The 288,358-nt window shown below is 37.4% G+C and overlaps 2 protein-coding genes across 7 annotated transcripts; both read left to right on the top strand.

Annotated features, from left to right (window-relative positions):
• The first annotated feature begins 64,751 nt into the window (after window positions 1-64,751).
• On the top strand, window positions 64,752-125,393 carry G2E3 (G2/M-phase specific E3 ubiquitin protein ligase). 3 transcript variants are annotated; one of them, XM_064374705.1, is made up of 16 exons: window positions 64,758-64,866; window positions 77,859-77,947; window positions 84,717-84,757; window positions 90,477-90,574; window positions 93,009-93,110; window positions 96,704-96,828; window positions 97,860-98,022; window positions 102,511-102,617; window positions 103,256-103,372; window positions 106,099-106,223; window positions 106,324-106,456; window positions 109,445-109,752; window positions 111,847-112,028; window positions 115,146-115,318; window positions 121,191-121,381; window positions 122,143-125,393. In XM_064374705.1, the coding sequence occupies exons 3-16, from the start codon at window positions 84,721-84,723 to the stop codon at window positions 122,397-122,399; spliced, it is 2,118 nt and encodes a 705-aa protein (XP_064230775.1). In that variant the 5' UTR covers window positions 64,758-64,866; window positions 77,859-77,947; window positions 84,717-84,720; the 3' UTR covers window positions 122,400-125,393. The 3 variants fall into 3 exon arrangements, with proteins under 3 accessions (XP_012323750.1, XP_064230775.1, XP_064230776.1); XM_012468327.3 differs by lacking the exon at window positions 77,859-77,947 and having other exon boundaries at window positions 64,752-64,866; XM_064374706.1 differs by lacking the exon at window positions 90,477-90,574.
• A 2,682-nt stretch (window positions 125,394-128,075) lies between these two features.
• Window positions 128,076-227,367, top strand: SCFD1 (sec1 family domain containing 1). 4 transcript variants are annotated; one of them, XM_012468346.2, is made up of 25 exons: window positions 128,141-128,218; window positions 133,465-133,535; window positions 135,622-135,710; window positions 138,782-138,872; window positions 144,807-144,929; window positions 146,729-146,816; window positions 150,156-150,245; window positions 155,577-155,632; window positions 156,619-156,704; window positions 159,575-159,674; window positions 175,322-175,461; window positions 178,344-178,434; window positions 179,002-179,075; window positions 180,058-180,139; window positions 184,037-184,133; window positions 190,008-190,078; window positions 192,117-192,196; window positions 195,910-195,972; window positions 198,075-198,150; window positions 211,317-211,370; window positions 214,718-214,770; window positions 217,247-217,280; window positions 218,007-218,072; window positions 226,378-226,446; window positions 227,164-227,367. In XM_012468346.2, exons 1-25 carry the CDS (start codon window positions 128,161-128,163, stop codon window positions 227,185-227,187), a joined length of 1,926 nt encoding a protein of 641 aa, XP_012323769.2. In that variant the 5' UTR covers window positions 128,141-128,160; the 3' UTR covers window positions 227,188-227,367. The 4 variants fall into 4 exon arrangements, with proteins under 4 accessions (XP_012323784.1, XP_012323769.2, XP_012323789.1 ...); XM_012468354.3 differs by lacking the exon at window positions 128,141-128,218 and adding an exon at window positions 129,882-130,029; XM_012468361.2 differs by lacking the exon at window positions 135,622-135,710 and having other exon boundaries at window positions 128,076-128,218.
• The last annotated feature ends 60,991 nt before the right edge of the window (window positions 227,368-288,358 follow it).

The raw sequence follows: 288,358 nt of genomic DNA, 5'->3' as shown, positions 1-288,358 counted from the left end.
TACATAGTACTTCACTTCTCCCCTCTCTGGGCACTCAGTATTTCTTTATAAAATGTTTCAAGTATTTAATTCTATAATAATCTATAGATCCATACACATGATCTCATCAAAAAGTAGCCATAAGCATGCATAACATTTAGGTTTGGTGAGTACCGTGTATTTTTCTCAACACTGAGGTGCTCTTTGCCTGCACTTATATTTATATTTGGGATTCTGGCCTTATAATGATAGCAGTCATCATAAAAGTTTCCATTTGTTGAAGACTATATGTTAGGCACAAAATTAAGTATATTTGTCCAACGAATGCTTACTGAGTGCTTTATATGTGCCAGATAGGTCATAAATCTTACAATATTCCAATGAGTTATATTCCCCTGATTTTATACATGAGGAACCTGAAGTTGAGGAGTTAGGCAACATTCACATAGTCACCTTTTTCATAGCTAGTACAGCTTTGATTTCAATCTAGATATTTTTGATTCAATGAGATGTGTCAAAGGTGGAACTAAAAAAGTATCTGGCCAGGATGCAGGATTTCTGAATGCCTGTATCTTGTCCTACCGTTGCCTTACCTTTCCTTCCTTTCCCTTTCCTCCATCCAACCTCCAACCTACCCTTATCCTCCCTAGCCCCCGTACATAACAAAATGCCCAAGAAATACACACACAGGGCCCAAAGCCAGCTAAATGTCCCTTTTTACCATGATGCTTTTGCCCAAAGTTCCAGTGTCTTAACTAATCAGGAATCAGAGGCCAAGGCCCTCTTCATAGCTTGGTAGTCTGCAGACTGCTTTCCTAATAAACTATCTGAAAGATGTTAACTGGTATTGTGAAAAAAAGTACTGTCTTTTCCTCACCCATTGCAAGCCTCATGGCTGAGGCCCCTGTAACAAAACACAGATTAACAAGAGAAAAGTTTACAAATTTAAATTTATGTGACATAGGGAGCCTTCAAAAATAAAGACCCAAAGAAACAGAAAACTTGCATGCTTTCATGGTTAGGTTTGATGAAGAGTAGACAATTATGTAGAAGTATGATTGGACAAAGAGGGTAAAATCGAATGATAATAAACTTAGCAAGTCCTGCTTGTTCAGATTCTTCTCAGTGTCTCTGTGCTTTCAAGGCTAAGGATGTTCCTTTTCTCCAGATATAGGGAAGGGTACCTCTGGAATGAAAGCGTTATGATCTGCTTCCAGGAGAAGGACAAGAGGAAGGTGAAAATGGCCTTTCTGCTTGTGCTATTTGCTGAAACGCCAAGGTGTCATATGTTAGGGTAGCGTGTCCTAAATTCCATCAGTATGCAAAATTAAAGTATTCTATAACCAAAAAACATCAGCAAAGTACTGCACTGCATAGGTAGCTCTTGGGGTTTAAATATGAACATTCACAGATTAAAAACTGAGAAACCTCACAAGAAGAGAAAGATGAGTAAATCTGCTCAAGACAGCTTTTCTCAGATTTTTTTGACCAAGAACTTTCTTACCATAAAACTCCTAATAGCAGAATAACGTCCCATGTCTGGGAAACAGTGGCTATCACCGTTAACAGGCTACAATGCTAACAACAGGCCTTTTCCAGTGTTCCATTGGAGGAAAGCCTTCAGCAATTACAAAATTGAGTTTCTGCGTGTTTTCATGTGTTCACTTGTCCTAAATGCCAGAGATTCAGCATGAGGCATAAGAATGAGTACAAGCCTCACACAAAATATTAAAAAACACAAATTAAATGTAATCACTACTTCAGCACTTTACAATGTGAGCATCGATTGCTTGTTAAATATGATTTCCCAAATAAACCCAATGTAATCAAATCAGGAAATACCAATTTCCAGACCCACATGATTCTTACCAGCCATAAACTATAACAAAAAGAAAAAAAAGTCAAAGAGAAAAAAAGAAAAAAATCTTGGTTTCAGCTTCAGTGGGGTGCTCACCGATCTATGCCAGCTGTCACCAGTGCTCCACCTGTGAAGGTAAATTTCACTTGGAAGGTAGAGCACGTAAGGAGGTTAACTGTGACCCTAGAATTCCAAATCTGAGGGGATGGGGGAGCAGGTGGGGACTCCAACGCTTATGCACATTGCCTTTCTCAGAAAGTACTTGAAACTTTCCTGTTTTCTTTGGGATTTTAGAAATTGCATTTCTGGTGCCTCCACTCGAAAGTCTTTCCTGAAACCCCATTCTCCACCTCACATCTATCCCATATATATAAAACTTCATGTTTTCTCTACCTTTCATTGGTCTCTGCATTCCTGGCACCAAAGTCTGAATTGAACAAGGGGGGCTCTGAGAAACAGCTACCATGCCTTCTTTTTTTTTTTTTTTTCTCTGTCACCCAAACTGCAGTGCAGTGGCACAATCTCAGCTCACTGCCTCCCAGGTTCAAGTGATTCTCCCTCCTCAGCTTCCCCAGTAGCCGGGAATACAGGCATGTGTCACCACATCCAGCTAATTTTTGTATTTTTAGTACAGACGTGGTTTCACCATGTTGTTTCACCAGGCTGATCTCAAACTCCTGACCTCAGGTGATCTGCCCACCTTGGCCTCCCAAAGCGCTGGGATTACAGGCGTGAGCCACCTCACTTGGCCCATGACTTCATAAGCAAGGAAAATGACATTAATATCAGGCAATTTGCACAGCCCTAATCTCATGCACTCTCTCTCTCTCTCTGTTTCTTCATCCCCAATGAGATTACTGGATGTGGATAGCCTAGGGCTATCAGAGAGGCCTTGGTCCCACATTTGCTTCATCTGAAATGAATGACCCAGGCCAATGAACTGGCCTGCTATTGGTGGTGTGGCTCAAGGGATCCAGTACTATCCATGTGCTCATAATACAACCAGGATCTGCATTGCTGCTTTCAGCTGAAGTCCGTAACAGGGGCATCTGGAGAAAGCAGACCCAAAAACTGGAAGAGAGAAAAACAAGAAAAAGCCTCATGCTTTCAAGCTTGCTAAAGTATTTGTTAAGTTCACCTGGAGAAACAGCAATCTTTGCAGTGAAAAACTGTAGAAGGAATTATAAGAATATTTTTATTACCATTATGTGATAACTTAAAGGGTAGTGCTTTAATTCTTGAATGGTAGAAAATACTAAAAGAGCTGATGAGGTTCTTGGTCTTAAAAGACACAGTCTCCCAATTTGTCTAATTTTATTTTGATACTTATATGTGTCCCACAGTAACTATTTGCTGCTAACACTACATAATGAGTGGCAATCTCAAAGTTACAATAAATTATGCATAATTTAGTCTCTTAGAAAGTCTATAAATACAGTGTGAAGTGTTCAGCTTGTTATTTGATGCAACATCTGAAATCAGATTGCTCTGATGCAAATGTTTATCTCAATGTTATAATTGTGGCATGAATTCTTCTGAATTTATTTTGTTTGCAAAGAGCATTTTATTAATTAGTTACACCAGTCTCAAGGGTATTAGGTTTTTTAGAGCCATCAGTGTCAAAACTTCTGCAAATATAAAATTATAACCCATTTTTAAAAGAAAATAAGTTTTATGAAATGATTTTTAAAATATTATTTGAAGAGCATAATATATTCCTGGGGATATATTTTCCAAACATTTCTAAGCATTGAAATATTTACTAATATTACTATTTATTGCTTCTCATTATCATCCCATGTTGGGTTTTTTTTTTTTTTTTTTTGACAAAAATTAGAGTACAAAGGTCTTTGCATGTAGTTGTGATGAACTAAAATATCAAACCAAGAAATTTTAGCTTCTTTTATGAAAAACTTGTCTATAATTTTTGCTTTTGTTTTTATTTCATTTATATGTGTGATCAAACACAAAATCAATTGTGTTGAATTTTAATACAGGAATATATTGCCTCCATTTGTTCTTAATTAGGAGCATGACTTCCATAACTGAAAAGCATATTTTGTATGTTGTTAGGTTTTAGCCCAAGCTGAGGTTTGAGGGGAGTTGGTGGGTAGGTGGCAGGTAGCTAGAAAAATACTTGAGGAATTGTAGGCAGTTGCAACATGGCTTTATTTTTGGCAGGGCATGAGCTGTATATATAGCATTAGCTATATGTTTTATAAACAATAGTGGCTCCAAGATAAGCACGAGCTTATGTGAGTGGTTACCTAATGCCCTTTACATAATGTGCAGAATTGTGCGTGGTTACATGATGTGTGGAATTGTGCGCCTGCACTGCAAACCCACTGAGTTATTCTTTGCCGGAGGGCCACCTCAGCCTACTCCTGACTAAAGTGCAGCCATCTCCCTTACACTCCACCACTTAGGCCAAGGGTATTTTTTGGGTAGCATCACATGCTCATAGGGCAGAGCCCTGAATTTATAACCTTCAACAACAATACAGAGAGCAACAGCTTACTCCCAGGATCTTAGCTATGCTACTTGTGACTGTTAGGGCCCAGCATAGGCCAGAGCTCAAGGATTTTGCCATTTTTACAGGGAGTTGTTAGTTAGGCTTTAACCACCTTAATTTTTCATGGGACCCCTTGCGGGGATGCTGTTATGTTTTGCTAATTGTTAGGTATAAAAGTACAACATTGTGTTTTTAAAAGGGCACAGATGCCTTCTTGGGCAGCAGTTACTATGTTTAAGGCCATTTGGTACCAAAAGGAAACACCACCTTTTGATTTGATTAATTTTATTTGTTAACAGGAGAAAGGCCACTTGTGTGTAATTTAGAGCCCACACTGTGTGCTTTGCAAGAGCAGTAACTTGTGCTTTTACCATTATGACACCTGCTTTAGGGACAATTAATGCCAAGAAGTAGAACCACCAAGGGCTTGTTGTATTTGCAAAAACCAAGAGCATAGTGCTTTCCAGTTATGTGGGTGTTTGGGCAATGTGGGGAGAACAGTAGCAGATACATAAGGCCACCTCCAGGTACAACGTTTAGTTCAGTTTGCTGGTAGGTAAGGCTGTCCTGTGTTTTTACAAACACATACACTCCCAGGGGGCACAAAGTTTACTGGGGCCCAATTTTGGTGGGGCCACTTGTTTCACCACACCAAAGGTATGGTGATACGTGTTATGTTTGCACAGGCCATGACATTGCCCATTCCACAGTGGTGTTACCCCACGTTGCTTTGTGCACTGTGGCACCTGGGCCAAAAGTACTTTATGTTCCCCTACTAGTCAGCCCCACCTATGATAAACAGCATGGGCCAATTAGGGGTCAGGCACACCATGGGTTTTGCAGCTTTCTTTGTTTAAAGCTTGCTGTGTTGTGTTCCAGGCGTTAGCCATGGGACCCCAAGTTTTTAGCCATGTTTAGTTTTTTGCAGACACTGAATGTAAGTGCCAAGGCAAGCTGTTTGCAGCAGCTGCTGGAAGGGTTGGAAACATTGGTTATGTTAGCATAGGTGGGGCCCAGTTTACAATGCAGTTGGAGCATGTTAACTTATGGTTGAAATGACAGAGTAGGCACAGGTACTAACAGAGGTAAAATACTTATTTTAAGCAAAATACAGGTTGACTTTTTATTCCTAGATAAAAATGCAGCCACCAAAGGCTTCTGCCCTGGGAGATGGTACTACACCATTTTAGCTCCCCATGGTTTCTTTGGGTTTTGTATTTGTGCCAAAGTTACTAGGGAGCTTATAATAGGCCACACAGATAGTACGTATGTTTCCCGGAGAAGTGTTTTTTCCTGTCTGTTTTTCTACGAATGGTTAACCACAGGGACCATGTATTGAACACTTAAGGTGTGACATGCCAGTTATACTGTAGGCCCTCCCCGCAGGGAGATTTGATGGCCAACCACCAGTAGTGGGGGGCTTGGAGGATTTATGGCCATAGCCAGATTTCTTGTTTCCCTGCCTTTAGGGGTGTTGGGGCAGGCAACAATAGGTTACTGTTTGTTTTTATACCTGGTTGGTGGAGGCTATTTTTAGTGTGTATTTGCAACTGAATGGGGGTGGTAGCTCCGTGTAACAATAGCTTTATGGGGGTCCAGCACCTTTCGGTGGCCGTTTATTGAAGGTTTGGTGCACCAGGTTTATCCTGGAACTTTAGCCCCGCAAAGATGAGGGTGTGACATGCAAGCATAACTTATTTTTTAAGAGCCCTTATGTTGTTTAATTATACCCACAGCTTGCAGGTTGTATGGCACATGGAATTCCCACTTTATATTTATTTGTTGTGCCCAATGTTGTACCTGTTGTTTAGTGAAATGTGTTTTCCTATTACTTTTAACAGCCAGAGGGTAACAATACAGAGCACATTAAGTGTTAGGGCCCAGATGATGTGCTGTTGGTCAGCCACCCTGAAGGGCAGGTGAACAACAGGCCCTTGGCCACGTTTACAGCTGTTAGTGCATGTGTATATGCTTGTGACTTTGGCAGTGGCCCAAAGTGTTAAGGGCACTTGCTATATTTTTACTTGTGTAACACTGAGCAGCTGCCTCCATTTAGGGTATGCCTGAGCACATGTTGGGCATCTTTGACAAGCCTCCCAAATATTTTGCATGGGCAGGGACAGACCCCAACACTTATTGACTTGTGGCATTAGTTTACCCTCTGTGTGTTCCAGTTTTTGGTGTAGCCACAAGGCCATGTTTTGTGTAGGTGCCCACTTTCCCTTGGTCAAGACATCTGCCTTATTATTGCCGGGGTGGCCAAAAGCATATGGCTTGACACATGATAAATAGTTACATTTTTTTGATGACCCATTTTTCAAAGGTTTTGCTGCATGGCTTGGTCCCAAATGGGTGGCTGACTAGCCAATTTTGTATTTTTTAAGTAGTTAACCATAATGTTAGACCTTGATAGACCACCTGCTATTGGTACAGATTACCATAGGTGTTTTCTTTTTGGTGATTACCATTTATACTGCTTTAAGTTTAGCCCATTGGCTACTTTGTTTACACCTGGTTTTAAACCGTGTGGTGTTGGTACTAGGTTAGACTGCAACAGCAGTTTAAGCAGCAGTAGCACCTTGGCTAGACCCATTTGTGTATCATGCCCCATTGGGAATTGGGGGATGTCCGTCCTTAAATGCTGAAGACTTGGGGTTTAAAGGTGCTTTAGGCTGACCCCTCGCCTTTTTTTGTATTAGAACTACTGGTTTTAAGAACTTTTGCAATATTGCTGCTAAGGGGCAGCTTCAAGTAGGTGCCCCACTTTGCCAAAGTGGATGTTTGTGCTGTTTTAGTTTGAGGAGTTGTTACCCATAAATGCACCCATTCCACTTTTGGGTAAGTTGTCTGCACGACAACTGTAGCCCATCCTGATACATTTTTACAAGCCTGAAGAGTGGCATATACAGCTGCTAGCTGTTTCTTTATTAAAGAATACCGGAGCTCAGCTCCCTTTTATAGTTGGGACCAAAAGCCTACTGGTGTTCTTAGGCACTGTGGGCACTACCACAGGCCCCAACCAAAACCATTTGTGGTTACATGCACATTTAGTTTAATGGGCACCCCTGGTTAACTACCTATAGGGCTTGTGCCTGCTGAATAGCCTGTTTGACTGCCAGGAAGACTGTTTTATCCACATTATTTTAATTTCAGGTAACTTCCTTTTTTGTTAACCAATACAACAGTTTTATCATTTGAGCTAAATGGGGCACAAATGCCCGCCAATATCCCAGGAGGTCCACAAAAGTTTGTAGCTGCCTTACTGTGGTGGGCAGGAGATGTGCCCGAATTTTATTAATGATGGCCTCTGGTATGGCCTTTGTTTTACCTGACCAGATAACTTTTAAGAATTTGGCAGATAATTCAGGCCCTTGGATCTTGGATTTGTCGACAGCCCAATCGCATGCTGCCAAATGTTGCCACAAGAGGGGCACTGCTGCTTTTAAATTTGCAAGATAATTAGAGGTTAACATAATATTATTAATATAATAGAATAGGCAGACCCCTTTTGGACATTGCCAGGCAGCTAAATCCATGGCAACAAGACCATGACACGTGGTGCAGTTATGCACATAGCCCTGCCACAACACTGTAAAAGTTTATTGTTTCCCTTCCCATGTGAAGGTGAACTGTTCCTGGCTCTTTAGAGCAATGTTAATGGAGAAAAATGCACTGGTCAAGTCTACTCCATAGTGGTACTGTTTCAGTTTTGTTATTAAATGGTTCATTAAATTTATGATTGACAGTACAGCTGCATGCAAATGGGATATTACTTTATTTAATTTCTGATGGTTTACTACTATTTGCCAAGTTTTATTAGTCTTTTTAACTGGCCACACCAGATAATTATAAGGGCTATAGGTGCCATGCTCTATTTGCACCTTTTTCAGCTCTTCATTTGTTTTACTTATTTCCGTATGCCCACCGAGCAAACAGTATTGATGAGTGGAAGTAACCCATTAGGGTTCTGGCAGGACCTGAGGCTGCTGATGCCTATGTTTGTGCAGCACCAGTTTCACCACATGCACTTGGAGTTTGAACTTCCAGGCCATGGTTTGTAATGCCAGGCCATATAAAAATGTTTATCCCAGAATGTATTCTGGTATTGTATAGAGACATACACAGTATACAAATGGGGAGCCAAGCAGCCAATGTCAAGGTGCAAAGATACAGGTTTTATTTTTACTGACCAGACTTTATAGCCATTTATGTATGCAGCTTTGCCCAGAAACTTATTTGGATTTTTACAGATGAGGCTACAATTTGCACTGGTATTTACTAGCACCGACACCTACTGTACATTGGTGGGGGACCAGTGGATTGCTAACTCCTCATGTGGCCTCCAGTCATTTGGTGTCCCCCCCAAGCTGGGCACCTTGGCTAGCTTTTTAATTAAACAACAAAAGGCTTTTTTTTTTTTTTTTTTTTTTTTTTTGCCCGTTTGCAAGTAATTTTTGAGCTGGAGCGTCCATGTGTGACTTAGTTGAGCAGTATTGTTCTCCCCACTTGTGAGCATTTTCTGGCATTGCTGCTCTGGGGACAATTGCTTTTACAAAGTTAGCAGCACTTTTTAGATGGGTAGGGGTTTTTTTGAATGCTGACATTGTTTGCCTAACTCCCGCAACTTAGTGGGGTTTTTTTCTTCTTGATATTGGACCCAATGGTAGTTTCCATCCAGGACCGGCAGGCTTAAGCCCGTGCTAACCGCACTTCCCAACTTTTATTTTAAGCTGTGTTAACAGCACTTCCCAATTGTTGTTTTAAGCTGTGTATCTGGGCCTCCAGGCACTCGGCCAGAACCTGAAGATTTCTTGCCTGCACTGGGTCCCGCAGGGACTGGGCACGTACTTCCTAGCGCAGTTAAAAATGCCCACCTGGCTACCAGCAAAGGCACACTTCTTCTCAGTGCTGTGCACTTTTAGGTGCTTCAGGGCCTCCTCCATGCTTACAGGAGACTAGTCTACCACCACCCATGTTTTCGCTGGGGCCCATTCGAGCAGAACAGCTAAATAGCCAAGCCGGGATTATTGGGGGCCAAGGGCTTACCCACCTCTGAATCCTGCTGACTACACCAATTGTTAGGTTTTAGCCCAAGCTGTGATTTGAGGGGAGTTGGTGGGCAGGCGGTGGGTAGCTAGAAAAACACTTGAGGAATTGTGAGCAGTTGCGACACGGCTTTATTTTTTGTGGGGGTGTGAGTTGCATTAGCAGGGTAATTATACCTTTACAAACAGTAGTGGCTCTGAGCTAAGCACAAGCTTATGTAAGTGGTTACATAATGTGTGGAGTTGCGTGCCTGCACTCCAAACCCACCGAGTTACGCTACTGTGTCAGAAGGCTGCCTTGGCCTATGCCTACTCCTAACTAAACCACAGCCATCTCCCTTTTGTGATTTGTGATAGCAAACTAATGCTTATTGGAGCCTTATATAGGATATATATTTGGGGACTGAATTTAAGGTGAGTTTATTTAGAAAGATTTGAGTTTGCTTCTAAAAGTGCCTATGAAAACTACCAATCTAGATTTTTTTATGGGCAGACTAGACAGATAGTAGGAATTCTGCCCCAAACCTACATAAGGACCAATTTATGTTTAGTAATACTAAAATGAGACTTTTTTAATCCCTTCACCTACAGCCAAGACTGAAACATGTTAGTGTTCTTACTGTCTCATTCTGCTGGTGGGGTTTTTAGTTTGTCCTTTCCTTGATTGTATCATCTTATGAAAAAGTCCATATCCAACATCTTACCTCATACAGAACCTAGGACTTTATCCTCTGTTCCCATACATGTTGTCCAGCAAAACAAACCCTTTAGGCCACTAAGGACTGGCAGATGCCTCCAGAGCAGCCACTGGATTCATAGGTGGGGGTAATTTTTGGATTTATACATTCTTCGCATATTTTGGCCTTCAAAAGATGCCCTAACTTCCATACAAGTCACCTGTGCACCTAAATAAATATAATTTGCATTTTATCTCATATTATTTTGTGTTCTGTAGTGTGGAGCATTCTCATATGCCATATTACCAAAAAGAAAGGCGATGGCTTATATATTTTTATTTATTTTTTTATAATTGTACTTTAGATTCTGGGGTACATGTGCAGATCATGCAAGATTGTTGCATAGGTACATTCATGGCAAGGTGGTTTGCTGCCTCCATCCCCCCATCACCTATATCTGAAATTTCTCCCCATGTTATCCTTCCCCACCCTCCATCCCACTGTCCCTCCCCTAGCCCCCTGCCATGGACCCCAATGTGTGATGATCCCCTCTCTGTGTCCATGTGTTCTCATTGTTCAACACCCGCCTATGAGTGAGAACATGTGGTGTTTGATTTTCTGTTCTTGTGTCAGTTTTCTGAGAATGATGGTTTCTAGATTCATCCATGTCCCTACAAAGGACACAAACTCATCATTTTTTATGGCTGTATAGTATTCCATGGTGTATATGTACATTTTCCTTGTCCAGACTATCATTGATGAGCATTTGGGTTGGTTCCAGGTCTTTGCTATTGTAAACAGTGCCACAATGAACATGTGTATGCATGTGTCTTTATAATACAACGATTTATAGTCCTTTGGTTATATACCCAGTAATGGGATTGCTGGGTCAAATGGAATTTCTATTTCTAGATCCTTGAGGAATTGCCAACTGTCTTCCACAATGGTTGAACTAGTTTACACTCCCACTAACAGTGCAAAAGTGTTCCTATTTCTCCACATCCTCTCCAGCATCTGTTGTCTCCAGATTTTTTAATGATCACCATTCTAACTGGCGTGAGGTGGTATCTCAATGTGGTTTTGATTTGCATTTCTCTAATGACCAGTGATGATGAGCATTTTTTCATATGTTTGTTGGCTTCGTATATGTCTTCTTTTGAAAGGTGTCTTTTCATATCCTTCACCCACTTTTGGATGGGTTTGTTTTTTTCTTGTGAATCTGTTTTAGTTCTTTTTAGATTCTAGATTTTAGCCCTTTGTCACATGGTTAGGTTGCAAAATTTTTTCCCATTCTGTTGGTTGCCAGTTCGTTCTAATGATTGTTTCTTTTGCTGTACAGAAGCTCTGAAGTTTAACTAGATCCCATTTGTCTATTTTGGCTTTTGTAGCCATTGCTTTTGGTATTTTAGTCATGAAGTCCTTGCCTATGCCTGTGTCCTTGATGGTTTTGCCTAGGTTTTCTTCTGGGGTTTTTATGGTGTTAGGTCTTATATTTAAGTCCTTAATTCATCTGGAGTTAATTTTAGTGTAAGTTGTCAGGAAGGGTCCAGTTTCTGCTTTCTGCACGTTGCTAGCCAATTTTCCCAACACCATTTATTAAACAGGGAATCCTTTCCCCATTGCTTGTTTTTGTCAGGTTTGTCAAAGATCAGATGGTTGTAGATGTGTGGTGTTGCTCTGGAGGTCTATGTTCTGTTCAGTTGGTCTGTGTCTCTGTTTTGATACCAGTACCATGCTGTTTTGATTACTGTTGCTTTGTATATAGCTTGAAGTCCAGCAGCATCATGCTGCCAGCTTTGTTCTTTTTGCTTAGAATTGTCTTGGCTATGCAGGCTCTTTTTTGGTTCCATATGAAGTTTAAAGTGTTTTTTTCCAGTTCTGTGAAGAAGGTCATTGGTAGTTTGATGGGGATAGCATTAAATCTATAAATTACTTTGGGCAGCATGGCCATTTTCACAATATTGATTCTTCCTAACCATGAGCATGGAATGTTTTTCCATCTGTTTGTGTCTTATTTCCTTGAGCAGGGGTTCATAGTTCTCCTTGAAGAGGTCCTTTACCTCCTTTGTTAGTTGTATTCCTAGATATTTTATTCTTCTTGTAGCAATTGTGAATGGGAGTTCACTCTTGATTTGGCTGTTTGTCTGTTATTGGTGTATAGGAATGCTTATGATTTCTGCACACCGATTTTGTATCCTGAGACTTTGCCAAAGTTGCTTATCAGCTTAAGAAGAGTTTGGGCTGGGATGATAGGGTCTTCTAAATATACAATCATGTCATCTGCAAATAGAGACAATTTGACTTCCTCCTTTCCTAATTGAATACCCTTTATTTCTTTTTCTTGCCTGATTGCTCTGGCTAAGACTGCCAATACTATATTGAATAGGAGTGGTGAGAGTGGGCATCCTTTTCTAGTGCCAGATTTCAAAGGGAATGCTTCCAGTTTTTGCCCCTTCAGTATGATATTGGCAGTGGGTTTGTCATAAATAGCTTTTATCATTTTGTGATATGTTCCATTGATACCTAGTTTATTGAGAGTTTTTAGCATAGGCTGTTGAATTTTGTCAAAAGCATTCTCTACATCTATTGAGATAATCATGTGGTTTTTGTCTCTCGTTCTATTTATGGGGTGGATTACATTTATGGACTTGTGTATGTTGAACCAGCATTGCATCCCCAGGATGAAGCCCACTTGATTGTGATGGATAAGCTTTTTGATGTGCTGTTGCAACTGGTTTGCCCGTATTTTATTTAAGATATTTTTGCATCTATGTTCATCATGGAGACCGGCCAGAAGTTTTCTTTTTTTGTTGAGTCTTTGCCAGGTTTTGGTATCAGGATGATGTTGGTCTCATAAAATGATTTGGGAAGGATTCCCTCTTTTCAGGTTATTTTGAATAGTTTCAGAAGGAACAGTACCAGCTCCTCTTTGTATGTCTGGTAGAATTTGGCTGTGAAACCATCTGGACCTGGACTTTTTTTGGTTGGTAGGCTATTAATTGCTGCCTCAACTTCAGCCCTTGTTATTGGTCTATTCAGGGTTTCAACTTCTTCCTGGTTTAGTGTTGGGAGGGTGCAAGTGTCTAGAAATTTATCCTTTTCTTCCAGGTTTACTGATTTATGTGCATAGAGTTATTTGTAGTAATTTCTGATGGTAGTTTGTAATTCTGTGGGATCAGTGGTGATATCCCCTTTATTGTTTTTTATTGCATCTATTTGAGTCTTCTCTCTTTTCTTTTTTATTAATCTGGCCAGCAGTCTGTCTATTTTGTTGATCTTTTTGAAAAACCAGCTCCTGGATTTATTGATTTTTTGAAGAGATTTTTGTGTCTCTGTCTCCTTCAGTTCTGCTCTTATCTTAGTTATTTCCTGTCTTCTGCTAGGTTTGGGATTTTCTTGATCTTGCTCCTCTAGCTGATGATAGGGTGTCGATTTTAGATCTTTCCTTGCTTCTCATATGGGCATTTATTGCTATAAATTTCTCTCTAGACACTGCTTTAAATGTGTCCCAGAGATTCTGGTACATTGTGTCTTCATTCTCATTGGTTTCAAAGACCATCTTTATTTCTGCCCTCATTTCATTGTTTATTCAGTCAACATTCAGAGGCCGGTTGTTCAGTTTCCATGAAGTTGTGCGGTTTTGAGTTAGTTTCTTAATCCTGAGTTCTAATTTGATAGCACTGTGGTCTGAGAGACTGTTTGTTATGATTTCCATTCTTTTGCATTTGTTGAGGAGTGATTTACTTCCAATTATGTATTGAGAAGAGTGTATATTCTATGGCTTTGGGGTGGAGAGTTCCGTAGATGTTTATTAGGTCTGCTTGTTCCAGTTTTGCGTTCAAGTCCTGGATATCCTTGTTGATTTTCTGTCTCATTGATCTGTCTGATATTGACAGTGGAATGTTAAAGTCTCCTGCTATTATTGTGTAGGAGTCTAAGTCTTTTGTAGGTCATTAAGAACTTGCTTTATGTATCTGGGTGCTCCTGTGTTCAGTGCATATATATTTAGGATAGTTAGCTCTTCCTGCTGTATTGATCCTTTCACCATTGTGTAATGCCCTTCTTTCTCTCTTTTGATCTTTGTTGGTTTAAAGTCCATTTTATCAGAGACTAGAATTGCATCCCTTGCTTCTTTTTTTTCTCTCTCTCTCCATTTGCTTGGTAGATCTTCTTCCATCCCTTTATTGAGTCTATGTGTGTCTTTGTGTGTGAGATGGGTCTCTTGAATACAGCACACAGATGGGTTTTGACCTTTTACCCAGTTTGCCAGTCTGTGCCTTTTGATTGGGGCATTTAGGACATTTACATTTAACGTTAATATTGTTATGTATGAATTTAATCCTGCCATTTTGTTACTGGTTGTTTGTTTTGCCCATTGGCTGATGCAGTTTCCTCTTTGTGTCATTGGTCTTTACCATTTGTTTCATTTTTGCAGTGGCTGGTACTGGATTTTTTTTTCTGTGTTTAGTGCTTCCTTCAGGAGCTCTTGTAAGGCAGGTCTGGTAGCAACAAAATCTCTCAGTAATTGCTTGTCCATAAAGTATTTTATTTCTCCTTCACTTATGAAGCTTAGTTTGGCTAGATAGGAAATTCTGGGCTGAAAGTTCTTTTCTTTAAAGATGTTGAATATTGGCCACCACTCTCTTCTGTCTTGCAGGGTTTCTGCTGAGAGATCTGCTGAGTCTGATGGGCTTTCCTTTGTTGTTGATCCAACCTTTCTCTCTGGCTGCCCTTAGCATTTTTTCCTTCATTTCAACTCTGGTGAATCTGATGATTATGTGCCTTGGGGTTGCTCTTCTTGAGGAGTTTCTCTGTGGGGTTCTTTGTGTTTCCTATATTTGAATTTTGGCCTGCTTTGCTAGTTTGGGGAAGTTCTAGTGGATAATATCCTGTAGAGTGTTTCCAGATTGGATTCATTTTCCCCGTCCTCTTCAGGTACACCGATCAGCGTAGATTAGGTCTTTTCACATAATCCCAGATTTCTTAGAGGCTTTGTTCATTTATTTTTACTCTTTTTTCTCTTTTCTTGCCTTCCCTTTTTATTTCATTGAGTTGATCTTCAATCTCTGATATCCTTTCTTCTGTTTGATCCATTTGGCTATTGAAACTTGTGTATGCTTCATGAAGTTCTCATGCTGTGTTTTTTAGCTCCATGAAGTTGTTTATGCTCATCTCTAGGCTGGTTATTCTAGTTAGCATTTCATCTAATCTTTTTTCAAGGTTCTTAGTTTCTTTGCATTGGGTTAGAACGTGTTCTTTTAGCTCAGAGTAGTTTGTTATTACCTACCTTCTGAAGCCTGCTTCTGTCAGCTCTCATCAAAATCCTTTTCTGACCTGTTTTGTTTCCTTGCTGGTGAGTTGTTGTGATCTCCCTGGGAAGGAGAGGCATTCTGGAGTTCGATGCGTTCATCCTTTTTGCCCTGGTTTCTTCCCATCTTCTTTAACTATCTTTGATCTTTGAAGTTGGTGATTTCAGGTGGGATCTCTGAGTGGACGTCCTTTCTGTTAAAGTTGGGGTTATTTCTCCTGTGTGAGGCTTTTTTTTTCAACGCAGATGTCAGTGTGCCACTTGAGACAGTCTGTCCGTAGTCTGCCTGCAGAGGCGCTGCTGGGCTGCCTTGGTCTCAGCCAGGCTGCTGTTCATTCTTCATCTAGTTTTGGCTTATGCTGGTGGGATTAGCCCCACCTTCCCAATGGCGGGCTTTTTTTTCCCTCTGCCGTGCCCACTGCTCCTGTTTGGAGCTCCTTCTGATCTGTTAACTGCAAAACTCTCCTGGGAGAGGGATTCCAGTTGCTTGATCTTGTCGAGTGGGGACTGTCTGGGCATATTCGCCTCCCTGCTTTCAACTCTCCCTTCTGTGGGACAGGTGGTTCCTTCTCGCAAGCTTTCTCGGTGTTAGACCAACTCTCTGCCCTGATCTGTGCTGACAAGGCACCATTCTGGCTGGGGCTGCTGGCCTGGGCTGTCACCTGGGTCTGCAACTTGAGAGGGTTCTCAGCCAGGCAGCGTTTTCCTGGTCTGTGTGCTGCCAGTGTCTCAGAGTGTAGTACTGTATCTGATTCGGAGTACCAAGGAGGTGACGCCACCACCCCCGTCCTCCATGCCAGATACACTTTCAGGGTGGGGCAGTGCCCCACCTTGACTCACTACCTGTTTTTGGGTTAATGCCACTGTTCACAGCCCTTTGGGAACAAACCCGGTACCTCGCTCAGAGATGCAGATATTGCTCTGGTTCTGTGTCTCACTCGGTGGGAGCTGCACTCCAGAAAAGCTCCCTTTCCGCCATCTTGGTCTCCCCTTCTGGCTTACATTTTTTTAAATCCTCATTTTACCAAAATGGCTACCCATATTTTCAGCTCTCCAGTGTTTCTTGAATTACCTTGATATTTTTTATTTGTTCCTTTCATCTTAACTCTCCCTCAAACTATATCAAGTTGCTGTGTTGCTTCTCCTCTGTACTACAAAACTTCTTACCTTTTCATTTATTCCTTAATAAGTGAAATTCTATTCTGCCATACTACTGATACTTCTAAAGCTAAAACGGGCTCTTAATTGTATTCTGCAGTAACAAATAATGCCATTAATTTTAGTGGCTTAGAACAATGTTTAATTCTTGCTCAAGGTAGCATTTATCAATACTTATTTCCTTCTCAATCTAGGCAGAGGTCTCTGCTCCATTTTATCCTGACCAAAGGGCTCAGACTGATAGAGCCTCTACTATATGAAATAGCAGGGACATAGATATGGAGAATCACCCACCAACTCTTAAAGGATTCCACCAGAAGTTATATACACCACTTTCCCTCACAATTCATTAGTGATAGCAAGTTACAATTCCATGCTTAACTTCAAAGGGCAGGCGAGAACACTATCTTCATGTGCCCAGGAGGTACAGAACTGACATATTGGGGGAAAAAAAACACTAATGACAACAGCAAGCTCTTTTTAGTAGTTATCTTTCTTACCCTCTTGTGGCATTTGCACTTGAAATCCTCAACTTGAATATGTAACACCACTCTTTCATGGATTGACTTCTACCTCTCTGGCCCCTTCTTTGTTAGCACAGAATCATCCATCTGCCAAACCTTTACATATATGTGACTCACAGGATTTCATCTTTGGCCTTTTGTTCATTCTAAGCATTTTCTTAACATGTTCTCATACCCATTGATAGCTTCAACTTCTCTATCTCTCATCTAGATATCTCTTCTGAGCACCAGACTCCTATGTCCAACTACCTCCTGGGTAGATCCACTTGGATATAGTTATTGACTAAATTTTAACAAAGCTAAACACGTACTTTTCCACATCAAACATGCTTCACCTTCTGAAATGGCACTATAGGCTTCCTACTTAACCTGTGAAAATCAAAAAACAAAACCAAACAAAAAACCTGGAAAGTATTTCAGGTTTTGAGATTTCATTCAGCCCTCACATCTCTTCACTGTCAATGTATTAGAAGATTAGACTAGACTCACATTTTCTATTTCTCCACTCAAGCTATCGCAGTTCAGCTTCTACCTTCATCATTATACTGAGAACATAGTGGTTAGGATTAGTGGTTAGGATTACCCGGGTTGGAATCACAGTGCAGCCAGCTTATACCTGTAATGTCTTGCACAGTGCTCTTAACCTCCATGTATTCAGTCTCCTCATCAGTAAAATGGAGATTATAATTACACATGCTTGCTGGGATTATTGTGGGAGTGAAATGAGTCAGAGCATATTCGGCATTTGGGACTTGCCTGATACATAGTCAGTACATATACAGCATTTGAAACTTTCCAATACATGTCAGATAGCATTGTTTCTAAGGTGTCTAGTGACTAATTTTTTGTTCTTACATTATTTAACTTTTCTGAGACATTTGCAATTTTAAATCAGTCGCTTCTTTGGAATTTATTCACCCCTTTTATGTTTATGAGACCTTTTGTTCCCAATCTTCCCATCTTCTCTAATCTCTCTAAGTCTTCTTAGCTGTCTCCTTGATTTCTACTGGCAGTGTTTCCTTGGATACTTTTTGAAGACCTCTTCTATTCTTACTAAATATCTTTTCTCTGAATGACAGCTTCCATTTTCATGGCTACTACCTATATGCCAATGACTTTAAACTTCTTTCTTCATCCCTGAACTCTCTTGAGCTCTGGATCTTTATGTTAACAACCCTAATGTCTTGGCAGTTTGGGGTCTACATGTGGAATTCCCCAAAAGAGTATCTCTTATTTAACTAGAATGTTTAATTATGAGGTTGAGGAGGAGGTTCAGACCATCTATAAAAGTACTCTACATAATTAACTCTTCTCTTTACTCCCTCCCATGTCTACCCTTGGCAACTGGAATTTGTGAGTAGAAAAGAAGACGTGGAGTCAGGAGACTAACTGAGTGTCTCCTTTGCCACCTGGCTATACTTGCTGGATTTGGACAGTTTGGGATAATGATAATGATCGTGAATGTTAGGTGACAACTCCTAAGGTAGTCCTTGTGTGGCTCACATGTCAGAGGATGGGAAATGTTCTAGGCTGGTGCAAGGTACATAAGGAAAAAACTTCTGAGCCACCTGAGGTGAATCTGGACATATGGTGTGGGTAAGACATGGGGAGGATTACAAAAAAGATGAAGTCATTACTGCAAGGGCTGGTGGTTCTGGAAGGAGAGAAACCACCCTGGTTGTTGGGAAATAAACAATATAGACCCCAGGAGGCCAGCAGTTGGGGGAGATACTCTTATTCTCTCTTAGCTCCTATAACAGAGCACTTGGCTAATCTAGCCCAGACTTCTACCGCCACCCTCAGCTTGATGGTCAGCCAACAAAATTTTAATCTAAGAACTGTTAGAAACTTCTCAGCAGCCACTGACTCCAGGAATGAACATCCTCCACTTGAAACCACAAGACAAGATTAACTTTCTGGACACCGATAGAATTCCCTTTGGTTTCATCCTATTCACAGAGTATAGCAACTGCTCTAGATTTTCATGACTTTTGTACCTGCCATGCCCCACCTGACCCTGTTGAGAAAAACTTCATAGAGTTGAACCCAGACTCTACGTCAGTGAAATGCTACTGCTGAGGTGGTATAAGATTCCATGCCTGTGGATCAGGCCTGACACACATAAACTAGTCTAAACACTCTAGCCCATGTGTATAGGTCGATTTTCCCTTCTCTGAAATGCTGAGGACCAGAAGTGTTTCTGATATTTGGATTTTTAAAATTTTGGAAACTTGCCTATACATAGTGAAATGTCTTACGGATGGAACCTGTCTAAACACAAAATTCATTTATGTTTCATATACTCCACATACATATAGACTGAAGATAATTTTATACAATATTTTAAATAATCTTGTGCATGAAGAAACATTTGCATTTTGACTGCAATCCTGTCACATGAAGAATTTTCCATTTGTTGTGCCATGTCAGTGCTCAAAAAGTTTTGGATTTGGGAGCATTTCAGATTTCAAATATTGGGATTAGGAATGTTCAACATGTAATAAAACATTGCAGTATCCTGGGCTTCCTGCTGGCCAGTCCAAGTAGCGTATGTGGACTGCCAACACCCCTTGCTGCACCTGGATTAATAACATTTAACTGGCTTGCTCTGGTTAGAGAGACTGCCTGCAGTTTATGCTCCAAGTGAGCCTGATAATCCTACCAGGAGTCATAATGATGGTCAATTTCATCTGCTGTTACCTAAGATGAATAAAAGATCAGAAATGAAAACATCAACAAAGAGGATAATTGGCCAAGAAGTAACCATTATCAAATGAAAATGGTATATCCAGTAAAGAAGTAAATTAGAAGTTAAGGAAGTCTAACAGCTACATGAAAAAGTGGCCCATTGTCCCCCAGATATGGCTGTCTCAGATGCAGGGTCTATGCCACCACTAGAAAAATCTTTAGCGATTGAGTCACCACCTTATGCCAAAGAGCATACATGCCCAACATTCCACTTGATATGAGGTCTTCCCTGACATCCAAGTGGTGAGCACACTAGTCCTACAACCCCATTCTTGGTATTATTTTTTTGTCAGTTTATGTCTTTCAAAAACCAAATGCTCAAACGGGATTAGACATATGAGAAATTTATTGACAAAAACACCTGTGAGGGATAAAAGGGGATAGCAGGATTTGGTGAGTAGAGACTTCAGAGCACTATGCAGGAAGGTTTTCAGATTATCACATCTAGGAAAGCCTTGGCCAAGTCAAAGGGTGTCCATGAGCAAAAGTGCCATTAGAGAAATCCCATATTGGGCAAAAATAGCTCAGCTCTAGCGTCGTTGCCATGCTCAGCCATTCACTGAGAGAAATCTTTAGGAAGCATGACCTCAGCATAAATGCCATGGTGGATCCAAAGATGCAGCGGCTGAAGACTGCCAGTCTAGTAGGAGCCCAACAGATTCTCTTGAAGGGAGATCTAAGAGACACACCTCCATGGCCACCACACAAATGCTAGGAAGAGTATTTTTCCTTTTTTCATCATAGAAGTGTCTCCTGGGTTAGAATAGAAGAACAACCATGCCACCTTCAGAAATTTCAAGTTGTCATCTCAGTGCCATCATAAGAATCTGAGGTCCACATGAGGGATGTGAAGAATCAAGGGATGAAACAGAAACAGAATTTATCTTCAAGAGACAGTGCTCAACCTGCTGTCCAGTTCATAATATTGATAGCAGCAGGGGAAAACAGAGAAAATGCTATAGGGCAGAAGTAGGTCACCACTGTCACATGAAATATCCCAGAAATATTTTTGAACCAGGAAGAAACGATATGAGGCTAGTTTTCAGCTAGTTGGATGAGGTCCAATTTTAAGTCTGTTGTTTAAATATTATTATATGACCTAGAATATGGGTCCTAGGAAAACTGGGGGTGCATACATAGCTCCAAATGTCCACCAGACATCTCTCATTCAGTGTTCCACACCATATATGACACATAGGACTGAACAGATTATATGACAAACACACCCAAAAAACCCAAAACATACAAAATATATTCTTTCTCTATATTTTCTATCTCATTTGATGACATAATCATCTAGTCACCCAGCCAGAAAACTAAGCATCCTTCTCTCCTTCACTTTTACTTTCAATAATTGGGTCAAGTTATCAAATCTATCAATTCCACCATCAAAACTTACCTTTTGTCTGCTATTTCTCCTCCCTGTCTCTACAGTCTTACCTTTGGAAACCCTTGCAGTAGCTTCCAAATTAGTCTAGCCTGCCAGAGTTCAATCTTTCTTCATTTCAATACATTCTTGTTGTTACAAAAATTCTTTCTCTTAAACACACCTCGAATTACAATATTTTCCTATGTAAACATACATAGTGCCACATCATGTGTGGGATACATTCCAACATTCCTTGCATGGCATAAAGATACACAACCTAATACGTTTTGGATGTTTGCACCATCTAAATCTCATGTTGAAATATGATCCCCAATGTTGGAGGCAGGGCCTAATGGGAGGTGTTTGGGTCATGAGGGTAGATCCCTCAAGAATAGCTTGGTGCCCTCCCCACAGTAATGAGTGAGTTCTCGTTCTATGAGTTCACAAAAGAGTTGATTGTTAAAAAGAGTATGGGCTTCCCTCCTCTCTTTCTTGTTCCCTCTTGCCATGTGACCTGCCAGCTTGCCCTTTGCCTTCCACCACGATTGGAAACTTCCCGAGTCCTCATCAGAAGCAGATGCTGGTGCCATGCTTCCTGTATAGGCTGCGGAACTATGACCCTAATGAACCTCTTTATAAATTACCCAGCCTCAGGTATTCCTTTACAGCAACACAAAATGGACAGCCCAACATAAAACTTACTTTTCTATGCTGATCATCTAGCTCTCTTCCTTCATTCATTTATTCAGCAATATTTATTGAATGCCTACTCTGTGTTAAGGATACATTTTAGCCACAGAGAAACTTGAACTTGCTGTTCTCTTCATCAACCATGGTCTATGCCTTTGTATATGATATTTCTGATGCCCCTTACCTCAAATCTCAGTCATTCAAGACGTAATTTAAATGTCAAATCTTCTGTGAAGCCTTCCATTACCCCTATGGTGTGTTTCTCGCTCCTCTGTGCTTCCTTAAATCTTCGTATATAACTTAATGTAATACTTATCATAATCGAATATTTAATTTAGCCAACACTTATTAAGTGTTGCAGATACAGTGCTAGGCATCAAGACTACATGAATAAGCCATAGGCCCTTCTATAGAAGATCTCAGGACTATTTTTGCATCTTTTTTATTAGACTTCCTAAAGACTTGGGTTCTTGGTTCCTAAAATATAGCAAGCATGCAGCTGTTTATTGAAGAAACAAATTATCAGGTTCAGTTGTTGCTGCCTTTTGGGGTTTTTTTAAACCTCCTTTGATTTTTACATGCTTTTCTTCAAAGCCTCTGTGTCCTCTTAAAGCCAGGCAAAGAAAATTTGTCCTTTCTGGTTCTGGAGGTGTTCCTAAGGTCACCCAGTCTGCCAATTCACTTTTATCTTATAGTGGAGTTTGATATTCTTCCTATCAGAAGGTGGCAACTAATTCTCCTTCTCTTGAATATGGACCAGCCTTATAAACTTACTCGTAATGAATAGAAGCACCGGAATGGATGATATATGACTTCCAAAGCTAGGTTAGATCAGCTATTATTACTTCCACCTGGCTCAGTCTTGGAACCCAGATAACACTGGGATTCTGGCCCTTTAGAACCAAGTCACCATGCTGTGAGGATGCCATGGAGTTACATGGAAGGGTCACAATGAAGCATTCTGACGATAGCCCCATCTGAGGACACAGCTGATAGTATCAGCTTCCAGATGTGAGCAACCCAGCCTTCAGATGGCTCCAGACCTCTCAGTTGATGCCAGGTGGCACAGAGAGGAGCCAAACTGTTGAACCCTGCCAAAATGATGGATATATGAGAAAAACCAATGTTGTCATTATTTTAAGCCACTAAGTTTGGGGGCTATTAATTGTGTAGCAATGGATCACTAGAACAACACTGAAATAAATTGCAACCCCAATGCTAAGAGCAGCTCCTTAGAGAAGCCACCAAATGAATACAAAGTTCATTTTGAAGAACTGAAAATTCAGAAAGCTCGAAACTACCATTGATTCCTTTGCTCCTTAAACTTACACTTGGATTATATTATCAACAGAGCACAAGGTACATGAAGTTGATCTAAGACTTTTCTGTGCTATGGTATTTATCTTTGATACAGGTCTCCCTGCTTCCTCTCTTGACCATCGTACCCTCTCCTCTCCACACAGCATCCAGAGTGATAACATTAGTCAGATACTATTCCTTTCCTGCCTAAAACCCTTCACTACCTTTCCATCTCACAAAAAATAACATTCCAATTTCTATCACTGCCAAAAGGCCTACATAATCTGGCATCCCAGATACCTCAGTTCTTCTAGCTGTGTCCCTCATTCTACGTCAAGCAGTTGACACTTTTCCTGTTCGTAGAACTTACCAAGCACATTTCTGTCTCAGGCTTTCATTCCCTCACTTCATTCATATCTATGTTCAAAGTTATTTTATTATGGAGGACTTCAATGATCTCTCAATTTAAAATAAAATCTCCCTACTTTCTGTTACTTTGCTCTGTTATATTTTTCTTCATAGCACTTATCATCTGATGTATTATATATATTTGTTTACTTGTTTATTTTGTGTCTCCTTCCATTTTAATGTGAGCTTCATGAGAGTAATGATTCTGTTTACTGCTCTGTCTACAGGGTTTAGAATAGTACTTGGCACTCGATAATTACTGTTGCCTGTATGAATGAATAAATATTTTTAAAGAAGGGAACCAAGACATAAATATTTTAAACCATGTATGATTAGATTTTGTTCAGTCAAAATTTGAAGTATATTCATTCTGATTGTCACCAGGGTATTAGTAAATGATGTTAGCCATATAATTTATGTTTCTGTTTGCAGAAACACACCAGCTTGTAAAGTGAATTTAATAAGAAACATTGACCATGAATTGCATATATGCAATGAAAACACCACATACTTAAAAGACACAGCTTGAAAATGCTGAGGTGTAGAAAAGTTAACTGGCAATATTTTAGAGGATATAATAAAAATTGTGTTCCATTTATTTTATCTATCAAAAACATTGCTCAAAGATGTTTAAAATTCTATACTATAGTTAAAGGCTGAAGACACACAAGCAATGGATAATTCCTGAAAACAACTTAACAATGCTGTGATCATTCTTAACACTGTTTTACCCATTTCCAGAAGTCTTCATTTCTTCACATAGATCCAAATTTGCATCTTTTTTCTGCCTGAAGAAGTTATCTTAATATTTCCTATAGTGCAGGTTTGCTGGTAATAAAAATCTGAAAAAAATCTAAAAATGTTTTTATTTCACTTCACTTCCATTTTATAAAAGATTTTCATGAGCTATAGAACTCTGGTTCGATAGTTGTGTTCTTCTTTCAGTACTTTATATATGTTGCTCCACTGACTTCTGGCTTGTGTACTTCCTGTAGAGAGGTAAAAGGATGGATATAGGTACATTATGCTTGCAATAAGCCAGTGAAAAGGCTGTCGTGTGGCTATATTATTATAATATCATACAGAGTAGACTTCAGAACGAGGACTACCAGAGACATAGAAGGTCATCTCATAACAATAAAGGAGTCAAGCATAAAGATAACATACCATTCTAAATGATTATGCACCTTAAATAATTAAATAAATGAAGGAAAACTTGATAGAACAGCAAGGAGAAATTGAAAAATCCACAATAACAGTCAGAGATTTCAATACTACAGTCTCAACATTTGATAGAAAATGTAGACAGAAAACTGTAATAATATGGAAAATTGGAACATATAATCAACAGACTTGACCAATTGAATTTATTAAAATACCAGAAAGAACAGTAAATGTATTTTTTAAAGTATACATGAAACATTTACTGACCACATTCTGGGCCATAAATCAAGTCTCAATAAGTTTTCAATGATGCAAATAACATAAAGTGTATTCTCTGACCACAATGGAATTTAGTTAGAAATTAGTAACCGAAAGATTTCTGGGAAAATATCCCAAAATTTAGAAGTTAAATAGCATAATTCTAAATAACTTATGATCAAATAATAAATTTTAAAAGTTAGGAAATATTTTGAGGCCAGGTATGGTGGCTCACGCCTGTAATCCCAACACTTTGGGAGGCTGAGGAGGGTGGATCACCTGAGGTCAGGAGTTTGAGACCAGCCTGGCCAACATGGTGAAACCCTGTCTCTACTAAAAATACAAAAATTAGCTGGGTGTGGTGGCACATGCCTGTAGTCCTAGCTACTTGGGACGCTGAGGCAGAAGAATGGCTTGAGCCCAGGAGATGGAGGTTGCAGTGAGCCAAGATCACTCCATCACACTCCAGCCTGGGCAACAGAGCAAAACTCTGTCTCAAAAAAAAAAAAATATTTTGAATGGAAATAAAAACAATATATCAAATTTTATAGGAGCTACTAAGCAGTTTATGAAAATTAACAACTACATTATATAACTATACTATAAAAAAAGTCTCTAATTGCCTCAGTTTTTGTCTTAAGAAATTTTGAAAATAGAGTGAAGAACCACAACGTAAGCAGAAAAGGAAATAAAAAGAAAAAGCTAAAATAAATAAAATGAAAACAAACACAATAGAGAAAAATCAATTAAACAAAAAATGGTTCTTGAGAAGATTGATAAAACTGAAAATAAGCAAGACTGACAAGGAAAAAAGAAAGATTCACATATTATCAATATCAGGAATATCTTTATGTGACATCACTAAAGATACTACAGATATGTAAAGAAATATGAACAACTTTGTAAAATAAGTTTGACAGTTTACACAAAATGGACAATTCCTTGAAAAACATAAACTGTCAAAAGTCATTCAAAATAGCCTGAATAACCTTATATTTATTAAAGAAATTGAATTTGTAATTTAAAATCCTCCCAGAAACAAAACTCAAAGCCCATTTATCATTGGTGAGTTCTATCAAATCTTTATAGAAGAATTAATGCCAATTCTAGAGAAACTCTTACATATAATCAAGGAGAAAGGAATATTCCAAAATCACTCTTGAAGAGGCCAGGATAACCCTCATGCAAAAAACTAACAAAAACATTAAAGTGTTAGAGTGTTTGAGAAAAGTGAAAATTACATTTCTGATAAAGACTATGTGAAGATCTCTCGAAAGTCAGTAATAGGAAAATTAACAACAATAAGAATGAATGAAGAATTTGAACACATATTTCACATACACGGAAGAGGCCCAACATCATTAATTATCAGAGAATTGCAGTTTAAAACCACCATTAGTTGCCACTACATACCTACTAGAATGGCTGAATTTTTTAAAACCTGAATAACCTGAACTATCATACTGCTACACATATATTTATAATAGCTAATATTTAAAAGGCTGATCATACTAAGTATTGGCAAGGATATGGAAGAACAGGGACCCTCATACATTGCTAATGGAATGTAAAATGGTTGTACCATTTTGGAAAACCTTTGAGTAGTATATACTCCTACAAGGTGATCCAACCATTTCACTTTTAAGTATTCACCTGAGAGAAATAGTTACACTTGTTGCTTGCACCTAAATGTTATAGCAGCTTTATTTGTAATAGCCCAAAACTGGAAACATCACAAATGCCTATTAACAAATAAACAAATTGTATATTCCTACAATGGAATACACAAAACAATAAGGATGTATCTCCAAGTAATTATGCTGTGTGAAAGAAACCATACAGAAAAGAGAACATACCCACTCATTCCATTCTTATAAAATTCCGGAAAATGTAAACAAATCTACAGTGATAGGCAGCAAATCTATAGTTGCCTTGAGACAGAGAAATAGGAAGGAAGGATTAAAAAAGGATGTAAGAGGAAACTTTTGGGGGTGAGTTCATGCTATGTTCATGTCTTGATTGTGGTGATGGTTTTACAGGTTTATTCATGAAATGCTTAGTTTACTGTATATCAGTTATACCTAAGTAAATCTACTAAAAATAGATTTAACAAGAGAAAATAGTTTGGATATTATTTAAAGAAAGATTCTTTCAAAGGGGTTTAGGTGACTGAAGATGAATATCTGAAATTGAGGTAATTTTACAGAATAAATATATAAATATAAATGTTTATTCTTTATTATAGAATGTATATAATATATGTATTTTTATTACATTGCCAGCTCATCAACAGAAAACTCAGTTATGAGAATAATAATTAAATTTTCATCATTGATATATTCCTTTCAGTCATACAAAAATTATAGCTTTACACATAAAGTATGTTTGTCAAGTAGAAGGTTGTAATATATTTTATTTAACAGTTAGCACCAAATCATAAAACATTTCAGTTGATAATATGCCAGAAACACTTATGAAACTGTTTGAGATCAAGACTCATGGTGTATTTCAGTTGTGCCTATTAGATAGATTGAGCCATGGTGACAGTCACAGTCTAATCCCATTATACTATAGCTACACCTTCTTGTTGGATGCTCCCAGAAATTTATATGCATGAAGGACAAGGCCAGGCAAATGTATACTCTTTGTTACCATGAGGGCTTTTCTCCAAACTCAAGTCTTCCAGCAAGATGTGCATCACCCACTGTCTTTATTTTGCCTAGGCAAGAAGCAGGCTATATTGGGCATCCTTTACATCTCATATTGTATCCTCTTGGCCCACTTCTTGTCCCAGAGCTGTTGTTACAATAAATTGTAGGAAGATGCAGCCTGGGAGCAGCCCGTTTTAGCCATAGTAAGACTCTTTTGTTTTCTGCTAGACTTCTGTCACCATGTGGGATAGCTTTAGAAGCAATCTCAGCCATTCTGGCGTACTGAAACAAACCATTGATAAATAGGAGGTGCTATGGCTTGAATGTGTCCCCCAAAGTCCGTGTGTTGGAAACAATCTATTGTTGAGAGATGGGACCTTTAAGAGGTGATTAGGCCATTAGGGCTCTGCCCTTACAAATGGATTAATGCCATTATCACTGGAGTGGGTTAGTTATCCAGGAGTGGCTTCCTGATAAAAGAGTGAATTTGGTCCACTTTCCCGTTGCATGTGCTCACTCTCTCTTTCTCTTTCTCTCACCCACTCTTTTCCCTACAGCCATGGGATGTTCCTACAGCAGCAGGTACACTGTTATCAGATGCTGACCCCTCACTCTTGAAATTCTTGGCCTCCAGAGCCAAAAGTGAATAAATTTTGGCTCACTTTAAATGACCCAGTCTCAGGTATTCTGTTATATCAGCACAAAACAGACTAAGATAGGACAGGAATTTGAGAATAAATACTGCCACTGTCTCTTCAGCATATAATGCTAAGGCACATTCTACACAGTTCTTATCCCACCTGTCCCATGGTGAAGAGAGAGAAAATCTCATAAGAAACTAGAACTCAAGAAAGAGACACCTAGGTAGAGTCAGGAAGTTAGATGAGGGTGAAGAGGAATCTGGCATTCTCTCTAGGCTATGCCAGCATTTGTATATCTTTGTATCCCTCTAATATTTAGCTAGTGTAGCTGTTTAATAAACCTGTTGGAAAAAAAGTTAATATAAGGAGTACAGTAGGGTAAAAATAAAGGAAATGTTTTTCTAGAATATATTTAATTATAAATTATTATAGAACTGGTGTGATGGCACATGCTTGTAGTCCCAGTTACTCAGGAGGCTGAGGCAGGAGGATCACTTGAAGTCAGGAATTTGGCTGCAGTGCACTGTGATCGTGCCTGTAAACCACTGCATTCCAGCCTAGGCAACAAAGCAAAACCTCATCTCTAGAAAAGAAACAATTATTAATGAAGATCCAATATATTAGCTGTCTAGAAGAATCTGCTAAAATATTTTCATTTAAAATTCAGAGACTGGAGAAATACCATGTGTATAGTATTTGGCTTCTAATCAAAATTTTATTGAAATAAAAATTTTTATTTACAACTTCTCTCTGTGAACAAAATATTTGCAAGGGTTAGCAAGAGTTGGTTGGAAGCAAGGGAAGGATAACAGGAGGGAACTTGAATAAATGCTGGCAAGAACTCCCCTCCTGCTGACTTTACTATTTTCAAAAAGCAAATGAAGAAGTATGGGAGTTATTTAGTGGAATGTTTAATCATTTTTAAAGAGCTTAGTTTTGGTGTAATAACATTGACAAGGGCTATTGACATTAATTTATGTGAATAGATGAAAACATAGTGAAACTTTGATTCAGGAATATTATAAACAATAAGTTTTATAAATATTTATTGCAAAATCTACCAAATTATAACTCTTTACAGTGCATTGTTCACTTAAATTTTACTGTCATAAAGTCACAGCACAGTCAGAGTCTGGAGTGCCTGGTATAAATGTTCAGTGAATGAATTACAATCAGAGGAGGTCTTCCCATCATGCTGACTCTCTCTGATACCATCAGGACTTTCCCTTTGATATTGCCATAGCTAGGGTAATCTAGGAGGTCCCTAAAGGAGCACCCTCCTAAGGAAGACCCCATGTTCCCATAGGAGAAGGGCCTTACTAGTGTTCTGTTAATAAGAGGACCTTACTAGTGTTCTGTTCTATACACATTATGCATTAACTTGGATCCTTAACAAAGTCTCAGACAGAGTAAGTATCCTGAGGAGGTAGGTTGGGGCCTTGGAAGGGATCAGGTACATCTGCATCTATTTTAGTTTCTTAGCTTTGTTTTAGTACTAATTGCTTTCTTCTATCCTTTCAGGACCTTAATATTTTATTCTTCTTTTTTCTTTTCCTTCCAGAGATAAGGTCTCGCTCTGTCACCCAGGCTGGAGTGCAGTGGTACAATCATAGCTCACTGCACCCTCAAACCCCTAGGATCAAGCAATCCTCTCAACTCAGCCTCCCAAGTAGCTGAGACTACAAGCATGTAATACCATGCCTGGCTAATATTTTTTTGTTTTTGTAGAGATGGAGTCTCACTATGTTGCCCAGGCTGGTCTCAAACTCCTAGGCTCAAGCGATCTTCAGTTTGGCCTCCCAAAGTGCTGGGATTATAGGTGTGATCCACCCCACCCAACCTATTTTATTCTTAAGAGACTTACCTGAAGTCTAAAAATAGTAAAATTTGCATTGATTCTTGCTATAACAATTTTCGTTTTCCCCAGGATAATGAAGATGACACTGTCAACTAAAGAACAAGTTAGGAAGTTCAGGAAAGAAAGAAAACCACAAAGACAAAATGAGTAAGTTAGTGTTGGAAGATGCTCTTAAGTAGTTTTACCCAATTACTGGTCAGTGGGCCTATATAGAAAAGTGAGAAGTTTTCAACCATTACTTGGTGAGAGAGAGAGAGAAAGAAATAAAACGAGAGCAACAAAAAGAGGAGTCGCATTATTTGTAAGGTTTTTTTTGAAGTAATCAAAATGTTCTACAATTACATCCTGGTCATTTTTGTACAAGTCTGTAAATATACTAACTACCAGTGTATTGTCCACCTAACAGGTGAGTTTTACAGTATGTGAATTATAGCTGAAAGATGTTTTTTAAAAGCTAAACCACCAGGCATGGTAGCTCACACCTATAATCCCAGCACTTTGGGAGGCCAAGCTGGGTCCATCACCCAGAGTTCAAGACCAGCCTGGACAACGTGGTGAAACCCCATCTCTACTAAAAATACAAAAAAAAAAATAAATAAATAACTGGGCATGGTGGTGGGTGCCTGTAATCCCAGGTACTTGGGAGGCTGATGCAGGAGAATCACTTGAACCTGGGAGGTGGAGGTTGCAGTGAGCCAAGGTCATGCCACTGCACTCCAGCCTGGGCGACAAGAGCAAAAATTTTGTCTCAAAAAAAAAAAAAGATAAAACAAAAAGAAACAAAGATAGACCATGATAAACTGAAGTTTGCTGAGCACTGGCAAAGTAGAGAAATGTGTTGTTCTTATGTCTAGAGATATAAATGGATATTGAAGAGTTAGATGAGAATCTTTGTTACTGCCTAACAAAGAGCTCCCATTTGTACCAGTTATTTTCTTTGTTGGAATGCTCTTCCCATTCCTCCACCCACTCCCACCCCCATATTAACAAAGCTGGCTTCTCTCTATCAGTCATAACTAAGGTTCACTATCATCTTTTCATAAAAGTTTTTTCTGAATGCTTAATCTAGAATAGCCACCTATTTGCTCTCTGTGACATACCATATTTTAATTCTTGCATTGCAGTTATCATGATCTGATGTGTTTATGATTAAAAATAAACATGGGGGGAGATCCAAGATGGCCAAATAGGAAAGCTCCAGAGTGCAGTTGCCAGTGAGAGCAATGCAGAGGGAAATTGATCACCGCATTTCCAAATGAGATACCCGGTGCATCTCAATGGGACTGTTTGTACAGTGGGTGTAGTCCAAGAAAGGCGAACCTAGGCAGGGTAGTGTGCTGCCTCACCTGGAAAGTGCAATCCTTGGAGGACCCGCCTCACTACCCACCCAAGGCCATTGAGGGCTTTTCCAACCACTTTAACACTCCAGTTCATATACTGTGCTTCTCCCACAGTTTTTACCACCGATAGACCAGGAGATTCCCTGGCTGAAAAGCACCATGAGTTTCCAGCATGACTGTTTTAGCCAGCACCACGGGTTTCCACACAAAAACTCACACAAATCTGGGTGGCTGTCTCAACTGACACCTGGAACCCATGGGAGACAGAGCCGCCCATTCAACTGAAAAAGAGGGGACTGAAAGCAGGAAGCCAGGTGATCTGGCTCGGCAGTTCCCACCCCACAAAGACCAACAATTCAAAACACTGGATTGAGAGTTTCCGATTGCTAGGGAATCTGAAGGTCCAGCTATGTGGAGGGAAGGGAGTCCACCATTACCAAGGCAGTCCACCATTACCGAGGAAGTCCGCCATTACTGAGGCAGACCACCATTACCTAGGCAGTTCTAACTGTACTTCTGTAAACAAACTGCAAGGAAGTTTACAAAGCAGTTGGGCAGAGCCCACAGCAGCTCAGCAACACATCTGCTGGCAGACTGTGACTAGACTACCTCCTTGCTGAACAGGGCATCTCTCACAAAAGGCAAAAGCACATAAGGAACTTATAAATAAAGCCCAACCTTCCCAGGAGAGAGCACCTTGGAAAAGAGGCAGTTGAGTTCCACTGCAGCAGACTTGAAAGGACCTGCGCAGCAGTTCTGAATGGAACAATGGAGCTCCCAGCACAGGACTTGAGCTCTGCTAAGGGACAGACTGTCTCCTCAAGTGGCTCCCTGACCCCTGTATATCCAAAGAGGCACTTCATAAAGAAGAACTCTGGCTGACATTTGGCAGGTACCCTTCTGGGATGAAGATAACAGAAAAAGAAACTGGCAGCAACCCTTACTGTTCTGCACCCCCCAAGGGTGATTCCCAGGCAAGCAGGGTCTGGAGTGGACCTTCAGCAGTCCTACAGCAGAGGGGCCTGACTGTTAGAAGGAAAACTAAAAAACAGAAAGAAATAACTTTATCATCAACAAAATGGACTCCACTCAGAGATCCCATCCAAAGTCGCCAGCTACAAAGACCACAGGGAGATAAACCCACGAAGATGGGAAGAAACCAGTGCAAAAAGGATGAAAACACCAAAAAACAGAAAGTCTCGTCTCCTCCAATGGATCACAATTCCTCACCAGCAAGGGAACAAAGCTGGATGGAGAATGAGTCTGATGAATTCACAGAAGCAGGCTTCAGAACATGACTGATAACAAACTTCTCTAAGCTAAAAGAACATGTTCTAATCCAATGCAAAGAAACTAAAAACCTTGAAAAAAGGTTAAATGAAATGCTAATGAGAATAACCAGCTTAGAGAAGAACATAAACAACTGGATGGAGCTGAAAAACACAGCACTAGATCTTCGTGAAGCATACACATGCTTCAATACCTGAATCGACCAAGAAGAAGAAGGGATATCAGAGATTGAAGATCAACTCAATGAAATAAAATGAGAAGGCAAGATTACAGAAAAAAGAGTGAAAAGAAATGAACAAAGCCTCAAAGAAATAGGGGATTATGTGAAAAGACCTAATCTACGTTTGATAGGTGTGCCTGAATGTGATGGAGAGAATGAATCCACGCTGGAAAGCACTCTTCAGGATAGTATCCAGGAGAACTTTCCCAACCTAGCAAGGCATGCCAATATTCAAGTCCAGGAAATAGAGAGAACACCACAAAGATATTCCTCAAGAAGAGCAACCCCAAGGCACATAATCATCAGATTCACAATGGTTGAAATGATGGAAAAAATGTTAAGGGCAACCAGAGAATAAGGACAGGTTACCCTCAAAGGGAAGCCCATTAGACTCACAGAGGATCTCTCTGCAGAAACCCTACAAGCCAGAAGAGAGTGGGGGGCCAATATTCAATATCCTTAAAGAAAAGAACTCTCAACCCAGATTTCATATCCAGCCAAACTAAGCTTCATAAGCAAGGGAGAAATAAAATCCTTTATGGACAAGCAATTGCTGAGAGATTTTGTCACCACCAGGCCTGCCTTACTAGAGCTCCTGAAAGAAGCACTAAACATGGAAAGGAACATCCAGTACCAGCCACTGCAAAAATGAACCAAACAGTAAAGACCAACAATGCAAAGAGAAAACTGCATCAGCCAACGGGCAAAACAAACAACCAGTAACAGAATGGCAGGATCAAATTCATACATAACTATATTAACCTTAAATGTAAAAGGCCTAAATGCCCCAATCAAAAGGCACAGACTGGCAAACTGGGTAAAAGGTCAAAACCCATCTGTGTGCTGTATCCAGGAGACCCATCTTACATGCAAAGACACACTTACACTCAAAGAGATGAAGGAAGATTTACCAAGCAAATGGAGAGCAAAAAAAAAAAAAAAAAAAGCAGGAGTTGCAATCCTAGTCTCTGATAAAATAGACTTTAAACCAACAAAGATCAAAAGAGACAAAGAAGGGCATTACATAATGGTAAAAGGATCAATGAAACAAGAAGAACTAACGATCCTAAATATATACGTACCCAATACAGGTGCACCAAGATACATAAAGCAAGTTCTTAATGACCTACAAAGAGACTTAGACTCCCACTCAATAATAGTGGGAGACTTTAACACTCCACTGTCAATATTAGACAGATCAATGAAACAGAAAATTAAAAAGGATATCCAGAACTTGAACTTAGCTCTGGACCAAGTGGACCTAATAGACATCTACAGAACTCTCCACCCCAAATCCACAGAATATACATTCTTCTCAGCACCACATCACACCTACTCTAAAATTGACCACATAATTGGAAGTGAATCACTCCTCAGCAGATGCAAAAGAACAGAAATCATAACAAACAGTCTCTCAGACAACAGTGCAATCAAATTAGAACTCAGGATTAAGAAACTAATTCAAAACTGCACAACTTCATGGAAACTGAACAACTGGCTCCTGAATGTCTTCTGAATAAACAACGAAATGAAGGCAGAAATAAAGATGGTCTTTGAAACCAATGAGAATGAAGACACAATGTACCAGAATCTCTGGGACACATTTAAAGCAGTGTCTAGAGGAAAATTTATAGCAGTAAATGCCCACATGAGAAGTGAGGAAAGATCTAAAATCGACACCTTGTCATCAAAATTGAAAGAGCTAGAGGAGCAAGATCAAAAAAACTCAAAACCTAGCAGAAGACAAGAAATAACTAAGATCAGAGCAGAAACGTAGGAGATAGAGACACAAAAAAAGCCTTCAAAAAAAACAGTAAATCCAGGTGCTGGTTTTTTGAAAAGATCAACAAAATAGACCACTATCCAGGTTAATAAAAAAGAAAAAAGAGAAGAATCAAATAGATGCAATGAAAAACAATAAAGGGGATATCACCACTGATCCCACAGAAATACAAACTACCATCAGATATTACTACAAACAACTCTATGCACATAAACTAGTAAACCTGGAAGAAATGGATAAATTCCAGGACACTTGCACCCTCCCAACACTAAACCAGGAAGAAGTTGAAACCCTGAATAAACCAATAACAAGGGCTGAAGTTGAGGCAGCAATTAATAGCCTACCAACCAAAAGAAGTCCAGGTCCGGATGGGTTCACAGCCAAATTCTACCAGACATACAAAGAGGAGCTGGTACCACTCCTTCTGATACTATTCCAAACAATGCAAAAAGAGGGAGTCCTTCCTAACTCATTTTATGAGAACAACATCATCCTGATACCAAAACCTGGCAGAGACTCAACAAAAAAAGAAAACGTCAGGCCAATCTCCATGACGAACATAGATGCAAAAATCTTCAATAATATGCTAGCAAACCAGTTGCAACAGCAGATCAAAAAGCTTATCCATTACAATCAAGTAGGCTTCATCTTGGGGATGCAAGGCTGGTTCAACATACACAAGTCCATAAACGTAATTCACCACATAAACAGAACCAAAGACAAAAACCACATGATTATCTCAATTGATGCAGAGAAGATCTTTGACAAAATTCAGCAGCCCTTTATGCTAAAAACTCTCAATAAACTAGGTATCAATGGAATGTATCTCAAAATAATAAAAGCTTTTTATGACAAACCCACATCCAATATCATAATGAATGGGCAAAAACTGGAAGCATTTCCTTTGAAATCTGGCACTAGACAAGGATGCCCTCTCTCGTCACTCCTATTCGATATAGTATTGGAAGTTCTAGCCAGAGTAATGAGTCTAGAAAAAGAAATAAAGTGTATTCAATTAGGAAAGGAGGAAGTCAAACTGTCTCTATTTGTAGACAACATGATTATATATTTAAAAGACCCCATCATCTCAGCCCAAAATCTCTTGAAACTGATAAGCAACTTCAGCAAAGTCTCAGGATACAAAATCAATGTGCAAAAATCACAAGCATTCCTATACACCAATAACAGACTAACAGAGAGCCAAATCAAGAGTGAACTGTCATTCACAATTGCTACAAAGAGAACAAAATACCTAGGAATACAACTAACAAAGGATGCAAAGGATCCCTTCAAGAAGAACTACAAACCACTGCTCAAGGAAATAAGAGAGGACACAAACAGATGGAAAAACATTCCATGCTCATGGTTAGGAAGAATCAATATGGTGAAAATGGCCATATTGCCCAAAGTAATTTATAGATTCAGTGCTATCCCCATCAAGCTACCAATGACCTTCACAGAACTGGAAAAAAAAAAACCTTAAACTTCATATGGAACCAAAAAAGAGCCCACATAGCAATTCTAAGCAAAAAGAACAAAGCCAACGGCATCACACTACCTGACTTCAAACTGTTCTACAAGGCTACAGTAATCAAAACAGCATGGTAATGGTACAAAAGCAGAGATATAGACCAATGGAACAGAACGGAGGCCTCAGAGGCAATGCCACATATCTACAACCATCTGATCTTTGACAAACCTCACAAAAACAAGCAACGGGGAAAGGATTCCCTGTTTAATAAATGGTGTTGGGAAAAACTGGCTAGCCCTGTGCAGAAAGCAGAAACTGGACCCCTGCCTGACACACACCTTACACTAAAATTAACTCCAGATGGATTAAAGACTTAAACATAAGACCTAACACCATAAAAACCCTAGAAGAAAACCTAGGCAAAACCATTCAGCCCATAGGGATAGGCAATGATATTGAGCATCCTTTCATGTGCTGACTGACAATTTGTGTATCTTCTTTGGAGAAATGTCCGTGTAAACCCCTTATCTATTTTTAAATTGAGTCATTTGTCTTTTTCTTGTTGAATTGTGAAGGATGGCAGAATTTGCCAACCCAAATTATGCCATTTTGGCATAGTGATTATTTTGAGCTGAAGGCAATTGGGAAGAAGCAGATACAAAGAAAGCTCTCTGCTCTTCCACTAGTTACTGAAAAGCAGGACATAAATTTGTAATTTCCTTACCAAGAAAGAAGTTAATTGTTAGAGCCAACTCTAAACCTTTATCTGCTTAGGGATATCACCAATGCAATCTGCATAACAAACCTTGCTAAAACTAGCCCTTATTTACCATTAGTTTTTCTATATATTTGACTTCCCAAAACTTGCCACCCCAGAAGCTGAAAGTAATTTGGCTTTGTCTTGTCACTTCTCTAAAAAGTATGGTTCTTTCATTAACGTACTGTGTAAGCCCAAGTTCTAACCACCCTTTATGTTCCCATGGGTATATGCAATGCACATGTTAATAAACTCCTGTTTGTTTCTCTCTTGTTAATCTCTCTTTTGTCCATTTAATTTACAGGGCACAAGCCAGGGAAGGGCAGAGGGAAAAAGACTTTCTTCCCCTAAAGTTGTAAGTTCTTAATATATTCTGGATACAAATCCCTTATCAAATTATGTGATTTGGAAATGTTTCCTTCCAGCCTCTCTGGGTTTGTCTTTTACCTTTTCTGGTCACCTCCTTTGAAGCACAAATGTTTTTAATGTAGATGAAGTCTAGTTTACCAAATGTTTCTTTTATCACTATGATTTGGTGTTGAATCTAATAAATCATTACCTAACCCTGGGTAACAATTTATTCCTATGTTTACTTCTAAGAGCATTAAAATTTTAGCTCCTGTATTTAAGTCTATGATCCATTTTGAGTTAACATTTGTGTATAGTGTATGATAGGAGTCCAAATTTTTGTGTGTAGTGTATGGTAGGCATCCAAACCATTTTGGCAAGCGGATAGCCAATTGTTCTAGCACCAATTATTTAAAGGACTCTCTTTTCCTCCATTGAATTGTCTTTGCCCCTTTGTCAAAAGTCAGTTGACCATAATGGCTAACACAATCTTGTTAAACAAAAATAAAGTTGGAAGACTTATACTTCCTCACATCTAAACCTACCACAAAGCCATAATAATTGAACAGTATGAGGCATCAGGATAGATGTACAGATCAATGGAATAGAACTGAGAGTCTAGAAAAAAACCCATATATATGTGGCTAATTGATATTTGACAAGAGTAACAAAACCACTCAATAAAGAAAGAATAATCTCTCCAATAAAGATGTTGGGAAAATTAAATAGCCACATGCAAAAGAATGAAGTTGAATCCCTATGTTGTACCATCTACAAAAATTTACTCAAAGTGAATAAACTCAACACTTAAATGTAGGAGCTAAAACTATAAAACTGTTATGACAAAGAAATAGGGATAGATCCTTATCACCTTGAACTTGGCAATGGATTCTGGGAAATTAAATCAAAAGCACAAGTAACAAAAGAAAAAATAAATTGAACTTCAAAATTTTAAAGTTTTTTGCATCAAAGCACATGATAAAGAGAAAAAATGAACAATAAATGGGAGAAAACTGTTGCAAATCATATATTTGATATGAGTCCATGAGTATCCAGAATACATTAAGAATTCTAACCACTTGACAGAAAAAAAATTAAAAATGAGCAAAGCAAAAATTAAAAATGAGCAACTTAAAGAGATATTTTTCTAAAGGTATGCAAATGGCCAATAAACACATGAAAAGATGCTAAACATGGTTAGATAATTAAGGAAGTGCAAATCAAAACCGTATTGAAGAACTGCTTCACACAATCAGGATAGCTATTTAAAAAAAAAAAAAGAAAAACATGTCAAGTGTTAGTGAGGATGCAGACAATGTCAGAACTCTCACAGATTTCTGGTGGGAATGCAAAATGGGTCAGCCACTGTGAAAAACAGTTTGGCAATTCCTCAATATGTTAAACATATCATTACCACATGATCAAGCAATTCCACTTCTAGGTATATATCCAAAAGAACTCAAAACAGGTATTCAAACAAACACTTATACACAAATATTCATTGCAACACTATTCACAATTGCCAAAAGGTAGAAACAACCCAAGTGTCTATCAACTGAAGAATGGATAAACAAAATATGATATATCCATATGATAGAACATTATTCAAACGTGCCTGTAATCCCAAATACTCAAGACACTGAGGAGAAAGGATCACTCTCTTTTGAGGGGGAATTAAAAGATAGTAAACTGGCACATGATAGGAACTCAAAAAAAAAAAAGATAGTAAACTGTTGAGACATGCTGAGTGTATGATTGCTGAGAAATTCTGAGTGTATGATAAAATTATATTTTTTGCTAAGAAGAACGATGGCAAGGAAAACCTAGCCACCACCCCCCCAAGTGGAAAACTACTTAGGGCATTCTGAAGTAGCAAAAGAGTATATATATATCATACACCAGTTAAAACAATTATTTAAGCACAGGATACGTGATCCTGCCCCCATGGCTCCCTCTTAGAGAATACTTTCTAGTTTGTCCTTGATCAGTGGTAAGCAGGCACCAGCTGCCTGCCTAGTTAATCTTAGTTCTGTGAGAAAACACAGAACACCTTTTTTTAAATAATAATCATCTATTCAGAGAGAATAAATATGTGGGTCAGAATCTGCTGAGGCCCTCAGCCCAGAATGCTATCAGCCCCCAGAGGCTCTCAGCTCAAAAGGCTGTTGGCCCCCTGATAGTCCCACTTTGCTGTTCTCTCTGGGTGTCTGCTTCTTAATGCCTTCAGTGCTGCCTGGGTGGAGTCTCTATGGTTGAGCTGGTCTCAGTAAGTTGCACCCAAACGTGGGACTCAAACCCAGGATGAAGGGTCACCTGAGCGATGGAGAAAGAAGCTAAGCTGAAGGTATCCCAGAACTCTTGAAAAAAATCTCCCAGGATAAGTTGGGTGAGCCTGGAAGTAGCCCGAGAACTCTTGAAAAAACCTCCCAGGGTAAGTTGGGGGAGCTCAGAAGTAGCTCGGGAACTCTTGAAAGAATCTCCCAGCTGGGTGCGGTGGCTCACACCTGTAATCCCAGCACTTTGGGAGTCTGAGGCAGGTGGATCACAAGGTCAGGAGATAGAGACCATCCTGGCTAACACAGTGAAAGCCCGTCTTTACTAAAATACAAAAAATTAGTCTGTAGTCACAGCTACTTGGGAGGCTGAGGCAGGAGAATCGCTTGAACCTGGGAGGTGGAGGTTGCAGTAAGCCGAGATCACGCCACTGCACTCCAGCCTGGGCAACAGAGTGAGACTCCATCTCAAAAAAAAAAAAAAAAAAAAAAGAATCTCCCAGGTGAGTTGGGGGTGCCCAGCAGTAGCTCGAGAACTCTTGAAAAAAATCTCCCAGGGTTAGTTGGGGGAGCTCAGTACTTGAAAAAATCTCCTAGGGTGAGCTGGGGGGAGCTCAGTAGTATCAAAGTAACATGGGACAAAGATCAAGGAAATGGGAGACTTATTTGGTGTGGTCTGTTTGGGCTTCAGTGCATTTTACCTTAGAGCTGTTTCAGACAGAAGATGAAGAAGAACATTTAAGAGAGGAAGGAGAGTGTGATGAAGTATGCAGAGAAATTAAAGAGCAAAAGGATGAAAAGTCAAATGAGGAAAAGTTGTGCCCATCAGCCCTCTCTCAGTATCTTGCTGAGGATGGCCAGATCCTCCTGATATCTCTCCATTAAAGAAATTGGAAGCTACCTAGAAAGTGAAACTAGCTGTTCCTGTTGCTGTGTGTACTCCTAGAACTACAGTAACCAGTTCCATTCAGGCAGAAGTTCAACAAGCAAGAAAAAAGGGAGACTGGAAGCATGGCAATTTCGGTTGATTTCTGTAGATTAGGATACTTTAACCCGAACTTGTTTATCTCCCTCTCAATTTTTATAATTTAAGACCTGGTAGGCTGCCAAAGCTAATATTCAAGCTAATATAAATGTTAATGTTCAACTTCCAATTAATATTGCCATAGAACAGCTCACAGGAACTGGTGCGTGGGCTCCTTTACATGCACAGGCCACTATGGCTGATCTAGCCATAGAGCAGATTAGAAAAGTATGTTTGAGAGCTTGGGAGAAAATTACATCAGGAAGTGAAAAAAATCCTTCTTTAGGAGCTGTGAAGCCAGGGCTGAAAGAGCCATATGCCGCATTTATAGCTGGATTGCAGGAAGCCATAAGAAAGGCCATATCAGAAACAGAGGCTCAGGATATTGTATTACACTTACTAGCATTCGACAATGCTAATTCTGAATGCCAGGCTGTTTTACAGCCACTTAAAGGGAAAGCGCACTCGGTGGATTATATTAAGGCATGTGATGGAATAGGAAGAAGTTTACACAAAGCTACCTTATTGGCACAAGCAATGGCAGGTTTAAAGATAAACAAAGGAGGGCTGGGTGTGATGGCTCAGGCCTGTAATCCCAGCACTTTGGGAGGCTGAGGTGGGTGGGTCTCAAGGTCAGGAGTTCGAGATGAGCTTGACCAAGATGATGAAACCCCGTCTCTACTAAAAATACAAAATTTAGCCAGGTGAGGTGGTGGGCACCTGTAATCTCAGCTACTCAGGAGGTTGAGGCAGGAGAATTGCTTAAACCCAGGAGGCAGAGGTTGTAGTGAGCTGAGATAGCACCACTGTGCTCTAGCCTGGGCAACAGAGCAAGATCCTGTCTCAAAAAATATAAAGACTAAAAAAAATAAGCAAAGGAGGTCCTGGAGCTTGTTTTAATTGTGGAAGGAGATGGTGAATATAGAACTCCACAAATGCAACTAAGTGTAGCATGATTAACTTTAAATTTTTTGAGTTTGCCAAGGGGAGGACAATTAACAGCAGCTGAACAATACCTGAATAAACAATCCAAGGAAGAACTGTAAGGCAATTAACCTGGTGGCAAGATCCACTCACAAAGAATTGGGGAAAAGGCAGTGTAATAAGATGGGGTAGAGAATTTGCTTGTATTTCTCCAGGTCCAAATCAGCAATGGGTGTGGGTACCATCCAGACATTTAAAGCTTTCACAGATGGCTGAGGAAAACCTGAAGAAAGCAGGACAGCCTGTTACTATGAGTAACTTGATGGTAGCCCTGATGGCAGTTATCACCACTGGAGTGAGTACTCCTGGAGTTGGAGCAGAAGTAAAAGGAAATTTCACATATTGGGCATATCTTCCTTTCCCTGTTTTACTGCAGCCCATGGCTTGATTAGATCCCCCAGTAAATGTAAATAGAGGATTAGTAGGACCACAACCAAAAATGGTATAGCCAACAATAAGAGCTGAAGAAAAAACTTTGGAAAGTGCTTATGGCTCTAAAACCAATAAAAGTCTGGGAAGAAAAATATAATAGAAGATCAGGCCTTAATTCTTCTTTTTTTTCTTTTCTTTCTTTCTTTATATATATATATTTTTTTTTTTTTTTAATTGCATTTTAGGTTCTGGGGTACATGTAAAGAACATGCGAGATTGTTGCATAGGTACATACATGGCAATGTGGTTTGCTGCCTCCATCCCCGCTTCACCTATATCTGGCATTTCTCCCCATGTTATCCCTCCCCAACTCCCTACCTTCCACTGTCCCTCCCTTAGTCCCCTCCCTTACAGACCTCAGTGTGTGATGCTCCCCTCCCTGTGTCCATGTGTTCTCATTGTTTAACACCCACCTATGATTGAGAACATGCGGCGTTTGATTTTGTGTTCTTGTGTCACTTTGCTGACAATGATGGTTTCCAGGTTCATCCATGTCCCTACAAAGGACACAAACTCATAGTTTTTTATGGCTGCATAGTATTCCATGGTGTATATGTGTCACATTTTCCTTGTCCAGTCTAACATCGATGGGCATTTGGTTTGGTTCTAGGTCTTTGCTGTTGTAAACAGTGCTGCAGTGAACATACGTGTGCATGTATCTTTGTAAAAGAACAATTTATAATCCTTTGGATATATACCCAGTAATGGGATTGCTGGGTCAAATGGAATTTCTATTTTTAGGTCCTTGAGGAATCACCACACTGTCTTCCACAATGGTTGAACTAATTTACACTCCCACCAACAGTGTAAAAGTGTTCCTATTTCTCCATATCCTCTCCAGCATCAGTTGTCTCTAGATTTTTTAATGATCACCATTCTAACTGGCATGAGATGGTATCTCAATGTAGTTTTGATTTGCATTTCTGTAATGAACAGTGATGAAGAGCATTTTTTCATGTTTTTTGGACTCATATATGTCTTCCTTTGAAAAGCATCTGTTCATATCCTTTGCCCACTTTTGAATGGGCTTGTTTTTTTTTCTTGTACATCTGTTCTAGTTCTTTGTAGATTTTGGATACAAGTCCTTAGATGGGTAGATTACAAAAATTTTTTCCCATTCTCTTGGTTGCCAGTTCACTCTAATGATAGTTTCTTTGCTGTGCAGAAGCTCTGGAATTTAATTAGACCTCATTAGTCTATTTTGGCTTTTATTGCCAATGCTTTTGATGTTTTAGTCATGAAGTCCTTGCCTATGCCTAGGGGCTGGATGGTTTTGCCTAGGTTTTCTTCTAAGGTTTTTATGGTTTTAGGTATTATGTTTCATGATTTTAGGTCTTAAGCCTTTGATCCATCTGGAGTTAATTTTAGTGTAAGGTGTCAGAAAGGGGTCCAGTTTCTGCTTTCTGCACAGGGCTAGCCAGTTTTCCCAACACCATTTATTAAACAGGGAATCCTTTCCCCATTGCTTGTTTTTGTCAGGTATGTCAAAGGTCAGATGGTTGTAGATGTGTGGCATTGCCTCTAAGGCCTCTGTTCTGTTCCATTGGTCTATATCTCTGTTTTGGTACGAGTACCATGCTGTTTTGATTACTGTAGCCTCGTAGTATAGTTTGAAGTCAGGTAGCATGATGCTTCCGGCTTTGTTCTTTTTGCTTAGAATTGACTTGGCTATGCAGGCTCTCTTTTAGTTCCATATGAGGTTTAAGGTGGTTTTTTTCCAGTTCTGTGAAGAAGGTCATAGATAGCTTGATGGGGATAGTGTTGAATCTATAAATTACTTTGGGCAGTATGGTCATTTTCATGATATTGATTCTTCCTAACCATGAGCATGGAATGTTTCTCCATCTGTTTGTGTCCTCTCTTATTTTGTTGAGCAGTGGTTTGTAGTTCTCCTTGAAGAGGTCCTTTACATCCTTTGTTAGTTGTATTCCTAGGTATTTTATTCTCTTTGTAGCAATTGTGAATGGGAGTTCACTCTCGATTTGGCTCTCTTTAAGTCTGTTATTACTATATGGAATGCTTGTGATTTTTGCACATTGATTTTGTATCCTGAAACTTTGCTGAAGTTGCTTATCAGTTAAAGGAGATTTGGGGCAGAGATGATACGGCATTGCCACTCCTGCTTTTTTTTTTTTTTTTTTCCTCTCCATTTGCTTGGTATATCTTTCTCCATCCCGTTATTTTGAGCCTATATGTATCCTCGCATGTGAGATAGGCTTCCTGTATACAGCACACCGATGGGTTTTTAGTTTTTATCCAATTTACCAGTCTGTGTCTTTTGATTGGGGCGTTCAGCCCATTTATATTTAAGGTTAATATTGTTAAGTGTGAATTTGATCCTGCCATTTTGATGCTAGCTGGTTGTTTTGCCCATTAATTGATGCAGTTTCTTCATTGTGTTGATGTTCTTTAACATTTGGTAAGTTTTTGGAGTGGCTGGTACTTGCTGTTCCTTTTTATGTTTAGTGCTTCTTTCAGGAGCTCTTGTAAAGCAGGCCTGGTGGTGATGAAATCTCTGAGCAATTGCTTGTTCATAAAGGATTTTATTTCTCCTTCTCTTATGAAGCTTAGTTTGGCTGGATAGGAAATTCTAGGTTGAAGGTTCTTTTCTTTAAGGATATTGAATATTGGCCCCCACTCTCTTCTGGCTTGTAGGGTTTCTGCAGAGAGATCTGCTGTGAATCTGATGGGCTTCCCTTTGTGGGTAACCTGATCTTTTTCTCTGGCTGCCCTTAGCATTTTTTCCTTCATTTCAACCCTGGTGAATCTGACAACTGTGTGCCTTGGGGTTGCTCTTCTTGAGGAATATCTTTATGATGTTCTCTCTATTTCCTGGACTTGAATGTTGGCCTGCCTTGCTAGGTTGGGGAAGTTCTCCTGGATAATATCCTGAAGAGTGTTTTCCAGCTTGAATTCATTCTCTCCGTCACATTCAAGTATACCTATAAAATGTAGTTTAGATATTTTCACATAATCCCATATTTCTTGGAGGCTTTGTTTATTTCTTATCACTTTTTTCTTTAATCTTGCCTTCTCATTTTATTTCACTGAGTTGATCTTCAGTCTCTGATATCCTTTCTTCTGCCTCATCGATTCAGCTGTTGAAACTTGTGTATGCTTCGCGAAGTTCTCATGTTGTTTTTCAGCTCCATCCATTCATTTATATTCCTCTCTAAGCTGTTTATTCTCATTAGCATTTCATCAAACCTTTTTTCAAGGTTCTTAGTTTCTTTGCATTGGGTTAGAACATGATCTTTTAGCTCAGAAAAGTTTGTTATTACCCACCTTCTGAAGCCTGTTTCTGTCAATTTATCAGACTCATTCTCCATCTAGTCATTTTCCCTTGCTGGTGAGAAGTTGTGATCCCTTGGAGGAGGAGAAGCATTCGGTTTTGGGTATTTTCATCCTTTTTTCACTGGTTTCTTCCCATATTTGTGGATTTATCTACCTGTGGTCTTTGTGGTTGGTGACTTTCAGATGGGGTCTCTGAATGGATGTCCTTTTTGTTGATGATGAAGTTATTTCTTTCTGTTTCTTAGTTTTCCTTCTAACAGTCAGGCCCCTCTGCTGTAGGACTGTTGGAGGTCCACTCCAGACCCTGCTTGCCTGGGTATCACCTGCAGCAGCTGCAGAACAGTAAGGGTTGCTGCCAGTTTCTTCTTCTGTTTTCTTTGTCCCAGAAGGATACCCACCAGATGTTAGCCTGAGCTCTCCTTTATGAGGTGTCTCTTTGGTTATACAGGTGTTGGGGAGCTGCTTGAGGAGACAGTTTGTCCTTATAGGAGCTTAAGTGCTGAACCGTGAGCTCCGTTGTTCTGTTCTGAGCTGCTGAGCAGGTATGTTTAAGTCTGCTGCAGCGGAACTCATAACCACCTTTTTTTCCGAGGTGCTCTGTCCCAGGAAGGTGGGGCTTTATTTGTAAGTTCCTGTCATTCTGCTGCCTTTTTTCAGAGATTCCCTGCCCAGCAAGGAGGTAGCCTAGTCACAGTCTGCCAGCAGAGGCATTGCTGAGCTGCCATGGGCTCTGTCCAGCTGCTGTGTGAACTTCCTTGCAGTTTTGTTTATAAGGGTATAGTTAGAACTGCCTCAGTGGTGGCAGTCTGCCTCGGTGGTGGCGGTCTGCCTCGGTGGTGGCGGTCTGCCTCAGTGGGGGCAGATGCCCTTCCCTGCACAGAGCTGGACTGTTCCAGGTCCAGCTGTGCTTGCTGTGAAACTCTCAGTCCAGAGCGTTTCAGATTGATGCTCTTTGTGAGGATGGGACCAGCTGAGCCAGACCACCTGGCTCCCTGTTTCAGTCCCCTTTTTTTCAGTTGTACTGGCAACTCTATCTCCCAGGTGTTCCAGTCACCAGTTGAAATGATGCCCAGATTTGTGTCAGTTTTTGTGTGGAGATCCGCTGGACTGGCTGAAACAGCCATGCTGGAGACTCGTGGCACCTTTCCACCTGGGAATCTCCTGGTCTGTGAGCAGTGAAAATTTGTTTGGAAATGCAGTGATCACTCACCCTCTGCATTTTCACTGGGAACTGCAATCCAGAGCTATTCCTATTCAGCCATGTTCAATTCTTCATTAGAATTTATAAGAAATAAAATATCTTCAGTTTCAGAGCTGTGTTAAACCTCCCTTATCTTTTGGTGGTGGGAGAATTACAGATTGACTTTATTAACTCTAAAGTGTAATGAGGCTGAATGCAATTGAAAAACAATAAAATATCACCTGGAAACTGATCACTGGATATGTGAAAATTAAAAGAACAAGTTTTTCAAGCATCTTAAGCACATCTAACTTTAATTCCAGAATCAGAGGTGCTTGAGGGAGCTGCTGTTGGATTGGCAGCCCTAAATCCAGTGACTTGGGTGATAACACTTGGAGGATCTATGATTGCTGTTGTGATTATGTTACTGATTTGTCTTGTTTTGCTTTGTGTAGTCTGCAGGTGCAGATCCTGAATCCTCTGAGAAATAGTTTACCAAGATAAAGCTGTGCTTGCTTACCTAGCTTTGTCAAAACAAAAAGGGGGAAATGTTGAGAAATGCTAAGTGTATGATAAAATTATATTGTTTGCTAAGAAGAACGATGGCAAGGAAAACCTAGCCACCCCCACCCCAAGTGAAAAACTACTTGGGGCATTCCGAAGAAGCAAAACAATATAAGTATATCATACACCAGTTAAAACAATTCTTTAAGCATGGGATATGTGATCCTGCCCCCATGGCTCCCTCCTGGAGAATACTTCCCAGTTTGTCTTTGTTCAGTGGTAAGCAGGCACCAGCTGCCTACCTAGTTTATCTTGGTTCTGTGAGAAAACACAGAACACCTATTTGTTAATAATCACCTGTTCAGTGAGAATAAATACATGGGTCAGAATCTGCTGGAGACCCTCAGCCCAGAATGCTGTCAACCCCCTGAGGCTCTCAGCTCAGAAGGCTGTTGGCCCCCACATAGTCCCACTTTGCTGTTCTCTCTGGGTGTCTGCTTCTCAATACCTACAGCACTGCCTGGGTGAGGGTCTCTATGGCTGAGCTGGCCTCGGTAGTAAACTTTATTTTTATTTATTTATTTTTTTTTTGAGACAGAGTTTCACTCTTGTTACCCAGGCTGGAGTGCAATGGTGTGATCTCGGCTCACCACAACCTCCCTCCTGGGTTCAAGCAATTCTCCTGCCTCAGCCTCCCGAATAGCTGGGACTACAGGTGTGTGCCACCATGCCCAGCTAATTTTTGTATTTTTAGTAGAGACGGGGTTTCACCATGTAAACCAGGATGGTCTCGATCTCTTGACCTCGTGATCCACCCGCCTTGGACTCCCAAAGTATTTCTTAACATATGTTCCATCAAGTTTGAGTCACTTTTGTAAGCAATGATACTGGGCATTTAGTCCAACCCTAAAGAACAGAGGATCCTAGAAATTTAACCATATTGATGCAGTCTTTCTTACATTGTTAAATTAATTAAAATGGGTACCCTGTAATGATTAAAAAAAATTCTTTAAGCATTTCTTTAGAGGTGGTGTCTCACTCTGTTGCCCAGGCTAGAATGCTGTGGTGCCACGATAGCTCACTGCAGCCTCCAACTCCTGGGCTCAAGCAATCTTCTTGCCTTAGCACCCAGAGTAGTTAGGACCTCAGGTATGTGCCACCATGCCTGGTTACAAATGTCTTTTTTTTTTTTTTTTTTTTTTTTGAGACAGAGTTTCACTCGTTACCCAGGCTGGAGTGCAATGGCATGATCTCGGCTCACCGCAACCTCCGCCTCCTGGGTTCAGGCAATTCTCCTGCCTCAGCCTCCTGAGTAGCTGGGATTACAGGCATGCGCCACCATGCCCAGCTAATTTTTTGTATTAGTAGAGACGGGGTTTCACCATGTTGACCAGGATGGTCTCGATCTCTTGACCTCGTGATCCACCCGCCTCGGCCTCCCAAAATGCTGGGATTACAGGCTGAGCCACCGCGCCCGGCCACAAATGTATTTTTACATAGACATAAGCATCTTTTCATGTCAGTATAAATCTGCCTCATTCTACAATAGTATGAATGTATCATAATGTTATAATTTCCCTATTAATAATACATAGAATATACATACCTTTATTAACATGCATTTCTATTACCATCTTGACTTATCAGTCCATTATTTACTAAATCAGAGCTTCCTTCTAGGATACCTGACTCATTCATCTCATTCATCCCAGTCATGCTTTTATTATATAACAGGGCACACAGTAGACAAGAAAGATACTCTGTAAACTGAAGGGAATACAGGACATTTTTGAGAAGGTACAAAGACCTTAGATGGGCTTAGAAAATTCTGTGTAATCCATACATTATTCTACTTGATTTGCACACCTTTGGGTGCATGTATATATTGTTACTATATCCTTGCCATCACCTAAATGTGACTCGGTCTGTTCTACTGTAATATCTTGTGAATTTCCTTGTACTATACTTATATTGTTGCATTGATGTTCTTGTATCGATGATACAACAACATTTTTAATTATTGTCAAAAGATTAACTTGCAATGTACAGAGTTTACTCAAAATTTTCTTCTTTAAGGAAAAACACTAAAAGTCAAGAGGATACCAAATTGAAGCACTTGACGGTGACTCTGAGTCTATATGAAATCATGATGAAGCAGAAATAAAGCCTTTCTGAGATGGCAAATTTTTGAAAAATGATGCAAACAGATAATCTCCTTCACTTTTATGGCATAGTAGTAACTTCAAATTTTCTGTCCTACATTTCCCATAATTACTACACAAGCCACATGTTCTAATTTTTAAGTTACAGTTGAAATAAGGTTTAAATTCCAATTAGGCTTTTATTCTTTGCCAAGTTGTAGTATATATATGTTTAAATACTACTTTTACCAAACGTTTTCACTTACTTTCTTCCAAGGATATTTGCTTTTTGGCAGGTGACATTTTACTGAAAGTCATTTTACGTCAGCCTCCTATTCCCTGTTTGCCCACATAAATGCGCGTGGGCTGAGGGGTACAGCATGGAACAGGCAAGCACCTGTAATTGTGACTATTTCTGTAGAAGAGGAGGGGCCAGAGTGAATTTCCAGTAGCCATTTTTACCCTCCTTTCACCATCTACCATAGCTTGTAAGAAAAATTGGTATCGGTTTAGCATCCCACCCCTGAAGCTGCCAAGTTCAACTCTAGCTCAAGTAAGACTTATGACAAATTTCAGGACAATAATGAATCACATATTTGTAGCTAAGAATTTTAAGCCCAGCAGGTTTCACACATTAAACACACACTTTAAACACAGAAATAGAAGACAGTCTTTTCTAAAATAAGTGAATAAGAATATGTAAGCATAAAAATACATGGACATTCATAGAACATCTCTCTACAACTTATAAAAGGAAAGGTATAGACAGAGTCCTGGTTTACTGGTACAATCTGGCAATCAAAACAGTTTCTAAAGGAGATTAAGATGGCTGTTCCCCTTTCTATATTTTAATTTCAGCTTTACACGTTTCAGCTTTATATATTTTCCATAGAATCTTTCTACCTTTTGCTGAATTTAGCATTCATTTCATTAATGTAGTCAGTATCTGCATCATTAGTGTAGGGATGTCTTGGACTATATTTACCTCATGCTTCAATTTGCTTTTCCCATTTATGAACACCCTATCAATTTCCTCTGTGGAAGGCAAATGTTCTGTGAAGAAGACTGTCGGATATTGGGTAGAACTCCTGTCCATAGTTTTCTTAGTTTTTGTTTCTATATCAGATTTGATCTGTTTGGTCAACCAGTGATACTGGCATACCTAGGCAGCAGTATAATATGAAATTCCCAGATCAGGGTTTTTCCTATTCTATTTCCTTCCCCATCTCAGAAGGATCACTTGAGCCCAGGAGTTCAAGAACAACACAGTGAGATCCCATCTCAAAATATAGAACATTATTCAGAAATAAAAAGGAATAAAGTACTGATCCATGCAACAATGCAGATGAGCCTCCAAAGTATTATTTGAAGTAAAAAGTCAGACATAAAAGATTACAGACTGTATGACTCCATTTTTATGAAGCTTCCAGAAGAGGTAAATCTATAAAGACAAGAAGCTGACTATTGGTTTTAAGAGGATAGAGGGATGGGTGGATGAGAATAAGTGCTTGATGGTTATGGGGTTTGCTTTTGGGATGATGAAAATATATTGGAAATAAAGGTAATGGTTGCACAACATTGTGAATGTACTAAGTGCCATGAAATTGTATACTTTAAAGTGGTTTTTATGTTATATGAAATTTACCTCAATAAAATTTTAAAAAATCTATTGATCATAAATATAAGGACATTTCTGGACCCTCAGTTTGATTCTACTATCTATATGTCTATTCTTATGCTACACACAATAAAACCCTTTCATTTTTCTCAAGAATTCCCTGAAAAACTGATTTAAATGAATGTCAAACTCTTCACCTATTTAACAAGTAGCATCAAATGACTATTTACTCCCAAAGACTTCAAAGATTTGCTTTAAAATCCTCGCTTTTCTGGGCTCACCATTCCTAAACTACTATATCATAATTTTTATCCAATCTTAAGTTTTTATATTAAAAGTAGTACCTTAAAACAGCCTCCAAAACTTTATAAATATCCTGAATTTGTCCTCTTCACTTTCAGGTATTACTAAAAATATCTATCACAACAGTGCTTTCCCTCACCACAGTAAAAATAAACTTAGTCTTATCTTACTAACAGATTGTTTTAGAGAACTTTTCAGGGAGGCCGAATTCGGTGATCTTACAGGTTTTACCAAGAACCAATGAAGGGCTCCAAGGCTCTTCACAATGGCCCCAAGGCTCTGGACAGCACATTCCTCAGAAATCGGTTGAGTGTCCCATTTGGTGGGCAAAGGGTATTTCTGACCATAACAGGGAGATACATATTGCATTGGGCCAACCTCTGAATACTTTTTGTTGAGCTCCCAAATCTCAGCTTTATTTTTGACTCCTAGTAATTAGGAACTAGTTTTAGGTATCTTTTCATTATCTGATAAGGTAACTTTTATCTTGATGGAAATCTGTCTTTATACTAATAACATTATTTGTCTTTGTCTGTCCTTGTCAAATATATCTTTGTAACATGCCCTTCAGAGGAACATTCCTAGGGAAAGAATCGGTATAGGCCCCAATAAATGTTTGTTTTCACAAGCTGTATCTGGGGACTGAACAGTGTAGGCATTCTTTAGACAAACTCTTCCTCATGTCACTTAAACCTTAATTTAAATTTTCCTGAATCTTTTTTTTTTTTTTTTTTTTTTTTTTTGTCTGTGGATGTCTGGTTTGGTGAAACTTTTTATTAAAACTTGTTATATAGAAGCTGCAAATTAGTGAGATTTACAGATAGAGATGATAGCCATTAGGCTGGGAAACGGTTCATAACATACAAGCAATACTTTCAACTGACCATTCTTAGGCTTTTTCTCAATCTAGACCTGTATTTGCAACAACTCTGGGTTAGATCCTGGTTTTTACATGTATTTATACTATAACAAATTTGTGTGCTAAATTATCTATATGGCATAACTTTAACAAGTATAATTTAGAATTAGGGTAGCCATTTGATGCAATTTGACATGAACAAAGTTACTCAGTCGAGAGGTGATTTAAGAGCAAAAATAAAACAGAACTCCAAAGATTCAATGGTCTGTATTTTTTTTCACTGGTTTGAAGAAGGCTTAATTCCAAAAAGAATTAATATTCAAAAATATCTTTCTTAAGAGGAAGGCAGAGGAAGAATTGAAGCAGAAGGGGAAAATGCCATGTGATAACAGAAACAGAATTTTGAAGATGATAATGCTGGCTTTAAAGATGAAAGAAGGGACCATAAGCCAAGGAATGCAGCTCTAGAAGCTGGAGAAGGCAAGGTAACTGTTTCTCCCTTAAAACTTCCAAGAGAAATGAGCCCAGCCAATACCTTGACTTGAGCCTAATGAAACTGACTGGGGCTGGCTGGGTCCAGTGGTTCACATGTGTAATCTCAGCACTTTGGAAGGCTGAGGCAGACAGATAATTTGAGTTCAGGAGTTTGAGAGCAGCCTGGCCAACATGGTGAAACCCTGCCTCTACCAAAAATACAAAAATTAGGGCATGGTGGCACCAGCCTGTAGTCCCAGCTACTTGGGAGGCTGAGGCAGGTGAATCACTTGAACCTGAAAGATGGAGGCTGCAGTGAGCTGAGATCATGCCCCCTGCACTCCAGCCTGGGCAACAGAGAGAGACAGAGAGACAGAGACAGAGAGACAGAGAGAGAGGAAGGAGGGGGGAGGGAGGAAAGAAAGAGAGGAAGGAGGGAGGGAAGGAAGGAGGGAGGGAGGGAAGGTGGGGAGGGAAGGAGGGAGAGAAGGAGGGAAGAAAAGGAAGGAAGAAGGGAAGGAAAGGAAGGAAGGAGGGAGGGAAGGGAAAGAAGGAGGAAAGGAAAGGAAGGAAGGAGGGAAGGAGAGGAGGGAAGGAGGGAGGGAAGGAAGGAAGGAAGGGGCCTCCTAGCCTCCAGAACTGTAAGAAAATAAATGTGTGTTGTTATAATCTACCAACTTTGTAACTAGTAAGAGACAAATAAAGTTACCTAAAAATCCCCAACTCTATTTTTGCTAGCAATGTTATTTATAATTCACTTAAAATAAGTCATATATATTCAATAGTACAATTTGATAACTTTTGACATATGTAAATACCTATGAAGCCATTACCATGTTTAATCAAGACATTGAATATAATTACTCCCCCAGATTTTCTTGTGTTCCTTTGTAATTTCTCCCCATTCCCCACCCGATCCCTAGGCAACCACATATCTACTTTCTGTCACTATAAGTTAGTTTGTATTTTCTGGAATCTTACATAAGTGATTCTATACAGTATATATTTTTTTCTGGCTTTCACTAAGCATAATTACTTTAAGATTCATTGAAATAATAGTATGTATCAATAGTTAATTTGTTATAATATTTATTTTATTGTTTATACATTTATCAATTGGTAGACATTTTCCATTTTTGGTTATTTATAAAGTTTCTATGAACAGTTGTATGCAAGTCTTGTTGGAGTGACAGGATTGCAAGGTAAATGTGTATTTAACTTTTTAAGAAACTAGAGAACTGTTTTCAATAGTGGTGCTATCATTTTACATTCCTATACAGTGTATCAGAGTTCCAGCTCCTCTATTTGGAATCCTTGTTAACATTTGATATAATCAGTCTTTTTAATTTGAGCCATTCTAATATTAGTTTAGATACTACTGTTCTCCTTTTGTTACTATTTGCATGGAACACCCCTTTTCATCCTTTCACTGTTAATATATTTATGTCTTTGAATCTAAAGTGAGTCTTTTAGTGAGTTTTTTTTTTTTTTTTGGTCCATTCTACCAATCTCTGTCTTTCGATTGGAGAATTTAATTCATTTACATTTAGAGTAATTATTTATAAGGAAGGACTTATTCCTTTATTTTGCTATTTGTTTTCTATATGCCTTATAGGTTGTCTATTTCCTGCATTACTGTCTTTTGTGTTAAGTTGATATTTTCTAGTGAAATGTTTAAATTTCTTTCTCATATAATTTTGTATACATTCTTTGGCTATTTTCTTGTGGTTACCATGAGATTACATAACACCCTAAAGTTATAACACTCTAATTTGAATTTATACCATATTAACTTCAATAACATGCAAACACTGCTTCCTTAACAGCTGTATCTCTAACCCTTTTGATTATCAATGTCATAAAATCATATTTTATACACTGTCCAAAAACATAAGCTAATAATTTTCTAGCATATTAGTCACTTAAATTGCATAGAGAATAAAGCACGGTGTTGCAAACCAAGATTGTCATAACAGCTTTTAGACTAATAATTGTTTATTTTTTAATGTATCAGTCTTTTAAATCATTAGGAAAAATGAAGTTATGCATCATTGTTATAATACTAGGTTTTATAATACAATTTTGCTTCGACAATTGTTTTTCTTTTAATACTTAAAAAACATAAGTGCATTGTCTTCTGGCCTCTAAAGTGTCTGATGACAAATCTGCTGTTAATCTTATGACCCCTTGTGACAAATCACTTTTCTCTTGCTGCTTTCAAAATTCTCTTTGTCTTTCAACATTTTGATTATAATATCTTGGTGTGGGTCTCTGAGTTCAGCATACATTGAGTTTGTTGAGCTTCTTGGATTTTTATATTCATGTCTTCCATCAAATTTGGGGAGTTTTTAGCCATTATTTCTTCAGATATTCTCTTTCTCTTTCTCTTCTCTTTCTAGGAATACCATAATGCCTGTGTTGTTTAGCTCTATGGTGTCACATAGGTCTCTTGGGCTCAGTTCCATTTTATTCAGTCTTTTTCTTTCTGTTTTTCAGACTCAGTAATTTTCACTGTTCCATTTTCAAGTCACTGATTCTTTCTCCTGCCTGCCTAAATCTGCTTTTTAATACTTCTAGTGAATTTTTTCACTCTGTTTACTATAATTTTAGCTCCATGATTTTTTTTGTTTCTTTTTATGCTTTTTATTTCTTTAATGATTTTTCCATTTTGTTCAGACATCATTTTGTTGACTGTCATTTCTTCCTTTAGTTCTTTGAGCATCTTTAAGAAAGTTGTTTTAAAGTCTTTGTTTGTCTAGTAGATCTGCCATCCAATCTTTTTCAAAGACAGTTTATTGGATTCTTTTCCCTTTGAAAAGACCATACTTTCCTGTTTCTTTGTATGCTTTGTGATTTTGTCATTGCTGTTGAAAACTGTACATTTGAATCTAATAATGTGGTACCTTTGGAAATCAGGTTCTCTCCCTTCCCTAGGTTTTGTTGGTGTTTTGTGTTTTATTATTATTATTATTGTTGCCATTATTGCTATAGGTTGTGTCTGTGCTGAGGATCAGCCTGAGGTTTAAACTTAAGGCCTTCTCTGGTCTTTGCTAAGCCTGCAGCTTCACCTGGGCATGTGTGGTGACTTTATAATTTTCCTCACATATGCAGTTGCTTTTGAATGTTCTAGTCTTCAATGACTGGCTTCCATAAGGGAAGAGAGAAAAAAATAATAGGAGAGAAAAGGCACTGCCTCTTTAACTCTTCTAGACATTTCTTTAGCCAGAGGTGTGGGAGGGTTTGCAACAATGAGGGTTAGTGCAACCATAATGACCACCACCTCTTTGCCTATCTCTGTGATCATATGCAGCAATCAATGATCGCAGCACAGATCCCCAATATTTGTAGGGCATGGTCCTTTTTGCCCATCCCGGTTCCTGCAAGCTGTGTGTAAGCTGCTCCAGGAATATATGCACAGCTGCCCAACATTGGGTTGAAAGGTAGGATTATGATTTAAAATAACATTATGAAACTACATGTTAACATAAATATTTGTGTTTTTTTTTTTTTTTTTTGAGATGGCGTCTTGCTCTTGTTGCCCAGGCTGGAGTGCAATGGCACAATCTTGGCTCACTGCAAACTCTGCCTCCTGGGTTCAAGTGATTCTCCTGCCTCAGCCTCCTGAGTAGCCGGGACTACAGGTGCCTGCCACCAGGCCCAGCTAATTTTTGTATTTTTAGTAGAGATGGGGTTTCACCATGTTGGCCAGGCTGGTCTTGAACTCCTGACCTTGTGATCCACGCACCTTGGCCTCCCAAAGTGCTGGGATTACAGGTGTGAGCTGTTTTATCTTTATATACATCTCTCTTATGGATAACTTAATAGAGAATCACTGGATTTTCATATCAGTTTCTGCATTCAGTCTGTTGCAATATCACATGCCATGCAGCCTCTGGAAAACTCTGTTGTATACTTGTAAGAGAATACAAGTGAAAAAAGCAAACCATCTAGTATTATTTTGAAAATAGTTTGACTTCATGAGCCACATTTTGAAAATTGTTTATCTAATTCATCTTTCAGTCTAGTACTGAAGTCATCTCTGTACTAATATTAACAAAGCCTCTACCTAAAACTAGATGATATCTGAGGTTCCTTATCAAACTAACATCCTATAACTCTATAGATGAACCAGAAGATTTCTCACAAAAAAACAAACTTTGCTATTAGCTGATTGTTTTAGATTAGTGTTAGGGTTTTATCACTGCTCATATCTCTTCTGGGGTCTGTGAATTGAAATAATGTAATGGAAAAAGAACAAGCTATGTGTCTAACCAAATAAGCTATTGTTAAAATACCAGTTCTGTCTGCTGTGGCTTTGGACAAATCATTTAATCTCATTAAGGCCTAGTTTCATCACCTTTTTTGTCAAGATTAAATCAACATATAGTTTTAGCACAGTATTTTGAATGTAGAAAGTATTAAACAAATGTTAGTTCCCTTTCTTTTTTCCAATCATATGCCTTTTGCTGGTTAACCTTACCTACAGGCATCCTCATTGCCCCATCATGACTGCTTTTGGAAGACTGAAGTTTAATACCTATTACTGTACAATACCTAAGAAGTGAGTCACCTTGGAGATACAGACTTGCAAACCCAAACCATTAAAAAAATCATACAGGGGCTAAATAGCAAACATTACATCAAACTGCCCTGAAATTCTCACTAACTATTTCAGTTACAAACATGACCTATTAGAGCTAATTTATTAGCTCTTTCTATAAACATGGATTAATTCAAATCACTACCAAGGTGGAAAGTAGACAGCAGGTCACTGAGGAATGTATCAAATGTTCTGAAGGGAAGAAGATCCACCTGGGAGGACAATTCCTTTGTGACTTTCAGTGGCTCACCAGCCTAAGGATACTGGGAATGGAATGTCAAATGCCATTTAAAGGAGAAGGAAGGGGATGTTAACTGTATGTCTTACCCATTTGCCTAACTATAATTACCATTAAATGTTCTCTCATTTAGAGTTCACAAGAAACCTGTCAGGTAGTTATTATTATTTACATCTTAGAAATGTGTAGTGAAGCTCAAAGGGTTGGGTACTTCATACTTAGCTTGTAAGTAATAGAGCTAGTATTTAAATCTCAGCCTGTTTTGCTTTCAAGTCTGCTCTTAACATTGTACTACTTACTATCTTTGAAAAATGTTTCCTAAGGAATGGCCCTAACGGTTGAAGCTAACCTTTGAGCAAGTGCCTGCTTCCTAAGTGATAATGCTGTGCCCTAGACCTTTGTGAGAATTTGAAGTTTTCTTTCACCCGCAACAAAACACTCAGGTAAGAATTGGGCTTATTGTAACTGAGTTGCTTTATCAGTTCAGTTGCGGAGTCATTTTTCTCGAGTATTCTGGGAGGGATTAAAAAATCAAAGTACACAGAATAAACTGAAAACAGTTTTGATTGCCAGCAATTGTATCCAAGAATGTTAAAGATTCAGTTCAAGCATGTTGTTCATTACTTGATTTATTCTGGGTGGCATTACCAATGTGCGTTTCTGCATTTGGAGTTACTCTTAACTGTAAAGAGGCTCTGATTTCTATGTAAACACTTCAGGCCAAAAGACAGCAATTTTAAAAAGCAATCCAGACAACCATTTCTTTGAAACACCAACTTAGAGAGGATTAACGTTAACATAAACATACCACATCTTTGACCTATATTAAAACACCATGTTTCATACTGGCTATAAGCAAACTTTGAATCCTTTGTAAAATCTGTACAGTTACCCAGCAGGCATGATGCCATTCCAAATCACTGTGGTTATTATATAGCTACTTATTATCCAAACAATCCTGAAACAAAAGACCTGAAATTGGCTGTTTTGGGTGCTGCTCCCTGCTGCCAGGAGGAGGTGTGTTTAACTTTCAAGACACTGAACAGCAGTTAGATGAACACTTTAGATCAAAAGATCCAAGTAAATAGACAATAAGAAAAAGATTTCTGTTTGATAGCAGGCAATCGACTTTTCTGAAAATGTATTTTAATTTAAGTTCAAAAATTGATATAAAAAGACTGATCAGGCAAAAGAATATAAGAAACATATTAGTAAACATATAAATGAAATTGTGCTCCAAAGAGTTAAAGAAACCAATAACTAACAGACATTAAAAGCTGAAACTCCCTCTAATCTACATGAGAGATTTTTAAAAACTGGATGAAATCTGTTGGAACCAATGTAGCCAACTGGAGTTTGTATAGAGCAAATTTGTTGATGTCACAGCCTGAATTTCTACCACGTTTCATATTAACTCCCCCTAAATTTGCAGCAGTGACCCATGAGGAGGCACAAAGAGATAACTGGTCATGCCTGAGGACTTTCCAGACCTCCCCTTTTATTCCACCCATCACCTGGTAGTCTTAGAATCACCCCCTAAACTTTTTCTAACAAAAGTAAAACCAGCACAGAGAGACGGTTTTGAGCTGAACTCCTGTCTTCTTGTGAGTCAACTTATAATAAAAAGTTTTTCTTTTCTCAAAAGCCCAGTTTCATCATATATTGGCTTTTAGTGCATCAGGCAGCAAGCCTTTTTGGCTTGGTAAAATGAATACAACTGCATTCAGAAACATATTAGCACTGCTGACAGCATAGCAGAAATGTGGCAAATTTGTATTAACCATGGGGTCGTACACTAATAAAGGTCATGTACTTATTTTGTATGATATTATCATTATAACTTCTACACAATAGGTGATCAATAATATGGGCTATGGCTGGGGCAGTGTTTCACACCTGTAATCTCCACACTTTTGAAGGCTGAGGCAGGAGGATCACTTGAACCCAGGAGTTCAAGAACAGTCTGGGCAACATAGTGAGACCGCCTAATCTCTACAAAAATTAAAAAAAAAAAAAAAATTAGCTGGGCATGGCAGTGCATGCCTGTGGTCCCAGCTACTTGAAAGGCTGAAATGAGAGGATCACTTGAGCCCAGGCAGATGAAACTGCAGTGAGCCATGATCATACCCCTACACTTCCAACCTGAGTGACAGAAAAAATCCTGTCTCAATAATTAATAATGATAACATAGGCTAATTTATTTTGGAATCATGGGATGAAAATTTTGTAGCATTAATGCCATAATTAGAAATATTAAGTATATTCCAAAGTATTCAAATATTGCTGAGGATCCTAGATGAAGCCTAAGCAACAGATAAAGACAGTGAGCACAGAGAGGGGAAGAAGAAAAAAAGACCATTAAAGGAGGAAGTAAAAAAACAAATCTCAGGTAAATACGGGAGCAGTAATGAGATCATAAGTAGAGTAGAAATGATTAAGATATAAAGTCAACTGCGGAGAAGAGAATTACCTCTATTTCATGCTTCTACATTATTGTTAGAGATTAGTGAAGTAGAAGTTTGGGAATAGAGTTCTACAATGACCTGTATTCTGAGGAGGAACTGATTGTGACATCATTTATGTGAGCCATATACAATGCAGGTGTGAGCCGCTGCACCCAGCCTCCAAGCACACTTCTTATAGTATGACTCTATTAGGTGTGTTTAACTTACAAGACACTGAACAGCAGTCAGATGAACACTTAAGGTCAAAAGATCCAAGTACATAGACAATGGGCTTGGAGTATCAGAAAACTTAATTAAAAATTTTCCTTTTAAGATCTCAGGGATGGTATCTAATCAAGGCAACAGATAAGTGAGGTGATATCAATACCAGGCAGAATATTAATAGTTATTGCTGAGGAGAGAGACTAGACATAAAGCTAGAAATTTATCCTCAGGATGAAAGATAAAAGTGAACAGAGACATTCAGGGATGGATTTGCCCTAAGTATTAGTCAAGTATTTGCTTCAAATGTAGGTAGGTGATGAGGGTCAAAAAAATCTGACTCATTTGAAAAGCAAGAGGGGGTTACCAGAAGTTCAATATGGCTAACCCAGGTGAGGAATGAGTTCCTGTAAAGGACAATTTAGCCCAAAAGTGTATATTAATTCTAGGAGGGTGCTGATTTAAGAATGAGTGCCAGGTTTATCATCATTACTATATAACAGAGTATTGATATTTCTCTAAAGAATATCATACCACCTTCTTATTTGCATGTCTTTTGGGGTTCAATAGCCCTAACTTTGGAGGCAATGGTTTATGGGGCAAAGCAACACAAGTTTGGATAGCCTCCTAAAAGGATGGATGTACCCTACCTTACTCATTCAATGATCTTCCTCTTGATAGTCATTTCCAGTTAGGAGCCATTATAAGCAGTGGTTCAAAAAGCACTAATATGCTTATTTCTATAGGAGAATCCCAAAGTTACTTTGGGAAACCCAAAGAAAAGCCTGAGTTACTTTCCAAGAGTTGTAGCAATGTATGCTCCTGTAGCTTAGAGTGTATATTTTACCACCTCACCCTCCCTGTATGGGATATTATGAATTGTTTTAATTTTTGCTAATCCAATAAAGCAAAGTTGGTATTTGGTTGGTTGATTTGCATTCCCAAAAGTGAGTTAGTAAGGTTGAGTATTTTTTGTGTCTTGTCCTCTTTCACTTCCTTTTCAATCAATTACTTGTTCATTTCTTCTGCCCATTTCGATTGCTTTTTGACAACAAATTATAAAAATTTTTCTGTTAGAATTATTAACGTAGTGCCCTATGTTTTATAAATATTTTATCATGGTCTCTCATTTATCTTTCAATGTGTCATGGTCACTTTGCTCTTCAAATATTTTAAACTTTAACATAATCAAACGTACTCATCTTTTATTTTATGGCTTCTAGGATTCTTGTCTTGCTCTGTCACCCAGGCTGGAGTGCAGTGGTGCATAGCTCAGTACAACCTCCAATTCTTGGGCTCAAGGGATCCTCCCACCTCAGCCTCCTGAGTAGCTGGGACTACAGGTGCACACTACCACACACAGATAAATTTTTTTAAAAAATTCATAGAGACAGGGGTCTTGTTATGTTACCCAGGCTGTCTCAAACTCCTGATTTGAAGTGATCTTCCTGCCTTGGCTTCTCAAAGTGCTGGGATTACAGGCAAAAGCTACTGCACCTAGCCCTGCCTTGTTTAAGAAGTCTCTTCCACTTAAAGTCACAGTTACTGTTCTAAACTTTTCCCAATATACTCTTGTTTTATTTTTTTTCATTTCAATCTTTAATCCTTCCAGAATTTATTTTGCTATATGATAAAAGGTACAGGCCTAACTTTTTATCTTCCATATAACCAGCCAGTTACTGCCAGTTCTTGTTTATTTATGAATGAAGCCATCCTTTTCCTGAAACTGAAATATCACCTTTATATTAATATTCTCTATATAGTTTAATTTTTCTGGATTCTCTATTTTTCTTTTTTGTGCTAATACTATATTTTTCGTCTGGTTTTTTTTTTTTGGCTACTCTTTGTAGCAGCTTTGTGGTAAGTTTTTACTATCTAGTAAGAAAATTGTCTACTCCTGACCTCTGTTTTCTTTTTCTAATATGTTTTAAGAATTCTTATGTATTAATTTTCCTATTTGAACATTGAAATCACTTACATTCTCCAATTATATTTTAAAGTAGCAGGTTCTGTATCTTTCTTTAGAAAGAACATTTATTTAAAACCGTATTTAAATTTTAAATTACAATTAAATTGAATTCTAATTTAATTTTGTGTATTTTCTTTAAAATTTATTTCTAAGCATTTTGTAATTTCTTTTACTCATGTTGATTGTGGTAAGAACCTTTTAGAGTAGATTATAGGAACTCTTCTGCCAAAGCAGTTTATGTTGTTTCTTCCATGTAAAATTGATGACCCTTGGTCCCAGAAGTGTTTTTGTCTTGTTTTCTGCTGTATATGGATTGAACAGGAAGAGGAAAGCAGGAAGGAGAGAAGGTTGTATTAGCTATGACTCAAATTTTCTAAGAATTCAGTTTTCAGCTAGTTCACATTACTGAAGGATTATCAGAGACTGAATAAAATTCTTAATTTTATTCTTCAATTTTTGCAGCATTTATTAAGTGGAATACTTATATTAATTTCACTTAATTAAAAATGTTTATAAGCTATCAGAATGCCCAGTCTGATGGCCAGGTTTGTTAGATTTAAGTGTATTTTGCAATGAATATTTTCTTTCAAAAGTCCTTAAGTCTGTATTTTCTCAGGCTCTTTGATTTAATCAGTGGGTACTTATTAAAGATCTTTTTTGTTCATGAAATGCTGTAACATTTCTTGAATATTGATTGTATTCAGAATCATCTATACTTATTCTGGTGAAAAAAAAAGAACAACATTTTAAATAGCACAAATAACCAGATAGACCACTCAGTGAACTCTAGCCCTAGACAATTAATACAATTAAGCCTGGCTAATCTTAGGGGAAAAAATGTGAATGACTTTACAGGGGTCTCCACTACTGATGAGAACTGAATCTCATTATTCCAAGTGATAGCCAGGCTGTGGGGTGATAATGATTTTGTCAACATTTTAGTGGAAGAAACTGAAGAAATCATTTGGGGTTGCAGAGAAGGACTGACCAAGGACAACTCCGGGGACAAACAAAAAAATAAAATATTAAAAACTTGCCCATAGAGTTGTATAAAGAAAATCATACATATATATACATAATCTTCTGGGTGGCTTTTCCAGGGCAATTTTAACTTTTGTGTACAGGGCGATTTGAGAATTTAATTCCTGTGAAGGATAAGACTTAATGGTGGGAAAGTGCCAAGAATTATGAAAGACATAGGAAAACATATGACATAGTTGCTGCCTTCAAGAAACTTCAAGGAGCAATATATTTAATGGGGTCATATCAGATATGTAGAACATAAAATAATACAATATATCATGAATGACAAAATGTGTGGTAAAATCGTTATATATAATTATTGAACGAATCGCTGAATGAATGAATGGATATAGGCTATCCAAACAAATTTATACGCTTAATAAACCTGATTCTATATCTAGAATATATTCAATTTCTAACAATCTTCCTTAAATAACAAAATTGCAAAAGAAAACAAAGCTTATTATCTTAAAAATTCAACTGGTGATAAAATGAAAGGTAAAAGTCCTCCATCTCCTCCTACTCCAATTATCAATCCTGCTCCCAGAGATGTTTACAGCTTATGTATCCATCCCTCAATTTTGTATAACATATACACACGTATACTTTCAAAGGATACTATAGTCCTTCTTAAACTTTTTTCAATTTTTCATTTCAGTACCTGCTGATCTACTTGATTACATTTAGTCCCCGCAGTGTCAGCATAGTAGATGCTAAAGTATCATAACTTACTTGCCTTAAACCACTTCTTTATTGGTAGACACAGGTTATTTTCTATCTTCCACTGTTAAAAACAGTACATCAGTTAATAGCTTTACCACTCCTTGTGTCAGATTACCTGTAGGATAGGTTCCTAGAAATCTAGTAAACCTTTCAAATTGTATTTTTTATAAAGGCTAAAAGTATGCCGTCATGGATTGCTGTGAACTGATCAGTTTAGGTTCAATGCTAATGTTAGATGTGAGGATGATCTGGCGGCAACATCAATTACAGCTATAAAAGTCAGAATTCTGTAGTCCTAGCATTTCCAGTCCTTCCTTTAATTTCTGGAAGCTCCCAGATGTCTCTTCAGAAGCTTAAGACATTTTGGATCAAAGATGTACTGTGGTCCTCAATAAAGGAAAAGATAGTGTTATTCCAATAATCTCACAGGACAATACTTAATAATCTCGTAAAGTGAGCCCTTATGCGGGCCGGGGGGGGTGGGGGCGGGAATAAGATTTATTGCTTTCTAACAGTTACCATCAGTTTGAGACCAGAAATTGGTCTGACCACTTATTTTCAACTTCTGGCTGAATACGGGTGAACTTGGCTTTCTGTTTTCCCCAAACTGGGGACAGAAAGAGTTAAAAGCCCTAACTGTGCCGGGATAGGACTGAGGAGGCTCAGGAAAGGCTGCACTAAGTATTTGTAAGGTTTGTTTTTTTTTCCTTCTTGCTATTGCTGCTGTTTCCTCGAGGATGAGGGGAAAGATAAAACCCTCGCAGCTGTTTGTGCTTTCATTCGCCCCATTCCTCGAAGGTGACGAAACTTCAGCACGTCTCTGTCCATTTCAGAATCAAGAGAATCCCCTCAAGAACAAATAGGCGAAGACAACGACCCTGAGCCCCGAGTTTTTCTGAGCTCCTAAATGGGAAGAGGGACCTGACAAGACAAGCGAAGGCGACACAGCCAAGTTAGCACCGAGCAGCAGCGTTACGGCGCCAGGCGGGCGGGAGCGCTCGGGCTCTTCCGCACCGCCAGCTCCTCCGGGGGTCCCGCCCCTCGGGGGCAGGGCCTATCGCTCCTTCCGGGTTTGGGAGCGGAAGTGGACGAATTTGAATCTTGTGGGCCGTTGAGTGTGGCTGCTCTCGGTCGGCGTGCCGCGGCGCCGAGCGGGCAGGGAAAAGTGACACTGACGCTCTGGAACTTCTGCCCAGCGCATCTTGGTGAGTAAATGGGGAACGGGAAAACGCCGAGTGTTCCAGGGAGAGAAGCGGGACCGTGGGGTGGTACAGTGTGTCGGGAGGCCGGACAGCGCAGCGGGGGCCTCTTTGGGACGTCGGGTGCTGGGGCCGGGCCTGGAGGCTCTGGGAATTCGGGGCACTGGGGGCGTCTGCCTGACCAGCGCTCTCGACGGTTGCACACACCAGCCAGCCCTCAGTGTTGAGGATTCCGAGGCCCTGCCTGCCCACTGCGAGTAAGCCTTGTTTATACGCGTTCTCCGTGGCTTTCTTTTGGTAACCCATAGTTTATTTCCACCAATTCGGTCGAATGCTGAAGCTTTTCAACAGTAGTTAAATCTTACTGTGGAAGAGTTGCCACGTATAAGCGAATCTCTTTTTATGAAAGATGGAAGGTTGGGGCAGATTTAGAATGAAAAGATGCTTTACTTACCTCCAAGTTCCTCCTAAGAGATACCCAGGCAGTGTTAATTAACCCTGTACTACAGGGAAGTGACAGTCTTTGAAATGCCTGGTGGGGATTTAAACCGAAATCCGAGTATCCTTTGTATTTAAAACCCGGATATTTTTCTTTCACGGTTGACATTTTTCATGTACCGCAAAAATCCGAGACTCTTGCTTATTTAAACCGGCTGTAGTAACAGTGGTGGTTATTCACTAGGGTCTTAGTTTGCAAACAATAGGGATAAGGTTTAGTTCCACCGCCCTGCCTTTTCGTCTCCTTTATTCATTGACCAACTGAGTTATTATGGAGTCTTTTTGGAAGTACTCCACTAATGCTTTGAGCATCTGTTTTCTTTGGATTTTATTTTGGGCTTCCTTTTTTTTTTTTAATTTATTTTTTAATGATAAACTATCTGAAATATGAATTTGACCCAATAGTAAAGTCATGCTTTCTGGAATAGTTTAAATGTGTTCCATAAATGTAAACTGTAAATGGGAACTTTAAATGTGTACTAGTTTTATATCTTGCTTTATTAAAAATCGTCAGTTTTGTGTAGCTTAACGAAAAGAAATTTTAAGCTCCTCTTAAGATTTTAACACCGGGGTATTGTACCATATAAATACATAAATATCTTTTTAAAAGTGGGACTTCATAATATTCAAATAAAGACATTCCTTCATCCACTGCTGGCTATTCCAACACCCCCATCCTTCCTGCTGTTGAACTTTTGTTTTCAGTGTTAGTCAGGAAGTGTAGATTTAAATACTCGGTGTTGAGGATAGTTGAAATATGAACATTTTTCATATATTGTCTTTGAAACAAAGACATTGTCTATCCTTCTCTAAGCCTTTCTGCTCATTTCATATGTGTTATCGGCAAATGTTAATTTTTAAAAATTGATCTCTATATCCTAATCTCTTTTCTTTTTTTCCTACCTGAATTATTTTGAGTTTTTGCTTTCTTAAATCAGTGAGTTTCAAAATTTATTGTGTATCTATTACCTTGAAGGATTTGTTCAATGCTGATTCCTGCACTTCAAATCTCAGATTCTGAATCTGTAGGTCTGGAGGATGGCATTTTGAGAGTCTGCATTTTGCAAACAATAGGGATAAGGTTTAGTTCCACCGCCCTGCCTTTTCGTCTCCTTTATTCATTGACCAGCTGGGTTATTATGGAGTCTGCATTTTGAAGAGTCTAACTGAAAGGTTAGAAAATTGTATGAGTTTTACAAACACTGATTTGATCTTTCTTAGAGAGGCATTATAATGTGTTGATTAAAGCCATGAAACTGGGGCCAGGTTGCCTTGTTTTGAATCCCATCTCCACCACTTGATATGATAGCTGGTGACCCTGGGCAAGCTGTTTAACCTCTCTGTACTTCGTTTCCCTCTACCATATAACGGGGTTACCTACTTTGTAGGATTATTGTGAGGGTTAAATGAGTTAATATATACAAAGACCTTAGAATAGTGTGTGGCACAGACCAAATGATACATAAGTCTCCAATTACATAGAGTTACTAAACTGTAAAAATCGCATCACATACATTCTCTCATTAATCTTTACAATATCACTGTAAAGGTAGTTATTATCTTCAAATAAAACAGACTAAGAGAGGCTCAGTAATTTGTTCTCACACAACTAACACGTTGGAACTACAGTCAGAAATTAGATTTAACTCAAAAGTTTATGCTTTTTTTAAAAAAGTAATGTATTTTGCCTCTCTGCTGTCTCCCTCCAGATATTGCTCCATAAAAATCTCTGATGGCTTCCCATTGTCTACCATATATAATCCAAATTTCTTAGCTTTCCTTTTTTCTTTTTACAGAGCCCTTCAGAGTCTGGTACCAACTTCTCTTTCCAAGGAACATCTTCGTAATATTCTGCCACTCTCTTCCAACCTACTGATGTTCCATCAGTACTACTAGAATTCTCCAAATCTATTTCTTATCACATTTTATGCATGTTTAGCCATTGGCCTTTTTATTTCCATATAAGACTTTACCCAAATGGGTTTAAAGACTTCACCAGGCGGTGCTTCTCCCTCAGTGTAATTTGCTTATAAATATATAGCGCAAGACTGCCCTTGTCCTTTTAATTTTTGTGTCTGCAGTGCACAGTGCAGAACAGTGAGTGTCCTGATAATCTGAAACTGTGTATGTTCAGTGAGTACTTGTTATTTTAACAATTTAACACATTGTGTCTTGTGTTAATTACTCAGTTTTTTTTTTAAGGCTTGGCTTTTTTCTGAGATGATAGTATGTAATTGTTCGTAGTTTATTAGAGATTTTAGTCATAGCATATGGTTTATAAACTTAATGTGGAAAAATAAGTATTGAAATTATAGTCTCAGAAGACATTTCAAGTGGGAAAAATATCCGGAGCAATATTTGTTAATATTCATGAATTTTAATGCTTTATACATATTTTCTAACTTAATCTTCACAGCCATTTTATTATCTCTATATTAAGATGAAGAAACTGAAGCACCAAAAGATTTAGTAACTTTAAATGTATTTTTTAAATATTTAATTTCCTCTTGACAGTTTTTTTTTTTTAATTATAAGATTGATATATGTGAAGTGTAATAAAAAGTATCTTAATTCAAAATGTTAGGGAATTAAAAAAACAGAAAAGTTTTCCCTTTCGGTTTGAACAGTTAAGACAGTTACCTAATCTCCTTGCCCACAGCTTTTCTTTTAAAAATCTGCCCAACAATGTAGGGGCATCATTCTGACGACCAGTGGGGTAGGGTTGGTCTAAGGAACATAGAGTTCTAAATATGATCCCATCCCATACCACTTCTCCAACAAAAGTGGTACAGGTATTAATATCAGAGCTGCATATCTGATACAGGCTAGACCGTGTGATTTCTTGAATTTTGGGATTGGGATATCACAAATCTGTTGGAAGCCAAGCCAGAAAGGTCTTAAGTATTACTATGGCAGTGGAATCATGAAGAAACATGAAAATGGACATATGGACCCATTGGGTGACGGAGTGGGGCCGGGGAGAGGATGACACCTGTTTCCTGAGGACTAGTTATATATTTATAACTTACTGTAAACTTGTAACTTTGTTGCCTTTTATCTTAAACGTATCTTTTTGTTTTAATTAAAATTGTTAATAAACATTGTATGCAATGAAAGTCACCCATTTTAGGGGTAAAGTTCAGTGAGTTTTAGTAACTGTATTCTCTATGAATATACCATAGTTTATTTTATATATTTTCGTTGTTATAGTTTTTAGTTATTACAAATAAACTTTCTATCAACCTTTGTGTACAATGGATATGTCTTATTTCTCTTTGCTGCATCATGATAGGTGTACATTTGGCCTTTTTTTGAGGTAAAATTCACATTTATAAAATTTATTTTATATTTATTAATTTTATAAAATAATTAGAGTCTCACTCTGTCACCTAAGGCTGGAGTTGCAGTTACACAATCATAGTTCACTGCAGCCTCCAACTCCTGGGCTCCAGCAGTCCTCCCACCTCAGCTTCCCAGGCAGCTAGGACTACAGGCATGTGCCACCGAGACTGGCTAATTAAATTTTTTTTTTTTTTTTGGAGATACAGGATATCACTGTGTTGCCCGGGCTGGTCTCAAACTCCTGGCCTCAAGCAATCCTTCCACCTCAACCTCCCAAAGTGCTGGAATTACAGGTGTGAGCCACCATGCCCGGTCAAAAATTAGCCATTTTAAAGTGGACATTTCAGTGACTTAGTACATTCCCAATGTTATGCAACCATCATCTTTACCTATTTCCAAAATATATGTAACCTTTTATGTCTGACTTCTCTCACTTAATATTTTCTAGGTTTATCTATGTTATGGCATATAGCAGTACTTTATTCCTTTTTATAGCCACATAATCATTGTATAGCTGTACCACATTTTTGTATAGCCATTTATCAATGGTGTATAATCAGATTGTTTCTTTGTGCTGTAGTGACTATGTTACGGCATGTATCAGTACTTTATTCCTTTTTATAGCCACATAATCATTGTATAGCTATACCACTTTTTCTGTATAGCCATTTACCAATGATGTATAATTAGATTCTTTGTGATGTAGTGATTTAGTGATATCTTTTGTAAATAGTGTGGCTATGAACATATGTATACAGGTTTTTGTTTGAATTGAAATATTTCACTTCTTTTGGGTATATATCTAGTGGAATTGCTGGGTGATATGGTAGTCTTGTTTAATATGTTGTGGAATTGCCAAATGTTTTTCTCCTTTGCTGCATCATTTACTTTCCCATTAGCGATATGTAAAGGTTCTAATTTCTCCATATCATCATTAACACTTGCTCTTTACTTTTAAAGCGTGATTATTATAGCTACCCTAGTGGACATGAAGTGGAATCTCATTGTGGCTTTGATTTACTTATCCCTAATAGTAGTGATGAGCATTTTTTCATGTGCTTGTTGACCATTTGAATATTTTCTTTGGAGAAATGTCTATTCAGACCTTTTGTCCAATTTTTAAATTGGATTACTTGTCTTTTTGTTGTTGCATTGCATTTCTAATGTATTCTAGATACTAGACCCTTATCAGGTTATATGATTTCCAAATATTTTCTCGCATTCTGTGGATTGTCATTTGATGCACAAGTTTTAGATTTTGGTAAAGTTCAATTTATTGTTTTCTTGTTGCTTGTGCTTTTGGTGTCATATCTCAGAAACGATTGCCAAATACAAAGTCATGAAAATTGACTCCTGCATTTTCACTTAGGAGATTTATAGTTCTCTTTTACATTTAGGTCTTTGATCCATTTCAAGTTGATTTTTTTGAATAGCATTTGAGGTAGGGGTTCAACTTCATTCCTTTTTACATGGCTATCCGGTTGTCCTAAGACCATTTATTGAAGAGACTGTTTTCTTCCCATTTAATGGTCTTGGCACCCTTATTGAAAATCAGTTTACTATAAAAAATGTGAGTTTATTTATTGACTCTTTCTTCTTTCCCATGATGTGTATGTCTGTCCTTGTGCCAGTACCACATTGTCTTGATTTCTATGGATTTGTAGTAAGTTTGGAATCGGAAAATTTGAATCTGCTAACTTTTTCTTTTTGGAAATCCTTTTGACTATTCAGGATTGCTTGCAATTTAGGCTCAGCTTTCCAGTCCTGCAAAAAAGGCCATTGGGATTATGATAGAAATTGTATCAAATCTATAAATTGCTTTGAGGAGTATAACCATCTTAATGATAAAGTCTTTCAACCCATAGATGCAAAGTGTCTTTCCATTTATTTAGGATTTTTTAATTTCTTTCAGCACTGTTTTGTAGTTTTCAGTGCACAATTCCTATACCGCCATGGTTACATTTATTACTAAGTAATTTTTATGCTATTGTAAATGGAATTATTTACTTGATTTTTTTTTTTGGATTGTTCATTGTTGTATAGAAATACAACTGATATTTGTCTATTGAGCTTACATCCTGTTACTTACCTGAATTCGTTTAGTAGCTCTAACAGTTTTTTTGTGAATTCTCTAGAAAATTCTACATGTAAGATTATGCTTTCTTGCTTTCAATTTGGGTGCCTTTTATCCCTTTTCTTGCTTTATTGCTCTGAATAGACCTTCTGGTTCAGTGTTGAGTAGAAGTGGTGCAAGGATGTATCTTTGTTTTGTTCCAGATCTTAGGTGGAAATTGTGCAGTCTTTCACCAATCCCTATGTTAATTAAAGGTTTTTCCATGGATGCTGAGGAAGTTCCCTTATATTCCTAAATGTTTGAGTGTTTTTATCAACGAATTTTGTCAATGCTTTTTCTGCATCTATTGAGATGAGCATGCGTCCTTTTTCTTTTTTCTCTCGTAATATGGTGTATTACGTTAATTAATTTCCATATGTTGAAACAACTTTACATTCCTGGGATAAATCCCACTTGGTCATGCTACAAAATTTTCTTAATCAGAATTCAATTTGCTGGTAGTTTGTTAAGGATATGTGCATCTATTTTCATAAGAGAGATTGGCTTGTAATTTTATTTTCTGTGATGTGTTTATCTGGCTTTGGTATCAGGGTATTGCTCGCTTCATAAAATGAGTTAGTAAGTGTCCCCTTGTATCTTTTGGAGGGGTTTGAGAAAGATTGGTGCCAATTTTTCTTTAAATATTTAGTAAGATTCACCAGCGAAGCCATCTGGGCTAGGACTTTTATTTGTTGGGAGGTTCTTCATTAGTGATTCAATCTCTTGTTTGTAGATTTGTTGAAATTTTCTATTTCTTCTTGAGTCACTTGTTATTTATTTAACTTATTTTTTAATTTATTAACTATTTAACTTCTTAGCATACAATTGTTCATGATAGTCCCATTTAATTCTCTTTATTTCTATTAGGTTTGTAGCAGTGTCCCACTTTCATTTCTTCTGATTTAGTAATTTGAATCCTCTCTTTTTCTCTGGGTCATCTAACTTAACGTTTTCAATTTTGTTGATCTTCTCAAAGAAGCAATTTTTATTTCATTGATTCTCAGTTTTAAAAAGTTTTTTATTACATTATCTGCACTCTAAATTATTTCCTTCCTTCTGCTAGCTTTGGGTTTAGTTTGCTCTTTTTCTGGTTTCTTTGGGTATAAAATTGGGTTACTGTTTTGGGGGCTTGATTGTATTTGTCTCTAAGTATTTTCTAATTTCCCTTGTGATTTCTTTTTTGACCTTTTGTCTATTTAAAGTTGTGTTATTTAATCTCTGCATGTTTTTTAATTTTCCAGTTTTACTTTTGTTACTGATTTCTAGTTTCATTCCATAGTCGTTGGAGAAGATATTTTGTGTGATTTCAGTCTTTTAAAGTGTATTGTTTTGTGGTCTAAAATGTGGTCTATCCATGGATATTGTTGTATGTGCATTTAAGAAGAATATTTCATTCTGTTGTTGTAGGGTGGAGTGTTCAGTATATGTCTGTTAAGTCTAAAGTATTTCTCCTTTCATTTCTGTCAAATTTTGCCTCATATATTTTGGGACACTTATTAGGTGGGTTTGTGTCTATAATTGTCTTGTCTTCTTGAGGGATTGAGCTTTTTAGTCTTTAATGTCCTTCTTTGAGTCCTATAGCAATCTTCAACTTAAAGCGTGTTTTGTCTGATACTACTATAAATACTCAAGCTTACTTTTGATTACTGTTTGTTTGAAGTATCTTATTCTGTCCTTTTGCTTTCCATCTATTTGTGTTTTGGGATCTATAGCTTGACTCTAGTAGGTAGTATATGTATGGATTTTTTAAAAATGCATTCTGTCAACCTTTACCTTTTAATTGGAGAGTGTAATTCATTTATATTTAATTACTGTTAAGTAAGGATTTCTGCCATTTTAGTATTTGTTTTCTATATGTCATATCTTTTCTCTTCCTCATTTCCTTCATTACTCCCTTTTGTTTAATTGATTTGTATAGCATACCATTTTGATTCCCTTCTCATTACCTTTTCTGCACGTATTTATTAGTAATATTCTTAGTGGCTATCTTGGGGATTACAGTTAATATCTTGTAACAACCTTGCTTGAATTAATACCCATTTAGCTTTCATAGTTACAAAAATTACACTTCTATATATCTCATCCTTCTTCTAAATGTTATTGTATCAAATTACATTTTTATATTTTGTGCTCATTTTACATTTATGCATAATGTGCCCAATAACTTTGCTTTATAATTATCTTATGAGTTTTTCTTTTAAATCATATAGGAAAAAGGGAATTACCAAAAGTGCAATAACACTACTACTGGCTTTTATATTTACTTCTGTAGTTACCTTTACTGGTGTTTTTATTTCCTTATATGGCTTCTAGTCACTGTCTGGTGTCCCATTAGCATCTCTAGTAGGGCACATCTACTAAAAGTCTTTTTTTCACTCTGGACTTCAGGTCTACCAGTACTTCTGTCTTCTGGATGATTTTCCAAAGAATATAAATTTTTAAGAAACTTTTTATTGAGGTATAATATATATGCTAAATACATTTCAGGTAGAAAATCATGTTCATTGTAAAAAAAAAAAAATTCAAACAATGCCAACATTTATCAGAAATTAAAAGAAAAAGCCCCTACCTACTCCATTCTCTCTCTCCAGGGATAACCACAGTTAACAGTTAGGGGCCTGGAAACTTTATGGTCTTTTTTGATCTCAGAAACCTCTGATCTTTCTGAATTATTTTTACCCTTCCTTCTCTCCCTCGAATTACTTCTTCTGCTTTGCATATAAGAATCCTAATAAGTAAGTATTAACATCTCCATTGGACACAAGGCAGAGTCAGGAGTTCAAACACAGAAATGTATGATTTAAGTGTAATGTTCTTTCTGCCATATTCCTCTGCCTGGGTCCTGTCTAGAATCTTAGAGTTTAATTGCCTTCTTTTTTAGACAGGAGAAGACCTGGTCCTGTGGGAGCTGTGACAGAACAGCCTTTATTGCCTGAACTGTGGTAAAAAGATGCCACCTGCTTTAAGAAGGGTAGTTTGGATTGGGCTAGTTATTTAGAGCCTTACTTGGTCAGTGGAAGGGGCTAGGACTGGAATAAGACCTGCTCACTGAGGCAGAGTTAGGACCAGCTGGTGAAGGGGGGGATTATATTATTATCTGATTATTCAATTCAAGGAGATTTATATAATCTAACCAAAAAGCAGAATCAGCAAGAGCAATTTCCAGAATAAATTCCTGACATTCCCCAAACATACCATGCTTTCACACACTGCTGTGCCTTTGCACACACTGTACTTGGAATACTTTTTCTGCTATTTATCCTTCACAATTACGATATAATGTCACCACCCCTATGAGGCTACACTGCATGTGTATGAAATATTTGTTTACTTGCCTGCCTTCCATGTGAGTATGTGTACTGATCTTCACTTTTGAAACATAGTTTTCTGCATATAGGATTCTTTGCTGACAGGTTTGGATTTTTTCGGTCTTTCAGCACTTTAAATATATCATCTTACTGCCTTCTGGCACTCTATGGTTTCTAATGAGGAATTGGCTCTTAATCTTATTGGGGATGTCTTGTATATGTTAGTCACTTCTCTCTTGCCGCTTTCAGGATCCTCTCTTTGCTTTTGTTGGTTTGACTATACTGTGTCTCAATGTGGATCTCCTAGAATTTGTCCTGATTAAAGATCTTGAGCTTCTTAAAATGTATAGATTTCAGTCTTACATGAAATTTGGGAAGTTTTTGGCTATTACTTCTTCAAACATTCTTTCTGTTCCATTTTCTCCTGTCCCTGTACTTCCCATAAAGCATATATTGTTATACTTGATAGTGTCTCATAGTCTCTTGGGCTCTGATTCTTTTTCATTTTTTTCCTTTCTACTCTTCAGACTGGATAATTTCAACTAACTTGTCTTCAAGTTCGATTCTTTCTTTTGCCAGCTCAAACATGCTGTTAACTCTGTAATAAATTTATTATTTCAGTTGTACTTTTCAGCTGCAGAATTTGTTTCCTTTTTATCATTTCTATTTCTTTATTGACATTCTCTGTTGAGACATTGTTGATTGTGAGTTTTTTGCCAGATTTTTTTGTGTTTCTGGGGAGGTACACAGAGCTCCTTGCTCCACCATTTTTACTGATGTGTTCTGTATTACTGAGTTTTTTTTTTTTTTTTTTTTTTTGATACAGAGTCTCACTCTGTCTCCAGGCGACAGGCTGGAGTGCAGTGGCGCAATCTCGGTTCACTGCAATCTCCACCTCCTGGGTTCAAGCAATTTTCCTGCCTCAGCCTTGACCTCGTGATCCGCCCGCCTCGGCCTCCCAAAGTGCTAGGATTATAGGCATGAGCCACCATGCCTGGCCTGTATTATTGAGTTTTAAGAGTTTTTCAGAAAATAAATTATGCATCTAAGTCCCTTATCAGGTTATGATTTGCAGATGCTTTCTCGGTTTGAGGCTTGTTTCCTTAACAGTTACTTTTGAAGAGCAGAAGAAGGCTGAGCACCATGGCTCATGCCAGTAATCCCAGCACTTTGGGAGGCCGAGGCGGGTGGATTACCTGAGGTCAGGAACTTGAGACCAGCCTGGCCAACATCATGAAACCCTGTCTCTACTAAAAAATACAAAAATCAGCCAGGCATGGTGGCGTGCGCCTGTAATTCTAGCTAGTCGGGAGGGACCTAGACACTTCATGGTCTTTCTTGATCTCAGAAACCTCTGATCCCTTTCTGAATTCTTTTTACCCTTCCTCTCTCTCTCGAATTACTACTTCTACTTTGCATATAAGAACCCTAATAGGTAAGTGTTATCTCCATTGGACACAAGGCAGAGTCAGGAGTTCAAACACAGAAATGTGTGATTCAAGTGTAATGGTCTTTCTGCCATTGCACTTGAATTGCTTGAGACAGGAGAATTGCTTAAACCCAGGAGGCAGAGGTTGCAGTGAGCCAAGATCATGCCACTGCACTCCAGCCTGGATAACAGAGCAAGGCTCAGTCTCAAAAAAAAAAAAAAAAAAAAAATGAAGAGCAGGAGATACTAACTTTAAGTGCAGTTTATCATTTTTTTGTCTTGTGCTTTTGGTATTGTATCTAAGAAATCTTATGTAACATAAGGTCACAGAAATTTTCTCCTCTGTGTTTTTTCTAGAAATTTTGTAGCTTTACATTTTGTATTTAGAGCTGTAATTCAGTTCAAGTTCCTTTTTTTGGGACTTAAGTATTCTTGTGGGTGTTGTAGTGTTTTTGTTATTTTAATTTGCATTTTCTTTATGATGAATGATGTTCATATTTTCTTTTGTTTGCTGTGTTGTATCTTTTTAAGTGTCTGGTCAAATCTCTTGTCCGTTTTGTTCATTTTACTGTGATGTCTTTTATTTGAGTTGTAAGCATTCTTTATATACTTTATGGATATAAATCCTTTGTCAGGTATATGTTTTGCCAGTGTTTATTCCCAATCTGTATTTTGCCTTATTCTTTTCTTAACAATGTCTTTTGATTAGAAAGGTTTTAATTTTGATATTTAGTTCATCAGAGTTTTTTATAATTCAGTGTCCTATCTAAGAAATCTTTGCCAAACCCAAGATCATGAAGATTATTTCCTATGTTTTCTTCTAGAAGGTTTTTTTTTCCCTGTGACCAATTTTGAATTAAGTTTTATATATGAGGTCAATGTTCTTCCCCCCACCTTTCACCCAACACATTCAGTTATTTCAGTACTATTTATTGAATAGACTACCATTTGAATACAATGAATTACCTTGGTACCTTTGTTGAAAAGCAATTGTCTGGGTCTGTTTCTGGCCTTTCCATTATGTTCTAGTGAGCTATATGTCTGTCCTTATTCCTATACCTATCTTGATTGATATAGCTCTAAAAGAAGCATGAAATCTCATAGTTGGAGACCACTGACTTTTCTTTTTAAAAATGTCTTCTGTATTACAGGGCCTTTGCATTTTTATATATGTTTTAGAATCAGCCTGCAAATTTCTTTAAAAAAAAAAAAAACGTACTGGGGATTTTGGTTGGGATTGTGTTAAGTTGATATCTTAATAATAATAAGTCCTTGAGCATTGTCTATCGTCTATCTCTTCATTTATTTTGATCTTTCATTTCTCTCAGCAATGTTTTATAGCTTTTCAAAGTATAGTCTTATTGTATATCTTTCACTAAGTTCTTACGTATTGTAAATAGAATTATTCTCTAATTTTCTGAGTAATTCTTGCTGTTACAGAGGGTTTTTGTATATTTGCCTTGTTTCATGAGAACTTGCTAAAGTCACTTATTTTTATAAATGTTTTGGTGGAATTTTTAATGTAGATGACCATAAGTGAAAACAGTTTTACTTCATCCTTCACAATTTTGTCTTCTTTTCCCTTGGAGTAGACTGTTGAATCAGAGATTAAGGGGAGCATTTGTAGATTCCCTTTGCTAGATTGAAAAAATTTATTCTACCCACAGTTTGCTTTACTGTTTTGTTGTGATTGGATATTGACATTTGTCTCTGTTGAGATTGCCTTGCAGTACAACGTTGAAATTAAGTTGAAATTAATGCACATTTGTAGATGCTCTTTATTAGGTTGAGAAAATTCCCATTTGTTTCTGGTTTTAGTTATATCATGATTGGCTGTTGAATTTTGTCAAATGCTCTTTCTGCATCTATTGAGGTGGTCATACATTTTTTCCCCTTTATTTTATTAACATGGTATATTACTTTAATTAATTTTCAGATGATATCCAATCTTACATTCTTGAAATAAACTCAGTTAAGATACATTATCCTTTTTATTTTAGTTTAGTTTTTTTAATTAAATGAAAACTACTGATGATTGCCTAAATATGCCAGGTACTCTTGTGGCGTTTATGTGTTGTTTCTAATTCTTACAATAACTTGTAATTAGCTATTCTAGTTTGAGGATGATAAAATTGAGGCTGAGGTCTCAGGAAAAAGCATATAGAACATGTAGGAAAGTGTAAACTTTATACCTTCAGTGCCCCATTACTCTTTCTACTATGCCATGCTACTTTTTGTAATAATTTATAGTTAAAGAGTATTGAAGCTCATACTGATGTTTCATTTACTTTTTTTTTTTTTTTGATAGGGCGTCTCACTGTGTTGCTCAAGGTGTACTTAGATTCCTGGGCTCAAGCAAGCCTCCTGCCTCAGCCTGTCAAGTAACTGGGACTACAGGTGCGCACCACTGTGTATGTTTTTGAGATATGTATATTACTTTCTAGAATGTAAATAATTGATTGATGGAAAAAATATTCTAATAGCTTTTAACCTCTACCATTGAACATCTTCTCATTTTATCTTTGCTGTTGCTGTGAACCAAAGTAACTAGCAAATCTTTTTTTTTTTTTTTGTAACTAGTGAATCTTTAAGAGTATTTCTTTTTATCTCCAAATTTGTAGGAGCACATAAAGTGTAATAACTAGTCTGAGGTAGCATAGGTCTATTAGTCACGGTTCTCCAGAGAAACAGAACCAGTAGGATATACATGTGTGTGTAGTGTGAACAGTTCCATTACCTGTCTGCAAACTGGAGACCCAGGAAAGCCCAGCAGTGTAGTTTGAATGCCTGGGAACCAAAGAGCTGATGGTGTAGATTCCAGTCCTGATTTGAAGGCCAGAGAACCAGGAACACCAAGGGCAGAAGATTGATGTCCTACCTCAAGCAGTCAGAGAGCAAGTTTAACCTTTTCCTACCTTCAGTTTTATTTAGGCCCTCAGTGGACTAGATAATATCCACCCACACTGGGGATGGCCATCTCCTTTACTCAGTTCACCAGTTCAAATGCTGATCTTTTCCAGAAACAGTCCACAGGCATACCCAGACATAAGTTTAACCAGTTACCTGGGCATCCTGTGGCCTGGTAAAGGTAGCATATAAAATTAACCATCACACTTAGTCTTGATCTTGAATTTTTGGGGAATGTTTTATATTACTTTTAATTCAATTATTTTTAAACCTTTTTAAATTTTGAAATAATTCCAAATTACTGGAAAGTTGCAAGAAAAGTACAAAGAACTACATATGCCCTTACGTAGATAAACCACTTTTTAGTATTTGCCACATACACTTTATCATTCTGTGGTATTGTACATTTGCATGTAATTTCCCTTTTCTGAACCATTGGAGAGTAGGTTGCATATATCTGGTTCCCCTACCCCTTAATACTTCAGTATTCCTAAGAACAATGATAGTCTATTAAATAATCTAAGTGTAGATAGCAAATTCAGGAAACTTAGCATAAATATAATACTTTGTTATATATTGTTTCTGTCAATTGCCTCAGTGATGGCCTTTGGAGAAGTTTTATTCTCCAGTGCAGGATACAGTCCAGGATCCTTCATGCACTTTTAGTAAATAAAATATAGTTCATCTTTTTTTTTTAATATTTTTTAACTTTTTTTAGGTTTGGGGGTACATGTGAAGGTTTGTTACCATAGGTAAACATGTGTCACAGGGGTTTGTTATACATACTATTTCATCACCCACGTATTAAGCTCAGTAGCCAATAGTTATCTTTTCTGCTCTTCTCCTTCCTCCTACCCTCCCCCGTCGAGTAAACCCCAGTGTCTGTTGTTTCCTTCTTGTGTTCATAAGTTCTTATCATTTAGCTCTCACTCCTGAGTGAGAACATGCGGTATTTGGTTTTCTGTTCCTGCGTTAGTTTGCTAAGGATAATAGCCTCCGGCTCCATTCATGTTCCTGCAAAAGACATGATCTTATTATTTTTTATGGCTGCACAGTATTTTATGGTGTGTATGTACCACATTTTCTTTATCCAGTCTGTCATTGATGGGCATTTAGGCTGATTCCATGTCTTTGCTATTGTGAATAGTGCTGCAGTGAACGTACGTGTGCATGTGTCTTTATGGTAGAATGATTTAGAGTCCTCTGGCTATATACTCAATAGCAGGATTGCTGGGTAAAATGGTTTTTACTGCTTTCCACAATGGTTGAACTAATTTACACTCCCACCAATAGCATATGTTTCCTTTTTTCCACAATCTTACCCGCACCTGTTATTTTTTTTTTTTTAACTTTGTGATAATAGGCATTCTGACTGGCATGAGATGGTATCTCATTGTGTTTTTGATTTGCATTTCTCTAATGTTTAGTGACGTTGAGCTTTTTTTCATATGCTTCTTGGCCACTTTATATCTTATTGAGAAGTGTCTGTTTATGCCCTTTGGCCACTTTTTAATGGGGTTATTTTTCTCTTGTAAATTAAAGTTCATTATAAATGCTTTTGATAAAATTCAACACCCCTTCATGTTATTCTCAACAAACTAGGTATTGAAGGAACAAACCTCAAAATAATAAGAGCCATCTGTGTCAAACCAACAGCCAACATTATACTGAATGGGTAAAAGCTAGAAGCATTCCTCTTGAAAACCAACACAAGACAAGGATACCCTCTGTCACCACTTCTATTCAACATAGTGTTGGAAGGCCTAGCCAGAGCAATCAGGCAGAAGAAAGAAATAAAGGGCATCCAAATAGGAAGAGAGAAAGTCAAACTATCTCTTTGCAGATGACATGATTCTATATCTAGTAAACCCCTTAGTCTTGGTCCAAAAGCTTTTCCTGCTGATAAACAACTTCATCAAAGTTGCAGGATGCAAAATCAACATAGAAAAATCACTAGCATTCCTATACACCCAAAACAGCCAAACCAAGAGCCAAATCAGAAGGCAGTCCCATTCACAATGGCCACAAAAAGAATAAAGTACCTAGGAATACAGCTAACCAGGGAGGTGAAAGATTTCTACACCTCCTTTTTAATTTGAGCAGAATTAAAAAGCACTGCTCAAAGAAATCAGAGAAAACATAAACAAATGGAAAAACATCCCATGGTCATGGATAGGAAGAATCAATATCAAAATGGCTATACTGCCCAAAACAATTTACAGATTTACTGCTATTCCTATCAAACTACCAGCAACATTCTTCACAAAACTAGAAAAAGCTATTTTAAAATTCATATGGAACCAAAAAAGAGCCCAGATAGCCAAGGCAATCCTAAGCAAAAAGAACAAAGCTGGAGGCATCACATTACCTGTCTTCAAACTATACTACAAGGTTACAGTAACCAAAACAGCATGGTACTGGTACAAAAACAGGCACATAGACCAGCGGAAGAGAATAGAGAACCCAGAAATGAGGCCACACATCTGCGACCTTCTGACCTTCAACAAAACTGATAAAAAAGCAATAGGGAAAAACTCCCTATTTATTAAATGATGCTGGGATAACTGGCTAGTCCATATGCAGAAAATTGAAGCTGGATCCCTTCCTTAACACCATACACAAAAACTAACTCAAGGTGGATTAAAGACTTAAATGTAAAACCCGAAACTATAAAAACCCTGGAAGACTACCTAGGCATTATCATCCTGGACATAGGCATGGGCAAAGATTTCATGACAAGGACTCCAAAACCAATCACAACAAGAGCAAAAATTGACAAATGGGATCTAATTAAACTTAAGAGCTCTGCACAGCAAAAGAAACTACCAACAGAGTAAACAGACAACCTGCAGAATGGGAGAAAATATTTTTGCAAACTATGCATCTGACAAACATCATGTTTTATTATGCAGTGCTGAATCAGATAAATTAATTCTTTACTATATATAGGGCATCCAAAGATAACATTTCTGAATTGTAAAGAGAAAGAATTTAGAGTACATCGAATAACACATAGACTAAGTTGAACCTTTCTGATTAGTGATTTAAATCAAGTCATTTCTATATCAAGAATATTCATTTTTTAAAAATGCTAGATTAAAAAAATCCATTTCTCTTTCAAGTGTCTGAGTCCAGCATGTTTTCTCTGTATTCAGTGTCACCTTTTATTTCAGTAAGATTAGGCACTTTAGAAAATGTTGGATGGTTAGGACCCATTTATTTATTCAAATGTTAGCCACCAGCTGGAATGAGAAGGAATTTGACTTACTTTCTTGTATTAGTTGTCTGATGCTGTGTAGCAATAACTCCAGAACTTGCTGGTTTTAAACAATAAACGTCTAATTACTGATAGTTTCTGTTGGTCAGGGATTTGGGAGCAGTTTAAGCTGTGTGGTTCTGGCTTAAGGTCTCCTATAAAATTTCTGTCAGGCTGTTAGCCAAGTTGCAGTTATATGAAGACTTGATTGAGACTGGAGGATTCACTTCTAACATGGCTTATTCACGTGACAGAGGGTAGAATACCTCCATTCCTTACCAACTGGGTGTCTCCATGGTATATATTGAAAGTTCTTATGGCATGGCAACTGACTTCCTCCATAGCATGTGATCCATGATAAGTGAGGAGGAAGTCACAGTGCCTTTTATGACATTGTCATTTCTGCCACAGTCGTTTTGGTTGAAGCAAATTAGCAAGCACTGAGCACATCTACAATAAAGGAGAGGGGGAGGCTCTACCTTCTGTCTACCTTCTGAAGGGAGAAGTATCAAACTGTGAGTATTACTGACTGATCAAGTAGAAGTAAGCTGTGGAGGATGCTCAGAATACCTTTTTTTTTTTTTTTTTTGAGACGGAGTTTCGCTCTTGTTACCCAGGCTGGAGTGCAATGGCACGATCTCGGCTCACCGCAACCTCCGCCTCCTGGGTTCAGGCAATTCTCCTGCCTCAGCCTCCTGAGTAGCTGGGATTACAGGCACGCACCACCATGCCCAGCTAATTTTTTGTATTTTTAGTAGAGACAGGGTTTCACCATGTTGACCAGTATGGTCTCGATCTCTTGACCTCGTGATCCACCCGCCTCGGCCTCCCAAAGTGCTGGGATTACAGGCGTGAGCCACCGCGCCCGGCCTCAGAATACCTTTTGACAGGTATCCATATCCATTCACTTATACATTAAATTTTTTATGTTTACTCTAAGTGAAGTACTATTTATTACGTGTTTATGGAATTTTCTACAATAAATTCATGTGTATGGACGGATTTATGATACGTTAAATTCATCACCACAGGTTGAATTGTAGAAAAGTCCTTTAAGAAGAGGCATAAAATCTTCTATTATATTTTATCAATTTTAAGATGGACTCACCCCTTCTACACACACACTTCTTTCCATATGGATATCCAGTTTTTCTAGTACCATTTGTTTAAAATATTTTATTTTCCCTTGTTGAATTGCTTTGTTGTCTTTGTTGAAAATGACTGGAAAAATATGAATCTGTTTCTGAGTTTTATTGAGAACTGGTGATCTCAGATGTATTGGTATGTTTAAAATTATGTTCTGTAGGTTGTGATCCTCAATCAATTTGTTCACTTAAGGCAGTTCTGTAGTTATTGTTTGAGCATGTATAAATATCAAAAGTGCCATCATATACCTGTAGAGTAATACTAGTGCCCCCAAAAGAAAGAAAAGTAAAAAAAAAAAATCCAAGAGACAATAAAGGAGTGCTCCTTTAACCCTACATTGATGGTTGTGAAGAAGAGCTAGGAAAAATAGTAGTCTGGACCTACTTAATTACAAAGCCCCCTTAAAACGAGGCTCTTAGTTTTATATATTTTTTTAAGAATACCAATCTTGATGGCATACAATATGATTTTGTAAGGAATAAACAAAATGTTGAAGGCTTAAAGTCAGAACAATTTAAGAGATTTGGACTATGACTTTTTAGAAAAGCACACAAATGTGTATAAGCAAATCTATGTTTAAATCCGAAACATTTTTTATAGTCAGTAGGAAAGATAAATTCTAATTGTAAGGAAGCATTGTACAAGTTTAATTTGGTTAATCAGTCTTCATGAAATAATCTATGCCCTACATTTTGTGGTGTCTTAGGTTTGACGAAATCTGATAGCAGTCTTTATTTGTAGTCTTTGCTCTTTGATATATAATATTCTGTATTTTTTGTGTGTGCTCTTTCATTATTTTCATGTGAAGTGCCCATGGTATAACCTGTAGTCACTCAGTTATGGGTTAGCCTATTCCTTCTAACTCTGTGATCTTGGACAGGTGTTTAACCTTTCTGAGTAGTTTTTGCAACTATAAATGAGATTATATTTACCTAGTGGCATTATTATGTTTATTCTTTTCTGCTTAAATTCCAAGAGACGGCATGTACATTATACTTAAATCTCATTAACATTTCTAGTAGGCTGTTCATACACCCTTGGTGAATTGAAACCTTGATGTTATTAAGATGTCGGTCTTCCTTTATTTGATCTTTCAGAAAAAAGTAATGATTGGAAGTAGTTTTATTTGTTTAACTAGTGGGGAGGTAGGAGATAGGGACCAGTGTCTTTCAGCATGTCAGTAGTTGAGTACTACTGTACTAGAAAAGGTAATGAGACAGTCAAGTGCTTGCAGACCTGTATAGAATCTCGGTAAATACAACAGCCACAAACATGGTGTAGACTAACAAAGGATTGTTTTATAGGCTACACAAATGCAAATGGCATAGCTATTGATGATGTGTTTTTTCTCCCCCTAAATGATGAACAATTCTGGGTGAAGCTTTGAATAAAAATTAAATAGAAATTCCTTGATTAAAATAGGAGTTGTAGTTCTGGAAATACAATTTGTTAATGTATAAAATGGGCTTAAGTTCTAGGTTAAGATAATTACAAGTAGATTTTTTTAACCTACTTGACTGTCCAGATGGAAATTTGAAAGTCTAGACTATTGTTTGTTGTGTAGGACTGTTTGGTGCATTGCAAGATGGCCTGTAATCCTGGTCTCTTTCCACTAAATACCAGTCGTCATCTTAATTGTTTTGACAACTAAAAAACATTCTCTTCAATTTAAAAAATGTTCCCAGACTCTAACACCCCATTGAGAACTACTGGTCTTAGATGTATTAAAGGTAAGAAAATTTAAGTACTAGAGTATTATATGACTTATTTGTCATTATGCATTGAATGCATTTAATAAAAGGTGTTAATTTGAGACTTCTACAATTAAGATGACTGTATTATGTTATTTTTTTCTAGTAAAATGAATGAAAATAAACCTGGTGACTCACAGAACCTTGGTAAGTAACTGTATTTAAAATAATTTTATTACAATAAGTCTTTTTAGGACGTTACTCAAACAATAGGAATGAAGAGGAATGAATTCCCTGGCACATCCTTAGTTCGTATGTCCACGTACTAAAGCATAATACTGCTTATATGAATTTCAACAAAAACCTATCAGAAGGCAACTTATTTGCCAAATTTTATTTCTATTATATATATATATATATTTATAAGATATGGTTTGTATCTGAATAAAATAATTATTTAAAGGAAAAAATGCTGATGAGAACAATTTAAATAATGCATAAAAGCTTAACATGAAAAGGAAAACTGGCCAGGCGTGGTGGTTCACGCCTGTAATCCCAGCACTTTAGAGAGGCTGAAGCGGGCAAATCACTTGAGGTCAGGAGTTTGAGACCAGCCTGACCAATGTGACAAAACCTCATCTCTACTAAAAATAGAAAAATTAGCCAGGAGGTGCAGCTACTTGGTAGGCTGAGGCAAGAGAATCGCTTGGACCCAAAAGAGGCAGAGGTTGCGGTGAGCAGAGATCACACCACTGCACTTCAGCCTAAGCAACAGAGCAAGAGGGAAGGGAGGGAGGAAGGGAGAGAGGGATGGAGAGAGAAAGGGAGGAAGAGAAGACACTTCTACATGCCCATAACAATCTCTCCCAATAGATGCAGTCCCTTTTGACCTTTGCTTTTAGTTGTTGTTTTCTTCATTTATTGGTTATAAACAGTATCCATTGACTTGTTACCGTGAAAGATGAGGAATTTAAATGATTACTTTATACTCTTCTGCCACTACTTTGCCCTCATCCACTGTATTTTAGAGCTTTTTTGATTCTCTCTAAAATTAAAATATTAAACTTAAAACTGTATCTTGACCATTATTTTTAGAGTGTCTTAACACCAGATTATGTTGTACAAGGAAATTTGTGCTCCTAAACCTCTTCTACTTTCCTTCCCTGCTTCCACCTCCATACTTCTATCAGTTACGCTAGTAGTTCTGAAACTTCTAGTACTTCATGGACTATCTCTATGCATTTGCTGAATGCAAATACTCACCTACTATTGATACTTTTTCCTAAGATTGGCTGTTTCTTTACTTACATTAGTGTATTTAAGGTGGAAACTTTTACTTCTTTATAGAAACCAGTATCATTTACTGCACTAGATGGCAATTTTAATAATAAATATAATGAAATGAGAACAACTCTACTAAATTTTAAACATTAAAACTCAAAAGCAGCAAGGTGCAAATGAATATAAAAATAATCTACTTATAAAAATACATGCTTGAAACCTACTCTGTTCTGCATTCAGGGCCCTCCATAGTGGATAGAGGGAGACAGGGGAAGAGAGCAACAAATGGAAAACCATAGGTCCACAGCATACAGCAGGTACACCTCCATCCAGGGTTCATGGCAAGAATTTCCCCTCTTGTATAGTTTCAGCCAGTTCACAATGACTCCTCTTTTGTAGAATCAGCTAATTCTACATAATCCTGTTTCTCTTGCACTAATAGGTAAAAGTGTAGGTATTGTGGATGGAATTAAGGTGGAGCTGCTGGTGTAGGATGTCCAGAACAAATGGCAATTTACTGGAGTTAATGTGAACAGCTCCCTTGTATGCAAGGGAAGGAAGAGGAGCTGAAATCTTTTAAAGGGTTAGGAGAGACACTTTGAGTTATGACTTATCCCTTTAAACTGGAGTGAAGGAGGGCAGAATGGTTAGGATATTTCACTCTATTAAATACGAGCTCATGCTATTTCTTTTCAGTTGTAGAATCTATTTGGTGAGCAGCCTATTAACAAATATAGTACCTTTTAACATGTAACATCCATTCTTGATTACATGAATTATTTAAGATAAATAATACTATTTCCATAACTGATAAACGGTGAAGTCTTAATGGTTTAAAACAATAAAAGTTTATTAGTTGGTCAGGTTACAGTCCAGTGTGCATGGCTTAAGGAAGATGGGGCAGTTAGGGAGTTTCTGCTGCATGTAATCATTTAGAGATGCAGGCACCCTTCATCTTGTAGGGATCTGCTGCTTAGGAATCCTGTCTTTTCTCTTCAGCTAGTGATTCTCTACTTGTTTCATTAGCATCTTAATAAAATTTTCTGTACAAATAAACATGTAACAGAAAAGATTAGTTATTATTATACTAACATTCAGTTCTATCTGTATGTCATATCCTGTTAATTATTTTAATATACACTGTCTTATTTAGTCCTTACTAAGGCATAGTTTCAGGTAGGTATATTATCCTCATTTTTATGATGAGGAAATTGAGTCATAAAGCACTAGTGAAATAAGCTAGTCCCAGAAAGACAATACTGCATAATCTCACTTATGTGTGGAATATAAAAAAGTCAAACTCATAGAACAGAGTATAATGATGGTTACCAATGACTGGGAAGATTGGGAGATGTTGGTCAGGGGATACAAAATTTTATAATAGACTGGCAGAATAAGATCAAGAGATCTATTATGCAACATGGTGACGATAGTTAATAACAACGTATTGTATACTTGAAAATTAGTAAGAGTAGTTTTTAAGTATTCTCACCACAAGTAAATGGTAAATATTGAAGTAATGCATATTGTAATTAGCTCTATTTAGCTGTTCCACAATATGTACATATTTCAAAACATCACGTTATACATTTTAAGTATATACAGTTTTCTAAAAAAGCATTAGTTGAGTCTTAACTCTGATCTCTCTGACTCTACAAGTTGTATTTGTATGTGTTGGGAGGGGTGGATAAAATAGATATAAAATTCACACTTTGTTTTGAGATGTACAATTTGATGGCATTTAGTACATTTAAAGTGTTGTAAAACCATCACCACCATCTAGTTCTAAAACATTTTAATCACTCTCAAAGGAAACCCTGTACCTATTAGGTAGTCACTCCTCATTTTCCATGTCCTCAGCCCCTGGTAACCACTAGTCTGTTTTTTGTATGTCCCTGTGGATTTACTTATTTTAGATACTGTAATCTGTAAGTAATTACCCCTCAATAAGTAAATTGAGTAGTATTGTGATTCTTTGTGCTTGACTTCTTTCACTTAGCATAATATTTCTAGGTTTATCCATCCTGTAGCATGTATTACTACTTTCATCCTTTTTATTGCTGAATAATATTTCATCATATGGGCATACCATATTTTGTTTATCCATTTGTCCATCCTTTGATGGACATTTGGTTTGTTTCTACTTGGCTATTGTGAACAGTGCTGCTATGAACATTAGTTTACAGGTATTTGTGTGAACATCTGTTTTCAGTTCTTTGGTATGTATATCCAGGAATAGAATTGCTGTGTTATATGGTAACTCTGTTTAAAATTTGAGGACCCACTGGACTCTTTCCCGAAGCACTTCACTATTTTGTATTTCCACCAGCAGTGTGTTTTTTTTTTTTTTATTTTCAGATCTTTGTCAGCACTTGTTAGTGTCAGACATTTTGATTATAGCTATCCTCATGAGTGTGGAGTGGTATCTCATTGTGGTTTTTATTTACATCTCTCTGTTGACTGATAACCAGTGATATCAAGCATCTTTTAATGTGCTTAATGGCTCTTCGCACTTCTTTAGAGAAATGTCTATTCAAATCCTTTGCCTATTTTTAAATTGGATCATTGGTGATTTTGTTGTTGAGTAGTTTTTTAAAGCATTCTGGTTACTAGACCCTTAGGAGATACATAGTTTTCAAATATTTTCTGCGTGCTAGAGTGTCTGTCCTTTTTCTTTTTTCCTTTTTTTTTTTTTTTTTTTTTGTTGTTGTTGTTGTTGAGATGGAGTCTTTCTTGCTCTGTTGCCCAGGCTGGAGTGCAGTGGCATGATCTCAGCTCACTGCAACCTCCGCCTCCCAAGTTCAAGCAATTCTCCTGCCTCAGCCTCCTGAGTAGCTGTGGATTACAGGCACATGCCACCATGCCCAGCTAATTTTTGTGTATTTTTTTTTTTTTATTAGAGACAGGGTCTCACCACGTGGGCCATGCTGGTTTCAAACTCCTGACCTTGTGATCTGCCCACCTCAGCCTCCCAAAGTGCTGGGATTACAGGTGTGAGCCACCACGATGGTCAGTAGTGTCCTTTAAGTCACAAAAGTTTTAAATTTTAATGAAGTCTAATTATCATTTTTTTTCTTTTGTTACCTTTGCTTTTAGTGTCATGTGAACTCTGAGAAACCATTGCCAAATTCAAGTCACAAAGATTTACCCTTATTCTCTCTTCTAAGAATTTTATTGTTTGGCTCTTACATTTAGGTCCTTGACTGGTTTTGAATTAATTTGTATATATGGTGTGAGGTAAGGGTTCATCTATGTTCTTTTGCATGTAACTGGCTAGTTGTCCCAGCACTATTTATTGAAGTGACTATTCTTTCCCCATCGAATGGTCTTGGCACTCTTGTTGAAAATCATTTGACCATAGGTGTATAAATTTGTTTCTGGACTCTTCTTTTTCATTGATCTATATATTTATCCTTATATCAGTACCACACTGTTTTGCTTAATGTAGTTTTGTTGTAAGTTTTTAATCTTCTCCCCTTTTATTTGGTCAGTCTAGTTAAAGATTTGTCAATTTTATTGATCTTTAAAAGGAACCAACTTTTTTTTTACTCCCTCTATTGTTTTTTCATTCTCTGTTTTGATTATATCTAATCTTTATTTATCGTTTTGTTTCTTCTGCTAGCTTTGGGTTTAGTTTTTTCTTTTTTCTAGTTCTTTAAAGTGTAAAATTAGGTTATTGATTTGAGTTTTTTTTTTTTTTTTTTTTTTTTGGTAACATAGGCTTGCATGAGCCTAACGATCAGCCAGAAGTGAAAGCTTAGGATTTCTTGGGTTGTTTCTGACCATGTGTACACCCTTGGGCATGCAGGTGACCTTCTAGATTCTTCAGTATTATGTAGGTACTTTTCCAAACTTTTATTCCCTTATGTACCCTCTTTTCCCAGTTTCTTCTTTTCTTCACTTTTCAGTCTGTCTGCTGCTTTCCCTATCTGTTATCCCTTGCCCTAGGTTGCTACAGCTAGTATATTTGTTTTAAAAGTTTTTTGACAAACAGCACAGGCTCCAGCCCTGAGAGAGTTCTGAGGCAGGCAAAAGAAAGGCAAGCATCTGAGCTCATCCCTCAGGGAGCCATCATACAGGTCAAAACGATCACATTTTTTTTTTAGAACAAGGTCCATTCCATTTTACCCCTCTTGGACCAGAAATCTGCATCAGGAACATGGGCCACCCTAACACCACTGCCCAGCTGGGCAGTGGGGAATGGTAGGTGGGTAAATTAAAATGTTCTCATCAAAATTAGCCGTTTTGTTTCTTCATCAAGCATTCTCCTAATTTTTGTAAGTTTTTTATTAGATTCCAGAGCTTCTAAAAAGTAAATTCTAACAGTTTTTTGGCAGTTTAATCATTGCTTTAGTGAAAGAATGGAGTTTTGTAGTTCCCCAATCAGTCATTTTCAGTGATGTTACTTCACAAATTGCCATTTTAACTACACACTGGAATTCATCATTAAAGATTGGTGAAAAACATAAAGTCACATTAATGTTTCAGAAGTAGGTATTGGAAATTTTAAGTTACTGATATCAACACAGTATAATTTGCTCTCTCAGAAAGAATTTAACACAGAAATTGAGAGAAGCACTAATTCCATAGTTTTTTTTTGAAAATTTAAATATATTTTTATATCTATTTACTTTTTCACTGTTAGCTTGTGTTTTCTGTCGAAAAAATGATGACTGTCCTAATAAATATGGAGAAAAGAAAACTAATGAGAAATGGAATCTCACTGTACATTACTATTGTTTGGTGAGTATAATTTATAATTAAATTTGAGAAATTTGGTGTTCTAAAGAAGATAGTAAGATTCTAACACTGACTTCTGAGAATTGGATAAGTCATTTAACTTCTCCTGATCTCATTTTGCCTATTATAAAAATAGAAAATTTTTTTTTGTGTATTGAATTCTAAGATTCTGAAATTACTTGGTACATATAAAAACCTATCATCATTACTTTTTTTTGTTTGTTTTTTGTCTGTAAGGCCTAAGTGAAAAAAGAAAATGATTAGGTCTATAAGGAAGGTATTTCTTTTGCCACTTTCTTATTTCATTTGTTGCCAGTGATAAATCTGAGGAAAGACTTGTTAGAAGTTTCAGGGAGTAGAATAAAAGTATTTCATTTCACACAGAACCTGGAAAGAAAGGTTTTGGCTAAAGGTAATAAAGATTTGTGGAAAAGGAAACTTTATGGGTCACTTAGAAGAAAGGAAAAGAGTGATTTCATATGCAGAATTAGTCCCTTCCCTGTTCCCCATTCCCTCCACCAATTTCTCATCTCACTGAATCCGTGCCAGGCTTGCTTTAGTATATACAGTGTTTCTTGATGCTACATAGTTACCTACTTTTACTTAACAAATTATTCTGAAATTTAGCAAATATTTATCATCTCACACAGTATCTGAGGGTCAGGAATTTGACTGAGCTGGGTAGTTCGGGCTCAGAGTCTCATGAGATTATTGTTGAGATGTCAGTCAGATTACAGCTGAAGACTTTACTAGGCTGGAGGATCCATCCACCTCTGATGGCTCACTCATGTGGCTTTTGGCCTCAATTTGTTCTAGCTGTTGTCCAGAAACCTCAACCTCCTGGGCTTCTTAGTAAGTAAGGCTACTCGTGGCATTGCATCTGGCTTCCCCCAAAGCAAGTGATGAGAGAGAGAAAGAGAGAGCGAAATCATGATGGAACCACATGACCTAGTCATCACAGCCACACACTAATGTCACTTTTGCTTTATTCTGTTGGAAACAAATCATTGCTTTGGCAATGGTCCACACTCGAGGGCTTAATTGCCTCACTTCTTGAAGGAAGGAGTATCAACAAATTGTGGACATATTTTTAAATCTACCACCATTTATGTTAAAATTATTTTAATAGTTCTTTGAGAAACCAGCTAAAGTATTCCTTGGTCCTCTAAGACTACAGTCTTGTGCCTCAGTACCTCATAGGTTAAATAGAATAGTAAACTGGCCTGGGAGCTTATTTATAAGAGAACATAAAGTTGTCATTCCAAATTTGTTTATAAGTTAGAATCTAATTATGTTTTGCAGTAAAACGAAAATCTTTTCATTTTTCTAAGTTTATTTTACTTTTTTTCAATCAGAAGAGGAAGATTATATTATTTTACTTTTTATGCAGTAGAATTAGGAGAGTCATTTTATCTGTCTGCTGGTCATGTCTTCATAACAAATTCTTAGTGTATATCACTTGTTTTTCTTTACAGTATACTGGTTAAAATTCTAATCACAAATTTGTTCTTCAAAGTGTTTTTGAATTATGTAATACATTTGATCTATCAAAATTTCCATTATGTTCTGTCTTATTCAATGACTGTAATACTTTTTTTAAAAGTACTGACCCCAGACTCTTTTAATATTCCATTTCATTATGAACAGAAAAGTATAGTGATATTACAAATGGTAATAGAATACTAGAGTAGAAAGAGACTTAGACACAATCTAATCCAGTGTTCTTATTTTCATGTTTAAGGTTTGAGACATTAAATTACTTGCCTTGTGTTTCAGAAGTTTCAGCAGAACCTGATTTGCAAGCCAGGATTTCTTATTCACATTCTACATTTTTTATTGATTCAGGCTCCCTTAACATATATAAACAATGAAGCTTAAGTCAAATTTTTTAAAAGTCAAACATTTGTTACTGTCACAGTGGGGATTAAGGAAAATTTTTTTTTTTAAATCATACGTTTATGTTAACTAGGACTCAGTAGGTTTTCTCGTAAATTAGCCTTAATGATTCAGAATTTAGCTAGATTTAAAGTTAGCCTGAAATATCACTGAATTAATCTGAATCGTCTCCATCTGTATTTATCACTCCTTTTTTGTAAGCTTACTTGTGGGTGTTCTTTTTTTCTTCTTTTCTTCTTTAGCCCACCTAACCACTCACCGCCTTCCTTCCTTCCTATCTTCTTTTCTTTTTCTTTCTTTTTTGTTACTTTCTGGAATACTTTTAGAAACTAGGATATACAAAATGATAATATATAGTGCCTTCTAAATCAAACAATGTGAGTAGCCTCTTTGACCATGAAAAATAACTACTGTAGAGAGCTACTTGAAATTCGAGCCATTTTGTATCTATTTTTTATTAGACCGAATAGTATGGATACATATTTTCAATTCCTAACTAGTTTCTTAGACTTTTATTTTCTAATTGAGAATATATTCATAGTTGATGTCAAGTGGAATTTGGCAGAGAGGTAAAGAAGAAGAAGGAGTTTATGGTTTTCTAATTGAAGATATCAGGAAGGAAGTAAATAGAGCTTCTAAACTGGTAAGTAAATTATTTTATTATTACACTAAATGCCATAAATGTTGTCAGTACTTGGGAAGTCTTTTCTGTCAGTTTCTGTACTAGAAATTTATGACTTTATGTTTCAGTGCATATTTTTGTCATTTAAATATGATAAGTTTTAAGAGAACAGTTTATATTTTTGCCCATGAAAGAAAGCTTAATTTGACCATGGATAATACATGTTACAATACTGACTTCACTTCTTTATCTTATTCCAACCTGTCCATCAGAATTGACCATCAGAATTAAGATCTGATGGTCAGGCTTCTCTGGCTATCAGAATTATGATTGTAACTCCACTCTGCTGTTCTGCAAACCTTTGAACCTTCAATCCTGAGTCAACCCAACCGTTTGCTTTTTTATTCTTTGGTGGTGGTGGTGGTGGTGGTATTTTTGTTGTCGTTTTGAGACAGAGTTTCGCTCTTGTTACCCAAGCTGGAGTGCAGTGGTGCCATCTTGGCTCACTGCACCCTCTGCCTCTCAAGTTCAAGTGATTCTTCTGCCTCAACCTTTCAAGTAGCTGGAATTACAGGCACATGCCACCATGCGCCACTAATTTTTTGTATTTTTAGTTGAAATGGGGTTTTACCATGTTAGCCAGGCTGGTCTCGAACTCCTGCCCTCAGATGATCAGCCTGCCTCAGCCTCCCAATGTGTTGGGATTACAGGCATGAGCCACCACGCCTGGCCTTTTTTATTCTTATACCTCAGTTGCTGAGGTTGTAATATTGGATTGAGTTAGAAATTACACAGCTATGCAGACTGGTAATTTATGATCTCTATATCTCCTGACACTTCTCTGACATTATATGGTTATATTCAGTGCCCTTTTCTATTTTCTAAGATAAGTATTCTAAACTTTGGCCATCTTCTATGTAATAGCCACTATGCTATATGGAGGGAAACATCTCCATAAGGCCTGAGTAAAAATAATGAGAGAGAATGAGACTATTGGAAGTATACGGGGTTCTGTTCAGAGAATATGATACCAGAATTGATTATTTTCATTGGGGAGCATTTTGGGTGATGAGGGGATTAATCATTACACTGGAGGAGAAATGAAGGGCACCAACACATTATAGTTGAAGTCAAAGATTGTCCCATAAATGCTGGAGTTGTTTAGACTTTGTTTCGACAGGTGCCAAAGTCGTGAGGTGGAGGAGTGACTAGGAAGTTAGCAGATAACAGATGGATAAATGTCATTAGGCTCAAAGGTCCAGATTTTTCAAAGTGTGAAAATTGAGTAGTGGCCTATAGTATTCAACAGAGAACTAAAATAATGTTCTCTTTGTTCCCTTTCCTGCCCTGTCCATGTTCCACGCCATACCAAGTCTGGAAATTAAGGAGGATGGAAAAATAAGCAGCTTTATTCAAGAAGGTCTAAAAGGGAAGCACACAGGAACATTTATTTTAGTTGAGGCAAAGAAGTGGAGGCATTTATTTTTGACCGTATCAAGAAGGTAGGAGAGTTAATGGTGAAAAGAGAGGTTCTAGGGCACAAGGAAAGACCTTGGGAGAAAGGTTAGCGTGAATCTAAGGACTACACAAGATATTAAATGTAAGATATTAGTATTATAATTCCTCAACTTCCTGGTGATAGGTGAGTTTGTGGTAAAAGATGGTTTCTAAAGGTCCCCTTATGGTTTGAAACTACAGATTGAATATCTCCTATCCAAAATGCTTGGAACCCAGAAGTATTTTAGATTTGAGGTTTTTTTTGTTTGTTTTTGTTTTTGTTTTTTACAGATTTAGGAATATTTGCTTACCAGTTGAGCACCTCTAATCTGAAAATCCAAAACCCAAAATGCTCCAGTGAGCATTTCCTTTGAGCATCATATTGTCATTCAAAGAGTTTCTGATTTTGAGGCACTTTGGATCTTAGAATTTGGGATTAGGGATATTCAGCCTGTACCTGTTTTGGTAAAACATCTGAATCCTCTCCATGTATATTGTGAACCCTTGAAAAGAAGAGCCCCGTTTGTGAACTCAAACTAGAATTCCTTGTGTCAGTTTGTTGGGAGAGTTTCAGGTTGTCCGTTTATTCTCCAGGTAGGTGATACTCAAAGGGATCAGCAGTGACTCTGTAATCCCTGAATCAGTGACCATTTTAATAGCCATTTTAAGGGTTCCTAGGTGTTTTACTTACTGTTCTGTATTTTGCTAATGATTGATTCATATAATAATCTTTGTGTTTATGTACCACTATTATATTTCAGTTAGTGGCACTGCTAGTATATTCATTTATAACAAATTTGCTGCTTTAAACTAATTTATTCCCTCACCATTCCGGAGGCTGGAATTCTAAATCCAAGTGTCAGAAGGGTTGGTTCCTTCTAGAGGCACTGAGGGAGAATTGATTCCCTGCCTCTCTTGCAGCTTCTCATGGCTGCTGGCAACCTTTGGAGTACCTTGGCTTGTGGCAACATAACTCCAATCTGTTTCTGTCTTCATAAGCCTTTCTCTGTATATGCTTGTGTCTTAAATCTCTCTCTTTTTTCTCTTGTAAAGACATCAGTTATTTGATTAAAGGACTACCCTAAATCCAAGGTGATCTCATCTCAATATCCTTAACTTAATTACATCTGCAAACACCCTATATCCAAATAAGTTCACATTCATAGGTACTGGGAGTTGGGACCTGAGCATAACTTTTTGGAGACCACTCTAAATCAGCTTATAGGTGCCCCTGGCGTGTGCTGTGTACTGCGCTGCACAAGGGTTCAAAGACAAGAGGGAATGGTGGGGGAATGAAGAAAGACACAAAGACAGACATAGAGAAAAATGGGACTAGGTGGTCCGGGAAAGTGAAAGTATCAATTTCTCTAGCCCTGTCCTGCCTCAGAGTACTTTATTTTATATGTTACAAAGCACACAGCAGAGGGAGGGTACAGTTACTCAGAACAGCCTGTAGTTATAATTCGCATTCTTCAGTTAATCTTATAACAAAGTCAGTGAAAGCTGGTTATCTTTCGCTAGGTCCGACTGCTCTTCTTCGAGACATACCATGCCCCTATTATGGTTTCGCTTCTCTGGAGTTCACCCAAAGTTCACAGCAGCCTTGCTGCTGACCCCCCTAGAGGGAATGAGCTACTCTGGCTCTCTACAGGTGTCTAACACCTTTTCATTTGATCAGAAAAGAGTGGTCTTAGCCATTTTTTTAACAAATTGGTTTATAGTATTTTCCTATTCTTTTTTGGTGAGTATTGCCTAATTTATGTACTTTCTCTTGAGATTTCAATGAGCTGTTCAAGTATATAGCTTTTATGTTTATAAATGCTTCAGTTTAAAATATATTAGTAGGAAGGAAAAGGGCCTTCTCTGTCTTATTCACATATTAGGCTAGAGATGTTTAATTAATCAAAAATGTTACAGGAGTGAATCTTCAGTGTCTTGAGATTGTTTTGGGGTTGAACAGTTTTTCAGGATATTTAATATACCATTATCACAGCTGTTACATGATGAAATAATTTGCAGATTTTCCACAAAGAGTATTTATATTTATGTCTTGATGATACTATAGTACTCAGTTTTTTGTTTTATGTTGTGATTCCTATTTTCATATATTCTTCTAGAAATGCTGTATTTGCAAGAAAAATGGTGCTTCAATTGGATGTGTTGCACCCCGATGTAAACGAAGTTATCATTTCCCCTGTGGACTTCAGAAAGAATGTATTTTCCAGTTTACTGGCAATTTTGCGTGAGTTATTTAGCTGCTAAATATGAAAGTCAAATGTTAAAGAATAGTGGAAAATAGATATCCCAATGATACAATACTCCTGTAAATTTTCTTTTTAGAGCAGCAGGGTTGTCATAACATTTTATATATATATTACCCTCTTGCCTACCCTTACCGGGTCATTTCTGTGTGCCAAATCTTGCGAATTACCATGTCTAGGATGGACCTAATGATTAGTATTCACCTTCAGTTTTCAGCTTTTGGATATAACATGAAATTGTTAATTTATTCATAGTTCAGTGAAAATCTCCACCTTACATAATTCTAGACTTTTATGTCACTCTTTAGAATTATTGTCTACTTATCCTTCACATATCCTAGGGCTGTATGCATTTCTCACTGAGTAAATCAAAGCCATGTAAATTTGAGTCCACAAAACAAATATTATGCCCTAGGATGTCCCTGAAAATATTTGCTTCCTGAATACAACTTTAAACATCAAAATGTTTTGAATTTTGGCATTTGGTATCATGAGTATTCTACTTCTTTTAGCATTTGTGTTTTTGGCCTATTTAATGGATTGTTATCATGTAAGAAAATTACAGTTCAGAAAATACAAATGGAAATAAAGTAAATTGGGAATAGGTTATTAATTGCATTTTATGTGTTACATGACTAAAATATTTTTTAGGTGTAAGTTCCTGCCTCCTATAATTTCGTATGATTTTGAGCACAATAGCATCTACCTACTTGTTGAGTACAATAATGTGTACACTGCATTGCTAACAATATTATATAAAATTCTCAACATAATTAATTAGCTTCTGAGATTCTGTATAAGTAAGTCTCATTACCAGAAAAGTTCAGATTTTGAATGTCCAGTTCCCTCCTTGGTCATAGATTGTGAGACTTAATTTTTAGTGCCAAGGTTCCAGTCTGTTGTAGGTGAATTATGACACAGACACAAATGAATTTTCTTTTATATAGTGCTGTACTATCCTAGTTTTCCTTTGCAGTTCATTCGATTTTTTTTTAATAATTTACATTTTTAGGTCATTTTGTTGGAACCATCGACCTGTTCAAATTGCATCTAATAATTATAAAGAGTCCTTACCATGCACCATTTGCTTGGAATTTATTCAGCCTATTCCAAGTTATAACATATTACGAAGTCCTTGTTGTAAGAACGCTTGGTTTCATAGAGACTGTTTACAGGTAAGATACACATTCTGTAAGCTTTCTCTGATTGATATAAAATTATGGCTTGGTGATTTAAATTTTAAATTAGAAAGAATTGACATATATGTTAGCTCTTACTACTTGTTACCTTGTAAAAACAGCTTTAAAGCATTTAATTTGAAGCACATTTTACAAATAAAATTCACCGTAAGTGTACAATTAAAAATCAGTAAATACTTTAGCTGGACGCAATAGCTCGCCCCTATAATCCAAGCACTTTGGGAGGCTGAGGCAGGTGGATCGCCTGAAGTTGGGAGTTCGAGACCAGCCTGACCAACATGGAGAAACCCCATCTCTACTAAAAATATAAAGTTAGCCAGGCAGGTGGCACATGCCTGTAATCCCAGCTACCTGGGAGGCTGAGGCAGGAGAATCGCTTGAACCTGGGAGGCGGAGGTTGCAATGAGCTGAGATCGTGCCATTGCCCAGATCCAGCCTGGGCACCAAGAGTGAAACTCCATCTCAAAATAAATAAATACATATCTGCATACTTTAGATGAAACCTTTTAATGTATATTTATACTTACAGAATTTTGTTGTTTTTACCTAAGAATTTTGTTTGCTTTCACAATGAATAAACCAGATTTTAATTCCTAAGTTCCATTTACATTTTAAGCTGAAAACCAGGTTATTTGAAATGATAAAAAGCTTGATAGCAAGTTAAGATATAAATGTTAGTAGGCTTTTTTCCCCTATGGTAAACACTTTACAACTTCTTAACAGGGAGCTAATTACTGTCAATTAATTAAAAATATTGGTTCTTTGGAGTCATCTTCTGCATCAAACCTGATTACTACTTTTCAAGTAAATAAAACACACAACACTAAACAGTTTAATATTTCTTTGATTCTGAAAATACTTGAAAATTTTAAAAAGATTTCAGTTACTAGTAACATCAAATATGTAATACGAACATGTGAAAGTACTAGCTGATAATAAAATACCAAATAACAAAAGATTTACTTAAATTTAATACTGTTTGTTTGTTTGTTTGTTTGTTTGTTTGTTTGTTTTTGGAGACAGAGTCTTGCTCTGTCGCCAGGCGCCAGGCTGGAGTGCAGTGGCCTGATCTTGGCTCACTGCAACCTCCGCCTCCTGGGTTCAAGCAATTCTCCTGCCTCAGCCTCCTGAGTAGCTGGGACTGCAGGCATGCACCGCCACGCCCAGCTAATTTTTGTATTTTTTACTAGAGACAGAGTTTCACCATGTTGGCCAGGATGGTCCCGATCTCTTGACCTCGTGATCTGCCCACTTTGGCCTCCCAAAGTGCTGGGATTACAGGCATGAGCCACTGTGCCCGGCCTAATACTGTTTTTTAAAGTTCATTATTGTTTAGTGAAATAAAAGGTTATTATTACTAATTGTCCACAGACGTTTTTAAAAGTTAGAAAATATAAATTCTCTTATTTCAATAAAATCTTAAAAATACAGTACTAAAAGTAGTAAAGCTTGACTGATTATTATTATTTTTTTTTGTACAGGCCTTGAACTTTAAATTTAGGATTATTCAGTTAAAAGTGCAGAATGAAGGCCAGGCGCAGTGGCTCATGCCTATAATCCCAGCATTCTGGGAGGCCAAGACAGGCAGATAACCTGAGGTCAGGAATTTGAGTACAGCCTGACCAACATGGTGAAACCCTGTCTCTACTACAAAAAAAATTAGCCGGGTGTGGTGGTGCACACCTGTGATACTATCTACTCAGGAGGCTGAGACAGGAGAATTGCTTGAACCCAGGAGATAGAGGTTGTGGTGTGCCAAGATAGCACCACTGCACTCCAGTCTGGGTGACAGAGCAAAAATCTGTCTCAAAAAAAAAGGAAAGTGGAGGATGAAGTCTGTTTTGTTGGGGAAATATTAGAAATTCTGTTAGTACTTGCAAAGAGGTATTTATAAAAGAATCCTAGAGAGTGCAGTTAATAAACAACATCGTAAAGTGTTATCCTTACCTATTGAGGAAGAAGTTCATATTATGAGAATCTTTAAAAAGTATAATTTATCTTAATTAAGGGTTTGTATTTGGATGAATATAATTGCTGCCAAATGTGTCATCTTGTTAATTTCATAACAGTATATTATTTTCATAAGATTTTCCTCATTTATATGTTAATAATTAAGCAAAGGAAGATTCTCAAACTTGACCTAGTATTAAGGCCTTTTGTGAACGCTCTTGAAAATACTGAGTTTTTAATTTTGTCATTTAAAAAGTAGAAATAATATTACTAACAAAAAAGTAGGTCTACTTTATGCAAATATAATTTAAGATCACACTCACATGGACACCTGTCTAGGATATAATATCAGTAAGCAATTATTATACTTGATTAGCGTATACTAAGATGGGGCTAATTCTTGAGTCACTCTCTCTAAAGGAGTTCCAGTAAGTTTTGTACTCTGTTATCAGTCTTAACTGAAATAATATATGGAGTCTACCCAATCCAGATAGCTGTATATGAACAAATGTCATTAGTTGTAACCACTACAAATGCTATACATTGGGATTCTAGGAGAACAGACTAGATTAATATCAAAGAAATTGATAAAAAACTTTCCATTCTGTGTCTAGAGAATTGTCACTATTCTTGTTCAGCTTAGATTTCTCTATCATTACTCTAGTCTTCTTGATATCTTCCATGTGTCTTATACTGTTTTTTTCCCCTCTATACCAGATACTTCCTTGTATTTTATACCATATTTAGTAAGATCTTGGTATCTGTCTACAATTGCTCAAATATCCTTTAGGTTCAGAGATTTCAGTAACCTGTTGCTTCCCTCCCGTATTTGAGTGAGTGAGTGAGAGAGAGAGAGTGTGTGTGTGTGTTTGTGTCACTTGATTTCAGTAACCTGTTGCTTCCCTCCTATATTTGAGTGAGTGAGAGAGAGAGAGAGAGAGAGAGAGAGAGAGAGACAAAGAGAGAGAGAGAGAGTCACTTGCTAATTGTCTGAACCTGGAATCCTCTTTATTAGCTTCTCTCTTCACCATCCATAAATCATTCCCCAAGTGTAATCAAGTCTACTTAGTATATTCTATGTATCCTTTTTATTGTAATCCTACTCTCACTGCTTTAATTTCAGACGCTTTTTGGTAGGAGATCACTAGTTGGTCTTTCTCTGGTGCCTTATTCCCTATCAATTTATTCTTGGCCAGTGCCTGACGCCTATTATCCCAGCATTTTGGGAGACCGAGGTGGGCGGATCACAAGATCAGGAGATCGACACCATGCTGGCTAACATGTGAAACCCCATCTCTACTAAAAATACAAAAAATTAGCTGGGCGTGGTGACATGCACCTGTAGTCCCAGCCACTCATGAGGCTGAGGAAGGAGAATCGCTTGAACCAGGGAGGCAGAGGTTGCAGTGAGCCAAGATTGCACTGCTGCACTCCAGCTTGGGCAATAGAGCAAGACTTTGTCTCAACAACAACAACAAAATTATTCTTCATACTACTGGCTTTAACTTACCTATCTAGCCTCTCCTTAGTCCAGTTTGGTAAGAATGTAATCCTTAAGTATATTATTAATTGTACTTTACTAATCACACATTCTCTCTCTTGCCAGGGAAACTTCATATATATTATTCCCCATCCTTGGAATGTCTTCTGTCCTATTTTCCTGGCAAACCTCTATTTCTTCTTCTAAACTTAGCTTTTGCTTTACTAACCCTCTGACATATTTATCAGTATAGTCTTAGGTACTTCTTCCTGTTTCTTTCATGTATATACTTAAAATACACACAGTATTGTAGTTTTATACCTGTATACCTAACTCAGAATTCCTTCAAGTTGCATCTGTCATGTTTTGATTTTTGGTATATAATACCAAATGTTGTTTGTATTTTTGGTGCATAGCATGGTGTTTGGCATCTATAAAGCGGAATTAACTATCTGTTAAATAAATGTATGGTACTAGTTTTTACTGGGGACTGACTACTCTTTCCAGTAGACTTACAGTTTCCTGTTTCTTTCTGAGTATTCTCTGTCTGGTGCTTCTGTATCTGTATTTGCTGTAGCAATGAGGATAGGTTTTATACTTCTCCCGTTTGGGGAAGAAAGCTATCTTATAGATTGAGTTAAAAACAGAAACAGTGATTATTTTTATGTAACATTTAAACACCATTTCTAGATGAAGTGACTCAAGAATTTCAATTTTTTCTCACATTTTGGAGGACAACACAATATTTGGTAACATGACATTACATAGTAAGGTTAAGAAAAATATATGGGTGATGTAAAGCTAAGAACAGTGTATTAATTGGCTTTTTTTTTTAACCATTGGGGAAAACAAGAATTCTAGATTTTAGCTGTAGGATAACTTCGTTTATAAGCACAAAGTTTGAGAACCCACTAACATAGAAAATGTTTTCATAATATATTGTTAAAAATAGCACATGTTCTGTTAGTTACATAATACATAACCTGATAACAGACTTAAATCATTAACAGTAGACTTTCTGTTTTCCACTATAGGTTCAAGCAATAAATGCAGGAGTGTTTTTTTTTAGGTGTACAATATGCAATAATAGTGACATCTTTCAGAAAGAGATGTTGAGAATGGGAATTCATATTCCTGAAAAGTGAGTAACGTTTAGCCTTTTGACAAAAAAAAAAAGAGAGAGAGAGATATTTTAAAGGTAGTAATCATTTACGACTGATTCAGTGAGCATGGACTGGTAGTCATTTCAAATGGTGAAATGCAAAACCTCCTCCTCCCCTAGATTGCCAGTTCTTGGAAAGCAGGGACTGTGTCATAAATGTCTCATTCGTTGATTTTTAATCTCTTAATATGTAGCTCAGCTATGTCCAATTTTAGTTGATTGATTTTATACGCAATTATGATAGGCTTCAAAATGGTATGTATAAATTAAGAGAATCAAGATGTGGTTTAAAATGTATAAGAATTTTCTTAACATTTAAACATGAGGAATCTGAAAATAATGATAGTGAACTTAAAAATGGAAAGTGAAATATTAGGAAAAATTTGTTGTAGAAAATTTCTTGTTAATTTTTCATTTAGCATTTCATTATGAGACTAATTAACTGTATGATAAAATGATACTAATGGATTTATATCTTAAAGAGAATCCTGAAGAGGACAAGTTTTACTGTTTTTTCCTAAGTATATAAAAGTTTTTATTTTTAGATTCATTCCTGATCCTCTTATATAACATTATTTATATGTCAAAGCATATTTTATATCTTGCTTATTTTATAGAGATGCATCGTGGGAATTAGAGGAAAATGCTTATCAAGAGCTTTTGCAGCACCATGAGCGTTGTGATGTTCGAAGATGTCGTTGCAAAGAAGGGAGAGACTATAATGCACCTGACAGGTATTTCTGAAAGTTCAGTTGTACTTACTGGTTCTTTGTTTAACCCTTCTGCTGAGAAAGTAGATTTTCTAGTTAGCAAAATGTAGTTTTGCTCTTAGGATGTTAGAAGTTTAAATTGAGGTGAGGGATATGTTGTAATGCACATTTACGTCTGTTTACAGAGAAATGTTTGCAGTTAGTATAGTTGTAACCTCTTTCTCTGGTGTATTATTATCACGAGATTCTATTTTCTAGAGTCACACTATCCTATCTGGTAGTCACTAGTCATATGTGGCTATTGAGCACTTGGAATTTCTTTTTTCCAAATTGCAAGGGTGCTGTAAATACATACCAAAGGCTTAGTTCACTAGGGCTGCCATTAACAAAATAGTACAGACTGGGTGGTTTAAAAGACAGAAATCTATTTTCTCATAATTCTAGAGGCTGGAAGTTCAAGATCAAAGTATTGACAGGTTTGGTTTCTTCTGAGGCCTCTCTCCTTTGCTTGCAGTTTGCTGTATTCTAGCTATGTCCTCGCACGAGTTGTCCCTCTGTCAGTGTGTTGTCTATGTCCTGATCTCTTTTTATTAAGAACACCAGTCATACTGGTTTGGGGCCTACTCATATGACCTTATTTTACTGTAATTACCTCTTCAACATATGAAGTGAGGTGAGATACATTTCAACCCATTGTCATATTATTTTAATATGAGTTAAAGAACTTACATGACCGAAGAACTTTATTGTTAATAATTTTTACGGAGATTACATATTTAACAAAATGATAATATTTTGGAAATAAAATATGTCATTAATTTTACTTTTTTACATTTTTAATGTAGCTACTAGAAAGTTTTAAATTACATATATGGTTGCATTGTATTTCTGTTGGACAGCACTGTTCTGGAGGATCATTTAACTAGATTCATCTGGCACTGTTTCTTTTAGACCACTATAAAAAGGGTTTGGCATTTGAAACGTATTGATTATTCTTTTGTAATGTCAGTGGATACAGCTCTTCAACAGTTATTTTGTGCATTTTAGGTACACTGTACTCTGTCAGATAGTAGGAACCAAGAGTATCTTCATTTTTTAAGATGTAGGATAAAAAGTAACAAATCCAGTTTACAAAACCTATGTAGGAAATGTCAATAAATTGTTATTACTGTTATGTAATCTTACTTAATATAGTAAGCTCAGCATATAGAGCAGAATATTGGAAGCCTTGTTTCTCATGAAAAGTGATTTGGTTGGGTCAGCTACTACTTAACTGTGAAGACTCAGCTGAGGTCTCGCCTGCTCTAGAAAGTTTCTCTTAAGCAGCTCTCCTCACTCCTGATTCCCTACTCTGGGCTAGGGGTTCCCTTCATTGTGCTTGTTACAATATAGTTGGCATTATTTAAATTAATGCTATTAAACCAAAAATTCTTAAAAGGCAGAGATCTCATTGAAAGTGTCAAGTAACATGTATTCTTGTCTGTGTTACTTGATGTAGTGACCCTGATTATTCATTCGTTAACACTGATAATACCTCCCTCAAGAGTTGTGCTAAGGCACAGATATAATAATGTATATAGGATTTTAAGAGGCAATACATTCATGATATTTTTCAAATGTTTTTTAGGCTGTTCTTATTTAACCTATATGTATTTCTTGTATACCATTGGTCTCTCAATCTGTAGCTACAACTCTTCTTTCTAGGACAAAGATGCTATCTATCTGAATGACTGCTTTGTAATCTCATGCCCTCTCATCCTAGTGAGAGGAAGGCAGTTTTAGTGAAAGGCAGCATCGTTAATGCTTAAGAGCATGTGTCTGAAGCTAGATAAACTGAGTTGGAAACCTCACTCTGAGACTTTGCTGGTGTGAAATTGAGGGGGCAAGTTATTGACCCCTCTATGCCTTGGTTTCCTCTTTAAAATGGAAGTGACAGTGGTTCTCTGTACCTTTTACAATTGTGAGGATTATACTTTTCATATGAACACAGTGAGAACTGGACCTGGAGCATAATAAGCACTTAGGTTAGCTGCATCTTCCTCCTCGTTGTCAGTGGGCAGACACACACACACACACAGAGGACACACACAAAAATATGCACACCCACACAGAGGAATGATACCTAGTTGCCTCTCTTGCCACTGACACTTCACACACACGGGTAGCTAACTCTGCTTCTAAACAGAGAACATGTAGTCATACCCAAAAAAGTCTGGACCCCACACTACAGCCTATACCCATAGTCATGGAGAAAATATGAATATGGACTGGCATATATCACATAACATAGTGGGGAAACATGGAGCTGGGAACAGATGACAGAGAATATAAATATAAGCCAGATAGGAGGTCCGGATTCTGTTTAACTGCACAATACCTGAGGTGTTTGAGCAGGCTTATTTTAGGAAATATTTCTCACCTTCAAATGTACTGAATGTTTCATGCTTATCAGACACACTGACACAGCAATCTTCCTTTAAGCATAATTATCTCGAAATAGAAAAGATAATTTATTTTCTCCCTTTTTATTTTTGTGTATGTGCATATGAGTGTGATAAGTTAGTTTTGGTTTTTACATTAGAGATATTTATTGGAGCAGATAATCTTTTTCCTCATTTAGTAAACTCTGTGTGTGTGTCTGTGTTTGTGTGTGTGTGTGTGTGTAAGAAGGTAGGGCCTGTGGACATTGCTAATGGTTGAAACTAGAATAGTAACAAAATGTAAGTATCTGTTTTTCTTTATGTCCTCAGCAAATGGGAAATAAAGCTCTGTCAGTGTTGTGGTTCCAGTGGCACACATTTAGCCTGCTCTTCACTACGGTCATGGGAACAAAATTGGGAGTGTTTGGAATGTAGGGGTATTATCTACAATTCAGGTAATATTTTGTAATTTTGAATACAGTTTTTATTCAAATGTATGTTTAAAACTTTTTACCTTTATCTCTATTATGCTAACATTGAAATTTAAATCTGTAGGAGAGTTCCAAAAAGCCAAAAAACATGTATTACCCAACTCCAATAATGTGGGGATTACAGATTGTTTGTTGGAAGAGTCATCACCTAAATTACCCAGACAGTCACCTGGATCGCAGAGTAAAGATCTACTGAGGTATGTATTTTGAATTGGAGAAAACCTACATAAAAACATATTTGAGAAAAGTATGATGGGAAATGCCATATACACTTAGAATATTAGGTGATCATATAATAGTTTGGAAGAGTGTTTTTCAACCTTCGGGACCCAACATTTGATCATGAAATCAATGCAACCAGCATTTTAAAGAAAATGAAATGAGATAGAATAGAATACAAAATACCAAAATGCATCATACTTAAGAAAAGTATATCTATCCTAATTATTTTTTGTGTACTGAGTAATGATGTAAAATATATTTTTTATTATAGATCACTTTCAAGATAGTTTGAAAAACACTGACCTGGAAAATGTGCTTAAAATGTTATGTGATTATAGAGTGAGACAGGAAATTAAAATGTCAAGCATACCATGTCACTTTATTAAAATAAAAGAATCCTATTTAATATAGAATTTTTTTTTCTGTTACTTTTTTTCTTAGAAATGAAGTCTCACTCTGTTACCCAGGTTGGAGTACAGTGGCATGATCGTGGCTCACTGCAGCCTCAACCTCCTAGGCACAAGTGATCCTCCCACCTGAGCCTGCCAAGTGTCTGGGACTACAAAGGCTTGCCACCATGCTTGGCTAATTTTTAAATTTTTCTAGAGATGGAATCTTGCTATGTTGCCCAGACTGGTCTTGAACTCCTGGCCTCCAGTAGTCCTCCCACCTTGTCCTCCCAAAATGTTGAGATTACAGGTGTCAGCCACTATGCCCCACCATTTTTTGATGTTATAATCATTGTTTGCTTGTTTACTGTCAATGGCTGGAATGTAAATGTCAGCTCTTCCCTTTAGCAAGTTTAAAGCGGTTGGGCACGGTGGCTCACGCCTGTAATCCCAACACTTTAGGAGGCCCAGGTGGGTGGATCACGAGGTCAAGAGATCAAGACCATCCTGGTCAACATGGTGAAACCCTGTCTCTACTAAAAAGTTAAAAAATTAGCTGGGCATGGTCGCGCGTGCCTATAATCCCAGCTACTCAGGAGGCTGAGGCAGGAGAATTGCCAGAACCCAGGAGGTGGAGCTTGTGGTGAGCAGAGATCGTGCCATTGCACTCCAGCCTGGGTAGCAAGAGCGAAACTCCATCTCAAAAACAAAAAAAAAAAGGAAGTTTAAGGCATGCATACTATTATGTTAATTTCTGTTTCCATAAGATAGCAAAATAATTTACTTTCAAAATCTTAAACATTTAAATAAGACTGGAATTACATCTTTATAATGTCAGGTGTTTGTTCAGCTGTAGTTAAGATTTTTAAGTTTATATAGATTTGCAAAAGAGTTTTTAGAACTTTGCTTTACCCAACAGGGAAGAAGTAGAAAATTAGTAGCTAAGCATGATGATATACTTTCTTGTTAAAAATAGTTTCATGGTGAGCATGGTGGCTCACACCTGTAATCCCAACATTTGGGGGAGGCTAAGGTGGAAGGATTATTTGAGCCCTGGAGTTCGAAATCAGCCTGGGCAATTCTACAAGACTCTGTTTCAACAAAAATATTTTTAAGAAAATAGCCAGGTATAGTGGGGTGCACCTGTGGTCCTAGCTACTCAAGAGGCTAAGGTGGGACAATCGCTTGAGCCCAGGAGGTCAAGCTGCAGTGAGCTATGATAATGCCACTGCACTGCCACCTGAGTGACACAGCAAGATTTTGTCTCTAAAAAAAAAGTTTCAAGTTTAAAACCTTAGAAGATACTAAAGAGAATTTTTGTGAAAACATTTGATAACTGGATTTGCAGACAGGTAGAATATTAAGTACTCTTCAAAATATGGAGAGTATCTGTTTTAATGTGCCACTCGACTGAAAAATCTGTTACAAATATTGTTATAATACTTTCAGTATCAAAATAGATGTTCACATTATTTTAAAATAATTTTAATATTTAGATTTCCAAAGATGTTACACCAGGGAAGCTTGACTCCTTGCTCCTGCTTTAATGTGCAGTCATATTCTAGAAGAATAGCATCAGCATTCCCCTGATCCAGGCAGGAGCAAGGAATCAACCTGCTATAAAAAGATATGTTTCTGAAGAATTATCTTATTTCCAAAGGACTTTGGCCTTTATTCATCATGAGTTAATGAAGAGAGGATCACATGAAAAAAGAAAAAGCAAAACCTGGCCCACACTAGGGCACTCTAATGTCTTGGGGTAGAACAGATTCATACTTGGTATGGAAAATGATCAATGGGCATTGCCCAAAACAAGGTTATTTTTGAGAAAATTAATTCCAATTACAGATCGAGAAACTGAGGGAACGAGTGATTGAGCTGGTTTATATAGTCACTTGGATTGTTAAAACAGACTGCTGGGCTTCCTGCCCAGAGGTTCTGATTCTGTAGATATGCTGTAGGGCTCAATAATTTGCATTTCTAACAAGTTCCTGGGTGATGCTGCTGCTGGTCTGGGACTACACTTCGTGACTTACTGGTCTAGACTACAAGGTACTATTTGAGGAATTGTGAATTCCATTTATAATATTAGATCTGTTCATTATGACTTTATGATTTAAAATAACACTGTATAATCTCTCAAAGCCTAAGTTTATTATATAGTAAGCAGAGAGTACATTTGCTTGTTTTAAAAAAGGATATAGTAAATGTGAAGTAAACTACAATTAAGGAAGTTTGTTATAGCCATTAGCAAGGAAGGTGAGAATTTGAGCTTCTGATTCTTAATAAACCTGAATTTACTGGTTGGTCAAATTTGAGATAATTATCTATCAACATTCTTGTAAATGATTCTAATTTGGTAAAAGATTGAGGTGAAGAATTAATTTAAAATGAAGATTATCAAATAACTTTTTGGTTCTAGTAGCAGCCGGTGTTAAGATTTTGGATGGTAGTTGGGGAAGAATATTCTGTCAATCTTTCTTTTCCTTGTCTTGTTTTATTGGCTATATAACTGCTGTTTCACATAAAGTACTTTAAAGTACTTATCTCTATGTTTAAATTCATGTTTTATAGGCAAGGCAGCAAATTTAGAAGAAATGTATCAACACTATTAATAGAGTTAGGATTCCAAATTAAAAAAAAAACTAAAAGATTATATATCAACAAAGCCAATATCTGGAATAGTGCCTTAGATGGATTCAGAAATAAAAGCTTTAATCCTTCATATGCAATTGAAGTAGCATATGTTATTGAAAATGATAATTTTGGAAGTGAGCAACCTGGATCAAAGCAAGAATTTCTGAGTCTCTTAATGCAACATCTTGAGAACTCATCATTGTTCGAAGGGTCCTTGTCAAAGAACTTGTCTCTAAATTCTCAAGGTAATTATTTTATTTATTGTTGTATATACCAAATATCACATGTATAGAAAAAGAGAGAGAGAGAGAGAGCTGGTTAGAATTGATATTTAATACCTGTGCTCTAAATATACAGTTTACTTTATTAATAAACTACTGATAGAATTACAGGAAAGTGGGAAGGGAGAGTGATAGTTTAAAAAGTAAATTTTGTGGTGAAACATTTTTTTATTTAAGAATATACATTCTTTATAGCAGTATTCTCCTTAAAATTAATCCATAATTAAATGTAACTTTATCTTCACTCTAATTTCATTTTAATAGAGTGGCCAAATGGGGATGATTATTTGAATTCTTCTTGTTTGTACATTTGGAATTTGCAGTTAACACAGTTTTTGTAACATAGCTTCCTGTCACCATTTTTTCAGTGTACTTTTGTTTGCAAGAATTTTGGGATTTTTTTTTTGCACAGTTATGTACATGATAGTTTTCTGTCTTTACTATTGGTGAGAACTTAAGGTAATTAAAACAGGCATCTCAAAAAACTGGGTAATTCTAGCATTCTCTTTTAGGGGCTTATATACCACTTTTGCTGCAATAGGAAATTCAAAAGAAAGAGAAGACATTTTGTTTCATTTGAATTTCCTACTATATTTTCTGTAAACATCCTCACCATTGCCTAAAGCATCATTTTTACTCTGCATAGTTCATATAGTCTAATTCTAAACTCCCTTTAAAATTAAATAGAATAAAATAAATAAAAAACTTTACAAATAGTAATGTTAACTCAAGGCAGCTTTGGTATGGTGGAGTGTACATGAATTTAAATCACAAAATCTGAATTCAACGTTGTATACATCTAGTTCTTTACATCCTTAGATTAATTGCTTACTTTCTCTGGATCTCAGTTTCTTTATCTGTGAAGTGTGACTCTGAATATGTAGCTTGTAAGGTTATTGTACAGGCATTGTTAATGTTATTTATTAGTAAGTTGCTTTCAACAATTAATTTAAAGATTAAGGAAAAATTTACTTGATTTTTTTTTTTGCACATCAAAGTTGATAATATATTTTAAACGACAATTTTTAATTCAAGCTCTGACAGTAAGGTATGACAGCATATACTGTTGGGAGTAAATGTTTGCCTTTGGGAAAGATTATTTAGTGATACAGATCAAGAACCTTAAAAATGTTCCTATCCTTTGACCCACAATACCACATGTAGGAATCCTAATCAAATAAATATAGACAAGAATATGTAAGTAGATGTTGACTGTAACATTATGTCTCATATAATTGGAAATGTCACTTAGCCAGGATAGCCAGTAATAGGGAGATGGTTTGCATTATAGTACATCTCTAAGTTAGTCTAAATGCATTTATTAACTGTAGATTTGAGTAGTTTTGAGTAGTATAATAAAAAGTTTACAATATAGTAAGTAGATAAAGCATAAGTCAAAATGTTTGTATATTTATATACTCAAAGTGGTACAAATAGAGTCATTTGTCACTTAACAGGGATGTGTTCTGAGAAATGTGGCATTAGACAATTTTATCATTGTACAGAGATCATAAAGTGTACTTATGCAAACGTAGTTGGCGTAGCCAAGGCTATATGGTATAGCCTATTGGTTCTAAAATACAAACCCGTACAACATGTTACTGTATTGAATATTGTAGGCAGTTGTAACACAATGGTAAGTATATGTGTATCTAAATATACAAAAGGTAATGCATGACAGTATAACATCACTAGGCCATAAGAGTTTTTCAGCTTCATTAATCTTAGGGACCACCTTAGTATATTTGGTGCATTCTTGACCAAAACATCCTTATATGGTACATGACTGTACACCAAAGTGTTTACAGTGGCTATTATGGTGGTAGGTGTATTGTGTTTTATGTTTTCTACAATAGATTTTTACTTTATATTCAGAAAAATACGTCTTTTTTTATATTTTAGGTGAGATCTATGTTTTCTATGTAATAGTAGCTTCTAAGAATTATGTTTGTCTAATGCTTAGATTTTTGGACTAATTTTTAATGTATATGTATTAAAAATAATGGTTATCTTATACTAATAGAAATGTATTTGATGTATTTTCGTCTGTATTTACAGCTCTGAAAGAGAATCTTTACTATGAAGCTGGCAAAATGCTTGCCATTTCTTTAGTTCATGGTGGTCCTTCACCTGGTTTCTTTTCTAAAACCCTGTTTAACTGTCTTGTTTATGGACCAGAAAATACCCAGCCAATTTTAGATGATGTTTCAGACTTTGATGTGGCACAAATTATAATCAGGGTAAGAAATGTACCTGTTTATTAAAATATACACTACATTCTAGGTGTCTTTTAATGGAAATGACTGATCTGCAATAAAACAATAATACTCTCTATGGAGGAGTTAGGGGTTGTAAACATGTATTTATGTTTATCAGTGGAGTTCTGAACCATTTAAGAAATAGTTGTAAAAGTCAGATGGCTAGAGATTAAAGTGCCATGTTTAATGTTGGTAAAACCAGTAGGCTAATGTGATTTTGATCTGTGTTCAACATGGCTTATGAATACTCAAAAATACATGGATTTGCCTGCCTTGCTAGAGACAGTGTAAGGCAGGTTCCATATTGCATGCTAGAAAGCAGATGAAAGTGCACTTTGTTGCAGGCCGGTGGATCTGAAGAGAGGAAGGATTTGACTTACCAGTTAGAATACTTATCCTTCCTTCTATAGGGAGGTATGAATGATAGGTGGAGAGAAAGACCAGGCTGAATTTCTTCCACAGGGAAAGAAGTGGTAGGGGTCAGGGAGGACTTCATGCGTCCACCTAAAAATAGTTACCATTTATTAAGCACTTACAGTGGGTCCTATACTAAACATGTCACATGTACAAACACTCATTTATAATAATGCCAAATAAATGTTATTGCCAACATGTTACTGCTTTAGAAACTGAAACAATGTAAGCCATTTAACTTTTCTTCCTTAATCCTCCTCCTGCTTAAGCATACTGTCTCCATTGTCTCCATTAACAGGCAGTATTGTTTAATGATTAAAAGCATAGGCCTTAGCTGGGTGAGGTGGCCTGTGCCTGTAATTCCAGCTACTCAGGGGGCTGAGGCACGAGAATAGCTTGAACCCGGCAGGCGAAGGTTGCAGTGAGCCAAGATCATGCCACTGCACTTCAGCGTGGGCAACAGAGGGAAACTCTGTCTCAAAAAAAAAAAAAAAAAAAAAAGCATAGGCTCAAAAGTCAGATTTTAGTTTGAATGCCAACTCTTATAACTACTATATGCTATGTCACTTTGGCCATGTTAATCTTACTAAACTCAGTTTCTAAATCACAGAGGAAGCACTACTGAAGTGTGAGTTGCTATGCTGTATTATAACAATTCTATTTATTTGCCCGAAGACTGTTTATCTTAACATCATATTTTAAACTGACTCTTTAATTGTTTGTTTTTCCTTTTGTGTCCTCTTTACTTAAAAAAAAAAAAAAGGTGTACTTAAGCTTCGTTGTTTCTACTTCCTATTTTCTGTTTATTTCTTGTAATCAGGCTTCTATCCCTACCAGTATCAAGTTAGCGAGTTCATAGTTTATATCCAAGTATCTAAATATCCATGTCTAAAGGCCTTTTCTAATTTTTCATCTGCTCTGACTTCGGCAATTACCACTTAGAATTTCTCTGCAATATTTTATTTAATGTACTTCCTCCTACTTTTGATGATTCTGTTGTCTTTAATGCTTCTTACTTCTTACCCCTGAAACTTAGCATTTTTCAGTGTTGTCTTAACAGTCCTCATTCTTTATTCTTTGGAGAGCTTCTTCTCTCTCATAATCTTTCTAAAATGATTCACAGACCTGTAGTTTTGATCCCCCAGACTTTTATGTACTTATAAGGCCTGCATCTTGCTAGCACATTGAGTCCAACATGTTTAAGATAAAACTAATATTTTTCCCAGATTTTTTTGTGTGATTGTTTTTGGGGAGGGAGGGCTTTTGTGTTTGTGTTTTGTTTTTGCCTGTTTGTCTTTTCTTTCCAAGAAATGTCTTATTTCCAAGCTGTCCTAGAGAAAGAGTCATTCTCATTTTTCCTTCTCCTCCGTTTTCCAGTTATATGTCAAGTCATCTAAGACTGATTTATCATCAACCTTTCTTTCCTATTTCTAGTATGCCTATTTTACCAAACTCAAATTTTCCCTAGGCTTAGACAATTAGAATATTGTTCTAATATAATGATTCTTTCAGAAATACAGTTTTGACCATATTGCTTTCTTCCTCAGGTCTCCTCAGTGACTTCTCATTGCCTGTTGAACAAAGTTTAAGCTCTTCATTAGGGCATTTAAGACCTTCAGCTATCTTCATGGCTTTATCTACTCCAGTTTCTGTACTTTTTATCCAGTGTTTTTTCATTTATTTAAAAAAGACTGCGTGCTTGAGGGTTTGCAGGGATGAGGCAACATATGCCCAATTATTACTCTTTGACAGGGTGTAAAGGTAGTATTTTGAGCAGAATAGTTATGTAAAACTTATGAGATTTCAGCAGGGATTTGGAATCAATGAGAGGAGGTCATGCAAATCTCTGAAGAATGTTTTAGGAAAAAGAAATTGCAAGTAAATTTTCTGTTAATGGATTGATTGCTTTCTATCTTTCTCTCTCTCTACCTTTAAGAGCTAACCTATATGAAAGTGGCACATAAATGGCCAAGTATTTCTTTGTTTACGCTGTTCACTAAAATACTCTTGATAAAATTCTGTCCATCTTTTAATTCGCAGCTGATATTCTTTTTCATGAATTATCAGGTCATCTTTCTTGCCTATCTAGTGCTAAGTAACTTTCCTCTCTCTTTTTTTTTTTTTCCTTTTTAGGAGGTAGGGTCTCAGTCTGTCACTCAGGCTGGAGTATATTGGTGTGTTCATAGCTCACTGAACCTCCAACTCCTGGGCTCAAAATCCTTCTGCCTTAGCTTCCCAAGCAGCTAGGACTACAGTGCATACCACTCATACCAGGACTTGTTTTTTGTTGTTGTTGTTGTTGTTGTTTTAAAAGTTCTTTAGAGAAGGGGACTAGCTGTGTTGCCCAGGCTGTTCTTGAACTTGTGACCTCAAGCAAGCCTCCCACGTTAGCCTCCCTAGTAGCTAGTCTTACATAGTGCTATATAATTGTTCAATGTCAGTTATTTCCTTTTTTGTAGTTTCATGTAGAAAAGTGGCACTATACTCTGGATTTCTTGAAGGCAGAAATACACATATTTGTTGAACTGGATCATCAGACATTTATTCTAGAAAAGTAGTTCTTGGTTTACTTTCACTGTACCCATATGTACTCAGAAATTTGAGTATAAATTAAGTATCATTTGAAATGTGCATGACACTTAAGAGTAAATGGATAAAGTGGCTGTATTTTCTCCTTCATTACAGATAAATACTGCAACAACTGTAGCTGACTTAAAGTCAGTAATAAATGAATGCTCTAACTACCTTGAGTTTATTGGATGTCTCAGACTTATAACAACATTAAGTGATAAATATATGTTAGTAAAAGACATACTTGTCTACCATGTAATTCAGAGAGTCCAAGAACCCTTTAAAAGGTAAGTTGTTTCTATTAATATATGGTTCTCTCAAATTACATGTTTAAAGTGGTTAATTATTTTGTAATGTGAGATATATTTGATAATAAATGAGATGTTTATCTCAGAAAAAAATTTAAATCTTACTTTTAAATAATACTTTAAGCCTTTTTAGGATGATTGCTGTTCTGATCATTTACTAAGCATTGTATACCGGGCGCGGTGTCTCATGCCTGTAATCCCAGCACTTTGGGAAGCCAAGGCAGGTAGATCATTTGAGATCAGGGGTTCGAGACCAGCCCGACCAACATGGTGAAACCACATCTCTACTAAAATACAAAAATTAGCCAGGCATTGTGGCAGATGCCTGTAATCTCAGCTACTTGGGAGGCTGAGGCAGGAGAATTGCTTGAACCTGAGAGGTAGAGGTTGTGGTGAGCTGAGATTACGCCACTGCTCTCCAGCTTGGGTGACAGAGCAAGACTCCCTCTCAAAAAAAATATATATATATAGTGTAAATGTATGATGCTTTCATAGGAATAATCACTACTTCAGATTATGATTTTTTCCTAAAAAATATTATTTTTAAAACTCTTACCACATGAGCCAACTATTCTGTCTCTGTGCATTCATTTAATAACTATTTATTGGGTACCTTTTATATGCTGGATAATATATATACTGACTATTCTTTGATTAACAAGGTGTATATGATTCTTGTTCTCCTTTAGTTTAGAACACTGGTCTAAGTTAGAAAACTTATGTATCTCCCTTACACTCTTAGAATTTTTTTAAAATAATGGAAATATCCAAATGAAAGTAGTCTGTAATTACCATCCAGATCTACCACTTATTAACCTGTGCCTGTCTGTTCATCTATATCCTACCCTTGTTATTGACTCCAGTATTACTTTAAACCAGATACCAGATATAATCCCAAACATGATCAATTCATGTAAAAAAAGGAGTATCATTAATCCATAGATGTAAATATATTTGATGTTTAAAATCTTTATAGTTACTTTTATTACCAAAGTATGAATGTATATATCTTGGACCCGTATAAGTCTCTTTTTGATGTTTTTGTTGATTCTTTTGATGTGAGCCTTAATGGTCTTTGTAAGCTTTTTTCCTATATGGTTTCACAACGTCTTTCAGACTGATTTTGTACATTTTAGCCTAAGGAACCTTTGTTACTTTTAATGAGAAATGGTAGTTCACAACCACAGTCTGGATGTTAGAGATGCTTAGTTTTGCTGAGTTGGTCGTGGTATCTAGGCCCTTTCAGTGAACCCAAATTAGAAAATAAAGGATTTTTTAATTTATTTGTTTTGATTTAATTTTTTTAAAGGTACATTATGAGTGTGTATTGATACTTCTAATTCAGATTCCCTATTGCATGATTTTTACTTAACTTTTTCTTTGTCCTATACTGAGAATTGCAGTTCTTAAGGACACTGGAGAATTTGAATATGAAGTAACTATTCATGTGATTTATTCCACATTTCATTACCAGTAGTATCAGAATAAACAATACTAAAATTATCAAATTGTTGTGCTTATAAGTCATGGGAATATTTTCTGTGTTGCTATAAATTGGCCATAAATTTCATTTTTATTTTTAGTGATTAATTTTTGTTAAAGTTTGATTTTATTTTAAAATTATATAAAATGTTTTGTATAGTTCCAAAGTCAAATCTATAATAAGAATATATTAAAAGTATATTCAAAGAAGTATAGCTTTCATCCTTACTATGTCCACCATTCAACCCTTTGTGAAGGAATCATTTTGACAATTTGTTTGTGGTTTATTCTTTTATTATTTGCTTTTCTTTTTAATGATAACAGATAAACATATGTGTATTTTAAGCTCATTTTATGCTGCCATAACAATACCTGAGACTTGGTAATTTATAAAGAAAGGAAATTTATTTCTCACAGTTCTGGAGGCTGGGAAGTCCAAAGGTGTAGTGCCAGCATCTGCTCAGCATCTGGTGAGCGCTATCTTGCTGTGTCATAGCATTGTGGAAGAGCAAGTGAGCACACAAGACAGAGATGTACCCTGGAAATCAGGCAGAACTCATCCTTTTTATCAGGAGCTCACTCCCACAATAATGACATTAATCCACTCATGAAGGCAGAGCCCTTGTGACCTAATCACCTCTTAAGGACCCTATCTCCCAATACTGTTATACGGGCCATTAAATTTCAACATGAGTTTCTAAGGAGATGTTCAAATCATAACATTCTGCTCCTGGCACTCCAAAACTCATGTCCCACTCATATACAAAATCCATTTATTCCACCTCAGTTGCTTTAAAAGTCTTAACTAGTTACAGCATCTACTCAGAAGTCCAAAATCTAGAGTCTCATTTGAATCAGATGTGGGTAAGGCTCAAGGGAAATTTCATCCTGAGGCAAATTTTGTCTAGCTGGGAGCTTTTGAAATCAAAAAAAGTACTTCTGTTAATAAAATACAGTGGTGAGGTGGGCATAAGATAGACATTTCTACTCCAAAAGGGAGGAATATGCAAGAAGTAAAGGGTAACTTTTATAAGTAAAGTCCTAAATCCAACAAAGAAAACAACATTACATCTTAAACCTCCAGAATAATCTCTTTTGACTCCATATCATACATTCTGGGCACATTGAGGCAGGATTTGAGCCCCAATGTCTCAAGCACCCCTACTTCTGTGGCTTTGCTGTGCTCAGTCCATGGTTCATTTCTCTCAGGTTGGAGTCTTGTGCCTGCAGCTTTTCCAGGCTGGAGTTGCATGCTGGCAGCCCTACAGTTTTTCAGAGGCTACCCTACTCCCATAGCTCTACTAAGCATTGCTTTTTTTAGTGTAGACGTTGTGTGACAGCCTCAGCTCTGTGGCAGATTTCTGCCTGGGCCCCAGGTTATCCATGGCATCCTTTCAAATCTAGGTGGAGGTAGCCATGCCCCCACAGTTCTTTTTTATTTTTTTTATAAGAAAATTAGGAGTTTTTTTTCTGTAGAAGCATACATTTTACTTTATGAATTGGTTTTCTTGCTTAACTATAGGCCTTTAAACCACTATGTCATGAAATACGGGTTGTGTCTCATTTTTAATAACTGCGTGATAGTCCACTTTATATGTCATTATTTATTTAAACAATCCCCTTTATTGGATGTTTAGGACAGTTGTAATTTTTTTTTTTTTTCCTGAGATGGAGTCTCCCTCTGTCGCCCAGGCTGGAGTGCAGTGGTGAGATCTTTTTTTTTTTTGAAAGAGAGAGAAAAAGAAAGGGGGAGAGAGAACAAGTCTTGCTCTATTGCCCAGGCTGGAATGCAATCTAAATATAGGTATTAAAAACCTCTTTTATGCCGATAATTGTGCTTAACAGTGGAGACAGGAAGGAATAAAGGAAGAAAATAACAAACAAACAGCCAACCAATATTTCATTTAAGTCTGAAATGCTATGCAAATGCTGAAGAGTGATTTACTTCCAATTACGTGGTCACTTTCAAAATAGGTGTAATGTGATACTGAGAAAAATGTATGTTCTGTGGACCTAGGGTGAAGAATTCTATAAATATTCACTGAGTTTACTTGTTCCAGGTCTGAGTTCAAATCATAGATGTCCCTGTTGATTTTCTATCTCGTTGATCCATCGAATATTAACAATGTGGTGTCAAAGTCTCCTGCTATTATTGTGCAGGAGTCCAAGTCTCTTTATAAGTCATTAAGAACTTGTCTTACGTATCTGGGTGTTCCTATATTGGGTGCATGTATATATTTATGATGATTAACTCCTGTTGTTGTATTGATCCTTTTACCATTATGTAATGTCCTTCTTTGTTTCTTTTAGTCTTTGTTACTATTAAAGTCTATTTTGTCAGAGACGAAAGTTAGAACTCCTGTTTTTTGTTTTTGTATTTTTTTGCTCTCCATTTGATTGGTAAGTCTTCCACCAACCCTTTGTTTTGAGTCTTTGTGTGTCCTTGCTTATGAGATGGATCTGGATACAGCGTACTGATGGGTTTTGACTTTTTATTCAATTTGCCTGTCTGTGTCTTTGATTGGGGCGTTTAAGGTCTGGTGGTGATGAAATCTCTGAGTGCTTGCTTGTTCGCAAAAAATTTTATTTTTCCTTCACTTATGAAGCTTAGTTTGGCTGGATATGAGATTCTGGGTTGAAAATTCTTTTCTTTGAGGATATTAAATATTGACCCCTACTCTCTTCTGGTTTGTAGGGTTTCTGCTGAGAGATCTGCTGTGAGTCTGATAGGCTTCCCTTTATGGGTAATCAGACCTTTCTCTCTAGCTGCCCTTAGAATTTTCTCCTTTATTTCAACCCTGGTGAATCTAATGATTATGTGTCTTGGGGTTGCTCTACTTGAGGAGTATCTTTGTGGTGGTCTCTGTATTACCTGGAGTTGAGTATTGTCCTGCCTTACTAGGTTAGGAAAATTTTCCTGAATAATATCCTGAAGAATATTTTCCAGCTTGGATTCATTCTCTTCATGACATTCAGGTACACCTATCAAACGTAAATTAGGTCTTTTCACATAGTCCCATATTTCTTGGAGACTTTGCTCATTCCTTTTTACTCTTTCTTCTCTAATCTTGTCTTCTCATTTCATTTCATTAAGTTGGTCTTCAACCTCTGATATCCTTTCTTCTGCTTGATCAATTCAACTGTTAAAACCTGTGCATACTTCGTGGAGTTCTCGTATTGTATTCTTCAGTTCCATTAATTCACTTATATTCCTCTCTAAATTGTCTGTTCTCGTTAGGATTTCATCAGACCTTTTTCACGGTTCTTAGTTTCTTTACATTGGGCTAGAACATGTTCTTTTAACTCACAGAAGTTTCTTATCCACCTTCTGAAGCCTAATTCTGTTAATGGAACGCACTCGTTCTCCATCAGGCCTTGTTCCCTTGTTGATGAGGAACTGTAGTCCCCTGTAGAGGGAGAGGCATTCTGATTTTGGGTATTCTTAGCCTTTTTACGCTGGTTTCTTCCCGTCATTGTAAATTTATCTACCTGTCGTCTTTGTAATTACCGACTTTCAAATTAGGTCTCTGAGTGGACGTCCAACTTGTTGATTCCCAGCGCTGGAATCTGAGAAACCCACCGTGCTGGCTGAAACAGCAGCATTAAGATTCATGGTGCTTTTCTGCCCGGGAATCTCTGGTCTGGCTTCCTTCTTGAGTCCCTTTTTCAATCAGCTGAATAGGTGACTCTGCCTTCCTGGAGCTCCAAATGTCAACCAAAAGAGGACCCAGTCCCATTTACTCTGCACCAAGAACCGCTGCGCCGAGGCGCCAGCAGAACTGCCGTGCCAGCCACAAGAGTCGCACTGGTGACCTGTGGGGCTCCTCCGCTGGGAATCTCCTGGTCCATGAGCAACAAAAATTCGTCTGAAAGTGTGGCGTCCTCTCATTCTCTGCACTTTCACTGGGAGCTACAATCCTGAGCTGCTAGTAATTGGCCATCTTGGATCTCTCTCCGCCCCCACAGTTCTTGCATTCTGTATGCCTGCAAAATTAGCACCCACATGGACACCGCTGAGGCTTAAGTATAAAACACTTCAGATGTTTACCTCTTTCTTATTAATAAAAATTTGTTAGTTTTGAAACTATAAAGCCAAACAATGTAGGCACATAAAATATTCAATTTGTATTAATGTAGTTGCTTGTTATGGATTTGAAAGTATCATATCATGTATAGTATACCCATATCTTCTCTTTTTCCTCACATCTGAAAATATGATTTTCTCATTTGGGGTTCTTTTGTTGTTTTTTAAAAATCATTAGCTGTTTTGAAAAATATGCCAGATAAAATTAGCTGGAAATGTTCATTCCCTAATATAATACCAAACACACATGTATGAATGTTGGCTCATTATTTTTCTTCTCTTAAGTTTTAAGCAGGGTCTGAAAACCCTTGGTGTTTTGGAGACAATTCAGGCTTACCCAGAAGCATTTTGTAGTATCCTGTGCCATAAACCTGACAGTCTTTCTGCAAAAATTCTTAGTGATCTTTTTACAGTACACACATTACCTGATGTAAAAGCTTTGGGATTTTGGAACAGTTACTTACAGGCTGTTGAAGGTATGTGGGTATTTTATTTTATTTTTGACAATCTCAGAATATTTGTTTCAGCATATTTGTTGGGGGTTTGTCTATGTGTTTTGCCATTTGTTATTGATATTAAGATGCTAACTCTGTATTTACAAATGAAAGTTATTTCAAAGCAAATTTATATGACTGAGTTAAAAATGATAAAGGTTACAGCGTAAATTTATGTTTTGCAAATTTTTTTCTGTATATAAGTTGAGGTGAAAGGCATTCTTTCTAGAAAACATTAATGTCACACCATAGAACAGTCTTAATCCTAATCATATATTTCATCATTTTCAATTTGAGTTAAACTAAATTATTATTCATCCATTGGTTAGGGCTATAACAATGATTATCATTGAGCATTACCAGTGTAAACTCATTCTGCTTAATAAAATTGAAAAGAATTTAACTTATAGTTGAAATTTTGTTTAGCTAGATTTTTATTTTTTTTACCAATTTAGTTTTTCTGTCTGTATTTATTAAACTAGTGTATCAAATAGTGATGACCTAGAAGTGGTCAAATATACAATAAGTAATTGTATTAGTCCTTCTACTTTGAGATTCATTTATTGAGTGTACTGTTTGCCTGTTACTACACCTGACTTTGTGATTTAGTTTGCCCAAAACAAATGTGGGGTCTATGCCTTTCAGTATTCCAAGTCTATTTGGAGAAGAATCTATGATGATAGCAATATGTAACATGGATTTACTTTACTTTCTTTTTCTCTTTTATTGGTAAACTTTGTCAGATGGCAAATCTACAACAACAATGGAAGACATTCTGATTTTTGCAACTGGTTGCAGTTCCATTCCTCCAGCTGGATTTAAACCCACTCCTTCAATTGAGTGCCTGCATATGGATTTTCCTGTTGGAAACAAGTGTAATAACTGTTTAGCAATTCCAATTACCAATACATATAAAGAGTTTCAAGAAAATATGGACTTCGCCATAAGAAACACTCTAAGACTAGACAAGGAAAAGAATTCTCATTACATTGGACATTAAAATGTTTCCTTGAACAAAGAGAAGCTTCTTTAAAAGCTGCTATTGGTGACTCTCTCTTGTTTCACTAACCTTTTCATTATCACTTTGAACAAACTAGTTAGCTTCTTGACCGAATAAAATTTATGATATGAACATAAAGGAATTTTATGGCCATTTAGGCTAAAAAAAATTTTTTTTGTTAAAATATACTAGTCAAAATGGGTGATAGTTTCTCATTTTCTTGATACACATACTTCATAAACCTCATTGTAAATACTCTCAAAATGGTTGTATGGATTTTATTTAGATAGGGTAGCATGGTATATAAAAGTAAAAACTTTTTTACTCACTATTTTTGTAAATTAGGATTACATATAGAATGCCACCATTTTTCCAGATTTATTCAATTTTCGAATTATCCCCCATTTTATTTTAAAGCATTAAGTAAAAACGCTAATTGGTTAAATTTTGTTATATAAATGAGAGACATATATTCTGGAGTTTTACTATGCATGCCTTTCTAGAATGGCACCTAATTAGTTGTTTAAAATTTATTAGATTACTGATTTATATTAAGATGACCCACACTGCAGTTAGATTATGCCTAGTGGGGAGTATTATATGAAAAACAGAATTAAGCTGGGCATAGTGGTATGTGCCTGTAATCCTAGTTACAAGGGAGGCTGAGGTGGGAGAATCTAGCGGTGTTCAGCCAGCCTGGACCATATAGCAAGACCCCATCTCAAAAAAAAAAAAAAAGCAGAATTGCACAAATTTTCTGGAATCTATGGACATTCCATGAGTTTAAACACTTTTGGGGTTGATAATGTATAGTTGAAAATACCTAAGAAAGTGTGTCTCCTTTAAAAGCCTTGGCTTTAATGGAAATTTTTGTTGTTGTTGTTGTTTTTCTCTATCTTATGTTTGATATTCTGTATGTTGGATCCATAATCATTTTAGGTATTTAAATGATCTCTGTGGATTGGTAAGTTTGGCCATTTGACCATTATTTATTATCAGGATGGTTGTATGCTAAGGTAAGTTGGCACCATAGCATTATACTATTATCTTCATTGCTCTTGAATAATATCTGTTATATAAGCAACATATAAATAAAGTAAAAAGGACAAAATGTAAAACCCATTCTAATGTCACCACTCAAAGATCTAAGTCCTGTGTTTCTGTGTATCCTTCTATAAACTCTTTACTTAGGTTTCCTTTATTTTTTAACTTTAATAATGGTACTAAAAGACAGAGAATACCTAAAAGTAACAAATTACCTACTAACAATGTGAAGATATATATTCCCATAGTCATATCCCCATATTTATACTCCCACAAAAGAAAAACATTGGAAAAAAATGTCTGATGTCTTTAATCCATTATCAAATATAAATGAGGTAATGGCTCAGTTTCCACAAAAGTAAATCATTATGAAAGGTAAATCATTATGGGAAGTAGAATGTTTTAATTAACCACATTTTTCTTAATATGCAAATCAGGTGTCAGGTGTTGTCATAGTCTCACCCGTAAATATTAAATTATCGATATTTTTTAAGAAAAATAAGAGATTTGATAGAGATAATACATCTCAATACCAAAGGAAAATTAAAACATAATCCTAGTATACTTTTCTTGTTCCCTCATGTCTTTTTCAATCTATACACTAACATAACTAGCAAATTAAAGTATTACTTTAACTGGAAATATTTAAGAACGTTAAACAAGGCATTTCTTTGTCTTTGGTTGAATTCTTTTAGATTATCAATAGTAATTGAAGGATCAATTATCAAAGAGTTTGAATAGCTAATATAAACCTCAGACTCACCATACAGTTTTTATTCCAAATATGTTGATAAGAAAGATAATTGGTTTCCTAATCTATCTAGTTTTTATAACACTTAAAAATCAATACAAACCAAAAAACCTAGTTAAAGCTATTTTCTGGTTTGTAGTTTTAATTAATTTCCCCTAGGGTAGAAATTAAAACTCATAAGTCACACATACATACTTTGTTGGAGTGGGGTGGCAGGTGGAGAGGCAGTGTACTTAGCTACAATTAAAAACAGTATTTCAATTCCTAATTTCACTTATTTTATATGTAGACAGGGCCTTCATGGTAAGATGGTGTAAATAATATAGGATTATTGGTGTTTAAAAGTGAAGCATAAATATTTATTTTGTAAAATGTTTTCTAGTTTGAATGTTGTTCCATTATTATGATTTTTAGATTAATCTGTATGGTCAAGGAACATCAAAGAAACCTGTAGGTTATTTATTTTTTGCAGTGTCATTTTGTCACATGGTTGGTATTATAATTGTTCTCTTCTTAATCATTCTATAACCAGTGCATAATTCTTACTGACATTAAATTTTAAAAAGAATTATGCTATAAATCTTTATAAATATGTATATGTATTTCTTAAATATTTCAATTGCCTAAACATTGTATGTTTTAAGGCTGTTTTCTCTTGCTGTCAATAATGAAGAAAACTATAAATTGACCTGTAATGCATCTACTGTTCATGGAGGGTTACTTTGATATTCATTGTTTTTAAACAGTTTCCAATATGGAAAATTTAAGACCTTTTATACAATTCTCAACTATTCAAGATAAAGATTCTTTAAAATATATCACCAGAAACTTACAATTTTATGCTTTGTAATATTTAGTTTCTGTAATTTGAGGAAGTGACTTCTTTTGTTTGGGTTAAGTAAAAAGCCTTTATTTGATTACCAGCATGAGAATTTACCTTGGTTTGTATTTTATGCATTTGTAAATTTTTTTCCCTAATTATATGGAAGCTATTTTGTATTCGTTGCTAAATACTAAGTCAAAGGGAGTATAATAGGTAAGTTTTTTTCAGTGACTGTTCCTTTAGCATCCAGTCATTATAAGAAAATGATCAGAACAAAATCATTACATTATAAGCATGTAATTATTTTATATAGTGATTATCATGTACTGCATTGTTACTTTTACAATAAGCTATTAAACTAGTTTTTATGGTTCAAGTAATGCAATACAGTTTCATGCTTCAAGTAAGGCAATACAAAACGTAACCCAGTTAATGATTAATTACTTGAATGTAGATTGTCGTTTAGGAAAATTTGGATTGCCTTGAAGAGATTCAGTTTTCAAGTTCTGATTTTGACCATTATCTTTTCTAATTCCTAAACATATCCCAATACCTACACTGTACCTACACTATGCCAGGTATTATGCTGGGTGATAGTTTATATATTATTAGCCTGTTTTCCTCCCTTTTTAAAGACTGCCAGATTAACCAAAAAGCATGAGATTTATAACAGTTTTCCAAATAAATAAATGTGTTTATGCCACTAAAGGTAAACTGCCTATATAAATTATTTATTGGGATTTAATGAGATTAAGATTCTGACGAAACTGAAAGATACAAGATTCCTTTACTCCACATTTGAGAGATCTTGTTAGCAAGCAGTTACTGTCTAACACCCAGGAATCTATAGAAATGAGGGAATTTGTGTTAAAACTATCCCCTAATGTAAAATGACTTACCAGAATAAATTATTTAAGCTGAAAATCTGGAGTCAGATAAATGGCTATAATAACTTAGGTTAATGAACAATCTGTAGCTATAGATTATTTTCAGTCTTTCTGATTCTAATAAAAGAAAAATACCTTATTCAGTCTTAGCCTTACAAGGGCTATTTGTCTACGGTTACTGTTCTTCTGTGGGGCATATTTGTCTATAAATTTACTGCCCACACTCTATGCACTAGGTCAGGAGTTTTTATCATTTCATATACATGTAGTATACATCAATTTTAAAATTGTCTTAGTGGTTTTAATATGACTTATAGTCTTGGGAGGGGATCTGTGATGGAACTGAAGTGGTTCAATGATGGATTTGCATTTGAAACTGGAAGTACCCAAATGAGCTAAATTGGGTTCTTAGATACTTTGTATTTCATGGAGACTATAGAATGCAGTAGAACTCTCCCATAGAGCAGAAACTAATTTCTGTTTAGTTGGAACACACCTAAATCATTGATTCCTTCAAAATATTAGTAACAACTGAAGAAACACAAGAATTTATTCCAGTTCATTTCTTAATGAATATGTCAGTTAGCTATAAAAATGAGAGATTACTTACTTTTTTTTTTTTTTTTAAGACAGAATCTTGCTCTGTCACCCAGGCTGGAGTGCAGTGGCGCAATCTCGTCTCTCTGCAACCTCATGCTCCCGCATTCAAGGAGTTCTCCCTGCCTCAGCCTCCCCAGTAGCTGGGATTACAGGAGCCCGCCACCATGCTCGGCTAATTTTGTATATTTAGTAGAGACTTGTTTCACCATGTTGGCCATGCTGGTCTCGAACTCCTGACCTCAGGTGATCTGCCTGCCTCCACCTCCCAAAGTGCTGGTATTACAGGTGTGAGCCACTGTGCCTGGCAGAAATTATGTAATTCTTAGTAGGTTCAATGCTAGGACGTTTCCTAATAGCATTAAAAATAAATAACCTATTTTAAATGACACAAAAATAAAAGTTTTTATTAATGAAAAAAGCCAATGTTTTATACTATAACACAATCTTTTATATAATCGTTAGGCTAACTGTAATTTTGAAAAGCTTTTGAGGCAGTCTGATTTCATTTCAGAATTTGGTGCAACTTCATAATGAAGTGTCATCAGTGAACTATTGAAACTATGGGAAATGAGCTGTCATTGTGTATCCATTTTTATCATACAGTGAAATGTATGGATTAAGTTAGAAATCATCTATCCTATACATTTTGCCATCACATGGCTTCAAGTGTACATTAAGACGCCAGCACAAGACCAGCCAGGCCAACATGGTGAAACCCCGTCTCTACAAAAAATGAAAAATTTGGCTGGGCGTGGTGGCCCCTTCCTGTAGTCCCAACTACTGGAGAGGCTGATGTGGAAGGATACTTTGGGAGGATCTTCTCATTTCGGGAGGTCGAGGCTACAGTGAGCCGAGATTCTGCCACTGCACTTAAGCCTGAGCGACAGAGTGAGACACTGTCTCAAAACAAAACAAAACAAAAAAACAGCACATTAGCCTGGCCTGATGATGTGCCCCTGCAGTCCCTGGCTACTTGGGAGGCTGAATCAGGAGGATCGTTTGAGCCTCAGAATTTGAGGCTGCAGTGAGTCCTGATTGCGCATTCCAGCCTTGGCAACACACACCCCACAATGTTTTGTGATTTAAAAATTACTACAGGGAAAGGAAAAATGCTAATTGCTCATTTTGTACTTCCCTGCATCCCGTGTCCATGCCAGCAGAACGCCACCATAAAGCTACGCCATTTTGTTTAAGAGATGCGATTGAGAAATATGCCAGATTAGAGTAATGCTCTGTTTCTCCGGAAAAAGCAAAGGGAAGACTCCTGCTGCACTGAGAAACGAGAACCAACGTTGACATGTTGCCTGTATTTCAGGAAATTTACTTCAGTCCTGTAGTCCTCATCTCCTAGAGTATTATCACCCCTTAAGTGCGCAGAGCTCAATTTAATGTAGCTACCATTTGAGAAGGTGTGGCTTGATTTGATAGGATAAAAATTCTTAGTATTTTGCTAATATTACGGGCTACCGAGGCATTAACCTGCCCTGGGTCTCCCATTTCTCCCGAGAGCGAGGGTCTTCCTGGAGGAGGTGGGGTCTGGCCCTCAGGCACCTCCTTTGGCCCCGCCCCTCCGCGTTTTGCTTCCGGGGCGATAAGGGCAGCCACGTCATCTCCCGGCTCCGCCAGCTAGCCGGGCAGTGGCTCGTGGGAGCCAAGATGGCGGCGGCAGCGGTGGCGGCGGCGGCCTCAGCCAGTATTCGGGAAAGGCAGACAGGTACTGAATTATTCTCTTCCCCTTGAAGCTTCGTGATTGCCACGACGACATCCTTTTCTGCTTGTCGCCCTCACTCGGTAGTGGTGCGTGCAGCTCAGAGACCGATCTCTCGGAGTTTAATCCAGTCCCTAGAACATCAAGAGCTCCTCCCCTTTGAGTTTTTGGGGAGAAGATGCCATTAGCTTGAGGACTCGGTTCGTCCTGTGGTGCAGGAAAAGGAGCTTCAGCGGTGTGCGGTGGATACGGCCCTGCTTTTGTCTTTTTCCTAGTGGGCATCCGAAGGCCACCACAAGATCTAGCAGCTGATACCTTTTTATCTATGTTGCTACCTATGAGGTCTCCGCGTTGGTTTCTGTGCGTGGTTCAGTTCTGGTTTTGATTTTTGAGAGAACTCCCATTTTCTGGCACTTCCATCACAATTACAGATTTTAGGTGTTTTCACAGCGGCTTGCTTTGCGCCACTTTACTTCGGAACAATCTTTTGAGGGTACTGCAGAAAAATGCCTGGTGATAAAGATTTCCTCCTTTAGCTTGCTGGAAGGAATTGAAGAAAGGCAAAACAAATTAATAAATAGCTTTCTCATTTTAATTATTTGACAGGTTATTGTTTCAAAATAATTTATCTTCAATAGAGCGTGTTTATATAGCTTCCATTTACGCAGAGAAAGGTAAAAAGGAACATATTCTCTTGAGTTTGGGAGGGGTTTCCATCTTAGAAATTAGTTTTGCCTTATTTGAAAACTCATGACAACTTGGTTTATACCTGTTAGCTACAAACTAAAGGTTTATGCTTGTTAACTAATTGTCTTGAAAGTTTTCAAGCCATTTATTGAGGAGCTGATAGAAATAAGGCATCAAGAATGTGCATACTTGGAATTCTGTTTCCTGAAATTATGCTCTTTTGGATATAAATATGAATAGGAAAATAACTTTATAATTCATATGACGTACAGAAAGGATTTGGGCTGTACTTGATTCCTTCCTTTGGCATTTACAGAAAAAATGATAGACTTCAACCTAGTAATGACACAAAGAATATTGAGTTGCGTTCTGCTTTTCCCAGTAAATAATTTAGTATAATCTGTCCGGTGAAGTCAGGCATAACTAAATATAGGGAAGTTCAAATAAGATTTGGGGAATGCCTGCCATTCACTTTATCTGTGTAAGCAAAGAGAAGCTCCATTTGTCTTAATACGGTGGTTCTGATGACTATACTACATATTAAAATAACATGTCAGTGAAATTGTACTAATACAAGGGAGCTTTTTGAAAAGTAAATTTGCATGGCAGTAAACTTGTATGCAGAAACTTTGTAGATCATTAAAATCTAATACTTTTGTATTTCTGCAGAAATAAACATAAGATTTTACAGAATAATTAGATAAATTGTGCTAGATCTGTTTTTTTAAATCAAATTTTTACTGTCATTGAATTCTGTCTTATTTTCAGAGGAAGGTAAATCCTTGTATATGTATTATAATGCAGAATTAGCTATTTTCCTCATGCATATTGAGAATGTTTTGAGAAGTAACTCACAATCCTCCAGTATTCTAGATACCAGAATATTTGGGTGGATGAGATAATAGTTGGTATTTATTGAGCATTTATTATTTTTAGGCATTGTTTTAGGTGATTATGTATTATTATCACCATTTTACAGGTGAAGAAAGTATGATAGAGGCAAACTAACATGCCGGTTTCTTGCTTTGACTGCCTGAAGAATCTTTATTGATCTTTGGAAGGTCATCCCACAAGCCATCTCCTTTCTTCCTGGTTCACTGCCTTCTCTATCCATACCTTCAGTTCAACAGGTAGAAACAGTTGCTTCCTGCTTTGTGTTACTGTTGTTCTTCATTAAATGCCTCCTCATTATAGGTTCTTGCTCATCTTCTCTGCCTCCAGCCCCCCCTAACCCGCCACCCATTGCAAGGTCTCAGTAGTGTTAGCATCTAGCTCCTTAGCTTTCAGTATTATCTGTATGTTGGTGATTCCCAAGTTTATATCCGTAGTCTGGCCCTCCCATATGAACTCAGTCTACTCCATATCAATGAATGGCAATTCCATCCTTATAGTTGTTCAGGTCAAAAACCTTGAAGTTTTCTTGACTTGTCTCTTTCATATAGCTCATGTCAGATCTTCCAGTAAATCTTGTCAGTTCTACTCTGAAAATATATCTAGGATCTGACTGTTGTCATTGCTATCCCCGGGTTCTATCCACTGTGAATTTCTGCAGTAACCTATTTGGTCTTCTTGCTTTCCAATCCTGTTTTCCTTAATTATTTTCCACAAACTGATCATGCCATATGTTTGCTCAAAATCTTCTATCATCTTCCCATTTCAACCATGATAAAAACCAAAGTGGTCTTACAGCCTTCTTCAAGGCCTTATACAATCTGATTCCCACATAGCTTTTGGACCTCACTCCCTGTTACCTTTCCCTTTCCTTGAACCCACCAGGAATGTTCCCACCTTCAAGCCTTTGTATTTGTTTCTTCTTTCTGGAATACTGCTTCAGAGATAATCTCCATGGCTTGCTCCCTCACTTCCTTTAGCTCTTTACTCAAATGTTACCTTCTCAGGAGGCCTTCCTTGATTACCCTGTTTAAAATTACACCCCAACTCTGTCTTCCCCTTTTGCATGCTTATCTTTCTTCATAGCACTTACCATTATCTACATACCATATGTTTTACTTTTTTTTTCTTTATTCCCCAGTTAAAATGAAAGCTACTTGAGAAAAGGTAATTTTATTCACGTTTTTGTTCAGTTGCTAGATCCCCAATAACTCCAGTGCCTATGGTGAGCAATCACTAAACGTGTTGAATGAATGAATAGTAAGCGTAGTTGGCAGTATTTGTTCAGTGCATGAGTGAAGAAAACATTCCAGGTAAAAGTGAAACTAACCAAGTCTAGGAATATGGCTACAGGTTGAGTATCCCTTATCCAAAATGCTTAGGACGAGGAGTGTTTTGGATTTTGGAATATTTGCATTATTCCAATCCAAGCACCAGTTTAAAAAATTTTGATTTTGGAGCATTTCAGATTAGAGATATTAAGGGTTGGGGTGCTCAACCTGTAGTATGTTTAGAGCCAATAAAGCAGATGGTTTGACATTTCAGTTAAAAGTCATGGTTTAAGCCTTGGGTAGTTAAACTCTGATAAAAGTAAAATCACGTTCTTGTAAACTCTGAACACAGGCAGTGCACTTCGTTAACAAATTCACTGCATCAAAATACCTTTTAAGAAGTTAGCCAAGGCTCAAAGTTGGAGAAAATTTCAGATTGGGCTGAGAAGGTGAATGTAGGATTATCTTTTTTGCTGCTACTGGCCTCTTTCAGTTAGCTAAGGCCTAACTGCAGTATACTAAACACCTGAGGCTCACATGGCAGCCCAGGCTTTCATTCCTCTAAGTTATCAGGCATCAAGAGTGTGAACAGCTGTTCCTAGAAACAGGGTTTCCTCCCTCTTGGGCATCAGTACTAGGGTGGTGGTTCTTTATTGCCTGGAGGTGGGAGGAAGAGCTCTGCAAATGCACACTGGGAAAGTTAATCCTGGAACCCCTTCCATGCCTCCTGTGTTATTTCAGTTTTAAGTATTAAACTGGTTTTTGTTTAGATTATATTAATTATATTTGATATTATATAAATAAAATACATTTTATTTAATATAATACCTGTGGACCTCTGAAGTAGGTATTAATTATTGGTAATGTGTATTATTGGCTGGACGTTAGGTAACAACATTTTACCAAAAATTATGCCTGTAGATTTATGGTAAACACACCTGATAGCAATAACTTAAGCATGCCCTGAGACTGACCCTGTATTGCATACACACCTGGATATGTGTTCCAAGCTAGGGAATCAGAATAGCCCACCTGGAGATTCAGTCCTTGTCTATGAGGAACATCTGAGCCCCCAGCCCATCCAGTGAAACATAGGCAATGCAGTGAATCAAGGCCCCGAGTTTTGGGTTGAATGAAGGTTGCCAGGTGGAGGTTGTTAGGGAACTCTTAAGTGAAAATGCTGTATAAACCACATTTTTGCTATATAAACCGCTTTTTGCATGCAGTTATGGTTCTCCAGCCCAGCACATCGCTACTGAGCATACACTTCTCCTGTCCAGCCCACTATCACTGGACTCTCTCCAACACATGGGATGTGTTGCCCCCAGTAAAACCCCATGTCTCGTTTCCTGGCTCCGGGTCTCTTAGGCCTCTCAAACATGGTACCATCCCTATTGGAGACAATAGGGGTTCGGCACAACAGTATGTACACACCCGTAAATATGCAAATGTATCACTAAAGTACAATCTCTTCAGTGATAGTGGTTTTCACAGCATTAGACCTACCTTAGCAAACAAGCATTTAATAGAAGTTTTTCTTGTGAGTGAATTATTAGGCTATAAGTTGATATTCAGGTGATTTTGGTATTATATAGTTCTCTCTTAGGAGTTTGGAGTATAGGTTATTCTATATTACTTAAAGCCTGATGCAAATGTTTTTAATAACCAAGTGGATTTTAAGGCTGCCAATTTTATAAAAATTAAGAGATTATAACTCTTGAATATTTGTCCATCTCGGTTTCACAAAGAAGTATATTAAGGGATTTTCGTTTTCTGTAACACTGTTACAGATGATATTATAACAGCATAACTGTGATTTTTGATGTTGTGTATTTGCTTAGCTGGAGTTATCAGTTATCTACTATATGAGAAAGTCTGTTTTCCCAAGGGACAGAGAATTTTAAGCAACTTTTCAGTGAATCTGACAGGATAAATTGGTTGTAAAATATTCTTTTACGTGTCTATAGACAGATCTGCTGTATGAAGGTTTTGTATATGAACCAGTTGAATATGCCATGGATAATTTTGTTTTTAAAAAGACAGATTCTTCTCACTGGACCCTCCAACTGGAAAAAAAAAAAAAAAAAAAGGATTGATCCTGATCTATGCTTTCAGCCCGACAATAAACAGACAATAGCCTCAGTTTCTTCCTGAATATTTCCCACAATTTCATCTGAGGACAGATGCTTATTGTACTTTGGGAAATCTCCCAAATACATGCCAGTTAGCTGTCGATGGAATAGTCTTACAGGATCTGACCCCTAGTTCTACATACAGTCATTTGGTTAATCAGTTTTACTAGAGTTGATGAATGTATTTTATTTGGGGGTAGTAAATAATGATGGAGGGAAAATAAAATCCTAAAAAACAATGACAATATTTGATAAAACTTTTTATTTTCAGTGGCTTTGAAGCGTATGTTGAATTTCAATGTGCCTCATGTTAAAAACAGCACAGGAGAACCAGTATGGAAGGTAAGAATTTATCTTAATGGGAACTGATTTCTGTTTTTCTCAGCCCTCGTTGGTGGTAATTAGAGGGAAATTATTATAACATGGAAGAAGTAACACCTATTAATTATTATGAATGTTTTCTTTTTATTTAACATGTCTTAATATGAATCTTTTTGACAAACATTCTATGGAGTGAGACTGGTGATAAAATAGTGATTTTCATCTAGGGAGTCCATTTGATCTCTTGGGTAGTATCTCACTGATAAATCTTTACCCTGGCTGATGTTTTGTTCCTTAGCTTTTCAAGTCCAGACTTTGGATTTTATAAGCTTACTCGGGGTTAGTCAGATTCAGAGGGCCTGGATTATTTTTTAAATCTCATGAAAGAATGATCTGTAAACTGTAATGCCAGTTTATTAATTTATGAGATATAAAACTGTTAATTGAACCAGAAAGCAATCTACAATCTTTTCCTCTGAGAAATACTAGAGAGCCTTTAAAAATTCCTATCTTTAGGCTTCTTCATTTTAAACTTTATGCAGATTGCATCTCTTTCTTCAGATACTATAATAAAGTTGATTAGGTTTAAACTTACTGGTTCACTGTTACTTTATATTTCTCTTGCTAAAAATTAAGAACAAATCAACTTGTTTAGAATTGAGGGTGTCTTGAAAACTCTATTCAGTCTTAGTAAGTCCTTTGGGTTAACTCTAAAAGTAGTTAAAGTTGTCTGTATTGAATTCATAGTTTAAACTCCAGAGTGTCCCCTGGTTTTCCCCTTTCTGTTTTTTTGTGAGCATCTTCCTGTTGCCTCTTATATAAACTATACTTGTTTGTTTCTAAGGCCAACATTGGGATTTGATTGAAATAGTTTGAGAATTTCTTGGGCACAAATTTTTGTTAAATACTTTTCATACCCATAGCTTTTTATATCATAAAATTAGTAATACACATGTATTGAGATTAAAAGAGGGAAGATTTTTGAAAGATGCAACATCAACCTTTTATAACTAAAGCAGAAAGGTTTTTAGCCTCTCTAAAGGAAAGCCTGACATTCAAGAAAAACATGTTTTCATAACAGCATGTTTCATTCTCTTATCAGTAATTTCTTACCATAAAGAATTAATAGAGGTAGTTCTGAAAAACACTTATCAGTTGAGTATCTCTTTTACTTGCCTTAACTGTGAAACTAATTTTGAGTTCAAAAGCCTAGTTGGAGTTCTTAACCACTCCTCAAAGCTATCTGTTTTAATACTTTGAGAATGTGAGGAAGTATATTTATAGAAGAAGGCTATCAAATACTCTTTAGGGACTTAATTTTTTTTTTTTTTAAATGAGATGGAATCTCGTTCTGTCTCCAGGCTGGAGTGCAATGGCATGATCTCAGCTCACTGCAACCTCTGCCTCCCAGGTTCAAGTGATTCTCCTGCCTCAGCCTCCCGAGTAGCTGGGACTACAGGCCTCCAACCATGCCCAGCTAATTTTTGTATTTTTTAGTGAGATGGGGTTTCACCATGTTGGCCAGGATGGTCTCAATTTCTTGACCTTGTAGATCCGCCCACCTTGGCTTCCCAAAGTGCTTGGATTATATAGGCGTGAGCCACCATGCCTGGCCAGAGACTTAATTTTTTTTAAATGAGTATCTTTTTAACCTGAGATGCTTAAATTACAAAATTTTTATTATAGTCATGGAACTTGTTACATATTAGTTTTGAAAGTGGCTAACTTTTACATCTCTGTTTTTAGGAAAGATATATGTGAACGGAAAAAAAAGTAAGGGTGTGAATGTGAATTTGCTTTAAGTTCAAAGTTGTTTATTATAGCTTAAGATAAGGATTTTATAGTCTCTATTTTTTTAACCTAGAAAAAGAATTTTATAAGAAGAAATTTATATCGTTATTTATTTATTTTATCCTGAGTAGTAATGCTTTAAGAATGTAGTACTGCCTGGATGGACATTTGGGTGAATAATGATGGAAAATATTAAACTGAGGCAAGGATAATAATTCTGTATATATGCTTTATTAAAATAAAATTTACTTCAACATTGTCTTAATATAGGTCCACTATTGTTCACTGATAATGATGACACATGGTTTTTTAATAGGTACTCATTTATGACAGATTTGGCCAAGATATAATCTCTCCTCTGCTATCTGTGAAGGAGCTAAGAGACATGGGAATCACTCTGCATCTGTGAGTTTTTGCACATTTCTAATAGTGGCATTCATTTTCAAATAACATTATTAAAGATTTCTTTGGCCACCCTGAAATCAAATTATTAAAGAACATTTATAGAGAAAAGTAGTGTGAGGTTACAGTATTTATATAATGTTGAACATTATTCCTCATATTTTCTTTTATTCAATTCCCTATTTCTGAGATTTAAAAAAAATCCTCAAGTTTAAATTTCAGAATTTAAATTTTCTCCCTTGTGTCTTTTCCTACAGACTTGGTTTACCTTCTATGTAAAAGAATAGAACCGGTAGTCTTAAGATCTCTTCCAGCTCTAAAAGTGTTTTGTTCCTTTAATTTAAATACACAGATTCTTCCTGACCTACAATGGGGTTACATACCTATCAACCCATCATAAGTTGAAAATTTTGTAAGTCAAAAAATACATTTAATACACCTAACTTACCAAACATCATAGCTTAGCCTCACCTACCTTCAGCATGCTCTGAACACTTACATTAGCCTACAGTTGGGCAAAGTCATCTAACACAGAGCCTCTTTTATAATAAACAGTTAAACATCTCATGTAATTTATTGACTACAGTGCTGAGAGTTGAAAACAGAATGTTTGCATAGGTGCTTGAGGTATGATTTCTACTGAATATGTATTACTTTTACACCATCATAAAGTCAAAAAATCCTAAGTTGCACCATTGTAAGTCAGGGACTGTCTATACTTTTTTAAAAAAAAGAAATATCTAATTAATCATTAATATGAAAAATTTAGGTGACTATGAAGTAATGACTATTAATCACCAGAGGAGGTTATCTTGTCTTAACTGTTAAGTTTATTTGATTATATTGCGTCTGATATGCTTAATAAAAATCAAATTGCCATACTTTATGGACTTGCCTAGTGGAACATTTGAGGAAGAGTCCAGGCGCGTGGCTCATACCTGTAATCCCAGCACTTTTGGAGGCCGGGGTGTGTGGGTCATTTGAGGTCAGGAGTTTGAGACCAGCCTGGTCAACATGGTGAAACCCCATGTCTACTAAAAATTAGCCAGGCATAGTGGCATACCCGCCTATAATCCCAGCTACTTGGGAGGCTGAGGCAGGTAAATTGCTTGAACCCAGGAGGCAGAGGTTGTAGTGAGCCGAGATCATGACACTACACTCCAGCCTGGGCGACAGAGCCAGATTCTGTCTCAAAAAAAAAAAAAAGAACATTTCGAGAAGGACTGTGTTCATGGATGGATACTAATACTTCTGTATTCTAAAAGAGTCCAATTTTATGGTGTTCTAACCTATTTGCGTTTTGTTCTATTTATGATGTTATAACCAATTTTTATGATATTATCATATATTGAATTGAAATGTACTCTTACTGGGAATGTGGTTTTAGATTTTCAGTAACTTACCAGAATCTGGTTTGACGAACTCAAATTCTTCAGTTGTATAATTAGTGTTTGTTAAAATAAGTAGACTATTGTGTCAATTCCAAATGTCCTTTTTAATATTTCTGAAATTAGGACCTGTCTTATCACTGATGGTATGTCATAACTGGCAGTATTTTTATTTCTCAGTAGTAATTAAATATATTTTAAAATTATTACCATCTTGGGTTTCATGAAATATGATATTTGATGAATTTTTCCTTTCATTTTTATGTCAGACTGAAATAAGCAGATTTGCTTTGATAATGTGTTAATTCTTATGGACTGAAGTAAAGTTTAACTTGATGCTATCCTTGGAAATTGTGGTTTATTAATAAGCATTGGGTGCCATTGTCCCTATAATAAGTGTTTCATTTTTTTATTTGCTAATGGAGAGAGTAAAGTTTAGAAGGCTTAAGTGAATGTCTCACATTTGTACAACCAGTTAATAACAGAGCCATGGACACATTGCTTGACCTTTAATTCTGTGCTGTTTGTCTACTGAACTGTAGTGGCTCAGTAACAGTAACTAACAGAAGTGAGGCCTAACTCAGTACTTCATTAAGGGGTGACAGGATAGTCTACCAGTTTGAGAGTCTAGTAATCTCTGCCTAACTTGCTACTTTGCCACCAGAGCATGGAAATATTACACAGTTACCATGGTGAACTCTTGTGTACTTTGCCTCCAACCATTCTTCTCTATTTGCTGGAGAATACCGTATCATTACTTTATACTCTGCAAGCTGAGGCTAATTTGTAGGAAACAGTAGTTTCAAGTTTCCAGAATACGAAATGGTGGTTGTAGCCCATTAGGCAGTTGGACAAGCAGTGTAAAAAAGAAAAAACCTATTGTAGCCATCACACTGTCCTTCTTGGTGTCAGTGACAGCAGTTATTAAATACAGGCCCACTGGCAGCATGTGCCTCTTTCCTCTCTCTCCTTGATCATAGAAGAATGACTAGAGAGAGGTGAATATTCCTCATATAAGCGTGGTTTGATGTTGGGTTATTTGCGTGGAAATTGTTCCTAAATTGTAAAAGGAGAAAACTATCAAGTGACTTAATCTGTAAGATGCTTACATTCTCTTACGAAACAATAAATAGGCAAAAATAGATTGTCTTTAAGGTTTAAGGAGACATTTATATACCTTTTATTTTAAAAATATATTTGATTTCATGTTTAAATTTTTTTATAGATTCTAAAGAATTGCTTCTAAAATTTTTTTCATTGCATCCCCCAGCTTTCTAATTTTCCCCTCAGAGAGCCACACTTTCCTCACACTCACTCTTCCCTTCTGACCACCACCATATTTCTGTGAAAAGTGGGTATAGGGTTGATTTTGAATACGTTTTAGTTCTCATTCAAGGAGAGTGTTGGTAGAAAAGAATGTCTGACCATAAGCGGTACTAAAAGTGAGCAGAATAGAACAAATAAAGATTAACAAGGAATTAGGGTCTTATTAATACTAATAAATAATATCAACACTGACATGGGAGAAAGCTAGGTTAACTCACTGATTAGTTGCAACAAGAACTTTTAGAACACTGGTTACTGTCCTTAAGCTAGTGAACTCCCATTTTGAGAAATAATGTTTTAAATTATCTTTTTAGATAAGTGACTGAGAAAAAATAAGTTTTAATTTTTTATGTCTTCTAGGCTTTTGCACTCTGATCGAGATCCTATTCCAGATGTTCCTGCAGTATACTTTGTAATGCCAACTGAAGAAAATATTGACAGAATGTGCCAGGTAATATGGGTTCTTACTTTCTGGACTCCTGAATTTTGAAACAGACTAAAAAAAAAAAAAATTCCTACATGCCCACGGTGAAAAATCAGAAATTCCCATGCTACTTTCTCACTCTGATTTTGAGACTATCTTTGAATTTTAAATACCCTGAAAGACTTAAAACTTTTGGCTGAAGAAGTATTATACAGTAGTCCTCCCATATCTACAGTTTCACTTTCCAGTTTTAGTAACTCATGGTCAACCAGGTACTGAATATATTAGAGTAGTGAAAATATTACAGTGTTTTGAGAGAAACCATGTTCACATAACTTTTATTACAGAATATGTTGTTATAATTGCTGTATTTTATTTCTAGCTATTGTTGCTAATCTATCACTGTGCCCAATTTATAAATTATAAATTAAGTTTTATTATACGTATGTATGTATAGGAAAAAACATACAGGGTTCAGTACTGCCTGGTTTCAGGCATCCACTGGGGTCTTGGAAAATAACCCCTGCAAATAAGGGGGACTACCATACAGTTAAGACTGAGTCTGGCTTTAAAAAACAGAAAGCCTAACTATATCGCCTTTCTAACTTATATAGGGTTTTTGTTTTCTGAAATAATAGCAAGGGTGGGAGTAGGAAGTCCACGCTGGTGCAGAAGCACTATTAGGTAATCAAAGACCCAGGCTGCTTCTATCACTGATACTCTCATCTTTAGTTTGTTGGTTTTCCTTGTTTTGCTTGTTGCTGCACCTGTAGGCATCAGGCATCAAATCTATGTTACAGTAAGAAGAGGAGGGAAATGGACTGTGTCAGCCTTGACTATTGATCTTGATCAGGAAAGCTAAGCCTTTCCAGAAACTTCCAGAAGTTTCTTTCTTTATTCTGGGTAGAATTAGCTACAAGGTTGGCTGCAAAAGTCAATATTTAGATGAGTATATTGTCACCCCAAAGAGAATCTAACAAGATTCTTTTACCAAAGAAAAGGAGAAAAGTAGATAATGGGTAGGTAGGTAACAGTGTCTTCCACAAATCACACCATCTTTGTTATTAACTGTTGAATCAAATTGCTATTTATATTGTTAGTGAAGTTTGCCAATTTTGTGTCCTGTGTAGCTTTATGACGCCCAGCTTTCTCTTTTACGCTGCTTAAACTGAGGTATGCTCATTATGAAAGAGGTACCAATTACAATCTCTTCTTCTTTTTTTAATAACACCTTTATTGAAATTATACTTCACATACCATACATTTCACTCATTTAAGGAGTGCAAGTGTATGATTCATTGTTTTTTGTTTTTTGTTTTTTTTAATATTTTATTGCACTTTAGGTTCTGGGGTACATGTGCAGAACATGCAGGATTCTTGCATAGGTACCTACATGGCAATGTGGTTTGCTGTCTCCATCACCCCTGTCACCTATATCTGGCATTTCTCCCCATGTTTTCCCTCCCCAACCTCCCTAGTCCCAGCTGTCCTTCTGCTATACCTCCCCAATATACCCCAGTGTGTGATGCTCCCCTCCCTATGTCCATGTGTTCTCATTGTTCAACACCCGCCTGTGAGTGAGAACATGCGGTGTTTGATTTTCTGTTCTTGTGTCAGTTTGCTGAGAATGATGATTTCCGGATTCATCCATGTCCCTACAAAGGACACTTATCTCATCTTTTTTTATGGCTGCATAGTATTCCGTGGTGTATATGTGGCACGTTTTCCTTGTCCACTCTTATCATTGATGGGCATTTGGGTTGGTTCCAGGTCTTTGCTGTGGGCAACAGTGGCATACTGAACATACATGTAACTGTGTGTTTATAATAGAAGAATATATAATCCTTTGGATATATACCCAGTAATGGGATTGCTGGGTCAAATGGAATTTCACTTTCTAGGTTCTTGAGAAATCGCCATACTGTCTTCCATAGTGGTTGAACTAATTTGCACTCCCACCAATAGTGTAAAAATATTCCTATTTCTCCACATCCTCTCCAGCATCTGTTGTCTCTAGATATTTTAATGATTGCCATTCTAACTGGCGTGAGATGGTATCTCAATGTGGTTTTGATTTGCATTTCTCTAATGACCAGTGATGATACATATTTTTCCTATGTTGGCCTCATAAATGTCTTCTTTTGGAAAGTGTCTGTTTGAATGGGTTTGTTTGTTTTTCTCCTGTAAATCTCTTTCAGTTCTTTGTAGATTCTGGATATTAGCCCTTCATTAGATTGGTAGATTGCAAAAATTTTTTCCCATCGTGTTGGTTGCCAGTTCACTCTAATGATTGTTTCTTTTGCTGTACAGAAGCTCTCGAGTTTAATTAGATCCCATTTGTCTATTTTGGCTTTTGTTGCCAAAGCTTTTGGTGTTTTAGTCATGAAGTCCTTGCCTATGCCTGTGTCCTGAATGGTTTTGCCTAGGTTTTCTTCTAGGGTTTTTATGGTGTTAGGTCTTATGTTTAAGTGTTTAATCCATCTGGAGTTAATTTTAGTGTAAGGTGTCAGGAAGGGGTCCAGTTTCTGCTTTCTGCACAGGGCTAGCCAGTTTTCCCAACGCCATTTATTAAACAGGGAATCCTTTCCCCATTGTTTGTTTTTGTCAGGTTTCTCAAAGATCAGATGGTTATAGATGTGTGGCATTGCCTCCAAGGCCTCTGTTATGTTCAATTGGTCTATATCACTGTTTTGATACCAGTACCATGCTGTTTTGATCACTTTAGCCTTGTAGTATAGTTTGAAGTCAGGTAGTGTGATGCCTCCAGCTTTGTTCTTTTTGCTTAGAATTGTCTTGGCTATGCAGGCTCTCTTTCGGTTCCGTATGAAGTTTAAGGTGGATTTTTCCAGTTCTTTGAGGAGGGTCATAGGTAGCTTGATAGGGATAGCATTGAATCTATAAATTACTTTGGGCAGTATGGCCATTTTCACAATATTGATTCTTCCTAACCATGAGCATGGAATATTTTTCCATCTGTTTGTGTCCTCTCTTATTTCCTTGAGCAGTGGTTAGTAGTTCTCCTTGAAGAGGTCCTTTACGTTCCTTGTTAGTTGTATTCCTAGGTATTTTATTCTCTTTGTAGCAATTGTGAATGGCAGTTCGTTCTTGATTTGGCTCTGTTGGTGTATAGGAATGCTTGTGATTTTTGCATATTGATTTTGTATCCTGAGACTTTGCTGAAGTTGCTTATCAGTTTCAGGAGATTTGGGGCTGAGACGATGGGGTCTTCTAAATATACAATCATGTCATCTGCAAATAGAGACAATTTGACTTCCTCCTTTCCTATTTGAATACCCTTTATTTCTTTCTCTTGCCTGATTGCTCTGGCTAGAACTTCCAGTACTATATTGAATAGGAGTGGTGAGAGAGGGCATCCTTGTCTAGTGCCAGATTTCAAAGGGAATGCTTCCAGGTTTTGTCCATTCAGTATGATATTGGCTGTAGGTTTGTCATAAATAGCTTTTATTATTTTGAGATATGTTCCGTCAATACCTAGTTTATTGAGAGTTTTTAGCATAAAGAGCTGTTGAATTTTGTTGAAGGCCTTCTCTGCATCTATTGAGATAATCATGTGGTTTTTGTCTTTGGTTCTGTTTATGTGGTGGATTACGTTTATAGACTTGAGTATGTTGGACCAGCCTTGCATCCCCAGGGTGAAGCCTACTTGATCATGATGAATAAACTTTTTAATGTACTGTTGGAATTGGTTTGCCAGTATTTTGTTGAAGATTTTTGCATCAATGTTCAACATGGATATTGGCCTGAAGTTTTCTTTTCTTGTTGAGTCTCTGCCGGGTTTTGATATCAGGATGATGTTGGTCTCATAAAATGAGTTGGGAAGGATTCTCTCTTTTTGTATTGTTTGGAATAGTTTCAGAAGGAGTGGTACCAGCTCCTCTTTGTACATCTGGTAGAATTCTCCTGTGAACCCATCTGGACCTAGGCTTTTTTTGGTTGGTAGGCTATTAATTACTGCCTGAACTTCAGCCCTTGTTATTGGTCTATTCAAGGTTTCAACTTCTTCCTGGTTTGGGCTTGGGAGGGTGCAAGTATCCAGGAATTTACCCATTTCTTCCACGTTTACTGATTTATGTGCATAGAGTTGTTTGTAGTAATCTCTGATGGTAGTTTGTATTTCTGTGGAATCAGTGGTGATATCTCCTTTATCATTTTTTTATTGCATCTATTTGATTCTTCTCTCTTTTCTTTTTTATTAATCTGGCTAGCGGTCTGTCTTTTTTGTTGATCTTTTCCAAAAATCAGCTCCTGAATTTACTGATTTTTTTGAAGGGTTTTTTGTGTCTCTATCTCTTTGAGTTCTGCTCTGATCTTAATTTACTATTTGTTGTGTGCTAGCTTTTGAGGTTTTTTAATCTTGCTCCTCTAGTTCTATTGCATTGATATCTATGTCTATCCTTATGCCTGTACCACACAGTCTTAATTTCTCTTGCTTGATAGCAAGTTTTGAAATTGAGAAAATGAGTCCTCCAACTTTGTACTTCTTTTTTCAGATTGTTTTGTCTTTCTGGGCACCTTGAATTTACAAGTAAATTTAAGATTAACTTGTCATAAGTTTTGTGCTTCTTTTGTTAAATTTTTTCTGTATTGTGTTTAATGCTATTATGAATGGAATTCTTAATTCCATTTTTAGGATTATTCATTGCAATTGTGTGAAAATTCAATTGATTTTTATATATTTATCTTGTATCCTGCAACCTTGCTGAACTTATGTGTCCTTTTGAAATGTATGCATCATTCCTTAACAACTTTCTTACTTTCTGGCACAATAATATGTTCCAATATAGCCTAGTATTTTACTTTCTCTGTCCCAGTCTAGGATTCAGACATTTGTCTAAGGAGCCCTGGTTGCTTCCTGTAAAGAATAGTATTTAGGAATCAGGATCTGGGCATTAGGTATACTCATTGTGACTAGAGTGTCACTCTTCTTAGGTCCTCTCAATGGGAAAAGCTAGGAAACATATGTATGTATTTGTACATACACTTTTATGTCTATATTTATTTCTACATTTCTCCCTGTCTTCTCCCCACCTATCCAAATAAATAACCTCCAAAACTATTTCAGCTCAGCAACACAGGATTCACTCTACCATTTCCCTTTTCTCTTTACAAATTTTGTAACTCCTTTCTCAGAGTGAAAAACATGGTTCCCAGTATCCTGAACAATTACTTGTTTCTCAATCCTTATGCGTAATCTCTTGCCCTTGATTGAACCACAACTCTTATCACCTTCCTCACAAAGGCTCCGACCTCTCAGTTTTTCACATTTTAACATCTCTGAAATCAGGTACATGTTAAAATTGATCCGTATGTCACAAAATTTTATTGGCATCATTAATTCTTAGTGTTACATAAAGTGATGGTGCCTGTTAACAGTCAGTGACATCTTAGATTTGAGGAAATATGGTTATTTTGATATATATTTGCTAAAAGTATAAGAAGATAAGTAAATTTGACTCAAGAATTTGCATAACTTAAATTGCACTACTTTTAAGCAGCTGAGAAGAAATACTTTTAGAATTGGTAATTGGAATTGTAATTTGTGTGCAGTGAAGGATTTGTTGTGTCATCACATGTCCAAAACAGTTGAAGGTCATGTCTGCCAAATATAACAAGTGTTTTACCATATTAGTGAACCATATCTGGATATTTTAAGAAGACTGCAGATATGCTGTATGAAAGCAGTTTTGTACTATATTGTAATTAATGAGATTTTGTTGATAATATAATTTTATAACTTTATTAATATATATTTTAGTTACATCTGATAACCAGATAACCAGTAATTCTTCAAAGCTTTTTTCTCTTGGGATACTTTTTTTGATTGTCATTTAAATATCCTGTCTTTTAAATGTAACTTTGCTCTTATAGTATTAGAAACATATGTGTTCATGGTCTTCTTTATACTATCCTATAAGAATGAAGTTTTCATTGTATTGATAGGATCTTCGAAATCAACTATATGAATCATATTATTTAAATTTTATTTCTGCTATTTCAAGAAGTAAACTGGAAGATATTGCAAATGCAGCATTAGCAGCTAGTGCAGTAACACAAGTAGCCAAGGTAAGATATTTTGGTTGGTTGATGACATTTTGTCAATGTAAAATTTAACAGTGTTCTGAAACCTGTCGTTGGCATAGATATCTAATTGACAGATGACCAGAACGCCCCAAGAAATGTTTAGGCTCAATACTTTTGAGTTCTAATAATATAAATTATCTTCAACTTGAACTGGGCAAAATAAACCAAGCTAAAGGAACTTACTATTTAATGAATTTGAAAGACAGAAATAAAAAAGAGAATGAGTTTTTAGTCTGGTATTTGTATAATCTTTTTAGGTCAACTCAGAAATAATTTGACAGTTGTATTGTCATAAACTGAATTGAAAGTATGTTGGCATTGTTTTATCTGTAATTATTATAATCATCATACTATTTCCATGTCTTTTTTTTTTTGAGACAGAGTCTCATTCTGTTGCCCAGACTGGAGTGCAGTGGTGCGGTCTTGGCTCACTACAACCTTCGCCTACCGCATTCAAGCAATTCCCTGTCTCAGCCTCCTGAGTAGCTGGGATTACAGGTGCCCGCTACCATGCCTGGCTAATTTTTGTATTTTTAGTAGAGATGGGGTTTCACCATCTTAGCCAGGCTGGTCTTGAACTCCTGACCTCGTGATCCACCCACCTCGTGATCCACCCACCTCGGCCTCCACAAGTGCTGGGATTACAGGTGTGAGCCACTGAGCCTGGCTTTCCAGATCTTTTTTTACTTAGGAAAGAGGATCCAAAGTGCCCATGTTGCAAATTGAGATCCAAGTTCCTCTGTTGCATATTAAGAGAAAAAGAATTCACTCAGGCCAGCAATTCTACATCATAGTAACGTTTTAGTCAGGTTCAGCTTCGGTTATAAATCAATTTATAAAATATATTTCTGGTTATAATCCTGTTATGTTCTGTGTTTCTTGAATTTGGGCAAGATATGCATATAAATTCCAGAGTACTACCTAGGGCAAATAAAAGACTAAACAACGATGCATATACTTTCTATTTTTTTAATTGATTTTTCATTCTTAGATTTAAACAGACCACTAATATTTCTGATTAGTTTTTGAGACTATGCCTTTAATGTTTGTGCGCAAAATTTATTAACTTCACATAAAATAATGGAAACAATTTTTGTTTTCTTTTCTTGTTTTGAGACAGTGTCTCACTCTGTTACCCAGGCTAGAATGCATTGGTGCTATCACTGCTTGCTGCAGCCTTCAACTCCTGGGCTTGTGCCATTCCACCCAGCTAATTTTTTTTTATGCTGCCCTGGTCTCAAATTACTGGCTTCAGGCAATCCTCCCACAGAAGCCTTCCAAAGCTCTGGGATTACAGGTGCAAGCCACCTCATCCAGCCTTAATTTGGTTAGCTAAATTCAGTGTATTTCAAATAGTTCTCTTATTTTTTCTCCTACTCTGCATTTCCAAAGAACTGGCATAACTTTTCCCCACTTTATTATAAAAGTTCTTTCTGTAAAATAATTACTGTGACTTTCTTAGGAAAATGTGATGAAAATGATTGTTAAAATTGTATGTTTTCTTTGAAATTGATATCTATTCCCATCCCAACCACAATATAAGTTCTTATATCTACTTAAATTTTGTTTTCTGAAAATGTTACTCTCCTCCTTCATATTTATTGCCCAAAGGTTCCTCATTCTTGCTCAATTAGGCTGTTACACAGCACATTTTTTAGTTATTGAATATAACTATGATTTTTTTTTTCATTTTTGCCATTAATAGAGTAGATCAAACTAAATTTACTTTCGATATGGCTATATTGTAAGATTAATTGGTAAACCTTATCTTTTCTTTCTAGGTTTTTGACCAGTATCTCAACTTTATTACTTTGGAAGATGATATGTTTGTATTATGTAATCAAAATAAGGAGCTTGTTTCATATCGTGGTATGTAAAAATAGAAATGTTGCAATTCATTGTTAACAAAATGAATGGTATACTGTAAGAAAAAAAGGGAATATGTTTAATGGACTCTAAAACCATCTCATTTACAGCAGTAGAGCTATAGAAACTTTTTAAAAGCACATGGAGGAAACTTTTTAAAAGCACACAGAGAAACTTGTGTGAATGCTTCACTCATGGCAATATAATATTTTAGTAGCAGAATTCAAATTAATTATCTAGTACTTTGATCTTTGACAAGAACAAGTTAGCTTACTTCTCTGTGCTTGTAAAACACTGGAACCAGCTAATAAGCTCCCTGAGAGAAGAGAATGAATCTTTTGGTTTCATTGAGCTCTAGAGCATGTGTTCTTGTGGAAATTCCTAAAAGGGTGTAAGTATTTGCTGAATTGTTCATGTGAGAGATTTTTGACAGTGGTTATTATTCACAGAAATCTATTTACAGTTGCATTTTAAATGAATTGGCAGCTTATGTAAGTTACATGTTTTAAAGTCTAGTTTTCCTTAAGCCTTTAAATTGAATGTGGATTTTGTTATATTGTTTATAAATCTGCTAAAGTAAAAACAAGCATCTTTATTCTTGATGGATTAACTCATATTGAACAGACTAAATTCTCCTAATCAGTACCATTTAACAAGCTTAATCAGAAAACTTAGTGTGTAAAATTCCCTTAAACATTTTAAATTTTATTAATAAATTCAGAATATCAAGTGGTTTTTTTTGGGTACTGTACTTCATATACCAGACCAGACAAGTTTATAATTCTAACAAGCAAAACCTACCCAAGTAGTTAAATAATTCTTTAAAAATAATTAAATTTTTAATGAGTGTAAAATTTGTTAAATATTCATCTACTTATAAGTTTAATTACATTTTTTATACCTGCCAGCTTCTTGTAAAGATCACATGTTTGAGATTAATTACACATTTTAAAGTGTAATCATATGGCTAATCACCCAGGTTCTCAATGATGATAATAGTCATAGCTTGCTCTATGCCAATCAGTGTTTTAAGCACGTTACAATATAAGTTAATTTACTTCTCAGAATAACTTTATGAAGTAGAAATTAGTTCCATTTTCAAGATGAGAAAATAGAGACATAGGTATTAAGTAACTTGATGAGGAAATGGTAAAGCCAGCTTACTAAACACAGGCAGTTTCACTCCAGAGATAACATTCTTTATCATTATATAATTATATGCCTAATTGTCTCAAATGTTGCAAGTGCTTTAAAAATTTTAAATACTCCTAAACATGATTATATTAATACCATGGTATTGATTTGCAGATCTTTTTCATTCTAAACTTCCCATGGATTGGAAGCATGCAGATTTATTATCACAGTCAAACTAAGGATGCTATCTCAGACAAAGCAAGCTGTTATCTCAAGTTGAAGTTATTGATTAGCAATTTATGACTGTTAGGGTTATCTTTCATTCAGAGATGTGGAACCTAGGGTATAGGACTCAAGGGCTGGATGCTTCCATGTAGATTTTTCTAGTGCCAGTTATTAACAAAAATATACTAGTGATTTAACTAAAAGGTATGAAGTGTCTACAAATCACTTGTGCCACCAATTAATTAAATAAATTGGGTATGTTTCCTTGAATTGATATCCCCAGAATGTACATGATAAAGATTGTGTCCTATAATTTCTTTCATCTGATTGAGATAGATGGTATTTGCAACATCGGAGTAATGGCCCATTTCCTTCTTCTGGATTCTGTGTAGCCTGATCGAATTCATTTATTACTTATGTGTTATCTGGGTGGACCACGCTTTCTTTAGATACTTCGAGATATCCATTTGAATTTGCTTTCTTATGCTCCACAAGTGGTATTAAATTTTATATGTGTTTTCATTTTCAGTATATTGGGACATTAAAAAATACTTTATAGATAATAGTTTAGACAATCTTTCAACGTATAGTTATTGATCGACTTTGTCAGACACTGGGCTTGATATTGTGAGAGAGGAATATAAGTAAGTCAACATCTTTGTCAAAAACAGTCTTCATAGAAATGTTTCTTAAACTGTAGGCCCCAAGGCCTATTTGCATTAGAATTGCCTGAGGTGCTTGTCAAAATTATAGGGTTTTTTTTTTTTTTTTTTTTTTTGAGACATAGTCTTACTCTGTCGCCCAGGTTAGAGTGCAGTGGCATGATCTCAGCTCACTGAAACCTCTGTCTACCGGGTTCAAACAATTCTCCTGCTTCAGCCTCCCGAGTGACTGGGATTATAGGTGTGTGTTACCACACCTGGCTAATTTTTGTATTTTCAATAGAGACTGGGTTTCACCATGATAGCCAGGCTAGACTCAAATTCCTGACCTCAGGTGATCCACCTGCCTCTGCCTCCCAAAGTGCTAGGATTACAGGCATGAGCCACTGTGCCCAGCATCAAAATTATAGGTTTTTTAGAATTTTTATCCATACAGAATTCCTAAAGGAAAGGGATAAGAATCTTTAATTTTTAAAAACTTCCAGAGAGTTTTTCTGCATATCCCTGGGTGATTCTTATAGTCAATAAAGTTTGGGAACTACTTATGTACACTCTTGTAGATTAGAAAGGAAATTTATATAACTTAATATAAGGAAAATGATATGTGATGTTGGTTTTGCCATAATTTATTTGCATTCCTTTTCTGGCAGTAGTTGGGTAACAGAATCAATAGTTTCTTGAGGCCATCTAGTGTTTATAATAAAACTATGGAATATGATATTTATTTTCCTGCTTCCTATGGCAAAAATTTTGTAAGTTTACATTGTGGGGTTGTTTTTCTTACTTGTAGTCTCCTAGTATCTGATATTAGGGTAGTTTGTTGTGGTTTTTTCTTTTTTTAAACTCTTTGAGGTGGTATAATTTTTAACAGATATTCTTTCACTTAAAAGAAGTTTAAAGCAGGCAGGGTGTAGTGGCTTATGCCTATAATCCCAGCCCTTTCGGAGGCCAAGGTAGGAGGATGGCTTGAGCTTAGGAGTTTAAGACCAGCCTGGGCAACATAGGGAGACCCACCTCTATAAAAAAATTTTTTTTAATTAGTAGAGCATGGTGGCATGTGCCTGTGGTCCCAGCTACTCTGAAGGCTGATATGGGAGGATCATTTGAGCCCAAGAGGTTGAGGCTACAGTAAGCTGTGATTATGCCTCTGTACTCCCTCCTGGATGACAGAGCAAGATCCTTTCTCAGAAAAAAAAAAAAAAAATTCACTTGCTGAGTTTTATTGTATATCAATTAAGAGTTTGGTAATAATTTTAGGAGTTTCGTAAAGATAAGGCCTAAGTTTGGGTCAATATTTTCTCCTTTCCCTATGTCATTTTAGCCATTAACAGGCCAGATATCACAGACACAGAAATGGAAACTGTTATGGACACTATAGTTGACTGCCTCTTCTGCTTTTTTGTTACTCTGGGTAAGTTTTCCAGTCTTTCTGGTTAGTCTTCAAAGTAAATTAATAATTTAACAAGTCATTTTAATGTATTATACTGTAATGTGATTCTTTCTCACCTGGATCTCTAGAGGCTCTCTAGTGGAGTAAAATATATATTCAGCAGTATGGAAAAACCATTCTTCTAATAACTTGATGTGGTTCTCTGGAGTTAACATTTAACAGATCTATTGAGTTGTCATTTTAGATGCCTTTGGTAATCATAATTTTTTAATATTATTTGAATGATTTGGTGGTGACTTCACCTATGTGCCTGTTAATTTTCTTTTAATATTATGAAAAATTTTAAACATACTTCTAAATAGATAAATGTTTGATAACTATTAAATTCAGATACCCAAGGCTCCAGAAAACACTAACTCTGTATATAATACTAATCTACCTACACTTTCAAATTTCATTTTTAATCTTGTTTTTCTTATTGTCAACTTTTAGGTTTGGGGGTTACATGTGCAGGTTTGTTACATGTGTAAATTGTGTGTCACTGGGGTTTGGTGTACAAATGAATTTGTCGCCCAGGTCATCGGCATGTTTCCTGATAGGTAGTTTTTTGACTCTCATCCTCTCCACTCATGTAGGCTCCAGTATGTGCTGTTCTAATCTTTGTGTCTTTTCTTTTTGTTTAGCTCCCACTTACAAGTGAGAATATGGGGTATTTTGTTTTCTGTTCCTGTTAATTCCGTTAGAATAATGGCCTCCAGCTGCATCAGTGTTGCTGCAAAGCATATGATTTCCTTATGACTCTTTATATTCCATGATGTATGTGTATCACAAATTCTTTATCCAGTCTACCCTTGATAGGCATCTAGATTGATTCCAGGTCTTTGCTATTGTGAATATTACTGCAATGAATATATGGGTGAATGTGTCTTTTTGGTAGAATGATTTATATTCCTTTGACTATATACCCAGTAATGGGATTGCTGAGTTCAATGGTAGTTCTGTTGTAAGTTCTTTGAGAAATCTTCAAACTGCTTTCCACAGTGGCTGATCTAATTTACATTCCCACCAACAGTGTATAAGTGTTCCCTTTCCTCTGCAACCAAACCAGCATCTGTTATTTTTGACTTTTTAATAATAGACATTCTGACTGGTGTATGATGGTATCTCATTGTAGTTTTGATTTTCATTTCTCTAATGATTAGTGATGTTGAGCATCTTTTCATATGCTTGCTGGCCACATATATCCTTTTTTTTTTTTCCCCCGAGAAGTATCTGTTCATGTCCTTTGCCAAGCGTTTAATGGGGTTGTTTGTTTTTGCTTATTGATTTAAGGTTTCTTATAAATTCCGTATGTTAGACTTTTACTGGTTGCATAGTTTGCAAATACTTTCTCCCATTCTGTAGGTTTTCTATTCACTTTGCTGATAGTTTCTTTTGCTGTGCAGAAGCCCTTAGGTTTAATTAGGTCCCATTTGCCTGTTTTTGTTTTTCTGGTGATTGTTTTTGGAAACTTAGCATGAAATCTTTGCCAAGGCCTGTGTTCAGAATGGTATCTAGGTTTTCTTGTAGGATTTTTATAATTTTAGGTCTTACATTTAAGTTTTTAGTCCATTTTGAGTTGGTTTTTGTATACAGTGAAAGGAAGGGGTCCAGTTTTAATCTTCTGAGTATAGCTGGCCAGTTATCCCAGCATCGCTTGCTGAATAGGGAGTTCTTTTTCTATTGCTTGTTGTTGTGAACATTGTTGAAAATCAGATGGTTGTAGGTGTGTGGCTTTATTTCTGGGTTCTCTAACCAGTTCCATTGGTCTGTATATCTGTTTTTGCACCATGCTGTTTTGGTTACTATAGTAAAAGCTGTGTAGTAGTATACTTTGAAGTCAGGTTGTGTAATGCTCCCAGCTTTGTTCTTTTTGCTTGCTTTGGCTATTCAGGTTCTTTTTGGTTCTCTGTGACTTTTAGAATAGTTTTTTCTAATTCTGTGAAAAATGGCATTGGTATTTTGATAGGAATAGCCTTAATTTGTATATTGCTTTGGCAGTATGGCACTTTTAATATTGATTTTTCTTATCCATGAACATGGAGTGTTCTTTCATTTGTGTCATCTCTGATTTCTTTCAGCAGTGTTTTGTAATTCTTGTTGTAGAAGTCTATCACTTCTCTAATTAGCTGTATTCCTAAGTATTTTATTCTTTTTGAGGCTATTGTGAATGGAGAGTCCCTCCTCCTCAATTTCTTGTAATAATATCAGTAGTATTAGTACCAGCTCTTCTTTGTACATCTGTTAGAATTTGGCTGTGAATCCGTCTGGTCCAGGGTTTTTTCTGGTTTGTAGGTTTTTTATTACTGGTTCAGTTTTGGAATTTGTTATTTCAGGACTTCAGTTTCTCCCTTGTTAAGTCTTGGCAGGTTGTATGTTTCCAGAAATTTATTCGTTTCTTTTAGGTTTTCTAGTTTGTGTGCATAGAGGTGTTTGTAATAGTCTCTGAGGGTTTTTTAATATTTCTGTGGGGTCGGTGGTAATGTTACCCTTGACATTTCTCATTGTGTTTATTTGGACTGTCCCTCTTTTTTTCTTTGTTGACCTGACTGTAGTGGTCTACCTATCTTTTTTATTCTTTCAAAGAAACAACTTCTGGTTTTCTTGATTCAAAATGTTAGATCATCTAAAATTACTTAGAGTTAACTTCTGTTTAGTGTCTAATATATGATTTTGTGTTTTACTATTAGTAATGAATCAGTTTAGAAGACTAGTTGCAGTTTTAATTTTTTAGACACTTAAAACGTTTTTGTTAAAATGTTCTTCACATTAGATTAATAAAATCTCTACATCATAAAAAAATTAAGAAAGAGCTACCATGTATAGTCTAAGATTTGCACAAATGTTTAGACATATAGAGAATTCAAATGCAAATTGTATGGTTCCCTACTTTTAGGAATTTTTTTCACTTAATTTCTAGCCCTGAGTTCCAGTCTTTGATTCTTCAGCTCAGTAATTTTCCTGTTTTCTGCTTGAGTTCTTTCTCTTATGTGCAACGTAATGTGTCAAGTACTCGCAGGAGAAAAGCTGGTTAAAAATATATCTTAACTTATGTGATTCTCTTCTTTCAAGAGTTAACCTCTCCAGTTTCTCCCTGCTTTGAACTGCTTTCATTGCCCTCACATGGGTTGTTGTTGGTTTTTTTTTTAAATAAAGAAAGCATATGTATACAACTTTCAGTGTTAGACATAATTTTCTATTTTGTCACCCCACACTGTCTGTAAAATTTTGCCAAATGCTAGGGTGGTGGACATTAAGGTTATTTTTGATTGGTGATAGACCACTGAAGTGTTAGAGCTACCTTTATAATATATAGACTATCTGAAAGTTATTTTTTTTGAAATGGAGTTTTGTTCTTATTGCCCAGTCTGGAGTGCAGTGGTGCAATCTCAGCTTACTACAACCTCCACCTTCCGGGTTCAAGCAGTTCTCCTGCCTCAGCCTCCCGAGTAGCTGGGATTACAGGCATGCTGGAGCATGCCTGGCTAATTTTGATATTTTTAGTAGAGATGGGGTTTTGCCATGTTGGCCAGGCTGGTCTTGAACTCCTGACCTCAGATGATCCACCCACCTGGGCCTCCCAAAGTGGTGGGATTACAGGCATGTGCCACTGCACCCGGCCGGTGATTTTTTTTTTTTTTTCAAAAGAGAAATTGAAATACTGCCAATCTGACATAGAAGGATGTCAACACTAAATTGTTACATGGGAAAAACAAGTTTTAGAACAGTATGTATACTACATTATTTTTATTTTTTACATATACACACGCAGTTATTAGACTATATGTAGAAAACAATATGAAAGCATCCATTCCTAATTCTAATGGGAGTTATTCATGAGGGCTGGAATCAAGAGGATTAAGTTCATACATTTCTGATTTTATTTAAATTTTTTATTACAAACATTTATAACTTTTGCCATCAGAAGGAAACACAGTTACAAAAAATTTGCTATTTTGTGTTTTTATTTTTGCAATTGACTAAGTATATTCATATTTCCTATAGAATCTAAAATGCGACAGTTTCAGCATATAAATATTACAGTGTTCTCAGTTTGTCTTATGAGACTTTCAGTGCAGTTGGACTTTTTTTCTATTTAGGATTTCAACCTATGTGAAGAATGTGTTTTCTATTATTTAAATTAGTATTTTTTAAAAAAGACTACAATTCTTTATTGTTAATTCATAAAATAAACAAAAACTAGCAGTCCCCAAACTGCTAAATTAGCTAAGCTCTTTTCATTCTTTTCTTTTAAGTCAAATTAAAGTGAGTCCTGTGAGTAGAGTAAGCTTATATATTGAAACTGCTTAGGCCAGATGCAGAGGCTCACACCTGTTGTCCCAGCACTTTGGGAGGTTGAGGTAGTAGCAGAATCACTTGAGCTCAGACCAGCTTGGACAGCATAGTGAAACCTTGTCTACAAAAAAAAAAAAAAAAAACTTTTTTTTTTTTTCTGACGTAGTCTCACTATGATTACCAGGCTGGAGTGCAGTAGTGTGATCACGACTCACTGCAGCCTCAGATTTCCAGGGCTCACGTGATTCTCCCACCTCAGCCTTTCGAATAGCTGGGACCACAGTCACGTACCACCATGCCCAGCTAATTTTTTGTAATTTTTGTAGAGACAGAGTTTTGCCGAATTAGCCAGGCTTGGTGGCGTGTGCCTGTAGTCCTAGCTACTCAGGAGGCTGAGGTGGGAGGATGGCTTGAGCCCAGTAGGTCAAGGCTGCAGCAAGCCATGATTGTACCACCACAGTCCAGCCTGCTAGCCTGGGTGACAGAGCGACACCTCGTCCCAAAATAAAACACAAGAAGAAAGAAAGAAACTGCCTGTAGGGGATCAAAGTACTGATTTAATCAATCCATTGGAAAAAATGCAGTCACAGTGATTGGTCAGCTCCATATAAAGTAGTTTTCTTTTGACTTCTGTTGTTTTCTTTATTAATGGGAAGGTTCATTTCTGAAACTTGCTTTTACTCTTGAAATTATAAATCCTTTTATGTGTGCTTGTCGGGGAAGAGGGAGGTTTGAAAAATTACCTTTTGAGTACAGTGTTCACTCCTTGGGTGATGGGTGCACTAAAAGCCCAGACTTCACCAGTATGCAATACATGCATGTAAGAAACCTGTACTTGTACCTGCTAAATATATTTCTTAATTTTTTTAATTAAAAGTGGAAAAATAAAATCATTTATGTGTGTAATATGAAATTGTATACGTCTATCGTATCTGTTACTTTTGATACTGATGTATTTTATAAGTATCTATTTTAATTAAGAGCCAAGATCATTTCTAACATTTATTGTTAAAATAGGTGCTGTTCCTATAATCAGATGTTCAAGAGGAACAGCAGCAGAAATGGTAGCAGTGGTGAGTTCATGCAGATATCATGTGGAGATAAATAACTGTGTGTGAATTGTTTTCCCACAAGTAATGCAAGTGTTTTGTTAATATTTAAATATATAATTGCTTGGTTGTAAGTACCAATAGCAAATATTTTTGTTTTATTACATTGAGATTCCACCAAATATAAAAAGTAATTATTGTTTATTTTCACGTGTGGAAGTAAAATTATTTACGCCAGTATGCTTTTCCAGTCCTTTTTTTTTTAACTACAATGTATATTCCTCATTTAACCTTGTCTCTCCAAGCAGTATTTTACACTTATATGATCCCCCAAATTAGTTAACATTTAACTTCATTTAGCAAATATTTATTACTAATCATAGCCATTTTTAAAATGAAGTGCTTTTTGCTATCCCACTATATTGAAGTAAAATATTGAGTATAAAGTAAGTATTCATAAATTTGCTTTAAAGATTAAAAAATGAGTAAGGGATTAGAGAAATTATAGAATTACTGAAAAAGGAGGAGGTGTTTTGAAGCTTTATTAGCCCAAATGAATTACTGACTGATGAAAGACTGCTTTCTTTCACATGTTCCATTTTTCTTTTGAGGCTTCTTGTACCCCCACTACTTTGTTCACTCCTACCCACCCAAGTCAACATTTTCTCCATATAGACTTCTTTGTTGGTAAAACAGACATGCTTGGGAAAAGAGTGTGGGTCATTACTGCAAAGCATTTCCCATTGCCAAAGTAAAATTAGTCAACAAAAAGTACTTATTAGTGAAATAAGCCCTGAGTCATAGTAGAAAAGGCACTGATCTTTTTTAAGTCCACGTTATGATGATATCAAAGTGGTAAGAAGGGGCTAAAATATTTAGATTTTAGTTTGGCTATTTGTAAATAAATTCCAGGTTTCTTTGTTGTGAAACTAAAAACCCATTGTGAATTAACCTCCATAGAGTTATATGAAACTGTTCTTTAAGAGTTCATGTAAAATTTTATTTTTTAGAAACTAGACAAGAAACTTCGAGAAAATCTAAGAGATGCAAGAAACAGTCTTTTTACAGGGGATACACTTGGAGCTGGCCAATTCAGGTATTACTGTTAGTAAATATACTTATAAGACTTAAAAATATTTGTAGTTTTTTTTTTGTTTTTTTCCTTGGCTGAAGAATACTCTTATCCTTGTAATTGAAATTTGTTTCTTTTTAATGAGCTACTCAGGATCAGGGTTTTGACTCAAATTGTTCTTAAAATACAAACAGAATATTTTATTCAATTTACCTTCTTTTGATGGAAATTTCTAAGCATTTTATATATAAGAGAAATTTTTCTGTGTATAAGGCTTTGATGGTTCAAGCCAAAGCTTTCTTTCAGTTATCATTAAACAGCTTGGTAATTTTTCACAGAGAGAAAAATTTGTGATATTTATATCTGTTTCTACCTTTATTAACCTAATTTCCATTTTATACTGAAATATTAATAGCCTAAACTTGCAAAACATTTTATTATTGTTAGCATTTCTAGCATGAGTAGGGAACGTGAAAGTTTTTGGCTGCTTATTATTAAATAGAAATACTAAAAAACCCTATACATTATAGTATAACTTTTGATTGTTAATACTAATGGAGTAAAGAAGTAAAGAAACCCACTCAAATGACTGAGAATTGTTTAAAGAGGAAGAGATAATATTCTGGAAAATTAATTCTTAACCCCAGTTTAGATGAATTAATAAATAAAGCCTGTGAGAATAGATCAATGCCCAGAAAAATAACTGCCCACCAGGAATAATAATTTCATAATAACCTTTAGTAGACTTCATTTCAAGTCAATTTGGTATCTCCTACAGCTTTATAAACTACTCGTATAATTTGGAGTTCACACTAACACTATGTTTCAATTGTTTGGTTAACTATCTCAGTTTCCACATTATTTTAAATGGATCTATGATTTCATTGCTGGTCTTAAATATTCTTTAAAATGTTTCTCATTAGGTAGAAGAAAAGCATCAACTTCTCACCCGATCTTTTTTTTTTTTTTTTTTAACAGAACCAACTACTTACTATACCTTACTTAATAGTTCCCTTTTTATAGTGCTCTGGTATAGGCCTTAGAAACCAGTATAAAGGCACTGTTTTATTTGGATTTTTTTTTTAATTTGTTCACATCATAATATCTTATTTCTCAACTTGTTGGATGTATATTTCTTAATTATTTTAATTAGTTATCACAACCTTGCTGGACTATAGTTAAATACTTTTGAATCTAACCATAGGCTGGTGATTTTCAACTAAGGGCAGTTTTTGCCTCCCATAGCCATTTGGTACTGTCTGAAGGCACGTTTGATTGTCTTAACTGGTAGGTGTTACTAGAATCTTGTAGTGTACATTGTAGGATGCTGCTAAACATCCTATAATGCACACTACAACCCCCTATAATAAGGAATTATCCAGCCCCAAATGTCAGTAGTGCTAGGATTAAGAAACCCTGCAGTAGGCCATCCTCCCTTACTTTCCATCTAGCTCTGGTGTAATAAATCATAGTAAATTGTGAGGGTGCCACTCTGACTTTTTATCCCAGAGTCAGTCCAGTTAGAAAATCCACTGTCCTGTACCCAGAATAGTGTAATGGTTACAGAATACTATTGCAAAAGGAAATATATAATCGGATAGTGATGCCTTTTGAAAAGTGATAGGTACTCCTGATATGATAGTGCCTCTAAAGCAGATCTCTAAAACTTCTGTAGAGACATGGTAACCAAATAACTTTGTGCCTCAGTTTGCTTTCAGTGGTAGTTTATTTCACATCTAAATTGTAATCATGGAGTTAAACAGTACATGAGGTGTCATATGCCTTCTCTGTTAAGGGAATAATAATATAATCAGGTACCATTATGGCATTATGTTTTCATTTTGTATATTATAGTGGTGTAGAGTTTTTTTGAGGCTCTTCTCCAGGGTCTGCTTTTTTGAGTTTGTGTTTATAGAAAAAAAATGTAATTTATGAACCTGTCAAATATTTGTGTAAATTTATAAGCTCCTACTCTCTTTGTTTTCCCTGAAGCTGACAATAAGTATTCCTTATGGCCTTTTTCAAAAATGTCAAAAACATCTGAGTAGAAGCAACTTACTATTTTGCTAACTACAAAAATCATTCTATAGAAATATTTATATAGATTTTTTTTTTTCCTTTAAGAAAGTTTCCTGGCTGGGCACGATGCCTCACGCCTATAATCCTAATACTTTGGGAGGCCAAGGTGGGAGGATCACTTGAGCCTAGGAGTCCAAGACCAGACTGGGCAATGTGGTTAGATGCCCCTGTCTCTACAAAAAAATTTAAAAATTGGCCAAGAGTGGTGGTGCACACCTGTAGTCTCAGCTAATTGGGAGGCTGAGGTGGGAGGATTACTTGAGCATGGGAGGTGAAAGCTGCAGTTAGCTGTGATTGTGCCACTACACTCCAACCTGGGTGACAGAGTCTCAAAAACAGAAAGTTTCCTAAGTAACATTTATAATCTGGCATCATACACAAGCTCTAAGTCGTCCAAAGCATTACTGTAATTGCATGACCATGTTTAATTTGTTTTTAAAAAGCCAGCCTCCCCCATCTCTATAAAAATATTTAAAAATTAACCAGGTGTGGTGGTGCATGCTTGTAGTTGCAGCTACTCCAGAAGCTGAGGTGGGAGGATTGCTTGAGCCCAGGAGTTCAAGGATGCAGTTAGCCATGATTGCACTACTACACTCCAGCCTGGGTGACAGAGCAAGACTCTGTCTCAACAAATAGCAAAGTATTGTGGTGCTTGCTTCCACAGCACATATACTAAAAAACAAAGTATTATGAATTGTCAATATTAGAATACTATTATTCATATTAAAATGGCATATACTAGAAAGTATTAAAATATTTTAGATGTATACACTGGTATCAAGAGTTACATAATTTTCTTTTAAATATATTTACAGCTTCCAGAGGCCCTTATTAGTCCTTGTTGACAGAAACATAGATTTGGCAACTCCATTACATCATACTTGGACATATCAAGCATTGGTGCATGATGTACTGGTAAGAGACTAAATATAGCACTTATTACTGAAATATAGTAACATGCAGTGTTCCCCTTAATTTCAAATTAACATCGTGGCTACAGAAACAAAAATGAGAAGGATGGAACTGAAACCTGTGAACAAAACAAATGATGGTACTGGTCCTGGATACTGGAAAATACTGATGCACTGAAGTTTAAAGTTTCATTTATGATCTTTATATAGGATAAAGTAGTGGTATTTCTGGCCATGATGGAAAAGAAAACAGTTGAAGAAAATGAACTATCTTGTTCAATTTTTAATTTTCAAACTAAATAAGTAAATAAAAGTGTTCTCCCTTAGGTGAAAAGCTATAATTTCTCCCTTTTCTCTGGGAATCAATTAAACCTCATTTCATGGCTTAAAAAAATATATATTTTTTTTATGTTACACCATATGTTTTCTGAAGTAATTGAACATATCTGATTTTATGCTTATAACAAAAATTTGTATTTATGCATGTATAAATTTAGCTACTAAATACTGTGTTTAGCATGTGACATACGCAGGTGAATACAATAGCTCCAATCTTCAAAGGCAATGGAAGGAACATATGTACACAGATATCTCGATGAGACACTATGTAATAGGCCCAGAATAGTCTCTATTTGATAGATAGAAGTTAAAATATTTGAACTTAAATCATTGGCTTTGTTAAAACTAACACTCTAGTTTACTAACTCCTAGCTCAAGACTCTAGGGATTATATTGTATAATCAATCATATCATGATTGTAAAGATATGTCATATAAACAGGAAATGAAAGGCTGAGTGTAGTGGCTCAGTCCTGTAATCCCAGCACTTTGGGAGGTCAAGGCAGGTGGCTCACATGAGGCCAGGAGTTTGAGACCAGCCTGGCCAACATGGCAAAACCCAATCTCTACCAAAAATACAAAAATTAGTGGAGTGTGGTTACACACGCCTGTAATCGCAACTACTCAGGTGGCTTAGGCTTGAGAATTGCTTGAACCCAGGAGGCAGAGGTTGCAGTGAGCCAAGATTGTGCCACTGCACTCCAGCCTGGGTGACAGAACAAGACCTAGACTGAAAAATAAATAAATAAATAAATAAATAAATGAAAGACATATATTTCTTTAAAATCTGGATATTAGCTTTAAAGTGTTTATTTAAATAAATCAGATTTAGAATTATGCCGTGACTCTAGGATGAGTGTCAAAGTAATAGCAGTCAACTTTAATTCAGTAGAGAAGGCAGGAAGAATCAAAGGGACTCTTCAATTAAACCCTGAGTAGTAGAACATGGAAGCTGGTTTTAGGAGATCAAGTAAGAGGCTGGAGAGGAAGAATACAGTTCTACCAATATTTGAGTGCCTACTCTTTAACATAATTTCTAGACCCTGGCCTCAATAGTAACAAAAACAATAGCTTTCTGTCTTTCTAGACCTTACATTCTAGTAGGGAAAACAGATAACAAAACTTGCAGCATTTCAAAAGGTAGAGTGCTTCTGAAGGACAGTGAAGTAGATAATAGTGAACAAGAGTGAAATATTAAAACAGGGAAGACCTCACTGATAAAGTGACATTTGAGTAAAGATCTAAAGGAGGTAATGTCGTGAATTACATAGCTATATGGAAAAGAACATAAGCAGAAGGATGCCTGATATGTTTGAAAAATGGCAAGGCAGCCAGATGGCCACAATGAAGTGAGGCAGGAAGAGAGTAGCAGGATAAAAGGTTAAATAGGACCCAGGAAGCAATATAATACAGGACTCTAGGGATTATAGTATATAATCATATCTTGATTGTAAAGTATTGGTCAAGATGGCCAGGGGAGACCTATGTTAATTCTACCTAAATAATTATAAGCTTGATTGGCTCACAGTACACTGAAGTTTATACACTGAACTAAACTATATTATTGGTGCAGTTAATTAGAAATCAAGCAGCAACAGGAGGCCTAAGGTAAAGACCATCCGAAAGCGCAGTAGTAACACTGGGGAGCACCTCAGGGTGGTTGCAGAGCAAGGAATACTGCTCTGGTCCCACAAATGCCTTCTCAACATGGAGTCTGAATGAGGGCCTCGCAAAGAGGGCTTATGGAAAGATCTCTAAGAAGGGAGGCAACCTCTGCTCACTAGATCCGGGAGGGTCTTTGCAGATGGGAGCTGGCAAGGAGGAGAAAAGCCTTGCAGGGCAGAGATCATGGAACACCTCAGGTTCTGCCTAGGTTCTCAGAATATGGAGTGATTCTAATTGCTCTATGTCCTCAATGCTCGGGAGATAAAAGCCCCTTGATGCATTGGGTGTGGTCAGACCAGGTGGCTCCCCATCTGCTATACTTCTGATGCAGCCGCACCCTGATAACAATTGGTGGTAAACTCAAGAGTACTAGTTTAGCATGTCTTAGAAGGATCTCAAGTGCTGTTAAATGCTCAGAACACTAGTTTAGCATGTTTTAGAAAGATCTCAAGTGCTCTCCTCACACTGGCTATCTTACCTACTCCTTTACCCTCCCCTTCCATGCCCATAAGATCAATGTGATTGTGCACATAATAAAAGTGTGGAGCCCAGAGTTCGGGCCAACGTGTTTTCCACACTTGTGTTTGTCCCCTGGACCCGTGCTGTAAATTCTACTCTTGTGTCTCTGTCTTTATTTCCTTTTCTCAATCCCACGTCGCCAACGGGACTAAGGGCACCCACATATGAGGTTGGTCTGGTTCCCAACATAAAGGACATTGAAAGGACATTGATTTTAATTTGAGGGAAATGGGGAACCACGTGGGATTCTGATATTCATTTTAAGACTGTCACTCTAGCTGTTACATTGAAAATGGACTCCACGGGGGCATAGGAATAACAAGGAGATTGGTTAGGAGGCTATTGCAGTTATCCTAGCTGAGATGATAGGAACTTATACCGGACAGAAATGTTGAGGGCTGTGATTTTATACTGACTGTAGAGTAGAGGATTTGCTGATGAGTTAGATGTGGGAGCTAGATGGAGAGAGAGAGAGAGAGAGAAAATTCATCAAAGATGGCTCCAAGGTTTTAGCCTTTGTAAATGGCAAGATGTTGTTGTTTAGTGACAACATCTTCTTTAGAAGAAGCAGTTTCCCTAGGGAAGATCAGATGTTTAGTTTTGGATATGTTAAATGTGACATGCCAGCCAGGCTTGGTGGCCGATACCTGTAATCTCAGCACTTTGGGAGGTGGGAGGATCACTTGGGCCCTGGAGTTCAAGAGCAGCCTGGCAACATAAGGAAACGCCATCTTCACAAAAAATAAAAATTAGTGAGGTGTGGTGGCACACCTACTCAGGAGACTGAAGTGGGAGGATCGCTTGATCCCCAACAGGTTGAGGCTACGATGAAGTGTGATCATACCACTGTGCTCCAGCCTGGGTAACAGAGTAAAGACCCCTGTCTCAAAAAAAAATCAGTAAAGTGAGGTGCCCATTAACATGTGAAAATATAAATGTTAAGTAGGTAGTACATAAGTCTGGAGTTCAGGAAAAAAAGTCTGGTTTAGGGAAATAAATTTAGAGGTAGTCCATATATAGATGGTATTTAAAGCCAAGAAACAAGATGAGATCACCAAGGGAATGAGTCTAGATAGAAAAGAGAAGAGGTCTGAGAACTGAACGCTGAGACACTTCAACATTCAGAGGTCAGGTTGATGAATAAAGAGCAGCCAGTGAGATATGAGAACTAGATCTGTGTTATTTTTTGAAGCTAGTGAATTACGTGTTTCAAAAAGGTAGTGGAGAGCAACTGAGGACTAATAAGTCACCATTACTTGTGACAATGTCAAGGTCATGAGGAACTTTGGCAAAAACAGTTTTCATAGTATAGGGGCAAAACACTGACTGAAGTGGGTTTAAGAGGGATTGGAAAGAGAAACATAAGAGAGTGAAGTTTTCCTGTAAAGGAGAGCCGAGAAAAGGGAGGACTTCTGGAAGGGGGATATGAGGTCAGAATTTTTTTTTTTTGAGACAAAGTCTCGCTGTCACCCACGCTGGAGTGCAGTGGTGTGATATTGGCTCACTGCAACCTCCGTCTCCTGGGTCCAAGTGGTTCTTCTGCCTCAGCCTCCCAAGTAGCTGGGATTACAGATGTGCGCCACCATGCCCTGCTGATTTTTGTATTTTTAGTAGAGATAGGGCTTCGGCATGTTGGCCAAGGTGGTCTCAAACTCCTGACCTCAGGTGATCTGCCCACCTCAGCCTCCCAAAGTGCTGAGATTACAAGCATGAGCTACCATGCCCAGACAGTATTTTTAAATGAGGGAAATTACAACATGCTTGTGTACTAATGGACATGATCAAAAGAACAAAGTTAATGATACAGGAGATGAGTGTCCTGCAGGTAGCATTAGTGAAGCAGTATAGACCAGGATTTCTCAATCTTGGCACTGATGACATTTTGGACTGGATCGTTCTTCGTTGGGGTGTATGGGGAGCTGTCCTGTGCATTGTCAGATGTTGAACATCATTCCTGGCCTTGACTCTCTAGGTGCCAGTAGAACTCCCTTGGTTGTGACAACTAGAATGTCTTCACACATCACCAGTTATACCCCAGGTGGCAGAAAGGAGCAAAACTGCCTGATTGAGAACCATGGTTACAGGCTGATGACATGAGTTTCAAAGCTAGAGTAGTTTTAGGAAAAAGGGCAAGTAAAGAGTCTGAGAGTAGCAAGGAAGACAACTAATCCCAGTCTCAGGTCCAGTGGTATGAGCTGTGAGAGGTTAGAGGAAAAAAGAGGTTCCCTTTTAAGAAGGCTGCAGGGGTTAGCCAGTTGGAGTTCAATTAGATCAATGAAAGAAAGGGGAAAGTTTAGAGAGAATGTTCAGAACAGGAGATTTTGCTGATGCCTGAGTATGAGTTCCAGAAGTGATAACAGAATTTCGGGAGTAGGTTAAGAATAGGAGATGGGGTCTGAGTGAGGTTGGAGGTTAAAGAGCTGTACAGGGATTCATGGGCATAGTGAGATACTATCGGTAGTCTCAAATCATATTTGGTTGGTGGGACCCTTACTGTTGGGTGGGAGGAAGGGGCGAGCATCTTAATAAGCATACAGATCATGGGTACTTCATCACACCTGCCAGTGGTGGTGTCAAGGCTATCTAGAGCACCTAATTGTCTAGGGATCCTTTCTAATTCTTGAACTTTGAGAGTCCCTGGGCTCCCTCTTGACTCCTCTGGATGGAGGAAATTAAAGTACAGGGTGCTTTAATACAGGCAATAAGACACATGTACAAATAATGGCAACATAAAAAGAGTAGACTCGGTCTCCATTGTCAGAAGAGAAAATTGGGAAACATAACTTAGGGCAGAGATTCTCTAAAACCAAACAAGGATAATACTAATCCTTGATACAGTTTTCACTGTTTCAGAATGAGATGAGAATAAAAAGGACTATGAAATGTGTTTTTATACTAGCCTTTATACTAATTTTTATTTCCTACTATTTGAAGTGACAATATCCTTTTAAAAATTAAAGGTGGTGAAAGTAGATGGTAAAGTTGTTTTTGTTTAATCTTTACATAAAAAGTTGACAATCTTTGAAGAGGTTGGTTATGATTAACTGTACAACTTAAAGTGACTTAATTCTATTCATTAATTTTAATGCAGTTTCTGGTTGTGAACAAACTATAACTGAGATGTCATAAATTATAATCACACAAATTTTTGTTGATTGTTAAACCTGCTACTTTTGAAGGTCTTCAGAGCTTTTAAAACCCTTAGTAATTATACCCTTTGCCTCCACAAGATGGAGTAAATGTTCTGCATAGTAAATGTTAACTGAAAATAGCAGTTTGCTTTTTATATTAAATGTCTTTGCCTGAAAATCTGCAACATTGATAATTGTTTATATATTAGACCTTAGAAACAACTATGAAAATTCACACAGCTTCCCTCTGTGTCAGAAAGATGTTTTTTCTCATTTTAAATGGGAAATACACTCCAATGGTAAAAATATAAAAATAATGAAACTCTGTAGTACCCATCTCCTTTTACTGGGATATAAGAAGCAAAATTAGTAATTAGAAGCCCTGATTCTTTTTTATTATATCTTGGTTGCAGGAGAGATGGATTTGATTGTTCAGCTACAGAGCTGTTGCCTTCAGTCAAAGGGATAGACATTATTTCGTCTCTTTCTTTTACTTGGCCTTTACTTTTTCAAATCTAAGATTCTTTTTTTGTACCTTTTACCTTCTGCCACTGACTCCTATTATTTGAAACATTAAATTGGAAGTTATATACATAGGGACTTTAATTAAAATTTACCTTTCTTTTCCACTGAAGAATTAAAAAAAGTGGTTTCCAAATAAATATGTATTTTTCAAAAGTTGTAAGAGAAGCATTTTATTTTATTTTTTTTTATTTTTCAAGACAGAGTCTCGCTGTCTCCCAGGCTGGAGTGCAGTGGCGCAGTCTCAACTCACTGCAACCTCTGCCTCCCAGGTTCAAGCGATTCTCCTGCCTCGGCTTCCTGAGTAGCTGGGACTACAGGCGTGTGCAACCACGCACAGCTCATTTTTGTGTGTTTAATACAGGCAGGGTTTCACCATGTTGGCCAGGCTGGTCCCAAACTCCTGACCTCAGGTGATCCACCCGCTTCAGCTTCCCAGAGTGCTTGGATTATAGGCGTGAGCTAATATGCCTGGCAAAGGTTATAAGAAAAGCATTTCAGGAGCACCTCTTTCCTTAATGATGTATGATTGCAATGTAACAGATGCCTAGATGTAGTTCAAGGTTGATGCTTTGGGTCCAAGGTTGATGTTTTATTGATCTTCTCTCATCTTTATTAACACAAAACCTCTTGGTCAGCGCTATGTAGCCTAATTTTAAGCATTTGCCTAAAAGTCAAAAGTGTAATGTAAACTTTTACTCATTTAATCCAAGCAAATACATACTTGACTGTACTTGATAAGAAGTGTCTACTGAAGGTATGTAGGCTGTGTAAAAGCCCAGACGATAGCCCTGATTTCATTCGCTTTTTAAAAAAGCATTGTTTCAGTATATCTCCATATTTGTTGCTGTGTCTGAACTTGCATTGAATTTTTATTTAAGGGAGAAAAAGAGTATGTACTATTCACTGATCTAACTTTAGCTGCTACCATTTTTTTTCTTTTGCCTTATATTCTATTTGCGTAACATTTGTCTATATTTATGATGGAACATTTTACAAAGATGTAATATATTTTATATAATCAGATATATTTAAAATATTTGCATTTCCACATAATCAATAATATAGGATCATATCAATTGAGAGTCATATAATCAATTTAAGACATCAGATATTTTTTCTTTTTATATTTAAGTTTTATAAATTATATATTATACATATACATCACATCTCAATTCAGACTAACCACACTGAAGATGCTCAGTAGCCTCCTGTGACTATTGGCAACTTTATTGGACAGTGTACTTCTAAATCATAAGGCCCAAATTCTTTACTACATTTAGAGATTGAATGAATTGCTTATGAGTTGAAATTATCACATGAAGACTGGTAGACATGTTTGCATATTGCCAGCAATGTATCTTGGGGGTGGGAGGGTTCCAGCTCATGAGTCCTAGGGTTGTAAACAGCTCTGCTTTAATATAAATGAACCAGCTTCCCAAATATATTGCCGATGGTGTAAAGAATACCTTGGCTTCTGAATTAAGATAGGTCAGGTTGTGCTACTCAGTCTAAACTAATACTCTAACCTCGGTGGCATAAAATAATAAAGATTTTTTTTCTTGGTCATAGTATTTATTATTTTTTTATGAATAAAATTTTTACTAGGAAATATTTCAGGTAACACAAATACAGTGAAAACTGTAATGAACTCATATTTACATTGTTCAGTTTCCCTGGTATTATATGATCCAAGCATGAATACTTCAGCATGTATCTATTTTTTAAAGTTATAATTTTACCCAACAAAATTAATAATAATTTCCTGATAATATACCAGTTCTGTATTCATTTGTTTCAAAGATGCTTCTTTACAGTTGGCTTGTTCAAATAGGAATCCAGAAATATACCTATACATTGTATTAGTTGATGTATCTCTTAAATCTCTCAGTTCTTCTCTCCTCACTCCTTTTTAATTGCCATTTTTTGACTGAAAGTGGTCATTTTTCTATAGATTTTCCTACATTTTGGCATTTGGCTGATTATATCCTTTTGTATCCCCAATACTTCCTGTAAACTAATTGATTGTGAAAATTGAGATTTCATTCAATTCATTGTCAAGGCCAATTTGCTGGCAGGTGTTCTTTAGTTTCTGTTTTATTACATCAGCAGGTATATGATATCTGTTTGTCCTAATGTTAGTGAACAGATTGATCGGTGGGTTCAGGTGTTGTCAGCATGATCCATCGATTACAGAGTTCTCCATAAATCTGATATCTAAATGTTTTAATGTCACTAATAATTATTCCCTCTTTATTTTAATTACTGATAGCAAATGGTGATTTTCTGATACTGTTATTGCTCCTCCATCTTTTTAGCTGATATGCTTATATAAAGAACTTTTTTTTATCATCTACTTAGGACAAATGCTTATCACCCTTTATTTGTCAATTTTCAGAGTTGGTGAGTACCCTAGTAATTTGCAGAGGCAATCAGTTAAGTCATTTGTTTTAGTATCATTTTATGAACTAACAGATTTTTATATTTGAGATGTTTTTACACTATTACATTCATTCATTTTGATGCTTGAATTATCCCATTTTGGGCCTATCATGTTGGCCTTGATAGCCTCTTGACATGACCCCATCAATCTTTGATAGCGTCTTTGGTTTCTGGTATGAAAAATATCCTAAGCTAATCATGTTCATTTTCTGCCTTAGATCTGGATGCAACCATTTCTCAAAAAGCCCCTGGTTCCTTTGAATGACAAATAGTGGATACCACAGTCTGGGATATTAGGGTTGTTTATTTCTACTGGGATGCTTTTGCTTTCAGACATTTTCCATGGTGAAAAAGACAGCATCTTCTGGTTTTCCCATTCTCTAAGATTAAATAACCCATTTTTTTAATAACAAGTTGTGGTACTGTGAAATTGTAAAATTACATTAGTGACTGTTGACTTTGCACACAATTTAGAAACATCAGTGGAGGGCTGAGTCTTCCTGTTTCATCGTAACAAATATGTTTTAATCTTTGCTCTACTTGAGTTTGATTTGAGAGACTGATTTGTGTGAACCAAAGAAACCAGACTTAGGTAAAACAGAAAATATTTGAATTTAAATTGTTAGATGGAATAAAACCATATATTATCACCATGACTGGGAATTTTGTTTCTTTGGCCACTCAGGAGAGCTGTGCCATTATAAATATACATTTATATCATTTTAGCTAGAAGCCCATCTTAATATATATGTATCTGTTGTGGAGTGATGGATGTCAAAAAACATCTAATGTGTAACTTGTGATTCTCTTTTTTTTTTTTTTTGAAAGAAAAAGAAAGAAAAAGAATAAAGAAAAGGAAGAGAAAGAGAGAGAGAGAATGGGAGTATTGCTTTCTTGCCGAGGCTAGAATGCAGTTTAGTAATGGGTATTGAAAACCTCTTTTATACCAATAATTATACTTGATGTAAACGAGAAGGAATAAAGGAAGAAAATAACAAATGAGCAGCCAACCAATATTTCATTTAAACCTATGAAATGCTATGCGATTACTGAGGAGTGATTTACTTCCAATTATATAGTCACTTATGAAATAGGTGTGAGGTGGTAATGTATGTTTTATGTATTTAAAGTGGAGAGTTCTATAAATGTTTATTAAGTTTACTTGTTCCGGGTCTGAGTTCAAGTCCTGGATGTCCTTGTTAATTTTCTGTCTCGTTGATCTATAAAATCGTTAGCTCTTCTTGTTACATTGATCCTTTTGCCATTATGTAATGTCCTTCTTTGCCTCTTTTGCTCTTTGTTGCTTTAAAGTCTACTTTATCAGAGGCAAGAATTGCATCTCCTGCTTTTTATTTATTTGTTTATTTTTACTCTCTAATTGGTTGATAAATCTTCCTCCTTCTCTTTGTTTTGAGTCTTTGTGTATCGTTGCATGTGAGATGGGTCTGGATGCAGCATACCAATGGGTTTTGGCTTTTTATCTGATTAGAATATATATAACTTTAATACTGGCATTTGATGCTAGCTGGCTGTTTTGCCCATTACTTAGTGTAAATTTTTCGTTGTGTTAATGTTCTTTTCTTTTTGATATATTTTTGGAAAGGCTGATATTGGTTGTTCCTTTATACGTATAGTGCTTCTTTCAGAAGCTCTTGTAAAGCAGGCCTGGTGGTGGTGAAGTCTCTAAGTACTTGTTTGTTGGCAAAAGATTTAATTTTTCCTTCGATTATAAAGCTTAGTTTGGCTGGATAGGAAATTCTGGGTTGAAAGTTCTTTTCTTTAAGGATGTTGAATATTGGTCCCCACTCTTTTCTGGCTTGCAGGGTTTCTGCTGAGAGATCTGCTGTAAGTCTGATAGGTTTCCCTTTATGGGTAACCTGACCTTTCTCTCTGGCTGCCCTTAGTATTTTCTCCTTCATTTCAACCCTAATAAATCTGGCAATTATGTGCCTTGGGGTTGGTCTTCTTGAAGAATATCTTTGTGGTGTTCTCTGTATTACCTGGAGTTGAATATTACCCTGCCTTGCCAGGTTGGGAAAGTTTTCCTGAATGATATCCTGAAGAGTATTTTCCAACTTGGATTCATTCTCTTCATCACATTCGGGTACACCCATCAAACGTAAATTAGGTCTTTTCACATAGTCCCATATTTCCTGGAGACTTTGCTCATTCCTTTTCATCCTTTTTTCTCCAATCTTGTCTTCTTGTTTCATTTCACTGAGCTGGTCCTCGACTTCTGATATCCTTTCTTCTACTTGATCAATTTGACTGTTTAAACTTGTGCATGCTTCGCGAAGTTCTCGTGTTGTGTTTTTCAGCTCCATCAATTCACTTATATTCCTCTCTAAATTGTCCATTCTCGTTAACATTTCGTCAAACCTTTTTTCAAGGTTCTTAGTTTCTTTGCATTGGGTTAGAACAAGTTCTTTTAATTCATAGAAGTTTCTTATCACCCACGTTTTGAAACCTGCTTCTATTATTGGAGCACACTCATAATCTATTAAGCCTTGTTCCATTACTGATGAGGAATTGCGATCCCCTGTAGAGCGAGAGGCATTCTGATTTTGAGTATTCTCTGCCTTTTTACACTGATTTCTTCCCTTCATTATATATTTATCCATCTGTTGTCTTTGTAATTATTGACTTTCTAACTAGGTCTCTGAGCAGACGTCCAACTTGTTGATTCCCAGTGCCGAAATCTGAGCAGTCCACTGCGCCGGCCAAAATAGCGGTGTTAAGATTGATGGTGCTTTTCTGCCCGGGAATCTCCGGACTCTGCACCAAAAACTGGCGCTCTAAGGCACCAGCAAAACCGCCGTGCCAGCCACAAGAGTCGCCCTGGCGACACATGGGGCTCCTCTGCTGGGAATCGCCTGGTCCGTGAGCGACAAATATTCGTCTGAAAGTGTGGCGTCCTCCCGTTCTCTGCGCTTTCACTGAGAACTACGAGCCCGAGCTGCTAGTGATCAGCCATCTTGGATCTCGTGATTCTCTTAAAGCTCTGATCTCTTCTCATTGAGTTCCATAGTTATCCATGCTCTTTGAGGGGAGGAAATTGTTTAGTGGTTATACATAATTGATTTCTCCATAAGAAATAGAATTACAGTCTCTAGGAAGTTCTGTAAATTGTGTCATTAGAGGCATTATCACCACTTTATCAAATATTGAACAGAAACTGGTTCTGAAGCATTCTGAAAGAGTAGAAATAAGTTTAAATTCCATTTTGGTTAGGTGCCTCATCTTTGAAATTTCCTCTCATGGAAATTACTTTTAGGGATGAGCTTTGAAAAATTAATTTTTTACATAGTGCTTTAATTTCCCCTGAATCTAATTGAAACTATTGTAGGTATTGAAACCCTGATGTATTAGTCTGTTGGTCTGTCTTACGAAGACAATGATCCTTACTCCTTATAATTCTATCTTCTATTTAATATTTTAAAGATCATATTTTGTCTTTTACCTGCCTTTGGCAAAAAATGATGAAACTCATAGCTATTATTTTACAATTAAAATCTTGAGTATGAAAGACGCAACTGTGATTTACAGAAAGGAATATTTGCCTGCTCTAGAGAATTTGTGTGTACTTTTCTTTATCATGTCTTCTGTCATTGGTGTCACCCCTATTCCCCAAACTGTCTAACTCCTAAGGTGAAGATTTTCTCCAGAGAAAATATTTCTTTTTGGGGATGAGAATTCTCTCTAGTTTTGTGTGCAAGGATGAGACGGTATAGGTGAGCTCATCTTCAAGTGACTGATGGCACATTTCTTTACTGTGGGGTAAGGATAGAAGCCAAAGCCATGGAAGATGTTGGTGGAGCCAGTGGGTAGTTTCCTTTCCTTTTCCTCACATCCCTCAGTTCTGTTCATTCTCATCGTTATCAAGAAGTATTTATATGTGTTCCCTAGTTTTAAATAGATTCTCTCTTGTATTTTATTTCTCTTGTTGGTTAATTTGATAGTAGGAGTTGAAGACTCACCTCAGTGTGTCACCTCAATATGAAAGCTCTAGCATTGTATTATGACTCCAGAATTACTCCAGATGTAATTCAGTAATAACATCTGTTGAATCAATAGCTATTTAATGATTGCTGTAACAGCATTTAGAGTTAAGGAGATAGTAAATTCTTGCCAAAATAAAAGATATTTTTATTTTACTTTTCTTTTCTTTGCCTGTGAATTTCAAGTCTGCATAAATAGGTATTGCTTATATTATCCAGAGATTATTTTGTTAACATTAACCCTCTCTGGCTCTACTGATGTGCTCTACTTGGGAAAGGAAAACAAGATCACTGAAGGCTTCTCAATGTTTTTATCACTTTCTGATGGGATTTATTTACATGTAGCGATTTGGGGCACCATTGTCCTATCTTTTAAGTTAGGAAAATGTGACTATCAATGGAAACAGATTAGACTCTACCATGTTAAAAGTAATTCTGTTGTCTTTCATTTGTGTATAAACGTTCATTTACTTTAACATGATTGAGTACAGCACAGAATGTTGTAATTTCCTAACTACAGAGATTGAAATTACCTTTCTTTATTTGCCTTGCTATTATGCAAACAATGGAAATGTCCTTGCTATTAAATTTTTCTCAGAATTTTTAACATCTTTTATTCCTTTATTATTTTTTGTTTTCTTTTAAGTATTCCATCAATACTTCAGTAATAACCTGCTCTCCTACTTTTGGAGCAGTAATTTTGTTAGCAAGTTAACTTATTTTGAATGAGCTGTGCCATCACCATGGAAATAGTACTTCACTAGAAATTCTAGTTAAATAAAGCTTAACTGTTTAAAGATGTTTCTCTTCAATATCTTTTGTTTTGTTAGATAATTTTTTAAAGCTAGCCTTCTTCCCAGATGTAGCTGTTATTGTTTAAAATGGTTTTCCACAATTGTGCTATTTTTACCTTCTTCCTCTATGGATGGTTTTTGTGCAAAGTGAACAAGGATGGGAAACTGAAAAGATTAAGTCACTCATATTCTTGCCCTATGATAATATGAGGGTTCTATAGGAAAGACAGTTATAGCTTGAAATATAACATATTTTATTTGTCATTTCAACCATTTATTGTAACTCTCTAGTCTTTAAACTGCCTGTTTATCACCTGAGGCTACCCATGTTCTGCACTACAGGGAATTTCAAGTGATAGAATCTAATTCCACTCACTCTGTTCTTGCAACTCTTGATACAATTAAAACAATGCTTAAAAGCAGTGCCTCTAAAGTCAGACTGCCTAGGTTTTAATCTTAGTTCTGTCACGTATTTCTGTATAACTTCTTTATGCCTCAGTTTTTTTCATCTTGAATGGGAATTTTATTACTGCTTCTACAGGTTATTGGAAGGATCATATGACTTAATATAAGGTGCTAAGAATAGTATCTTGCAGATAAAAGACAGCTATGCTTTTTTTATTTTTCTCTTTGATGGACTTTACATACAAGTAAAAGAAGGCTGCCTCATTGCTTCTATAACTTATTAGATAGAAAATAGACCTGTTAGGCCAGGGGTGGTGGCTCATGCCTGTAATCCCAGCATTTTAGGAGGCCGAGGCAGGAGGATCACGAGGTCAAGAGACCATACTGGCCAACATGGTGAAACCTCATCTCTACTAAAAATAAAAAATTAGCCAGGTCTGGTGGCACGCACCTGTAGTCCCAGCTACTCAAGAGCCTAAGGCAGGAGAATCTCTTGAACCTGGGAGGTGGAGGTTGCAGTGAGCCAAGATCTCGCCTCTGCACTCCAGCCTGGTGACAGAGCAAGACTCCGTCTCCATCTCAAAAAAAAAAAAAAAAGAAGAGAAAATAGACATGTTACTCTACTATGACAATTAGACATCTGTAATTTTTCAAATCCTGCTTTTTATGTCAAAGGGAAAAATGGCAAGGAAATAAAACTATTATAAAGGATTTATTTGAGAAAGTTACAAGGTTTATGTTAAGGACCTAGAGTCAGTATTGATAACCTTGTTTTATCTAGAGGAGATTGAATTGCATTCAGTATATTTAATTTGCTAAGACCTAGAATAATTGTTAATTTAAAATACATACAGATACCTTAGAACCAAGATGACTATATTTCAGTCATGCTGGATAACTTCTCCATACTGTAGCTTTCTTCTTTATCAGTCATTTCCTTGTTGACAGCCATGTTTTATCTCTCACTATTCTTGAGTTGGCATTGAACCATAAAATGCTGCTATCTGTGAGGGAACCCGTAGATGTAATGCAAGAAGTTGGGGGAAAGATAAAAAAGATACCTACTTTTATTTTTGCCTAATGGTTTTTTTTGTGGGTTTTGTTTTGTTTTGGGTTTGGGTTTTTGTTGTTGTTGTTTTTACAGAAACGGTACAAAAAGCAAGCCTCACATAAATGAAATTACTCCTAGGCAAGAAAGTTTAGCAACTACTGGCCTTACTCTTAAAGTTTATTTTAAAAAGGTGAATCATTTATTATTTATTATTGCATCTATTGTAATTTTTTAAATTGCAATTCATCACTCAAGTGACATATTAGAATGTTGACTCTCTAAGAGTTTTAAAATATTTCAGATTAATGTTTGTAACTGAAAATGACCAAGCCTGAGGAGGCCAGGTCACATTAGTTGATTTAGCCAAACATTCGACTAATGTGTAATTATGATAAAGATGAAGTTGATGTACTTATACAGATATAGATAGAGCTCTAAAATGTATTATTAGATGAAAAAAGATAAAAGATATGTATACTGTGTTCTTATTTTTTAAAATAAAATTAAGAGAATATATATACTATTACATGGATAAATTTTTTCTGTAAGGATACATAAAAATATTAACATGTTTTTTTTCTTTTTCTTGTTTGAAATTTTAATCATATATACGTCTAATATTTTCATTAAAATACAGAAACAAAATTACATTTGTATAATAAAAGGAGGAAGTCTTTTAAATTTCAGATCTATATTTTGTCCTTGGAAATATTAGAAAGGGCAACAAGATTCTATTTTGATTAGACTTAGAAAACAGTTATTTAATACAAGATTACTTTTTCCTAGGATTTTCATTTAAACAGGGTAAATTTGGAAGAATCTTCAGGGGTGGAAAACTCTCCAGCTGGTGCTAGACCAAAGAGAAAAAACAAGAAGTCTTATGACTTAACTCCAGTTGATAAATTTTGGCAAAAACATAAAGGAAGGTAAGCAAAATTTCAATAAGTAAAAGATTCATTTTTTTAAAGAGAAATTAAGGTGTCATTCGCCTTAATGAATTTGAGAAAAAATTCAAAAGGGTCATGTAGGTTCATTCACACAATGAGTGGGAGCTATAATTAAATAATCCATAGATATTTGTCTTTATTTCTCCATTTCTCGCTGATTCCTAGGTTGTTTTTTGTTCATTGTTGTCTTATAGGGATCACTTCTCTTTTCAATGAGAGCATCCCATGTAATTTTGAAGATATTACAGATAGTCTTTCAATTTTGTTGCTGTCTCCACTGACTCTATAAGACCATCTCTCCCTTTCATTGCAATTGGTTTTTGTGATGTGGGGGGTGATTTTTTTTCTTTTTATTCCACGTTGCCCTCATGTAAACCTTATTTTAGATATCTGTGGAGAGAGTACCTAAGCCTAAAGCCTAGAAATTTATTCTGAGTACATTAGAAATAATGAGTGAAAAAACTGCATTAATTTGCCATGTGATTTACTGTGAGCAGATATACATATCCCATGTGATGCTATGCCCCCTTAAAGTTTAGGGTACTTCATGGGCTCAGTTATTGCTATAAAAGTTATCTAGTGATCATTATGGCTAGAGCAATCATTCTAAACAAACAAAAAAATTACTCAGAGAAAAAGAAGAACACTGTTAAACAATTACGAATATATGATTTTTAAAAAATATTCCAAAATATGTGTGTGTGTCTTTGATGTAGCTGTTCTTTTGGGCTTATATTTATTGCTTAAAGAGAAGTAGAATATAGACTTGGTTCAACATGTTGGGTTTTTAATATGTTTTATCTTTTTTTCACTTACAACTTTTTTTTAAGCTGGAAAATCAAATTGCCATAACAAGGATTTGACTTGCTCTGCAGAAAAAAGTCACTATCTTTCTCACTATGACAGTTTTAGGTACTATTTTAATTAATTTTATTTTAAATAATATTCTTCCCTTTGGAATTCCATAGTCTACGTTTCCCTCCAGAATGGTGACGTACAATAAATTACATTTTACTAGAGAGGCATTATTTATAGAGAATACAGTAGATTTTGAAGTTGACATTCCCTAATAGAAAAAATCTTAAGAAAACATCTCTTTATTCAAATAGAAATTTTGAATTTTTTAAAACGTATATTTTAAAAACAATCTAAGAGATCAGTTGAATAGTAAGAACTTTAACCTTCTATTCATTTAGTAGGAATAGCTCTCTTGTTCTGCATCTTACTAAAGTAGTAACATCGGCACAGAAACACTTGGAGATAACATAAACAAGTGACTTAAACCTCTCTGAGCTTCAGTTTCCTTCTCAGTAAAACAGGACAATAATAATTCTGCCTATTGCCCTGTTTCAGAAGATTCTTAAGAATACTGAGATAATGAATTTAAAGGAGTAATTTGCCCAAATCATCCAGCGTTCATTGATAAAGCCAGGGATGGAAGCCAGGTCTGGCAGACCATAAAGCACCCAGTCTTAACCGTGAATAGTTTAAATTATGATAGTTAACCTCCACAGATTTGTCAGGATTAAATGAGGTTGCAGTGAACTGAGATCGTGCCATTGCACTCCAGACTGGGCAACAAGAGTGAAATTCCATCTTAAAAAATAAAAATAAAAAAAGATAAATTCTTAACATGGTATTTGATGTACAGTAAAATTGCTCAATAAATGTGAGCAATTATTATTCTCTGTTAACTCTGAGACCTAAAGATATTGGAGATTTTGAGGATTATCTAGTTCAACCCCTACATTTTACAGATGAAGCTAGGGCCCTGAGAGGATAAGACCTTGCCTATAAAGGAAGTTTCCATTTTATTTAGTTGTAACAAGGGTTTCTGACTCTCCAGTGCAATACTGAGGCCTCAGTGCTATTTTTTACTAACATAGACTCAGCTGGAGCTGGAGTAAATGCCTGGGGTTGTGAGGTAAAATTGGACTGTGTTCCTCAGAATCCTTTCTGATCTCCTATCTTTTCTGTCTTTTCTACTTTTCCATTGGATAAATGTGGTCATTATTAGTGAGGTATTTTCAAATGTCAGAGCTGAAGAAGGGAAGAAAGGTTTTTGTTCCATTGTTGATGAGACATGACCTCTTCTTTCTTAAAGAAGAAACGGCCTCTGCCCTCCCCCTACAGGAGGCTGTATATGAAAAATTTCATTTTAAGAAATATTTCATGTTCAACATGTATTCATCTAGAATTTGTCAAGATTAGTACAGGGTTTTCTACCTGAGCTGCTCATGATTGCAGATCACTTCTGCCTAAAGTTTATGTAAGTTACTGCTAAACCACAATGTCCTGGAAGAAGACAGCAGTTATTAGACCACTAAAACTGTGGCCCAAGTGCTATTTTTACCAGTAGTGTTCTGGGATATTATGGGTTCTGAGTTACAAGAATTTTTTCACAGTTACCTGCAGGTGATATTTTTAAATGCCACCTTTGTAGTTGCATGGGCCCTTTGACATTATGTGTTAATTTCGGTAGGAATATTGAATTGATATTTGATATACCATGACTTGTCTTCCATTGATTTTTCAGTCATGTAAATATTTTACTTTTTCTTCTAAAAGCATACAGGTGAAGAGAATGCATGATATTGTTAATGAAAAATATAAATGAAATTTAACTTTTAGATGTATAAGTATTATATGCATTTTAAAGAAATATATTTATTATATAGGTATCAGAAAGACATGTAGTTGTATTTATGCCAAATGTTTTCTGCCTTTGTTATATATAAAATATATTCAAATCCAAATAAGTATATTTAAAATAATAAATATTCATTGTATATATTTTAGAATTCACACAAAAATCAGTTTTTTAATGTCATACTCATAGTTCTTGTGCACTACTGTTTTAGTCCATTCCCAGAAGTTGCAGAATCAGTTCAGCAAGAACTAGAATCTTACAGAGCACAGGAAGATGAGGTCAAACGACTTAAAAGCATTATGGTAAGATTCTATTTGCTTTCTAAGAATTATAGGAAAGAGGAGGGTTATCTATAAGATAAAGAGATTTGGGTTTTTTTTCCTTATAAAAATTCAAGGCCATTTAATGTTTTTATAACAAAAATATTTTCAGCTTACATATATGAACAAAAAAATCTAAATATTGAAGAGAAATGTTTTAAATATTAATATAAATATGATTTGAAAAAATATATAATGTAGCTTCATTTTAGAGATAGATGTTCCAATCCTGCTCATTCTAACATATATCAATCTAACTTGAGATTTCAGCTCTACTATTTATTGCTATGACCTGTGGCACATCTCTGGGCCTGTCTCCTTATCCAAAAATGCCAGCTGATTATTTAGTCATCTAACCATTAGACTGGCAATGACTAGAACTTTTATGTAACTGTCATAAATATATATGCTTGCACCTCAGAGGAGGAGAATTGCTTTTCTAGGTGACTTAAAAATCTTACTGTATATCAGTGATCTTAGGAATATGTTGATTTTTATGCTTTGGCCTGGGATTTTTGAGTAGCTATTAGGATCTTTTTTCTTTACAAGGGACTAGAAGGGGAAGATGAAGGAGCCATAAGTATGCTTTCTGACAATACTGCTAAGCTAACATCAGCTGTTAGGTAAGTGAGCAGTGTATCCTGCTTGAAGTCTTTCTGTTGATTGGATTTATTTATTTATATTTATTTTTATATGACTAAAAAATTATTAATGTTTTTAACTAGTAGGAAATAGTAAGCAATAGCATATATAACTGAATTTAAAGAACTAAATTATTTTTAACTAAATGTTTAAGCTGATTTTAGTTCCCTCTTAGATAGAGGAGATTGTTCGTTTCTTTGACCAGTTAGAACTGTGTAATAGGGGTAATTTTACAAGGAAAATACTATTAATGATAAAGTAGGGCAAGTGATTATTAATTTTATTATTGATACTATTTTCTTAACTGAAAGTTAAGCAGTTTTTCTGTACTTCAAATGCCATTAAGAAGCAGGGAGGAGGCCGGGCGAGGTGGCTCACGCCTATAATCCCAGTACTTTGGGAGGCCGAGGCGGGTGGATCACGAGGTCAAGAGATCAAGACCATCCTGGTCAACAAAGTGAAACCCTGTCTCTACTAAAAATACAAAAATTAGCTGGGCATGGTGGCGCGTGCCTGTAATCCCAGCTACTCAAGAGGCTGAGGCAGGAGAATTGCCTGAACCCAGGAGGCAGAGGTTGCGGTGAGCCAAGATCGCGCCATTGCACTCCAGCCTGGGTAACAAGAGTGAAACTCTGTCTCAAAAAAAAAAAAAAAAAAGAAGGAGGGTGTTTCCATTAATTTGATTTTATTTAAGCCTTCAAAATTTGGAATCAGAAAGTAAGATGGTAGAAATGATATTTGGGAGCCAGATTATTTTAAAATAAGAAGCATTTCCCCTGTATTAAAGTAATAAATACTGTAGGTGTTCAAGCCTAGAGATTAAATTCGTTGATAGTTTAACTTGTCATCTTGTCACTGTTTCACTGTTCTGAGTTTCCACAGAGGAGATACCCAGGCATGAGATAAAGTCTATATCACTTTAGAAAATGTATTGGTTAATATTTAATATTTTGATATTTGCAGTTCTTTACCAGAACTCCTTGAGAAAAAAAGACTTATTGATCTCCATACAAATGTTGCCACTGCTGTTTTAGAACATATAAAGGTAAATTAAACTTTCTCCCCACAATATGACTTGCATTTACGTAGGGTTTATATGTTTCCATATGTCTGTTTCTTCATCTTTAAAATGATATTAATAATTCCTAGCTCATAGTGTTATTTGGAGAATTAAATGAGAGAATGTTAGTAGTTTTTAAAAACTATTCTCTGATGTCCTAGAGCTATATGGAGACATTAATGGATCACTTGTATCTATTTTCTGTTTAGGGTTCTGCAGAAGATTTGGTTTGAGAAAGAGGTCCTGAGGCTCTCTCTTTAAAAACATTTGAAAGCCATAGTTATAAGTAAAGTGTCTTTTACATGACAGGTGCTGAAGAGATACTAGTTCTGTTATGCAGGTTAGAAAATCTGTACAGAACTCCACTTCTTTTCCTCTTAGATGGTGCTCCCTCAAAGTCAGTATATTAAAGAGCTGTTTTGTTTAACAGCTTTATTGAGATGTAATTCACATACTATGCAATTCATCAATTTAAAATATATTATTCAGCAGGTTTTAGAATATTTACAGAGTTGTTGCAACCGCAACCACAGTCTAATTTTAGAGCATTTTTGTCACCTCAAAAAGAAACCCCCTACCTAGTACCAGTCACATTAAGTTGTTTTTGGACTCTGTTTCCATTGTTCATTAGAAGTTGATGTTATAAGTAAGTTACTACATCAAAAAGAGCAAAATGAATCAAATGCCGTATTGACATAAATCAGTGAGCCATGTTTTTTTTTTGCTGATTTATATAGTTACAGAAATTAAATTCTGCTATGGCATTTAGCATAGTTAATTTTTTTATTTTTTATTTATTTTTTAATTTAAAGACAGGGTCTTGCTATGTTTCCAGGCTAGTCTCAAACTCCGAGGCTCAAGTGATCCTCTCACCTCAGCCTCCCGAGTACCTGGGACTACAGGCATGTGCCACTGCACCTTAGCATACTGAGTTTTATATATTCAGTTATAAAAGACTAGATTCTTTACATTTTTCACTTCTAGAAGTTCACTCATCTACTTTCATGACTTTTAAAAATGATTACTTGGTCTGTATATGTCCTGCTCTTGGTTTCAAAATTCAGTAAATTCAAGTGCTTGTTATAAGCCAAGTGCTGTGATAGACCCCTAGATTTAAACAATTAGACATACTCTAAGGAGTTTACAGTTTTAGAAAGGCACATAAACCAAGGACAGTAATATACTATGATAGTTATTATGATGAGGTACATAAAGTGCTGTTAATACACAGATAAGGGAGTAATGAGTTATTCTGGCCAAGGAAGAGACTGGGAGAGGGTCAGAAAGAGGAGAGAGCAGGGATTGAAGGAGAGTTGCAGAAAAACTACAGAGAAGGTAGAACTTGAATGAGCAGAATTCACTGGTTAGATGGTAGAGGAGGAATATATTCTGCAAAAGCTAAGAGAAAACTTGAGCCTAAGACTAGAGAATTAAAAGTGAACACACTATTTAATTTAACATTTAATAAAATGTTAAAAGTTTAATGAAATAATTATTTGGTGTGACTAGAGGAAACTGAATCTAGTGAATAATAATAAAACAGAAAAGATTAGCTGGATCAGAAGGCCTGAAAGTCAGTTTAACAACTTATTTTAGCACCTTTCCCCTTCCATTCCTGACTTCGCTCTGCCCATAGTTTTTCCCAAGCTAATATTCACATTTACAGTTCCTAGTGTCATCACTGTCATTCCCCAAAGTTTTCTTTTTCTTCTTTCACTACTTTGTATTCCATATCCTTTCTCATGTAAATTATTAAATACCCATCTTGTCCTTTCCATTCCCACAGCCACTACTGTGGTCTTTTTCCTAGGAGCTCTTATATTTCTTTTGTTCATTTTTAATATTATTGGTAGGACTTTCTCATTTCTAGGATTTTACTTTGTATCTATTGTAGTATTAAAATAGCTTTATAGAGTAGCTAAAGTAGTTCCTGTATCACAGAGTCTGAAGAATATGAAGCACCGGAGATTTCATAAATAAGAGCTCACTGAGAGGGAACCCTCTACGTGCTGATGTAGAATTTATTGTTCAGGGAAAGAAAAGGGCAGAAAAGTACAGTATCATACTTCTTGTGTCAGAAAGGAAATGGATATTAGAATATAGACTCTGCTTATATTTGCACAAAGAAACTCTGAAAAACTAGAAGAAATAATAAAACAAATACCTACAGAAGCAGATAGAAAAGAGGTGGAAGAGGACCAGGGATGAGAAATAAGACTTCTCAGTATATATCTTTTTATGCCATATTCATTTTTGAACTTTCTGGGTATTTAATCTGTAAAACTTTGGCCTTGCATGAGGATTCTGATTTTTTGTTGCTCCATATGAAATTCACTCCTTAGTCTACTATTTAGATGTTTCTACCTTGTTATGCCTTGGCATGATCTGTTTAACTGAAATGAACTATACATATGTCCCGAAATCACTTTCAAACTTCAACTCAGAATGTGTCACTTCCTCCTCCACAATTGGCTATTTATTTCATTCTGCCTTTTAGCATAGTGTATTTATGTTATATACTTATATATTGGTTCTGTGTTGGTATCACTATAATTTCACGAATGGTTTCTACTCCCACTTGATTATTAACACCCTCAATAATATGAAAGAGCAAAGAACATTTTGTTCAAATGTTCTTTGCTCTTTCATATTATCTGAAGCATAATTTAAGAGATACTTGGTAATTTTTATTTACTTTGGAGGATCTTAATATGTTAACTTTATTTGGTTAATTTTAATCAACAAAATTTTCATTTAGGAAAGGTCTCACACAGCAAAGTTTTACTAATTTTTCATGATCTTAAACTTTAAGATATTAAATAGGAAAACTAATGAGGAAAAGGTTTTTTTCAAAAAAAAAACAAGGAAAATAGTTAAGGTAACTTTCCATTTAGTAAAGGTGAATGTATGTGGATTTGCATGCTAAAAAATGTAAACATAACTTGACCACCTGACATTAATTTTGCATGGAGTACAATATGACTTGTATGCCAGTTACTAATTAATACAATAATTAAGAATTGTGTTTTTATCTTTGCTAATGTTTGTATGGTATGCAGAATTACTGCTGAATTTATCCGTCAAATATGGTAAACAAAATAATCTATTGTTTTGTTTTTTTTTTCTGTATTAAATATATGTTCAAAAGTAAGATACTTTAAATTCTGTTAAGAAATGAAGGCTGGGCACAGTAGCTCACACCTGTAATCCCAGCACTTTGGGAGGTTGAAACGGGCAGATTGCATGAGCTCAGCAGTTTAAGACCAGCCTGTACAACATGGCAAAACCCCGTCTCTATAAAAAATACAAAACAATTAGCCAGGCATGGTGACACATGCCTGTGGTCCCAGCTACTCATGAGACTAAGGTGGAGGATCACATGAGCCTGGGAAGTTGAGATTGCACCGCCGAACTTTAGCCTGGTACTTTTTTTTTTTTTTTTTGAGACGGAGTTTCGCTCTTGTTACCCAGGCTGGAGTACAATGGCGCGATCTCGGCTCACCGCAACCTCCGCCTCCTGGGTTCAGGCAATTCTCCTGCCTCAGCCTCCTGAGTAGCTGGGATTACAGGCACGCACCACCATGCCCAGCTAATTTTTGTATTTTTAGTAGAGACGGGGTTTTACTGTGTTGACCAGGATGGTCTTGATCTCTTGACCTCGTGATCCACCCGCCTCGGCCTCCCAAAGTACTGGGATTACAGGCGTGAGCCACCGCGCCCGGCCCTAGCCTGGTACTTTTAAACTGTACTTTTGACCTGTCTCAAAGAAAAAAATGAACATGTCTTAAAATTGATCATAGAAAATAGAAACTTAGGTGGTGAGTAGACCATTTTGTATTTTTATTATTAATGTATTCTCATATAATATTTATTTTGAAACAGGCAAGAAAATTGGATGTATATTTTGAATATGAAGAAAAAATAATGAGCAAAACTACTCTGGATAAATCTCTTCTAGATATAATATCAGACCCTGATGGTATGTACCATAAATTTGAGGCTCATGTAAGTTTCATATCTGATGAACCAGCGTTTTCAATTTCAGTAAACTTTGAATAGAATTGTTGTATTTCTGACAATGCTAATATCAAGATAATTAAATGAGCTATTTTCTGGGAAAATTTCTCATAACCTAGCAGTTCCTGCAGTGGAAAAATGATTTGTATTTCATTTCTTGAACTTTTATTTGATAGTATTTAAGCACTTTTTATAATTCACTTGTTTAAGGTAATGTATGTAAAGCTTAATTTCTGCTGGTTCCAGGAAGACTTGAAGGTATAACATTCAAATCAAGTTTCTCTAAGTGATTCGCTTCCTAATTAGTTTGGTGTACCCTCAGTTTCCTGAAAATACATATCTAAAACTAAATTCTGTTTTACATGTTTAAGGAATTTACTTTTAAAGGAACTCTATGGCCAATCCCTTTAAATATTTGTATGTTAGATTTTCTTAAAATATAACTATTTGTACTTAGAAAATGTGATCTATGGAGACCAATATGTTAAGTGATATAAGTCAGGCACAGAAGGACAAATATCACGTGTTCTCACTCATGTGGAAGCTTAGAAAGTAGATCTCATGATGATACAGAGTTGATTGGTAGTTACCAGAGGCCAGGAAGGTAGAGAGATGGGGGAATGAAGGGAACAAAAAGATATAAATATATTTTTTACCACTGTACTGTGCACTTAAAAATAGTAAAGACTTGCCAGGCACAGTGGCTCATGCCTGTAATCCCAGTACGTTGGGAGCTTGAGGCAGGAGGATCTCTTGAGCCCACGAGTTTGAGACCAGCCTAGACAATAAAGCAATATCGCATATACACCAAAAGAAAAAAGAAAAAGAAAGAAAAAATTAGCCAGGCAGGGTGGCATGCATCTGTAGGCCCAGCTACATGGGAGGCTAAGATGGGAGGATGCCTTGGGCCTAGGAGTACGGGGTCGCAGTAAGCTATGATCACACAACTGCACTCCAGCCTGGGTGACAGAGCAAGACCTTGTCTCAGAAAAAAAAAAAAACCCACAGGGAAAAACAGTAAAAAAAATTTTAATGTAAACCAGTTGTGGCTTTTAATTGTAAAGATTGTGGGCTCTACATAGAGTCTTAGCCTCTGAAATTCCCTAAACTTTAGAGACCTGTAGATCACTTCAGAATAGTTTTGAATTCAAATCTCAGCTTTTTCCACAACAAATGGAAAGCCTAGGACCCATTTTGCATATAAGCTATTCAAGCTGCATGATAATGGTTTTTGGGTTATTGTTTTGTTATGAATTTTAGACTGTATTTTAAATTAGAAAATAATTTAAAAGTCCAAACTGTTTTATAATTAAAGATTCTATTTATAAAAACATCTGAGAAGCCATAAGTATTGCTCACACTTTTAGAAAGCTAGATCTGTGGTGAGAACATAGCATTTTAAAGGTATATGCATTTTACAGTGAAAGAAATTCAAAGTTATATAAGTCCATCATTTCTGAGCTATTCCTTGTTATTTACAGTAACTTTTGAGTAAAGTTGAAACAAAAAAAGCATGTTGACAAAAAGGCAGTCAGTCCTGTTTTTTCCTTTCCCCTTTCTCAAATGATTTATTCCTAAAGATACTAAGTAGGGTAGAGCAAGGTAGGCATTCATGCAAAGTAGCAGTCTACTGGTACTTTGGTCCAGAATAAGATGTTGGAACCTGAGCAAGATGACTAAGGGCATCCACTCTTGGGATAAAGAGAAGATTAGTAGTCTGGCATTATATGTCAAAGTTCAGGAGAGGGAAGCAGAGCATCTACATGTGAAAGCAGTCTAGCAAGGTGTGCGAGAGCCCTAACAGATTGAGGAGGGTTTCCCCACACAGGAGCAACCCAGCTTCGGCCTAGGTGGGATGAGAAATATGTCTAGGTATGTGTATGGGTCCATTGCAGGAAATCAGAGCTCAAATGAAGTGAAAAGGGCATCCATGCTGCAAGGGGATGGAAGCAGAGATGGGATATTTGTTATATTGAGGGGAGATACATATATATATTTGAGACAGGGTCTTGCTCTGTTGCCCAGGCTGGAGTACAATGGCACGACCTCTGCTCATTGCAACCTCCATCTCCTGGATTCAAGCAATTCTCCTGCCTCAGCCTCCTGAGTAGCTGGGATTACAGGCTCATGCCACCATGCTCGGCTAATTTTTTGTATTTTTAGTAGAGACGGGGTTTCACCACGTTAGCCAGCCTGATCTCGAACTCCTGACCTCATGATCTGCCTGCCTCGTCCTCCAAAAGTGCTGGGATTACAGGCGTGAGCCACCGCACCTGGCCATTAAATATATTGGATAATATAAAGAAAGCCCAATTTCCCATTGTCAGAGACGGAATTTATAAATATAGAAGGGGAAAAAATTAGAATGAACCCTGTAGTGTTGGATTGAAATTAGAGGTATTGGTGTGAACTTAGCGTTTTCACTGTATATTTGTTCAGATATAGAAATAAATATAGATTGTATGTGGTGTGTGTGTACACTCATATGTTCCCTACCTCCACCAACTGAAAAGGACTGGGAGCAGCAATACCCAACTAGTAAAGATTTCTGCTATAAATAGAATTTCTACTGTGACTCCTTAGAGAGGTAGCTGATTCTAGAGGCGGGCAGGGAGCAAAAGTACAAAATGAGTCTGGAACATTTTTGTTGTATTAGAAGGCAAGGAAGGCACTCCAAAAATGATAGAACATGTCAAAAGAACCCAGAAGTCAGCTTGAAGAGGCTCCAGATAATGACAATTTAAGCATCAAAATAAATAATAACAGATTATAGCCCACTGATAAAAGAGGATGCTAAGAGTCCATGTGGACATAATAAATGAATAAATTGAAATTTCATAGGATATTAATGCAGTTTCAGAATACCTTCCCACAAAATACTTAACTGTAAGGGAGAAAAAGTAACCTGATAAATATCTTATTAGGTAATCACAGTGAACATCGTCAGTCGAGAGACATAAAATAGTGGGAAATAGTACTAGGCAGATTGGGGAGAGGGAGGAGCTCAGGAAAGACTGAGAGGTAAAGGGCTAGTAGGATTCAATGCAAAGAACACAGCATCACTGTTGTGATAGTCTTGCCTTGGTATAATGTAAATCTAATCATGAGGAAGTATTAGACAAAACTTAATTGTGTGATATTCTAGGAAGAAACCAGCCTATACTCTTAAAAAAAAAACCCAAGGCCATGCAAGTCAAGGAAAAATGGAGGAACTGCTTCATACAGAAGAAGACTAAAGAGGCATGACACTGTGTGTGGCACATGATTCTGAAATTGATCCTTTTTCCATAAAACATACTCTAGACATAATTGGTAAAACTTGAAATAGGATCTGAGGACTAAATGGTAATGAATTTATCATGTAGTATATCACATCAATGTAATGTGTCAACGTTAGTATCAGATTTTGCTAATTGTTCTACAAGGTTGTGTTAGAGAATGTCTTTGACATCGGGGGTGATAGGACAGCAGGTCAGCATCTTGCTCTCAAAATTTCAGGGAGAACAAAAGTTCTCCAAACTCCAGGCTTTCAAAACTTTTCTCTAAAATACATCATATTAATCAGTGAGGGAATTCTGACTAAAATAGCAGTCAAAGGAGAGAGGTAAGTGTGATAAGAGGTTCCAGGCTGTAGCTATAGGCTTTAGAATAATCACAGGTGTAGGGCCGAGGCGGGTGGATCACGAGGTCAAGAGATCGAGACCATCCTGGTCAACATGGTGAAACCCTGTCTCTACTAAAAATACAAAAAATTAGCTGGGCATGGTGGCGCGTGCCTGTAATCCCAGCTACTCAGGAGGCTGAAGCGGGAGAATTGCCTGAACCCAGGAGGCGGAGCTTGCGGTGAGCCGAGATCTCGCCATTTCACTCCAGCCTGGGTAACAAGAGCGAAACTCCGTCTCAAAAAAAAAAAAAAAAAAAAAGAAGACTCACAGGCGTAAAGGACACATGCTAACAATTTCAGTTTGATTTTCCTGTGGTTGTTATTATAAGCATCAGTATGCTCCCCAGCCCTTACCATCAGATTGGTCTTTAAAACCTTAACAGATGTTCTAAGGCAGTTATTAACACTGTGGTAGTTTTAAAGTATGTTTCCCCTTGAAGAAGAGTGGGAACTGTTCCTTCTTTAAGCAAACTAAGTAAGGCTATGCTAGTTGCTGAAGATACTAAAAGCAACCTCAGGGACCCACAAGCCCCTAAAACTCTGAGGGAGGGGAACCTTCCCCTTGTATATTAGGATCTATGGTCCCAAGAGGGTAGGACAAGCCTCATTACTCTTTGTCTCTTTGTCCTCTAGCTGGTTGTTCATAGTTGCAGCAGTTATGGCAGGAAGTGCTCAGTGAAGCAGGGTGACCAAAGCCAAAGCTTTCTATCTGCAGCACCAAAAAGAGAAAGCCAAGGAAACGGGAAAGTACCAGGGAGATTGTGGAGAGGAAGGAGCTCAGGAAAGCAACCTTGTAAAGTTGGTCATGAATTCCTGGGTTTACCCCTGAACTGCACATGTATGAAGCTGATCCTAATCAGCATTTTAAAAACTGAGAGGTGAAGGGCTAGAAGACTACCTCCCAGTCCCCAGATTGACCACTGGTTAGTGGGACAGATCCAGTAGCACTGCAAAAGGTTTTGAAAACAGAATTAATGATGGAAGAATAACCACGGAAGACTGGTAGGAACATTAGCCTGTACTCCTTCAGGCTAATTACATGCTAAAACAAAAATATCAGCATTGTTCTAGGATTTAACAGGATCAGGAGTCTCATAACCTAATACTCAAAATGCCCCAGATACAGTATTTATTTGTAAACATGAGAACTTTAGAGAACTTACCATTGATCTTTATTTTACCATTCTTTATCATATTCAGGGAGTAAGGATAATTTGAAAATGAGTTTTAGTGTTACAAATCATAAAAAATCAATGTCTTATCAGTCATCATGTTTTGAAAAAAAAAAAAACTAGTTTTTATCCTATAATAACATATGACAGTTCTGAGTTCTTGCATCTTAGGATACACTTTGAAGTGAGACTAAATATTGTTATTTGTTGACACCAGTGCTTTATCACATTTCCGCCAAAGCGCACATGATAGAACAGACAGTAAATGAGTTTCTCTGGACTTGGGCTTTGAATAATAAGAGTAGTAACTCAGAGTACTGCAAGCAAGAAATTTCTTTGAAATCTTATGTTTTGTCTTAAAATTTGAGGCAAATATATTCTACATCATATAACAATTTTTTAATAAAAATATATGGTTTTCCCATCCTTATAGTAATATAAAAGCCTTCAGAAAGATGTTTATTTAGGGGACCCCAGTTTGAGAAGTATGGCTTTAGGCTCAGCTAGATGATTTTGTTTAGCTAGAAAAGTTTCATAACTCAATTCCTAGGGTGACCATACATCTGGTTACCCAGGATAGTCCCACTTCCATACCAGTTATCCTTATGTAATTGTTACTGGCACCCCTTTTGCCACCTCAAAAGTTTCCTGTTTTAGAATTACATGGTTACCCTACTTATATCCTTTCTTTTCATTGTGAGTTTACATCTAAAAGGGAAATCCCAACATTATACACAGTTTGGAAGATTCAATAGAGAGGCTCCCATAATCACACACAAAGAATGGTAATCCTCTAATCCCACGTCATTTAATCTTTTCCATATCTGTATTTTACATGGTTGTAATTATAGTGCCTGTTACCTTAACTCAGTTAAGTCAAGAGCCATGTTTTGTTTTGTCACATTTATATATCCCTTGAAATGTAACATACTTGTGTTGACTATAATACATAATAACCACAATTATGAAAATCTTTTTTAACCTCTTTTCCCCTATGCAGCAGGAACTCCAGAAGATAAAATGAGGTTGTTTCTTATCTATTATATAAGCACACAGCAAGTACCCTCTGAGGTATGTCCTTTATTCAGTTATTGGGAGGAAGGGGATACTTGTTTATAGACTACTACAATTCAAATTTTTAAAATAGAAGTAAAAATCACTGTAGCTAAATATTTACTTCATTCTTTTCTTTAAAAGAAAAACAGCCAGGCATGGTGGTGCACGCCTGTAATCCCAGTACTTTGGGAGACTGAAGCAGGCACATCACTTTGAGCTCAGGAGTTTGAGAATAGTCTGGGCAACATGGCGAAACCCATCTCTACTAAAAATACAAAAATTAGCCAAGCATGGTGGCGTGTGCCTGTAATCTCAGCTACTGGGGAGGCTGAGGCAGGAGAATCGCTTGAACCTGGGAGGCAGAGGTTGCAGTAAGCCAAGATTGCACCACTGCACCCCAACCTGGGCACCAGAGCAACACTCCATGTCAAATAAAATAAAATAAAATAAATGAAAGAAAAACAATTTGTTAAGGTTGCTTCTATGTACTGCTGTATTTTATAGCAACTTTTATTGTTACCAGGGGAAACTACCTGTGAAACATCTGACTACTTTTAAGTTGTTGGAATGTGAACTGAATTCAAGTGGCCAAGCTTCTTATTTTTGGAAAATAACTATTCTAAACTAAGTTTATCAGATTTGTTATGCCTTTTGAAAAGTTGATCTTATTTTAAGATTGTTTTAAAACGAATGTCCTATATATAAAATACATTGTCTATTCTATAAAAGAAAGTAGTGATTTTGGTATCAGACTTCTTGCTGGGTTAGAGCCTGTTGACTCTAATGTTAACTGTGTATAGTTTTACTGAATGAACAGGAAGCATAGGAACCTCAAGATGACATTTAGAATGTGGCTGGCTGTTCTAAGCTCCATTCTTTACTGGTAGCAATTATTGTTTTTAATATCTGGTAAATTGACAGGTTTCTGTTGGTCAAAAATCTTCAGCATATTAAAACTAAACCAAATATTTGTTCTCGGCCATTCTGCTTTACCTTGGGCACACAGATCTTCACTTCTAATTTTGTAATAAAGTGTTGGGTGTTTTTTGTTTTTTTGTTTTGTTTTGTTTTGTTTTGTAAGAAATATCTCTTTCAGGCCAAGGTGAGATGATCACCTGAGGTCAGGAGTTTGAGACCAACCTGACCAACATAGTGAAACCCCATCTCTACTAAAAATACAAAAATTAGCCGGGTGTGGTGGTGTGCACCTGTAATCCCAGCAACTCGCGAGGCTGAAGCAATCAGGGAGGCAGAGGTTGTGGTGAGCCCAGATCACACCACTGCACTCCAGGATGGATGACAAGAATGAAAATCCATCTCAAAAAAAAAAAAATTCTCTATCAACAGGTGTTTACGTTTATATCTCAGGGGTTCTAGTAGCCTAATTAAAGTATTTTTCTTAAGAATCTGTGATGTTAAAACTTAATTTACTATTCACTGAATCACATTATTTTTATTTACTTTTGGTAAGGCTTATGTCTTTTCATAAATTTAAGTGATCATTAAAATAGGCTCCTTTAAGTTACACAAATTTAGCTAGACTTACCAGGAAATAAAGAATAAGGAAGAGTGAAAAAAAAAAAGCAACAATTTTAAAAGTTCAGGACACCTGTTATCCAGTTAATGAATCTGGACCCCTAGAATGAAAATGAGATGAGAAACCCAAATTCTGCCCTCAGTTGGTGTCATTCCCCTTGTGTTTCTGGTTTAGAAATTCTTGGTCAAACCAAATCATTCATTTAGTGCATGTCTTGAGGAAAAGCAGTCTATTTCAGCAGTAAAGGAAAAAATAACTTTGTTGGAATTACTGAGAGATTAAAAAATAATGTACTTTAATAGGTGATTTGGGAGCCCCTTAAAGGTAATTTTCATTATATGTGATTTTTTTTGTCTTGGGTGCTCACTTGGGTACTCATTTAAGACATCACTCTATTTGGGTACCAAGAATTTAAACTCATGCCTTTGGTGTTACTTTTTAATTAATCAAATGGCAACAAATAACATCTCTCATGAAAGTAAAAATTTTTGTCATATAGTTCTTTTCTTATTTCAGGCTGATTTGGAGCAATATAAAAAAGCTTTAACTGATGCAGGATGCAACCTTAATCCTTTACAGTATATCAAACAGTGGAAGTAAGTTTTATTTTCTTCTTTAATTCCTGTCATTTAAAGAGTACAATTGAGGCTTCTTTCCCAAGAAAATGAGAATGCTAATAAGAAAATTGGACAGTGCCTTGTGGTTTTATATATCCAGTGGCATAAATATTTCCTTATCTGGACCACCCTGTTTACAACTTAAAATTACATAAAACAGTGATGCCCTTCTTTCCTGGGCAAGCTTTAGAGTTTCTTTACTGACAATGTGAGAAAGTCAAAGACTGAAATGCCTGGAGTCAAATATCTCCAAAGCAGTAAGAGGAAATTTTAATTTGACTAGTAATTAAAGAAATGCAGATTAACATAATACAAACATTTCAAAAATACCATGCCAAAGATACAGGAAAATTAATTTGTGCATTTCATACTCTGCTATTAGGAATACAAATTGTCACAATTTTTCTGGATGGTATAAAGAGTTCTTTAAAAATAGCTCTGACCTACTACTTCTCTTAAGGATTTATCCCAGAGGTGCAACTGGAGTGCTAAGATTTTAGACACAGTTGTAATAATGAAATTTTTAAAAGCAACCCAAATGTCTAGCAGTACTATTAGTAAGTGCATTGTGGTATTTCTGCAACATGAATACAGTTGAGTCATTAAAAATCAGAAGGCTTACTTAATGACATTGGGAAATGTTCGTGTTATACTGTAAAGTAAAAAATATAATAATTTACAACAGTCTTCATTGAATTTGTTTGATAAATATTTCCTAATTGCGAGCATGATAAACAAGGCCCAACCTGCCAATGAATTTACATTTGTGTTGAGAAAACAATTAACAAATAAGCAAATAAATGAACAGAATAATGTTAAACCATGTTAAATAACATAAAGAAATAAAACTAAGTGATAAGATTTTAACCTGCTGGGTGTGATGGCTAAATTGGCTTAGGAGATCAGGGAAGGCATCTAGGTAGTCGCATTTGAGCCAAAACTTAAATGACATTTTTTACAGTATGATCCCTATTTATCCATTTATTCATTCATATGTATTGGTTCATATAAGCATACACATACAAACATTTAATTACAGAGTTGAAATGGCATACAACTAAATGTTAATAGGAGATAACTCCAAGTGGTAGAATTTTTTTCCTTTTGGGTGCTTTTCTTTATTTTCCGAATTTTCTACAACAACTATTATCCTCAAAATCGTTTTTAAAATATTTTTTAAGACTAAAAGATTAAATATGCTTTCTGATCTCAATTATGTCAAAAAATAAGCATAGCGAGAGAATTATACGAAATTGTTAACAGTAGTTATCTTGAGTGGTGAGATTATGAGTGCTTTTTATTATCTATACTTTTGACTTTTCAGACTTACTTTTGTTTGTGTTCTTGTAATAAGAAAAAAAAATACACAACAAACCTTTGTTTAAAAGGAAAACTGAAAACTTTCCGAATTTTTATAATACAGGTTGAGTCCCCCATATCTGAAATGCTAGCAACCAGAAGTGTTTTGGATTTTGGATTTTTTCAGATTTTGGAATATTTGCATATATATAATGAGGTATCTTGGGTATGGGACCCAAATCTAAACCGAAAATTGATTAATATCTCATATGCGTATTATGTACATAGCCCAAAGACAATGTTATCAATATTCTTAATTTGTGCATTTGGATTGCAACCTGACACAAGATCAGGTGTGGAATTTTCTACTTGTGGCATCATGGCAGCATTCAGAAAGTCTTGTATTTTGGGGCATTTCAGATTTTTCAGATTAGGGATGCTCAGCCTGTATGTACAGTTACACGCATTGCCATGTGGCATATTTCATTATTCTTTTTATATTATGATTTACTTGGAACTCCATAATTACTGCTTAGAGATATATGGAGAAAGGCAGTCTTGGTCATTATTTTTCGAAATATTTTATCTTTAATTTGTAATGTGTTTTTTTTTCCAATTATAAATCATAGTGGTTTATTGATGAAAATTTTAGAAAACTCAGAATGGTATAAAGAAAATAAAAATTTACCTGTAGTCTCACTGTCCTGCACTACAAGTAAACATTAGTGTATATCCTTTCATTCTCTATGCATATGACAGATTTTTTTTCTAGAGATAAGGTCTTGCTCTGCCACCCAGGCTGCAGTGTAGTGATACAACCATTGCTCACTGTAACCTCACACTCCTGGGCTCATGATCCTTCCACTTCAGCCTCTTTAGTAGCTAGGAACACAGGTGTGCACCACTGCATCCGGCCAGATATTTCTTGAAACTGGGAAATCATTTTTAGAGTTTTGTATTCTAGTTCTTAATAACTTTCATCATGCCAGTTTGTGCAAGTATTTACTGTTTGCATGGTATTAAACTATATAAATGTACTGTTATTTATTTAACGCTTATTTGTTCTTTAGATATTGTTTCTAGTGAAACACTTTTTTCGTTGTTGTTAATGCAGAAATTCTAATCCACTGCTGATTCACATCCTCCTTTCTGAACAAGACTGAAATTCTTGTTTGGGATTTCTCTACGGGTATTGTTGGCAGATTTTGTCAAGATTGAAATTGAACATTTTTAGCATTTCTACTACCACATCTTAATGATTTACATTTTTTCCCTTATAAATTTTCTTTAGGTATTCTTTTTTTCTTTAGGTACTTCTTATTTTAAATGTTACAACACATTTAAAATAAGAATCATTATGAATATTGATTGGCATAAAATGTTTATGGTGTGCTACTAACATGTTTTCTAAAACAGTATATACAATATGCTAATTTTGGTTTATAAATCATATATATTAAATAGATATATCTCCTAAGATTAGTAAACTATACACCAACATCTTAACAGGGGTTACCTTAAAGTGGTAGGATTCTTCTGGGAGCATTTTATGTTTTCTGGATTTTGTACAATGAAAATATTCTCAGAAAATATTTTTTAAGGCACATCTGAATGCCATCTTTTTGCCCACCCTTCATCAATCGTATTGTTTAGATACAGAGATGCTGGACATTTAGAAAGAGTTGAAAATAAACAACTATGTGCAATTAAGTATAAAAATCTGTGGTATAGAATGTAACTAAAGGGAAAAATCATTGAGTGGTAGAGTTAGAAGTTTTAACAAAGAAAGTGGTTTTGAAGTTAGTCTTAAATGGAAATGTACTGTTTCTATTGAAGAAGGTAGTGAATTTATACTGACTAAAGGACAGCATGAGCAAAGGCATGTATCTGGAAACAAGGGAGCATAGAATGTAAGGAAATATAAAAGGACTAAATTATTACATGTTTGTTCTTTTAAGTCATCAAGTCTCTACATCAGTTCTTTTTTTTTTTTTTTTTTAATCGGATAGAAAAGAAGGAAAATAGAAGTTTGGAAACCTAATGCTTTTGTGCTTTTTTAAGAATTTCAGGCTGGGTGCTGTGTTTCACACCTGTAATCCCAGCACTTTGAGAGGCTAAGGTGGGAGGACCACTTGAGCCTGAGAGGTGAAGGCTGCAGTAAGCCATGATGGCACCACTGCATTCCAGCCTGGGTGACAGAGTGAGATCTTGTCTCAAAAAATAATATTAATCATTTCATTGTTTTAGTACTAATTATACTGCAGTTATATTTGTTGAAAAATTCTCTTTTCAGAAAATGTCTGCATCATAGAAGTCAATAGATATTTTAATAACGTGACACCGAGTGTTAGCTCTAATAATTAGATTTTAAGTACAACTTCCTTATTTCATAGGGCTTTTACCAAGATGGCCTCAGCTCCTGCCAGCTATGGCAGCACTACCACTAAATCAATGGGGTAAGTATTTTTAATAATTCTGTTGCATCTTTGTACTCAAAACCTTACTTAGACTTTCATACCATAAAAAGACAGTGTCGAACACTCTGAATGTGGAAAATGTTACTATGCCTTTGGTGACATTTCGATGGCTTAAGTTCTTCATTTTTTTTCTATTTTTTAAATTATTCTTCATTGACATGTAATAATTATATATATTTATGAGGTACAGTGTGATAATACACACCATGTATAATTAACCAATCAGAGTAATTAGCATATCAATCACCTCAAACATTTATCATTTTTTAGTGTTGGGCACATTCAAATTCTCACTTTAAAATGTAAGTTAATATCTTTTTACATGGTATGAGCTGAAACTTAGATGACCTTTTTTACAGTATGATCCCTATTTACCCATTTATCCATCTGTGTGTATCTGTGTGGATGAGTATACGCATACGTACATTTAAATGCATAGCTGAAATGACATACAACTAAATGTTAATAGTGGATAATTTCAAGGGGTAAAGTTGTTTTTCTTTTGGGTGCTTTTATTTTCCAGATTTTCTACAAATATTTTCTTCTAAATGTTTTTTGTTCATATGCCTGTTTGTTATAACATACATTTTTCATTTTCAGAAAACATTAGAAGGTTAAAACTATTATAATATCAATGTTGATAACTACTATAGACTTGAAGCTAGGCCTAGCTTCAGGATAGTTTCAGGGAGTGCTAAATTATAGGAAGTCTTCAGGCTGGGTATGACATCTTACTCCAGAGACCCCAATGGAGTATGTGTGATTTTCAAAGAATCTGAAAAAGGTAATTCTGACTACTCTTTTGGTACCATACAAGTTTCCAATTCCTAGCTTATTTTTTAGAACTAAAACAAAAGCACAAAGCCAGAGGAAAACCGGTTTATCCTAGCCCCACACTGAGCAACTGGTTTTAATGAAACAATTTCCAAAAACAAAAGCACTCAGCCTTAGAAATACTTGGCAAAAGGAATCCAGCTGGCCTCACCTTCAGACAGTGCTGCACAGGTTAGCACATCCCTGCGGAGTTGCCTGGTGCCAGGAATCACCCCATGGCCATTCATTCCAACAGGGATTACTTTCTCTTGCTTCTGTTAATGAAAAGATTTCCATCCTGTCCATCTCTTCATTTTAGAGGGGAGTAAGGACAAAAAGAGGAAAAGGAAAATATTTTTGGAAAATTACTTCCATGTATTTAATAAAATAGACTTTTCAGTTTCATCCCTTAAAAATCTTATTGAACATTAAAGCCTATTAGATTTCTTATGATTTTGCAGTTGGGATTTTGATAAATGTGTTATAAAAGAAATCTTGGGTGATTTAAAAGCTGTCCCTAGACTTCTGGGATTTTAATGCAGGATTACTATTCTGTCCCACAAAACATCCTCCAATTCCATATGGGAGACTGTTTGAACCGCAGATAGAAACCCAGTATGGCAAGTCACTTATTGGTGTTTTGTTGTTGTTTTTTAAAATTTAAACAACATTCTTCAGAGTCAAGGCAAAATTCACTAAGTCTGTTGTGTTTCACATTTTTATATGATAGATTTTATGTATAGAGAGGGGAGACAATATACAATGTAGGATTGGATACAGCTGCTAATATAAGAGAACACAGTGATGTTTGACCTACTCATAATACTTATGGCATATATGTTTTTAATATGTTGATGTGGCTTGAACTCCTAAAGCAAGTTGTCCAAGTTACTATCTTTAAATTGTTTTTTTTAGCATTAGACAATCAAGAAGTCAAGGAATTCTCTTCAAATTGTAACTTGCAAAAAAAAACTATAGCTAAGATAGGAAATTAAGATGTTTATTTTGAGGGCAGCTTTTTATTTTTATATTTTTTAAGCATTATTGACTAATCAGAGTATTTTATTACTATTTTATTGTTAAATAAAATTGCAGCAGTGGTACCCATGGCAGCAGAAATTCTCAAGACCCTTCTGTTTAGTGAAAACAAAGGTGGTAGGTACAGCGAGCATCAGCATGTGGTGTGTAATCAGGCAAATATTTTATCTGTAACAGATTGGAGAGGCAGTTTGTACTTAGTATGGTCCTTCTCTTTTGCCCCCATCTAGTCTCTTATCACGAGTCATGAATACAGGATCACAGTTTGTGATGGAAGGAGTGAAGAACCTGGTTTTGAAACAGCAAGTAAGTATACTTATTAGAAGACCTACTCGTAACTTTTAAACATAAATGCTAACAGGCTAACTCCTCAGGTAAAGCAACTTCTGAATTTATTCAAGTAATAAATAGGAATCAAATAAAATCAAGGAGTCCTTTTTTTTTTAAGTTCTGGGGTACATGTGCAGGTTGTACAGGTTTGTTACATAGGTAAGCATGTACCGTAGTGGTTTACTGCACAGATCAACCCATCACCTAGATATTAAGCCCAGCATGCATTAGCTCTCTTCCCTAATGCTCTCCCTGCCCCCGCCTTCCCCTCTACCCCACAGGCCCTGGTGTGTGTTGTTCTGTTCCCTGTGTCCATGTGTTCTTATTTTTGAGCTCTCATGCAGTATTTGGTTTTCTGTTCCTGCGTTAGAAATCAAGGAGTTCTTTATTAGTATATTTAAGACTCTGAGGGTGTTATTATTTGTGTAGCTCAGAGCTCTGTAATTTTATACTTTTTTTAAAAAGTTGCTCATTTGGATTTGGACTTTACTTACATTTTGCTTTTTCTTTACCATCAAGTTGTTGAAAGTAACCTAATTAGAATAGTGAACTGTTACATAATGACTAACATTTCTTTTAACATATAGTCAGAGAATATTAATAAGCTAATGAATTTAATAGTCTAAAGTCCTATGTAAATTGGACTAAACAAACAACAACAAAAAAAAAATATATATATATATATATAAATTTTTTTTTTTTTGAGACAGAGTCTTGCTCTGTTGCCAGGCGCCAGGCTGGAGTGCAGTGTCACAATCTTGGCTCACTGCAACCTCTGCCTCTCTGGTTCAAGCAATTCTCCTGCCTCAGCCTCCCAAGTAGCTGGGACTACAGGCATGTGCCACCATGCCCAGCTGAGTTTTGTATTTTTTTAGTAGAGACGGGGTTTCACCATGTTGGCCAGGATGGTCTTGATCTCTTGACCTCATGATCTGCCTGCCTCAGCCTCCCAAAGTGCTGGGATTACAGGCGTGAGCCACCGTGCCCGGCACAAAATATTTTAAATAGAATTTATATTTGGGGATAATAAAAAAATTGTAACTTGATTTCACATTTTATTTCTTTTAGTCCTTTGTTTTAAAAAATAGGAGACTTTTAAATGACTTTTGTTTCTGTGATTTTTCTATTCTAATATATACATATTCTGCTTCAGTCATTATTAATTCATTAGCTATCTTTTCAAAAAAATTGTTTTTATTTTTAATTTTGGAAATTTTCAAATATGCATTATCAAACTCTCCTGAATCCTTCAGTAAAGTCAATATCCATTCTTGTTTCATCTATCCCATTTGTGTTTATTTACTTTTATTGGAATATTTTAAGGCAAATCTGAGATAATATTTTACCATAGAAACTCAGTTTGTAATGAGAAGGATTTTAAAGGCCAAATCAAAAGAATCAGTTATTCAGATCTGAATATTGTTTATTTACCTGTATTCAGAAAAAATAAGATCTTTTCTTTCTTCCACACTTTTTAATCTTTCTTATGTTTACCTTGGTATTTTATATACATTATCTTTATTCATGGTTTAGTAAGTTCATTTCTTCTTTTTTTCTGAGACAGTGTCTCACTCCCTTGCCCAGGCTGGAGTGCAGTGGTCCTAGCTGGGACTACAGGCATGTACTGCCACTCTTGGCTAATCTTTGTATATTTTGTAGAGATGGGGTCTCTATATGTCATCCAGGCTGGTCTTGAACTCCTAGGCTCAAGTGATCCTCCCACCTCAGCCTCTCAAAGTGCTGGGATTATAGGTATGAGCCACTGTGCCTGGCCTCATTATCCCTTTTCGAAATTATTGTCAGTCCCTCTCATTCTACCTCCTGGTAAGGAGCTACTACCAAATACTTAACCTACTTTTTCTTACTGGTTCACGTACTGCCCAGAATCAGCATATCTTCACCCTCTTAGACTATATGTGAAAAGGCACAGTAGGAAGTTTGGGCACATTCGAGACAAATGAACTATACTTTGCAGTTTAGCCTGGGCCCATTCTTATTTATCATCAACTGTGGACAAAATGATTTTGTTGTATGAGACAAAGGGGGACCACCAACTTCTAAGGTAATGTCTACCTGTTGCTAAATAGGCTGGCTATTACCTAACAGTATGTAGTTTATTTTTAAGGAGAATTATATATTTTTCTTAACATGTCACTGTTAGAAGTAAATTCCAATACTAAGATTCCCTAAACAAAGTATTCCTTATAGTATATAACTCATAGTATTTAGAAGTTACAGACTTTAACCTTTAGAATAATCATGGTTTATTTTGTTTTTGAACTTATTACCTTAGAATCACATGGTATATATTCCCTATGATACCTACAAAAGACATCTAAAATGATCAATTCTTAAATATTTTATTGTGCTAACACAAAAGTTTATTTTATTTGGAGTGCATAAAATGTAAAATAATTCTTCATGATCTCATATCTTTTTTTTAATTGCAAATAATGTACCAATTTGACAGAGGCAGTTTCTCACTTACAAAAGTAAAATTTGAAATGATCCGTGGTTACCCCATCTGTTTAATATTTTTGCCACCACTAGAAGAGCCATGCCATTTGAAAAAAAAACAAAAAGTTCAGAATTAGAGGAAATAGGTATTGACAGGGGGTAGGAATGGTTCATTTTATATTATCAAGTAAAAATAATAGTCATATAATATATAGTTCCATATACTCTTTTTTGTTGTTGTTGCTCTTTAAAAAGAGAAAAAATATATGGTACTGAAAGACAAATACTCAGGCTTACTTAAGCTTTAAATGTTAGTTTTTCTGGGTACATCTTCATCTCTGATTACTTCTGCCCACATGACAAATTGATTCTAGATTGAAATCTAGAATCAAGAGTGTGGACATTTCTAATTGTTCTTAATAAATATTACCAAATTATCCTTGAGTAAAGAGTCTCTTACTCTAGAAATATGTAAACTCAGAGAAATCCATTTTAAAGCTCTATTACCCTTATATTCTAAAATTTAGAAGTACTGTGGTGAAAGGTCTTGGGCAGTTTGGGAACTGAGAAGTAAGAAGTATCAAAGAAGATACTTCTGGAGATCAGTTCTGTTTCACTCTTGGAATATTATGAATAATTTATGCCTCTTAAATTTCTAAATATTGTTTTGGATCTTTTTATCTGAATAAACAGTTTAAACTATAAATAAATTAGACAGAATTAGCCACATCGAGTGGCTTAGAAGAGCTTTTTATACCTTGTTTTATGGGCAGCATAAGTTTTGTGCATCACAAGTATCAACTATCACATAAAACCAGTTGAATGTTATTCACAGATTTGGAATCTATTTGTATGAGGATAATTGTACAAGAATGTGAAGATGAAAAATGTAGCACAAAGTTGCATAATTTTAGACTTGTTCCACTTTCTTTGGCCTGTGGCGAATATAATCACTCCTTTAAAAATAAGTTAACAAGGGCCGGGCGCAGTGGCTCACGCCTGTAATCCCAGCACTTTTGGGAGGCACGAGGTCAAGAGATCGAGACCATCCTGGTCAACATGGTGAAACCCTGTCTCTACTAAAAATACAAAAAATTAGCTGGGCATGGTGGTGTGTGCCTGTAATCCCAGCTACTCAGGAGGCTGAGGCAGGAGAATTGCCTGAACCCAGGAGGCGGAGGTTGCGGTGAGCCGAGATCACGCCATTGCACTCCAGCCTGGGTAACAAGAGCGAAACTCGGTCTCAAAAAAAAATAAAGTAAAATAAAATAAGTTAACAACACATAAATTACAAGCAGTGAAAATCCATAGATTAAAATAATACTTCAAAGACACAATTGCAGTGTTTGGCCCTTAAGATTATGATTTGAACAAGAAAACTATAAAACACGACTTTTTATGCCAGGCACAGTGGCTCACGCCTGTAATCCCATTTGGGAGGCCAAGGCAGGTAGATCGCTTGAACCTAAGCATTCAAGACCAGCTTGGGCAACATGGCAAAAGCCCATCTTTACAAAAAATACAGAAAAATTAGCTGGGCATGGTGGCACATGCTTGGGATGCTGAGGTGGGAGGATCAGTTGAGCCTGGGAGATGGATGATAATTTTATACAACAGTGACTGGATATCAAGTTGTGTAGTAGTTATTTCCTAACAAATACATGTATCAAAACATCATATTGTACACCTAAAATATATACAATTTATTTGTTAGTCAGACTTCAATAAATCTACAGAAGAGAATAAATTACTGTTATTTAATATAAATTATGAATTATTTAATAATTATTTTAATTATTAAATTGTTAATTATTTTAAGTGTGGTAATAGTGTCATGGGGTTTTAAGGTTTTTGTATTTTGGATATATGTACTGAAATATTTATGGCTACAATGATTGTATATTGGAGACTTACTTTAAAACAATGTAGGGGAATGGATAGGTGACAGTACAAGTGAAATAAGATTTGCCACAAGTTAATAATTGTGTAAGCTGGGTGATAAAGGGATAGATGTATCTTACTGAGTTCACATCATCTCGTTTTCTTTATTTTATTGCCATAACATAAGATGATTTTGTAAACTCATCTGTAAGATAAGGGTATAAGATGCACTCCGTAGATCCCCTTCTGGTTTATAATTTTAAATTTTGGAAAGAAACAGCCCATCTTATTTCCTCTTCTAGCTTCACTTCACTGGCAACTTTCCACCCTTCTATCATTGATACGTCTCTCATCTCCAAAGCTTCCAGTGTCCACACATGCCATCTAATTCTTTACTTGGCTAATAACTGCCTTCAAGAGAAGCATTCCCTTAGAGGAGGTCCACATTGGGCATTTTCATTCTCCAGGGCTCTGATAATCAAGACCGTAGCAACTCTTGTCCCAACCCCACTGCCAGCCTCGACATTAGAGTATCATCCCAAGCCCAGGGCTGCAAGGGGAAAGTTAGAAATAGTGACGATAGATCAGTTGGCGTATAGGTCAGTAAGTGGCTGATTCTAGACCTCAAAAGGAAAAAACTTCCTTATTTTGGTTATAGAACTGTATTAGATTTCTAAGTTGTTTGTTTCTGTGCATATTTTATTTCATTTTTTAATACACCATCAGAGATAAAGTTGACATTCTTTTTGCCTAAGCTTTTCCAGTGACTAAAATCGTAAAACATGACCAAAGTCATAAAATGAGTTAGGATTTTTGGAAATAATATTTTTTTCAGATAAAATTTCTAGTTCATTTATTTGAAATTCGAAGAACTTTAGGATATTCCTGTGTACAGGACACTCTCTCAAATCTGTATCTATAATGGCTTTCTAATAAAAATTTAGTTGCTAACTATACAATAATGTTTTGCATTTTATTTCTAAACAATTTTTTTTTTAATTTTACTTTAGGTGTATACTATATCCAGCATTTCTCCCATGTTATCTCTCCCCACCCTCCACACTCCCCGTTGTCCCTCCCCTACCCTCCCCCCAACTGCCCCCAGTGTATGATGCTCCTCTCCCTGAGTCCACATGTTCTCATTGTTCAACACCCACCTATGAGTGAGGACATCTGGTGTTTGGTTTTCTGTTCTTGTGTCAGTTTGCTGAGAATGATGGCTTCCAGATTCATCCAAGTCCCTACAAACGACATGAACTCATCATTTTTTATGCTGTGTAGTATTCTGTGGTGTATATGTACCACATTTTCTTTGTCCAGTCTATCATTGATGGGCATTTGGGTTGGTTCTAGGTCTTTGCTATTGTACACAGGGCTGCAGTGGACATATGTGTTCATGTGTCTTTATAGTAGAATGATTTATAGTTCTTTGGGTATATACCCAGTAATAGGATTGCTGGGTCAAATGGAATTTCTGTTTCTAGATCCTTGAGAAATCACCACACTGTCTTCCACAATGGTTGAACTAATTTACACTCCCACCAAGAGTGTAAAAGTGTTCCTATTTCTCCACATCCTCTCCAGCATCTGTTGTCTCCAGATGTTTTTAATGATTGCCATTCTAACTGGCACAAGATGGTATCTCAGTGTGGTTTTGATTTGCATTTCTCTAATGACCAGTGATGGCGAGCATTTTTTCATATGTTTGTTGGCCTCATATATGTCTTCTTTTGAAAAGTGTCTATTCATATCCTTCACCCACTTTTGAATGGGTTTTTTTTTTTTTCTTGTATATCTGTTTTAGTTCTTTGTAGATTCTGGATATTAGCCCTTTGTCAGATGGGTAGGTTGGAAAAATTTTTTCCCATTCTGTTGGTTGCCAGTTCACTCTAATGATGGTTTCTTTTGCTGTACAGAAGCTCTGAATTTTAATTAGATCCCATTTGTCTATCTTGGCTTTTGTTGCCATTGCTTTTTGTGTTTTAGTCAGGAAGTCCTTGCCTATGCCTGTGTCCTGGATGGTTTTGCCTAGGTTTTCTTCTAGTGTTTTTATGGCGTTAGGTTTTATGTTTAAATCTTTAATCCATCTGGAGTGAATTTTAGTGTAAGGTGTCAGGAAGGGGTCCAGTTTCTGCTTTCTGCACATTGCTAGGCAGTTTTCCCAACACCATTTACTAAACATGGAGTCCTTTCCACATTGTTTGTTTTTGTGAGGTTTGTCAAAGATCAGATGGTTGTAGATGTGTTGTGTTGCTTCTGGGGTCTCTGTTCTGTTCCATTGGTCTATATCTCTGTTTTGGTACCAGTACCATGCTGTTATGATTACTGTAGCCTTGCAGTATAGTTTGACATCCGGCAGTGTGATGCCTCCAGCTTTGTTCTTTTTGCTTAGGATTGTCTTGGCTTTGTGGGCTCTCTTGTGATTCCATACGAAGTTTAAAGTTGTTTTTTCCAGTTCTGTGAAGAAGGTCATTGGTAGCTTGATGGAGATAGTGTTGAATCTATAGATTACTTTAGGCAGTATGGCCATTTTCATGATATTAATTCTTCCTAACCATGAGCATGGAATGTTTCTCCATCTGTTTGTGTCCTCTCTTATTTCATTGAGCAGTGGTTTGTAGTTCTTGAAGAGGTCCTTTACATCCTTTGTTAGTTGTATTCCTATGTATTTTATTCTCTTTGTAGCAGTTGTGAATGGGAGTTTGCTCTTGATTTAGCTCTCTGTTTGTCTGTTACTGGTGTATAGGAATGCCTGTGATTTCTGCACTTTGATTTTGTATCCTGAGACTTTGCTGAAGTTGCTTATCAGTTTGAGAAGATTTTGGGCTGAGACGATGGGGTCTTCTAGATATACAATCATATCATCTGCAAATAAAGACAGTTTGACTTCCTCTTTTCCTATTTGAATACCGTTTCTTTTTCTTGCCTGATTGCTCTGGCTAGAACTTCCAATACTATATTGAATAGGAGTGGTGAGAGAGGGCATCCTTGTCTAGTGCCCGATTTCAAAGGGAATTCTTCCAGCTTTTGCCCGTTTAGTATGATATTGGCTGTAGGTTTGTCATAAATGGCTTTTATCATTTTATGATATGTTCCATCAATACCTAGTTTATTGAGTTTTTAGCATGAAGGGCTATTGAATTTTGTCAAAGGGCTTCTCTGCATCTATTGAGGTAATCATGTGGTTTTTGTCTTTGGTTCCATTTATGTGATGGATTACGTTTATGGATTTGTGTATGTTGAACCAGCCTTGCATCCCCGGGATAAAGCCTACTTGATCGTGTTGGATAAGTTTTTTGATGTGCTGTTAAAATTGGTTTGCCAGTATTTTATTGAAGATTTTTGCATTGATGTTCATCATGGATATTGGCCTGAAGTTGTCATTTTTAGTTGAGTCTATGCCTGGTTTTGGTATCAGGATGATGTTGGTCTCATAAAATGAGTAGGGAGGATACTCTCCTTTTGTTTTGTTTGATACAGTTTTAGAAGGAACGGAGCCAGCTCCTCTTTGTACATCTGATAGAATTCAGCTGTGAACCCGTCAGGACCTGGACTTTTTTGGTTGGCAGGCTGTTGATTGTTGCCTCTACTTCAGTCCTTGTTATTGGTCTATTCAGGGTTTCAGCTTCCTCCTGAAAGGTTTAGTCTTGGTAGAGTACAAGTGTTCAGGAATTTATCTATTTCTTCCTGGTTTACTGGTTTATGTGCATAGAGCTGTTTGTAGTAATCTCTGATGGTAGTTTGTATTTCTGTGGGATCAGTGGTGATGTCCCCTTTATCATTTTTTATTGCATCTATTTGATTTTTCTTTCTTTTTTATTAGTCTGGCTAGTGGTCTATTTTGTTGATCTTTTCAAAAAAGCCAGCTCCTGGATTTGATTTTTTGAAGGGTTTTTTGTGTCTCTATCTCCTTCAGGTCGGCTCTGATCTTAGTTATTTCTTGTCTTCTGCTAGCTTTTGAGTTTTTTTGATCTTCCTCCTCTAGCTCTTTCAATTTTGATGATAGGGTATCAATTTTAGATCTTTCCTTGTTTCTCATGTGGGCATTTATTGCTATAAATTTCCCTCTCGACAGTGCTTTAAAGGTGTCCCAGAGATTCTGTTAAGTTGTGTCTTCATTCTGATTGGTTTCGAAGAACATCTTTACTCCTGTCTTCATTTCATTGTTTATCCAGTCGACACTCAGAAGCAAGTTGTTCAGTTTCCAAGTGTTTGTGCAGGTTTGAGTGTGTTTCTTAATCCTGAGTTCTAGTGTGATTGCGCTGTGGTCTGATAGACTCTTTGTTATGATTTCCATTCTTTTGCATTTGCTGATGAGTGATTTGCTTCCAATGATGTGGTCAATTTTAGAGTAAGTGCAATGTGGTGCTGAGAAAAATGTATATTATGTGGGTTTGGGGTAGAGTGTTCTGTACATGTCTATTAGGTCTGCTTGGTCCAGCTCTGCGTTCAAGTCCTGGATGTCCTTGTTAATTTTCTGTCTCGTTGATCTGTCTAATATTAACAGTGGATTGTTGAAGTCTCCCACTACTAATGTGTGGGAGTCTGAATCTCGTTTTAGGTCGTTAAGAACTTGCTTTATGTATCTGGGTGCTCCTGTGTTGGGTGCGTATATATTTAGGATAGTTACCTCTTCTTGTTGGATTGATCCTTTTACCATTATGTAGTGTCTTTCTTTGTCTCTTTTGATCTTTGTTGGTTTGAAGTCCATTTTATCAGAGACTAGGATTGCAACCCCTGCATTTTTTTGGTCTCCATTTGCTTGGTAAATCTTCTTCCATCCCTTTATTTTGAGTCTGTGTGTGTCTTTGTATGTGAGATGGGTTTCCTGAATATAGCACACCGATGGGTCTTTACTTTTTATTCAGTTTGCCAGTCTGTGTCTTTTGATTGGGGCATTTAGGCCATTTACATTCAATGTTACTATTGTTATGTGTGAATTGGATACTGCCATTTTGTTACTGGCTGGTTTTCTTTCCCGTTGCTTGACTCATTTTCTTCATTGCATTTTTGATCTTTGCCAACTGGTTTGCTTTTCCAGTGGCTGGTACTTATTTCTTTCCATGCTTAGTGTTTCTTTCAGGAGCTCTTGTAGAGCAGGTCTGGTGGTGATGAAATCTCTCAGTAATTGTTTGTCCGTAAAGGATTTTACTTCTCCTTCACTTACGAAGCTTAGTTTGGCTGGATATGAAATTCTGGGTTGAAAGTTCTTTTCTTTAAGGATGTTGAAGATTGGTCCCCACTCTCTTCTGGCTTGTAGGGTTTCTGCTGAGAGATCCGCTGTGAGTCTGATTGGCTTCCCTCTGTGGGTAACCCGACCTTTCTCTCTGGCTGCCCTTAGCATTTTTTCCTTCATTTCAACCCTGGTGAATACGACAATTATGTGCCTTGGGGTTGCTCTTCTTAAGGAATATCTGTGGAGTTCTCTGTATTTCTTGAATTTGAATGTTGGACTGCCTTGCTAGGCTTGAGAAGTTCTCCTGGATAATATTCTGGAGCGTGTTTTCCAGCTTGTATTCATTCTCCCCATCATATTCAGGTACACCGATCAAGCGTAGATTAGGTATTTTCACATAATCCCGTATTTCCTGGAGGCCTTGTTCACTTCTTTTCACTCTTTTTTCTCTTGTCTTGCCTTCTCTTTTTATTTCATTGAGCTGATCTTCAACCTCTGATATCCTTTCTTCTGCTTGATTGATTCAGCTATTAAAACTCATGTTTGCTTCACGTAGTTCTCGTGCTGTGTTTTTCAACTCCATCAAGTCGTTTATGTTCTTCTCTAAGCTGGTTATTCTAGTTAGCATTTCATCTAACCTTTTTTCAGGGTTTTTGGTTTCTTTGCATTGCGTTAGAACATGTTCCTTTAGCTCAGAAAAGTTTGTTATTATCCACCTTCTGAAGCCTGTTTCTGTCAGTTTGTGACACTCTTTCTCGGTCATGTTGTGTTCCTGTGTTGTTGAGGAGTTGTTATCTCTTAAAGGAGAAGAGATGTTCTGGTCTTTGATGATTTCATCTTTTTTGTGCTGGTTTTTTCCCATCTTCGTGGATTTACCCGGCTGTGGTGTCAGGGAGCTGCTTGTTGAGGTCGCTTGTCTCCTAAACAACAATTTCTAAGAACAAAGAATCTGCTTGGGAATTCTTAGAACAATTGAGTTTTTCATTTGATAAAATTTTTATATTCTTTTTACTGAAGCACACAAACTTTTTATGTTTCTAAAGACAAATAAGATAACACACTATTTGTTGAGCAAAGAATATTGTATGGTTTTTTTTTTTCTGATGTTTTCCATGTGCTAGTATGTTAGCTGCTAAAATCTGTTTTTTTTAACCAGTAAAACTTGATTAACCTGGTATGTAAATTATTCTAAATACATAGTTGCTTTTTTAAAATGATTAAGTCAATTCAGGCCTTTAGTCAAAGAATGGAGGCGAGCTAGAGCATTAGCTGGCAATAGATCTCAAAAGCTGTTTCCTGAAGTACTCTCTCCTACGTTTGAAAAACATTATGTATTTTTTAAAATCATTCTCTGTACCTGAAGCTTCCTTTAATATATGGGACTGTGTGAATATTGTATTGTATGGAAGTGGTGGATGATTTTGGTGTGTTATTTGGTTGTAAAAACCAGACAGAAACAAAAGAAAGAATTGTCTCTGGGCTGTTTAATTTTTGAACAATTTTGCTAGAAAGAAGTTTTTCTCATGTTATTTAATGACCTATTCATTGGCAGACTTGTCTTCAGATATAGCAGAACTATAAAACACAAAGTAAAATTTAATTGTATCCTTAGGAAAATCTCATTTTATACTAAATATTTATCATGAAATATTGGTGAATATTCAAACTTCCAATTATTTTGACAAATATAATAATAATATAACCCTATGGTTTATCATTACATACAGTCTTTTAGGACTTTTTCTCCATTGCATAGATCTAAGAGTATAATGCAGGAAGCTAAACACAGAATTCAGTGTAAATAGAGAAATTGATATAAAGTTGTCAATTTTAGTAAAATGTTACAAAACAATTTATAATTTTCTATGGTTCCAGATTTTTTTAATCATTTCTTCTTATTATGTTGCAAAGTACTTCATATTTTGTTGGTATTACTTGGAATGCATAACTATAGCTTTTTCCTATGGATAAAGCATTTTAAAATCTGCTTTATTTAAAGCATATTTAAATCTGCACCCAGTTACTCTTTAGAGAAATTGGTTTAGATTTACTCTTAAGTGAACATACTCAATCTTATTTGAAACAAAACTTAAAAGGTAAAATTTTGAGCCACCTTTTAAAAAAAAATCTAAATAGTATTCAGGAAGTATATTCAGACCACTTGAACATTGGTGCTTGTATTTATATTTGAAAGTACCTAGCCAGCACAAATATCCAGGCGTAATGAAACAGCTTGAATTTTAATTTTACTTGCCTAAGACCATCTTAAAAAAGTTTTTACTTTACCAGTCTAGGGAAAGCAACAGTATCCTTAGTGATAGTCCATTATAATAACAATAAAATGTTTTATGATCTAAAAAAATGAAAAATTCTTATATAATAGTAATATATTATCTATAGATTTGTATCTGATCTATAGTCAGATTGAATGTTTTTGTTGTATGAAGTCTCTAAAATACAGAAAGTACAATAGATACAAGACTATTCTTTTCACAACATCCTGTATAATTCACAAAGGAAATACCAGTTCAAAATGAACAGAATAACACTTCATTGGGAATGTAATTTGAATAAACATAAGTCACCTACTAAATTTTCTAAACTTGATGTGTTATGTTCAAGATAATAAAACTTGTCAGACTGAAATGTAACAGTATTTCTTAATGCCATAGCCTGTAAACATGTCAAGAGACAACCTTTTACCAGCACCTGTGTTGTACATTTTATGTTCACAGTGGAATCTGTTCTGTAAGACGATGCAGTGCAACATTGAAAACTTGGTATTTATCCCAGGCAAAATAAAAATGGTCAATAAAGCTGTTCATGTATCCATATCCCCATTTTCCAAAGTACAAAAAATACCTTTCTATTAGAAATGAACTCTTACATCATTTAATCTCATACATTTTCACAAACTTTAGAAGTTACTTTATTTTTAAAGAAAACTTTTATAATCCACAAAGAGGAAATCAAAAAAATACAGTGGGATTCTAGCCAGGCACAGTGGCTCATGCCTGAAATCCTAGCACCTTGGAAGGCCGAGGTGGGTGGATCACTTGAGGTCAGGGGTTCGAGACCAGCTTGGCCAACATGGGAAAACCCCTTCTCTACTAAAAATATAAAAATTAGCCGGGCATGGTGGCATGAGCCTGTAATCCCAGCTACTTGGAAGGCTGAGGCAGAAGTATCGCTTGAACCCAGAAGGCAGAGGCTGCAGTGAGCCAAGATGGCACCACTGCACTCCAGCCTGGGTGATAGCAAGACTCCATCTCAAAGAAAAAAAAAAGGGATTCGTCTTTGATCAAAACAAAAGCTTGCAGTTACTAGTATTAAAAGCAAACACTCAACAAAGTAAAAAGCCCAAACATGTATTTGTACTAAAACCTGAATACACCTACACATTTAAAGGAGCATTTTATTTAGAATTATATTTTCCAATGGAAACTTGAGTAGTGCCACGGGTATTTACATCTTTGACATCACCTTTACCATTCATAGACTACTTAATTTTATAATATGTTTAATTGAAAGGTAAGCTTACTTAACTGTAGAATGATCAGGTTGTTTTAATAGAGAGGAACTTTGGTTTGTTATTCTAATATTTAACAAAATACTCATCTCTTCACAGAATCTACCTGTTACTCGTATTTTGGACAATCTTATGGAGATGAAGTCAAACCCTGTGAGTACCATGTAACATTTTACTTTGTGTAAATTCCTGAATGTGTCAAACTGACTAGTATGAAAGAGAATAAAATCAGATTGAGTTTCTTGTGAGCTTAATCACAGCAGAATACATGAGGGAAAGGAAGAGTCCGTGTTTTCAAAAAGCCTTTTTTAGCCATTATCACAGATTCTTGGAATTGGTTTTCTCAGCTGCTATACCCATTCTAGCCAGCTCTCATTCAAATGTACATTTATACATATCCTATATGTATAATTAAATGTAAAATATATCCTAAGGAACAAATTTCTGTAAATGAAAAAAGAACCAGTGAGCAGCAGTTGATATAGTATGAAAAGTACCAAACCAATTTAATTTTATAAAAGTTAAATTAGGCAAGAAGTGCATGGTAAAAATTTTAAGTGCATCTGTTTAGAGGGCACTAAATTTTGGGGGGCTGAAGAAGTAAATTGACAATGAAATTATTGGATGAATAGACAAATGAGTCAGTTAGTGTTGACTTAAAGAATGGGTTTCTAAGCAATCTGTTTGTAATTCAAGAAAGGAATGTAAAAATCATCACAATCTGTTTCATAAAACATCCCATCCTGTTACTGTCACAACCAGAAGGTGGTTATTACCACAAGAATCTGGAATCAAAAACAGCATGATACTACCCATATCAAAACCCTGGTTTGAGTTGATCTAAATCCCTATAGACTTGGCAGTGAGGCTTAGGATTCCAATCCTGAGAAAGAGTGCGAACAGAATCTTTAAATGAGTGTGACCTTTTTTTGTAATTGTCGAACATGACTGTAATAACGTAAGAAGAAACTAACAAAAACAAGTTTTAAAATTCAGTGGTGTGAAAACAAAGATACAGTGTAATAAAATATCTCAAAAGGGCAATTAATATTATGAAAAGAATGGGAGAATTGTTTATAATGATAAGCTAAAAAGGATTAGATTCTTCCATCTGGGAATCAATACAGATAAAGTGGTATACAATGAAATAATGATAGACTTTATCACTACATCCTAGAATACATGAAAAAAGACTAAGAGAGGAATACATTTATGACTAATTATCTTAGAGAATACTGCTTCATAATAGGCAGTAAACTTCCAGGAACTATTATGCCAAGCAACTATAAAGATTAAAAATATAAGTAAATGCAAAAATTTAGACAGATACCAAATATACAGGGGGTTAAGAAATTTTGATATTGTCCAGGTGCAGTGGCTCACACCTGTAATCCCAGCACTTTGGGTGGCCAATGCCAGTGGATCACTTGAGCTCAGGAGTTTGAGACCAGCCTGGGCCACGTAGTGAAACACCATCTCTACAAAAAGTAAAAAATATTACCTGGGTATGGTGATGTGCACCTGTAGTCCCAGCTACTCAGAAGGCTGAAGTGGGAGGATTACTTGAGCTCAGGAGGTTGAGGCTGCAGTGAGCCAAGGTTGTACCACTGCAGTCCATCCTGGGTGACAGAATGAGACCCCGTCTCAAAAAAAGAAAACAGAATTTATGATATTTTGTTACCGTCCCTAATCTTGAAGTTGAGATGAAAAATAATGACAATAATAATGATGATAGCTAACATTTATTGAGTACTTATTATGTGCCGGAAATCATTCAAAGCATTTTTCAGTGTCTCACGCGTGTAATCCTAGCACTTTGGGATGCTGAAGCAGGCAGATCAGTTGAGGTCAGGAGTTCAAAATCAGCCTGGCCAACATGGTGAAACCCCCTGTCTACAAAAATACAAAACATTAGGGGGGGCATGGTGGCACACACCTGTAATCCCACCTCTCTAGAGGCTGAGGCAGGAGAATTGCTTGAACCTGGGAGGCAGAGTTTGCAGTGAGCCAAGATCACACCCACGGCACTCCAGCCGGGGTGACAGAATGAGACTCTGTCTCCAAAAAAAAAAGCATTTTTCACCTATTATCTCATTAGGACTTTCTGAGAAAAGTACTAGTATTATTATCATTTTCTTTTTATAGATGAGGACACTGTAGTACAATGAAGTCAGGTTAACTTGCCCAAGGACACATAGCTAATAATGGCAGACCTGGGATTTTAACCAAAGGCCAAGTTTTTTTTTTTTTTTTACTATTATGCTGTATTGATTAGGGCAAAAATCATTCCATTCATGGAATCACAGAACTGTAGAGTTAAAGACACATAAGTCATCTTAACAATGTAGGAGAGACAACCAAGAAATGTTGTGACTTCAAGTCACACTACTTTTAGTAACAGAATTGGAACCAGAAACCTACTACTGCTATATTCCTGCCTGGTGCTCATTCCAACATACATCCACATTTCTCTGCCATAAACACACGGATGGCTACATTGTGGATCTTACTGAAATGTTTCTCTAAGCTAAGAAAGTATATAGATCAGTTCCCTTGACTTTCACTTTATAACTCAAGGCATATTATTGCAGACAGATTCTTTTTACTTAATTGGAAAAAGTAACTTTTTCTGTTTTGAAAGCATTTTTTATCTGCTAGATGAGGCGGCTATCTGCATTCTCATCCTTCTCGTGTTCCCAGATGGACAAACTGATTTGGAGGCAATGAAGAGATTAGCAAAATGCTAAAGGGATTAGCAAAGTATACTAAGTTAGACCTGACAAATAATCTTGATTGTATCCATTTAAAATGCTGTAATCTAATTCTAGATGCATTTTTATCAGTTCATTTATTAAATGTTCATTTCTTAATTGAATAAATTAAAATTAAGGCAAGATATCAGATAGGTTATCTTGCCTTATAAGTCTGACTGGTAGTGGTTTCTGGAGCAAAGTGTTGAAAGATCCTTACACTACATTTGGGTTTACTGAGAGTGCTATGATTGATTAGCAGTGTCCACCATTGGGTATAGGACTAAATAGTGGCAACATATATAATGTATTTGTCATGAGCCAGGTTTTGGTAGGACTGTCAACGCTCCAGAAAAGAATTAGTTTCTCTGACATGGTAGTTAAGAACTTGGGCATTGAAATTAGACTGCCTGGGTTTAAACCCTATAGTTCCCATACTTACTAGTCATGTGACTAGTTATGTAACTTTTCTAAAGTTACATAACTTTTCCGTGCCCCAAACTGCCAATCTAAAAAAAATGAGGGAAACAGTTACGACCTGATAGACCGTTATTGGGATTGAGTAACTTCATCTAAAGTGCTTAGAATAAAGGTTATCGCATACATAGTAAGTGCTCATTAAGTATTAGGGGTGGTTGTACATTCCACAAAATTGATAGATTCATTAAAATAGGATACTCTAAGCCAAACTGTGACCTTCTAAAGAGAAATTCTACAGTCATGGTTAAGTTCTATTTTTTTTTTTAATAGGAAACTGATGACTATAGATATTTTGATCCCAAAATGCTGCGGGGTAATGACAGGTAAGCAGCTTTTGTCTTCTTTAACTTATTGTGGATTTTTCCCCTCAATAATGGAAATAATTGATTTATTATAAAATAGTACTGCTTATTATTAAAAATCCATACTATATGGAAAACCTGTAAGAAAACAGTATGTATAATCTCATTGTCCAGAGATATCTCTAGTAATGATACTTAGCATTTACATGTTTTTCCTTCCGAATACATACACACCCAAATCCATTCAGATGTCTACTGGTTTTTTTATCAAATGGTGGAGGTATTAGAAACTAATTGTGGGTGAGGGAAATTTGGATAACATCTATTTTTACATGAATATTATTGAACCAATTGAAAAAATAGGAGCTTTAGATTGGATACCAGTTGTTTGGGTTTTTTTTATTTAACTGCTCCATAAAATTAAAGTCTCTGGGAACCATTGCTATATAACACCTTGTGGCAATGAAACATTCTATAAATTCTGCATTTTACCGTAGACATTAGATGGTAAGATATTCTCATGGATATTAATTTTCATGATTAACAGTGGTATGAAAAATAGCCTACAAGATACAGAAAAAGAATAGGCAGAATTGTGGGGGAAATAATAACTGCCTGGAATGATTTGCCTGTAGTACTGAAACTTAGTTGAAGCTAGTTTCTTGCCTGTGCCTTATGTTTGGGATCTTCAGAATTTTACATTTGCTCTATCTCAAGCTTTCATATCTTTGTAGATGGTATGAAAATAATCTAGTCGCTAGATTAAATTGCTTGATAACTTGAAATGTTATCCTTTCCTGAATTTACCAGAAATGCCACCAAAATTGCATAAGAACTGCTAATAGCAGCTGCTGTTGGCAAGAGAGAATCTGACAAAGAATGGATTATGGAAAGGGGGATGAGGATTGACTACTAATGGGTACAGGGCTTCTCCTAGGGGTGATAAAAATGTTCTGAAATTAGACAGTGATGGTTGTAAAACTCTGTAAATATATTAAAAACCACTGATTGTATACTCTACAACAGTGGATTAGCAACTTTCCTATATTGATGATTCTCCAGCTTACATTTTTTCCCTCCTTGCATTTAGCTAACAAGTAGATACACAACCCTCAGTATGCTTGGGTTCCTCATCTATGGATTCAGCCAACCAGGGTTCAGAATATTTGGGGGGAAAAACAGACATGAACATGTACAGGCCTTTTTTTTTTCTTGTGTTTATTCTCTAAGCAATACCTAATACAATGTAAACTATATAGTTTGTTATATTGTTTACATAGCATTTACATTGTATTAGGTATTACAAGTAATCTAGAGATTAAAATATATGGGGAGATGTGTGTAAGTTACATGCAAACACTACACCATTTTACATAAGGTACTGGAGCATCTGTGGACTTTGGTTCTACGGGGGGTCCTGGAACCCAAGGTAGAACTTAATGGAACTTCATGGATACCAAGGGAGACTGTATTGGGCTTCTTGGTAATTTACTGAGAAATGTTTATTCCTAAATGCAATTTATGCATGGTAATGAGAAGGAATATTAGCATTGATAAGACAGATAAGCTTAGAGTTTCATTTTTAACAGAGCCTTCTCCTGTGCTATCCCATCACAGTTAAATCTTGGTGATTAATAACTAGTAATACTATTCTATTTCAGTCTTACCCCTCCTCATCCATGTCTTCTCTTAAAGGAACTTAAACACTGAAGAGGCATTTCAGTTAGGTGGACTTGTAGCTTCTTCTATGGAATATTCAGACAGGTCATAAAAATAAGGAAAAGATGACAGAACTGTTTAATCAGCCTCTGAACAATTAAGTGAAGTTGTAATTGCCCTCTTTTCTCAGTTGAGATTTTCAAAAATTACTTTTGGGGAAAATCTAAGTTGTCTTTGTAAGTCATACTGTACAGCCTGTTTTAGCACTCAAAACAAATGTAAGTCTAGGCTTGCAAAAGCTTTGAAAAATATCTTTATTATATATATTTTTTAAATACTTTGGTGTCTAAGGGATCTTTATTAAGAAATAAGCTACAGCAAAATTCAGATCCTTCCTTCCATTCCCTCTTTGCTTCCTGTTATTCTTCCTATAGATAATTTATAGTATTTCCACAAATGTAGATACCCACAAACTATATATAATATTGAGTGTGGTAAAAATTTACCGCATAAAATATATGCTTTATCCTTTCACTGTATACCCAGATTTCCACTCCTCCTCATGGGAGCTGCTGCTCAGTCATCTAGAATTTTATTTTAAAGTAATAGGTTGCCCCATTTCCTTTTAGACTCTGAGATACCTCCCTCTTCTAGCTTCTTTATATCAATCTCAGGTCACTACCCAGCTCTGCAAAATTAAAGGACCCACTCTAAGAAGGTGAAGGAGGTAAACTGTGAATACCTATCTAATAGTGCATGTGTGTGTATTTCCTATACCTGTTGTATCCATAATAAAAGCCATGGGTGAAATTTTCAGTACAGTTTTTCTTTATTGCAGCTCAGTTCCCAGAAACAAAAATCCATTCCAAGAGGTAAGTTTCTTATAAAAATTCTCTGTCCTACAAAGGAAAGATGAAAGGTGACCAAGCAGTCTTGATGACTATCTTTGTCCGAAACATGGCTTTGTGATGATTAGTGTATGGTAATTTTGATAAATCCAGTTGTGTACACCCAAGATTCTTTTAAAAAAATGTAATCTAGCAATTATATTTTTCTCATTTATAGAGCTGCTTATATTTATAATATTTTAAGCTTAAAAATAACTGACAATTCACAGGAAATGAAGTCTTTAAGATTGCAGTGAGAGTTTTACATGTGTGGAAACTTTCTGAAATTGGATTCCAAACATTTGTGACGATAATGACTGTGTTTTCATTTGAAATACAAAGAAGCATCTCAGTAAAAAAGACAGTAAATAATATATATTGGAAATTATATAAATGCTAGGTTTTCTAATTTTTCCTGACTACAATAAATAACCCTAAATTCAAAAATGTCCTTTGGAGAAAGCCCTTTAGATTTGGTATTACCTAATTGAAGAATACAGTTATTTTTCTCTAAATTGTTTCTGAAAAATCTCTTCTTCATACAACTCAAAAGACATTAGAAATTTATAGACTTTTTCAAAAGAAATTTCTTAATTAAAATAGCATCAGGTGCTTAGAATATGACTTTTGGCTAGCATTTTTTAACCTTAATTTTAGAATAGGTCTCAGACTAAAAACCATGTTGCTTTTTTTTTTCTGTTTGCATTTTAGGCCATTGTTTTTGTGGTGGGAGGAGGCAACTACATTGAATATCAAAATCTTGTTGACTACATAAAGGTACATTTTATTTAGCCTTTTTATTCTGTTGTTAGATGGTTTTATAGGTAGAACACTAGCATCCTCTGATGGCTATCCTGATCCTTCTATAACTTATTTTCTAAAAGGTAGTTTTAAAATCATGCATATATGATTTTTAAATGTTCATTGTTTTCCTATTTCCATCACATTCATTTCCGGCCCTAAATTGTACGTAATCTAGAAAACAATGTATCTTATTGATATAATGCACTTTCCAGCCACCTGTCTTAATATAACTTCAAATGCTTAGACACCTCAAGCAAGCTCTTCCAAACAAAAAAAACTCTCTCAGTGAAATGATTCACAAAACTTATTGATCTGAATAATATGCACTTTACTCCTATCCTGTTAACTTAAATCAGCAACATATGTCTAACAAACTTGAAGTGTCTGGTTTTTTTTCAGCAAACAGGAGCTATGGAGTTAGCAAATGAAGGGGAGTGCAGGGAGTGGCAGACAGCTAAGCAAAAAGGAAGGAAGGGGTATAATTTGAAGAAGAAAAACACTATTAAAAATTCAGGGGCAACATAATTTGCTGTTTTTAGAATGTCATTTTGTAATCTTCATTTATTCACTTAACATTAAATAATGATCATTCTTTATGTCCTTATTTCATGTATTGCTTTAATAATGGTAGAGGGTTATAGTAGAGTGAAGACAAAAAACCACAGGCAGATGTCACAGAGCTCCAAAACAAGTAACTATTCTTAGGATTCCATCTTAGTTTCATAGGAGACACTTCATCTTTGCATTATGAACCACCAAGATGTGTGTGAGATACCTTGGTTTCAGAAGAGCCCTAGTCTTGCACAAAGGTGTTTTATTTTTTTAAGTTCAGGGGTACAAGTGCAGTTTTGTTACACAGGTAAAGTTGTGTCATGGGGTTCGTTGTACAGATTATTTCATCACTCAGGTATTAAGCCTAGTACCCATTAGTTATTTTTCCTGATCCTTTCCCTCCTCCCACCCTCCACCTTCCAAAAGGCCTCAGTGCGTGTTGTTCCCCTCTAATGTGTCCATGTGTTCTCATCATTTAGCTCCCACTTATAGAACATGCAGTATTTGGTTTTCTGTTCCTGCATTAGTTTGCTAATGATAATGGCCTGCAGCTCCATCCATCCTCCTGCAAAGGACATGATCTTATTCTTTTTTATGCCTGCATGGTATTCCATGGTGTATATGTACCACATTTTCTTTATCTAGTCTAACATGGATGGACATCTATCTAGGTTGATTCCATGTCTTTGCTATCGTGAATAATGCTGCGATGAACATACATGTGTATGCATCTTTATAATAGAATGATTTATATTCTTTTCGGTATATACCCAGTAATGAAATTACAGGGTTGAATGGCATTTCCATCTTTAAGTCTTTGAGGAATCGCCATACTATCTTCCTCAATGGCTGAACTAATTTACAGTCCCACCAGTGTTCCAAAAGGGGATGTGTATAAGTGTTCCTTTTTCTCCAAAACCTCACCAGCATCTTAAAAAGTAATCATTCTAACTGGTGTGAGATGGTATCTCACTGTGGTTTTATTTGCATTTCTCTAATGATCAGTGATGTTGACCATTTTTTCATATGATTGTCGGCCACATGTACGTCTTCTTTTGAAAAATATCTGTTCATATCCTTTGCCCACTTTTTTATGGATTTGTTTTGTTTTGTTTTTGAGATAGAGTCTTGCTCTGTCACCCAGGCTGGCATGCAGTAGCACCATCCCAGCTCACAGCAACCTCTGCCTTCCAGGTTCAAGCAATTCTCCTGCCTCAGCCTCCCAAGTAGCTGGGATTACAAGCACACACCACCACACCCAGCTAATTTTTGTATTTTTAGTAGAGATGGGGTTTCACCATGTTGGCCAGGCTGGTCTCGAGCTCCTGACCTCAAGTGATCCACCCCCATCAGCCTCCTAAAGTGCTGGGATTACAGGTATGAGCCACCACACTTGGCCTGGGGTAGTTTTTTCTTGTAAATTTAAGTGCCTTATAGATGCTGGATATTAGACCTTTGCTGGATGCATAGTTTGCACAAAGTTTCTACCATCCTATAGGTTTGCTGTTGTTGATAGTTTCTTTGGCTGTGTAGAAGCTCTTTAGTTTACTTAGATCCTATTTGGTCAATTTTCGCTTTTATTGCAGTTGCTTTTGGTGTCTTCGTCATAAAATCTTTGCCCATTCCTATGTCCGAATGATATTGCCTAGGTTGTCTTCCAGGGTTTTTATAGTTTTGGGTTTAAGTCTTTAATTCATCTTGAGTTGATTTTTGTATACGGTGTAAGGAAGGGGTCCAGTTTGAGTTTTCTGCATATGGCTAGCCAGTTTTCTTAGCACTATTTATTGAATAGGAAGTCCTTTCTCCATTGCTTGTTTTTGTCAGGTTTGTCGAAGATCAGATAGTTGTAGGTATGCAGTCTTATTTCTTGGTTCTGTTTTGTTTGATTGGTCCATAGGTCTGTTTTGGTACCAGTACTATGCTGTTTTGGCTACTGTAGAGCTCTATAGTATAGTTTGAAGTCGGGTAACATGATGCCTCTAGCTTTGTTCTTTTTCTTAGGATTGCCCTGGTTATTTTGGCTCTTTTTTGGTTCCATGTGAATTTTAAAACAGTTTTCTCTCTAGTTCTATGAAGAATGTCAATGGTAGTTTAATAGGACTAGCACTGAATCTATAAATGGCTTTGGGCAGTATGGCCATTTTAATGATATTTCTTCTTCCTATCCATGAGCATGGATGTTTGTTTTTCCATTTGTTTGTGTTATCTCCAATTTCTTTGAGCAGTAGTTTATAGTTCTTGTAGAGATCTTTCACTTCCCTAGTTAGCTTTATTCTTTTTGTGGCAATTGTGAATGGAAGCTTGTTCCTGATTTGGCTCTCGGCTTGACTGTTACTGGTGTATAGGAATGCTAGGGATTTGTGCACATTGATTTTATATCCTGAGACCTCGCTGAAGTTGTTTATCAGCTTAAGAAGCTTTTGGGCTTAGACCATGGGCTTTTCTAAGTAAAAGATCACATCATCTACATACAGGGACAATTCAATTTCCTGTCTTCCTATTTGGATATCCTTTATTTCTTTCTCTTGCCTGATTGCCCTGGCCAGAACTTTGAATACCATGTTGAATAGGAGTGGTCAGAGGGGACATCCTTGTCTTGTGCCAGATTAATATTTCTCTAGTTTCAGAGCCAAAATTAGGTTGCATGACCAGGCTCAAAAGCAGAAACCAAGGGAACATGACAGGAACCAGATGCAAACCATCTCTATAAACAGTGCTGACAAGCTAGTACAAGTTGCCCCCTAGTCTTGACCCTAGCACAAGACAATATTCATCACTAGTTAGAACATTTCATTCAGGTTTGGCCAACGGTTAGCAACATGACTGGTTCCAGGTGTTCCCAGGGATAAACACATGGTTGCAATAGACACTTTTGCATTCCACACGCTCTTACCCTTGGTTAAGCTTTTTTAGTCACTTGTCATCATTCTTCTTTTGGCAACTTTTACATTATATAACAGAAAAACGAGAAAATAAACACCAAAATACTAATCATTTGTGTAGTAACTCAAGTAGATTATAACTTTAAAAAAAATTGAAGTTTACCAGATAGTCTAGTGAAAACTTGTTCTTAATAATGTACCAGCTTGACAGTTTTACCTCTACCACAGAACGATGAATTTTATGAAATTGTATAACAATTATTAACTAAATCTAGTTCATTTCTCTGATAATCTGGTCTTTTACCAGAAGACCTTGTAGGGGTTTTAATTCAGTTTCCTAATACATTTGCTCATTCATCTGGTCATAGGAATTGTTCATATGAATCTCACCAATGATACCAGTATTGTACCAAATAGCAATTACATTATGATTCGGTTTGCTTACTAAATTTTTTTTCATCTTTCTCGACAAAATCAGCTCTTGTTCTTATACTAAAATGTTGTAATTGACTGAGGCACCATAAGTTTCCCATAAATTCATTCTTTTTGCTTACTCTGCCAAGATACCAGGCCATTTTCCTTGCACTACTTTGGCTTTTAATTGAGGAGCATACTTAATCCTTCTGGAGTTTGTGTGCATGTGTCTTCCCATCTTTATGTAACTAACTGTTGAGTTCTATCATTTTTCCAGGCTTCTTGCCACCATTTCCCTTCCTCCTGAAATAACATTTCTTGTAAACAACCAATACAGGTCATTAAGTCGTCTCTCTCAGTATGTCTCTTTTCATTAAAGGCAAATTGGGCTTACCATAGGACTCATAAAACTGTGCCAGTGTTTCTGCCCAGATTGGTTTAACCACCAAATATGTTGTTGCCATTGAGTTTTTATTGCTTGAATATAGTTCGAATATATCTTTTGGATCCAAAATCTTTCAGGAACTTTTTGAAAGATGGTAGGGGAGGAAAGACAAGAGTTTTCAGTTCCCCTAGGCAGTGTCATATGAGTAGTAATTATTCCCAAAAATACTTAAGTCTGTAATTATTCTCAGCAAAAAATCAGGACTATCAGCGGCAAGTGTGTAAGACCACCAAGTTATCCTTTACTTGGTTTCAGTACCAAGAATTTTTTAACTTCAGTTAGTGCCTTCCACCCACAGAAACAAGGTACATAGGCATTAGAGCATGACTAGTTGGAAATGCAGCAGTTATTTATTTTATGTCCAGAAAGGTGTTTCTGGACACCTTTCTTAACAAATTATAACTGTGTTTAATAGTCACATGGTAGTCTGTGACTTCGTTGTTGAACAAAATCATTTGTGTGCATTTGAGAGACAACAGTGTCCTAACTTTCCCTCCCAAAAGTGGTCCTCTACAGTAGATAAAACCAATGGGAGCCAAAAGACAAGCATTACAGTTATTCTGTGTTTATCCTCAAGATGTTATTAGCATCATCATGATTCAGATAAAATTCTGCATATTAAATTATTCTTAAATCTCCTGCAACCCAATCTTAGATAGAATATTCTCTTGCTCTCAGCCTCTTACAAGATACCAAGATAATGTTAACTTTCTCTTTTTGCATTATTTACTTATTGGCTCCCTTTCTGAGAATAAAGAATTTTCCTCCTTTCCCTTGTCATTAGTTTTTTACCCAGACCTTTACCCCTGAGTTAGGGTACCATCAAATTCGGCAAGAGGACTTACCAATGGCACCGACAGCAATGTGACACTGGCCGTGCTTTTCCCCTTCGTCCATTCCCAGTCACATGAAGTTGGGGTGGATAACTGCAAGTTTACAGGACTGTCTTGTCCACATGTGAGGAAAGATGCAAAAAAACATTAATTCCCGGCTTAGATAGGGGAAAATAAAAACAGTCCATTCCATCATTCCTCAGACAGTTATACTTAGAGGTATTATCTTCATGTTTTTTCATTTTTATCTTTAATTTCTTTCAATATTTTGTAGACTTCGGAGTATATTTTTATGCTCTTCTGAAAACCATTTTCTTAAGTTCATTTTTTTATTCCAAATATATAAAAATTCAACTGATTTTTAGGTTGATCTTATGTTTTACAGCCTTGCTAAGTTTATTAGTTCTTATTGTTTTTAATGAATTTTTAGAAATTTTATGTACAAGATCATGCTGTCTATAAAGAGAGATAGTTTTACTTCTTTTCTATCTGGAATGTTGTTGTTTTTTTTTTTTTTTTTTTTTTCTGCAACTGCCTTGGCTAGGACCTTCAGTGCCTTATTCAATAGAAGAGGCAAGAGCAGACATCCTGTCTTCTTTCTGATCATAGGGGTAAAGCATCTAGTCTTTGACCATTATATTATATATCTCATTATGTTATTCATAGATGCCCTTTAGATCCATAAATGTTTAGTAGCTACTAAGCCCCCTAGTTTAATTGTCCTGAGAGGATTTTTGAATCCCTTTTAGTCTTAGTTTTCTTTTGTCCTGAATAATCCTAATCTTTTCCCTACCATTCAGCCGTATTAAGAAGGAAATGAGCTAATAGGTCTGTGACAGCCATCCTCACATCATTAGAAACCTGTGTCAGTACAGTCTGCATGAAGCTAAACATAAGAATGACTATGCCGGGAGGCCGAGGCGGGTGGATCACGAGGTCAAGAGATCAAGACCATCCTGGTCAACATGGTGAAACCCCGTCTCTACTAAAAAATACAAAAAATTAGCTGGGCATGGTGGTGTGTGCCTGTAATCCCAGCTACTCAGGAGGCTGAGGCAGGAGAATTGCCTGAACCCAGGAGGCAGAGGTTGCGGTGAGCCGAGATCGCGCCATTGCACTCCAGCCTGGGTAACAAGAGTGAAACTCCGTCTCAAAAAAAAAAAAAAAAAAAAGAATGACTATGCCTACATGAGACTTGCAATACAGAATTAATTAACATGGTCCTTGGTTTATACCAGCCCATAACATAAGGGGCAAGTGCCAGAAAATACTGCTATACATCTATTTTGTATAACTCTGGTATAATTGGTAAAAATAATTTGACTGATTTTATTAAAACATTTGGTAATACTAATCTTGATGAATTGGGATCTTGATTTAAAACCACCACAAGGTATTCTCTTGATGGAAGGTGATTGGTTGGAGAAAGAACTACACTGAGTTAAGTAATTTTATATTGAATCAATATATTGGTACATTCCATAAAGTTTAAATTTTTTTTTTTTGAGACAGAGTCTCGCTCTGTTGCCCAGGCTGGAGTGCAGTGGCGCCATCTTGGCTCACTGCAACTCTGCCTCCCGGGTTCAAGCGATTCTCTTGCCTCAGCCTCCTGAGTAGCTGGGATTACAGGTGTGTGCCACCATGCCTAGCAGCTAATTTTTGTATTTTTAGTAGAGATGGGGTTTCACCATGTTAGCCAGGCTAGGCTCGAACTCCTGAGGCCGTGATCTTCCCACCTTGGCCTCCCAAAGTGCTGGGATTATAGGTGTGAGCCACTGCGCCCAGCCCATAAAGTTCAATTTCTAACTGAGAGAGGAAGTAAAGGATTCGTCAAGCTTGTACGTGATGAAGAACAAGTTTGCACTGGAATGTTTGATAAACTACGTTTCTTTATATTACACCTACACTTCATTGGATGGCTAAAAATGATTAGAAAAGAATGATGATGAGTAATTTGGTTGAGAAAGCTTGGCCCAAGGTAGGGACTGTACGAGTCAGAATTAATCTCAGCTGGGCTACTGTACCCCTGTGCTTATCTCTAAGAATGCCGGGATCCATGGTGCTGATATTTAGCCAAACCTGAATAAAGTTAACTAGTGATGAATTCCAGTCCTGGGCTAGAGACTAAGATAAACCAGAGGGCAACTTGCGGTGGCTTGCCAGCATTGTTTAATAGAAAATGTAAAGATTGATTGATTTTACATTTTTCACCTAGTTTTTGTCATGTTCCCTTGGTTTCTGCAGTTGAGCCTGATTTTGCCTACCTGACCAGAGAGACATAAAAGACCTCTCCTTGAACAAGAATCGGGTTCCCCTGGGAGCTATGTCTAGAAGTTCTGGACCCCTCTAATGTTTCCCTGTGCTTGCTTTCTTCTTGTATACTGTAACCTCTACCTTTATTAATGCCTGTTAGCCACAAGAATCCCAATTATATGACCCATATACCATCTTATTTCGAAAAAAAATCTGAGTTGTGGCTTTTATTTATTCTCAGAGATGGCCATTTGGACATATATTCAGCCAACAATGTTTGATCAGCTTACACATCACAGAGTTGTGTTACAAATTTACCTTCAAGTTCACAATACATACAAGAAATTAGCAAATCGTTAGTAGAGATTTGGCTGTTGTGATTGGCTTCCAGCATTGTAACTGTGACTTTTATTCCTGATTTTGACAGTGTGGAATGAGATGTATTAACTTACAAACACTGTGTTGCTCAAGTGAGACTAAAAGCACAATCCATGCTACCTGCACCATAGCCCACTTTCAGCATAAAGAAACTCAAATGTATTCTTCAAGTAGTACGCAGCCTACATTGGAAGAATGTTCTAAGATTGTATGGGTAACTGTTGCTCCTGTGAAATATGACAGTCATCAGATTCCTTCTATTTTGAGTGTAATAGGAAATGGCACCAACAGTGTGCCATAATACCTATTTTGAGGGACAAAAAAACCATGCCCATTTCACCACTTTGTTCCTCTTTATTTCATGCAGTTTTAGGTTGATGTGTACACTAAAATCCAACACTATCCCCAAGAAAGACTGTCAAGAATTACCAAAAAAAGTAGCATATTAATCTCTTTTCCTGGGAATATTGAATATATTTCTTGTTACTTACTTGTATCTAAGTTCTGACTGATTTTTGCAGGGGAAACAAGGCAAACACATTTTATATGGCTGCAGTGAGCTTTTCAATGCTACACAGTTCATTAAACAGGTAAAGTACACCTTTGTTGTTTGTTTCTGTTAACATACCCCACGTTGCTATTGGTATTGTTCAAAAGAGAGAAAGAAAACCACTTACTCACCTGAACCAGCTGAAACCAAAAGCCATACAGCTATACCAAGATAGGCATTGCCATGGACAACTAAGAAGAAAACCTTGATAATACTGTTTCCAGTAGGACTTTACGCATCCTTCCAGAGCTGAAAGCCTTTTCTGTGGCTTTTAATGATCCTTTAGAAATACAAAAATATATGAAAACTGTCAGTAGTCTGTCACTCATGACATTTCTCTTTACATTTTCACAAAGTTAATACTAATTTTTTTCATTCCCAGGGTTTTTGTTTTACATCATCAGTTAACATTACCTAATAATGTTTACATTTCTTTGCTATGATGATGTTTATTGCAATTCTATTTTCTTTTCTTTTTCTTGGTAGAGACGGTCTCTCGCTATGTTGCCCAGGTTGGTCTTGAACTCCTGGCCTCAAGTGATCCTCCCGCCTCAGCCTCCCAAGTAGCTAGGATTACAGGCATGAGCCACTGTGCCCAGCCTTCAGTTTTTAAATATCTACAAATGTTTTACATTTGAGTCAGTGATAAACATTAGGAAGTGTAATTTCTTAAAGGGTTTACAAGTATGTTTGAATACTTCTTTTGTGCTCTTTTTAAAAAGTTTTATGTATGATTTTGTGTTTTATTTTGTTTCAGTTGTCACAACTTGGACAAAAGTAACACAGAAGAACCTTACTATGATAATCTACTTGGAATGTGGATAAATGTAAAAAGAAAAGTTATGTTTCCTTCTCTATAACAGTGTCCTAACAGTGAAATTGAGAGTTATTTGCTAATTTTTAAGGAAATTCTATACTTAATATGTATTGATTAAAAGAATAAAACATTTCAGAAATAAAATTTCAGCATTGTTCATTTTCTCTCCTGTTTGATAAATGAGAAAGTTCTTCGGAAGTAAGGAAAGCTCCATCTGACTATAATATTAAAATATTAATAATAGGTTATGATTGAAGTTGATGACATTTTAAGATTATCATATACAGATTTTATTTGATTGGTTCACGAGTCCCCTACTTGTATGCATTTTAATTGTACAACTACTTTCTCATAGTTTTTTGGTATCCATGTTGCCTCTAGATTTTAGATGGAGATTTTAAGCCACTTTAATGTCTCTTCTTCTGGCACACATATGTACGTACGTTTTATCACATAAAGTCCCTCCTTCATGTAATGGTGATGAAGGCAACAATAACATGATTTGGAATGGACAAATACAAAACGTTCATTGCATGAAGTTCTAAATAATATTGATTCCAAGCTTCTTTGGTATGCCATACTGACAAGTATTGATCAGTCATACTGTTCCACACGTCCATAAGATAAAAAGCAAGTCAGCTGCTTAAAAGGGAAGGAAAAAAACCACTTCCTATTATAAAGGCCAGGGAGCTTTCCCTCCTAATGAGTCTCATATCAACAGGAATCTCTAATGTTACAGACAATATACTGACAATACATACAAGATTTACAGGTCAAGAAAAATAATCCTAGATGTATGATAAGGGTCGATTAATGTGACTTATTCCTGAGACAAAATTTGAAGTATGTGGAGGAATAGAAGTACTGGCTGTACATCAAGCAGTTCTTGTAAGTAACATAAATAACATTTATCCTGTGCAGCCAGCTAAAGTCATATCCCTAAAAAAGGAGCCTAGAAAGAACACAATCCCAAAACAGTAAGCCTCTCTACCTCACTGGAGTATGAGCTGAATGAAGGAATCTCTAGTCGGGGTCCAGATTATATTTTTTTAACTTCAAACACAAATAAGTAATCATGGTACTAAAGTTTACTAGCACCAATAATTACAGCCTGGAAAAAATGTTATAGCAAATATAATCAAATACTAACCTTGGCTGTTTAAAAAAAAAAATAGGCACTGTGGAAATGTGTTCAGGACAAACACAAAATGGCAGAGAATAGCTCACACTGAATACGATATCATCATTTCCTCTCCTAGTGCCAGCAATATGCATCACACATTTACTTTAATTCAGTGTTCGTCACGCTTGCAAAACTTCTGCACTGCTCCTGACAGTGTACTAATAGTATTTGAAATGTAATTTTAGACTTTTCCTGCACATTAATTTGTTTAAATGTTACACTGAGTCTTTGAGACATAACTGTAAATTTTCCATACATGAGCGTGTCAAAAATACCTCTTTTCAAGAAATAAATTATGATATAGGGCTAGAGAGGAAAAAGAAAAAAAAAGATGAAATTTAGGTATAAAAAGTCAAGATCCTTTTAATGAAGAAAACATTGGGTTGGGCGGGATGGTTCACGCCTATAATCCCAGCACTTTGGGAGGCCAAGGCGGGCGGATTGTCTTAGGTCAGGAGTTCAAGACCAGCCTGGCCAACATGGTGAAATCCTGTCTCTACTAAAAATACAAAAATTAGCTGGGCGTGGTGGCGGCACCTGCAATCCCAGCTACTCAGGAGACTGGGACAGGAAAATGGCTTGAACCTGGGAAGGTGGAAGGTGGAGGTTGCAGTGAGCCAAGATCATGCCACTGCACTCCAGCCTGGGCCACAAGAGCAAAACTCTGTCTCAAAAAAAAAAGAAAAAAAGAAAACATTAACTGGAGAAAGATTCTGTGAGTGTACAAGTATAAAAGATGTTAGAAAATACCCAAGGATAGAAAAATATGAAAGCATATTTGAAAAAACCTAGAAGTTAAAAATAAAATACCTAAAATTTAATTCAGTGGATAGGTTTAGCAACAGATGAAATGTGACGAAGAAGAAAATCTGAACCAGAAGATGGAGCAAAAAGAACTACCCAGAATGTAACACAAAAAGATAATGGGAGCAAAGGGAGATAAAAAGGGAAGAAAGGGAAGATCAACCAGACTGGGCAATAAAGGGAGCCGCTCACCCCGCCCCCTACAATGGTGGTACGTGCCTGTGGTCCCACCACTCCAGCCTGGGAAACAGCAAGACCTTGTCTAAAGAATGGGAAGGTCTAAGAGTCATCTGGAGTTCTCAAAGGAGCAAAGAGGTAAAAGATGGCAGTGATAATACTTGAGGAGATGATACCTAATAATTTTTCAAAATAGACACCTCTTTACACATTAACTCCTAGCAGGATAAAAAATTCACCCTTGATATCATGAAACTGCAGAATACCAAAAACAACTCTTATATAACAGTACAAGAAAAATAAGATTCAATTCTAAGGAGGGAAGAGGAAGGGAAGTGGGGGGAGGAGGAGAGAGCTGACTTCTCGGGTGCAACTGTGAGACAAGATTGTGGAATGGCATCTTTGAAACTGATGAAAGTCAACTGCCAGCTTATATTAATAAGCTTATGTTAATGTCTAGCAAAATACTTTTAAGAAAGAGGACAAAGTACACACAGGAAAGAAAAAAGAGTTTGCCACCAGCAGAATCTCACCAAAGTCTAAAGTGGGAGAAAAGTTATTCCAGGTGTGAAAAGGAATGAAAATAAAACACGTAAAACTAAAAGAACGTTGTTTTGAAACAATAACTTACAGCTCTAAGAAAAGAATTTAAATACATTGCAACACAAACTGGAAGAACTATTAACGATCTGAAAGTGTGGAGTCTCCCAAATCCCAATTTTTCTTTGCCGTGACACAGGACACACAAAATGCCTTGACCACTGGTGTGACCTGGCTAGCTTTATGTTTTCCCCTACAAGCTTGGACATTCCCAGGCACTGATAAGTTTGTTTATATTGTTGCCCAAAACACTGCAAGATAAAATGTAGAAACTAGCCTTCACTGTCAGCTGTATTCCTTAAACCCCACATAAACTCCATATCCCAATCCCCTTGTTGCAGACATAGTAGAACATCTTTTTTTCTTACTCCATCACAAGCACCACTGTAGCATCCTGTAAGTTTCCTAATAAATGCTTTGAACTGATTTTGGAATCCCAACCAGCCCCATCTCAGAACAGTTGGGGGTAGCACTTGCAAGAACTTATCTGCCACTACTTTTGGGGGATAACCAACCACAGGTTTGGCCAGACAGTGTCATAAGGTCCTTGATTGGATAAAATGTGTCAGTGAAAACACTTGAGATGATACCTAATAATTTTTCAAAACAGATAAACCCATTTTGCCATCTGTTAAGTACTCATTAACTTTGTGTGTTTGTACGTATGTACATATATATGTATGTATGAGACGGGCTTGCTCTGTCATCCAGGCTGGAGTGCAGTGGCATGATCACAGTTCACTACAGCCTTAACCTCTCAGGCTCAGGTGATCCTCCCACGTCAGCCTCCTGAGTAGCTGATACACAGGCGTGCAACACCATGTCATGCTAATTTTTGTCTTCTTTACAGAGATGAGGTTTCTCCATGTTGCCCACTCTGGAAACATTAAAATTTCACACATAAGGTATGCATTTGTAATTTTCAAGGTAACAACTGAAAGAAAATAGTATGAATTATGTAATCTGGTGTGTATAAAATGTAAGATGGAGAGAGGAATAATAAAAATGCCCCAAAAATATGAGGAGAGAGATGAACACAGAATGAGAAGGACAAAAAGAAATGTAAGGAACTATGATATAAACCCAAATACACCAGCGTTATAAGTACACTAAATAACTTAATTAAAAGATAATCAGACTGAATTTTTCTTAATCCAGTATGATCTGTTTACAGGAGACATTTAAAATATTTAAGAATACAAGTTATATATAAAAGAATGAAAGCTATATATAACCAAAAGAAAGCTAGTATGGTTTTCTTGTATCAGTGTTATATCAGACAAAGTACAGTTTTTAAGTAAAATGTAATTTTAGAGATAAAGATCATTTTATAGGCATCCAGGCTTCAATTTACCAGGAAGATATGACAATTTTATTTCATTTTTCATTTTTCTTACTTATTTTGAGGAGACAGTCTCACTCTGTTGCCCAGGCTGGAGGGCAGTAGCGGGATCTCAGCTCAGTGCAACGTCTGCCTCCTGAGTAGCTGGGATTACAGGTGCGCACCACCACATCCAGCTAATTTTTACATTTATAGTACAGATAGGGTTTCACCATGGTCTTTAGGCAGGAGTTCTAGGGTGATCTCAAACTCCTGACCTCAAGCAATCCACCCATCTCAGCCTCCCAAAGTGCTGGGATTACAAGTGTGAGCCACCACGCCTGGCCAGCAACTTAAAATCTATACCTAATAAGACCACAAAACAGACAGGAAAAAATTTAAAACTCCAGTTTGACAGTTCCTCAACAAGCCATACACAAAATTACCTATGTCGCCTACTACACAGTCACCACTCAACACAGTACTTCACTTCTGACACGAGATGTATTGGGATTTTTCCCAACACACCAAACATTGCTCCAGCAGACACCAGTGTCAATTCTGACATTATCTACCTGGAATTGGGGTCAGATTCCACAGGTTAAGAGCTGAGTCCCAAAAGACTGTCCCCCAACACACGTGCGTGCATGCACACACACTTCAAATGCCAATTACAAGTCCCAGATTGTGACCTTATTTCTTACCAAAAGCTATAAATTGAGCCTTCCAAAGACTCCCTCCTTGGGTTAAATTACTTGCTAGAATGGTTCACAGAACTCAGGAAGCACTTTACTTATTTATTATAAAAGATATTAAATATATAGAGAGATGGACAGCCAGATGGAAAAGATTCATAGAGCAAGGTATATGGGAAGGGGTGTGGAGCTTCCATGCCCTGTGTGGGGCACCATCCTTCTAGCCACCTCCCCATGTTCAGCAACCCAGAAGCTCTTCAAACCCTTTATTTGTGGGTTTTTAATGGAGGCTTCACTAATATAGGCATGACTGATGAAATCACTGGCCATTGTGGATCAACTCAATCTTCAGTCCCTCTTCTGTCCCTAGAGATCAGGGAATGGGGCTGAAAGTTCCAACTCTCTAATGGCATGGTGAGTTCCCTAGCAACCAGCCCCTGTCCTGTGGCTCTCAAGGAGTCCCCAGCTATCAGGCATCTCATAACCTTACAAAAAGACATATTACTTTGGATATTACAAGAGTTTTTGGACCTGTGTGCCAGGAAATGGGAACAAAGACCAAATCTATATTTCTTATTAAAAATCACAATATCACACTGTATAACCCAGCAATTCTATTACTACGTATCTTCTCAAATGAACTGAAAATGGATGTTTGAACAAAAGCTTGTACACCAACGTGTTATTCACAATAGCCAAAAGGTGGAAACAACCCAAATATCCATCATTGAATGAATAAGATGTGGTATATCCATTCAATGGACTATTTTTCAGCCATAAAAGAGTGAAGTACTGACATATGCTACAACATAGATGAATCTTGAAAGCAAAGTGAAAGAAACTAGACATAAAAGCTACATATTGTATTATTCCATTTATATGAAATGTCCAGAACAGACAAATGCATAAAGACAGAAGCAGATTTGTGGTTGCACGGGTTAGAGGAACAGATGGTGGGAAGTGGCTGCTTAATAGGTACGATGTTTCATTTTGGGTGATGAAAAAGTTCTAGAATTAGATAGTGGTGATGGTTGCATATTGTGAATATATATAATGCACTGAATTGTAAACGTTAAATTTTACGTTTATTTTACATCAATCAATAACTCTGTAAGTATACTGGGAGATTCTTACATGGCATTCACAAAGAGGAAAAATAAAGATGTAAAATATTTGCAAGTACAATGAACAAACTTTGCCTAATTGACTACCATGAACCTGTACTCACAATTATGGAACATATCTGAAGCATGTATGGAATATTTTTAAAATCTGATCTTACCATGAAGCAAGCCAAATAATTGAAATAATTTTGAGCATACCTGAATCACAATGTAAGTTAGAAATCAATAACAGACTTTCAATTCAAAAGCCCATATTGGGCTTAGTTGAGACACAGTTCTAATTAACCTATTAAGTTATAAATTAGGAAATATTTTTAAATGAATTAATAATTTGAAATGAACAACAAAAATACTACATGTAAAATGTGTTGACACAACTACAGAATTTCAAGGCCCATTTAGAATTCAAAAACAAATTATAAAAATTAAGGTTGGAGGTGGCTGGCAAGATGGCCAAATAGGAACAGCTCTGGTCTGCAGCTCTCAGCAAAAATAATGCAGAAGGCAGGTGATTTCTGCATTTCCAAATGAGGTACCAGGCTCATTGGGACTGGTTAGACAGTGGGTGTGGCCCATGGAGGGTAAGCTGAAGCAGGGTGGGGCATCACCTTACCCAGGAAGTGCAAGGGGTTGGGGAACTCCCTCCCCTAGTCAAGGAAAGCTGTGAGGGACTGTGCAGTGAGGGATGGGTGCACTCCAGCCCCAGATCCTACATTTTTCCCACAGTCTTTGCAACTCGCAGACCAGGAAATTCCCTTGGGTGCCTATGCAACCAGGGCCCTGGGTTTCAGGCACAAAACTGGATGGCCGTTTGGGCAGACACTGAGCTAGCTGCAGGAGATTTTTTTCATGCCCCAGTGATGCCTGGAACACCACCAAGACAGAACTGTTCACTCCCCTGGAAAGGGGGCTGAAGCCAGGGAGCCAAGTGGTCTAGCTCAGTGGATCCCATCCCTATGGAGCCCAGCAAGCTAAGATCCACTAGCTTGAAATTCTTGCTGCCAGCACAGCAGTCTGAAGTCATTTGATGGGGGGAGGGGCACCTGCCATTACTGAGGCTTGAGTAGGCAGTTTTCCCCTCACAATGTAAACAAAGCCACTGGGAAGTTTGAACTGGGTGGAGCCCACTGCAGCTCCACAATGCCATTGTAGCCAGACTGCCTCTCTAGATTCCTCCTCTCTAGGCAGGTTATCTCTGAAAGAAAGGCAGCAGTCCCAGCCAGGTGCTTATACATAAAACTCCCATCTCCCTGGGACAGAGCACCTGGGGGAAGGGGCTGCTGTGGGCACAGTTTCAGCAGACTTAAACATTCCTGCTTGCCGGTTCTGAAGAGAGCAGCAGGTCTCTCAGCACAGCACTCAAGCTCTGCTACGGGACAGACTGCCTCCTCAAGTGGGTCCCTAACCCCCATGTCTCCTGACTGGAAGACACCTCCCTGCAGGGGTCAACAGAGACCTCATACAGGACATCTCTGGCTGGCATCTGGCATGTTCCCCTCTGGGACAAAGCTTCCAGAGGAAGGAACAGGCAGTAATCTTTGCTGTTCTGCAGCCTCCTATGGAGATACCCAGGCAAACAGGGTCTGGAGTGAACCTCCAGCAAACTCCAGCAGACCTGCAGAAGAGGGGCCTGACTGCTAGAAGAAAAACTAACAAACAGAAAGGAATAGCATCAACATCAACAAAAAGGATGTCAACACAAAAACCCCATCCAAAGGTCCCCAACAGCAAAGAACAAAGGTAGATAAATCCATGAAGACGAGGAAAAACCAGTGCAAAAAGGCAGAAGATTCCAAAAACCAGAATGCCTCTTCTTCTCCAAAATATCACAACTCCTTTCCAGCAAGGCAGCAAAACTGGACACAGAATGAGTTTGATGAATTGACAGAAGTAGGCTTCAGAAGGTAGGTAACAACAAGCTCTTCCAAGCTAACAGAGCATGTTCTAACCCAGTGCAAGGAAGCTTAGAACCTTGAAAAAAGGTTAGAGGAATTGCTAACTAGAATAATCAGTTTAGAGAAGAACATAAATGACCTGTTGGAGCTGAAAAACACAGCAAGAGAACTTCATGAAGCATACACAAGTATCAATAACCAAATCAATCAAGTGGAAGAAAGGATATCAGAGACTGAAGATTAACTTAATGAAATAAAGCATGAAGACAAGATTAGAGAAAAAAGAATGAAAAAGGAATGAATAAAGCCTCCAAGAAATATGGGCCTCTGTGAAAAGGCCAAACTTACATTTGACTCATGTACCTGAAAGTGAAAAGGAGAATGAAACCAAGTTAGAAAACACTCTTCAGGACATTATCCAGAAGAACTTCCCCAACATTGCAAGACAGGCTAACATTCAAATTCAGGAAATACAGAGGACACCACAAGGTACTCCTCAAGAATAGCAACCCCAAGACACATAATCATCAGATTCACAAAGGTTGAAATGAAGGAAAAAATATTAAGGGCAGCCAGAGAGAAAGGTTGTGTTTCCCACAAAGGAAAGCCCATCAGACTAGCAGCAGATGTCTCTGCAGAAACCCTATATAAGCCAGAAGAGAGTGAGGGGTCAATATTCAACATTCTTAAAGAAAAGAATATTCAACCCAGAATTTCATATCCAGTCAAACTAAGCTTCATAAGTGAAGGAGAAATAAAATCCCTTACAGACCAGCAAATGCTGAGAGATTTTGTCACCACCAGGCCTGCCTTACAAGAGCTCCCGAAGGAAGCACTAAACATGAAAAGGAAAAACCAGTACCAGCCACTGCAAAAACATACCAAATTGTAAAGACCATCAACACTATGAAGAAACTGCACGTTTCAACTAACAGACAAAAAAACCATTTAGCATCATAATGACAGGATCAAATTCACACATAACAACATTAACCTTAAATGTAAACAGACTAAATACCCCAATTAAAAGACACAGACTGGGAAATTGGATAAACAGTCAAGATCCATTGGTATGCTGTATTCAGGAGACCCGTCTCATGTGCAAAGACACACATAGGCTCAAAATAAAGGGATAGAGGAAGATTTACCAAACAAATGGAAAGCCAAAAAAAAAAGCAGGGTTTGCAATCCTACTCTCTGATAAAACAGACTTTAAACCAACAAAGATCAAAAATGACAAAGAAGGGCATTACATAATGGTAAAGGGATCAATGCAACAAGAAGAGCTAACTATCCTAAATATATATGCACCCAAAACAGGAGCAACCAGATTCATAAAGCAAGTGCTTAGGGACCTACAAAGAGACTTAGACTCCCACAGAATAATAGCAGGAAACTTTAACATCCCACTGTCAATATTAGACAGATCAATGAGACAGAAAATTAACAAGTATATTCAGCACTTGAAGTCAGCTCTAGTAGACATCTACAGAACTCTCCACCCAACTCAACAGAATATACATCCTTCTCAACACCACATTGGACTTATTCTAAAATTGACCACATAATTGGAAGTAAAACACTCCTCAGCAAATGCAAAAGAACAGAAATCACAACAGTCTCTCAGACCACAGTGCAATTAAATTAGAACTCAGGATTAAGAAACTCACTGAAGACCACACAACTACATGGAAACTGAACAACCTGCTCCTGAATGACTACTGGGTAAATAATGAAATGAAGGCAGAAATAAATAAGTTCTTTGAAACCAATGAGAACAAAGACACAACATACCAGAATCTCTGGGACACAGCTAAAGCAATGTTTAGAGAGAAATTTATAGTACTAAATGCCCACAGGAGAAAGTGGAAAAGATCTAAAATTGATACCCTAACATCACAATTAGAAGAATTACAGAAGCAAGAGCAAACAAATTCAAAAGCTAGCAGAAGACAAGAAATAACTAAGATCGGAGGAGAACTGAAGGAGATAGAGACATGAAAAATCCTCCAAAAAAATCAATGAATCCAGGAGCTGGTTTTTTTGAAAAGATAACCAAAATATACAGACCACTAGCCAGACTAAAAAAGATGAAAAGAGAGAAGAATCAAATCGATGCAATAAAAGTGATAAAGGGGATATCACCATTGATCCCACAGAAATACAAACCACAATCAGAGAATACTATAAACACTTCTATGCAAATAAACTAGAAAATCTAGAAGAATCTAGGAAGAAATCGAATCCCTGAATAGACCAATAACAAGTTCTGAAATTCAGGCAGTAATTAGCAGCCTACCAACCAAAAAAAAAGCCCAGGACCAGACAGATTCACAGCTGAATTCTACCAGAGGTACAAAGAGGAGCTGGTACCATCCTTCTGAAACTGTTCCAAACAACAGAAAAAGAGAGACTTATCCCTATCTCATTTTATGAGGCCAGCATCATATTGATACCAAAACCTAACAAAGCTTGAAAGCAATGCCCAAAAGCATCAAACTGTTTCCAAGTAACTTAACTACATCCCAGACCAAAGTTCAAGAACAACTATAGGAATCCAAAAATATCTAGCACCCAAAAAGGTAAAATTTGCATTTAAAATCTAATCAAAACTTACCAGAAATCAAAGCAATAGGCAAACACAAAACATAATGAGGTTTAAAAAATCTATTTAAACTAAACCAAAAATATCACATATGCTATAATTAGCAGGTGAGGATAGTAAAGTATTTATTATAGCTATTTCGTATGTTCAAGACATTAGAAGACTGACCTTCGTTGAATAGAGGTATGAAACATACGATAAAGACCCAAATTGAACTTCAAAGACAAAACCTACAATGTCTGTATTAGTCTCCTATTGGTGCTATAACAAATTATCACAAATGTAGTGGCTTAAAGTACCACAAATGTAATATCTTACAGTTCTAGAGGTCAGAAGTCCAAAATGGTTCTCATTGGGTCAAAATCCAGGAAGGGTTGCGTTGCATTCCTGGGAAGTTTTGATTAGATTTTAAATGTTAATTTTACCTTTTTGGGTGCTAGATATTTTTGGATTCCTATAGTTATTCTTAAGCTTTGGTCTGGGATGTAATTAAATTACTTGGAAACAGTTTGATGCTTGCCTTCTCCATGTTGTAAACCAGCGATAGCCAGTCTAGTCTTTCTCACAATGATATGGTTTGGCTGTGTCCCCACTCAAATCTCATCCTTAATTGTAGCTCCCATAATTCTCATGTGTCATGGAAGGTACCTGGTGGGAGGTAATTAAATTGTGGGGGTGGGTTTTTCCCATGCTATTACCATGGTAGTGACCAAGTCTTACAAGATCTGATGGTTTCATAAATGGGAGTTCCCCCGCACAAGCTCTCTTGCCTGCCACCATGTAAGGCATGCCTTGTTCTTCCTTTGCCTTCCACCATGATTGTGAGGCCTCCCAAGCCATGTGGAATTGTGAGTCCATTAAACCTCTTTCCTTCATAAATTACCCAGTCTTGGGTGTATCTTTATTAGCAGCATGAGAATGGACTAATACACACAGGTAGCACTCTGACAACAATTTTTCTACCTACCTCTTCCACATTTAAAGGACCCTTGTAGTTACATTAGGTCTACCTAAATAATCCAAGATAATCTCTTTATAAAACCCCACCCAACACAGAATACACATCCTTTTCAAGTACATTCAGAACATTTACTAAAGTATACCATATTCTGAACCTTTAAAAAGGTCTCAATAAATTTTAAATTTACTTAAATTTTAAAATAAATCAATAACAGAAATCTAGAACATAGTTGTCACAGGTTAGCTCCCCAGAAGACAGGCTCTGACCATGTTTAGCATGCAAAGAGGTTATTTATTAGGGAAGGTTATCAGCATGAGGAAGGTGATCGGGGACCAGCACGCATGGGAGAAGGGGTGGAAGCAGGAGTGAGTAGCAAAGGCCCAGCCCCCCAACAGGGAGCTCTGAAGCTAGGATGGCCTTTCTGACTCATCCTGAATTGGAGTGAAGAGGTCGGTCCTTCATACCCCTTGCCAAGCAGTCACTGATGCAGGCTGTCCCTAGGAAGCAGGTGTGACTTTGGGCCAGGAGACTGCTTCTGGCCAGGCACATTCCCTGAGGAAGAGAGTTTGGCCAGTGCTGCATGCTCTTTAATGAAACAGAGAAAGGAAGGACAGGAAGGAGCTGCTGCAAAGTGGAGAGAAGGGGTAGGAGTCACATATACCCAATCTTACCTAACAAAGCAGAGGCCACATCATCTGCCAAAGTGACAAAGCAGTTGGTGCCCAGGGCTCCGGGAGAGAACGTTGTGTGAAGGCAAGGTTGAGAAGTTAAGCTGCAAATGGAGAAGTTGTACTTCAACTATTTAACATTTGTTCGGAAATTTTCTATCAGGTAGAAACTCTACAAAAGACAAAGGAAATGATCTCTTTTCATGTAGTCTTTGCATTTAAAAATAAGTTGAAAAGAAATAGTCTTATTAATGGGTGGGGCATGGTGGCTCATGCCTGTAATCCCAGCACTTTGGGAGGCCAAGGCGGGCAGATCACTTGAGATCAGGAGTTTGAGACCAGCCTGACCAACATGGAGAAACCCCATCTCTACTAGAAGTGCAAAAATAGCCAGGCATGGTGGTGTGTACCTGTAATCCCAGTTACTCGGGAGACTGAGGCAGGAGAATTGCTTGAACCCAGCAGGCGGAGATTACAGTGAGTAGAGATTGTGCCACTGCACTCTAGCCTGGAGGACAGAGTGAGACTCTGTCTAGAATGAAAGAAAGAAAGAAAGAGCCTTATAAATAAATGTATAGGATTTTTTGCAAGCTTATCTTAAGTTCACATAAACATTTTGTCTTGTAGATATACAGAAAGTCATTGCCAAGGTTCTGAGAGCAAAACTTTTCCACGGGACCTATAAAGATTCTTGATCCTTAAAGTATCTTTATAGGGAAGCCCTGGGCTTTCTCAAACTGTCTGAAGTTGAGCCCTATCTATCCTGGCGTGGGTCATCCAGCATGACCATCCACAACACTGCCTGCTCACTCAGGCTGGGCAGCTCAGCAGTCCTGTACCAGCAGGCCCACAGTTTGGCTAATTCAGAAGCTAGTTTGATCTGCCTTCCAAAGGGTGACTCTCCTTGGAGGAACTGATCCCTGCCCTGAGAACACTCAGACCAGGGTGGACAGCAGTAAGAAAGGGAACTCCCCCGCCAGGCAATTCCCAAAATTGTATCACTTAATCCTCACAACAGCACAGCCACATAGGTATTACAGTTCCAACTTTATAGATGGAAACAAGCTCAGAGAGGATAAGTACCGTGCTCAAGGTCATAGCTGGTACATGGTGGAGCCGAAGAGCGAATATACACTGGTCTGCTCCAAATCCATCCCTTTCCACTGCTCAGAATTCCCTGGCTGGGGAGGCGGGGGGCTGGGAGCCTTGCCGGGACTCTACTAACCAATCAACCTGAGCTGGTCACTTTACCTCTCTGCTTCCTCCTGTGTATAAGGACAGTTAAACAGACTAGGAGCATCCGACAGGGCCCTGGAGGCAATGCAGCCCACCTGAACCTGCAGCCAGCTCAGGATGCTCAACCACACGAGCGCCTTATCCGATGAGCTTTCCCATGGGGACTTGCAGGCTTACACACTGCTGGAAAAAATTGGAGTAGTTTTGGCACAAACATGGGAAAGGTCAAATTCACTTGGCATAAAATGGGGCTGTATGGTAGGGAAAAAAAGGTAAAGAAAAAAGGACTAAGAGGAAACACAAGTCAAAACATGTTTTCCCTAAAACAGAAACATCCATTTCATCACTCAGCAAATGGTTTTATACAGTGACAACCTGCAAGTCAGACTCACATCCTGGTGTGTTCAAAATTATGAATTTTCAACTAATACCTTTAAAGTTTGCAATCTTTAAGTACTAGTCAAAAGAAGCTGAAGCAGGATGTGCAGATATGAATTCACTTAAATGCATCCAGATCAGACTGTGGACATCTGATGAAATTTGAGGGTTTTTTTTTTCAATCACAAGGCATGGGAAAACCTGACTCCAGAAGCTGAAAAGACTGTACTAATATGGTATGTGTATCAAGAAAATTAGAAACTGGATTTCTGATTTCTTTAAGTGACCACATCAAAATAAACATGGATTAAGCAGAGACAACTAGGGACTGTTCAACTTGAATTTGTTGAATTGCCCCGGGCTCAATTGAATTGTGGGATTTTGTAAACTGAATCCAAAGAGATTTCTGGATGTTGGTGAGTATGTATCAGTCTTTAAATATCTGTAGATGCTTTTACAATAGAAACCTCAGTATGTTTTTTAGATTCTCAAGCATCAGCCCATTAATGTGGCTCAGCTTTAAAAGGAATAGCTGATTGCACTAAAGCAAGCTGTATGTACAAAGTTGGCATGGTACCCAAAGAATCCAGAGTCAGCACCCTGATCTCTACGACCTACTGGGATTATGGCTGACTGTAACAACAGTATGTGGATTTGCTTGCCAGCGTCATTTTCCCTGATTTTTGTCATCCCAATCTTTCTTTCTTGACTTTCCTCCCCTTGTCTCAGGTGGAGCTGATGCCATTTCTGACAACAATAAGTGGTTAGGCAATAGAAATATAACCAAACCCAGCCAATAAGAGGTAATTAGGCTTCTGCTGAGGTCGTTGCTTATGAGGCACAAGAGGACCACTCTCTCTTCTGCTAAAGTTAATCTGGAGGACCTTAAACATGAGACAGTGGATATCACGCCAATAAGCCTGAGAATATGCAGCCCAGACATGTTCTAGTGACACCATTTGAATACCCTAGGTCTATCCATTAGTGTAACCTGAGAGTTGCAGCCACAGAGGCAGATGAAACCTTGAGACAGATGCAAAATCCAATAGGTGATTTAAATATCCTAAAAGAGCCAAAGAAATGCAAACAAAATAAGAAACAATGGTTTTTAGACGATGGACATCTGGAAGCATAGGACAGTGATCTCTCAGAGAGGAGAAACAGTGAGCCCTGTGATTTCTTCAGCTCACTTCCTGGAAAGGTTTTTCAGGTTGCAGCACAGGCAAGACTATCCCAGAGTCTTCCTGAGTGGAGGGGACAGAGTTGGGCATCCAGGGAGGTGAAGGAAGCTAGAATTCACAGGCAGAGTACCAGAGAGAAGAGAGGTACCCGGAAGAGGGCTCCGGAGATGTGTAGAAGGTTCTCCCTTGAATATTTAGCTCATCAGTGCATGTGTGTGATGAAACCACCAAAGGCCAAAGAAAGAACCCCCAAAAGGATTAAAGAGAAGTGAACAACCCTCTGCGCTCGTGTGGAACCAGGAATAGTGTCTGCTCCCCAAAACCAGAGTGGAAAACCTCTTAACTCACGGGGTGTTCGGCAGAGGACTCAAAAGTTCTGCCTCAGTAATGGGAAAAAATTAGCCCTAGATACCATTCTAGTCCCACTTAACAACCTTGAAAGCAAGACACAAAAAGATCAAACTGTTTCCAAGTAATTTAACCATGTCCCAAAAAGCTCAAGAATAGAGGAATACAAAAATATCTATCACCCAACAAGGTAAACATCACAATGTCTGGAACCAAATTAAAACTTACCAAATGAGAAACAGGACAATCAAACCCATAATAAAGGGGAAAATTCTCAATAGAATCAGATCCAGAAATGTCACGGATGTTAGAATTACTTGTCAATAAGGACTTTAAATATTATAAATATATTCCATTTATTCAAGAAAGCAGAAACGTGAACATTTTAAAATAGAAATGTAGAAGATATAAGACCCAAATTGAACTCCTAGAAATTGAAAAATTCAATGTCTAAGATGAAAAATTTGCTAGGTATATTAGAATAATGTTTATAAATTGAACTTTGCCTATGAAGAACTCAGTTTTTTCACTTTAGCTTTAATAAACCAAAAGTCAACTTTTTAAACAAAAATAGCTCCTAAATATTTTTTGTTACTAAAAACTTACACTGACCTACACCACTCCTTTCAATTACCCAAGTCGATAAATTCCCTTTTTGGATTAAGAAAGTTTGAAAGAATTTTCATTTGCAAAACAACAAATCATAAGATAATTGCCAAATTCTGGACAATAATCAGTCTAACTTGTTCTGAGAAAACATTCTTTCACGGAACCACTACTCTGATGCCAATACACATGTCTATGTCTAGTGACAGACACAGATTCAGAACTGAGATGTACCCACAGAATAAAAGCCACAGTTCAAGAACTCCCTAGTCTGTTAGACACCAGAATTCTCTTTTTTATTATATTTGACCAAGTACTTACACTAGGCCTATAACTCTGAACCTTCCTCAGGTAAAAATTGATTAAGTTGGTTTTGGACTACCTTTTGTATTATGCTGTGAAAATGTGTTTGGATTATTAATTCTGTTAATTTTTAAAATTACACAGTTCATATACAAATGAACTTCTAATCATGTATCCCCTACTTTGCCTCAGATTAGATAATCCTCAAAAGCCCCACTATCATTACTATTCTTTTATTTAATTTTTATTATTATTATTTTTATTGCATTTTAGGTTTTGGGTACATGTGAAGAACATGCAAGATTGTTGCATAGGTGCATACGTGGCAATGTGATTTGCTGCCTTCCTCCCCTTCACCTATATGTGGCATTTCTCCCCATGCTGTCTCTCCCCAACTCCCCACCCCCTGCTGTCCCTCCCCTATTTCTCCCCAACAGACCACAGTGTATAGTGCTCCCCTCCTTGTGTCCATGTGTTCTCATTGTTCAACACCTGCCTATGAGTGAGAAGATGCAGTGTTTGATTTTGTGTTGTGTCAGTTTGCTGAGAATGATGGTTTCCAGGTTCATCCATGTCCCTACAAAGGACACGAACTCATCGTTTTTGATGGCTGCATAATATTCCATGGTGTATATGTGCCACATTTTCCCTGTCCAGTCTATCATCGATGGGCATTTGGGTTGGTTCCAGGTCTTTGCTATTGTAAACTGTGCTGCAATGAACATTCGTGTGCATGTGTCCTTATAGTAGAACGATTTATAATCCTTTGGATATATACCCAGTAATGGGATTGCTGGGTCAAATGGAATTTCTATTTCGAGATCCTTGAGGAATCACCACACTGTATTCCACAATGGTTGAACTAATTTATACTCCCACCAACAGTGTAAAAGTGTTCCTATTTCTCTACATCCTCTCCAGCATCTGTTGTCTCCAGATTTTTTAATGATCGCCGTTCTAACTGGCGTGAGATGGTATCTCAATGTAGTTTTGATTTGCATTTCTCTAATGACCAGTGATGATGAGCATTTTTTCATATGTTTGTTGGCCTCATGTATGTCTTCTTTTGTAAAGTATCTGTTCATATCCTTCGCCCATTTTTGAATGGGCTTGTTTGTTTCTTTCTTGTAAATCTGTTTTAGTTCGTTGTAAATTCTGGATATCAGCCCTTTGTCAGATGGGTAAGCTGCAAAAATTTTTTTCCATTCTGTTGGTTGCTGATTCACTCTATTGACTGTTTCTTTTGCCGTGCAAAAGCTGTGGAGTTTGATTAGGTCCCATTTGTCTATTTTGGCTTTTGTTGCCAATGCTTTTGGTGTTTTGGTCATAAAGTCCTTGCCTACGCCTATGTCCTGAATGGTTTTGCCTAGGTTTCCTTCTAGTGTTTTTATGGTGTTACGTCTTATGTTTAAGTCTTTAATCCATCTGGAGTCAATTTTAGTGTAAGGTGTCAGGAAGGGGTCGAGTTTCTGCGTTCTGCATATGGCTAGCCAGTTTTCCCAACACCACTTATTGAACAGGGAATCCTTTCCCCATTGCTTGTTTTTGTCAGGTTTGTCAAAGATCGGATGGTTGTAGATATGTTGTGTTGCCTCCGAGGCCTCTGTTCTGTTCCATTGGTATATATCTCTGTTTTTGTACCAGTACCATGCTGTTTTGATTACTGTAGCCTTGTAGTAGAGTTTGATTTCCGGTAGTGTGATGCCTCCCGCTTTGTTCTTTTTGCTTACAATTGACTTGGCTATGCGGGCTCTCTTTTGGTTCCATATGAAGTTTAAGGTGGGTTTTTCCAGTTCTGTGAAGAAGGTCATTGGTAGCTTGATGAGGATAGCATTGAATCTGTAAATTACTTTGGGCAGTAAGGCCATTTTCGCGATATTGATTCTTCCTAACCATGAACATGGAATGTTTCTCCATCTCTTTGTGTCCTCTCTTATTTCATTGAGCAGTGATTTGTAGTTCTCCTTGAAGAGGTCCTTTACTTTCCTTGTTAGTTGTATTCCTAGGTATTTTATTCTCTTTGTAGCAATTGTGAATGGCAGTTCATTCTTGATTTGGCTCTCTTTAAGTCTGTTATTGGTGTATAGGAATGCTTGTGATTTTTGCACATTGATTTTGTATCCTGAGACTTTGCTGAAGTTGCTTATCAGTTTCAGGAGATTTTGAGCTGAGATGATGGGGTCTTCTAGATATACAATCATGTCGTCTGCAAATAGAGACAATTTGACGTCCTCCTTTCCTAATTGAATACCCTTTATTTCTTTTTCTTGCCTGATTGCTCTGGCTAGAACTTCCAGTACTATATTGAATAGGAGTGGTGAGAGAGGGCATCCTTGTCTAGTGGCAGATTTCAAAGGGAATGCTTCCAGGTTTTGCCCATTCAATATGATATTGGCTGTTGGTTTGTCATAAATAGCTTTTATTATTTTGAGATACGTTCCGTCGATACCTAGTTTATTGAGGGTTTTCAGCATAAAGGGCTGTTGAATTTTGTCGAAGGCCTTCTCTGCATCAATTGAGATAATCATGTGGTTTTTGTCTTTGGTTCTGTTTATGTGGTGAATTACATTTATAGACTTGCATATGTTGAACCAGCCTTGCATCCCCAGGAAGAAATCTATTTGATCATGGTGGATAAGTTTTTTGATGTGCTGTTGCAATTGGCTTGCCAGTATTTTATTGAAGATTTTTGCATCTATATTCATCATGGATATTGGCCTGTAGTTTTCTTTTCTTGTTGAGTCTCTGCTGGGTTTTGGTATTAGGATGATGTTGGTCTCATAAAATGATTTGGGAAGGATTCCCTCTTTTTGGATTATTTGGAATAGTTTCAGAAGGAATGGTACCAGCTCCTCTTTCTATGTCTGGTAGAATTCGGCTGTGAACCCATCTGGACCTGGGCTTTTTTTGGGTGGTAGGCTCTTAATTGCTGCCTTGACTTCAGACCTTGTTATTGGTCTATTCAGGGTTTCAACTTCTTCCTGGTTTAGGCTTGGGAGGAGGCAACTGTCCAGGAATTTATCCATTTCTTCCAGGTTTTCTAGTCTATGTGCATAGAGTTGTTTGTAATAATCTCTGATGGTGGTTTGAATTTCTGTGGCATCTGTGGTGATATCCCCTTTATCATTTTTTATTGCATCCATTTGGTTATTCTCTCTTTTCTTTTTTATTAATCTGGCTAGTGGTCTGTCTATTTTGTTGATCTTTTCAAAAAACCAGCTCCTGGATTTATTGATTTTTTGAAGGGTTTTTCGTGTCTCTCTCTCCTTCAGTTCTGCTCTGATCTTAGTTATTTCTTGTCTTCTACTAGGTTTTGAGTTTTTTTGATCCTGCTCCTTTAGCTCTTTCAATTTTGATGATAGGGTGTCAATTTTAGATCTCTCCTTGCTTCTCATATGGGCATTTATTGCTATATATTTTCCTCTAGAGACTGCTTTAAATGTGTCCCAGAGATTTTGGTATGTGGTGTCTTCATTCTCGTTGGTTTCAAAGAACATCTTTATTTCTGCCTTCATTTCATTGTTTATCCAGTCAACATTCAAGAGGAAGTTGTTCAGTTTCCATGAAGCTGTGCGGTTCTGGGTTGCTTTCCGAATTCTGAGTTCTAACTTGATTGCACTGTGGTCTGAGAGACTGTTTGTTATGGTTTCCGTTCTTTTGCATTTGCTGAGGAGTGATTTACTTCCAATTATGTGGTCAATTTTAGAGTAGGTGTGATGTGGTGCTGAGAAGAATGTATATTCTGTGGATTTGGGGTGGAGAGTTCTGTAAATGTCTATTAGGTTTGCTTGGTCCAGGTCTGAGTTCAAGTCCTGGATATCCTTGTTAATTTTCTGTCTCATTGATCTGTCTAATATTGACAATGGGGTGTTAAAGTCTCCCACTATTATTGTGTGGGAGTCTAAGTCTCTTTGTAAGTCATTAAGAACTTGCCTTATATATCTGGGTGCTCCTGTATTAGGTGCATATATATTTAGGATCGTTAGCTCTTCCTGTTGCATTGATCCTTTTACCATTATGTAATGTCCTTCTTTGTCTCTTTTGATCTTTGCTGCTTTAAAGTCTATTTTATCAGAGATGAGAATTGGAACTCCTGCTTTTTTTTGCTCTCCATTTGCTTGGTAAATCTTCCTCCATCCCTTTATTTTGAGCCTTTGTGTATCCTTGCATGTGAGATGGGTTTCCTGGATACAGCACACTGATGGGTTTTGGCTTTTTATCCAATTTCCCAGTCTGTGTCTTTAGATTGGGGCATTTAGTCCATTTACATTTAGGGTTAATATTGTTATGTGTGAATTTGATACTGCCATTTTGATGCTAGCCATCTGTTTTGCCCATTGGTTGATGCAGTTTCTTCATTGTGTTGATGCTCTTTACCATTTGGGATGTTTTTGGAGTGGCTGGTACTGGTTGTTCTTTTCTATGTGTAGTGCATCTTTCAGGAGCTCTTGTAAAGCAGGCCTGGTGGTAATGAAATCTCTGAGTACTTGCTTGTTCACAAAGGATTTTATTTTTCCTTCACTTATGAAGCTTAGTTTGGCCGGATATGAAATTCTGGGTTGAAAGTTCTTTTCTTTAAGGATGTTGAATATCGGCCCCCACTCTCTTCTGGCTTGCAGGTTTCTGCTGAGAGATCTGCTGTGAGTCTGATGGGCTTCGCTCTGTGGGTAACTCGACCTTTCTCTCTGGCTTCCCTTAGCATTTTCTCCTTCATTTCAACCCTGGTGAATCTGACCATTATGTGCCTTGGGGTTGCTCTTCTTGAGGAATATCTTTGTGGTGTTCTCTGTATTTCCTGGACTTGAATATTGGCCTGCCTTGCTAGGCTGGGGAAGTTTTCCTGGATAATATCCTGAAGAATATTTTCCAGCTTGGATGCATTCTCTTCGTCACATTCAGGTACACCTATCAAACGTAGATTAGGTCTTTTCACATAGTCCCATATTTCTTGTTGACTCTGTTCATTCCTTTTTACCCTGTTTTCTCTAATCTTGCCTTCTCATTTTATTTCATTGAGTTGATCTTCGACCTCTGATATCCTTTCTTCTGCTTGGTCAATTCAACTGTTGAAAGTTGTGCATGCTTCGCAAAGTTCTTATGTTGTGTTTTTCAGCTCCATCAATTCACTTATATTCCTCTCTAAGTTGTCCATTCTCGTTAGCATTTCGTCAAATCTTTTTTCAAGGTTCTTAGTTTCTTTGCATTGGATTAGAACATGTTCTTTTAGCTCACGGAAGTTTCTTATTACCCACTTTCTGAAGGCTGATTCTGTCATTTCATCACACTCATTCTCCATCCAGTCTTGTTCCCTTGCTGGTGAGGAGTTGTGATCCCTTGTAGGAGGAGAGGTGTTCTGGTTTTGGGTGTTTTCATCCTTTTTGCACTGGTTTCTTCCCATCTTTGTGGATTTATCCACCTGTCGACTTTGTAGTTGTTGACTTCCTGATTGGGTCTCTGAGTGGACGTCCTGTTTGTTGATGATGAAGTTATTTCTGTTTCTTAGTTTTGCTTTTAACTGTCTGGCCTCTCTGCTGTAGGACTGCTGAGGTCCACTCCAGGCCCTGCTTGCCTGGGGATCACTTGCAGCAGCTGCTGAACAGTAAAGGTTGCTACCAGTTTCTTCTGCTTTGTCCCAGAAGGATACCTGCCAAATGTCAGTCTGAGCTCTCCTTTATGAGGTACTCTTTGGATATATGGGGGTCAGGGAGCTGCTTGAGGAAACAGTCTGTCCTTTATAGGAGCTCAAGTGCTGTGCTGTGAGCCCCATTGTTCATTCAGAGCTGCTCGGCAGAAAAGTTTAAGTCTGCAGCAGCAAAACTCATATACCCCTTTTTTTCCCCAGGTGTTCTGTCCCTGGGATTTAGGGCTTTATGAGTTTCCGCTGTGCTGCTGCCTTTTTTTTTTTTCTTCAGGGCTGCCCTGCCCACAAGGAGGCAGCCTAGTCACTCTCAGCCTGCAGAGGCTTCGCTGAGCTGCTGTGAGCTCTGCCCAGCTGTCCTGTGTACTTCCCTGCAGTCCTGTTTATATGGGTGTAGTTAGAACTGCTGTGGCAATGGTGGCCCACCTCTGTAATGACGGACTTTCTCTGTAATGGCGGGTTGCCTTGGCAATGGCGGGTTGCCTCGGCAACTACAGACTGCCTCAGGAATGGCGGACTGCCTCCATAGTGGTGGAGTGCCTCGGTATGGCAGACGCCCCTCCCCCACAGAGCTGGACCGTCCCGGGTTCAGCTGTGCTTGCTGTGAAAGTCTTAACCCAGAGCGTTTCCCATTGCTGTTTTTTTGTTTTTGTTCTTGTTTTTGTGGGGGTGGGACCAGCCAGGCCTGATCACCTGGTTCCCTGCCTCAGAGTCTTTTGTTTTTTAGTTGAACGTTCGGCTCTCTACCAGGTGTCCTGGTCACCTGTTGAATAGGTGCCGGGATCTGTGTGATTTCCTGTGCGGCGACCCACTGCGCCAGCTGAAACTGCGGCTCTGAGATTCGTGGCGCTTTTTTGCCCAGGAATCTCCTGGCCTGGCTCCCTGTTTCAGCTCCCCTTGCTGGCTAAGTGGGTACACAGTCCCGTTTACTCTGCACTGGGAACCGCTGTGCCGGGGCGCAGGCAAAACAGCCGCGCCGGCCAAAACAGCCGCCCTGGCAACCCATGGGGCTCCTCCACCTGGGAATCTCCTGGTCTGTGGGCAATAAAAATCCGTCTGGAATTGCGGCATCCACTCACCCTCTGCGCTTTCACTTGGACCTGCCATCCTGAGCTGCTCCTAACCGGCCATCTTCGGATTTCTCTCATTAATATTCTAAGACTGCAAACAAACTCACAGAAAACTGATTTAAAAACTTGTAATTTGGGGTGGGTGGAGGTGGGGAATAGGGTCTCACTCTGTTACCAACCTGGACTGCAGTGGCACAATAAAGGCTCACCCTAGCCTCAACCTCCCAGGCTCAAGCTATCCTCCCACCTCAGCCTCCCACGTAGTTGGGACTACAGGCATGCATCACAATGCTCAGCTAATTTTTTTTTTTATTTTGTGAGACAGGGTTTTGACATGTTACCCAGGCTAGTCTTGAATTCCTGGGCTCAAGCAACCCTCACACCTCAGCCTCCAAAACTGCTGGGATTACAGGTTTAGCTACCACAGTCAGCCTAAACTTATAATTTATAAGTTAACATATACCAAGAAATCAGCAACGATCAATCACATGGGTCATATCTTACAAGAGGCAGAAGGAAATTACAAAGAAGAGGAAATTAACAGTTTGCACTTCTGTCACCTGTCAGTGGCTTTGTTATGTGCTCTAAATGTTAGCTCATTTAATCCTAATAAAGAAACTAGATAATACTATCCCTGCTTTACAGATGAGGAAATGCAAGTTCAAAATTCAGCCACTTCCCAAGGTCATTTGGTTAGTAAGTGGTGGAATTTGAAGTGGTCAAATCCGAATCTAGAACCTTTTCCATTTGAAATGAGGAGTTTGTGGGTAGAAAACTGAGTGACCAAGAAATACTCCCACCAAGATATTTCAGCCTGATGACTTTTCAAGGTATATATCTGCTTAATACCCAAGACTGATTAGCAGATGCTGGTACTTAAAGCAAATGTTTGATGGAAGAACAGGTGATAAATTAGGGCAGATTCTGGTCATAAATCCCCATTTGCTGACTACTTCAAAAATCCACTGTGGCCATATGGCCTCATTCATTCATTAATTCAAGTAAGCAAATTATTTATTAAATGCCTCTTATGTACAAGACACTTTAGGGATGCTAGAATTACAAAGATGAAAAGACAGATTTATAACTTGCCACATTTTCCAAAATATTGGAGCCCACATTGTAGCTGCTTCTGGTCAATGTATAAAAAGATGCACCATTTTCATAACTGAAGTTTCCAAATCACAGTAAGGTTGTAGGATGTAAGAAAACCTCTCAGCAGTGGTCTAATTCTTATCAGATGCAGTTAGACCTAGGACCAGAACCCCTTAGTACACAAATGGTCCTCAGCCCTATCTGCTTCTCCTGTGAGCTATCTTGTGAAAGCCTATGGGAATGAATAGAGCTGTCTTTGAAAGAGAAAGATGCCATTTCCAGCATTTTTTTTTTTTTTGAGATGGAGTTTCGCTCTTGTTACCCAGACTGGAGTGCAATGGTGCGATCTCGGCTCACCACAACCTCCGCCTCCTGGGTTCAGGCAATTCTTCCTGCCTCAGCCTCCTGAGTAGCTGGGATTACAGGCACGTGCCACTATGCCCAGCTAATTTTTTGTATTTTTTAGTAGAGACAGGGTTTCACCATGTTGACCAGGATGGTCTCGATCTCTTGACCTCGTGATCCACCCGCCTCGGCCTCCCAAAGTGCTGGGATTACAGGCGTGAGCCATCACGCCCGGCCTTATTTCCAGCATCTTTACTAGATAGTGGTGCTTTTTCAGCATTAGTTCAAAACATACCTTCACAGCTGGGTGAGGTAGCTCATGCCTGCAATCCCAGCACTTTAGGAGGCCGACGTGGGTGGATTACCTGAGGCCAGGAGTTCGAGATCAGTCTGGCCCACATGGCAAAACCCAGTCTCTATTAAAACACACACACACACACACACAAAAAAAAAAAAAAAAAAAAAAAATTAGCTGGGCACATGCCTTTAATCCGAGTTACTCGGGAGGCTGAGACAGGAGAATCGCTTGAACCCAGGAAGTGGAGGTTGCACTGTACTCCAGCCTGGGCAACAGAGTGAAACTCTGTCTCAAAAAAAGAAAAAAAAAGAAAAAACAGAAAAACACACTTTCATTAAATAAATTACAACACATCTGCACTATGGAACCCTGTGTAGCTACCAAAAGCAATGAGGAAACTCTTGCTTAGGGTTATGGGATGTATAACACTACAAGACTACAGATGTATTGTTCAATTTAAAAAGTAAAAAGGTGCAGAACACTAGATATGGTGTGGTACCATCTGTGTAAGAAAGAAAAAAAAAGAGTATATACCCTTCATATATGTATAGAGTATCTCAGGAAGTATACCTAATACATTGATAATATTATTTTCCTGGAAAGGGAATAAGTGCCTGGGGTGCAGGGATGGGAGGCAGACCTGGAAGCTCTTCTTTGTATATTTTTATATATTTTTAAATTTAGGATCATGTATATAAAAAAATACCTCCAATTATTAAGGAGACAAGAATTTTAGCTCACTAAATCTCGCTGCAAATCTGCTCAAATCTCCTAAATTCCCACCTTACTGTATCTCTCTGTAGTATTTAACATTGTTGTTTACTGCCTTCTTGAAATTCTTTTCGGGCATCTTTCCCTTAGAGTAGCAAGGTAGAGTCATTTGATTTGCAGTCTGTTCCTGTAATTCCTGAGGTCCAGACATTCTGGATAAGAATCAAGAAAAAGTGCAACTGGATGTATCATAGAACACATTGTAAAGGGCCAGGCACGGTGGCTCATGCCTGTAATCCCAGCACTTTGGGAGGCCAAGGCGGGTGGATCACGAAGTCAGGCATTCGAGACCAGTCTGGCCAACATAGTGAAACCCCGTCTCTACTAAAAATACAAAAAAAAATTAGCTGGGCGTGGTGGCATGTGCCTGTAATCCCAGCTACTTGGGACACTGAGGAAGGAGAATCGCTTGAACCTGGGAGGCGGAGGTTGCAGTGAGCTGAGATCGTGTCACTGCACTCCAGCCTGAGTGACAGTGTGAGACTCCATCTCAAAAAAAAAAAGAATATGTTGTAGAGAACCACCTAGTTTTCTACATCTTGCCATCAGTGAAAACCTTAGAGTGGATATTCATTACTAGAAGGGTCATTACTAGTGTCAATATTTAAAAACATTAGTTCACAGCTGAGCACCTGGAGTCAGACTGCCTGAATGCAGTCCCAGCCTCATCTCTTATTAGCTGTGTAGCCCTGAGCAGGGTGCTTAATCTCTGTAAACTTCAATCCCTTCATCTCTAGAAAAGGGGACATAATTGTCCAACCTCAACAGGTTGCTATGCATGTAAAATGACCTAATCCATAAAAGGGCTAGAGAAAGATTTGAAGCTCAATGCACAGCAGCTCTCCCTATGCCTGCATGTAAGTGCCATGAGGGCAGGGCTCTGTGATCCAATCGGAGCTGCTAACAGTTCCCAGCAGAGGCCATATTGCCCCAAGGTGCTGTGGGTCCACTTGGAGTGGTTCTTACTGACAAGAATCTGGGTACCAGACTCTTGACAGTGCAACCATTAGAGTCTATGTGGTTACATCAGAAATGTGCCTAGACCTTTCTAATGCCTCAGAGGCTCTGTGCCATTGTTGTTCAAGAAGCCTGCTATGGTCACAATGCAAGCTCTAGAGTGTAGGTGTGAGATTCTGTGATAGCAAAGCAAGATTCTGTGTCCCATTCTGTACCTTTCCCAGGCTGCTAAAAGTTGGGGTCAAAGGTGCAGCCCCAAGTATGCAATCACATTTCTCCACTCGGGAAGGCAAGTCTGTCTCACTAGCCTTTGTGCAGGCAGAGGTTCAAATATCTCCTCTCTGAGTGCCACAAAATGTTCCCAGTTGTCTCCAGGCTGTAGTAACAGGAAGGGAGGAAATAAGTCAACCGGTTTTCTCGATCCTCAGTGTCATGTGTGATTTTCTCTGCCGCCTGCCTGGCACAGCGTCTGACATGATCACCCCCGTGTGGTCTGCATGGGAGACGCCTGCCAGCTGTCACCTTTCTCCTGGCTCCCTCATGGCCAAGTGTGCCAGCGTCCACCCCCGTGCATCTGCCTTGGCACAGACTCTGAATCCTGACACGACATCAAGAGGCTGCCTGAGGCCTCAACAAACACCAAGACTCAGTCAGGCTTACAAGCCCTGGCACCCAGGCTCCCAGAATTCCAGAGAAATGTTTGGTGGCCAACAACCCTGATGCTGATATCAGAGTGGATGTCGCCCCAGAGACAATCCTGGGGCTCCAGAGTGCTTCATGCTCAGGTTTCTAATGAGCTGCTTGTGTTTGGAGGAAAAGCAATCCAAAGGTGAGGATGATCACTCTGAATCTGAAGCTGGTAAAAATAAAAATATTTTTCAGAAAGTAAAAATAAACTCCCGCCTCAAAGGGGCCTTTGTTCTTTGTCCTCTTCAGGGAATCGCCCTTCTTTTCCTCCTCTACTTGCTCACACACTCGACCTTTCATATCAATAGGAAACTCCATAGTCTGATAGATTTATCCCAGATAGATCCAGAAAGTTGATTTTGAGGGAGAAGCAATATTGAAGGAGTTTTTCCCAACTCCCTTCAAATATTCCAGTTTCATTTGCCTTCTCACTCGGGTGGCCCTATGCACACTGACTGGGGAGCTGTAGCCTCATATCATTTGACCCCTGGTTCAAGTCCCTATCTCCACCTGTAGGAACTATGTCTTTTTTTTTTTAATTATAAGGACATTATTTCATTTTGAAAGAATAGAAAAAGAAGGGATGGTAATAAGTGATTAGAGAGCATCGAGACTGACATTAAACCAGGGTTTGGGAGCCATTGCCTTGAACTTCTCTGAGATAAAAGCTTCTGAAACTTAGAGAAGCTTGGTAATGGAGCTCCCAGGCCAACTGTTCTAACTCCCCCTATCACCCTTCCACCAACTAGGCCTCCACCCAGGCCAGCAGTCCTTCAGGGTCAGGGTTATATTTGCTGCTTGAAACAACTGCAGCCGTCTTAGAACAGCCAGACCAGACAATAAGAAAGCTCAGGAAATTCCACCTCAATTGCAAGTCAAACTTCAGGCACTGCATCTTGTCATCACTGTAATGGTAGCAATTTGGTGGGAAGGAAATGACCATCATCAGCAAGCAGGTGGTTCTCGAACTGCTGGCGTGTGTGTGGCGGCAGAGTCTTCCTGCAGAGGAAGCCTCACCAGTTCTTCAAAAGTCTTTGTTTTTACGGGGCCACTGAGGGTCCTGACATAGTGTTTACAAGCTCCACTTACTGGAAAGCATCTCCTGTGTAGTGTAGCATGTGTGAACAGAATCCACGGATGACTTCATGCAATATACAGGTCTTGCGTATGAGATCCCACCAGCATCCTCCCAGATGAAAGGCGTGCAGGATCCCATCAGGAAGCAGACACTAGGAATGCTTTGTTAGCACAGGAAAACTAGCACATCAGATTGCATCCTTTTGCCTTCTTTGGATTAAATCCAAACCTTCCTTTTGCCTGTTTTTTCTGGTGTCCATTGTACCTACAGAAGTGGCCCATGGTCACTGGGTATGCAGAGGCCACAGCAGGGCTCAGGATTTCATGTCCTTTAAGTTTCAATAGAGATTTCAGCTATGTACAAAGGAAAACAGAAAATCAAAACGCCCTGAAAAAGTCCTGCCTACTCATAACTATAGGGTACACAATTCTGTAAGTCACATCAGTTACATATGCACACACACAAAATAAATAACAAAGGTCTTTCATGGAATTTCTCCTCAACAAACTTCTGCCTCATATAAGAGCTGCTAAAGCAATGAAAACTGAACACAGACCACCTAAAAAGCCTTTAAAATGTTAGTATAATCAGTAACCAGCAAAAGTAGCAATTACTCAAAGGACTGAGTATGTGTATATAATGTGTGTGTGTATATTCTGAATATATATTCTGAATATTTATACTAGATAGGTAGGTAGGTAGATTAGACAGATGATTAGAGAGACAGAACCAGAGAACAAGAATTTCAAAGCAGCCTTGGGCAGAGATGGAAATAATGGTTGTAGCAATCATTTGACAAACACCTCCCATGTGCCAGGAACTGGCCAAGCACTTTACACATGTGTCCAGGGGTTACAGCTGGGCAGGGGAGAGGATTTAAGCATGCTGACGGTAGCACTGAAGCACCACCCTGAAAGAGTTCCATGTACTCAACACAGCCACTGCCCCCTTGCCTGTATCTAGCACTTCCTCGGATTTCCCTGAACCGCATGAGAGAGAACGGACTCCCCGTCCACAGTCTGTTCAGACATGGGTAATAAACAAGAGTGAGAGCCATGGAGATGCTTGAGGAGGAATATCAATATTAAGTGAGGAAAATATATAGGAAAATCAGCCTTCTGGGGACTCTCTGGGGATCCTGGAAAGGAAGGGTTCTGGGGTGAAAACAGACTGTGTCACTAAAGCCCAAGCCGTTCTGCTGGAGTACCCTGTTGGAAGGAGGCAAGGTGGTTAAAATGGAAGCCATGCTGCCACTGTGGGTTCCACCCACCTCCATACCAGAACTGGTCATAATGGGAAAAAAATTTCTTCTGGTTGGAGAGGAGTTCAGTGATAAGGTGGCCAGCAAACTGGAAGAAAGACACCAAAACAACCACATCAAAAGAATGAGTGTCACAGGAAGCAGCCTGGACAAAGTGGAAGGGAAGCTCAGGCCTCACCGGGGACTCCAAAATAGCCACAAGAACAGGGAGGACTGAGGGCCCCATCTCTGCCCTCAGGGGCAATAGAGGCATTAAGCAGTGGACATCGTACACTGAGCTGCCGAAGCCTGAGCATTCCAGCTCCATACTCTCCTCCCTCTGCCTCCACAAAAACCCCACAAGGTAAGCACTCACACACCCAATTCACAGTGAGGAGAACCTAGGCGTGGAGAGGGTTTTCCACCGCTACCAGTGTAGAAAAGAAAGTGGTAATGCTGGAGTCAGAAGCCAAGACTGTGACTCCAAGGATTGTTCTTCACCACACTGCCTGTCTACTTAGCAGCATTTGGGTTATCTGGACAAAGACTCAGACGTGTTCAGGGAGACAAGTGGAGTGTTCCTGTGAGCTCTGTGCTCCTATCATAGCTGGTTGATGATGAGAGGTGGAGTTTGACATCATGGCTACCCTCCATCCTTTGCATGGGATATACTTCACCTAAATGTCAGCCTGGGCATGACACTAGGATCATTGTCTTCCAGTCACAGTAAAACTGCCCCAGCAAGAACTTTGAGTGCCTCTCTCATTTGATCCTCACTGAGAGACTGTCACACTTGCAGGCCCTGTGCCCCTAAGTGGGTTCTGAAGCTCATCACCTACCACTGTAGCCATTGGCAATTGCACCCAGTGGCACCTAAACCTGTCAGCTGGCATGGGACAGTCTCAGCCCAAGAGGAGAATCTCATATTTGGCAGTGGCTGAGCCAGTAGATCCTCTCTCTCAAGGAGTCTGGGGACAGGGTATGCAGAGAGGAGGAACTGTTAGGAGCAGGTGTAAAGCAGAATGCCATTTGGAGCAATCAAAACTGACAGGACTCAGAGAGACTGGGTCCAGCTAATAGTAGAGAATTAGAGTTGATTTAGGGAAATCTTCATTCTGAGGGGCGACATTAAAACCACAGCATCCTCACTGATCTTTCAGGACTCATGAGTCCTGTCCACAGGACTGTCCTGGGTTCCCATGGGCTTGGCAAGGTGACTGTAATCTGGGTCTATGTGAATCCTCACAGTGAAGCCATCCAATCTCTGACTTAGTCAGAGTGAGTCTCTGATCATGCAGCTAACAACCATCAAAACAATTACCCTGTTTTTGTTTTTTTTGGTTTTTGAGGATTTTACTGAGACAGGGTCTTTCTCTGTCACATAGGCCGGAATGCAGTGACTCAGTCAGCAATCTGCACCCTCATATTCCTGGGCTCAAGTGATCTTCCCATCTTAGCCTCCCAAGTAGCTGGTACTACAGGCATGGACCACCAGGCCCAGCTAAATTTTTTATCTTTATTTTCTGTAGAGACAAAGTCTCATGTTGCTCAGACTAGTCTTGAACTCTTGCCCTCGAGGGATCCTCCTGCCTCAGCCTCGCAAAGCACTGGGATTACAGGTGTGAGCCACCGTGCTCAGCCAAATTATACTGTTAAACCAATCAACCAGGGTCAGTTTTTGTTTTATGGAAATATTTTGGGAATGGTCACTTCTTCTAATACAGTCCTGAGACCCAGCAGCACCGAAGAAGGAAGCAAACAACAGCTGCAGACAGCAGCGCTTCCCGAGATCACCTCTGGCTTGACTTTTCCATGCTGCTGCTGCCTTGTTGGTATTCCTCATCCTCATCCCAATCTCATGAGCACTCCTTCCTAGCCTTCACGTCTCCATTAGTTTATACACACTCATAAACTTGTTTCTTATCTGACAATGAGATCCTACCACTCCTGGGAATGGGAAAGCAAAAAGCACTGATAACAAACTTACATTAGCTGGAGCCTTCCACTGCCATCTTGAGAACATTGTTATGCCTCTGTTGGCTTTTGCCAACTGACAACCACACAAAGGCAATTGTGGTCTGGCCTCTCATCCAAGCTCTGCAGAATATCCCATGCTATTCAAGGTTTGCCATCAGAGTTTTTACTCTTTCCTGATTTGAACACAATTCTGCTTTCCCACTTCCAAGGCACACTGCTGGCCTTAACCAATCATCATGCCTTTTACTTTTCTCATGACTTGGGATGGCTTTGGGGATAGGAAAGTCTCTGACTCCTCTGGTTTGCTGCTATTAGAAAGGTCTTAATGTATTTAAAACTTGATTTTTAAGAAAAAAAAAATGTTTCTTCAGGTGTGAGACTATTAATGTGTTATTCCTAAGGTAAAGTATTCTCCTCACCACGTCCAATCTTGGAACATCTGTGACAGAATCTAAACAAAGTTCTGTAATATATAAACTTAGCTATTCATTAAACCACAAGGTATGAGCTAAGCTGAGCTACTCTAGATAGCATCAAAGTTTTATTCATCTCAGCACAATGCCTGATACATGAAAGAGTCTCAAAGATGATTGAATGGCAGAGGAAGAGAGAAAGAGAAAAGGAGAGAGGGCTGAATGAATGAACAAGCCATGGGACCATATATCAGAACCATGAATTTCATATTATAAATCTCCCAAACATATCCATTGCCAGGTGAAAAGTAGATGTGCCCCAAACTGTCTATCTTATGCCTGGCTTTTCTTGACCATCACAGTCTTCTTCAGGCCAGATAATCCATTTGAAGTGTAAATTCTGTGGTAGAAAAAAAAAAAATGGCCAAAATCATCAAAGTTCTCAGCCACCAAGCAGAACCAGAACTGACATATTTGTGTCTATAACAATGTGGCTATTCTCTTCGTGTTTTTAAGGATGCTGTTGGAAGATGTCACTGGGTTGTGTGGCCTTCCTGGGTGTTCCCTTAAATACCCCCACCCCCTCTGAGTTATTCTAGAACAGAGCCTACTATGGCTATCATAAGCACATGAATTACTTTTTTTTTTTTTTTTTTGAGACAGGGTCTCACTCTGTCACCCAGGCTGGAGTGCAATTGCACAATCTCTGCTCACTATAATCTCCATCTCCCAGGTTCAAGAGATTCTCCTGCCTCAGCCTCCGGAATAGTTAGGATTACAAGTGCCCACCACTATGCCTGGCTAATTTTTGTACTTTTAGTAGAGATGGGGTTTCACCATGTTAGTCAGTCTGGTCTCAAACTCCTGACCTCATGTAATCTGCCCACCTTGACCTCCCAAAGTGCTGGGATTACAAGTGTGAGCCACTGTGCCTGGCCATGAATTACTTTTAAGCTAAAATTTGAATGTTAAATTATGTAGGGGAAACTTTTTTAAGTGACTCTTACTAGTCAAACCAGCTCTATTTTAACAATTTGGAACATCATGATCTAGTGTTTCCAATGTAGCTAAAAAATTGTACACACTGCATTTTTTTTTTTTTTTTTTTTTTGAGATGGAGTCTCACTCTGTAACCCAGGCTGGACTGCAGTGGCGCGATCTCGGCTCACTGTAACCTCCGCCTCCCGGGTCCTAGTTCAAGCAATTCTCCTACCTCAGCCTCCCAAGTAGCTGGGATTACAGGCAGGAGCCACCATGCCCAGATAATTTTTGTATTTTTTAGTAGAGATGGGGTTTCACCATGTTAGCCAGTCTGGTCTTGAATTCCTGACCTCGTGATCCACCCGCCTCGGCTTCCCAAAGTGCTAGAAATTACAGTGTGAGCCACTATGCCCGGCCCACACTGCACTTTTAACTGTTTCACTGAAGTTAAAAATCAACACTAACATGCAAAATAAAAGCTATTTTTTATTGAGAAGATTTCCATAGAAGTCAGGTATCTTTGAATTAGGTATCCAGTAGGAATGACCTTGAGAACAATGGAGATCTTCAGCTATGCCTGATCACTACTGGCTGAATGACATTAGGTAAGTAAAGTCGTGTTCAAGTTGTCAGAAGGCTAATATAATTACCCAGAAAAGGATGTTAATTTCTTACAATGAATGGGCAAGCAGATCACCCCTCGAGCTTGCATTCTAGAGAGGGGAGACAGAAAATAAGTAATAAAGTTGACAAGTTACCTAGTATGTTAAAAGATTATAAATTCTGGCCAGGCACAGTGGCTCATACCTGATATCCTAGCACTTTGGGAGGCTGAGGCAGGCAGATCACTTGAGGCCAGGAGTTCAAGACTAGCCTGGCCAACATAGCAAAACCCCATCTCTATTAAAAAAAAAAAAAAGATACAAAAATTAGCTGGGTGTGCTGGCTCAAGCCTGTAATCCCAGCTACTAGGGAGGCTGAGGCATGAGAATCACTTGAACCCAGGAAGCAGAGGTTACAGTGAACTGAGATAGTGCCACAGTACTCCAGCCTGGGTAACAGAGTGAGAGACTCTGTCCAATTTAAAAAAAAAAAAAAGTATAAATTCTATTGGAAAAAGAAAAAGTTCGACAAGGTTGGGGCTGGAAAATGTTTCAGGAAGAGTAGTATTAAGTAGTCCAGGGCAGGCTTTATTGAAAGGTCAGGGTTAAGCAAAGGCTTAAAGGAGATGAAACTTGAAAGAAATGTTGTGAGACTTCTTAAGACCATTGAAGCCACCGTGACCTCAGCACCAGAATAAATTGGCCCTCAGGATCCCAATAGACACACTGGGGCTAATGACAAGAAGAAAGGCAAATCCTAACAGTTCTGTACTCTTCATCAGGGTCAGGTGCAGGCCCTCTTTCTGCACCGCTGTTCAGCAATGCTCCCTGGTCATGCACTCCAGTGCTGTTTGTGAGCCAGGATCCCAAATGGGCATTCAGAAGACGAAGGCCCCTCTCCTTCCACTGCTTCTCTACTGTTTCTAAGGTGCCCAGCATCATCCTCCATGGTCAGTTTCAAGGGAAGCTTTCTACTCGGTTCATTCTTATTAAATAAATTTGTATATCCATACTTGAGATGATAGTAATGGTGATGAAAATTGATTATCAGGAAAATTTCTACATTCACAAAACTGAACTTTGATCTGACAATTTTACCACTGAACAGATTTAAACCACACCCACAATATATAATGGTTTGACCAAGTGATCACCCAACACTATAAAAATCATCTTAACAATACTGTAAACTTGGATTGACATATTAAGTCTATAAACATCTATGCACTCTGGATTTTACTATATTATGCATTATTCAGACACTGCCTGTACTTGCACATTAAAAAAATATTTTGTAATGTTCTCCCTTTTCTCTCGGTGTCCAACAGATCTGGCTCATCTTAGCTTAAACCCCACTGCTGTCAACTGAGATAGTCAAAAGCCTTTTACTTCTTTCCGGGTGTTCCTGCAGTTTACTTCCTTTTACTAATTCCACGTTCTCTTGTCTGTCCTGGCTTCCCTCTTCAACCCATATACATTCAGAGCCCAGCACCTACGTTTTTTTTTTTTTTATGGTGGTAAAATATACAACATAAAATGTATTGTTTCAAAGTACACAATTCAGTGACATTTGCAATGTTATACAGTCAACACCACAGTCTAGTTCCCCAAGCTTTTTCATCAGAAAAACAGAAACAGAAACCATATAACCATAAGCAGTCACTATACATTTCCCACAGGCAATCACTCATCTGCTTTCAGTCTTTATAGATTTGCCTCCTCTAGGCCAGGTGTGGTGGCTCACACCTGTAATCCCAGCACTTTGGGAGGCCAAGGCAGGCAGATCACTTAAGGTCAGGAGTTCGAGACCAGCCTGGGCAACATGGTGAAATCCCGTATATGCTAAAAATACAAAAATTAGCCAGACGTGGTAGCCTGCACCTGTAATCCCAGCTACTCGGGAGGCTGAGGCAGGAGAATTGCTCGAATCCAGGAGGTGGAGGTTGCAATGAGCCGAGATCACACCACTGCACTCCAAAATGGGTGATAGAGTGAGACTGTCTCAAAAAAAAAAAAAAAAAAGATTTGCCTCCTCCAGGTATTCCATATGAATGGAATGATAATGATCGCTGGTTTTTGTGTCTGGTTCCTTTCACTTGGTATAGTGCTTTCAAGGTTTATCCACATGTAGTATATACAGGACTCCTTCCTTTCAGTGACTGAGTAATATTCCATTGTATGGATGTACCATATTTGTGGGTCCATTTGTCCACTGATGGACAGTTGGGTTCCTTTCACCTTTTGGCTATTGTGAATGGTGCTGCTATGAACATTCACGTTCAAGTTTTTGTTTAAACACCTGCTTTCAATTATTTCCTATATTAGGTTTTACTTTTGAGCCCCTCACTCCAAGCATGATACCAAGTTGGTGACTTTACTGATGATGTGGGAGATAAGAAGGAAGACTCAAGAGGAGTCACATTACAAAGAAAGCTGCCTGCCGTCATCTCTCCAGCTCCAGGTTCCGAGTTTCCTGCAGGGGCCAGAGACAAATCTTCCACCTTTTCACTCAGATTTGTTCTCTTCCCAGTGAGGTCCCTTGAGGTATCAATTTTCATGCCAAAAAGGTTTATCAAGGAAATTCTTATAAACAAAAACAGTCCTCTTGCTGAAAGGAATTCTGCTGAATATAATTTTTTCTTTCATATGGTTACATAAGGACTTTTGCAGAACTGGCATGGGTCTATAAGCTGATAAACCCAAGAAGCCAGAAGGCACAGACCAACAAGGACTTCCTATGGTGAGGGAGATATACTCGCTGGCAGCACAGGTAACTAAATTCTGCCCCTCAGGTACCCTATTGATTATTCGTGTACCAATAGTCAATGAAATTGGAACCTAAATCAAGAAAGCATCTTTAGGGTATCTGATACAGACAGATGCAAGAGAATGTAAAGCTCCCAAACAAATCAGAGCAGTGGAACATTCTGGCCGTTTGGTAGAGGTCTAGGTTCCCAACACATGTCACGGTTTACCCTGTTCTGGCCTCGTCTCCTGCTACAGACCAACAAGGGAGAGGACAAGATCACCAGAAAACCCAGTGTTGGCTGGAATCAGAACAGAGGGGTTACTCAGCTTGTCAGAGCTACTAAGATAGGAACAATTGTGCATTTAGCTACAGACAATTTGAACAGTGATGTAGTAGCAAAAAAGAACATAACTTTCCTGTCAAGTTTAAGTCAGTGAACTTACTGATGCCTACTATGTGCTGAACTCTCTGTGAAGCGTCAGAGATACACTAATGAGAATCGGACATGGCCCATCTCTCAAAAGATTCACAGGTAGTAGGGAGAGAAAGACAGCTACACACTTACTGTTGTATAAAACTAGACTGAACACAAGTTGACAGAGAAGATAGAGAAGAACTGAGATGATGGAATAACAAGCACAAGACACGACATGAGGGGACTACTGTTTATACATAAGCTGTTTTAGGTCAGCCTCTTCTATCTGCTTTGTTGTGGTGTATTTCAAGACTTTATGATTCTCATGTGATCTCCTGAATTTATTTGCTAACTGGTCTTCCAGTCTCTAGTCTCTCCTTTCTACAGGGTACCCGCGAATGTGTCACCAGGCTTATTTATTCATATAATATTCAAACCTGATAATAGATACCAATCACAGAGCATTTTCTAGAGCCTGGTATTGTGTTGTGTTAAAAAACTGCTAATATTGTGTTACAAATATTATTTCATGCTATCCTTACCTTACAAATGAGGAAACTGAATGATGGAGTTAAATAATGGCTCAATTATCCAACTAGTAAAGTTAGTGATAAAGTAAGTGGCAAAGCAGAATTCAAAACCAGTTATGTCTGAATCCTATTTTGTATGCCCTTAACTATTACCACACTTTGCCTCCTCTGTTAGGAAAAATTATTAGTGGTATAAAACTGATTTAAACAGAAAAGGGATTATTAAAAGAATAACAAGTGTAGGAGAGAGATCCAAGATGGCTGATCACTAGCAGCTCAGGATTGTAGCTCCCAGTGAAAGTGCAGAGAACGAGAGGATGCCACACTTTCAGATGAATTTTTATTGCTCACGGACCAGGAGATTCCCAGCGGAGGAGCCCCACTGGTCGCCAGCGCGACTCTTGTGGCCATCACGGTGGTTTTGCTGGTGCCTCAGCACGGCGGAAAAGCACCATGAATCTTAACGCCGCTGTTTTAGCCAGCGCAGTGGGTTGCTCAGATTTCAGAGCTGGGAATCAACAAGTTGGACGTCCACTCAGAGACCTAATTAGAAAGTTGGTAATTACAAAGATGACAGATGGATACATTTATAATGAAGGGAAGAAACCAGCCTAAAAAGGCAGAGAATACCCAAAATCAGAATGCCTCTCCCTCTAAAGGGGAATCACAGTTCCTCATCAGCAACAGAACAAGGCTTGATGGAGAATGAGTACGTTCCATTAACAGAAGTAGGCTTCAGAAGGTGGATGATAAGAAACTTCTGTGAATTAAAAGAACTTGTTCTAACCCAATGCAAAGAAACTAAGAACTTTGAAAAAAGGTTTGACAAAATGCTAATGAGACTAGACAATTTAGAGAGGAATATAAGTGAATTAATGGAGCTGAAAAACACAACACAAGAACTTCACAAAGTATGCACAAGTTTTAACAGTCAAATTGATCAAGCAGAAGAAAGGATATCAGAGGTCAAAGACCAATTTAATGAAATAAAATGAGAAGACAAGATTAGAGAAAAAAGGATAAAAAGGAATGAGCAAAGTCTCCAAGAAATATGGTACTATGTGAAAAGACCTAATCTATGTTTGATAGGTGTACCTGAATGTGACAAAGAGAATGAATCCAAGTTGGAAAATACTCTTCAGGATATCATTCAGGAAAACTTCCCCAACCTGGTAAGGCAGGACAATATTCAAGTCCGGGAAATACAGAGAACACCACAAAGATATTCCTCAAGAAGAGCAACCCCAAGGCACATAATCATCAGATTCATTAGGGTTGAAATGAAGGAGAAAATACTAAGGGCAGCCAGAGAGAAAGGTCAGGTTACCCACAAAGGGAAGCCTATCAGACTTACAGCAGATCTCTCAGCAGAAACCCTACAAGCCAGAAAAGAGTGGGGGCCAATATTCAACATCCTTAAAGAAAAGAACTTTCAATCCAGAGTTTCATATCCAGCCAAACTAAGCTTCACAAGTGAAGGAAAAATAAAATCTTTTGCAAACAAGCAAGTACTTAGAGATTTCACCACCACCAGGCCTGCTTTACAAGAGCTTCTGAAAGAAGCACTACACATATAAAGGAACAACCAGTATCAGCCTTTCCAAAAATACATCAAAAAGTAAAGAGCATTAACATAATGAAGAATTACATCAACTAATGGGCAAAACAGCCAGCTAGCATCAAATGGAAGTATTAAACTCACACATATTATTATTAATCCTAAATTTAAATCAACTATATCCCCCAATCAAAAGATACAGACAGGCAAACTGGATAAAAAGCCAATACCCATCGGTATGCTGCATCCAGACCCATCTCACATGCAATGATACACAAAGACTCCAAACAAAGGGACATAGGAAGATTTACCAACCAAACAGAGAGCAAACATAAATAAATAAATAAATAAAAAGCAGGAGTTGCAATTCTCACCTCTGATAAAATAGACTTTAAAGCAACAAAGATCAAAAGAGGCAAAGAAGGACATTACATAATGGTAAAAGGATCAATGCAACAAGAAGAGCTAACGATCCTAAATATACATGCACCCAATACAGGAGCACCCAGATACATAAGACAAGTTCTTAATGACTTATAAAGAGACTTAGACTCCCACACAATAATAGTGGGAGACTGTAACATCACATTGTCAATATTAGATAGATTAACGAGACATAAAATTAACAAGGATATCCAGGACTTGAACTCAGACCCTGAACAAGTAAACTTAATAAACATTTATAGAACTCTCCACTTCAAATACACAAAACATACATTCTTATCAGTACCATATCACACCTATTCCAAAAGTGACTACATAATTGGAAGTAAATCACTCCTCAATAATTGCACAGCATTTCATAGGTTTAAATGAAATATTGGATGGCTGCTTGTTTGTTATTTTCTTCCCTTATTCCTTCCTGTCTCCATTGTTAAGCACAATTATTGGCATAAAAGAGGTTTTCAATTTCCATTTTTAGACTGCATTCTAGCCTGGGCAATAAAGCAATACTCTCGTTCTCTCTCCCTTTTTCTTCCTTTTTCTTCCTCTCCTTCATTCTTTTTTTTTCTTTCTCACTTTCTTCCTTTTTTTTAAAAAAAAAAAAGAATAACAAGTGTAGTAGATGTAGAAAACCACTTCAGATGTAGAAAACCAAAGAGAATGTTGTTCCCACCATAAGAACATAAAAAAGTAATAATTTAGTTTACAAAATTCTACATTTTGTTGAGCCTATCACATCACAAGGACCTACTAAAAACTGTAGGTATGATGTGTAAACTGAGAAAAAATCTTCAGCATTCTGGACTACTCACAAAGCATAAGGTAACAGCCATTCATAAGAAGTTGAAGTCTGTGGTGCACTTAAGGTAACCAAACAAAAACAAAACTCAAGCCCAGCTAAACTACTGCCTAGATTGACTCAACTCTCCACTGTTTTGGCCTGACAGAATAAAAAGCATGCCCAATTCTGATTTACTTCAGTTTCTTCTGTTCTACACACAGTGTTCAGTATCAATGAAAAATTACACAAGTATCACAAAAGGCAAAAAAGTAAAAACAACATTTTTAAGACACAAAGCAGTCAACAGAACCAGACCCATAAATGTCCCAGATGTTGAAACTATCAGACTAGAATTTTTTTCTTTTTTCTTTTGTTTTTGTGAGACAGGGTCTCACTCTGCCATCCAGGCTGGATTGCAATAGTGCAATCATGGCTCACTGAAGCCTCAACCTCCTGGGCTCAAGCAATCCTCCCACCTCAGCCTCTTGGGTAGCTGGCACTACAGGCACATGCCACCACACCTAGCTAATTTTATGTTATTTTTTTTGTAGAAATAGGGTCTCCCTATGTTGCCCAGACTGGTCTCCAACTCCTGGGCTCAAACAATCTTCCTGCCTCAGCCTCCCAAGTTGCTGGGATTACAGGTATTGAGTCATCACATCTGGCCCAGAATGGAATTTTAAAACAGCCACAATTAATCTGTTAAAAGCTAGTAGAAAAAGTGAACAACATTCATAAGCAGATGAAAACTTTTAGCAGATCAACAGAAATTAATTTTTTTAATTCAAATGAAGATTCTGGAAATAAAAGCACAATATTGGAGAGGAAATGTTCCTTTAATAGATTTATCAGCAGACTAAACACTGAAGAGAAAAGAATCAATGAACATGAAACAGGCAAGTAGAAATTATGTAAACTGAAGCATCAGGAGGAAAAAAGTGTAGAAAATAAGAGCACAGGATTAATTGAAGATGGAAAAGAGAAGGAGATAGAGAATTGGGGCAGAGTGAACCACAGAACTAAGAAGCTCAGAGAACCCCAAACAGAATTAGTAAATTTAAGACATACACTCCCTACACCCAGCAGACACATCGAACTACTATGAATCAATATCAAGAGATAAGCTAGACAGCATCCAGAGAAACAAAAGAAAGAAAGATAAGATATACAGCAAACTTTTTGTCAAAAAATATGAACATCAGAAGATAATAGAAGTGGCATTGTTTATTACTGAAAGGAAAAAAAGGAGGGGTTAACACAGAATTATATACCCAACAAAAATCATTTAAAAATAATGACATAAAGGCTTTTTCAGGAGAAAAAAAATGAATTGTCAGCACTAGTGCACTACAAGGATATTAACAACAGGAAGACTATGAAACTGGATGGAAATTTTGACTTATACAAAGAACTGAAGAATCCTGAAGATGATTACACACATTTTTGCTCATTTCAAAAGATTATTGACTGTTTAAGGCAAAACAGTAATTATATATTTTGAGTTTATAACATGTTTGGAAGTAAAAAGCAAAACAATAGCACAAAGAATGGAAAGGAGGAAATAAAAGTATATTGATATAGTATATTTTAAAGTTAAGTATGACAAGTTAAAGATGTACACTGTGAACCCGAGAGCAACAACTTAAAACAAAAGTATAACTAATAAGCAAATAGTAGAAATAAAATGGAATTATTGAAAATACCCAATAACTTCAAAAGAATATAGGGAAAGAGGAGAATAAAAAGAGGATGGGAGAAGTGGAAAACTAGCAAGATAGGTAGATGTAAATTAACCACATGAATGATCACATGAAATTAAATGATCTAACAATTAAAAGATAGAGGTTGTCAGATTGAAAGAAAAATCTAATTAGAAGGAGGCCAGTTTAATGCAGAGATATATATGCATATATATATATATGTTAAATGTTAAAGAATGGAAAAAGATATACTATACAAACACTAAACAAAAAGGACCTAGAAAGACTATATTAATGTCAAATAGACATCAGAACAAATAATATTTCCAGAGATAAAAAGAAGCATTAAATACAGATAAAAGGGTCAATTCACCAAGAAGATGTAAGAATTCTAAATATCTTTGTACCTAATAACAAAACCTTCAAAATATATAAAAGACAACTGATAAAAATCAAAGGAAAAATAGAAAAATCCACAACAATATCTGGAGACTTCAACATACTCTTTTCTTAGCATTTGATAGCACAAGTACCAAAAGAAATTTGCAGTGATATTGATGACCTGAACAACACCATCAACTAACTTGACCTAATTGATATTAATAGAATCCTCCACCCCAAAGCAGCAGAATAAACTTTTTTTTTTTTAGTTCACATGGAAAACTCATAAGGATAGTGTTTGGGCCATAAAACAAATCAAGAAATTTTAAAGGACTGAAATTATACAAAGTATGTTCTTGGAACAGAGTAGATTAAATGAGATACCAATAACAGAAATATATTTGGAAGAGCCCCCAAAGATTTGGAAACTAAACAATCCATTTCTACATAACCTTGGAGCCAAAAAAGAAATTACAAAGAAATTAGTAAGTATTTTCAATGGAATGAAAATGAAAATACAACATATCAAAATTTTGTGCAGTACCTGGAGAGAAATGTATAGCATTAATCCCAGCACTTTGGGATGCAAAGGGAGGATAATCACTTGGGTGAAGACAAGTCTGGGCAACATGGCAAGACTCTACTTCTACAAAATAAAAATAAAAATTAGCCAGACTTGGTGGTGTATGACTATGGTTCCAACTATTCAGGAGACTGAGGTGAGAGGATCACTTGAGCCCAGGAGTTCAAGGTTGCAGCGAGATATGATCATGCCACTGCACTCTAGCCTGGGCAACAGGGTGAAGACTTATCTCTTTAAAAAAGAAGAAAAAAAGAAAAAAGTTTTTAATCAATTATCTAATCTTTTACATTTAAGAATTAGGAAAATATTGCTTCTCAGCCTTTTGGCTAAGATCAAGTCTAAAAACACTAGGAAAAGAAGACCAGGTGAAATAAAAATAAGCAGAAGGGAGGAAATGATAAAATAAGAGCAGAAACCATGAAATGGGACACAAAAAATCCAGAAAATTCACGAAACCAAAAGCAAGTTCTTTGAAAAGTTCAATAAAATTTGTTAATATTTTACCAGACTGATCAAGAAAAAAGAAGGAAAATACAAACTATCAATATCAGAAATAAAAGAGGAAATGTCACCACAGATCCTACAAATATTAAAAGACTAATAAGGAACAATAAGGAACAACTTCAGGCCAAAGTATATGAAATGGATGATTTGTTCAAAATCAATTGTATATACTAAACAAAAACAGTTGGAAATTTAAATTTAAAAACAATACCATTTACAAGTCTTATAAAACATGACATACTTAGGAATAAATCTAACAAAAACATGCATAAGATATGTACATTGAATATTATAAAACATTACTGAGAGAAACTAGAGACCCTAATAAATAAATCATATTCATAGATCAGACTATCCACTATATTTCATAACTTGTAACTTTCTGCAAAGACTTCTTAGGACATAAAAAAATCATGAACTATAAAAAGTTAATTATACCTCTTCAAAATTAAAAATTCAGCTTTTTGAAAAGTAGTGTTAAGAAAATGAAAAAGGCAAGCCATAGACTTGGAAAAATACTTGGAAAACAAATATCTGATCGTAGATATATTAGGATAAAGAATTCTTATAATACAATGATAAATATGCAACACAATAAAAACTGGGCAAAATATTTAAACACACACTTCACCAAAAATGATGTATAAATTCAAATAAGCATATGAAAAGATGTTCAATATTAATAGCCTTTAGGGAAATGCAAATTAAAACCACCATGACATATCACTACACACCTACTAAAATGACTAGAATTATATGACTGACAATCCCAATTGCTGTTGAGGACTGCAGAGCAAATGGAACTTACATACTGCTAGTGGGAATGCAAAAGGTTATAATCACTTTGGAAAACAGTTTGGCAGTTTCTTATAAAGTTTTACACTTACCATATGACCCAGTGATCTCATTCCTAGGTATTTACCAAAGGAAGAAAAAAATCTTGTATGAATGTTCACAGCATAATAGTGTTATGCACAATAGCCAAAAACTGGAAAGAAACCAAATGTCCATCAACTAGTGAATATATAAACAAGTTGTGATATAACCTAACAATCTAATAACAATAACAAGAAATAAACTGATATATATAACAACATGAATTAATCTCAAAAGCATTGTGCTAAATGAAAAAAATCTCAGACACAAAAGCTTCATGCCACATGATCCATTTATATGAGTGTTTGGAAAAAGTAAAACTCCAGAAACAAAAATTCAAATTAGAGACTGCTGGGAGTTGGGAATAGGGAGGGGGTTGACTTCAAAGGGGCATAAGGGAACTTTCTGGCCTAATGGAAATAGTCTATATTTTATGGTGGTGATCACACAACTATATATGTCAAAATTCATTGAACTATAAACTTTAAAAGAGTACATCTTACTGTCAGTAAGTTAAACCTTAAACGGCATGACTTATAATCTTTTTAAAACATTAGGCAGCTCATTGGATCTGTTGGAGAGCTAAAAAGCCAGGTTTGGAGGCTACGTGGCCAGCAGCAATGCCCAAAGTCATGTCGAGGAGACAGTGAGGGAAAGGCATCTTTGCTCCTGCTGGGCAGAGACACGCAAGCTTCCACCACCACCCTGAACCAGTGGACACTTAACCCTGACCCTCAGGTGTGTGCTCTGTGCTGTTTCTAGAACTGATGGCTCCATCTCCAGAAATAGATCTTGCTTGAGGTCCCTGCTTCTTCATGTCACTATTCAGTCTGGAGTAGAGACATCTGATTGGCAGAGCCTAGCTCACATGCCCATTCTTGAGCTGCGAGGGAGACTGGAAAGAGTGTACATCATGCTTTCGGCACCTACAGCAGGGGCCGACTTGCACTATAAAGTGGGGAACTCCTCTAACACAGAAAGCAAGTTCTACACCATTTCTCCAGCATCACTCTTTGCTGGCCAGCCAAGAAGAGTGCAAAATGTTCACTATACCTCCCATATCATGACCCTGATTAAGAATTTTAGATGGGAAGATGGCCAATTAGGAGCAGCTCAGGACTGCAGCTCCCAGTGAAAGTGTGGAGGGTGAGTGGATGCCACATTTCCAGACGGATTTTTATTGCCCAACGACCAGGAGATTCCCAGGCAGAGGAGCCCCATGGGTCACCAGTGCGACTGGTTTGGCCAGCGCAGCTGTTTTTGCCAGCAAGGCTGTTTTGGCTGGTGCAGCTGTTTTGCCAGCACCTCAGTGCAGTGGTTCTCCATACAAAATTCATGGGTCCGGGCGCTGTTTTAGCTAGTGATTGGAGCTCCAGGAAGGCAGAGTTGCCCATTCATCTGATTAAAAAAGGGGACTGAAACAGAGAGCCGAGCCAGGAGATTCCCAGGCAAAAGGGTGACACGAATCTCAGCACTGCTGTTTCAGCCGGCACAGTGGGTCACCGCACGGGAAAGGACACAGATCCCGGCGCCTTTCCAACAGGCAACTGGAACACCTGGGAGACACTCAACCATTCAACTAAAAAAAAAAAGACTCTGAGGCAGGGAGCCAGGTGATCAGGCTCGGCTGGTCCCACCGCCACAAAGAAACAGCAATTGGAAATGCTCTGGATTGAGAGTTTCACAGCAAACACAGCTGAACCCAGGATGGTCCAGCTCTGTGGTGGAGGGGCATCTGCCATTACCAAGGCACTCCACCACTACAGAGGTAGTTTGCCATTGCTGAGGCAGCCCACCATTGCTGAGGCAGCCCGTCATTACAGAGAGAGTCTGCCATTATAGAGGTGGGCTGCCATTGCTGAGGCAGTTCTACCTACACCCTTATAAACAACACTGCAGGGAAGTTCACACGGCAGCTGGGCGGAGTCCACAGCAGCTCAGCAAAGCCTCTGCAGGCAGACAGTGACTAGGCTGCCTCCTCGCTGGGCAGGGCAGCCCTGAAAAAAGGCAGCAGCACAACAGAAACTCATAAATAAAGCCCTAACTCCCTGGGACAGAGCACCTGGGAAAAAAAAAAGGGGTGGCGGTTTATGAGTTCTGCTGCAGCAGACTTAAATGTACCTGCCCAGCAGCTCTGAATGAACAACAGAGCTCACAGCTCAGCACTTGAGCTCCTATAAAGGACAGACTGTCTCCTCAAGCAGCTCCCTGACCCCCATATATCCAAAGAGTCACCTCATAAAGGAGAGCTCAGACAGACATCTGACGGTATCCTTCTGGGACAAAGATAGCAGAAGAAGAAACTGGCAACAACCCTTACTGTTCTGTAGCTGCTGCAGGTGATTTTCAGGCGAGCAGGGCCTAGAGAGGACCTCAGCAGTCCTACAGCAGAGGGGCCAGGCTGTTAGAAGGGAAACTAAGAAACAGAAAGAAATAACTTCATCATCAACAAACTGGATGTCCACTCAGAGACCCAAACTGAAAGTCAACAACTACAAAGACGACAGGTGGATAAATCCACAAAGATGGGAAGAAACCAGTGCAAAAAGGATTAAAACACCCGAAACCAGAACACCTCTCCTCCTCCAAGGGATCACAACTCTTCACCAGCAATGGAATAAGGTTGGATGGAGAATGAGTGTGATGAATTGACAGAATCAGGCTTCAGAAGATGGGTAATAAGAAACTTCTGTGAGCCCAAAGAACATGTTCTAACCCAATGCAAAGAAACTAAGAACTTGAAAAAAGATTTGACAAAATGCTAACGAGGATAAACAACTTAGAGAGGAATATAAGTGAACTGATGGAGCTGAAAAACACAACACGAGAACTTTGCAAAGCATGCACAAGTTTCAACAGCTGAATTGACCAAGCAGAAGAAAGGATATCAGAGGTCGAAGATCAACTCAATGAAATAAAACGAGAAGGCAAGATTAGAGAAAAAAGGGTAAAAAGGAATGAACAAGGTCAACAAGAAATGTGGGACTATGTGAAAAGACCTAATCTACGTTTGATAGGTGTACCTGAATGTGACGAAGAGAATGAATCCAAGTTGGAAAATACTCTTCAGGATATTATCCAGGAAAACTTCCCCAACCTAGCAAGGCAGGACAATATTCAAGTCCAGGAAATACAGAGAACACCACAAAGATATTCCTCAAGAAGAGCAACGCCAAGGCATATAATCATCAGATTCACCAGGGTTGAAATGAAGGAGAAAATACTAAGGGCAGCCAGAGAGAAAGGTCGAGTTACCCACAAAGGGAAGCCCATCAGACTCACAGCAGATCTCTCAGCAGAAACCCTACAAGCCAGAAGAGAGTGGGGGCCAATATTCAACATCCTTAAAGAAAAGAACTTTCAACCCAGAATTTCATATCCAGCCAAACTAAGCTTCATAAGTGAAGGAAAAATAGAATCCTTTGTAAACAAGCAAGTACTCAGAGATTTCATCACCACCAGGCCTGCTTTACAAGAGCTCCTGAAAGAGACACTAAACATAGAAAGGAACAACCAGTACCAGCCACTCCAAAAACATCCCAAATGGTAAAGAGCATCAACACAATGAAGAAACTGCATCAACTAACAGGCAAAACAGTCAGCTAGCATCAAAATGGCAGTATCAAATTCACACATAACAATATTAACCCTAAATGTAAATGGACTAAATGCCCCAATCAAAAGACACAGACTGGCAAATTGGATAAAAAGCCAAAACCCATCAGTGTGCTGTATCCAGGAAACCCATCCCATATGCAAGGATACGCAAAGGCTCAAAATAAACGGATGGAGGAAGATTTACCAAGCAAATGGAGAGCAAAAAAAAAACAGGAGTTCCAATTCTCATCTCTGATAAAATAGACTTTAAACCGAAAAAGATCAAAAGAGACAAAGAAGGACATTACATAATGGTAAAAGGATCAATGCAACAAGAAGAGCTAACGATCCTAAATATATATGCACCCAATACAGGAGCATCCAGATACATAAGGCAAGTTCTTAATGACTTACAAAGAGACTTAGACTCCCACACAATAATAGTGGGAGACTGTAACATCACATTGTCAATATTAGACAGATCAACGAGACAGAAAATTAACAAGGATATCCAGGACTTGAACTCAGACCTGGACCAAGCAAACCTAATAGACATTTACAGAACTCTCCAACCCAAATCCACAGAATATACATTCTTCTCAGCACCACATCACACCTACTCTAAAATTGACCACATAATTGGAAGTAAATCACTCCTCAGCAAATGCAAAAGAATGGAAATCATAACAAACAGTCTCTCAGACCACAGTGCAATCAAGTTAGAACTCAGAATTCAGAAACCAACCCAGAACCACACAGCTTCATGGAAACTGAACAACTGGCTCTTGAATGTTGACTGGATAAACAATGAAATGTAGCAGAAATAAAGATGTTCTTCGAAACCAATGAGAATGAAGACACAACATACCAGAATCTCTGGGAAACATTTAAAGCATTCTCTAGAGGAAAATATATAGCAATAAATGCCCACATGAGAAGCAAGGAGAGATCTAAAATCGACACCCTATCATCAAAATTGAAAGAGCTAGAGGGGCAAGATCAAAAAAACTCAAAACCTAGTAGAAGACAAGAAATAACTAAAATCAGAGCAGAACTGAAGGAGATAGAGACAAAGAAAACCCTTTAAAATCAATAAATCCAGGAGCTGGTTTTTCAAAAAGATCAACAAAATAGACCAATAGCCAGATTAATAAAAAAGAAAAGAGAGAATAATCAAATAGATGCAATAAAAAACGATAAAGGGGATATCACCACAGATTCCACAGAAATACAAACCATCATCAGAAATTATTACAAACAACTCTATGCACATAAACTAGTAAACCTGGAAGAAATGGATAAATTCCTGGACACTTGCATCCTCCCAAGCCTAAATCAGGAAGAAGTCGAAACCCTGAATAAACCAATAACAAGGGCTGAAGTTGAGGCAGCAATTAAGAGCCTACCAACCAAAAAAAGCCCAGGTCCAGATGGGTTCACAGCCGAATTCTACCAGACATAGAAAGAGGAGCTGGTACCATTCCTTCTGAAACTATTCCAAACAATTCAGAAAGAGGGAATCCTTCCCAAATCATTTTATGAGACCAACATCATCCTGATACCAAAACCCGGCAGAGACTCAGCAAGAAAAGAAAACTTCAGGCCAATATCCATGATGAATACAGATGCAAATACCTTCAATAAAATACTGGCAAACCGATTGCAACAGCACCTCAAAAAGTTTATCCACCATGATCAAGTAGGATTCATCCTGGGGATGCAAGGCTGGTTCAATATACGCAAGTCTATAAACATAATTCACCACATAAACAGAACCAACGACAAAAACCACATGATTATCTCAATTGATGCAGACAAGGCCTTTGACAAAATTCAACAGCCCTTTATGCTAAAAACCCTCAATAAACTGGGTATTGACGGAACGTATCTCAAAATAATAAAAGCTGTTTACAACAAACCAACAGCCAATATCATACTGAATGAACAGAAACTGGAAGCATTCCCTTTGAAATCTGGCACTAGACAAGGATGCCCTCTCTCATCACTCCTATTCAATATAGTACTGGAAGTTCTAGCCAGAGCAATCAGGCAAGAACAAGAAATAAAACGTATTCTAATAGGAAAGGAGGAAGTCAAATTGTCTCTATTTGCAGACGACATGATTGTATATCTAGAAGACCCCATAGTCTCAGCCCAAAATCTCCTGAAACTGATAAGCAACTTCAGCAAAGTCTCAGGATACAAAATGAATGTGCAAAAATCACAAGCATTCCTATACACCAATAACAGACTTAAAGAGAGCCAAATCAAGAACAAACTGCCATTGACAATTGCTAGAAAGAGAATAAAATACCTAGGAATACAACTAACAAGGAACGTAAAGGACCTCTTCAAGGAGAACTACAAACCACTGCTCAACGAAGTAAGAAAGGACATGAACAGATGAAGAAACATTCCATGTTCATGATTAGGAAGAATCAATATCATGAAAATAGCCATACTGCCCAAAGTAATTTAGAGATTCAATGCTATCCCCATCAAGCTACCAATGAACTTCTTCACAGAACTGGAAAAAACCAACTTAAGCTTCATAGGGAACCAAAAGAGAGCCTGCATAGCCAAGTCAATTGTAAGCAAAAAGAACAAAGCGGGAGGCATCACACTGCTGGACTTCAAACTACACTACAAGGCTACAGTAATCAAAACTGCATGGTACTGGTACCAAAACAGAGATATAGACCAATGGAACAGAACAGAGGCCTCGGAGGCAACACCACTCATCAACAACCATCTGATCTTTGACAAACCTGAGAAAAACAAGCAATGGAGAAAGGATTCCCTGTTTAATAAATGGTGTTGGGAAAACTGGCTAGCCATGTGTAGAAAGCAGAAACTGGACCCCTTCCTGACACCTTACAGTAAAATTAACTCCAGATGGATTAAAGACTTAAGCATAAGACCTAACACCATAAAAACCCTAGAAGAAAACCTAGGCAAAACCATTCAGGACATAGGCGTAGGCAAGGACTTCATGACCAAAACACCAAAAAGCATTGGCAACAAAAGCCAAAATAGACAAATGGGACCTAATCAAACTCCACAGCTTCTGCACAGCAAAAGAAACAGTCATTAGAATGAATCAGCAACCAACAGAATGGGAAAAAATTTTTGCAGCCTACTCATCTGACAAAGGGCTGATATCCAGAATCTACAAAGAACTAAAACAGATTTACAAGAAAAAAAAAAACAAGCCCATTCAAAAGTGGGCGAAGGATATGAACAGTAACTTTACAAAAGAAGACATACATGAGGCCAACAAACATATGAAAAAATGCTCATCATCACTTGTCATTAGAGAAATGCAAATCAAAACTACATTGAGATACCATCTCATGCCAGTTAGAATGATCATTAAAAAATCTGGAGACAACAGATGCTGGAGAAGATGTGGAGAAATAGGAACACTTTTACACTGTTGGTGGGAGTGTAAATTAGTTCAACCATTATGGAAGACAGTGTGGCAATTCCTCAAGGACCTAGAAATAGAAATTCCATTTGACCTAGCAATCCCATTACTGGGTATATAGCCAAAGGATTATAAATCGTTCTACTATAAGGACACATGCACATGAATGTTCATTGCAGCACAGTTTACAATAGCAAAGACCTGGAACCAACCCAAATGCCCATTGATGATAGACTGGACAGGGAAAATGTGGCACATATACACTATGGAATATTATACAGCCATCAAAAATTATGAGTTCATATCCTTTGTAGGGACATGGATGAGCCTGGAAACCATCATTCTCAGCAAACTGACACAAGAACAGAAAATCAAACACCGCATGTTCTCACTCATAGGTGGGTGTTGAACAATGAGAACACATGGACACAGGGAGGGGAGCACTACACACTAGGGTCTGTCGGGAGGAAATAGGGGAGGGACAGCGGGGGGTGGGGAGTTGGGGAGAGTTAGCATGGGGAGAAATGCCAGATATAGGTGATAGGGAGAAAGGCAGCAAATCACACTGCCATGTGTGTACCTATGCAACAATCTTGCATGTTCTTCACATGTACCCCAAAACCTAAAATGCAATAATAAAATAAAAATAAAAAATAAATTTTAAAAAAAAAGAACTTTAGATGGATGTTCAGTGCTTGAAGGACAGAATTTGAATTCTTTTCTTGGCATACAAAGCCTGACTCTAATCTGTCTTTCTAACCTCAATGCCTACCTCTTGCTCCACCATCTGGCTGGTTCACCTGACTCAGGAGCTGTCGCTGCCCCTCCCAAGTCCTTTATTCACACGGTTCTAGGACTCTACTATGCTTGAAATGTCCTCCTCTTCTGTTTCCATCAGGAAAGCTCCTACTCATTTGTCAAAGCCCACTTCAGGGAAGCCTGCCCAAATCTATGGGCCCCATCAACCAGGCCCTCTCCGCACTCTGCTCTTTTATAGCATTTAGTAGGCACTAAATAAATAAATGGTTGACGGGTGAGAAGTATCCGAGAAGTATCCTTCTCCAAAATCAAAGCAGCAGCTATTAAGACGAAGATGTAATTTAAAATTAAAATAAATAAATAAAATTTTAAACTCTACTTGTATAGTCAAAAGAAGTAACATTTTTGGTATTTTCCAGAAATTCTGAACAATCAGGTGACCTTTGGCCCAATATCCTTATTTTTCACTGTGTCCTGAAGGTTATCTCTGAGCAAATGAGTAAAGTTAAGACATATCTGAAAATTCTCATTAAGCCAAGAAACAGAGAAACAAAACACACTCAGATCCCAAAGGGGCCCAAGACCAGGTCCAGTCAAAGCCTAAGTAGAGATGGGAGCATGGTATGTAGCTGAAATTTGATGTGAAATGCTTCTCACTGATAACTAGTAAAACCAACAATTACAATGGAAGTCCTAAATTACTCCCTGAGAAACAAACAAATGAAATATAGCTAGTGGGTACAGCTGATCTGAAACTCAAATAACTGCCTCGTTTTTATTTCTGTCCCCATCGAATGACACAGCCAATGACACGAGCCATGAAGAAGAGGGAGTTCCAAAGAGGAGCATGCTGGGGATGACCTTCACCAGAACCCCTAGTGGTACAGTAGACAGATCCCACCATCTCCCACGTCTCACATCCCCAAGCAGTGCCACTGGTTCTTATACTAAGTGAGAATTCACTGATCAACTCCGTGTAACCTGGACCTCAATTCTGCCTTGTATTCCTGTGTTTGGACAGTCTTCCTTCTACAAAGGTTCCTTCACATTAATTTATTCTTCCTTCCTTGTTTAAGATGGCAGGGTGCCCTTTGCTTTCTTTCATCTTTGCTTTTCTCTCTACAGTAGCCTCTGAGCATATAAGGTTTTTGAATGCCTTATTTGTGGATTTTTAAATTTTCAGTTGCATTTTTCAGGTTTCTTGAAGGCTGTGTGAAGCCCTCCACTCTCCTGACACATATTATATGTTGCCCTCTTTCTAGCTTGGCTCCAGTGATGCTAATTCCAACTAAATGACAAGCAATGAGTGGAAGCTGATGGCCAACAGGTCACAAGAAAAAAAAATGCAAAGACAAATTGTGTTTAGCAGGTTAAAAAAAGTCATGGTGGACATCCAGAGAGGCCAGAGGCACCAGTCAGGAGCTAGCGTCACTGCTGCAAGGACCCCGCCACCTCCTCCCACCTGCAACAAAAGGGCTCCATGGCTGCCATGCTAGATCACCCCTGCCCGTTCACCTCACAGGGCCTGAGAACAGCTCTCAGGGGCAAGAGAAATGATTCAATTTACCCGGTTCCCAACAACCATTCCTAAGAACTTGCAGAGCAGAACGTTAAAAACAACAATAACATTTTTTTTTCCACAAGGGAGAAAGGCTAAAGTCATTAGCAAAATAAAATCTCAAGAGATATCACTGCTTTCCCAAACAACCTCTCTAGGCTTGGGAACATGTACCGTACCCATTTTGTACCCAGAGAGAGAGAGAAAAAAAAAACTTTTTATAACCTTACAAAAAAGTTACATAAACAACACTATCCTCTTTGTTGGTTTCTTTTTTTAAAAGGATTGTTTTCAAAATAGATAATTTTACTGATCCGGGAGCCAAGAATTGTTGCTGTGTCTTAAGGAACTGTTGGATACCCTTTTTGGCAGGATTGTTTGTTTGCCTAAGATTATGCGTGTTTGCTGGGGACATAAAAATGAGCTCGGGATTGGAGATTGCTGCACCTGAGTGGCCAGGCTTGTTGGAGCTGATGCATGGCCCTGGCTCCCAAGGAACTCCAGCCTGCTCACTCACTGCTCACTTATGATTTCCTCAAATCAAAGCTCTCCCTTATCCAGGACACAAAGATGAGTGGGGAGGGCGGGGGCGAGAGGAGAGGTTAACAATGTCTTTACAGTCACATTCATCAAGTAAGTGTCACAAAGAAAGACAACATAAATCCTGAAGTATGAGAAGGCGAGAGGAAAGAGAAGATGAGAGAAAAGATAAACCCTCGGGTAAAGCTCAGCAAGATAGAGCTAGTTGTTTTGAGGCGATTATTTCCAGTAAACGGACATTCCACAAAAAGCTATGGAGAAAGCTCCAAGAACACAGTGGTTTGAAACGGGTACACGCCACAGGAACCTGGTTAGTTCTACTTTTACATTCCTGACTCAATCTCAAAAGAGATGTTTCCGATTATCCCAAAGGAAATGGTTAGAGAATCAATGCGGCACTGAAGTATGGTTACTATTATGCAAAATAATAGGATACAACCTAATGGGAAGGTCTTGAACAGTGCATAAAGCTTATGCTTTGATGTAAATCTGCTTGAAATACAAGGATAGAAATTTCTTCAAATGTGTGCTCTTCGATGTAAAAACACAAAAGCTCTAAGAGACGGTTAAACTTCCTCCAAATAAGAAGGCATCCCACGGATGTTCTTTGTGAGACAGGTATCTACAGAAAATTCTCCTACTAAAATCACAAGCCTCTTCAGTTGAAGTTTTCTTCTCTTGAATTATGGCCACTCAGTAATTTAGATATTAAAAGCTCTTCCCTTACAAAAGGACATAAAGCAAAAATTGTTGAGAAGTTATATGTAGTGTGTAATGCCATTTGTTTTTAAACCCGTGTTTTCAATGTTCAATTTTTCTATGCAATACCACCTCAAAAATATCTCAGCTCTTTCCTCAAATATCGAAACATCCCCAGGGGAGACTTGTTCACTGCTCTGATCCCACTGCCAAGCACAGAGCCAAGCTCATAGTGGAGCCCAACAAATATTAGCTGAATTATCATTAATATGAACAAACATACACAAAATGACAATCACTTTCTGGGTAATGCCTTTCCTGCAAATATTCTTCAGGGTAATTTTCTGAGCAGAGGGGAATGTTCTTAAATTGGCACATCAGGATTTAGAGAATGAGCTGAAGCTCTGCACTTGTTGATTTACAAAAATACATCGATTTTATTAGTTTTGAGCTGAGAATCAGCTTGGGAACATGAGAGGAGGCAGATATGTGGGCCTGTTGATTCTTCAGAGACCCTGCGGGTCAGCAACTCCTGTACCTCAACACAAGTGCATTCTTTGCTGTTTTTCTTGGAAAACCTTGACAGTGTGCAGTGAGTGTGTCTTATCAGCTTCCAGGTGGAGGCAATGTGCCCAGCCACTTCAAACAGGGAAGCAGGGCAGGGGGAGGCACACCAGAGAAATGGAACCCAGGATGTGCCCGCTGAGGCTAGGGGCTTTGCAGATACAGTACCCAACTGTTTCCATATCACCTGAACTTTCCACTCTCTTTTGATTTTTAAAAGAGCCTTAGTAGCACATATAAGGGTTTTGTCTACCCTTAAGGATGAAATAACGTAAAAACAAACAAACAAACAAGTAGGCTCCACCTCCTCTTCTCACTCTATCAAACCTGTGTTGACTCTGTGATCACATTGATTGAATCAAAAAAGAAGAAAAAAAAAGATCGTCCTCCAGGCTAAAGCAGACATACCTTCTGCAAGGATTCCATGTTCTCACGGTGTTTAAAAGGCTGTTTTCTATTGCTCTGAGATCATCCATCTCTCCCTTTCTTCTCCAGTGTTCACGATTAATGTTCTCTTCTTTTGTCCCTTCCACATGCTGTGTTGGAAGAAATAAGGACCAAAACGAACACAAAAGGGTAGGGAAGAGTCACAACCGTGACATTTGTTTTGGTCCTTATTTCTTCCCACATTGCTGCTGAGGCTCCGGCATTTCCCCCAAGGACTACTCTTCTGCACTTATTGTTTTTCTGACACCTTTTAAGTGGCTATGCCCTTTCACACCCAGAGAAAACTCTTCCTGTATCCTTTCTCCCCAGCTGCTTCCAAATCTGCGATAATCTCTACAACCTCCTGAAAACAAACAACAATACAGTCTTTGATATGTTAATAGGGTTCAATTTAGCAGTGATTAACATATGGTACTGCATTTTGAGCTGGTGGTTTCCATTTGTGAGCTACTGCTGAATTTCTCATCTCTTGAATTCTCAGACCTAATTTGCTGTGGTGTTGAGAGACAGAGCCCTCTTTCCATCTCAGTTAAGTTTTCAGCACAGACTGGAGGTCATCCTCCTTTCCTCTTTAAAATCCCAGGAAAAACTCTCCTGGACTTTAGCTTCTCAATATCAGTGGTTGAGAAACATGCTGTAGCTTCAGACTACAAAATAGTTGGGGTGATCTTAGTTATATAACAGGCAGAGGAAAATGGCAAGGAATGCCAAGACTATGAAAGTTTTCAACACAATTTTCAGAATTAGAATCTGAGAGCTACTAATTAAATTTGTTCACGTGTTCGCACACTAATTCACACGTATTCTCAGTATATAATTCATTGCCATGCAATGTGCTAGAGGCTGAGGAATGGCCTCTATAATACATTTGCCAGCATAAAAATCTCCACGATTGTCTGATTTCATGTGTGAAATTCAGAGTGCTTCCTCCAACTTCATCTGTCTAACAATATTATGGTGTAATAGATTATATTTAGTAAGTGCTATGCCATATCCATTGGGGATACAAGTTTGACTGTATATTTCCAGACACTGAGGAAGCAGATTTCTCATTAGACAACTGAGATTGTCAAGGCACTCTGCAACTGCCCTGTTTTAATTGACTTACATACAGACTACAAGACAAACCACTGATCCATGCCCATTTGGAACATCAGCTTGGTAACAAGGACTGAAGCCTAAGTCTGGTTATGGTCACATAGCACCCAGATCATGTTAGGACTGGGCCAGCAGCACTTCCCGGTAATGCAGAGCTAAATGGTGCCACTGAACTCTGCTGCACAGACAGCATTTGGTCCAAAACACATGGGTCATTTAAGAAATATGAAGCCAAATTAAGGCAGCCAGAATTCCCTTTGAAAGGCCAGCAGACAGCATGGCGCCAGCATGGCATCAAGCTCCAGACCAACATCAACTTCTATAAATCAGTGGTAGGAGGATCTAACTTCTTTTAATGTAGGATAAAACTTGGACCCACCACAGATGTCACATCTGACTTCTTCCTCAGTCCCTCTAGTGTTCCCATTCAGCACTCCTGAATATTAAATAACAGATCCAAAGTCACTTATGTCATGGGATGTGATTGGTCCACCAAAAATGGAGCCACAATTTACTGTAGTGTAAGTCCATAGACTGCACAGTCACAACACAAAATCACAGCAGCAGTCACGTTGGGGAAGTTATTGGCTGGGAGAAGGCATGTGAGTGTTTTTTAGGTGGTGGTAACAGAAATGAGAGACACACACCATGCAATTACTAACTAGCACAGTGTCAATTTCACATTAATGCTTTCTTAGAAAGAAAACGAGAACGCTTAGGTTAGGTTTCTTGATTTTTTCTAGATTTTTTAGGTGTTGGGTAAATCTTAAACACCATTATTCTGCTAAATCCCTCCTACCCTTCTCCTCTTCACCTCACTGAAACAACTGATGACTAAGAGCAAACACCCAGCGAAACCAATAGTGGTATCATCAAATTGTGGGGACAAGAGCTGATGAGAACACCTGGGCTATCTGATTTTTTTTTAAGGTAGCTGGACAATAATAACACACTAACGGAGGAAGGATTCCAAATTTCCAGGTTTTCAAAGGCTTTCTCTGCTAGGTAAGAGCAAAGGAAAGCTATTTAAAATGAAGCCAGGCTGAACTACTTTACTGATGAGGCAGTCCTAATAAAGCCTGCAACCCATAACATTTAATTGTAAGTTACAAATTAGGAAAGTGAAGACTTTCAGCTCCGTGTTACAGGGGTGGGGAAAGAAAGCGCACTAATTAAGACATAGCAGCCCATTATATTCAGGTGGTCCACTCAGGAATCAGTTCTTAACCGAAAAGCAAGGATATTTACTTTTAGAAACATTCCAACAGAGTGAAATTCAGTATAAAAAAAGAGAGGGAGAAAGCAGAAAAACAAGTCGGTGCTTTGAGCTTGTATTGAATTTATAATTTTGAAAAACAAATGTATGATATTTCATTACATAAACCTAAAACTCATAGAATGGTAACACCTAAATTCACAATGAAAAAAGCCAAAGATAATGGTGAGCTATAAATTCCATTAGAATTCATCTAGTTTACCCACCCACCTTTATAGATGGAAAGAACAGAAGCCATACCTATGGATGAGGAAAACCATGAGTTTGTCAAAGACAGCAACCTTAATGCCACACAAAACCCTAACACCTCTGAGATGGCCTCCTCACTACACTGGCTTTGCCATCTTTCCAAAACTACATCTGGTTTGTAGAAGGCTTGAAGATGGTCCAGAGAAGAGCAACAAAACTTTCTGGAAGAACGGAAAGAGAAGCCACAAAGAAAGGATGAATAACAAATGGAACAGAGCAAACAATTCCATAGCAGATGCAGTTACTGGGTAATGATTTCTCCCATATCCCTAAAGGGTAAAGATATGCCTCTCTACATAACTATAGGATTGTTTTTTGAGCATCTTAATCATTTTTAAGTGTACAATTCAGTGGCATTAAGCACATTCACATTGTTGTGTTACCATCACTACCATCAATCCGCAGAACCCTTTTCATCTTGAAATATTAAAATTCTGTGACCATTAAACAATTCTCCTCTTTCTCCCTTCCTCCAGCCCCTGGCAACCACCATTCTACTTTCCGTCTCTATGAATTTGACTACTCTAAGTACTTCATACAAGTGGAATCATACAGTATTTATCCTTTTGTGACTGGTTATTTCACTTAGCTTAACGTCCTCAAGCTAAAGGATTGTTTTTAAGAAGGCATTTAATAAGGATTAGCTGAGGATGCTCACCAGCTGTTTTCTGTCTTCCATAAGAACAAAGAAAACAAGAGAAAATGAGTTTAAAGAGCAAGGGTAGAAAAAGTTGTCAGATGCCAGAATATAAACTTCTTTATAGACGTCTCAGAGAAGTGCTATAAACAATAATGTGTTTACATATATTGAGTTGACTTATTTCCTTATAAGATTTCTTAAAAATTATGAAATGAGGCTGGGGACAGTGGCTTATGCCTGTAATCCCAGCATTTTGGGAGGCTGAGGCAGGAGGATCACTTGAGCCCAGGAATTCGAAACCAGCCTGGGAAACACAGGGAGACCCCTCTGCCCACCACCATCTCTACTAAAAACAAAAAATTTAGCCAGGTGTGGTGACACACACCTGTGGCCCCAGCTACTCTGGAGGCTGAGGGAGGAGGATTGCTTGAGCCCAGGAGGTCAAGATTACAGTGAGCCATGTTTGCTTCACTGCACTCCAGCCTGGGCAACAGAGAGACCCTGTCTCAAAAAATAAAACAATGAAATGAATTCAATAAGCCCTAACTGAGCCTCTGATCGTAATGGTGGGGGCACTACTTAAAAAAACCTTGAAAGGTAAACAATTTACTGAGAAACAATATAACTTTCTATAAAATTCTTATAGTACTTTTTACATAACCCAAGGACAGCAAATAGCTTTCTACTCAAGCTCCAACTCTCATAAACTGTTAGAGGCTGCCTAAAGCCCTGTCATGAATTCTGCGTCCAAGACAGAGCACAGAAAAAACACAGTGATTAGTTATTGTTGTTTGTCATGGGTCAAGAGACAAGCAAGGGTTAGGGTGCCATAATCCTGCCATTCTTGTCAAAACTCTTGTACTTTGTCATGCGTTATTGTTGCTTAGCACTGTTTAATACTTATTTCATGTTTCTCCAGCTACAGTGAGCTTCACCACGGTCATCAGCACTGCATTTTCTACTTATTTAGCATGCTCATAATATGCACCAGATACACAGACAATGTGACGAACAGGTACCAAGGCAATTACCTCACCCATTTACCTGTCCTGGGATCCTATCTTCCCTTCTATTCTTTTGGTCTTTGTTCCGTCAATATTTCTTCTCTTTATCCTTTCCTCATCCTTTCTTCCTCTTTTCATTATCATGTTCAAGAGTCAGTGACTCTTTCCCACATAGGATATGAACATGCTTCACCTCTTTCATAATTGAAAAACAGTTGCCATTCCTAGGCATGTGTGGTCCCAACTTCTAGGCTATCTTTTCTCTCGGCCTTCACAGTGAAACATAAATACAATGTTCTCACCTGGCTGCCTGGAGGTCTTCATCACCCACATCCTCATTCAAGCACTGCAATCAGGGCTTTACTTCATGTAACCACCTGAAACTGTTTTAATCACCATTTATCCATTAGTGGCCAAATTCTATGCACTCTTTTCTGCCCTTATAGACCCTGTTATCTGTGGCATATCAGATGCCCTTAACCCCTTCATCCTCCTTAGAATTATTCCATCTCTTGACTTTACTTACGTCTTCCTGGTTATTTCTCTTCCCTCTCTGGCCGCTCCTGACCACAATTTGAATAGCCGTGTCTTCAAGAGCCAGTACCTCTTCTCCTCTCACCATACAAACACTTTCTGAGCCTTCTCTTCAACAACCATCACTTACCTCTGATTATCCAACTGCTTCCTACATAATCCAACTGGATAGCCCCCCTACACTTCTTTTTTGTTTTGAGACGAAATCTCTCTGTCACCCAGGCTGGAGTGCCGTCACATGATCTCAGCTCACTGCAACTTCTGCCTCCCAGGTTCAAGCAATTCTCCTGCCTCAGCCTCCCAACTAGCTGGGATTGCAGGCACCCACCACCACGCCCGCTAATTTTTGTATTTTTAGTAGAGTGGTCTGTGTGTAGAGTCTCTTCTCTTACCTGTCCTTTTCCTTCCTTTCTTCCTTCCTTACTTCCTTCCTCCCTCCCCTTCCCTCCTCTCCCAGGATACATTGCAGTGGTGCAACCCAGGTTGAAGCAATTCTCCAGCCTCAGCCTCCTCAGTAGCTGGGATTACAGGTGTGTGCCACCACGCCCAGCTAATTTTTTTTTTTTTTTTTTTTTTTTTGAGCCGGAGTTTCGCTCTTGTTACCCAGGCTGGAGTGCAATGGCGCGATCTCGGCTCACCGCAACCTCCGCCTCCTGGGTTCAGGCAGTTCTCCTGCCTCAGCCTCCTGAGTAGCTGGGATTACAGGCACACACCACCATGCCCAGCTAATTTTTTGTATTTTTAGTAGAGACGGGGTTTCACCATGTTGACCAGGGTGCTCTCAAACTCCTGACCTCAGGAGATCTGCCTGCCTCAGCCTCCCAAAGTGCTGGGATTACAGACATGAGCCACCGTGCCCGGCCCCTCTGTCCCTTTTTACTTTAGCTTCTGGCAACAATAAAGTCCTTGCCATTACCAGAACACTCAATTTTCTCACTTATGTCCATGTCCTTGCACAGGCCCTTCCTTCTGCCTGGGCCCTGGT

Source organism: Aotus nancymaae, unplaced genomic scaffold, assembly GCF_030222135.1.
Source record: "Aotus nancymaae isolate 86718 unplaced genomic scaffold, 86718_ANA_hifiasm-v0.15.2.pri h1tg000011l, whole genome shotgun sequence".
Taxonomy (NCBI): Eukaryota; Metazoa; Chordata; class Mammalia; order Primates; family Aotidae; genus Aotus; species Aotus nancymaae.
The sequence above is the reverse complement of the archived record's forward strand: the minus strand, read 5'-3'. Positions and strand labels throughout refer to the sequence as shown.

Bases quoted from the DNA above. Each gene is read 5' to 3' on its own strand.
- G2E3 (XM_012468327.3), top strand. From the start codon at position 84,721: ATGAATGAAAATAAACCTGGTGACTCACAGAACCTTG. The intron at 96,829-97,859 runs GTGAGTTATTTA...TTACATTTTTAG, and splicing joins CAGTTTACTGGCAATTTTGC to GTCATTTTGTTGGAACCATC. The intron at 106,457-109,444 runs GTATGTATTTTG...CATGTTTTATAG, and splicing joins CAGAGTAAAGATCTACTGAG to GCAAGGCAGCAAATTTAGAA.
- SCFD1 (XM_012468346.2), top strand. From the start codon at position 128,161: ATGGCGGCGGCAGCGGTGGCGGCGGCGGCCTCAGCCAGTATTCGGGAA. The intron at 175,462-178,343 runs GTAAGCAAAATT...CTACTGTTTTAG, and splicing joins TGGCAAAAACATAAAGGAAG to TCCATTCCCAGAAGTTGCAG. The intron at 195,973-198,074 runs GTAAGTATTTTT...GCCCCCATCTAG, and splicing joins ACTACCACTAAATCAATGGG to TCTCTTATCACGAGTCATGA.